This window comes from Peromyscus californicus, unplaced genomic scaffold (genome assembly GCF_007827085.1).
Source record: "Peromyscus californicus insignis strain IS unplaced genomic scaffold, ASM782708v3 Scaffold_5__1_contigs__length_169319896, whole genome shotgun sequence".
NCBI classification, from domain to species: Eukaryota; Metazoa; Chordata; class Mammalia; order Rodentia; family Cricetidae; genus Peromyscus; species Peromyscus californicus.
Window position 1 is genome coordinate 48501568 of NW_026294573.1, and position 288358 is coordinate 48789925.

The 288358-nt window shown below is 41.4% G+C and overlaps 6 protein-coding genes across 71 annotated transcripts in view; 3 read left to right on the top strand and 3 right to left on the bottom strand.

Annotated features, from left to right (window-relative positions):
- Positions 1-11045: 11045 nt before the first annotated feature.
- Slc35d1 (solute carrier family 35 member D1) lies at positions 11046-58223 on the top strand. Of its 3 annotated transcripts, XM_052715777.1 has the most exons (12): positions 11050-11307; positions 11939-11972; positions 12078-12164; positions 12851-12918; positions 14749-14820; positions 15598-15666; positions 18026-18128; positions 21426-21518; positions 36738-36805; positions 37790-37868; positions 41171-41253; positions 55285-58223. In XM_052715777.1, the coding sequence occupies exons 1-12, from the start codon at positions 11105-11107 to the stop codon at positions 55391-55393; spliced, it is 1068 nt and encodes a 355-aa protein (XP_052571737.1). In that variant the 5' UTR covers positions 11050-11104; the 3' UTR covers positions 55394-58223. The 3 variants fall into 3 exon arrangements, with proteins under 3 accessions (XP_052571740.1, XP_052571739.1, XP_052571737.1); XM_052715780.1 differs by lacking the exon at positions 21426-21518 and having other exon boundaries at positions 11046-11307; XM_052715779.1 differs by lacking the exon at positions 12078-12164 and having other exon boundaries at positions 11048-11307.
- Positions 58224-68002: 9779 nt separating this feature from the next.
- Mier1 (MIER1 transcriptional regulator) lies at positions 68003-127379 on the bottom strand. Of its 28 annotated transcripts, none has more exons than XM_052718516.1 (17): positions 126682-126814; positions 125825-125925; positions 125382-125542; positions 123131-123204; positions 113576-113600; positions 113409-113445; positions 109189-109334; positions 98716-98877; positions 97516-97648; positions 95925-95989; positions 93536-93608; positions 86912-87063; positions 85497-85578; positions 84049-84143; positions 78525-78652; positions 74028-74167; positions 68003-71433 (listed from the first exon to the last, which is right to left on the bottom strand). In XM_052718516.1, exons 3-17 carry the CDS (start codon positions 125472-125474, stop codon positions 71105-71107), a joined length of 1734 nt encoding a protein of 577 aa, XP_052574476.1. In that variant the 5' UTR covers positions 125475-125542; positions 125825-125925; positions 126682-126814; the 3' UTR covers positions 68003-71104. The 28 variants fall into 28 exon arrangements, with proteins under 28 accessions (XP_052574476.1, XP_052574478.1, XP_052574479.1 ...); XM_052718518.1 differs by lacking the exon at positions 126682-126814 and adding an exon at positions 126515-126657; XM_052718519.1 differs by lacking the exon at positions 126682-126814 and adding an exon at positions 126399-126491.
- On the top strand, positions 127249-196025 carry Dnai4 (dynein axonemal intermediate chain 4). Its single transcript, XM_052718540.1, has 17 exons — positions 127249-127410; positions 140417-140591; positions 148096-148280; positions 149790-149902; positions 154225-154381; positions 156709-156848; positions 159023-159152; positions 165440-165630; positions 173418-173644; positions 180857-180943; positions 182539-182690; positions 184505-184662; positions 185103-185224; positions 188450-188548; positions 189016-189242; positions 190386-190542; positions 194483-196025. Exons 1-17 carry the CDS (start codon positions 127358-127360, stop codon positions 194522-194524), a joined length of 2415 nt encoding a protein of 804 aa, XP_052574500.1. The 5' UTR covers positions 127249-127357; the 3' UTR covers positions 194525-196025.
- Positions 196026-208384: 12359 nt separating this feature from the next.
- Insl5 (insulin like 5) lies at positions 208385-211552 on the top strand. The gene is made up of 2 exons (XM_052716084.1): positions 208385-208559; positions 211320-211552. The coding sequence occupies exons 1-2, from the start codon at positions 208385-208387 to the stop codon at positions 211550-211552; spliced, it is 408 nt and encodes a 135-aa protein (XP_052572044.1).
- A 9763-nt stretch (positions 211553-221315) lies between these two features.
- On the bottom strand, positions 221316-253081 carry Dynlt5 (dynein light chain Tctex-type family member 5). Of its 5 annotated transcripts, none has more exons than XM_052717525.1 (5): positions 252525-253081; positions 250646-250785; positions 237707-237798; positions 230165-230289; positions 221316-228596 (listed from the first exon to the last, which is right to left on the bottom strand). In XM_052717525.1, the coding sequence occupies exons 1-5, from the start codon at positions 252726-252728 to the stop codon at positions 228393-228395; spliced, it is 765 nt and encodes a 254-aa protein (XP_052573485.1). In that variant the 5' UTR covers positions 252729-253081; the 3' UTR covers positions 221316-228392. The 5 variants fall into 5 exon arrangements, with proteins under 5 accessions (XP_052573485.1, XP_052573486.1, XP_052573487.1 ...); XM_052717526.1 differs by having other exon boundaries at positions 250646-250769; positions 252525-252638; XM_052717527.1 differs by lacking the exon at positions 252525-253081 and adding an exon at positions 242338-242455 and having other exon boundaries at positions 250646-250755.
- A 6294-nt stretch (positions 253082-259375) lies between these two features.
- Sgip1 (SH3GL interacting endocytic adaptor 1) overlaps positions 259376-288358 on the bottom strand; it is a 192843-nt gene continuing 163860 nt past the window's right edge. For all 33 annotated transcript variants that reach the window (XM_052716889.1, XM_052716890.1, XM_052716891.1 and 30 more), the window contains 7 exons: positions 273347-273458; positions 268092-268247; positions 265688-265820; positions 264060-264262; positions 263478-263542; positions 262805-262969; positions 259376-261342 (listed from right to left, as the gene is read on the bottom strand). In XM_052716889.1, coding sequence (XP_052572849.1) covers positions 261320-261342; positions 262805-262969; positions 263478-263542; positions 264060-264262; positions 265688-265820; positions 268092-268247; positions 273347-273458 — 857 coding nt within the window. In that variant the 3' untranslated portion in view covers positions 259376-261319. The remainder of the gene's footprint in view (positions 261343-262804; positions 262970-263477; positions 263543-264059; positions 264263-265687; positions 265821-268091; positions 268248-273346; positions 273459-288358) is intronic.

The window sequence follows — 288358 nt, forward strand, 5'->3', positions numbered from 1 at the left end:
AGGAACCAAAAGCAGGAGCTTTAGACAAGACAACGCCCTAAGGACCCATCCCCAGGACCTCATTTCTCCAAGTAGGCTTCATCTCATACAGTTTCTACAACCTCCTTTCCCAGATAGTGCCACCAGTTAGGGATCAAATCTTTAAAACATTAACCTGTTGGGGACATTTTATATTCAAACTGTAAGAGACCATAAACAATGATTGTACAAAACAGTAATGAAAACTTCCTCATTTCTTATTTTCCTGGGAAGACACTTTATTGTAGTAGCACCCATGGTCTCCTGCCTGACCCAGACTTTTCTCCATTAGAGAGTCTAAAAGCTTGGAGATTGTAGTAATTAACTCCTTCCTTCCTCCCTTCCTCCTTCCTTTTCTTTCCCCCCCCATCTTTTACTTTTGCCATAGTCTCATGTAGCTCAGGCTAGCCTGGAACTTACTGTGCAGCTGAGGATGACCTTGAACTCTTTGTCCTCCTGCATTCCACTTCTCAAGTGCTGGGATCACAGGCATGTACCACCATTGCTTTAGCCTACATTTCTTGATTGGGTGAAACTAATCTCAGAAAATGACAAGCAGAATCAGTTTATGGTGGCACACATACCTGTAATCCCGGCAGTGAGAGGTGGGGGCAAGGCGGATCAGCAGACTGAGGCAACCTAGGCTATAAAACAAGTTCAAATCCAGCTTGAGATAAAAGAGACCTGTCTCAAAAACAAACAAGCAAATCAAATCAAACAAATACAGAAATTTAGAAGACTCTAAGCATTAGAAAGCATATCCTTTTCTTTGTCCCAATTCAAAGGAAACAGAAGTCCTTGGTAACCTGTGCATCCTATAGATTCAAGTGTTCTGCAGATGAACAATGCAACATTTGGAAACAGGTGGTAGAAGAGACCCCATTTCCCTCCCAAACCTACCTACGCCATGCTGCCCAAATAGCTCAAACTATTTTGACTGTCACCAATCTACTTCATCTTATTTTCTAGCCCTTCAAGCCTCAAACGAGGGTCCTTGGGGGAACAGAACCAGTAGAATGCTTGTAGTTAGAAGGAGATTTATTAGCCAATTTACAAGATCAGAGACTGACGATTCCCACAGTGATTACTCCCGGCCTAGAGAGGTAGGAAATTTGGTGGCTGTCATTCCAAGAAGCTGGATGCCTCAAAAGAGGGACCAGCAATGCAGTGCCAACTTGAGGTCAGAGACCTTGTACCAGAGGCCCAGTGGTACAATTCTGTGTGAAAAGGCTGAAGAACCTGTCATGTGACGTTCACATGAATTAGCAGCAACAGCATAAAATATTCCTGCTCAAATAGGGCCTCCAATGTGTGCACAAGTGAACTTCTCTCTTCCACATATTCATTCTGAGTCCCCGGAATTTTGGATGCTGCTGCCCACGTTCAGGGTGGGTTTTCCCACTCAACCCGTTGATCCATATGCCTACCATCTTTGCAAACAACCTAACAGACACATCAGGAGTACGTTTCATCAACTTTCCAGTCATTGCGACATTCTGTCAACAACCAATATTAATAATCATCACAAACTGTAACATAAATTCTAACACATTTTCCTCAAAGGCTTCTTGTCAAAGGTTCTGATTCTACCCCATGACATTTAAGATTTAAATGGTCATTCAGATACTGGGGGCTCTGGGTCTGAGGCTCCGACCTCCCTCAATTACCCTGTTGGTAATGTTCTATGGCATAACACTAATGTGCTTGGGGGTCTTGGACAAGAATTAAGTGAAACCCCCTATGACTGTAAAGCTGCAGGAAATGTTCATTGTGTAACGAAGTCCCATGAGAGCAGACACAAGCCATCAGTCCCCTCCCACCTTTTGAGCCCCACCCCCATGCAACTCAGATCCCCTTATCCAGTGCCAGCCTTACCTATTTATACATCTACCCAGGCTCCTAAAACACCGGAGCTGAGCCTGGGTCCTCCTTGTTCCAGCATGGGTACTGGAAATTTAGCATGGGTATCTAGCTATAAAGAATGCCTTTTTTGAGAATATCACATAGTTCCATCTGAGGTGATATTTCACCATCTTTATCATGCTGTGACCAAGAGACCTGGAAAAATTTCTTCCAGCTGCATAGAGACCCTTAGCATATGCAAATTAAGTCTCCAGTTGGGCCTAATTTGTTCTTTTTCTTGGAGCCCATGATCATGCAGGCACATTTAATTTTTTAATATTTTATGTACATGTTTTGTTTGCATACATGTATATATCACATACAGAGATCAGAAGAGAGCATTAAATTGCCTAGAGCTGGAGTTAGGGATGGCTGTGAACCACCATGTGGGTGCTGGGAACTGAACCTGGGTCCTCTACAAGAGCAACAGAGCTCTTCATCACTGAACCATCTCTCTAGCCCAAATAGGCATATTTTTTTTTTTAAAAAAAGCAGTTTTATTGATTCTGACACATTTCATCCTAGCACGCTATTTTAACATGGAAAGTCTTTCCAGTTAGCATTAACAACCTCCCTTCACTAAAAATAAGGCAATGTGTTTCTCTCTCCTGACCTACTCTTCCTTTTTCTTACTTCTGTCACTTCCACATATACATGCGTCCACGCACTTGCGGACAGTGTAGCTTTTTTGTGGAACTACTCAGCCTCTGTATTTAGAAATAGTGGTCAATCCGGCTTTTCATGGAGTGGAGAACAATTTAGCTCGGACCCTCCCTTTATATACTGGGACTTCTAGGGCACAGGACGGAGAAAAGAGAATGGAAGAACTAGATGGGTAAGAACTTGAGAGGAACAAACTGAGATGGGGAAGAACTAGACTGAAGGGCTAGAAGAGAGGACTAGAGGAACGAGATGGAAGATGAGGAAGAGCCAGATGGGGAAGAACAAGATGAGGAAGACCCAGATGAGAGAGAAGGAGATGGGGGAGGAGTTGATAGGGGAAAGAACTAGATAGATGAGAACCTAGAAGGGACAGAACTAGATGAAGGAATTAAGATAGAACCTAGAGGGGACAGTAGATAAATATATAGAGAAATCAGGCAAGAAAGGAGCTAGGCATGAGAGCAGAATAGAAGCTGTGTAGAGACAGAACTATCACAAAATAATAAAGTGTATGAACTAAGGAGTTTTGTGTACATAGATTCATTTCTTTTCATCAAAGATTAATTATCAGCTGGTTGTAGATTCTTCCCGGACCCTGGGAGGGGACTATCGAGGGGCTGGACCCCCATAGTCCCCGATAAAGTACAAAAACTGGAATCAAGAATACAACCCAATTAAAATATGGGGTACAGATCTCAACAAAGACCTCAAACGAGGAAACTCAAATGGCTAAGAAACACTCAAAGAAATGTTCAACATCCTTAGTCATCAGGGAAATGCAAATCAAAACTACTTTGAGATTTCATTTACAGCAGTCTGAACAGCCAAGATCAGTGAAACAAAGGACAGCTCATTCTGGCAAGGGGAACACTCATCCATTTCTGTGGGGGTAGTGCAAACTTATACAGTCACTGTGGAAATCAGTGTGGCAGCTCCTCAGGAAGACAGGAATGAATCTATCTTAAGATCCAGTTACACCACTCTTGAGCCCATACCCAAAGAAAGTTCATCTGACAATAGAGACACTTGCTCAACCATGTTTACTGCTGCTCTATTCACAGTAGCCAAAAAGTGGAAATAACCTCTATGTCTGTCAACAGATGAATGGATAAAGAAAATGTAGTACATTTACACAATGGAATATTAGACAGCTGTTAAAGAATGGAATCACGAAATTTGCAGGTAAATGGATAGAAAAAAACCATCCTGAGTGAGGTAACCCAAACCCAAAAAGAAAAATATGATATGTATTCACTTATATGTGGATATTAGGTGTTAAGTCATTGATAAGCAAGTTACAATTCTTACAACCATAGAGGTTAGATATAGAGTAAGGAACTAGAGGAGAGGGATGGAGTGCCCTAAGAAGGGGAAATAGAATAGATAGTTACTGATGGATGGGGGTGGGACACTTGTAACTGGAAGTTTTTCTGTGTCCCGGCCGGCCGGTGGTAGGGACAAATCTCTCCTAATCACATCCCCCAAGTAAACACACAGAGGCTTACATTAATTAAAACTGCTCAGCCATTAGCTCCGGCCTACCACTGACTAGCTCTTACATTTAAATTCAGCCCATTTCTGTTAATCTATGTTGCCACTTTTTCCGAGGCTTTACCTGCGTGCCATTACATGCTGCTTTCTGGATGGTGGGATGGCATCTCCTCAATCAACCTTCCTCTTCCCAGAATTCTCCTTGTCTGCTTATCCCACCTATACTTCCTGCCTGGCTACTGGCCAATCAGCATTTTATTAAACCAGAGTTCAAAAGCATTATCCCACAGCAGACACTGGAATGGAGGATCAAATGGGGGGGGGGGCGATAGGGGGTTGAAGGAGGAAATATGGGGAGGGATAGCTAAAACTAAGAGTCATTTGAGGGAGTGTATGGAAACCTAATACAGTAGAAGCTTCCTAAAATACATCACATATGTAGGTGATCCAAATGAAATCATCAAATAATGGGGGAGACAGAGCCCCAACTGGACATCTCTCATCACTAAATGAAGCTTCTTCCAGTACCAGGAATGGGTACATCTAATCAAATTGTTGGCGAGAAGGGTCCCATGGCAACCCCCAAACAACCCAGGCTAATGCCAGGGCTATTGGGTGCTCTCCACAAACTTACAGTAAGGCCATATCACTGAAGGCAATACCTATGCAACTCAATGAACACGAAGAAGTCAAGCTGGTGCCTAACAAGCCTTCACCCCTACTGAATAGTTTTCAGGGTGCTGGAAGGTACTCTGTTGGCTACAAAAGGAAAAATGTAAACACTAACCCAGCTACCAACCCTTCGATCTACGATGGTGACCTGCTTTCCAGATACATGGGCACAATAGTGGCATAAAGCTTATGGGAGTAACCAACCAACAGCTGCTTTGACTTAAGGCCCACTCCATGAGATGGAGCCCATACCCAAAGCTGCTTGAGTGGGCAAGAACCTGACACTAGATAGCCCAGAGACCTAGGAGAAAACTAAATACTACCGTTCTGCTGAAGGAATGCAGCAATAAAATGACTCCTAAGGACATTTTGCTATACCCACAGATCAGTGCCTTGCTCAGTCATCATCAGAGAAGCAAATGGGAACAAATACAGAGACCCACAGCTGGAAAATAAGCAGAGAGTGGGAGGCCTTGGAATACTCGGCCCTAAATGGAATGTCTCCATCAAATCTGTCCCCTTAGGGCTCAGGGGATTCTGCAGAAGAGGAGGCTAAAAGAGTGTAAGAGCCAGAAAGGATGGAGGACACCAAGGAAACAAGGCCTTCTAAACACTGCACTATTGATGTACATATAAACTCACAGAGACTGTGGTAGCATGCACAGGGCCTACAAGGATCTGCACCAGATGGGGCTCTAGAGTTGAAAGAAGAGGACATACATCCCCAATCCATAAGCTATCTCCAGTTGATTCCCACTTGCAAATGAAAAATTACTTTTCTCCCATGGAGTTTCACTGGGGAAAGAAGCCACTCTTAAGGGCAGGCTGCATGTCCAGAAGTAGAAGGCCAACAGATAACAAACTCAACGGCATCTTTGGAGGTTCTTGTCTCATAATGTTGAATCAGGGATTTTTTTTTTAAACCTTATAGGTCCTTTCCATATATATTATAGCTTCTGGTTTGGGGTTTTTATGGGATTCGTGTGTGTGTGTGTGTGTGTGTGTGTGTGTGTTTGTGTGTGTACACATGTGTGCATCTATATGTTTCTTGTGCTTTTTCTTTAGCTCTTTTTCTTCTGTTTGTTTTGTAATATTCTGATTTGTTTGTCTTGTTTTTATCTTACTTTATTATTATTCCTTAGGTGCCTGTTTGTTTTCTAAGGTGAGACAGAAAAGGTGTGGATCTAGGTGGAAGAACTGGGAGGAGTAGGGGGAGGGGGAACTCTAATCAGAATACATTGTATGAAAAAAATGTATTCTCAATAAAAGAAAAAAAAACCAAAAAAATTAATTCTCTTAGTTATTTAAAAAAAATCCTGTTTTATTTAACCTGCCATTGAATAAAGAGTAAGATGCCAGAATTAGTTTTTTTCCTTCTTTTTTTTAATTAAGAAATTTTCGATTCATTTTACATACCAACCACAGATCCCCCTCTCCTCTCTCCTCCTGCCCCACAGCCTTCCCCCCAATTCACCCCCCCCCCCCATTCCCACCTCCTTCAAGGCAAGGCTTCCCATACAGAGTCAGCAGAGCCTGGTAGTTCAGTTGAGGCTGTGTAAGGTGTCTCACCATAGGCACTGGGCTCCAAAAAGCCCGATCATGAACCAGGGATGGATCCTGATCCCACTGCCAGGGGGCCCCTTAAACAGTTCAAGCTAAACAACTGTCTAGCCTACGTAGAGGGCTTAGTCCAGTCCCATGGGGGCTCCACAGCTATTGGTCCACAGTTCATGAGTTCCCACTAGTTTGGTTTGGTTGTCTCTGTACGTTTCCCCAGCATGATCTTGATGTCCTTTGCTCACAGAATCTCTGCCAGAATTAGTTTGAAAGAAAATGTGAAGACTAGCTTATACTATATAAGCAGTCCCAAGAACACTGAACTGAATATGCTAATGAATGTAGAACTGGGGAACACCCTGTAAGGCCATCGGGTCAGACTCTGAAGTTAGGTTTTCTACAGAGGAAAATCAGTATCTCTATAATTGAATTTCTTTTGTATTATTATTAGTTTTCTACAAGCTAAACTCCTCAAAATCCCCCAAGGCGCACAACCCTACTGGCTTAATGTGTCCAGCCTTCATCTGGTAGTCAGTTGACTCGATGGAAAGGACATACGTTAATCACCTCTCGTGCGTGAGCCTTGGGGACGTTTTGTCTTGCTCTGTTCTGTTTTTAACGCCTCTCTTCTGCCTGCAGGCCTTTCAGACAAAGAGCAGAGACAGCTCATTTTTCTCTTGGAGTCAGGTGCCGAGACTGGCTGCCGGTGTGCTAGGAACAGAGGGTATTTTATTTCAGTAACAAAAGGGAGAATTAAACTCGGGTATCCTTAAAGCCTGGGGGCAATATTTACTGTGAGTCCTATTGACTCCCTACATTACTCTGAAGAAACCCTTTATTGTAGATTTTCTCTGCTCAGAAGAAAAGGTGGGGCTATATATAAGCAGCCATAGCAATGAGCTAGCAAAATAAAAAAGGAGGGTGGCAGCACTCAGACAAGTAGTATGCAAGGGTAGGTTCTGATGCAGCACTGTGTCCACATTACTTGAGACAGCAAGTTCATTTGGTCCAAATATTACACTTTTGCATGATCATTAAGTTAGAATGATTAGAATCAGTTAGATCATTAGAATCAGAATACAGAGAGAGAGAGATTTCAGGCACAAGCCATATGCATTTAGTAGCTCTAGCTGGTATGTGGTGACTCTGATGTCAGTTCTGCTTTATTACCAGTACTGTCCGGCATAGGAGCTCAAAGTATGTGCTGGACAGACTTGGGCCAAACATCGGCACAGTCGCATCAGGCTAGGGAACCCAGGGGCTGACGTGCCCTCCCAGGCTTTCCTGTTGATAGGGGAGGTTTTACCCTGCCTAGTTCCAGGTCCCCCATTGGGAGCCATTAAGCTCATTCCTTCCAGCCTAATAGGCAAGTGCAGAGCACTGCACAGAAGTGTCATACTTTCCTTACACTCTGTGGTGCTCTGAATTTTAAAAGTATTGTTCAAATAGCAAATCTGTATGAAGTTTGTTTCCCAATTCTAAGGTAGGCTGTCCAGCAGGTCACTGATGTGGGCTTGCAGCAAAACAAGAAACTGACTGGAAAAAGACCTAAAATGGGACTGGAGAGATGCCTCAGGCTTAGGAGTACTTGGTGCTCTTTTAGAGGATTTGAGTTTGATTTTCAGAACCCACATAGTGGCTCACAACGGTCTGTAACTCCAGTCTCAGGGGACCCAGTACCTCCCAGGGCACCAGGCATGCACTCATACACATACACACACACACAAAGTAAAAAAAGGATAATTTTTTTTTTTTAACACAAAAGAGGCCTAAAGATAAGAAGAGCCAAGGAAAGGAGGAAGTGTGGGGAAAACAAGTGAACTACACTTAAAAAATATGGAATTGGTTTTCTTTGATGGAAAAACAGCATGGCTGACAGCAATGTTTTCATTTTAAAAAGTGATTTAACTACAGAGATCTGGGGCTGGGGAGATAGCCCATCTGTTAAGAATACTTGTTGCGTTTGCAGAGGACTGTATTTTGGCTTCTAGGATGCACATCAGGGGGTTCACAACGGCTTATAACTCCAGCTCCGTGGGCACCTGCATACATGTGCTCATACACACAAACATGTGCATACACATGAACAGAAATAAATTTTAAACAGCAATAATTATGAAGATTTTTCTGGTAGTAATTCAACCCAGAGAAGTCTAAAATTATCAACTGACAAATTTATCTTTCAAAATAGAGAAGATTGGTGTCTCAATCAAAGTACTCCAGGTAACCTTTACAATCCTATCTAACTCCTTTACATATTTCAACACAAAGAGATTACTGTACAAAATAATATACAAATCCCTATATGTAGTTCTGTAATTAATATTACCAAGGTTAAGAATCAGGTCTGAGTACTTAAAATACCAAAAGTTACCCAAATTCTAATTACACATGCTACAGGAGAGAAGCTTCCCTGATTATGGCCACATTTTACTTCCCCAAGCACCAAGTGAGACTGACTCCTTGGATACCACGGCATTTTACAGAAGGCCCATTGTAGCCTCGTCATGACCAGTAGTGAAAAAACCCAGATCAGACCTTGGCCTGTGATAGACCTTAATAAATATTTGCTAATCTTTGTAAATATGATTGGGCAGAGAAAAACATTGTTGCCTAGCTCCATACTTTCAGATTTATTTTCCTTTTGGGTCACTGAGATATGTGGAAACAACTGCCAATGTGACCGAATCAGGAAGTCAGGCCTTTAGGAAATGATTAGGTCATGAAGGTTCTGTCCTTGGGAATGTGATAATGCTGTAGACAATAGCCTTTACTTAGCATTCACTCACCTTTGTCCTCTGTCTCCACGGACAGTTTTTCACCTACTGGGTACAGTGATGGTGAAGGCACCATCTTAGAATCAGAGAGGTTAGCTGAACAGAGACACCTGATGGATCAGTGCTTTGATTTTGGACTTCTTATCCTCCAAAACCATCAGGAATGTTTGGCCCAGTCACGGGTAATATTTTATTGTGGCATGGACAGAGAAAGATGTTCGCAGAGGGAAAGGAAAGACATGAGGGGACCTTTGGAGACAGGCTAACCTGAAAACAGGTAACATTTTGCCCAAATACAGAAGGAAAAGTAATACTTCAAGAGACAAGGGAGGGGTGTTAAAAAATGGAAGTGAAGAGAGGCATGAACCACATTGTAGATTTGGTAACAGCTCAGGAAAGGGAAAGAGCTCGGCCTCTGGAGGTGTGGGCAGAAACTGTTGCTAATAGTTAAGAGCACCACCCTGGCTGCCAGCATTTCCAGTTCTGGCACACGTTACAGTGTGGACGCACCTTGAACATATTATGTAACTGGCGTAAGCCAGTCATGAAAGGGAAAATACTGTGTCATTGCTCATGTATGAGGTACACAAACAGACAAATTCATAGACTGAGAGCAGAACTCAGGTTATTTGGTTTTGATGCAGAGGGTGGAGAATGGGAAAGGATTACTTGGTTGATTACTGAGATGGTGAATGTTCTGGGGAGGGTGCCTGGTGATGGCTGCATACCCAAGGATTGCACACCCAAGGATTAAAATGATAAAATGTAGTTTTTACCACAGTTAAAAAAAAGAAAGAAACTTAAAACGATAGAGAATTTGAGGAGATAATTTAAAAACTTTCCTTCCTACTCACTAAAAGTAGGAATGTAATTTCCTTGCTTAAACTCGTATTCTTTGGTGTTGTGATAGTACCCTGTGAAAAAAACAGTACCGGATTTACAGAAGGAGGTGCAGAGAGAGCATCTAATCGGTCTAAGAGCACAGAAAATGTTTCAAAGAGTCCTTGAACCGGAACAAACTTTTTAGGCTCCAAACACCTTGCTTTTCTTTTTTCTCTTTCTTTCTTTTTTCTTTTCTTTCTTTCATTCTTTTTTTTTTTTTCTTAACCAATCCACCAGTGACTTATTTCGATACTTCCCCTTCCACCTACCCATGCCTGTTCTGGATAGATCAACTCAAACAAACAAACAAACAAACAACAACAACAACAACAACAAAGAAATCCCTCCGTTATCTGCAAAGAAGGGTTCTGTGTTCAGAAGTGCGAGAAGTCTCAGGTTCTGCAGAATGAAATCTTTGTTTACTGTTGAACCACATTTGATATTTTTTGTGAACTTCGACCCCCTGCAGGAGAGACCAAAAAGCTCATTCCAGAGAACTGAGGATGCAACAGGGCATCACTTGACGCGTTAGGAGAGCAGAGGGACCTCCGGGCCCGCAGCCGCGGCTCCCGCATAGCCGCTTGCTCCCCGCAGAGACGGGGGGGGGGGGGGCAGCGCACACTCGTGCGCAGGCGCGCAGCCTTGTTCTCCGCCGCCCGGGCTCAGTGGTCCCGGGGTGGTGTCCCCGCTGCTCCCGGAGTCCCTGCCGGCTCCTGCCGGCTCCCCAGCTCCTCTCCAGCACCAGCCCCGCCGCCGGAGCCAAGCGCGGCCTTTCCCTGACCCCGGGTGGCACCATGCCAGGGCAAAGTCCCCGAGGGTGTGCACCCCCGTGTCCCAACCCCTGGGCGGGGACGGGCGGCGGCAGTGCGGGGAGCTGTGGCCAGCACAACCCGCGCAGTCCTGCCGCGAGCCGCCGGGTCTCCCGGGAGCCTCCGCCGCCACGCTAGGCCCGCACCGAGGAGCCCCGGCGCTCAGGGTCCGCGCCCCCGGCACCGCCAGGCCCGCGCCCCGCAGCCCGCGCCCCTCCGAGGCCCGCGCCCCCGCACCGCCAGGCCCGCGCTCCTCCTCCGCGCCCCCGCACCGCCAGGCCCAGACCCCCGCCGCCCGGCCGCCCGGCGAGCTCACAGGCCCGCGCCGCCGCCATGGCGGAAGTCCACAGACGTCAGCATGCTCCGGTTAAAGGAGAAGCCCCCGCGAAATCCTCCACACACAGAGATGAGGAGGAGCTGGGGATGGCGCCGGCCGAAACGCTGACGGTCTTCCTGAAGCTGCTGGCCGCCGGCTTCTACGGCGTGAGCTCCTTCCTCATCGTGGTGGTCAACAAGAGCGTGCTCACCAACTACAGGTGGCCGGGCTGGCGGGCGGCGGCGGCGGAGGAGGAGGAGGCGCGGCGGGTTGGGGACGGGGGTTCGAGCCCACCCGGGGATGCCCCTCGGCCGGCCGCGCTCCCCGCGGCGGCGGCGGCGGCGGCGGCAGCGGCGGGCTGGGGGCTGGGGACCGGGGTAGGCGGGGGGGGGGGGGGGGGGGGGGTGGGACACAGCGAGGCCCGTGTCCAGGGACTGGCGACCCGCGCGGCTGACAACCTGGGGACCAGCGTGGCTGCACGCCCACGCGCCCGCCGTCGCCACTGTCACTGGGACTCCGGGGCAGAAGTTTGTGGGGTGTGTGTGTGTGTTTTAAAATCTTCATTTAAAAGATTTAAAACCGTTGACGAGGGATCTCCGCCTTAACTTTCTGGAAAAATCAGCTGCAGGACGCCGAGGCAAGCTGTAAAACGGGACAAGATGAGACAAGTGGCCGCCCTAGGCTACAGAAATCGAGGACTTTATTTTTTGGATGAGGGGCAGGCAGGCATTGGTGTGGGTTGAATCAAAATGCATTTTAAGGTTGTCAGTGTGGAAGTTGAATTCACTATATACCTTGAGGGCTTTCTGGCCGTTTTCAACCCCTTTCCTTTTCTACTTTTTTTTTTGTAGATTTCCGTCCTCGCTATGTGTTGGACTTGGCCAGGTTAGTTGGAAGGAATCTTGGGCATTCCGTGGTCTGTGTTGTCAGAACTTCTGTGTGTGTCTTTATATGCAGAACAGTGCATCTGTGTGTGTTCTCTGTTTGCAGATGGTGGCCACGGTAGCAGTTCTCTGGGTGGGAAAGGCGCTCAGGGTAGTGAAGTTTCCTGACTTTGACAGAAATGTACCTCGAAAGGTAAAAGTGAGAAAGAAGGAACACTTTATTTTTATAAAAAGGAGCCATTCTGTGGCTTAAGGGAAAAAATCAGCGCCTTGCATATTTAAAACTGCAGTCTAGCTCCATCCCCACTCCACGAGGGCAGACAGCAGAGCTAACAGGTAACAGTGCATGCCAGAGAAGTGCCAGCATCTCTTGAGAATGAAGATAGAAAATCCTTCTGCTTTGATTAAGGAGTTTCTGGTAACAGATCTATCCACTTTAGTCACGATGCTCCTCTGTTATTATTGCTTTTTTTTTTTCCAGAGGAGGGATGTTTTCATATTCTCCCCAATGCTTCTGTGAGACTCCGTGTGAGAACTAAATGCTTCCTCTCGTTCTGTGGACATGGGAGTCTCAGGCTCACACAGTATCATATTTTCAAACAAGTGATGTTTCTGCCTCACGTGGTTGATCATGTTTATATTTCTGTGTCCTTTCTTCCTGCCACCCCCTTCTCCCCCTTTTTCCGTCAGCAGTGTTGTGTATCAGAGGATAGTTAATGTTGTTTGGGTGTTTCATGGGGGTCAACACTGTTCATGAGAGCTGATCTTACGTTTCAAGTGGAAAGAATTTGACTACATAAACAGAGCTGTTTCTATTTGAAAGGACTTTGTTGTCGCGGCCTTTCTCACTGAGATTTGTTACCCTTTTCACTTTTCCAGACCTTTCCACTACCTCTACTATATTTTGGGAACCAAATCACCGGACTGTTCAGCACAAAGAAACTGAAGTATGGATAACTTTATTTTTCTAGTGGGGTTAAAATAATGTAATCTTAAACACCAATGTCATATGACTGTGTCATGATTGATGTATGGGGGGGGGCGGGGGTTGACAACAAAAACACCAGGAAACTCCCACTGTCAAATAATGAAGATTGGACCCAAGTTTTGGTTTCAGAGTTGTTTATTTGAAGCTAAGGGATGAATTTTGTTTTGTTTGCCTTCTCACTATCATGTTAGAAGTGATCAAACATTGTCAGGGGTGAGGTAGGTTTTCAGATTTATGCCAGGCTTATAGGATTTTACATATATATATATATATATACATTTATCTGTACACACACACACACACACACACACACACACACACACATATATATTTTCCAGGTAGGGTCCTACTTTGTAGCCATGGATGACCTGGAACACACCATGTAACCCAGACTGGCCTTGAACTTGTGGTACTCCTCTTGCCTCAGCCTCCAAAATACTGCCCTCATGTATGGTTTAGGATTTTACTTCTGTAATACAGTTCATAAACACTGTGTGTTTTAGGTGTGTGTTCCACGCAGCAAGTCAGATGATGGACATAAGAATTTCCACAGGTTTCCTTTTAACACAAAGCAGCTAAAGTCTGATGGAATCTTGACATAAGCGTGATTACTACGTCAACCCTGACTGTGTAACTGGAGAGCCATTCACTTTTAGAAAGGAGCAGTAGTTGTAGTCCATGGCAGTGCTACATAGTGCCCGCTTACCTCCTAGGTCTTGGCTTCTGACTTTGCGGTGGTGTGTGTATGTGGTAAATACACAGTGGGAAATAGTTTAGCAGAAACCTACATGAGCCAAATGAAGCCCTGACATAGTAAATGATTGTAAACAGTATGGAGGGAGGCTGGAGAGATGGCTCTGTGGTTCAGAACACTGGCTGCTCTTCCAGAGGACCAGGCTTCAGTTCCCAGCATTCACACCAGGCAGCCCACTTGAGATCCGACACTCTCTTCTGCGCATACCCACACACATGTATGTAAAATTAGAAATAAAATCTTAACACAAAAACAGTATGGAGATCTATAAGGATCAGAGGCAAAGAAGTTTTTGTATTCTCCTTTCTGATTCTTTTTAAACCAAGCACCCTGAGAGAATGACCAGAATAACTCTGGGGAGAGTTCTAGGAAGTCAGATTTGTCACGGGAAGGGAATCCTTTTCCATCTCATTACCCACTTGGAAAGAGATACAGGCCTACAGCAAAGTGCTGCTTATATAAAATTTGCTTTTTTTAAACAGTCCATTGTCATCTATGCATTCACACTCTTCCTTTGATTGGCAGACAAGTAGAAAGCATTTTAGAGTGAAATATATTCAGAAATTCTTACATTGTAAGAGGCTGGATGTTTGATTAATACAAGCAAACTGCTCTAAGAATTTAGAGGAATGTCCATAAAAACAAGTGTTTCATGGGTAAGATTTTCATAGACATTTTCTTAGTGGTCTAGAGAGTAAGAAGGGAAGTTAGGCCAGTGAGGAAGGAAGAAATAAGAAGAAAGAAAGAAATATTAAAGACTAATGTGGCTGGAGTCAGGCTATTTGCATAAATTTCAGAGTGAAACTTAAAAGCATATATTATTAGCCTGTGATAATAGATGCATGGTTTTACCATTTTGTAGTTAATGTTTTAAAGGCTTTTAAATAAAAAATATTTCTCCAGGCAAATGAGGTTAATCAGCATGGAACTTGCATACAGTCGGAAAGAGATTAGCGTTGTTTAAAACTACCGATTTGTAGTTTTACAATTACACACTTTGAAGCTTTATTTCATTTGCTTGCTTTTCTTTTCCAGCTTGCCCATGTTTACAGTTCTGAGACGGTTCTCCATTCTGTTTACAATGTTTGCTGAAGGAGCTCTACTCAAGTGAGCTTTATTTGTAATATATTGTCCTTGTTTATAAGACTGACATTGTTATTTATGTGCATGTGTTTGTGTGGATGTTTGCCGGTGTGTGGTTGTTTGAGACCAGGTGAAAGCGTTGCGTTCCCCATAGCTGAAGTTATAGGCAGTTGTGAGCAGCCTAATGTGGGTGCTAAGAATTTTAACTCAAGAGCCATCTCTCCAGCCCCATATGTTTATTCTTTAAATACTTTTAAACACCTTGAAAAGATATCCAGCATATGTGAAATATTAAATTATCTGTCTCGCTTCTACTTTAAGTTTTGACAGCTTAAACAGGCTGATTACCTTGCTACCAGAATTAATGTAGTGGGGAAGGTTACAGACCACAGTTAGAAAGCTGCCCGAACATGGGATATGCCGTCTAGAATTCTTTTGTCTGTTGCTACCATTGGGCAAAGCCAGGTCAGAATCTTAGGTATAGATTGTAAATAGTGTTCATGTCTTGGCTACTCTTACTGCAAAAGTATGTGACCTTTTTCTACTTAAAAGAAACTTTGACATGAAAATTCCAACTCAGTGATAATAAACAAATGGTATGAATAAGAGAGAACTGGGTATAGTTATTTCGGTAACAAAAGGAGTTTTTACCCCATCTTTTAAATACCTAGTTTCTTGGAAATATTCGGAATGTGATTGTATTTGGGTTTTTTGAGGAAAACATTCCCTTCGTTTTGTCATTGATGTAAAATGAGTCTACATGGATGAAGTCACGTGTGTATATTTTCAATTATTTTGTAGGAAGACTTTCTCCTGGGGTATTAAGATGACTGTATTTGCAATGATTATTGGAGCATTTGTAGCTGCCAGGTAAGATGTGGGCCTGTAGAGCTTGTTATTAATTATCAATAGTTATTAATTTAAATCTTGAGCATCTGAAAATTACTCAGAAGACTTCCAGTGTTAAGTCTTCTGGGCTATATTAGATCAAAGCTAGAGAAATGGAGATTTGGAGGATTCCTAAAGTCAATTTACGTAATTTAGGATTTGATACTGTCTTCTGCTTGCTGAGCACATACCACATCCCATGCCGCACGGTATATTCGGCATGGACACATTTATGTATTCTTTTCAATTCTGAGGGATATGGTGTTCCGGTTTTATAGTAGAAGGATCTCTTCTGTAACTCTCAAGGGCTAAACCAAGTCTGTCTGAAGTCAGGTCTGTGATTTTATACCATGTGAATCCTTTCACTTTGCATGCTGTTAAAGAAAGTAATATCTGCCCTTCTCTGAGACGAGGCAAAGAGCAATGAATCTTTTTCCCCTGTGGAAAAGGAATAGAAGCATTGCCTCATTTGGCCTTTCTGAGGACGTGTCACAAATGTCTATTACATTGCTGAAGCTTTTCCAATTTTTTTAAAGGTTTAGTTTTAAAATATATAGAGGAAGGCACAAGGTAATGATACACTTTTAAGATGAGAAAAACATGAATTACCCTACTTTGATGATGACGTATTGTATACATATGCAGGCAGGCAGGAGGGAAGGTAGGTAGGCATGGGGAAAATACATACATACCCCTAGACTGAAAATTGAAAGGGTGTCTGGGAGCCTTCTAGACATGGTCCCCAGCTTGGGGGTGTGTGGGTAGATCTGCTGTTGCTACGAACCTGTTTCCCTTTGGGAGCCCATTGTGCGTCTTCAGCTCATTAGATATGCTTTCATCATATGCCTGTGGTGTAAGTGTATGCGGTGGGGTGTCGACATCTAATTCGATCTTACATTAAATCTCCCAAGCGAAATCTCACTCTTTTTAAAAACATATTTTTTTTATTACATTTATTTATTTTGGGTGTGTGTACATGTGCCACAGGGTGCACGTGTGGAGGTCAGAGGACAACTTGTGGCACTCTGTTCTTTCCTTTCACTGTGTGGGTCCCGGGAATAGGACTCAGATTATCAGAGTTGGTGGCAAGTGCCTGTACCAGGTGAGCCATCTTGCTGGCCCCTGAAATTCCATTCTTGGGGAAAAACAAAGAGGGCAGTGTCACTGGTTACTGGAGTTTGGAGCTGAGTTCCTTTCCCTTTGACTGTCTTGCCTCGTTTTAGCAATAACGAGTTCAGTAATTCCACATACCTTTCTTAGAGGTGCAACACTGAACTCTATGTATTCTAAAGTATTTCCTTGGTGTCAGTGAGCCAAAATCGTGCTGAACAGCAAGGCCTCCTTGCATCTCGCTTTGGCCTGATGCTGCAGTGAGCTCGAGGATTTCCTTTCCTAGTTCAGCCACGAGAATGTAGTGTCTTTACAGAGCCAGAGAACTTGAGGGTGTCAGATCACACTGCAGGTAGGTAGACTCGGTCAGATTTTCATTTATGGCTTACATTTACTGAGTTCTCGTGAGAATCACTCCTAAAGTGTAGGAACTTGGTTCTCTTGATCTCACTAGTTACACCTTGTCACTTCATTGAGCAGTTATTTAAGCACTTAAGTTCTCAGGACTTGCTTACATACTTTTGTGGTTTGATATCAGAATTATTATCCATATCTCAGAAATTCTACCCAGTGACAAGTTAGTCCTATCTTGAATGTGAATCTTTGGGGAAAAAAAAAAAAGGCTTGTTCACAGCTCCATCTTTTGACTTCCTGTCTTTGAAACCAGTGCCATCTGCTTTTATAGACTGGGTGATGTTTGCTTGCTTGTTGTCTGACTTTGACTTTAGAGAAGTATACAGTGAACCAAAATGATTATTACGTGTGTGGTGTGTGTGTGTGTGTGTGTGTGTGTGTGTGTGTGAGAGAGAGAGAGAGAGAGAGAGAGAGAGAGAGAGAGAGAGAGAGAGAGAGAGAGAGAGAGAGAGATTTGTTTGTTCTGAGGTAGGGTCTTAACTGTGTAGTCCAGGTTGTCCTGGAGCTCGAACTATAGCCCACACTGACCTTAGCTCGTGACCCTTCTGCTACAGCCTCCTAAGTGCTGGTGTGGCAGATGTATGCCACGATGGCTGGCTGGCTGTATGATTGACTCTTTGTGGTGACATGTGTAAGCACGGATGTTTCTCATAAAATTGCCAAATGTGGCCAGGCCTTAGGAAATGCTGGTAGCTGGTAAAATGCGTAAGGTTTGCCTGGACATGGACATGTTGCTGCAAATACTTTAGGCCAGACCTGTTTAAAATTAACTGCATATTTTTAAAGGCGATCTTAAAGTGTTGCTTATGTTCTGCAGCTCTGACTTGGCATTTGATCTGGAAGGATATGTTTTTATTTTGATCAATGATGTCCTGACAGCAGCAAATGGTGCATATGTGAAGCAGAAGTTAGATTCGAAAGTAAGTAGAACTCTACAGCTTCTCCATCAGATGCTCACCGATGGTGGGAACGTGTGGGATAAAGAAGCATACTCTGGAGGGTTGGGGAAGGACATAGGAGGTCTCTGAAGGTAATGTGTATATGTGTTCATGCTAATATAATAAATTTATGTTTGCCAGGCACTGTGGCTCAGGCCTGTAATCTCTGAGGGAGGTGGATAGCCCCGTGTTCAAAGCCTGCCTAGACTGCATACTGAGGCCAGCTACAAAGTGAAACACTGGCTCAAAAAAAGAAAAAAAAAGGAAAAAGATGTTGAAATCTCTTTAAATTAAATTGGGTTGTAATGCTGGCTTTTCTAGAAGAAAATTGTGTGTAAATATTGACTTAGAGTGAGGTGGGTGAAATAAGAAATGTCCACAGAGAAAAGTGTCTTCATGATTGTGGCTCTGTTCTAGAAGATTTGGTGAGGGACCTAAAGGAAATACGGGGAAGTTGGGGCAGTTGTGAGGGAAGTGAGTCCTGGAAAGGGCTATGGCACATGGATGCCTTTGAAGGCCAGGGAGCCCTGGGCTTGCTCTTAGAGAACACTGCCTCCCTGGGTCAGACCTCAGGCGTGTACTCAGCTTTTTGTCTTCTACTGGCCGTGCACACATGGGGGCTTTCCACACTGCTGTGTGCTTGGTCCCTGTCTACTTTACACATAGACACATTCGGTATTTGAGTCCTGTTTTGTTTGCTGCATTGTGAGGTTAAGTTACTGGAAGAAAGCAGCTGTCTGGGGTTCAGCTTTCTCTGTCGTCGAGCTCTTAGTGAAGTGGGGGTTGTCCTTAATGTCGTAATGTGAGGACTCATATCGATATTCATCTCAGATGTCACCCTCATTTTTCCTGAGCAGCTGATAACGTGTTTATCTCATAACTGAAGCTTGTAACCGATGTGTGTTCCTGCTCAGATTTTATCTTAGTAAGATGGCTTCATCCACTTGCTTCCTTGTCTGTATAGTATTTCTGAAAATTACTTCCAGTTCTTTCTGGAGCTCAGATGACAAGCAAAAGCAAATGTCCCACTCGGTAATGGTGATCCTGGTGGATTCCTGGTTGTTCTAGTTTTGAGGTGGTTTCCCATTGGCCAGGATTTTACCTTTCCCCCAGAAAAGTAGAGTATAGATTATGTGGCTGTCCCTGCAGGTTTCCTCAGAGCTGTTTTTTCCTTTCCTCCATTGAAGACACTACAGATTTATGGCTGACACTTTCTTTAAAATGCCTGCTTTTCCTCTTCTACTTACCTGCTTTGATGTCTGTGTGTCTGTGTGATTACATTTTAGTTGGAGTTACTAGTAACCATTTTTCATCCTTTTTAAAAAAGAGGAAGGAGAATAGCAATTTGCCCTCACCCTGATTTTACCATTAGCTCCTTTGCTGTTTTACAAAGTAGATACTAAGGCAGGACTGCCATGAGCCGGTGGCTTCAGCTCTCTGAAGCCGTGCTGCCCAGCAGTTCTCTGTGATGATGGAAATCATCTCTGCTCTCATTAGAGACATGACTTCTGGGAATGGGAAAAGTGACTGGTAGAGGTGAGAAACTAAATTAATGGTTTTGTGTAATTGTAAATGAATTAGCTTCATATGGCTAATGACTACTATTTTGGACAACACAGTCTAGAATACATTCCAGAACATAGGACAAAATAAAGGTTTCAGAGTATTTTTGTCTTAGAAGAGAGCTCTTCAGTTCCACACTTAGAAATGACTTTAGACTTACTTATATTAAAACTCTAAAGCTGCTGGGCAGTGGTGGCGTGCACCTTTTGTCCCAGCTCTCAGGAGGCAGAGGCAGGTGGATCTCTATGAGTTCAAGGCCAGCCTGGTCTACAAAGTGAGTTCCAGGCCAGCCAGGGCTACACAGAGAAACCCTGTCTTGAAAAACCAAAAACAAACAAATAAACCTCTATGGTTCTGGGGTATAGCTAAGTTGATTTCTTTGGAGATGGGTTTTTTAATTACTTAATTTTGAGACATGGTCTCACTATGCAACCCTGGTTGGTCTAGAACTTGCTATATAGTCTGGCTTTGAACTCACAGAGGTCTGTGTGTCTTGGCCTCTTGCATGCTGGAATTAAAGGCATGTGCTATCATTCCTAATGTAGCTTAGTATTGCTTGCCTAATATGCATGAAACCCTTTGTTTAATCCCTCTACCATATGAGCCCGAGTCTCAGAACTCTAGAATTGGAGGCAAAAGGGTCAAGTGTTCAGCCTTGTCCTTAGCTATATAGTGAGTTTGAAGCCTGAAGTGTTTATCTAATTATTCTTTATCAATAAAAACTCGGGAGTCAGATATCGGAGAAAGAACCTGAATGATAAGAGAAGTGATGAGAAGTGACCAGTGACCTCCTCTCTCTTTCCTTCCTCCATCCAAAAGGGTCAAGAATCTTTCTAAGCCCTACCCTATTACTTCCTGCGTCTCTCTATATGTCCTCAGTCCTCCAAAACCTCTATGGCTAATTTTAGTCAGTTAGAAGCTAGCTCTACCCTCTGATTCAAACTAAACTTTATTGGTAGTCTTGAGAGTGTCAGAATGCAATCAAAATATCCCGCAACAGAAACCAGCCTGAGATATATGAGACTCTGTCTCAAAAAAACAAAACAAAACAAAACCTTTGGAATCTGGGTGTGTTAGCAGCATTGTAACCTGAGCACTCAGGAGGCTGAACCAAGACACTTGTGAGTTCAAGGCCAGCCTGTACTGTGTAGTGACATCTGATACACTTGCAGTCTCCTAAGGGAGAATGACATTTAAAATCATTAGAATGCGAAGGGGGTGATGAAGAGTGTGGGCATTTGTGTTTTGTCACTTGTCAGCTCCGTGGTTGGTGTGTCTGTGTGTGTGCATCCTGCGCACCCTCTGCCCCGGGCTAGTTCACGTTCTGGTCCTGGGCACCTGTTGTCTAAGGTTGTGTGGTCTCACTGTTGATCCTTTCCAGGTAGTACACAAAGAGGCACAGCTTTCCGGTGACACTTACAGGTATAACTTATCCACTAGGTCTAACCTGGGGCCAGTGTGATCACACTGGTTTTAGTAAATCAGAATTGTAACTTCAGGCCTGCTTATAACCATGGGCCAGTCAGCTTGAGTCCTCGGACAGAAAGACCGGGGCCTATATTTCGGACTTGAATGTGATTATTTAAATTAAGACACTTTTTAACTTTAAAAACCATCCAGCATAATATACATATGTAATTGTACTAGTAATCTATGTATATTTAAATATACTTATCTGCTAGAACCAGCTGAAATAACTAATTGTTTACTACCTAGGAGCTGGGAAAGTACGGTCTGCTCTATTACAATGCACTGTTCATGATTCTTCCCACCCTGGCCATTGCATATTTCACAGGAGATGCACAAAAGGTAGGACTTTGTAATTATGGGTTATTTATTTACTGTTTATGGTCAAAAGTTAGACTTTTGGGTTGTTAGAAAGAGATGTGCTTATTAAGTGACCACAAACTGAGAATTTACTCTTTAGATCCTTAGTCTGCTGATGTCATGCTAACCTGCCTTCTTGGCATAAACATTTTAAATATTAAAATGGCTCAGAATAGGTCTCTGTGCCAGGACAGAGAAAGAAAAGTTTACATTAAAAACACTGTTGATTGATTGATTTTGTACATGTATAATGTGTTTTGATCATATACACCTTCCCCTTATCCTCAATTATCCCCTCCCACTGCTGCCTAACCCTTTGTTTCAAACAAGATCCCCTCCTGCTTTGTGTGTGTGTGTGTGTGTGTGTTCATGTTCCATTGAGAATAATTAGGTGTGCTTGCAGGAGCATGGGTTAGGGGTTGTTTATTGGGTAATTACCTATGGCTACACTTCTACACTGCTGCCCTCCTTCCTGTAGCTGTTAACTGCCAGTGGGTACTCAGGAAGAGGTGAGACCTTTTAAACTCCTCCCTCAACCAGGATGGATTGTTGAAGGGCTGGTATATATGTGCAGATGTGTGTAGGTGACCACAGCTGCTGTGTGCTGAGCATCACAATGGCCGTATGTCCAGAAGTGCTTCAGAGCATTCCTCCCTACCCTCTGGCTCTTAGATTGTATCCAGCTCTCTTTCATGTATTCCCTGGGGCTTGGACGGAGGAATTTTCACATTTTTATTAATCTGTAAAAGAGGAATGGAAGCAAACTATCCCTGAAAAATAAAAAAATTCTGAAGTATTAAAGCTCTTGGAGACTCTAGAGTTCTGTTTCTTTGACAGGCATTTTCTTTGCTTAAATCCCACCGTGGCTCCCCATCACCATTAGGAGGGGCTTAGCATTACATGGTGCCTTGACCAGATCAATAGCAATTTATATAGTAGTCTACCAATTTGATGTAAAAATTTACTTAAATAAATCCAGAATAAAATAGCAAAATCAATCCTAGAGAATTTTTCTGTAGAATATGCCCATATTTATAGAACAACAGGTATTATATTGTTAGAAATCACACAGTTTTGCAAACCAAACAGAAATGCAAAATTCTGCCAGTGATATCTGCCCCAAGGTTCTGCCTCTCAAACTTGAGCTTCAGAATAAATATGTTGGTTCGGCTTTCTTAGGGTGGCAGACCATGTATCAGTGAGAATTTGAACAGAAGCTTTTGAAATTAAACTACTCATAAATTCTTGAAGCTGAGACAGAATTTTGGCAACGTATGAAGCTTTTTGTTTTGCTCTTTTTTTTCAAGACTAACTCCCCCCCTTTTTTTTTTTAAGATTTTACTTATTATCTATACTATGTTCTGCCTGCATGCATGCCTGCACACCAGAAGAGGGCACCAGATCTTATTACAGATGGTTGTGAGCCACCATGTGAGTGCTGGGAATTGAACTCAGGACCTCTGGAAGAGCAGCCAGTGCTCTTAACCTCTGAGCCATCTCTCCAGCCCCAAGACTAATCTTTTAAAGAGCTATCTCAAGTCATTCTGAATATAGGAATAGATGTTTTAATGAACTATGGCCTGACTACTAGCAAGCCTAAACATGGCCTCAAAGTAGAAATTACTATTGCTTTGACTAATGATGTTAAATCATTATTCTGTGACTTTGAAGAAAATGGGATGAGAAACTTAGCATTTCCTGAATCTTTATTGTGTACTGGTCACTTACATGAAATATAATCTTGCTTTCTTAATAGCTGTGGGAAGTTTAAGTTATCCCTATTTTGTTAATGTGGGAAGAGGTTCAGGACATTAAAAAATTTGCCTAAGGTCACACTCTTGGGAGATAAGACTCCTGAAGGCCGTGGTCTGTAGAGATCTGGTCCTTCTAGCAGACTCTGGCTGAAGCAGCTTTTACTCTTGAGATTTAGAACAAAGGTGTAATAGATAATAACCTGTCCCTCAGGATAGGACAGATGGCTCCAAGTCTCAAGGCCAATGTGTACTTGAGACAGCTGTAAGGATTAACATGTTTGTGTACACTAAGGACTTAGCGAAGATGCAGTTTCCATCAGGTGTTGACAAGTATCTTGTAGCTACTTGGAACTATTAGCCAAAGGAGGTATGTCTTCATTCCAAAATGATGACAATTTGTATAGAAGTTATAACATAATTTGTGCATATTTCAAAGTTCAGTAGCACTTTAATCCCAGGATTCAGGAGGCAGAGGCAGGCAAATCTCTGAGTTCGAGGCCAGCCTGGTCTGTAGAGCCAGTTCCAGGGCAGCCAGGAATCTTGTCTCAAAAACAAGGGGGAAAAATAACCAGAAAGAAAGAAACCCAAATAGATCAAAATTCAGTAGTTCACATGTAGTTTAAATGTTCCAATATGACTAAGCATGTTTATTCATAGTGTGAAAAGTTAATTTACCACATACAATAGGACTAGATTTATTTTCCTTTTCTCTTGTGTCTTTAGTCAGGACAGTACATTTGTATTTTCTTTTTACTGTTTTATTTTTCTAATGACACTGTCAGATACAGGTCAAGAGAATATATTTTAGAACACTGATTTTGATGAGTATCAGTTCACCTAAAGATTTTCAAATTGGGATGATAAAGATGAGTATAAAAGTGGAACTCACTGCTTTGTAGTCATATCCCGTTGTGTTTTGCATTTCACGTTTGTTTAGTTTCACTTTTGCTATTAATTAATACAGCTCTTATTAAACATTTATTGGGGTACAAATAGACACTGGCCATGCTGTTTCTGTAACACCCTCTGCTTCGTGCTCTTGTTGTCAATATTGTCATATAGGAAAGTATTACCTGTCTCACTGGGTTGGACTCGGGTAACCAGAGAAAAGAGGATGAACTCACTGATATTCTTCCCTTTGAGGAGCATGTAGTCTTTCTGGGGAGCAGACCCACTAACATCAGAACTATACACTGGTGTAGGTTCTCAGGGAGAATTATTTGGGGGAATCTTGTGTATTTTTGTTGGGGTTAAGATAGATTTTTTCCATGTATATTTAGTTTATTTCATGTAAATGAAGTAAGAACATGTATGATGTAAGTAATGGTGTTGTGGTATGAATTAAATTTGAAGCTTAGGATGTGATCCTAACTTTGTGTTCTTAAATTCCCATGTATCTTTGAGAGTAGTCACTATTTCATTTTATTTCGGAGCATCTTTCCTGTGTTAAGAGAGTTCTGTGAGCCGGGCGGTGGTGGCGCACGCCTTTAATCCCAGCACTCGGGAGGCAGAGGCAGGCGGATCTCTGTGAGTTCGAGGCCAGCCTGGGCTACCAAGTGAGTTCCAGGACAGGCGCAAAGCTACACAGAGAAACCCTGTCTCGAAAAAACCAAAAAAAAAAAAAAGAGAGTTCTGTGTTAACATCTCTTAAAGATGTGTAAGAAATCTAGCTTAATGTTTAACACACAGGTGAGGTATCTGGTGTGAATCTGAGGTTGTGTAGGGTCTAGTACTCAAGTGCATGCCTGTCAGAAAATCTCATCTGTGTTCAGGTTAGGAGGAACTGGTGTGAGCTGAAACAGCAGTGTTCGTTATTCCGGTAAAGCTAGTTCCTAGTTCTTAGCCTTCCTCCCTCAACAGCCACCTCCCCTTCTCACCTTCATCTGTAGGCCTGGATGGCCTAGACCCTGGTGGGAACATCAGGCTGCCCTTGAACTGAGAGCAGTTCTCTTGCCTCTATCTCCTAGTACTGGGGTTGTGGTTGTGTGACACCATACCTGGCTGGTTCTTGGTTTTCTTGCCTACCATATACAACAAGAAATGCTAACCTGTTTGGAGGCTTGTTTTAGAGACATGACTCAGAGCAGTGACTTAGAACAGTGATTGTTAGGTGGAGCCAAGGTGACCTAAGGCATCCTTAGGACCCAAAGCATATTACAGGACATTGACTGTCACACTGTCAATCACATTTGTCCTAAGGCTTGTTTCAAGCGGTCCATGATAAAGTCTGGGATATGTGGCAGATTTCAGGTGTTTAGTAAGTTGGGCTCATTGTCAGTTTGTGTTTTTTATAGGCATACTTTCCATGTGTGTGTGTGTGGGGGGGGGAGGTGGTGGTGAATAAATGTGTATATATGTGTCTACTTTCTATAGAATTGATGCTTCATGTGTATGACACTTTATCTTTAAGGCTGTTGGCGAATAAACAGTTTGAGCCTTCTGGCTGGAAGTCATACTTCACCTGTAGGGTATGATGCGTTGTACCTGACAAGATGCTTCATAAATAATTTTCCTTGATCCTTGTTAAATACTCTGAGGAGGGTTGTTACCTGGTTTACAGAAGTTAGGGGGATTCTCAAGGATGTACAGTGGTAGAATTTAGATTAGAACCTCTGTGATGCCTGCAGAGCCCTGGCTTATATGCCTGGCTGCATGTGTCTCCCACAGCCATCTGCTGCACCTGCTGTATTTCTTGGGACTTCCACGTAGGACCTTCTTCCAGGACAGTGCAGGAAGCACCTCAGTGCCGCTGAAAGAGTGAGACCAGAGCAGAGTCTGCACCATGTCTAGGCCCTTATTTGCTCACAGCCATAGCATTTTTGTTCTATGATGATTAAGTGCTTATGTGCCGGTTGCTGTTGTGAAAAGAAAGACCACGTACCTGCTGAAATGGAGCGTTGATTCCAGTAGGTGAGACAGATTGTACAGGAATCATGTAGTAAGAGCTGTGAAGAGAAATCAGTCGAAGAGGGAATGATGAGAAAGTGCTATTTTGAAAAAGATGGTTAGGGAAAAAAAAATCTCACCTGAGCAGACTCTGAAATAAATGGACTGAGAAATAGTTTTTATGTCTCTGGAGAGTAACCTGGGCACAAGCAAAAGCAGATTCTGAGCCTTGAGGAGCTTAGCACTGTCTGAATTAGTAAAAATCAGGAAAGGTGAGGTAGGCCCTTACTGAGGTGGAGGAGGGGCCTGAAGGTTCGGTCCAAGTAGAACTCACAGTTGAGCCCAGGATGGCTGCAGGAGCAGATCCAAGGCTAGAAGATGGACGGCTGAGAAGCCAGAGACCTGGGGAAGCTCTGCTTTTCCTGACCACGGAAACCAGTGCTGAAGAGGACCCGGGTCTCTGTTCTAAGGCCAGTGCTCTTGCTCACCCCACTGTCCTCCTTCCTTCTCTAACTTAGGCTTCCATCTAGACACAGGCATTTGGAGTTTCTTCTGCTGGCAGGAAGATGTCGAGAAGAGTTTGACTGTAATTTGAAAAATGCAGAAGACTGACAGCCTCCGGTCCCACTGTTGATCATTGTCTGCCTGTGTATAAATCCTCTCTGTGCTCTCACTCTGCTTTGTCACATGTAAATGAGTCACTAGGTAGGACCCTGCTGGAGCAAAAGGTATGCTGGTCTGGACACTAGGCTCTGTTCGCACAGCTGGTGTGAGCCCAGTGCCTGAGATAGTCAGGGCTGATAAACTGCTCTCACCACTAGACCCCAGAGCCACATACTACAGGGATGTTCACATTTTCTGGGGCTATTTAAATAAAGAAACTCTGGAAAAATAGAAACCAATAAAGTAACCCAAACCTCTTTTTTAATGCATGTGTGTAGGAACAGGGTAAGTATATTTTTTTCTATTGTGGAACCATGCAAAAGTACTTAAAAACTATACTTTATAAACTGAACCATAAGAAAAAGAAAGTATTCTGCAATGCATCTTAAATTTAAAAATAGCTAGGGCAGGTGGGACAAACCAAATTGTTCTCATTACTCAATAATAAGGCCAGGAAGCAAACTGACGCAAGGTCCGATCAGGCAGGGAGACTTACTTTTTTCACTAGCAGTCTAGGGAGAGGGCTCTGAAAGGTCAGTTCCCAGAGAAGCAGGAGTGGACACAGCTGGTGATGCTGTGGGCATAGAATATAAATAAGATTTGGAGGCTCAGACACCCTAAAGTTCTGTATAAATTACAAGACAAGATCCAACCGAAAACTCATCCCAGGGAGTACATAGTACAAGGGCTGAAATCGGACTCCTTTGTGTGTGGCTCTGTTCCTCCCCTCCCTTCCCCTTCTCTCCCTCCCCTCCCTTTCCCTCCCCTCCCTCCCCTCCCTTTCCCTTCCCTCCCTCCCCTCCCTTCCCCTTCTCTCCCTCCCCTCCTTTCCCCTTCTCTCCCTCCCCTCCCTTCCCCTTCTCTCCCTCCCCTCCCTCCCCCTTTCTCCTTATTTGCAAAATCTTGGGATTGCTAGAAAGGAAAGGACCAATATACTTAGCACTTAGTTTTGGAAAAGATGCATCTTACAAAATACTCTTAAAAAACAAAACAACAACTAAAACCAAAACATATCGAGACTTGGTTTGTACCTGTAACCTCAGAATTTGGGAAGCTGAGGCAGGAGGATGGGCCTGAATTTGAGGCCTGCAGTGTGAGACTGTCTCAAAATCAGCCAGCCAGCCAACCAACCTATGGCTAGCCATTGTGGAAGCAGGAGGATCACAAGTTCAAGACCATCCTTGGCCACATACTGAATTTGAGACTAGCCTGAACTATATGAGACCCTGTGTGTTATACAGAAATCGTCTTACTGTTATTAAAAATAGAAAATCTAATAACACAGGTAAAAATAGAATGGGTATCATTTGACTAGTGATTTTCTAGAGCGTTTATGCCCTGAGCTGCCGCCGCCAAAAGGAACGCAGCAGCACAAAGCCAGCATTGAAAGTGGCCAGGGTTGGGCTTGGCTTCCTGACAGCACTCTCGACTGGGTGTTCTCAGGTACCTGTGGAAAAACAGACCCTGCTGTGGACCTCACAAGGCCACTGCTGTAGCCCTGGCATCGTATGGTGTCTTCATTATGTTGCCGCTTGAGTGGCCTGGCTCAGAGGAGTTCAAGGAAGAGTTGCTGTCCAGGTCTAAGTAATTACTAACCATTACTTCATTACTAAGTAATGAAGCCTTTCAGGCTCCCCACTTAGCCTGTTTAGGATCTCTCTGTGGACCACACAGGTTGATTTCTTTTTGAGACCCTGTAGTATTTCCTCCTCAGAGAGACAGATCTCTTATTTCTAGGCTTTGGTGTTCTCCTTGTAAAACAAGTGCGTTAGATCAGAAATTCTTTACATACGTAGGGATGGTTCTTTCTCAGCTTGCATATTCCTTAGCTGTTCTTGTCTTTGAGGTGGTGCCTTCTAAACTAGGAGCAGTGACTCAGTAGGTCAGGTGGGACATGTTTTGCTACCACACGTATGTGTATAGGTATTAGAGCCCCGAGGGCAGAGAGGAAGTAGTGAACCAGTCTGGGCTCTAATTTTCCATGTAAGCCAGGAGGAGCAGGAGCAGAGGGAGAGAGGTTGTGGCAGATGTTAGAGGATGCTGTGGAGTAGGTGGGTAGCCCGGGGCACTGCCCTCATCCTAGCTTTCCTGAGGTCAGGAGAGAACTGTGGAGATCATTTGTACTGCCATCATCCTTCTGTCTTGGTGAGGAGTTCCCTGGCAGTTTACTTCTGGGTTAGGACTCGAGCTCTCTGCTCAGTAGTTTTCCAAGTGCAATGGATCATTCTCACAGTTCTTGCTTAACTTTATAATGCTTATTTATATGGTTTATTCATTGTGTGACAGTTTCATAATGTGTACAATGTATGGTGATCATTTTCATCCCCTACTCCCCCTCTCACTCTCCATGGGCACTCCTTAGCACGTCCCCTTTCCACTGCCATGTCCCCCCTCTTCTCCTCCCTCTCTCTTTTAAATTCGGGCTGCCTGCCAGAATAGTGACTGCTCCTGTTGCCTTGACCTTGTGCAGGAAATCATATTGCAGCGAGTCCATGAGTGCAGCCTTCATAGACGCTCCCCTCCCCTTTTTAAACTGGTTTAATTAACCTAAGCAACTAAAGAACAAAGATTTTCAAATATTTTTATTTAACCAGAAATCTTATTCTAACCAAGTATACCTGATTTCCAGAAGCAGCTAGTTTGTTTGCCCTTTGCCTTTTGATTAGTGTGTGATATTCCTGGTCTCTGTGTTCTGAACCCGAGGTCATGCGCTGTACCACCAGCACCCGCAGAACTAGGAACTTCCTCCAGAACAGAAGGAAACTCAAGGAAGCAGCTTGTGTCATCTGTGATCACAGCCACCACTAAGCAGATTGGAGACCGCAGGCCTTTGACCCAGTTCCCAGTCTGTTCTGTGCCACACACACAGCTTGACCAGGCTGGCCACCCTCTCCAGAATGCTCTTTACAGGAGTTTTCTCTAGAGGCAGAAGTTTTGTTTTGTTTAAAACCCCCCAGAATCGACCAAGCCCATAGTCACTGTGCCTTCTGTCTTTCCTCTTCTAAGAATTACAGAGGTTTGCATACCAGCTGACCACTGAGAGAACAGCGGTAGACGCACAAGAGAGTAATATCTCTGACTACATTCTGTCAATATTTCCTTCTCTCAGTAGGTCCTCTCAAAAGGCAGCTAGAGTGGACTTTTTTCTCCCTCTGTAATACAGTTGAGGCCCACAGAAGTCACATGACTTTTTCATGGCCTCATAGAAAGATAATTGCAGAGTAAAAAGTAGAGTTCCTGCTCTTTTGATGGGTGGTGGTACTGGGGATTGGACACGTGGTCTCACAGTTGCTAGGCATGTGCTCTGCATTGACGTACACTCCAGCCTGAACTAGTTTTAACTTGTAAGAGTTGCCATATAGATGTAGAAAGGAGAAAAAAGGGGTATGTTGTTTTCCTGGTAGTATATGTTAATACAGTGGGGGAGAGTCACTCCAACAAGTGGTCTGAGAAGTTTCACCCTAGGGCACCTCCATTTAGGTCAAGACTGTAAACAAAAAAGGAAAAGAATTTCAGAATGCGGATGGAGCAGAGTTAGTGTCTGTTCCATCCTGTCTGGAGAAAATCTGTTGCAGTAGTGCTTTTTTTAGTTCTGAATGAGTGAAGTTACAAAGTTTAGCAGCAGAAGTAGAAGGCCAAATAGTGAGTAGCAGATAGAAGAAGCAACCGAAAGCAAACCACTGAGTCAGATGCTCACAATGTCCAGCAGAAATGGTTGGCGTAGCCTCATGGAGCCCCACAGAAACTGACTGGGGAAGTTGAGGCAGGCAGCTGGAGTCCTGATTGAGCTTTTCTCCTGGGATGTGTTACTGACTAGGGTCTTGAATGGATTCATTTTCTCTGCCAGTTAAAGAATTAAAAGGCAGGAAAACCTCAAGTGCAGCAAGTAGCAGCAGCGGGAGAGATCTCAGACTCTGCAGTCAGCATCAGTGGGTGAAGAAAGGTTTTCGTTAGGGGTGAGGAGAAACACAGCAAAGCTCACACAGAGAGAAGGCCCTCTACGCAACAGAGGGAGGACTCAGGACTCGGAAATCTTTCTTGAGACTGGAGTTTTTAAGGATCTCTGAGCTATCTTTTTTCCTTAGTTTAGGGTTGGTCAGTTTGAACAAAGACGGTGGCTGATAGGCCCACAACTTTGGCAGAAACATAGCCTGATCCAGACTTGAACGGTTCAGCAATCCATCACCAGAGGGCCAGACTGGCAGGAAAAAAACCACATGGGGCTTTGTTTTATGCTGCCAGTCAGCCATCTTGGAGAGGAAGAAGCCAGCCATCTTGGAAGTTCACCATCGTTATTATCTGGTTATGGCCCTTCTCCCCATGGTCTTCATGTCAGGGACTCTAACAGATGAGCTTCCAATCAGAGCACTTTCTCCATGGATGAGCTTCCTATTCCCATTGCAGACATCTTGATAGCATAAATAGTAGTGACCTCTGTGGGAAATGGTTCACCTTTTAGCTGTTTGCAAGGACACAGTGTTTTTGCTCTCTAGCTGTTTGGTTCTTCCCTCTCCAAGTTCAGCCTGTCTCTGGACAAGAAGCCCTAGATTCACTTGAAGCAAACATGCTAGAGAGTGGCTCTCCTCCTTCCTGATGCAGGGACCTTTAATACAGTTCTGCATGTTGTGGTGACCCCCACCATAAAATTATTGTCATTGCTACTTCATGACTGTAATTTTGATACTGTTATGAATCGTAATGTGAATATCTGTTTTCGGATGGTCTTAGGCGACCCCTGTGGAAGGCTCATTCGACCCCCAAAGGGGTCACAGCCCACAGGTTGAGAACTGCCATGCTGGAACCTGGACTAGGAGAGCCCTGCAGGCTTCCAGAGTCTGCAGTTAACAAGCGGACCCAGCACGTGACAGTTTAGCAGTATAATGTTCATTACAGTTGTGAGTTTCTGAAGGGAACTCAGAGAGATAACATCTGTTAACAGCAGGCATCTGTATGATTTTGTGGCTTTTGACATTTCTCAAAGGAAGTAGTTTACCAGGTTAGATGATTGTTGGTGCAAAAACAAGCTCTCACCTTAAAGCGAATAAAAGGTCCTTTATTCTAGAACCAAATGTCAGTGACTGTGGCCCAGGAACACGTATTCATGTTACCCCAAGTACAGTGTTCCTTGTGGAAGCAGTGTCATGAAGTTTTATGGTTTTACAGAACAAAGGAAGCCAAATCAAGGCAAGTTTAAGATATATTGGTGGGTACATCAGGGAGGCAGTTACATTAAGATGGGGAAGCTTGTCTATAGGCCTCACATTCTATCTGATGATACTCTTAGCTTTTGGGTTGGTGGATGCTAGTGATCCGCTACATTAATAGATTCCAAAGTGTTTTTGTTTAGTCGTCACATGATGTTAGTTCCTACACAGAGGTGGGTAAGAAATGGCTGTTCAGGGACCTGAAGGTAGCCTGAGATAAGGTAGTTAGCCTCTGGACATGCAGCATTCCAGCCTCGCTATTTCACTGCAGCTCTAATCGGTGTATCAGTCTTTGCAGACACAGCTTTTTTTTTTTCCGGGAATTCCCCTTGACTAAATTAAGCAGTGTTTACAAATTATGTTTTAAAATTAAGTAAAAAATTAGCTGAGAGTGGTGGCACATTCCCTTTATCCCAACACTTGGGAAGCAGAGAAAGGCAGATCTCTGGGAGTTCAAGACTAGCCTGGTCTACATAGAGTTCCAGGCCAGCCAAAGAGGCATAGTATGACCCTGTCTGAAAAAAAAAAAAAGTAAAAATATATGAGCTGGCTTGCTTCTCTTAAAGAATTATCTTTTGTGAGCAAAAGTATAAAGTGGTTTGGAGCGGCCTTGTTCAATTTTACTTGAGAGAGGTGAGCTGATGTGGGCCAAGCCAATGATTACATGCATGCTGGCCCAAAGCAAGCATGATTCGTTTGTTGTTTTTAAAGCCTGCATTTGAGGTAAGAGGATTTTAGCATCTTAGTGGTTGTGTTGGAAGCTTTGACTCTCAGACCAGCAGGACATGCAGAGTAGACCTTACGGCTTCTTCCCTCTCCAGTCTCTTACAGACCCTGGTTTGCTTTCTTGCTCAGTGTAGATGGGATGACTAGGCTATAGGGCAGGACACACACCTCCTTGAAGGATAATTGTGTTCTTGACATTTCTGAGTTTGGAGGCCTATGTGTGTTGTAGGGACTGGTTGGGTCATATTTATCCTGCCGCTGTGTCTTCAAGTGGCTGCTGCTTGAGTAGTTACAGCCAAAGATCTATTCCTGTGCTAAAGCCAGAATGCAGCAGGCTGACTAACTTTCTCCAGAAGCAAGCCAAGTACTTGGGGAAGGGGGCAGGGATCCCATGAGAATTGTTTGTCTCCTTTTGAATATTCATTACTGGAGTAAATTCTAGTGTTCCATATAAAGAGAGCCTTAAGGCTTAGAGTATACAAGCCCAGGCCTATATATTAGCTCTCTGACCTGCTGTTAGTATTGTCTTCTGGGAATAATAAGACTGTGACTCTCCATCTTACACAATTGTTGTGGGAGCCAAATAGTGTGATTTGTGTAGAAGCCCCGCCCCCCCCAATATCAGGCAATACTTTGACTGTTTTGGTTTACTCTCATCAATGGCAAACATGAATAAACCATCCTTAGCATAGTTTCCCAAGGTGTCAGAATTGCACACCCACATTTAGAGTTAAAAAGAGAAGGAACTCGGACATGATGCCGATTTTTTCACTCACAGGTGCCTCATAGGCTCATGTGTGTGACTTACGTATAATTAAGGATATTTACCAAGAATGTACCTAAAAACGTATAGAACTCAGTCTTTGGAAGACAAGATTTTAGAGGGGCCAGAGAGATGGTTTAGAGGGTAAAGGTACTTACCATCAAGCTCGATGACCTGAGTTCAGTCTTTGGAACCTACATAGTGGAAGCAGGGAACCAACTTTCCTAAATTTTCCTCTGACCTCCAACACATGGCATGTGCATTCTCCTCCCCCAAAATAAGTAAATGTAATTTTTGGAAGAGCTGGAGAGATGGCTCAGTGGGTAAGAGTTCTTGTTCTGCAAGCATGAGAACCTGAGTTTGGATCCCCACCATCCAAATTAAAAAAAAATAAATAAATAAAACAAAAAAACCAGGCAAGGTTATGAATACTATAACCCCAGCATTAGAGGGTAGAGACAGGCAGACCTCACTCGCTAGGCATCCTAGCCAAAATGGAGCTCCCGTGGTTCAGTGAGAGATGCTGTTTCAAAGCAACAAGGTGGAGAGTGGGAGTGTAGCCTCTGAGGTCTTGCTCTGGCCTCTGCATGGCCGCATGTACACATACGGGCTTGTGCAGCTATACACTCGGGTATGTATATGTCTCACACACATAGAGCAAAATATTTGGGCAGATGTTTCATAAAAGAAGAAATATTAATATTAAGTAAGCACATTTAAAAAATACCCACTTGTTAGTCAATAGAGAAATACAAATTAAGATTACAAGAGACCACTTCCTGCCCGTTAGATTGGCCCCGTTCTAAGTGGATCAGAATGCAGAGCAATGAGAGTCCCAAACAGTGCTAGTGAGAACCTAAACTTGTGTAACTAATTTGGAAAACAATTTGGCAGTTTCTTACAAAGTAAAGATAAACTCACTAAAAGAACCATCAATTGTACGGTCCAGGTTTTATATAAGATAAATGAAAGTGTGGCCACAGATGTTGCTCAGAGGTTCATTATTGAAGGTTTATTTTTAAGAATAAATTATGTGGGAGCAGTGCAAATGGAAGTCCATTGAGTAGTGGTTCAGCAAACTGTGTTATATTTTCTGGGTTTCCACGCTGTTATTGCTGATTGTACAAGTGAGTGCATGACCTGGATGAATCAGTGTTCTGCCAGAGCAAGGAGGAAGACTCAGAAGAGTTTGTACTATGTACTTGCTCTACCTGAAGTTGTTGGACAGCAAAACTGTCCTTATGGTACTGAACTGCAGCCAGAAGATAGCATTGGATCCCTGGGGACTAGAGTTACAGATGCTTGTGAGCTGCCTTGTGGGTGCTGGGAATCAGCCCCAGCATGAGATTCTTGGGGAAATTCCCATTTCTTTGGGACCCATTGTTTCATAGTCCTTGACAGTCAGGTTGAGAGACACATGTGTGTCTTTAGAGTGTCTTTATTTCTGCCAGGCCTGTTATACTAGCAGAAGTACTTTAGAGGTCTCCAGGACTTAAATAAGGGAGATATTTGATTGTGATGAGCAGGGGACATTATTTGGGTTGAGTATAGTATTGTCCTTATCTTGCCTGTAATAATGATTATGTACTTTATACTTGTTGATTATTGTTTTTATTATTATTACTTCAAATTGGTATTTTTTACTTTTATATGCTATACCTCAAAAAGAAAAAATCATGAGCAAGTGAATAACTGCTGTGCTAGGAGTATGATTAGGTAAAAAGTGGGACTTCCCGTGGTAGGTCACAGTCTGTAGACATGTTGGAGAAAGACAGTTGAGAGATAAGAGCCAGAGAGGGAAGTACTGAGGCCCCACTGTAGTGCTTCATCGCTGGCTGCCCCATGAAGGAGCCTTGAGTTTAGCTTGATGAGTGAACAGAAGTCAGTTTGGACAGGGAGGGCATTCCAGGCCCAGGCTCGCGGAGGTGAAACTTCATCTTGTGTTTTGTGAACAAGGAGAGCCTGGTATTGTGGGCTTTAGTTGGATGCAGGTTGGCACAGAGATAGAAGGTGAAATGTTCCTTACATTTGCTTATCCCTCCTCTGATGGAAGATGATCCTGCCTTCCTTTTTGGGTTCTTTACGTTTTGTCTAAAAACGAACAAGCACTAAAAACAACAGAATAACAGCTTCCAAGGAGGAGAAACTAAGTTTCTCCAGAGCGGCTTCTGCTACACAGGTAACTTAAGGACACACTTGAGCTTCTGTGCACTACAGGACAATCAGGAAAGTCTTTGACGGACAGCCACTTGCAAAAATGACGCACTTAGGCAGGTGTGACTTAGATCTTTAAGGAAAGATTGGTTCCTTAGTACCAAGATGGAGAAGTTCAAAGTCTCCTCTACATTTCAGTTTGGAAAGGCACAGACCTGCAGACTGGTTCAAGTATACATATCTGCAATTCTTTTTTTTATAATATAGTATTTTACTTAATTCTTTGAGCATTTCATATATACATATGATTTATTTTGATTATATTCACCCCATGCTTCCCCTATTTTCTTATTTTAAATTTATTTAGTTTTATTTATTTAGTTCTATTTATTTGTGTGTGTGTGTGTGTGTGTGTGTGTGTGTGTGTGTGTGTGTGTGTGTGTGTGTTTGCATGTGTATGCTACATGTGTGAGGTGCACATGGTGGCTGGAAGAGTGTCAGGTTCCCTGGAAGAGGTTTGGGAATTGAACTCAGGTTCACTTGAAGACCAGCAAATATTCTTAACCATTGAACCACCTCTCCAGTCTATCTCCCAGCTTCATATTCCTTGCCCTTTTTAAAAATAACTGACAAAGTCCAGTTTGTCTTTCCCCTGTACTCATGGATGTGGGACCATCTACCCAGTGCCACACTGTTTAAAAATAAACGGCCTTGCCGGGCAGTGGTGGCGAATGCCTTTAATCCCAGCACTTGGGAGGCAGAGCCAGGCGGATCTCTGTGAGTTCGAGGCCAGCCTGGTCTACAGAGCGAGATCCAGGACAGGCACCAAAACTACACAGGGAAACCTTGTCTTGAAAAAAACCAATTAAACAAACAAACAAACAAATAAATAAACAGCCTCTCCTTCCCCCAGTATTGAAACTCCTGAGTATCACTCTTAATCCTTGGAGTGATGTAGCAGAGAGATGACAAATGAACAGAAGGATTCCAGTTAATGACAGAGCTGTTGGGAGGCCTGCTCTACAACCCACTGTTTCCTTGTGTATTGCAGGCTATGGAGTTTGAGGGCTGGACGGACACCCTGTTCCTTCTACAGTTCACCCTCTCCTGTGTGATGGGGTAAGCCTTTAGACCTTCCTAGCAGATTGTTTCCTAGAGAAGCAGGTTTCAAAAAGTTGTTGGAGAGTTCTTCTCCCTTGTTTCTGAGTGTCTTGTTCAGTTTCCTGAGTGTGTCACGTTCTAGATCCTGGTGGCTTCATATCTATCCCCTGGGAATATGCTGAACCAGTGATCCCAAGCCACACATAGATGGATGGAGAAATGAAATGTACATGTATCCACCATCCCACTGTCTGATAACAACCATTCTATTTCCATTTGTATCGTTTCGTTTTCTTCACCATTGACATCTAACGTATGTCACTGTCCCTGACCTGTAAGAAGGAAGGCTCAGAGCTTGAGTAATTATCTAAGTTAGCATGGCTAGTGGTTGGCAGTGGTGGCATTTCAGTCTGGGGCTACTTGACTTCTGTGTAGAAGGGGAGAGGGTCTGTTCATTTCCCAGGCGTGTTTCCCTTAGCTGGTCAGTTTGGTTGTAGCTCAGGACTGGACAGGCACACAGTGAGGCCGTGCTTCAGAAGCCGCAGTGATCTGGGCATTGCAGATGCTGTTGGGTAGTTGTCGAGCAGACCTGCCACACCCCCTTAAATTCTCATGTGGTTTCCTTCCATTATTGAGAATCCATCTTGCCTTCATCCTGGCTCTAGGGTCACTTTATCCTAGTGGCAAGTGCCCGGATGCTAGAGGCCTGTGAGCCTGAGCATCCTGTCTGACTTGTGTGAGTTAGCAGGAAGGATGCTCTCTACAGAATCCTCATCATTGTCAATGAGATGTTCATGGTTTTGGTAGCAGGAAAAACACCTGGTCAGAAAATAGACACGTGTTTCTCTTGAGTTCAGTTTCTAAGATCTGAAGCTCTGGAGAGGCACAGGGAGCTCTCAGTTGCTCAGAGCCTGCCTGACTGGCAATGGTTGTTTCTCTTGGTGAAGGATTGTGGGAAAGTAGGCTCTAGCCTGTAACAGACCCTTTTCTTCTCTGCCCTAGGTTTATCTTGATGTATGCTACAGTACTCTGCACTCAGTATAATTCTGCTCTTACCACAACAATAGTTGGCTGCATTAAGGTGAGATGAGATAACAATACTGTTTCTTTTTGGAATCCGCTTTATTTAAAAATGTTCCTCTAGGGGGCTGGAGAGATGGCTCAGAGGTTAAGAGCACTGACTGTTCTTCCAGAGGTCCTGAGTTCAATTCCCAGCAACCACATGGTGGCTCACAGCCATTTACAATGAGATCTGGTGCCCTCTTCTGGCCTGCAGGCTGAACACTCACTGTATACATGATAAATAAATAAATCTTTAAAAAAAAAAAAAAATGTTCCTCTAACTTAAATATCTGGGGACCAGTGAGATGGCCTAGTTGGTAAGGATGCTTGATGCCAAACCTGACAACCTGAGTACAGTTTCTAGAACCCACATGGTGGAAGGAAAGGATTGGCCTAGCAAGTTGTCCTCTGACCTCTATTTACATACTGTGGGATAAGTCCTTCCCAAAATAAATAAGTAAAAACTGTTTAAATTTTTTAAAAATTAAAATTTGGCTATGGGGCCAACAAGATGGCTCAGCAGGTAATATCATTTGCTGTCTAAGCCTGATGACCTGAGTTTGATTCTTAGAATTCATGTCAAAGTGGAAAGAGAGAACTGACTCCACACAATTGTTGTCCAACTGCACGTATGTCCCTCTCCTATCATATACACAGTAATTATAATCAAATAAAATTTAAAGACTCTGTCAGTAACCTTGAGTCTCACAGCCTTCTTCCTGTGCGCCAGCTTACTGGCTGGCACCCTGTCGTGGTCATTTCTGAACTAGTTTATAGGAACTTAGGAAGGGCATGGCCTCTGCTTGAAGGAGTGTGGGAAAAGTCAAAGCCGTTAGTTACTGTGGAAGAAGAGAGAAGTCGACTGCTTCCTGACAGAGTGATAGCCCCGTCCCTTCAGCCCCCAGTGAGAGTGGTTGCGCTCCAAGCGCTGCCTTTCTTTGTGAGGTGAAACCTGCCAGAAGCTGATCAAGGGGAGTTTCCTGTCTGAGCCAACCCTCACTTGGCCTGACATTTCTTATGATGCCTTTCCTCCTGTTCCATTTTACTTGAGGAAGAATTATTTGTCTTCAGGCAGAAAAGCCAAGTGTACTTGAGCATTGAGTGAATGCTCATCGAAACCTGGGGCCTCTTTTATCAGACTTAGTGATTCTAGTTCTTCAGGTTTAGGAATGCCCCCATGCTCAGATTCCTCAGCAATCAGCAGAGTGGGTTTGCTTTCTGAAAGCGGCTAGACCAAGAGAGGTGATCTGTGATCATTTTGGAAAAGGAAGGCAGTTGCCACGCTTGTTAGTCAGCATTGAGGGAAGGGAATGCAGAAGGAAAGTCTTGGCTATCTTTAGAGTTTTCTCTGTACCCCAGTGGAATGGGCATTGACCTTATGAGAAACAGCAGGGGTTAAAACTCCTGAACATCAGGAGCTCCCCATCATGGAGTCAGAGTTTGACATGATGAGTTCTAAATGCTTCCCAAAGGGCATTTCATTATAAAGACAATTTTCAAAAGATTGGTTTAATTCATTTTGTACCCGCCCCCATGCTGGGGATCAAACCCAGGGGTCTGCACATGCCAGGGAAGTGCTGTCCCGCTGAGCTGCACTCCCTAATCCTTGAACACACAGCCTCGGTTTTGTCTCACAGGCTTACCTAGGACAGTCTGTATACTAAGAATGTGGCATTCCCGGCTCATGACAGTTTACTAGCCAGGAAGGGGAGGAGCTCAGGAAACAGGGATTGACTTACTGTGTGAAAGGAAGGAGAGAAACTGGGGAGGCATCAAAAGGTTGAAGCTTTAGGAAGCTGTATTCTGCTTCTGAGTGTGAGGGTAATTAAGGACTCAGAATGTATTTGTACTTGGGAGTCAGAGAAGGGAATTAAAAAAAAATCTTTGCCTTTTATTTTTAACTGTTTTGAAATTAAAGTATAATTGTATCATTCCCCTCTTCCTTTTCTTCTCTAGACCCCTTCCTTCCACCTTATATCCTCTCAAACTAAAAGACTAATGGCCTTTTTCCCTTTGTTATTGTTTTACACACATATCACACACACACACACACACACACACACACACACACACACACACGTACACTGTCTCACACATAAATAAATACATAAATACAACTTTATCAGTCCTCCTAATGTTACTTATATGTGTAGGATCCCAGGGCTGACCACTTGGTATTAGATAACAAATTGGGGGATTCATCCCTGAGGAATACCATTGCCTTTAGTTCTTTGTCTGGGGCTGGGGATGAGATTTCCCTCCTATTGAGTGGGCCTTAAGTCCAATTAGATAGCTGTTGGTTACTGCGAAGATTTGAGGGCCACTCTTGCAACCTCTGAGATCTTGCCGTTGTGGTCATTGTGGTTCATATGTGTCACAACTGGGCAGGATTATTGTTTGCTTCCCTCCTTTAAAAGCTTGCCTATCACCTGCTGGGACTGTGGGAAGACTTTCAAATTGGATCCAGCTCAGATCCTCCAAGTCCCATGTCCAAAGTGCATGGTGTCTTTATCAATCGGTACTGTCAAGTAGAACTGATTTTTAAAATGTTATTTGTGTGTGCGCGTGCACGCATATACCATAGGGCACCTCTGGGGATCAGAGGACAGCTTTTGGGAGGTCAGTTCTGTCCTCCTACCATTTGGGTTCTAAGGACTGGACTTAGGTCATCAGTAAGCTACTGAGCCGTTTCACTGGTCCACTAGAAGTGATTTTAAGTATAATACTTTGAAATGACTTCTTATATTTTTTGTTTTATTTCGCTTTTTGAGACAGGGTCTCTCTGTGTAGTCCTATCTCTCCTGGAGCTCCCTATGTAGACCAGGATGGCTTCAAGCTCACAGAGATCCTTCTGCCTCTGCCTCTTGAGTGCTGGGATTAAAGGTGTGTGCCACCATGCCTGGCTCTACTTCTTGTTTTTTTAATGTAAGATATCCAGGAAAAGTCCTCAAAAGACATTCTGTGTTGGTCAAGTCTCCATCTTCCCTTTAAAAGAAGGAAAATGCTTGTAGTTAAGCGACCTTCTTTACTCTCCCCTCACAAGTCAACAGTTGGCCTAATGGGAGAAAAAATCATGTTGGCCACACCAAGAGCCAGAGCAAGTTTGAGGGTGTGTAGTATTCTTCATGTAGGTGAGTGTGTATCTTTGGGAGATACAGACTGGGGACAGGCTCATGTTAGAGATCCCTTATTCCTGCTCTTTACACACAATGGTAGGCCTGTGTTGGCACTGTGTGCTTATACATTTTGTACTTGACTCACATGGACATTTCAAAACCTCGGTTAGACTTACGTAACAATATATCACTATTTTCTTTTTAGAATATATTAATAACTTATATTGGAATGGTCTTTGGTGGAGATTATATTTTCACATGGACAAATTTTATTGGCCTAAATATCAGGTAAGTAAAAATATTGAATTAAATATAAGTACAGCGACAGATGGGGTTTAGATACTCAAATAGTGTCACAGCAAAGTATTGAGTGGTTCATTCAATTGTAAATATGTTCATTTATGAAACAAACTTATGGGGTGCCTGCAATGTGGTAAATATATTTTGATGTCTCTAGCTAACATTTTAAAGAAACAGGAAATGGCTCCATATTCAGTGCGTAAGATTTAGAATTGAACTTCCTCTTCCTTGCATCCAAGAACAGCAATTTGTTTATTGAACTTGATCAGGTAATGCTCTCAAGAAATTCAGGGATAAAAGCCACCGGTTCTATTACAGTTGTGAGTATCCGACCATAGGTATGCCACTACTTTAAAAAAATTATTAATTTTGTGGGGCTGGGGAGATGGCTTAGCAGTTGAGAGCACTGGCTACTCTTCTATAAGACCCAGGTTCAATTTCCAGCAGCACCCGAATGACAGCTCATACTGTCTATAACTCCACTTCCTGGAGATCTGATGTCCTCTTCTGTACTCCACAGGCACCAGAAAGGCACATGGTATATAGATAAACATTCATGCACATAAATAATAAACATTGTTTTAAAATTGATTTTGTTATTTGGCAATTTCAAACACGTATGTAATATATTCTGATTTCTTTGTACTCATTCCCTCTGTCAACTCTTTTTCCTATCACCTCCCCCTTGTCACTGCCATTCCTTTTCCCTGACTTGGTTTTTGTTTTGTAACCCATTTAATTTAACCAGTGCCATTTCTGTGACCATTGGGTTGGATCGATCCATAGGACCTGGTAGGTTGTCACCAGGTACGCATGTGAAGGCGGTGGTTCTCTGCTCCCTGAGTCTATCAGTAGCAAATAGCTCGACAGTGAAGGCTGGGGCCCCCTGCACTTCATCCCTGTTTGACTGTGGATGGGCCATTCTCGTCCAGAGCCAGTGTAGGCATCCATCGCTGTGTGTGAGTTCATGGTTGCTGTGACCATGTCTTGCCCAGGAGAGATGACACTGCACAGCCTCTGTACCTTCCAGCTCTTCCCTTCTCTCCTCCCTTTCTTCTGAAGTGTTCCCTGAGCCTTTGAGAGAGTAATATAATAATAACCTTGCTAAGAGCTCAGCATCATCAGCCAGTTACTCTCATCATGAGTCTCTACCTCACTATTGTTCACTGGAAAGAGAGGCTTCTCTGATTAAGGCATAATGTTTATCTATGAGTATCAAGTATTTAGAAGGCTTGATGCTATGTTCATTTGTTAAACAGTAGTATTCAGTGTCCCCATTCCCCATGATTTCCCTTGCCATGAGTTTTTGACCAGGTTTACAATACAACATGGATTTCCTCCTGTGGAGTGGGTCTCAAATCCAACCAGAGGGCAGCTAGTTACCCCGTTACAGCAGTGGTGCCACTCTGCACACGTGGGCACATCCCTCTTGGCAGGTTGATCTAGTAGATTGCAAGAGTCCTGGCTGGATAAGAAAGCTGATGTCTTTTCTCCCCCATTAGCCTTGTACATAGTCCCTTCTAGGACTGTGGAAGCTACCTAGCAGAGAGGACTCTTCCAGCTCAGTGCCTGCTCTATTTGTGTGTGTCTTGTACCTAGGGTACCTGGTGTCTTCAGCAGTAGGATCTTATTGTTCAGTTCTGGTGGGCAACTAAAAGGGATGGCAAGGGCGTCTATGTTTCTTGGGCCTCTGGAGTCTCCCTGTCCAACTGTTTTAAGGAGGCATCCCAATACCTGGCACTAGGGTTTCTGTAATAACTCTTGGCTTCTGGGACAGCTTTCTCCAGCCGTGCAGAAAATCTCCCTTTAAACTCTCTCTCTTTTAGTAAGTACATTTTTAAATTTGTCTACAAGATAGTAAGTTTCCATATAGCTTTTTCATACACCCTTCATTTTGGTTCTTCCCACCCCCTCCCTGTTTAAGCTTTTCCATAACCAGTATTCCCACTCTCTGCTTTCACATTACCTGTTTTCTAACCCCCTCACTTAAGGCTCCTCCCTCCCAATCGCCCCTTTCTACAGATACTCCAAGTTGAACACAAAAAATTAGAGATTCGAAGCTAGAATCCACATGTGAAAAAGAATATGTAGAATTTGGTTTTCTGTGCCTAGTTGCGTCATTTAATATATTTTTTTCATTTTCATCCATTTAACTGCACATTCATAACATTTGTCTTTACAGCTGAATAAAACTCCATTGTGTATATGTATCACATTTCCATTATTCATTCACCAGCTGATAGACACCTGAGCAGGTCCTAGCTATTGTGGATAGAGCAGCAGTGAACATGGATGAGCAACTATCTCTGTAGCAGAGTCCTTCCAGTATCTGCCCAGGAAAAGCTGAGTCATATGGTGGCTCTAGCTGTAGCTTTTGGAGGAATGTGCACACTGCTTTCCATAGTGGCTGCATCATTTAGCTCCCCACCAGCATCAATGCCTTTCTTTGAACTTGGTGTGCCACCCTCAGTAAAGGGTTGGTGGACACTGTATCAAAGCTGCCTTTCAGTTCTAGGCGTTGAATTTTGTGGTCTTAAGTATTATTTATGTGCCTATAAATTATCTAGCTTATTTTGGGGCCAGACCTCTGTCCTGATGTTAGTCTTGTCTCCTTGTAGCCTACTTGCCACCTCTAGCTGACTTATTCCAAACCCAGCTCCTTTCATTTCCTCCTGGTCAACTCTACCCACAGTCCTGGCCTTCTTCATTTCTGGAAACTCTTCCCTTCCAGGTGAAAAACCAGTCTCCATTGTGTGTAGGAAATATTTTAGAAGTTATTTTTACTTATATTTATGTGTATGTGTGTGCATCTGTGAGTGAGTGTGTGTGTGGATGTGCATCCTGGTGCCCAGTCCTCTCTTATCCATGGGTCTGGGGCTAGGTAGCTCTTTCACGGGCTGAGCCATCTCACCAGCCCCTCATCTTTTTAATTATCAGCAAGTGATGTAAATTTCCTAACCTTGCACCTCTTCAAGTGTAAAAAAAAAAAAAACTACATATTTGCCTTATTAATAAATAATAGGGAGATTAATAATAGTACCAGCTTAATAATCTCCTTTGACTTTCCCCTAAAGTTTATTTGCTATCTACTTGGAATGAGTTGGCAGGGGAATTGGTGAAGGATGTGTATCTTAGTCACTGTTCTGTTGCTGTGAAGAGACACCACTTAACTGGGGGCTTGTTTACAGTTTCACAGGTTTAATCCATTAATCATGCCAGGGAGCTTGCATGCAGGCAGGCCTGCAGGGAGAAGTAGCTTAGAGCTTTACATTCTGATCCACAGGCAGAGAGAGAGAGAGGGAGGGAGGAAGAGGAGAGACAGACAGACAGAGACACTGGACCTGGCTGGCATGGGCTTTGAAACCTCAAAACCCACCCCCAGCAATACACCTCCTCCAACAAGGACATGCCTACTCCAAGGAGAGCACACCTCCTAATCCTTCCCAGCAGTCCACCAGCTAGGAACCAAGCATTCAAACATCTGAACCTGGGGGGCCATTTTCTCAGAGCACCACTAACTATGTGGTTTCTGGAGGTTGCCCCTTAAAGGGGTGTGGAGTTAAGAGTAGATGATGACTTTTGTTTGTCTGCTTCTGAGTTCCAGTGTTCTTATGTGTTACGGATGAAACTAACTTACTCTTGAGTTAGAAAGAACCCAATAAGATTCAAATTCAGGCATCCCGACTCCTGTTCAGATATTACTTTCATTACAGCTTTTGGCAAGGAAAGTATAGTGTTTAGTTTTTTCACTTTTTTTTTTGTTTGTTTTGTTTTTTGTTTTTGTTTTTCGAGACAGGGTTTCTCTGTGTAGCTTTGCGCCTTCCTGGAACTCGCTTTGGAGACCAGGCTGGCCTCGAACTCACAGAGATCCGCCTGGCTCTGCCTCCCGAGTGCTGGGATTAAAGGCGTGCGCCACCACCGCCCGGCTCACTTTTTCTTTTAATTGAAATTGTCTTTATTATTTTTTTCGGCTGTATTTTGGTTGCTGTTTTCTTTGACTAGTTAGTATGCAAAGACAGAAGTTGTGGATATTAGCTTTTTAATGCAAAAGCCAAACGACAGAGACTGTTGAGTCCATTTCACTTGTTTAGAAATGATTCAGTTCCTCCTTAACAGACAGCACTTTAAAGGAAACCACTAACTGAACCATATTCTTGACGAATATATAATTCAGCCTGAACAGGTCTGGCTCCCCTGCCTTGTGTCTTGGTTGTATTAGGAAAGGCTTGAGAGTCAGGCATGATAGCTCACCTCTGTAATCTCAGCACTGGGGGAATGGAGGCAGGAGGAACAGGAATTCATCCTCTGCTACATAGCAAGTGGTCACCAGCCTTAGCCACATGAGACCCTATCTGAAATACCAACCCAAAGGAAAAGTTGAATGTCCCCCATCTGGCCTGGTTCAAGTGCAGGAGGCATGGGGCATGCTTAGCAGCCTTGCAGGTGCCACTCAGCTTTGATTCTGTGCTTCAAGGAGGTGTTCATGGTTCATTAGAGTACAGTTGAGTCTGTCTGCATCTTCTCTAATGCTTTTCTCCCGTGTCCAGTTCCTCAGTGTTTAGCCAAGAGCCCCCTCCCCCAAAAAAAGCAATGGGGAGGGTAGGAAATAAAAAGTGAAGACAGAACTTGCTCCCGTGCATCCATCAGAGTCCGGACTCTGGCCCACGTCTCAGGCCTGAAGAATGTGGCCTTCCTGAATAATGACACCATAATCTTAGAGCCAGGCAGGCCAGAATTCCTCGGCTCTTTGGAATGCATCTTGTTCCATCATTAAACAATTAACACGTGATTAAATAATTAAATATAATGATTTATTCTCTCCAGTGTAGAGTGCTATCAGTTTTAACAAATGCATTTAATCTCTGTTACCCTTTTGTATGCAATGGCTTCTGTTCCCTCAGATCCTGACAGAGCTCTTTCTATCCATAGAGCTTCCAGAATGTGACATGAATGATGTGTATGGTATTTCACTTTCAAGTCTGGCTCTTTCACATGTTTTCCAGCTGTTTTTGCATGTGTCAGTACCTCATACATTTTTATTGCTGAGCACACTATTGGATGTTGGATGGTTGTATTACATCTTTCAGCATTTGAAAGCAGTTGGGCCATTTCCAATTTAAAGCTATTATGCTATTATGTATTATCTTCCATAAATACTTGCTTAGAAGTTTGTGTATGAACATTGATTTTCATTGCAGTGGGATACATACTTAGAAATAGATTTCCTGGGTTGTATAGTTGTATAGTAACACATTTAACTTAGTAAGAAATTATAGGCTAGGGTGTGACTTGGTGCTAGAGTGCATGCCTAACATATGTGAGATTGGATTTCCTGGAGAGAGAAAGGGAGGGAGAGAGGGAGAGAGGGAGGGAGGGAGGGAGGGGGAGAGAGAGAGAGAAAGAGAGAGAGAGAAAGAAACACACAGAGAGAGAGAGAGAGAGAGAGAGAGAGAGAGAGAGAGAGAGAAACACACAGAGAGAAACACACAGAAACACACAGAGAGAGAGAGAAAGAAATTACCATCCTTTTTTTTTTCCCTTCCAACACGACGTCGGGGCTGCTTTGCATAACCACCAGTAATGTGTGGAGTTTTGGTGCTCCGTACCCTGGCTTTGGGAGCCCCTCTTCCAGCTCTGTCATGCAGTCTCACTGTGACCTTGTTTCTCCCAGGGTTAATGATGTATTGGGAAAGGCTTGAGAGTCAGGCATGATGGCTTTTTTCAATGCTGCCATGCCATCAGCCTGTTTTCTTTAGTGAAGTGGCCGGTCAGACATTTGACCGTCTGAAACACTAGGGTCATGTCTTCTCATGCTTTTAGAGTTATGAAAATATAGCATATTCTAATTTGGGGCTTGTCTTTTTATTTTTTTTTAATTTTTATTTTTATTTTGCAATACAATTCAGTTCTACATATCAGCCACGGATTCCCTTGTTCTCCCCCCTCCAGCCCCCCCACCTTCCCCCCATCCCACCCCCCCATTCCCACCTCCTCCAGGGCAAAGCCTCCCCCTTGGACTGAGATCAACCTGGTAGACTCAGTCCAGGTAGGTCCAGTCCCCTCCTCCCAGGCCAAGCCAAACAATCCTGCATAGGCCCCAGGTTTCAAACAGCCAACTCATGCAACGAGCACAGGACCCGGTCCCACTGCCTGGATGCTTGTCTTTTTATTAATAGTATAGTTTTTTGAGGGACATGGCGTGGTGAGACAGGGTTTCTCTGTGTAACAGCTCTGGCTGTCCTGTAACTCACTTTGTAGACCAGGCTGGCCTGGAACTCAAAGAGATCTGCCTGCCACTGCCTCCCGAGTGCTGGGATTAAAGGATGCACCACCACCGCCCAGCTGATAGTATGTTTTGAAGAAGGAATTTTTAGATTTGATGCAAAACAAGTTGGCGATGTTTTGTTCTGTATGGTACTTCCATTGCTGTGTCTGAGAAGTCTTTGCCTGACTCAAGTCCAGAAAGGTTTTCCTATTGTGTCCCAGATGATTTTGTTTCAGGCTTCATAATTGTTCACAAAGCCTGTTTCCAATTAATTTTCACTTATTAAAAAGTGTGGATTAAGATGCTTTTTAATGTATTGTGTAAACAGACATTCAATTCCTTCCATGTTTTTGATTAAAAATAAAGTCCTAATGGCTACCCACTACAGCCTTCATTCTCATAACACTATTTTATAGATGGTTTTCTGTTTGTTTGTTTGTTTGTTTGGTTGGTTGGTTGGTTAGTTAGTTGGTTGCTTTTTCTTCTTTATATCAGCTCCGTAAGGGAAGCTGAGAGCTAGAGAAAGGAACCTGAATGCACTGTGAAGTTAGGTAGTGAACCTGTTTCTCTATGCCAGGAGTGTGCTGTACCACAGTAGGTCCCTCATAGAAGAGGGGTTGTGCAAGTAAGTCACGGCTCAAGGACTACAGTCCAGAGGGCTAGATTCCAGAGTCTAAGTTACACGTTCAGTAGAGGAGTGAGTAAGTTCCTGTAGCCTCATGAGTCACGTGTGTATGGTACCACTTAAATTGCCAGCTTTTGAGGGCAGAAAATCGCCTCTCTTGATTATGTCATATATATGGTTCATTCCTAGCCCACAAGAGGCGTCCAGCCCTAGCGATAACAGCGAAACACTGCCAGTGTTTTCATGCGTGTTTGTGCAGTTGTGCAAGGCCCTGCCCTTTGTATGGCTCCCGTGAATGTCCCATTTCACAGAGAGACCAAGGGGCTTGCTTGCCCTCAGTTGTCTAGCTGCCGAGTGGGTGGTTTGCAGCTCATCTTCCATGTCCGTATTCTTCACCTCAGTACTGTTTGTCTAGTAATAGTCAAGAGACAAATATATTCTGTTTCCAGAGCTTTGCATAATATGTATCCTGAAACCTTTTTTGGGGGTGGGTAAGAAAAGCCACTTTCCTATGGCGCGCATGGCCAGACCAGAGTCTACAGACTCTATGATGTGGTGTGGTCCAGCTGCAGAACTGCTTCCTAGGACATTGTTCCAGTAGCTTTGCCCAGCACCTGAATCTGTCGTGCTCTCATGTGGGTCCCTTCCTTCTTTCCTTAGAATTGTGTGTGGTGTTTTTAGTGTTTCTCTTGAGTGCTTCCCTTCTTACAGACCCTTCTGGTCCAGTCTTCTGAAGTACGAGTCTGAGCTTCCCTTTATTTGGTAGCTCTCATTTGGAGAAAGAGAAGGACATATTTGTATTCCTTTAGTGACTGCTGAGGTCACCCCTGCCAGGCTGTTTTGGGTTATATAATAGTTTCTCATTAGAGTATCTTGGAGTTTTGAACAAGTTGTAGGGAAGCCAGCTAGCTCTTTGGTAGTATCTCAGTGGGAACTGAAATGTAGCAAACTCCTATGTGCTGCTGCTGCTGCTACTGCTAGCTACCTCCTGTTCCCTCTTCATGACCTGAGCTCCTCTTTTGTAAAACGTGGGGTTTCACTTCAAGTTGTCTGTCCTGCTTGCTTCTGCTCCTCGGTGGCTTGAGTCAGCCTACAGTAGGTCACTTTGTAGGAAACTTGGAAATTTGAAGAGATGCCCCACAGGCTCGAAAACTCATCAAGTGTGTTCTCCCAGTTCTAGTGGGAATCTACTCAGGTTTAAATTTTCTTGAAGAGAGAAAAAAGGACGGGGGAGGGACGGATACAGGAGAGAAGGTGATGGGCATGCTTTAGTCCTAAGCCTCAAAGATACGTAAGCACACATCCGAACCAAACACTCTTCTTCCTCGATGCCTTAGAAACCTCTTCCTGACGATAGCCAGCAGTGGTAGGAGGAGATGCCAAGCAAGCGTTCAGGCTGGCCTCCTTTTCCCTTAACTGTTCTCTTTAAAACCCATAGATGTGCATGGAACCTCAGCAGAATTCTGATGTGGAAGAGGCATTTGTCTGGCATGTTAATAATGCATTCGATATCCTCGTCAAGGTTGTGGGTGCCATAAACATCTCAACAGGGTTTGGGAATCTTATAGTTTTTTTTTTTTCCTTCTAAATTTATTCCTGGGCAGTTTCCCAAAACTCCTCGGCAGATGGAATGGTTCATACCCTAGCCAGACTTCTGTGACTAATACACTTCTATTTTTGAAGTATGTGCAAAGACCAACACTTATTTTGGTATAGGTAGGACATAAAAGATACCTGGGAGGCAGCAGCTAGGGTTCCATTCTGGTCTCCTTGCTCGTCTTCTCGCTCACTACTGTTTTGTCTTTGTTCTTCGAGCTCACTTGGCAGGTGGAGTAGAATCGGCTGTTGAGTATGTTTGATCCTCTAGACTAAAGCAAGTGCCCTCAGACAAGGACAAACCAGAGAGGAATGTCCTCTTCAGGGTGTCTCATCTGGCCAGGAAGAGTGGTTTATTTATAAACAAACGTGTGCTCAGAGCCTGGCTGAGGCAGCCGAGGTGGAGCTTCTGGAATGAACCAGAAGCCGTCTTTCTGGAGTTGTCCTTATTGTAGACATGCTTGCTCTGCTGGCTGGAGAGAAAGTCATAGAGAAAACGAGGTGGGAAAAGTCAGCTTGGAAGGGTTGTGGGCTGCATTTCCTGCTCAGACCAGAACGGGGAGTGAGCCCCTGAGTTCAGAGAGAGGAGCAAGCCAATGGCCGTGAAGTGCAAGTGAGTCTGGAATTTCCCAGAGCACGGAGGCCTGCATGGCAGGGATGAGCAGTGAAGGAGATGCCATTCAGCTAGGTAGAGGAGTGGATTAGGGAGGACTTTCTGGTCATTACAGAATTATTTTGGGGAGAAGGAAGGATGTTGGCGGAGTTGACTGTAGTGACATGTGACTTAGTTTTAACGTTTGGCCAGTGTATTGAGATTAGCCCGAAGGAAGAGAGGAAATGTGGAGTGATTGTGTTATGGCAAGCATTCATGTGGAGATCCTTCTGCAGTTCAGGGTGTGGGGAGCACTTCAGTGGTACTCACAGCAGTGACCAGGCACCTTTGGACCTTCCTGGGAAGAGCTTGCAGGGCTTTTGTTAGGAAGGAACTACCCAGACTGTCAGCAATTCAGGTGCTGCTCCCAGGAAGTAAACTCTGCCAGGGTTTGCGTGGGAGGCTTCACGGAAGGATATTTGATAGGCTTCGGCGTTCTTGCTTTTACTCCTACTGGTTGGCTACTGTATGATCTTAACCTTCTGGAATGGTTTATTATCCTATTATATAGCTTAAGTGTGTAGTTTAATGTATAGTCCTAAGGAACTAATTCCTTTACATGATTCTTTAGCTTAATTCTTGCTTTAGTTCTGAGGGGGCATGGACCCTAGTCTCTCCTGCGCAGGTGAGGGAACTAAAGTAGCGTGCTCTATGTCACAGAGCTCAGAGCTTTGTAGATGCCTGAGTCCACAGTGGCCCTGTGGAGACAGTGGCAATCAGCTGTTTGCTTGGCCGATAAGAAGGAAGGTGGGAAGGTCCTCTGCAGCGGCTTGCTCCAGAGGAGTAGAGTGATCTTGCCTCTGGTGGAAGACTGCACCGGGAATCAGTTATTTGGCAGGGATTGTACTTGTTTGGAAATAGCAGAATCAAACTCTTGATGCATAGGTTTTAAGTAGATTGGCATATTTTGCTTATGGAATGCAGAGCTGTGGGCCTAGACTCACACACAACATGTCAGTGGTAAATAACACATGGAGGCAGCAGAGACTGTAGAATTCTTGTTCCTTGCCATGGGGTTGCTACACTGATGGATTTTATAGACTGAGTGTCTAACTGTTGGAAGGTAGTGAACATGGCCATGACTGTGGGTCTTGGAGGTAACTTTTCTTTTTAAAAAATATGTATTTATTGTATGTGTGTGTGTGTGTGTGTGAGTGTATGTGTGTGCAACATGTGTGTGCAGGGGCCTGTAAAAGTCAGAAGAGGGCACTGGAACTGGAGTTATAGACAATTAAGAGCCACCATGTGGGTACTGGGAACAGAACTCAGCTCTTCAGCAAGAGGAATCAGTGCTGTAACCACTGAGCCATCTCTCCAGCCCCTTTTGTTGTTTTGTGACAGTCTAATGTATCCCAGATGGGCCTCCAGCTGACCAAGGTAGACTTGAAATCTGGCCCTCCAGTTTCCAGCTTTGCAGTGACTTTCTAGGATCCCAGGCCTCTGTGCTTTCACTCCCCTGCTCAGACAGTATGCTCCTACCAACCTGTTTTATACAGTGCTGGGGATCAAGCCCAAGGCCTCTGATAAGCTAGGCTGGCTGTCTCCCCACTGAGCTCCACTCCCAGCATGCTGTCAATCTAGAAACCATGGGCTGTGTGATCAAGCTGTATCAGCCCAGATGCTCTAGTGTCAGCAGATTTCTGTAGATTCAGACTTGGAAGAGGTGAGTGGTGCAGTTTCAGGCTAGACTGCAGTGATCTAACTAGACCCCTCTGTCTGTGGGAAGTGTGAATGCTGCTTCTCCTGCTGCTCCTCCTCTCCTTCCTCCTCTTCTTCCTCCTCCTCCTGCTCCTCCCTCATCCCCCAACTGTGTCTACCACAGCAGGTCTCTGAATTATAGTGTTTGGGTCTTATAGAGCTTTGTGCTCAAGTTTTTAGAAAGGCTTGTATAATGATCGGCTCTTGGTTTTGATATGCATATCCATGCTGTTGATGAATATTCAGTTCTCACCCGGTGATTCATGAATTGGCATTTCTGTAACACAGCCAGTGGAAGAGCTGCAGGCTCCTCTGAATAGGTTGCAGCCATTTCCCTTCATCCCTTGCCGTGGACCGAATGTTGCCTTCCTCCAGTGTTCATGTTCTAGTTCTGACTCCCAGGGTCAGTGTTTTAGGAATAAAGCTTTGGGGGGTGGGGTGGGGGGTAGAATTTGGAGATGAAGATTTCTTGTGATAGGTGTCCCTAGCAAAGAGAGGACCCCTGCTGCCTCCTTCATTCAAGGGCCCAGTGAGAAGGCTCCCTGTCACATGCACATTCCACCTTTATTCCTCCAGCTCCATACTAGGAGAAGCAGATGTTTGTTGTTCCTGCATCATGAGTAGGCTAAGGTACTTATGACTCAACCACCATGTGCTGATGCTTCCCCTCTCCTGTGTATCAGGGTCAATAGAGAAAATAGAACAGAAGTATCTTACATTTTTTTATAGTGAGATCAAACAAAGCCTTGCCTATGCCAGGCAAACACTCTGCCACTGAGCTACAACCCCGGCCCACAATTATATTCTCAGTGCTTGTAATCTCATTTAATCTTCCAGATAAGCCTAAATGTATAGTGGCTGCCTCCTCCTCCTTTTCTTTCTTTCTTTTTTTGGTGTGTGTGTGTGTTTGGTTTTTCAAGACAGGGTTTCTCTGTGTAACAGCCTGGGATTAAAGGCGTGTGCCACCTGGTGCATTGGGGTGGTAGTGGTGATGGTTAATCCCAGTACTCAGGAGGCAGAGACAGGCAGATCTTCATGAGTTTGAGGCCAGCCTGGTCTACCCAGCAAGCTCAGGACAGCCAAGGCTACACAGAGAAGCCTGTCTCGAAAAACCGAACCAAAATAAATAAATAAATAAATAAAGAGGCATGTACCACCATGCCCTGCTCACAGTGGCATTCTTACTAAGTACAGAGATGATGCTTCAGAAAGATTAGTTACTTTTCCTGGGGTCTTAGAGCTAGTAGTATACTCAGGATTTGGACCAAGACCCAACTCTGGCCCAGGATTGTTTTAGTACACCAGGGTAGAATAGGGTCTGGGGATATGCATAAGCCCTGCCATGCTCTAAGCCTGTACTTCCTGATGTTCCTGTCCAGGTGAAAGGGCTCAGTGACAGGAAAAGTGAGAGCATTGTTTTAGGTTGTCTGGGGGTGTGACAGCATAGGAGAAAGTCGGATGAAAGAAGGAAGGGGCAGTCCTTCTCCATTGTTTTGGGTTGGGGTGGGTTTGGAGGAAAGGGAATTGACTGTCATGGGAGATGTACATGTGGTCCTCAGGGAGTTTTTAGCTTTAGCATGAAGGCTTAGTCTGAGGCAAGCTCTCAGGGAACTCATCTGCCAGAAGTAACCCACTGGGAACAGACTGGTTCCAGAAGGGGCGGATCAGATCCTACCTCAGCGTGATGGAAGAGCTGCCAGGTGAAGGGAAGGGGGCAGCAGGAGCCCCTGGCGGGACTCCGGGATAAAGGGAAGGAAAACAGCAGTTTCCATCCTTACCACAGAGCGCAAGCTCACAGACTAAGACTTAGGGGGCTGGAGAGGTAGCTCAGAGGTTAAGATTACTGGCTGCTCTTCCAGAGGACCAGGGTTCAATTCCCAGCCCCCACATGGTGGTTCACAACTGTGTGTAACTCTAAACTGGGGGATCCAATATCCTCTTCTGGTCTCCTTTGGACACCAGGAATGCACATGGTGCACAGACACTCATTCGGGCAACCCCCCCCCCCACACACACACATAAACTTAAATGAATTAAGAATAAGGCTTGGGGGGTTCACAAGCTGATGATGACAGTGAAGGACTGGGAGCTGTGGTGTCAGGTGCAGTGGAGATAGACTGGCCTGGCACCCTGGCGCTGAGCAAGTTTCTTACAGCTTGAGGACTCCCTTTTCTCTTCTGTCAAATGGGCACCTTGCAGGGATGTAGCAACTTGGAGGGATAGCCAAGTGGCAGGAGATGCATGAGCATGCAAACACACTGTGCATGTCATCACGTCTGCGGGAATCCTGCTAGGAAGGAGGTTAGACTAAAGGAAGCTTTGTGTCATGTGGCGGGAGGGCTCAGAGTGACTGGTGGTACAGTAGCTCTTACTTCCCCTTCCTTCCTCATGGGAGCCTGAGGTTGGCTGTTTTCACTCCTCTGAAGCCGCCCTAGGGCTGGGACATCAAGGCCCAGAGGAAAACAGAATGAGTTTTAAATGAGCAACATGTTGATCAGCCTTGTGGCCAGGCCGAAGCGGGGCCGGATCCAGGGCAGGAAATTTTTAAGGGGAGAGCCCAGCCCAGGCTCTCAGCTGGGTGGTGACCCAGTGGAATGAGTACTGGCAGTCTCAAGTGAAGAGTCCCACAGCAGTGCTGTTTCTGTGAACTCTTCCGGCTTATAGCTTAGTTTTAGAGGCAGGAAGTTTTGAAGTCCCCTCAGAGAATGAACAGGGATCATTGTCTCCACGAATGCAGTCTGGGGTGCGGTATACGAACAGGTAAGGCATGTTAGTAACTAACTGCCATAGGCCAAGAGCTCAGGGAAATGTTCCCACTGAGCTTGCTTCTTACTAGAGAGGAACCACCTGGCATCTTAGAACCAGCTGTAGCCACAGTGGATGGTTTGGGTGTGTCTTCCAGATCTCTCTTCTAATACAAACCGAAGCACATACTCATGTTCATGTAGTTCATACAGAGGTGACCAGCATTTAATGTTTTGTGCTTTTTTTTCTCATTTAACATGCCATTACCTGTTTCACTTCATAGCATTTTAATGGATGTATAGTATTCCACTGTGTGAATTTCTGTAGTCATTTCCCACTGCGGGGCACTTCACTTTTACCAGACTTTTCCCCATGACCAGTGTCACGACTCACTCCTTCCCTCTGTTCCCTTCCTCATGATGGCTTTCTGTCTTGCAGTATTGCTGGAAGCCTGGTGTATTCTTACATCACTTTCACCGAAGAGCAGCTGAGCAAACAGTCAGAGGGCAACAACAAGCTGGACACTAAGGGGAAAGGAGCTGTATGACTGATGGCCCCTGCTCGTGGACCCTGAAGACACTGAGGCGTCCTGACCTGGGACTAATATTCCTTTGCAATTGTATGACTCTAGGACTGATTGTTGCCTTTGAAAATTTCTTGACCGTATATTAACTATGTTTAAATTAATTTATGTCAGACTGGAAAATGTACTGGGTGGGTTTTAATTTATTTTTTGTCTCAGACAGTGAAGCATCAGTGTTTTGGAATCTTCTACCCTGTAGTTTGCTATCCAGGTGACCCTGGCAGTATATACAATGTGTTCTAGCTAGAGCTGCCTTCCAGTGGGCTGTCTCCAGAGGCAGTTTAGCTGGAAATGCAGCTGAGATCTGAACTTTCTTCTTTTTTAATTGCATTATCTCCATAGTATCATTACATTTGCCAAAGGTAACAGCTTTGGCACTAAAAACCCCACGAGGCTCTGAAGGATTTTGCTTTCCTGGATTGTGTGGGGTGAGCAGAGCGTGCCTTGGAATGTCTGATTCCTCTTTGTTCAGTAGAGACAAGCGGGTGGAGAAAGCTGGCCATTCCTCAGTTCTTCACTCAACAGTAATGCAGTGAACATAGACAGCTGTTGGGCCTTGTGCTGAGTGCAGGGATGCAGAGATGAGTTGGTGGTGGTTCAGAAGCTCTCTCCTGCCGTGGACTGAATGTAAGATGGAGAACTTGATTCTCTGTTCAGCTAGGAAACTCTGTGACTGTGTGCCAGGTACTTCAGCCCTCTGGAACCGCAGGCCTGTGAGGTTAGAAGCACCTGCCCTGCCTATTCGCCTGAGATCAGAGCCCACAGTGAGACACTGAAGAACTACAATGTGTATGCAGCAATGGCTCGGCTCCCACTTCTCTGAGAGGGACAGATAGTCAAGGTGGCTGCCGTCTCTCCCCATGCCTTTATCATGTGGGTATAGTTGGTACTCTTTGGATTCCTGTGTGCAAGTCCTCATCACAGGCCCAAGGCCCATGCTTCTGAACTGGCTGGTCTGAGGGAAGAGCTAGCCAGACATCTTTGTATTGTTGGGACTTGATCTCTTTTGGGCAAAGTCTCTCCCTCCTTAAATGACAAGAGGCCAGCTCTCCCCTGCAGGAACACCACCTGTACCCTCAGCCCTGGGATGCACTGGATGAGCATTTTGGTGGATTCCTCATTCTGAGAGAGCAGCTGTGAGTAGACATTGCCTGCACTGCCCCAGGGAGGGATGTTTGCCAGAGCTGGGTGGTATGGCTCAGAGACCTCCCCTGCTGTGGAGGAGGCTGTGTTTGCTTGGGTCAGCAGAGTAGATTGCCTCTGCTTCCTTCATGGGCAGCTGACTGGATGCTGCAGGCTTAAACAGCTTGGATTTTTGTGTCTCATTGGGGGAATATGAGAGTTTTGATTTTTTTTCCCCTCTATTTGAAAATTTCATCTGTAGGCTCCACCTTGAATATAAATTTTATAAGAAAGCACATTTGCAAGTTTTCTGCAATATTGTATCAGGAATCTGTGGAAGGTTTTGGTCAGTAAAGCTGAGGCAGGGTCTCCACAGAGTGTTAGTGTTTCTCTCTATTGGTCAGTTCACAGGCACGCTGAGGGCCTTAGGCCTGGGCCCCTTTGCTTTCCTTATTGAGGGCTCTTTTAGTGAGAGAAGACTTAATGACCAGCAAATGGACAAATAAATAGGACACAGTCTGGCACTCTCCAGTGTTTAGTTGTTCAGCCAGGGGTCTGCCCTTAGTTGAAAGGATACAAATGAAAGAACTCAGTGATTTGTAAATAAGGCCTGCCTGCACAGTTTTGGGTGACACTGATTTTAGGCCCACCCCAAAAGAAGTGTTTCCATTTCAGAGGACTTGGTCCTCAGATCATCATGTAGCTCCGATGAGCCACGCAGCTCTTAGAACTGCCTACCCTGAGCCCTCCCATGACCTGGATGCTCTTTCTTCCCACATCTGTGCAGTGCTGGTTTCTCCCATGAACAGGCTGTAATGGAGTTTTTTCTTCCTGGGGAGACACACTGAGAGTGAGTGCAGTTCCCATTACATATGGCACACAGCAGACGTAGGGCCGGCATCCTCTCATGGAGGACTGCGTTCATTCAGTGCCAGTGACTTAGGGTAACGTGTTTCCCGAGAAGCACAAGCCTGTGCCTCCTTGCATCCAGATGCTTAGGTGACAGTCTTTGCTATCTTTTTGAAAACACAAAACAAAACATTTCTCTCATAGCCACTGTGATTCTGTTTTTAAAAAGAAAAATATTTTCATATTACGATGGCAAGTTTGAAAAAGCGAAAACTGTTTTCTCTCTCCGTGGGAGACAGTTGCATTTCAGAGTGGTGATTCAGTGAAGACTCAGCTGTCACCCTAAGGTAGCTTCCAGACCTTCCTCCCTCACCTCAGCCCTAAACACACTTGGACTGGCTTCCTCAGCCGCCGGGCGGCTCTCAGTAGTCCGTGGTGCCATCACCTTTCTGAGCCTGCCGTCTACTCCTACTGTTCACAGTTCACCTTGGGGAATGAGGAGAGACTCCAGTGTTTTGTTTTTTAAACTTTATTTTGAAAATATTTTTTAAAAAGAAATCTACTGGTTAGATTTTATTGTCACAGAAGTGTTTTTAGAGATGATTTTGTTCACAGATGTCCCCCTTCTCGGGCTGATGACTGACTTGCCCACATGTGTCCATCTCTGACAATGTTTCTTCAATATAGATTTTATTTACCAATATACTTAGTGTTTTTAAAAGGTACTGAGCATTGAGGTATGTAAATCAGGTGACATAAACATGACAAATCATGTGCCTAAATATTTTTTTAATGATGTCAAATAAATACTTTTTCTGGAAAATGTGTATTAGAATTCCTTCCTGCGTCGAGAGCAGTTGAGAGCTGGGGTCTGCTGACACTGAAGAAGGTGACATGCAGGTACTTGCGATCCAGAGGTGGTGACACTCTTCAGCATTAATGCTTTGTGAAAACAGTGCCCGTGACTACATAGTCATTGTCTGTGACGCGCCTGTGATGAACTGGAAGGAGAGAAATGCTAACCTGTTTACAAGATGTTTGCCTTGCTTGATCAGTGTTTTTTGTGTTGAGTACCTCTACTGGGTAACAGTCCATGAGTAAAATGCACTCAGCAGGACAGCCACTTTGCTACAGTGGACTCAACAGAGATACAAGTACATTAAATTATGGAGAGGGAGGAGCACATGAAGGTATTTTTTAAGAAGTTACCATCGTGACTTACTGCAGGTGTGCAGGCCACAGAGCATGTCCATCTTGCTGTGCAGTTGTCCCCAGGTCCCTTCACTAAACTAACGCTATGGGCATTGGACAGACACCTCCATTTCCCCTTCTTCCAGGCCCTGATGGCCCCAGTTCCTTCTGTTTCTCCAAGTTTGACTGGCCTACTACAAGTGGGATAGTGCAGTATTTGTCTTTTAGGGACGAGTGCATGTCACGTAGTATGTCCTCTAGGTCCCTCTCCGCACCACACATCAGGCTTTCCTTGAAGGCTGGTGCTGCTCTGGTGTGTCCTCAAGCACAGCTCACTGATCATCATGTGGGCGGGACTTTGGTCGGCCACGCTGCTGTGTGGTTCTGCATGCGTCTTGTCAAGAGTCTGCTGTCAGTCCTTGCGAATATTGCCCTAGTCAGCTTACTACAGCCGAGAGTCACCTGAGAGGAAAGCCTTGAGGGATTATCAGCACTTTCTCAGGGGTTTCCATAGGTGGAACTCCATCCATCCATCCATCGTCCATCCATGAAGCCATATCATCTTTTATAAAGTGTAGAAAGCTCCATTTGCCTAGTGTGGGACACATTCAAACTCTGGCACGTCTGAGTCAAAGCACCTAAGATCAGCAGGAATCATGCTGGGTGCTGTATGACCTAGAACTCCTTGGGTGACCTGTGTGGTTGTAAGTGCCAGTGCTTACTTAATGAACCACACTCTGCTGATAGGGCTGGTGGGAATTAAAACCAGGCCCAGTTGGATGGGTCTCAGCAAGACTGAGGCTGAGACAAGTTTATTGCCAGCAATCAGACCTTTTATATACCCTTATCCGAAACAGAATACAACGGCAATTGCCAGGATCAATACAGTGGTAGTTGCTAAGGATACAAAGACGGTCGCAAGTGATACAGGGTTCACACGATTAATGTCTGAGACCAGTTTACCTGTCAAACTCCTGTATGCTTGGCTGACTTCTAGGAAACACAGAGATACACAGGCAGCCTGAATGCTCTACTGCCTGAGGGAGGGCCTCAGTTTCCCAGGAACTGAAAGGCACACTGTGCCCAGGAGCCATGAACTCTCTCACCTGGGAAACCTATGCTGCATGCCTCTGAAGGCAACTAGACCAGGCTAATGATTCCGGGTAGGTGGTGTCATGCTCATCACCGCTGTATCTTGTCAAATGCTATTTTTTTTTTTTTTTTTATTCAGTGTTCATGGGTTTAAAGCTGGAGAATAAGCTAGTGGTGGTTTGAATCAGAGGTGGCCAGCAGCCCTAGCTTCTGGCCACTTGGCCCCTGGTGGCAGTTGGGGTGACAGTTTGCTGAGATGAGAAAGCAGGGTGGGCCGAGGGCTGACTGTGTTCTGCTGACTGAGCGCTAAAACATGCCTTTGGGTTGGTATTTAGTCATGACTTATTTTCCTGATGGACAAATGATTTAAGCAAGGCTAAGGGACTTGTCCTGCTTCCGTCAGCAGGGATGTTTAAATCAGGACTCTGATTCCGGCGAAAACCCTTGTCTTTCCAGGCAATGCATTCCAGGTAACACTGGACGTTAGGAGGATACGACACGAAGGTAGAGTCGCCTCGTGTCTGCTGCTCCTCAGGTGTGTTTCAGTGGTGAGTACTGAGGACAGTGTTGACAAATGGTCCCACACAATCGTGAAAGTGTGTTGGGAAATTCTAAATATATTTGGGTAAAGGGGTTTCTCCTGGAGAAGGGCTCCCGCCCTAGCTTGCTTTCCATTGCTGTGCTACCACCACAACCAAAATCAGCTTGGGGAGAAAGTGTTTATTTTATCTTATTGCTTACAGTCTACCATGGAGGGAAGTCAGTCTGGAACCTGGAGGCAAGACTGAAGCAGAGGCTATGGAGGAACACTGCTCACTGGCTTGTTCCCCATGGCTTGCTAAGTCTGCCTTCTTACAGGACCCAGGACCATCTGCCAAAAGGTGGCACCACCCACTGTGGGCTGGGCCCTCCCACATCAATCATTAATCAAGAAAAACGTTCCACAGATGACCGCCCAACAGGCCAATGTGTTAGAGGTAATTTCTCACTTGAGGTTCCCTCTTTCCAGAAGACTTTAGCTTATCTCAAGTTGGAAACAAACAAACAAACAAAAAAAAAAATGCACAGCACACTATCTTTAGAGAAATAGTATTTGAAACTAATTCTTGAAGTTGCATTTGTTTGTGTTTGTGTATGCACATGTGTGCATGCATGTGCATGTGCATGTGTGCCATGGCATATGTGTGGAGGTGAGAGGACAGCTTGCAGCAGTTGGCTCTTTTCTTTTGCCACCTGGTGACTGCACTCAAGTTGTCAGGGTTGAGTGTAAGTGCTTTTACACACTCAGCCATCTCCCCAGCTTTGAGCTGATTATTTACAACTAGGATTTGGGAAGACACCATAGGAGAAAACTCTCTAGAATTCCAGGGTCCCTGTGGTGGTTTGAAAGAAAATGGTCCCCAAAGGGAGTGGCGTTATGGGGGGGAGGTCTTGTTGGAGGAAGTGTGTCACTTTGGAGGCAGGCTTTGAGGTCTCACACATGCTCAAGATACTGCCCAGACTCTCAGACAACTTCCTGTTGCCTGCAAGATGTAGGACTCTCAGCTCCTTCTCCAACACCTTGTCTGCCTGCAAGCTGCCATGTCCCACCATGATGATAATGTCCTAGACCTCTGAACTGTAAACAAGCTACCTTATTTAAATGTTTTCCTTTATAAGAGTTGCTGTGGTCATGGTATCTCCTCACAGTAGTAGAAAGCCTAACTAAGCCTCTGTCCTTAACTTCTTGTCTGGAAAATGCCCACCCCTTGATAGTATAGTGCATGACTTCATCCCTCTGTTTCCCTTACCAGCGTGTGTGTCGGGGGGGGGGGGGGGGGGGGGGGGGGGGGGGGGGGGGGGGGGGGGGGGGGGGGGGAATGTGGTTCAGATGAAAAGAGAGTACTGAGGACATGTGAGGCTCTTGATGCTCGGTTTCATATCACACACAAAGGCCATATTGCTGTCTTCAATCATATTTAAGTTTTATGAAGGCAGAGATTTTGGTCTATTTAGTTCCCAACCCATGCTGGGCACACTATAAGGTACACAATAAATATTTGTTGAAAGAAAAGAATTCTTGATAGTGATCACTTTCAATTTTAATTTTTAAACAACTTCGAATGTTTAGTGTGTGCTTTGGAAAGGCAGCATCAGCTGCAGTATTTGCATCAGCTACAGGTCTCAGATGAAAAAGCCAGCAACGGGAGGAACTGTTACTAGCCCCATCCAATCAACATGTGCCACATATAACTGCTCTTTGACTGCCCAATTAGAACAGAGATTGGCTCACCATACTTAGAATTCTCCAAGTTCACTTAAAAGGGGTTTGCATGCCTTTATCCCCGGTTGTCATCCCCATTTTGTGTGGATGATTGACCCCCGCATGCTGGCTATTTCTGCAGAATAAACACTCTTTGTGTTTGCATATTATTTGAGTCTGGGGTCTTTCTTCAGCGATTCTCAGGCCCCAGCAGATGCAGTCAATACAATTGAAAACTGGTGGTGGGACTGTGTTTACCTGCTAAAAGGCATAAAAAAATGGAATAGCCATCTGCCAGTCAGACATGGCCCGATGTCTACCAGTGTGACTAAGCTGGCCAAGCCACCTGAGGGAGCTAGCACTGCAGATTACTAGGAGGGTAGAGCTGTGGAGGGACAGATGGACTAAAGAGGACAAAATGAGAAAGCCAGTGGGAAGACACCCAAGGGAGAAAAGGTGGATTTTGGTGACTTTTACAAGGCAGAATTAAGTGGTGATGACCAAGTCTGCTTTAAGAAATTGTGAAGCTATGGTAAAGTGGCCTGGAACAAGTTATAACGTGACATTTAAATAGGTAAATAAGATCCAGGGAATTTCCCCCTAGGAAATCACATCCTCTTTCTACTGTTCAGCTCTTTGACTAACTCTAGAGTGTCCTAGAAGACACAGCATCCGATTCCAAATTCCGCCTGCCTAATAGTTTTACTCCTGACGTCCAGTCACTGCATGATGTACAGACTTCTTTCACCCCACATAGCCATTCCTGTTTTACTACATCAAGGTTCACATTCAGAACCCACTGGCCCATTCTGGTTTTCCATTTTGAAGGAATTTCCCTTTTCCAAAACTCACACTTAGAGATGGAAGGTAGATAAGTCTGTAGACATCTATCCTATGATGTGTATCTTCCTTGAGCACAAAGATGCACCTTACCAAACAAGTGACCAGAAAGAGATCTAACTTCTCAAGGTGTCAGTTTCCCCATTTGGAAACTGGAGGGGACGTGAAACCTGGTTTACAGTGTGTACAGCACAATGCCCCTGGAAGCCATAGCTCAGAGTGGTCAGGGTTATCTGCAGGCTTGTCTACTGGCGATCCTTGTCATGATCAGCACTGTTTCTTTGGGGAATTGGCTTTTCTTAATCTTGTAAGCCAAAGGACTCAGAAGGAAGTCACCACCCTATGAAGATTAACCTGCATACCCAGAACTGCAACTGGCCAAAGGATAACTAACAGAAACCCGAGACTCTGGCCTTGGAGGTTGACCAGTCCTGTCATGAACCCATATAAACTATTAAGTGTTGTGAAGGAAAAGGACAGAGGGGTCCAGCCCTAAGCTGCATGGTATAAGGCTGCAGAGCCCTAGACAAGGTCCTTTCTATAAAAGAACAGGGCTCCCCCGCGGACTGAGATCAACCTGGTAGACTCAGTCCAGGTAGGTCCAGTCCCCTCCTCCCAGGCTGAGCCAAGTGATCCTGCATAGGCCCCAGGTTTCAAACAGGAGGCTTTGCCCTGGAGGAGGTGGGAATAGGGGGTGGGCTGGGGGGAAGGTGAGGGGGGCCGGAGGGGGGAGAACAAGGGAATCTGTGGCTGATATGTAGAACTGAATTGTATTGCAAAATAAAAATAAAAAATTAAAAAAAAACAAAAAAGGAAAAAAAAACCACAAACAAACAAACAAAAAGGACAGGGCTGCATATAAGGCTGTAGGATACTGGTACTCAATGTATGGGTTGTGACTCCTTTGGAGTAGTATATCAGATATCCTGCATATCAGATATTTACATTACTATTCATAACAGTAGCAAAATTAGTTATGAAGGAGCAACAAAGTAATTTTATGGTTGGGGGTCATGTGAAAACTTTACTCAAGGGTCACAGCATTATGAAGGTTGAGAACCACTGATCTAGGGGGTCTCCTCTGGACCATGGCAGGCTCTCCTTGCCCAGTGCTTACATTTTGGCTTTCTTCGAAGTATAGAAGGGCCAGAGAGTGCATGTCAATGCTATCAGCTAGATGTTTTCATTTGCCTTTCTTACTTTCCAGGTGAAAGCTAGCAAAAATTTGGAGTTAACTACAAATCCCTAATTCTGAAACCCACAGGGCTCTGAATCTAGCCTGAAATGTATTAACTATGGTGCAATTTAATGTGGACCTACGTGTTTTGACTGTAGGTTCTATTTTTACAAATGTGCTCCCAATACTCTGAAAAATACCTTCTTCCTCTCTGGAATGCTGGCTGGAGGTGTTTTAGGTAAGATTGGTCTATATCCAGTTGTGGGAAGACTCATCCCTAACAGGCTTGAGGGCCAGCTGGCCCAAACCAGTAAAAAGATACTTTCTGAGAGCCAACCTGGGTCTGCCTAAGGGCCTTAGCAACAGCAGTGAGCTTGCAGCCCTGTGACACCAGTCCCATACAAACCATCCTTATTTTACCTGGAGCCAGCTTAGGGCTCTCCTTATCACAAGATTACCAGTGTCCAGATCAAGAGATACCTTGAAACATGGCTGAATTTGGCTGAAAAAAAGAACAGTGTTATAAAAACAGCTGTCTTTGGGCTAGGATTCTAAATAAAATGTGACTATTCCCTCGTATGAACAGAAATAAAGTATGCAGTATGGTTAAAGATAAAGGAATACAAGGCCAAGCTTGGAGTGGTTTTTCTCTGAGGACTGTTTGAAATAACGTTGGTTTTGCTTTCTCTGTCCGCTCCATGGATACCAGCCGACCCTGGTGGCTCAGAAGCACGGCCCCAGGTTCTAGCGACAGGTGAGTCACTTCTCAACAAAAAACTGTATCTCAGAAAGAAAAGGACATTGCCACTGGAATACTATTTCTCTGTGTTGAAGCCACAAATGGATTCAGACCCTCTGTTGAGCCTATGACTGGGGCTATGGTGACATTCACTTCATCTCCTATTAAATGTTTCTCCTCACCACACCTCCTGCAGGTCTAGGCAGAATATTTAGTCATGGGAGCACACAAATACCAGGGTGCCATGATCCTAACTGGGAGCCATTTGAGGAAAGGCTTTCAAAACACTTCTGTAAAACCCGTGTCTCCAGCTCTTTTCACTCACAGGCAATTCCGACAGAATCGAGCTGTTTCACTGTGCTCGGCATCTGCGCACCCGTTAGAAACTTTGCAGACATAGCCCAAGCACATTTACAGTCTGTTTTCTAAACTGCTCGCAGCCATCTTTTAACACCGCAAGTCAATGTAGGCAATGGAGTGGATACCACACCGCAAACATCAAACTCCCAGTTCAAGAGGTTGGAAATCAGGGAGCATTAGCCACCCCAGTAAATCCCCACCACCTACAATCTATGTGTTCAGAGGGGATTAGTGAGCTATTAAAACAAATTTAAAAGGGCACACTCGGAATGACTAGCACTCATGTTTATCTTCCCCTTTGACCCAAGGGGAAGACAAAGATACTGTCAAGTTTCTGGAATAAGTCCAGTCCCTGTTTCTTAGAATCTGAAGCTGTTCAAGTCAGGGCCCAGAATCCCCTCCTTCCAAAGCTAACCATACAGTCCTCAAGGTACTTCAAAGTCCACCTGCTTTCAAAAGGAGGCACAAAAATCCCTTCTCTTGGAATTACCCGAACTCCACTGCAAACTACCTTTCAGTGTCCAGAACATATTGAGTCGATTTAGCCAACCAATGTAAACAAGGATGAGAAAACCGTTATGTTTAACCACCAGACCAGACCTCCATTAGGCCACACTGAGTGGTCCTCTGCACACACTGTTCACCAGACAGCACTGAACTATACACAGCTGTTCAATACAACCCGCTCTGTAGTAGGTACTAAAAGTGAATGGTTCTGGGTGGTGATGGCCCGCGCCTCTAATCTCAGCACTCGGGAGGCAGAGGCAGGTGGATCTCTTTTAAGTTCCAGGCCAGCCTGGTCTAGAGAACAAGGTCTAGGACAGCTGGGCTCACAGAGAAACTGTCTCAAAACCCAAAACAAACAAAAGGAGTAGAGCAACCAAACACTTATTTCACATTGGTCAGTTTCTAACACATCTTAAATTGAAGAAAACACATTTTAGCTAGAGTGTTGTAGGAGAATCTTTTTGTACACTGAAGATGTGTCTCTGCTGAGGCGCTTTCTGATTGGTTTAATAAAGAGCTGAATGGTCAATAGCTATACAGGAGAGGATGGGTGGGACTTCCTGGCAGATAGGAATTCTGGGAAGGAATTAGAGAGGCAGGATTTCACAAGAACCAGAGGAAGTCAGACATACAGTATGTGGCAGAATGTAGACTAATACAAATGGGTTAAGTTTTAAGAGCTAGTTGGGAACAAGACTAAGCTAACACCAATCTTTCATAATTAATAAAAAAAATCTGTCATTATTCAGAACATGGTTCAAATAAAGTCCAATCACATTAGAGTTCTTCGGCAAAGTTGTGGGTAAACTCAATTTCTCAACTTCACCCCTGCTGTTCCTAGAGTGCTTATTTTGACCCTATCACTTGTCTGTAAGACATGAGAGTTTCTGAAGCCAGAAGCTTAGTGCCTGGCACCAGACCCAAACATTTGCTGGATTTGGAGGATATATGGGAATATAACAAAAATTAGCCAGTTCTTAAAATTTTGTGTATGGGTGTTTCACCTGCATGCATATCTATGTATCATTTACCTACAGTGCTCAAAGAATTGAGAAGAGACTGCCAGATCCCTTGGTCCTAGAGTTATATTTTGAGTCACCATGTGGGTGCTGAGAACCAAACCTAGGGTCCTCTGAAAAAACAGCCTCATCAGTTTAGATGGAGGAAAATTGGAATATGGTTCAAATTTGCACAGCTCCAATGTTCTGCACCAGACTGTGTGTACATACATATGTATATATATAGAATTTAACAGTGTCTCATTTAGCCCAAGCTGACCTCATAATTGCTGTGTAGGCAGGCAAAGACCTTGAACTTTGATCCAATCCCTTGGCTTCTACCTCCCAGGAGCTAGAACTAACAGGTTCTAACAGGTAGCCTTTGAATCTGTTCAAATTATTTATTAAAAAAAAATACATCCTATTATACATCCTACACTGGGGGTGAGGTAGGAAGAAGTCAATTCAGATAATAAAATACATGAAATCAGGTTAACTTGGGTAGACCATCCTGTATAAGATTTTGAAGAACCCTGGATTTTTATGGTAGATTTTTCCAAGGAACCAGAATTATGAGACATAAAGAGAGAAAGAAATCATTCAGTTAAAAATAAAAATCAAGATTAAAATCTGAAGTCACTCTTCCCATGTGCTGTAGATTCTGACAATGCCATTTCAATGACTATAAATGACATTGGGAAAGCATATCTGGCTGATACTGATGACTGTCAGTTACACACATGGGTATGCTAGCCAGTACACTTAGACTGTTGGCTATGAAAGTGAACCAACACTCAGGTATTCCAAGTGCCACCCTAGATTACTTGCCCATAGAAAAGTAAGTATTGTGACAAAACAAATCTTGCAAAAAGTGTGATATGAACTTCATTGAAAAAGAGAGGAACTAAGTATTTTTAATTATATAGTTCAGAGAAAAAAGAGGGTAATGGAGGTCTTCGGAGTAAAGCCTGTCTGGGGAGAATAAAAGACAAAAGTATACCCCCTTTCTAGGTACAGTGGTACTCATTTTAAATTCCATCACTTCAGACAGAAGACCAAAGTCAGTTTGGGATACATGTCTAAGTAGGCTGGGCGCACAGCCTTGATCCCAATGCTTGGGAGGCAGAGGCAGGGAGATCTCCAGGTTTGAAGCCAGGCTTATCTACATAGATTTTTCCAGGACAGTCAGGGCTACATAATAGATAGACCCTGTCCACAAAAAAAACAAACCAGACACTGTCTATAAAAAAAGAAGCCTAAAGAGAGGCAGAAAATAATCATCCAGCGTCAGGTACCTAAAACCAAGAGCCACTAAAAACTGTTCGGTGCACTGTGCTGGGCGTGGAGGCAACAGGGATGTTACACACCTGCACTGTGTGTACCCTAAACCATAGAGATTAATAACTGATATAAAAAGAGTGAAACTGAACAAAAAATCTATATCACATCACACAAGTATGTTTACAAAAATATTTTAATGAGCATATCAGAATGGCAGAAGGAAATGGGAGAAGGGACATATTTTACAGTGCAAAATTATTATGCAGAAATTTAAAAACATCTAATTCATAATTTTGAATGCCTACTTAAATATTACTTCAAATACATTTTAAAGCTCAACAGATTTTGTTGAACTGAGTTACAGATTTTGAACCTTATTGAGAATACATCATAAAACATTATATATTCCAAATGAAAATGACAGTGCTTTGCTAGGACCTACATAACTACCAACAAAAACTTTTCTTTTTGAGACAGTGTCTCAGGTATCCCAGGCTGACCTCAAACTCACTGTGTACTTGAGGATGGCCTTGAACTTCTGACTCTCCCGCCTCCACCTCCCAAGTGCTGAGATTATCGGTGTGCACCACCACACCTAGTTTATGTGGTACTGGGGATGGAACCCAGGGCTTCACGCATGCTGGTGCAAGCATTCAACCAACTGAGCTACATCCCCTGCCCATAATGAAAGGCTTCTTTTCTCATCTCAACTAATTAAGAGCTCAAGAGTTATGAAAAGTACTAAATCTTAAGCAAATTAGATTCATGATATTGTCAAGATGTTTAAATAGTGCAATGACTTCTCAAGTTACAGTGGTTGCATTGAAGAACCAAGGGTAAAATCCCTGTAGAAACACAGAACACAATAAAGTATTTGGGAAAAGCTGAGCATCACGTATTAGTGGAATGTCTTTCATTATGCATACTTTAAAAAGAAAACTAAGGTTTATTAACATTTATACATCTGGCACACTTGCCATCATGCCTGAGAATTTCCTTAAAATGTTCCTGTAACAAGTTTCAAGAACTCCACAAACTTGCACACCAGATGGATCTTTAAAAAGGTGGACATGACACCTCCAATATTGCAATGATTGAGAAGCACGACATCACTGTTCTTTTAAAACATTTTTTTAGACCATCTGTGACAAAGAGCTAGGATGGCCTGGATTCATTTAATAAAATATGCTTTAGAAAATAAGACTATAGCTGAGTGTGGTGGGAAATACCTCCAACCTCAGTATCAGGGGGCTGAGATAGAAGAATTGTAAGTTCCAGGCCAGCCTGGGCTACACAGTGAGACTCTGTCTTAAAAAAGAAAGGAAAAGAAGGGGGGGGGGGGAGAGGAGAGAGAGGGGAGAGAGAAGCGAGGGGGGGGGGGGAGATATGGGTGGGGTGGGTAGGGAGACAGGGGCCATGGCTATTTGCTAAAGCTACCTGACCTACTGCCATTCTGGATAAATTAATTTTTTCTCAGTAAAACAAAGAAACAAAGAAACAAACAAACAAAACCCCCTCATGCTTCTCAGTACTTCCATCTGAAACTGATTTACTGGGTATTTATGCAAAAACAGTATATGTATATTATAGGATGTGTTGTCAAAGTGGCTTCCAATACTGATTGGGGAAAAGAAAAAGCTATTCCCATTGGTTAAGGGAAGCAGTCTGGACCAACGTAAGAACACTCTGAGGGATGAGGCCTGGACGGTCATTCTCAGTGCAAACCTTTACCCAAGCTGCATCAGACAACTGACCCAGTAAAGGGACTACATATCTGTCTTTAAAGCATTGGCTCTTAAACTGAGGGCTGGGAACAAACTGAAAGCAGCATTTGGGGATATGTCTGTGGGAGAAAAAGATAGCTAATAATCCTTTAATAAAAAAAGTTTGGAGATAGATTGGTCTATCAGCTGTATAAAACTACATTTTATAAGAAGACTTTTAGACTGAAAATAAAATGGCACCACCCATCCTTACAAGGCTAGTGCACACAGATAATCCTTTTAAAAAACCACACAGAACAAGGATAATTTTGTATCTGTTTCATTTTGGAAAAACAGTATCAAATCTGACAAACTGGATTGTAACTGGAAAGGTCTGAAAATTCTTAAAACCATTATTTTCTCATAAAAATCAATATTGCTACCTGTCAATAGTTATTATAGATGTGACAATATTTCAAAATCACCTGGCCTTTCCTTTCTGTTGACTTAATGAAAACAATGGAAAATCTTATAGTGCACGAGAGTAACAGAACAGGATTCTATTCAGCACAATACATTTACGCATTTAAGCTAACAGTAAGTCTTTGTTTTGCTTCAAAAATAATTTGGAAAATTATAGCAAATGCACACAAGCTTGCAGTCTGAGTATCATGCTGAACTCCAGAGGCCCCAAATTATTTGTCCATAGGTAGAAGTTTGAAAAAAAATATGTTTATAATTCTTTATGAATGCTTTTTACCACCTGGATAAGAAACATGACTTGGTTAACTACACACACTTAAAAATTCATTAGAAAAATCTTAGCAAAATAAAATGAAAGCTGACAGACTCAGAATATCAGTTCCTCTCATAAAAGTTTACCAACTGTACAAGTTAAGAAAATTATACAAGCTTTTGTATTAAGAAAGGACAGCTCAGTCAAGACATATGTACTGTAAAAATCTTTCAAAGGCTACAAAGAATCTGGAAAAATACAGAATGTATTTCTTAAGCCCAGATAAGAATATGGAAAGACATCATTGATGTCAACAATTTTACAAATACAAACCTGACTTGGTTTATTTTAACTTCTACATATAAAAATCATGCTAGCATAACCTTCAGGATTCATGAGGGTTTCCTTAGTTCAGTTTGTAAGGAGAGAAAAATGACTGTTGTAAAGACATTTCTAGATAATCAAAAAATTGGTACTGAGCAGAAACCCAAACTTGTTCCCCCCCCTCCCCGACTATTCTTCCTCTTAAAAATAAGGAAAAATTACCTTTTAGTCAAATTTATGATTAGTATCTCAAATGAGAAGGTACAGGTAAGTCTTTGGGTCATTCAAATTTACCAATGTTTTTGTATCCTTAAAGAGGTCTTCAACAATTTGAAGTAAAAGAACTTGCAAAAGGTGGAACTATGAATCCCATTTCTTAACGTGAGGACTCAATTCAAACACCAAGATTGAACCAACTACTTCAAGGAATCAGCTTTCTAAAGGTCACCCACCAACCCTGAAAATTGTAGTCACACCAGAATTTACTGCAAAGAAAGTAACACAGGTCTAGGACTTAGTCGTTTGTGTTTTCATGTTCCTCAAACTTTCCATGCGAGACTGCCTCCTGGAAGAACTCAGACGAACCCGGACTCTCTTTCCCACTGCTGTTCACCCGTCGCCTTTTGGCAGGCCTCTCATTTTTTTCATCACAATCATTTTCATTTCTTGCAGTCATATGGGCAAGTTTTGGGTCAGTGGTCAGGTTATCTGCTTCATAACCATTAGTGTCTATATCGGTATGAAGTGGTTTCTTATTTCCACCTGTTGGTCCATTAACATGTAAGCCTTCAACTTTTACTTCTTCTTTGTTTAGTATTTCTCCTGGTCCATTAGATGACACACCTACATTTGGAGAAAGATAAATGACACTTAATGAAAAAAGCTAAACTCATCAACTATTCTAAAATAGCTGCTACAACAGGAGTTCTCACTGAGGAACAAGGAAAGCACCAAATCTGAACATACTCATGGTGTGAAGTGTGGCTCTACTGCTTAGCAGGTGATACCTAGCCAAGTCTTCGCAGGCTACCCATCAGTTTCCTTACACACCACGAGACCCAAAGCAAGTGCATGTTACACAGTCATTGTGAAGATAAACTTAAGCAATGGATTTTAAGGCAAAGAACAGAATCAGACATATAGTAACAGCATCCTAGGGGGCTGCAGAGATGGCTTGGTGGTTGAGAATGCTTGGTGCACTAAGAGGAGGAGCCGGGTTCAGGTCCCAGAATCCACATGGAGGCTCACAACCTGTAACTCTACTTTCCGGGATCTAACACCCTCTCCCAGTTTCCTCAGTTCTCATACACATGGTACATAGATATATATGCATACAAAGCACACACATACATTAAATGAAAAAAAATATTCAAAGAAGAATCCCAAGTATTACTATGTAGGAACATACTGACTGACATTGTTCCCACAAGAGATAGGATCTGAAACATGGAGAGTCTGAGATCTTTCTGGATTGCATGTAGCAAGTCCCTATTCTTCCACAACAGGCAGGAAAAGTAAAATTATTCTAATTAAAGCAAGTAGCAGAAAGATCAAGAGCTGACTACAAAATGGAACACAAATTTTAGTAATACAAAGCCCACTCGGCACACATCACTGGAGATAATGAAATCTTAATTATGTGAAAAATATTCAACATAAAGGATGGGTCTCAAAGATTATATTTTGGTCAAAGAAAATAATTTTTCTCAGTTCAATATGTATCCAAATCTTGAACGCATACAAGAACTATGTATCATATAACATTAAAGAATTCTGTACTAGCCTGTCCAAAAAGCTAAGTTAAACTGATCAAGTAAAAAATAACTAACATTATTTCAGTGCATTAGTTTAAAGTCCTTTATATAAAAGAAACTGTAGAGACCCAGAGAGGTTTCCTAGTGAGAATTTACTCAGGGTCAGAGAATCTGAGCTTGCTTTACCCAGCAGGGCTGAATAAGGGGATGATTTGACCACAGGTGTGGTTACTAGGTGTTTGGAAGGGTCTACACTTGGCTGTGCAGTGTGCTTTGAGCTAGCAAGGGGGAGGTCTTTTGCTCTGCCCCTTGGCATTGTTTTAAAAGCCCTTTTGAAGAGGCGGAAGTGTGCTGGGTGTTGACCCACGTCCTCCTGAAGCTATTCTGTGTTTGTCTTTCTGCTCTTCGCTATCTTTCTATTTGATATTTCTTATCCTCTCTCCTCCTCATAGGAACCCTTTTAAAAGGTGGCAGCTGGCGTCCCACAAGAAATAAAGATAAAAAATTAAAAAATATATATATAAAAATTAAGATTAAAAAGTTCTAGCCTTTCTTTGGAAAACCTGAAAATCTCTATTGTATTTCTTCTGAGCTAAACAGCATTTTCTAGGTCATTTGTAAAAATTATCTTACCCTAATAGTGCTTTCTCATAGAAGAAAGGGTTGCTTCGTAAGATGTTAAAAACAGACAAAAGGACTGACATTCTCAACTCCCTGAGCACCTCCCTCAGGTCCATGTTCCAGTCAAACTGCACCTCAAATCTCTATAAAGGAAAGGGCAGCTGACTGCAGAACAGCAGTCTAACAAACAGTCTCAGACCCATGCATGGCTGCTGAGACCCACATCCTGTCTGGCCAGCTTATTCTTCAAGGGAGAAGTATAGAAAAGGACCATGAAATGAACTAAGTAATAAGTATGCAACTGTAGTGAGAGTTTGAGGTCAAAGCTTTGGCATTTTCTCTAGTACGTTCTCCATGGCTCTCCCCAGTTTGAAAGCTTTTAACTCCAGTTTCTTCCCCACAAGGATGCTGTAGAAAAATGCTTGCTATTTTCTGCTAAATAATATTCTTCTTACTAGGGACAATTAAAGTAGAAATCAAAATAATTCTTGGAACAGCTCTTACAGATGGTCCTTCATATACTCTGAATGAAGAATGCTTTCGTGTGTGTGTGTGTGTGTGTGTGTGTGTGTGTGTGTGTGTAAATGGTTCTGCAGAACACCCAAGCCCAGGCTGAGAGCTGCTTTACATGTGCTCACTTTTCAAGGGCATTATGCAAAGTCAAATATTTAAAATTCATTTATTAATCTACTTTTTGTCTTTATGATTATAGTTCATGTTACAAGTTCTCAAACTATTTGAAAAATAAATGTGTTTCTGATGCCTGGATTTGTCTAAAAGTTAAAGCAGTACTCATATCTAGGCATTATCCCACTCAGGTAAGGAGATGCTACCAAACACAAATTTACTGAAAGTAACGATCCCTGTGTAGCTTGCTTCATAGATTTCAGTTTATGATGTCACTAAGAACTCTGTCCAATTACTCTACGGAGTGTGTTTGGATGTATGTGTGCTGATCTTTCATGTTTATATTTTCAGACTCTAGAGTTTAAAGTAAATTCCCTTGAGCCATTCTATGTGTCCGTCACTATGAAGAACTAGGTGTATTTCCTGGTTGCTTACCATTTTGATTACTATTGCTGATAGTGCCATCTTCTTTCTCCGACTGGCTGTTACTACTATTTGATGCAGTAGGGGGAGGGGATGGTGCTCGGCTTGAAGCAGCACTTTCACTCTCATCCAAAAGACGATCCATGTAATCCCTTAAGATTAAGTTAAATAATACAATTATTTCCTTAAATAAAATGGTGAATATTAAAATTAGTTGAGTTAAATATATATTCCACTGTCAACACATAACGTCCTGATTGTACCAGGATCCAAACACCGACTTCGGAAGCTTCTTTTGGCTATGTATTTGAAGGGAGATGTATGAAGGTGCTACACAAAGGAAAATGTAAAGACTTTAAACTGTGCACAGAAAGGCTCAAAAGTGCTCAACTGAAGCTGGAGTGTGTGTATGTAAAGAGGTGAGGATGATGTCATTGGGGGTACAGGGTGATTTCTGAACAGATGCAGACTAGTTTTCAGATTCCTGAAGGCAACACCTGAAGGTGCAACTGAGACCTAACACAAAGGATGATCCCTGACAGCCACCATACAGATCAGTTTTCTGCCAGATCTGTACCATAATGGGTTAAGTCCTGGGCATATTTGCTGGTCACCTATCAGTACCTTGTTGCAGACAGGCTTATTTATAACTTCATTACTACTTCCTGAACTATAGTTGAGGATCACTGACACTGGGCTGAGGTTAGAAAAAAAGGGCTAAATACTTGTCTGAGGGTTATTTTAAAAAATGAAATACAGATAAGTCCCATGTGTCATATTTACACACATAGTTATTGTATTACACATGAAAGTGGCAGACTGTGGCCTGTGGGTTGGCTGCTGTTTTTGTAAAGTCCAACTGGAACATGGTCATACACCTGTAACTCCAGGACTGGATAGTAGAGATGTTGGATACCTGCAGCTCACTAGCCAAGCCAGACAGTCAGGGCAAGCCTTGGGTGCTGTGGATATCGTTCTGTATAAATAAAACACTGATTGGCCAGTGGCCAGGCAGGAAGAATAGGCGGGACAAGGAGAGAGGAGAATTCTGGGAAGTGAAAGGCTGAGTGGGAGAGACACTGCCAGCCACCGCCATGACAAACTGCATGTGAAGATGCCGGTAAGCCACGAGCCAAGTGGCAAGGTATAGATTTGTAGAAATGGATTAATTTAAGATATAAGAACAGTTACCAAGAAGCCTGCCACAGCTATACAGTTTGTAAGCAATATAAGTCTCTGTGTGTTTATTTTGTAAGTGGGCTCTGGGACTGGCGGGGTTTGGCGGGAGCTGCAGAGAAATTCTCCAGCTACACTTTGGTTCCAAGGAAAGACCCAGACCCTGTCTAAAAAAACTTGATGGGTACTTCCTGAAAAACAACACCCAAGAGGTTGTTGTTTGGTGCACACACAAAACAAACATGTATCACAGAAACATATTGTAAGCAGAAACTGATCAACGCAACATTCTTAACATTATATATGTAATGGCTTTTACAATGTTCCAGCTCTGTGCTCTACACTGTCATTAAAAAATCAACCAAAGAACCAATCTGAAACACACATTAATAGGAACAGTTAAGATGACTATCAACCCTTTGAGAAGCTAAGGCAAAAAGAATAGGCACTAACTACATGAGAAGGAATTACTAGAAATAAACAAAACTTAGAGGGAATGAATATTGGAGGATGTTAAAAAGCCATTCAAAAGAAAGCTAGATGAAAAGACATCAAAATTATGTACAATTTTTGAACATGGCAACGATACTGTGAAAAAAACAATAACCACCATCTTTGTATTAATGTAATCCTAAATGCTTAGAAAGGAAGTCAGGTAGAACAAGTCAGAAAGCTAAGAGTGCTCAAGTTCAGGTAACTGGACTTTTAAGAATTATTTGGAATAGCAAAAGCTCCAATTTGAATGTGGCTCTTAATCCCTCCAGGTGGTAACTAGGGGTCAACTGTAGTGGAGCTCTCAGAGGCTGTGGCAGGAAGGGCAAATGCACTTCAATCTGGTAATAAGGGAAGTAACAAAACTGAAAAACTTAACAAGGACTCTTAAGATAAGGCACTTAGTCTAACATGAACTTAAAAACAAGGGGAAAGAAATTCACAAGTGTTTCTTAAAGCAGTGGTTCTCAACCTGTAGGCTGTGACCCCTGGGGAGGGTGGGTGTTAAACAATCCTTTCACAAGGGTTGTCTAAGACCATTAAAAAAGACAGATATTTACATTATGATTCCTAACAGTAGCAAAATGACAGTTATGAAGTAGCAATGAAAATAATTTTATGTTTGCAGTCACTACAACATGAGGAACTGTATTAGAAGGTGGAAGCACTAGGAAGGCTGGGAACCACTGCTCTAAGGCATTACATATGTCTTATACAACCACTTTAAGATAGAACCATTAGCAGAAAATGCAAGCAGGTCAGAAATAGTTCTTACAGAAAATCACAATTTCTCACCACATGAATAATAACGTAGTCTGGTCATTACTTCTTTTCAATTTTTACAATTTATTTTGTAAGATAGTGTCTTGCTATGTAGCCTCACCTGACCTGATACTGACAGCCCAGACTAGATTCGAACTCATGGAAATCCTCCCATCTCAGCTTTCTGAATGCTGAGATTACAGGTGTGAGATTCCACACCTAGCTGGTCACTGCTTTTTATAGAAAGTATACTACACCTGCAAAGAAAATGCTGTAGTTCTTTTAGGAAAAAAAGGCAGACAGGCAGACAGACAAAGTTCAGAGAAGCACAAAGGAGTAAAAGTACATTCCACAAAAGCACGGTGATTGTGCCCCAGGGGAAAACCACACACATCTGTGACTTCATTCCATTCTGACACAAGACAGGTATTAACGCATACCTTAGAAAAAACAAAGTGTGGGTTACTTTAATTGTGGTCTGTCCACCTACAGAAAACTTAATCTTAGGAGAAATTAAGATGTTAAATACCTTCAAAAAGTTTTCAGAAACTGTAAGAGACTATCAGAGAACCTAAAATGATTGGTGGTCCACCCCTGTCTACTCTACTGCACTGGACATCACAGAGCCAACTAAGCCAAGCCCTTAGCACATTCCTCTGCTAAGGCAATCTGAAAAAGAAATGGATGAGCCAGGAGTCTGACCTAGCACAGCACATGGTATGTCTGTTTATGCTAATGATGACACCTTCATCACATCTAAACGTTGTTTCTGAAATAGGGAAAGGAGGGAGGGATACATCTAGTCCTACATCTTAGAGCTTGAATCCAGAAAAAATAAATTTAGTAAGTACTTAAAAGTTATGAATTAAGCTATCAAATTAAATTCATTAAATTATTTTTAACTGCTTATCAAGCAGTGATAAAGTTTATAATGCTCCTTTATATGAAATTCCATTCTAATGATCACCAATTCTGAGTAAGTGGAGAACAGGAGAGGTAAGGAGCTCACTGTCTTTTGACAAAGGTGGATCACACTCATTTATTCCCTTGCTTGGGAGTGGTGTTGGAGATGAACCCAGGGCCTTCAAAAGACTAGGTAAGCACTCTAACACTAAGTTTTAACCCCAGCCCTCATTTATACTTTTTTAGTTTATTTTGCTTTGGGCTCTAGAATGCCTGGTCTGAGGAAGTACTCAATACAGACATCTAGGTATAAATAAACATAACAAAGAAACACTATGGCCTAGGAGTTTGGAAAAATATAATTCAATATACGTAACAAGCACATCATTGTAAAGTAGCTTGAGGACATCTGTACTAGTGCACACTGACCTCAACTACTCACAGCTTGAATGAAGCTAAAAGAACTTCACATGTCAGGATTGTATTTAGGCAGGTAAGACACATGCACAGTGTGATTACAGCTACCATGACTGTCAATCAGAATGTTAGAGGTACATTACTATTATTATGCATTACTTCTGTAATATGTCCTAGAAGATTCGGGACAGCAAGGAAAAGTTATGTCTAACAAACAAGAATATAATTTAACCTGACAATTATCTACATTCAAATCTTGTTTTAGTTCCAAAGATCAAAAGAGACTGCACAGGGAAAATTTAACTTCCCTACCTTTTTTATGGCCCTCTACAGGTTATATAGCCCAACAGATTTTAGAAGTTTGTCTTGGTCCTATTTTTACTATTTTCGAAGGTTAAAACTAAAGCCAGATGTGGTGGTGGTGATGCACATATACAATCCTGGCACTTGGAAGGTTGACAAAATTGGTAAGAATGAGGCCAGCAAGATTTTGCTTCAAAAATAAATAAATTAAATTAAATTAAATATTAACACTGTCCTTTTCAATTTTAAGATATCTAATGAAAATCTGCACTCTAAATCTTGGTTTAATGCTTGTTGTCTTAACATGTATAATGGCTTTTTAAAGACAATAAAGTCTGCATGCCTTACATGTCAAGAGACAATAAGTTTTGAAACTAACAGAAACTGTATTTTGAAGGACTACGAAATTCAAAATTCTTTAAAGAAAAATCCAAGAAAGCTTAGAAAACAACTCACGTTACACCAGGATGAAGATTATATTTCTTTTTTCCAAATCTTGTTTGCTGAGCAAAGAAATCATAACGCTCAGACTTTTTCCACATGTAATAGAATGCTACACATTCACCAACTGATCTTGTTCGGACCTGTAAGAAACAAAGGCTTGTTTTTAAGAATAGTATCCTAACAGTGCCACTTCAAAAAACCTCTCAAGTCTGTGTTGGATAGTTTTACGTCAACTTGAAACAAGTCACTGGGAAGAGGGACTCAACTAAGAAAATGCCTCCATAAGACTGGTCTACCGGCAAGTCTGTGGACCATTTTCTTGATTGAGATGGGTGGTGCCAACCCTGGGCAGGGGGTTCCGAGTTGTATAAGAAAGCAAATGGGGCAAGCACTGAGGAACAATACAGTAAGCAGTGTTCCTTTATGGTTTCTGCTGCAGTTCCTGCCTCTAATTTCTACCTCAAACTTCCTTCAATGACAATAAGGTACTGTAATGTGAAAGTATAAGCCAAATAAACCACAGTGTTTTACCACAGCAATAGAAACACTAAGACAGACTGGAAAAAAAAAAAGCTACTCTTTAGTTAATATACATGACAATCAAACATATTATGTATGAAATACAAACAACAGCAACTGTGCTGAAAACCTTTCTAAATCCATTGAGAAAAATAATACTTCAATAACTATATAAGATAGTTAGCATTCTATTTTAAATTCAAAGAGAGCTCCACTCCAATATTTTACAATAAAACAAGTATTCCTCTAACGCAAATAAGAGTGACAATTAGGTTAAAATGAATACAAAGAACAAATGCTTTTACTCACAGATTATCAAGGGAATCTACATTTAAATATCTCTCTCGCTCTCTCTCTTTTTTTTTTTTTTGAGACAGGGTTTCTCTGTGTAGCTTTGCACCTTTCCTGGAACTCACTTTGTAGACCAGGCTGGCCTCGAACTCACAGAGATCCGCCTGGCTCTGCCTCCCGAGTGCTGGGATTAAAGGTGTGCGCTGCCACCGCCGCCGCCCAGCCTTAAATTCTCTTATAAATGATTTCCCACAATGAAGCATGAAATCAAATCTGAACCTCGAACCTTGTAGAAAAATCAATTCAAAATGAATCAAAGACCTTAATATAAAATCTGAACCTCTGAAATGCCAGAGGTAAAAAACCACAGGTAACTTTTGACATTATAGGTGCAGGTGAAGCCCTTCTAAAAAGGACTCTACCAACACAAGAAACAAGCTGAAGAATTGACAAAGAGGATTGCTTGAAATTAAAAGCTGCCGCGCTCAAATGAAACTATCAGCAGAGTAAAGAAACCACCTACAAAATGCAGAAAACTTTTGCCATCTATTTATCTGAAGTGGATTAATTATTTAGAATATATAATGAATTCTAAAATGGCCAATAAATACCAAGTATTCAGGAGCCTTAGCTTTCAAGGAAATACACACTAAAACTGCTTTTAATCTCTATCTTACTCAAGTCAGAAAGGCTCTTCACAAAAAATAAGCAACAAGAACAAGTGACAACAAATGCTGGCTGGATATAGGGAAACAAATGCCCCAGGATGTAAAAAAGAGGACACTTACACACTTCTTGATGGGGATGTAAACTGATAAAACTAGTATGGAAATCAGTATGGAGACTCCAGATAAAACCAAAAAACTGAGCTATAATAGGACCCACCTGTTATCCCGAGGTATATACCCAAGGATTCTAAGTCAGCACATCACAGAGATAACTTGCTTACCCATGTTTATTGCTATAGTATTCACAACAGCCAATTAATGAAACCAGTCTAGATGCCCACCAACATATGAATGGATATAAAAATATGCAGATACACAATACAATTTTATTTAGCTGTAGAAAAGAATAAGTGAAATTATGACATTGTAAAAAAAATAGATGGACTGAGATCTTATGTTAAACAAAATAAGCCAGACTAAGAAGGGGAAATTCAATTTCTCTTATATAAAAATCTAGACGTAAATTTTTATGTGTATATACACGTATGTATAGGATATAAAAGCAAAGGAGACAGAGGTTAAGGGACCAAGAAGGTAACAGCATATACATGCCATGATCAACAAAAAATGCTGGAAATCTCCTTCATTGCTACTGCCTTGGAGAGCTGGAGAAGTTGATGGAAAAGAATAAAACACTGCGCGCTTCAAAGAGAAAAAGGCACATGGAGTAGTGCTCTGGAAGGAAACAAAATGTTAAAAAAAAAATTTTCGGCATTGATTTCATCTACTATTGAGGATACCCTTAACTTACCTAACATAGATTTTTTTCCCCCCTTTCTTCCCCTCTGCTTAAACTTGATTAAAGTTGTAAAGCAGTAAGGGCTTTTAAAAAGTCCTTTCAAGAAAATAGAGAAATGGCATTTAGTGGTTTAGAGTATCCCAAGGTCCCAGGTTCCATTTCCAGCATCCATCCACATAGTGGCTCTCTCTCAATCATCAGAGAACCTGATGCCCTCTTCTGGCCTCCTGAGGCAACAGGCACACATATGGCACACACAAGCAGGTAAAATGCCAATCAATATACATTAAAAAAAAATTCTTTCAAGCTCTTTTTTGTTTTGCTTCCTAAAGAATGATTTCAAGTCAGCTGTAATTTACTGACGCAAAAACCTAGACATCTTGGGGCATGCTATTACCACAATACAGAATCTTCATGAAATGAGCCTATGACAGAACTTCAATATTTTCACATTCAACCCTCAAAGAATCACTGTCCTCCCTTTGTTCACTAGAGCAACTAAGTAGAACATAGGCCAGATGACTCTTAACAGCATTAAAAGATCCCACTCAACATTTATAAAGAAATCAGTTATATTACGATGATGATGATGTTTTCGAGACAGGGTTTCTCTGTGTAATAGTTCTGGCTGTCCTGGATCTTGCTCTGTAGACCAGGCTGGCCTCGAACTCACAGAGATCCGCCTGCATCACAAGTGCTGGGATTAAAGGAGTGCCCCACTGCCGCCCAGCCAGTTATTTTCTTAGTAAGGCACATGCTGAAACTTTGGTTCATGGTTTCAAGTCAGCTAATGAGTTTTTAAAAGATTTTTGAAGTCACACTGGTGGGGCTTTGCTTCTGCACTTTCAGTTACACTCCAGAGATGCCCCCAGAGGTAACCCAACAGTTTGGTTAGCAGTATACAAGGAATACCAGAAAAAATAAAATGTACTTTTCAACCTGCAAAATGGGTTTTAAAACAAATTCAGGAACATGCAGTCAGTCACCAGTTAACACAACTTTTCCCCAGAGTGCTGACTGTATCAAATTTGGACATATTGGGCTCCTCACTTTGGACACCAATTGCATTGTCTAAGTTTTTCTAAACACTCAAACTCCAAGTTTCTCTTCGACTATCAATGTTTTTCTTTTGTAAAAGATATAATTATTTTTAACTATGTGGTGTGTGTGTGTGTGTGTGTGTGTGTGTGTGTGTGTGTGTGTGTGTGTGTGTGTGTGTGTGAATGAGAGTGCAGGTACCTATAGAGGCCAGAAGTGTAAGTTCTTCTGGACCTAAAGTTACAGGTGGTTTTGAGCCACCCACCCAACATTGGCGCTGGGTACCAAATCTGGGTCCTTGGCAAAAGCAGCATTCCTTTTTAACTGGTGGGCAATTCATAAGTAATGCTTGATGTGAATTATAAAAATGCAACTATATTAAGAAGAAAGTAGTAAATGCAAAGTAAAATTAGCAGTGAATTCACAAGATCTGTAACTCTCATTTAATAGTGAGTGTGTCAAAACAAAGCAACTATATTCTAGCAATAGAAAAAAACAAAAATAAAAAACAATGAATTGGAGCGTCAAATATATGTCCAATACTTAAACATACAATCTGTACAAGGTATCAGATTTGAAAAAAAAATTCTCTCCAAGGAAATATATAAGGCCTAGCTCAACACATTCATGAAAAGTAATGCTCATGAGTTTCTGTATTTGTGCTGAAACTTTATCATAATCTCCCCACAAAACCACCTAATTTTCTTTCCTGTTATATAAAATGGTGGAGTTACTATTATAAATCCTTTCAGAATTCTGTTGTAAAAAAAAACCCCACCGGGTGTGGTGGCACACACCTTAATACTAGTACTTGGGAAGCAGAGGCAGGCAGATCTGGGAGTTCCAAGTCAGCCTGGTCTACATACTAAGTTCCAAGACAGTCTTGGACTAAGTCTGTTCCAAGACAGAGTTAGATAATGAGACTCTATGTCCAAACAAACAAAACAAAAGCCCAAAGATTGGCAAGATGTCTCTGCAGGTAAAGGTGCGTGCTATTGACATTACCCACTACACAAAACTGTCTTCTGACTACAGTATGTGCACTGTGACTCTCATATGCCCCTCCCACTCTCATGAATAAATAATATAATAAAAATTCCTTGGAAAGAATTAAATGTTCAAACCTGCAAGTTATTATTTAGTTCTTTAGGATATATACTGTATGACTGTTATTTATGGGATATCAAATCATCATGTTAAGTCTATGGTGATAGACACCTCTGGAAAATATCATCTTAAGAATAAAATTTAAGATCATTTAGGACTTAGGTAACCATAAAAAATATATTTTTTTTTTTTTTTGGTTTTTTTCGAGACAGGGTCTCTCTGTGTAGCTTTGCGCCTTTCCTGGAACTCACTCGGTAGTCCAGGCTGGCCTCGAACTCACAGAGATCCGCCTGGCTCTGCCTCCCGAGTGCTGGGATTAAAGGCGTGCGCCACCACCGCCCGGCAAAACATATTTTTATCATGGGCAATAAGATGGTTCAGCAGGTAAAGGTGCTTGCCACCAAGTCTGACAATCTGAGTTCAATCCCAAAGTCCTGTGGGTAGACCGACTTCAGAAGGGGAAGGAGAGACTGACTCCAGAGTTGTCCTGTGACACACGCATTACACAAATAATTATTCTCAATGAGAATTTGATGTTAAGAATATTTTAAAATTTCAAAATTACTTTAAAGAGGTATTTGCAATTGATAGCCACTGGAAGAGAAAAATTTGTTTTCTTCAATGGAGTGACCAATTCTATTAACCAAACTCAGAGGTAGGCCCCATAATAAGGAGCAGTAAGCTAAGACAAACGACTCCATGGGTGTTGTGTTTGTGTATATGTAGATGTGTCTGTGCGCGCGCACCCACGTGCACTTTAGAAGGAAAGAACATAAAATTGATTGGGTAGGATCTGGAAAAAGTTAGAGGACAGGATAGAATATGATAATAATATAGTGAACGAAATTCTCAAAGAATGAGTAAAAACACATTATTTTAAAAATGTATAAACCTCTTGTCACAGAAAATAGAAACAGCCTTCAGTAATTACATTTAGGCATACACAATCAGAGAAGTTGACTAACAGACTTATAAATGAATTCAATTCTTAAATACAGTATAATGAAAAAAGTCACCTGACAAATATGTCAGGCAGTCTAAGTATGCTTATTCTAATTAGGTGTAAATCAAAAGATTGTAATATTACAAAAACTTTAAATAAATCATTACTTACTTTATTAGCCTGGATCAGATGAAAATCTTTTCCATAGGCCTTCAGCCCTTGTTCAAAATTTCTACACTCTTCCTCTGTCCACACAGATAATTCCTCTAACAAAATGAGGGGATAAAAGCAAACTGTTAATATACAATAACGAAACTGAAAGCAAAAATGTAACTTCCTGATAAAAAAAATTAAGGGAGTATATCTTACTCCTAAGTGTTAATATTGGCCATTGCAAAAGACACAGTGATAAAAATTGCCAATTTAATAAAAATTGGAATGATTTGGTCCATAACTTTCCAATCTCAAATTTGGGCCACTTGTTCCTTCTTGTGGAGACAAGGTCTTGCTATATTTCAGCCAGGCCTCCAACTTGTAGTGCTTCTATGTGGGCCACCTCTCACAGCTCTCCCCAGTTCTTCTCAGCTTAACTGTCATGAGCCACCTTTCCATGCCTTCAACTCGGTAAGCTCTTTCTTTCTTTGGACTCTACATGGAAGTATGTTCTGCCCCCTACCTCATCTTCTCTCAACAATCTAATTGTTTACTCACTAGTAAAAATACTTTGTTCTCAAAAGTTTCTCTTCCAATTCTCACCTTAAGTAGATTATGTCCAGTTACAACAGGCTTTATTTAACAATATCTTCTAACTCTCCTCTGAAGATCAGCAACTATTTTTCAGCCTGCTGCCAGGCCATGAGGACTGAGACTCATATGGTGAGGTGCTCAGAGCTAAAGAGCCTTCAGACTGACGTCATATAAACAGATAATCTACACAGAAACACACGCCTATAGATATACATGTACTTTCAGTGTAGTAGAGGAGCCAAATTTAGAGTAAAAAAGGGAAAACTCAGGTTTCAACGATAGCTTTATTGCTCATAAATTACACCTGCCTCAGCCACATTACTTTGGTTCAGAGACATAAATCTCCCAATTCTATTTAATAATTCTTTATAATGATTTGTGTCTGTTTCCATGTGTTATGTGCACCACAGTGTGTGAAGGGAGGCCAGGTAACTATTTTAGGTAACTGGTTCTTTCCTTCCACCTCTACATGGTCTCCAGCTATCAAATTTAGGTTGTTTGGCTTGAGTGACAACCCCTTTCCCCACTGACCCACCTAACCAGCCCAGTCTTACAATTTTAAAGTTAGGAAGTAGGTGTTACGTGATATAGCTCATAGGACTATAATAAAGATCAAAAAGAAAATCTTTAAATACGTTTTCAACCTATATGGCATTATATATTTTAGGCTTTCACTTAAATGCCCTTCTTTTGCATAACAGAACAATCTTAATCCCATTCCCTGTAGCAATTTGAATGACATTTGTGCTCTGCACATACCTCCTGAATTGAGAAAGACTAGTTATTAAGCTGAAGACATATTTAGATAAACTGAGCAGCTTAAAGTTAAAAATTCTGCCAAGTTATGAAATGAAAGTCTAGCATGTATTTACCTCGAGCTGCTTTGACATTAAATCTCAATCTTCTCAAGGCTTCTTCTGTATCAAAACTGCATTTAACCAATTCATATAAAGCCTAGAAAAATAAAAGGTTTCTACATAAGACTGACAGACTACCAACAGTTCAGCCTGATGCTCGTTTTTAAGAGCACATTTTTCTGAATCCTCTGTTTATTTCTATGCTTTCTGGTCCAATTTTAGTGAAAGCAACACACAGAGCACCAAGGAAAAAAAAGATGAGTTTGGGGCTGGGTGGTGGTGGCGCACGCCTTTAATGCCAGCACTCGGGAGGCAGAACCAGGCGGATCTCTTGTGAGTTTGAGGCTAGCCTTGTCTACAGAGCAAGAACCAGGACAGGCACTGAAATGACAGAGAAACCCCATCCCGAAAAAACAAAAGAGCTCAATCCTAACCTTCTATGCCTCTCACTATGTACAAGGAAAGGTATACAACCTGGTGACCAGAGTATCTCAGCAACTGAGATATTAATCTCATATAAAATATCATTTTGTTTAATGTGGGAGACCATCCCCTACACTTATTTACCCCAGGGACTCTTGAGGAACGAGGGAGAAGAGACTTAGTTAGAAATAAAGAGGGGAGAGAAAACACAGGATAGACTCGAGAGGGCCTGGATCCTTATCCACTGTCCCAGAACTTTATTCCAAAGGTCTATTTATAACAATGCCAAGGGGTGGAGAAAAAGACCTCCCCCTTGCTAGTTATAGTCAAGTGCAGACCGTTACAAACACCTGATCCTCAGGCCGTGGTCCAGTCAACCTCTTATGCAGTCCTACTGGGTACAGCCACTAAGAAACCTAGTGGGTTACAACAGTTTTAAGTTGTAATTCTCTGCAGCCTTCTGAAATTCCTAGTATTTTAAACAAATTGAGAAAGAAAAACAACAAACAAGGTTGTAAAAATGCTGTTGTATTAGGTTCATAGTAGGTATTAGTCTGAGCACATGCACAATGGTATTATCTGAGATGAGGGTGCCAACTTGATCACAGATGTGGAGCCTCATGGAGATAGAATAGAAAACAAACAAAACAAAAGGCCAGGCAGTGGTGGTCTCTGCCTCAGGAGGCAGAGGCAGGTGAGTCTCTATGAACTGAGGCCAGCCTGGTCTGCAAAGTGAGTTCTAGGACAGCCAGGGCTACACAGATAAGCCCTGGGGGGGGGGGGGGGGGGGAGAACCAGAAGAAAACACTTTTAAAAACACTATGAAAAGTATACCTAAGTAAAGTAAAGATTTCTGTTTACTGGAGCTGAAACTGCATCAATGATGTAAGCATATCAACAGGAGGTCTTGTGCTAATTCCAACCTTTACAACAGAGGAGTTCAGGTGGGCAGAGCACCCATCCTGAGAAATGAAGAAAACCCAAACAGTTGCTCCTTACTAATGTACCTGTTCGTTGTCTTTTATGTGAGATCCTTCAGGAATTGCTTCTACACCTTTCTCATCACCTGTTCTTCTAGATGCATCCTTAAGAAATACAATCACTTTATCTTCTGGTAAATACTCTGGGTCCCACAGAAGCTGATCATCATTTTCATATACTAAATTCATAAACAAAATGTTAATAAAAACTGCCAAAAATTGACATATTTTGTGCAGACATATCATTAAACAAATAACTCAGTCTTTTAAAAAATGATTTATTTTCTCGGTATATGCTGTGCATGTACCACATCACACATGTGAAGGTCAGAGGACCACTAGTAGGAGTCAGCTCTTCTTTACTTCATTAATTAATTAGCTCATTATTTATTGAGGCAGGGTTTCTCTGTATAGCCCTAGCTGTCCCGGAATTTGCTCTGCAGACCACTGGCTTCAAACTCAAGAGATCCACCTGCCTCCAGAGTGCTGGGATTGAAGGCGTGCGCCACCATCACCTGTTGAGAGTCAGTTTTTAATATGTGAATCCCAAGTATCAAACTCAGGTTGTCAGGCTTGGATCTCTATTCTCTTGTCTTCTTATTTGTTTTTTTTTTTCTTTCTTTCTTTTTTTTTTAAAGATTTATTTCTTTATTATGTATACAATATTCTGCCTGCATGTATGTCTGCAGGCCAGAAGAGGGCACCAGATCTCATTATAGATGGTTGTGAGCCACCATGTGGTTGCTGGGAATTGAACTCAGGACCTCTGAAAGAGCAGTCAGTGCTCTTAACCTCTGAGCCATCTTGCCAGCCTGTGTTTTTTTCTTATGTGCCTTCACGTGTTATAATCATTTTCATATAAAAGTCACACCTTTAAAAAAACAAATTTCATCATAATTTCCAATGTAGTAAGAATAAAGTCTGAATCTCACCAAAATTTGAAAATAAAAAGGAACATGACCTAAGACAGTGCCTTATGAGAGTTCAAATGACATCAAACCCAGGAACAACAGCCTAAAATGGAGTTAGTGCCAGAAATGTGAAACCCCAGGAGCCATGACAAGTGCTTTCAAGAGTGATTTCCAAAGCTGGCTAAATCCCAGAGTGACCAGGGGTTGAAAAGAGGCCTGCTGGGTTTACTAAAGGGGATATGAGGATGTGAGGACTAAGCTAAGGGCCTGGGAAGTGAAACAAAGCAAAATCTTTTGAGAAGTTTGGCTAGGAAGGTAGAGAGGAGGCAGTGATTCCAGTTGAACAAAGTTTGTAAGGCCTCAAGTATGTAAACTTCAATGGAAAGGAAATCACTTGATAAAATACATTATGAGACATGAGATGACTTTCAAAATTCCTTGTATTATGAAAAGGAGTAGCGACTTAAGCATTTCCTGTATACTAGGCAAAGTATCAATTGTCCTCGCATAAATTACTTTCTTCCTTCATTCACATACACGTACTTTTTTTTTTTTTTTTGGTTTTTCGAGACAGGGTTTCTCTGTGTAGCTTTGCGCCTTTTCTGGAACTCACTTGGTAGCCCAGGCTGGCCTCGAACTCACAGAGATCCACCTGGCTCTGCCTCCCGAGTGCTGGGATTAAAGGCGTGCGCCACCACCGCCCGGCTCACATACACGTACTTTAAAAACCTCCTACTCTTTCCTGATTCTCTCAATATATACTCTTCTCTGAAACAGAACTCAAGGGACAATATGTAGAAAAATGTCCTTCTGCCATTCTTTATTCTGTTGGCATAATAAACACCCAAATTGAAATGTTGACTCCCTCTGCTAAGTGAACTTGGATATAGTACTAATTTCTGTTCTCTAGTCAGCCTGTTCTGCGAAAGGAATTGATTCCTCACTACGTATGTTTTAAAGGTTGTCTCAGGAAGAGGAAGTGAAGGGGTGTGTGCCTAAATCCCAATGTTCTCCACACCTCATCTAAATCTACGGAACAGCAGAAATTACCTACAAGCCATTTATGGAATCATTGACAATAGTCTACAAATCCTCAAACTGAGTAGACTACCATCACCAGGTGGCGCCAAACGACAAAGTCAGCCTCCTTTAAGGCTGCACAGATAGTTTTGATTGCGTCAGGAACCTCAGAATACATACTTCATTTTAGACAATTACAATATAGTCAGTAATGAGCATGGGGGGGGGCAAACAGAAGTCTCTCTAATCCACGTTGTAGACAATATGCACAGATATAAATTAGCAAGAGTTCAGAGAGCAGTTCACTAGTATAAGAAGAAAGGGGAGAGGAGAGCTTATGGCATCTTATTAAAGACTGACTCAGCAGCCATTAAATGAGACCCCAGAATTGCTAATTCACAGATGAATCTGATGAGGCTGATCAGTGGGCCATACTTAACTAGGTATTACCTACAATAAACAGAAAATTTTAAAGTAATCAAATTGAGTGTGTTATATAAGCAAGATAAACCACCAGAATCATCTCACAAACTCCACTATATATAGTTGGCAAGGACTACATACAAGAATTAGGAGGGTTATGTATTCTGATTTGAGGAAAAAACAAATATTTGACATGAGAAGCTGAGAGCTACCATTACAATGCCACAAACCTCTGTAATTTGGAAAAACAATTCCTAATGAGTGAATGTGTACTTATACATTGTCAATATTATTCCATTTTTAATGCCCGAGAAAGAATGTGATCTAATCAGTGTATCTTAGTATGAAAAGCTACCATCAGCAATGTCATACAACACTGAAGTTCACCACAGACATTGACATATTTTCAAAATGTCATATTCACATAGCCTTCTGACACACAGTTAAGTGAACTGTTGCAGAATGACTATTCCTAATCAGAAAATCTAAAGGCCAAAACGATCTGAAATCCAAAACACTGCCTCAAGTACTCTGGATAAAGGCTATTCAGCCTGTCCTAAGGGTAGACTACACTGTTCACTTCCTCATTTCAGTCACATCAGAACTAAAAATACAGCCAGGTGTTGTGATAGTACTTTTAATCTCAGGCATTAGGAAACAAACAGCAGGACTGCCTGACCCCAGGAGTTTGAGAATGTCTGGAAACACAGTAAGCCTGTCTCCAAAAAAAAAAAAAAAAAAAAAAAGACAACAACAGCAAAACCCAAAGCAGCTCCTTGTACTAGTGAACACCAACTCAGGAGGCCAGGAAGCTCAAGTTGGGTAAGACCCAGCCTCAAAGCAAACACTCTAAATAAAACCAAAGTAAATGTTCTGTGACCTTCTAACAAAGGATGCTTTTTATCTGGCCAACAGCTGTTCAGAAACAGTCTTTGGCTGGACCCTGGGTTCAGCTGGTAGAGTACTTTCCTAGTATGCATGTAGTCCTGGATCCCCAACAGTGCATAAAACAGGAAGTGGAGGCAAAGGCCTATAATCACTTCTACAGAGTATGGTATGTGAATTACATCTCATTAAAGCTGTTAATTGATAACCACTTACTGAAAACCAAAACTCTCTTATGGTCTGAAGGGGACAGACACTAATCCCATGAACAAATAAATTATGAGCCAAGGCAAAGACAAGTTTTCACTTATTTCTCTGAAAAGTAGTGTTTTTCTGGCCAGGCTGTGACTCAAGCTGTGAGTCAATAGGAGCTTACTCCAAAACTTGCTGGAGCTCCAAATGATAATGAGGTCCTCATTTCTGCTTGTTCTCTAGTTATAGGATTGGGTAAAGTTTAAGACAAGAGCTTCCAGTAGCCATCTTAGGGAGGAACAATCATCTTTTGTTATTTTTCCTTCAGAAACAGTCTAAGGATTCATGCAGCATTTATATTGTACAATAACCAAGAAATGACTTAAAGCATGAGAGGATGTCCTTCGGCTATATTCAAATTCTACACCAAGTCACATAAAAAACTTGAACATCTGTGCATTTTGCTGTCTATGGGGCAAGGAAGGGGTAGTTTTAATGTTAACTCCCACAGATAGCAAGAGATATGTACTTTGTCAAGCATCAATTATAATTAACATAAAAATGTAAGCAAATGTTAATGAAGGTATAACCAGGGAGATTTTAAAACCAAAATAAATTCAGGTTTCAAAGGAAAATGCCAGTAAGTTCTAAAATTTAAGTGTTTACATCAGGAGTGATAACCAGTGAGGGAACACAACGGGCCTGAGTCTAGTAAAGCCAAATCAGAGGGCATACACACATATGTCATCCATCTGGAATCTTTAATCACTGAAAAGAACTCTGGTCCATCTCTAAATGACTCCTACAATAAGGACATCAGAGCCAGCCATGGCAGCACACACCTGCAATCCCAGCTTCAAGTAGGAAGACAGCAATTTTCAGGTCAGCCCAGATAACAGATGGAGATGTGTTTCAAAATAAAAGCTCAGAATGTGGTTCAGAGGGTTTAACTGAACCCCAGCACCTACCCCGCAACCAAGACACTAGAATTGTTTCAACACTGTAAGACATGTTCTCTCTGACCCAGCTGGTGAAAAACACCCTAGGGTTCGGCAACACAAATGCACTAATCAGCAATATCTTTTTATAAACTTTATTTTTAACAGTATGCTGTATAATACTGGTATTTGCTTTGTGTTCACAGGGGACAAGACAGAGAAATGAATTTTGTGTTTTATTTAAAGTCAGAATTCCTTTTTCCATTATTAATTAAACTTTTTCTTCACACAATACAGTCTGCTCACATTCTTGACTTCTTCAGAGAAATGTCACTTTCTACATCCTGTCTGGTCTTCCTACACCATCTCGCACTTAAGTCCTCAAATAAAAGCCAGGCATGGTGGTACACACCTTTAGTCCCAGCACTTAGGGGGCATAGGCAGAGGGATCTCTTTGAATTCAAGGCCAGCCTGGTTTACAAAGTGAGACCCTGTCTCAAAAAGAAAAATGCACCAATGAAAATCTTCATCATCAAATTGCACCTTATTGTAAAGAAATTATACATAACCCTCTTCTAAAATCATGAAAATATTAAGCCAGAATAGGCAATATTTTTAAAGTAAAAATTTTAATTCACTTACTATGGTATTTGACTACAGATATGAAAATAAAAGGTAAAGTACAAGAAGAGATGAACCTTCAATCACGACAGCAATGTACTACAAAACTGTGCTGTTTTCCTTCCATCGACTCATAATCCTGTCTTGGGTGCTGGGGAGTGAGCCCACGGCTTTGAGCATGGTACATAAGTGCTGGTTTACCTTTAAGCCTCACCCTCAGCCCTTAATATGAAACTTTCAAAACATAGGCATTACCTCCTTATAGCCAAAAATTTTAAGACATCTAGTAAAATGGAACAAGTGTTTACCTCTCAGTTCCCTACTGACAAAAGAACTCATGGCCTGCTACTTCATAGACACAGTACTTACATTTCAATTATAAACACAAAAGCCAACAGATATTTTTTCTGAACACAACAATAAGGTACACATAAGAGAGACACAGAATTCCAGTACAGAACAAGGTCGACTTTGGTGTTATAGGAGCTAAGCTGGGCAAGCTTGCTAGAGGCAAGGACAAGTGATCTGAAAACATTTGGCTACCACCACCACCAACAAAAGACTTCCCAATTCTAAGCTGTAATGTGAAGAAAATGAAAAAGAAAAGAACTTTTAGCTTCAAGCGATGTCATACTATATGTGAACAACTCATTAAAGACACATATGCATCCTTTTAAAACCCACCTAACATAGGTAATGTGAAACAGACTGACTCAAAAAAACAAATCCTTATTTATTTTACATTATTAGATGTATAACTGGCTTTAGGACTTTGATGTAAAATGATTAAAATAAAACTTGTAAAATTTAAATATACAAGTACTACTCCCAAATTATTTTAAGACACAAATGACAAAATATTCCTTTTTAGTAGTATTGAGTTTGAGAAGCAAATAAACAACCAGTAGTTTATCAGTTAGTTTTTAAAGCCATTATTGAAAAGTTATCTATTATAAAGGTTACAAAGTATCAAGCTCAGAGCATTTAAAATGTAGGAAAAAAATGTTCTTCTTTTTTCCCCCCCACCCCAGACAGGGTTTCTCTGTGTAGCTTTGCGCCTTTTCCTGGAACTCACTTGGTAGCCCAGGCTGGCCTTGAACTCACAGAGATCCTCTTGGCTCTGCCTCCCGAGTGCTGGGATTAAAGGCGTACGCCACCACCACCCGGCTAAAAAATGTTCTTCTTAAAAGAGACACATGGCTGGGATATTTTAAGAGGCATACCTTCAGACTCCCTTCTTTTACAGTGAGTGACCAGCTCTGATGATGTGCTTCTTTCATTAGGGTTGTTTAGTAGGCTGCTGTGTCCTTACCATATCTTATATGTAAACTAACAGGCCAGGGCTGGGAGATGGCTCAGGGGGTGAAGTGCCTGCTGCCTAAGACCAAGAACACAGGCTTGGACCCCCAGAACCCTGTGTGAATTCCAGAGCAGCAGTGGGCATCTGGAATCCAGGCACAAGGGGTAGAAGACACACTCACTGGCCAGCCGGTCTAGCCAAACAGATCCTGTGTGTCAAGGTGAAGGGCCAAAAGAGGAAGGAACCCAACATGGACTCTGGCTTCCATAAACAGTAAGTGTACCTAGACACAAACACATACCACCCCCAAAATAAGTCCATCATAGCAAAAGTTCAGGTATAAAACCTTACTATAACTCACCTTTTTCATTTTCTTTGTATCTACAAACGCCAACTGGAATCTCAGCTTGAAACATGGAGCCCACCATGATTTCCTATTTTAAACACAACCAAAAATATCTAGTGATACAAATCTTATTGCTCATGTCTAGCTTCACTATCTTCTTGGGTAAACTCACTCTGGCCTCTTTGTCATAAAACCAATTACCTACCTCATGGTAGTATTGTGAGGATGAATGAGTTAATAATAGCTAGGAGCTTACATATGACTGGATGGGAAATATTAATAATAATGGGTAAAATGTAATATAAACAATACATTGTTTGGCATTCTTTGAATGGTGTCTGTAGCATGTATCTTAAAAGTTCTTATTAATAAAATCAAACCTGAGGCCAGTTATTGCGGTGAACACTGGAAGATCAGAGAGACAGAACAAGCCACAGCTAACCTCACCTGGCCAACTTCTCAGCTGGTCTTGTTTCCTCAGACTGGAAGCTTCTGTGTCCTCATATCCAAATGGCTCTCAGCTGAACTGTGCTGCTAGAAGCCTGAAAGCTTAACCAGCCAAATGCTTCTAGTTTCTGGTCCTCACGCCTTATATACCTTTCTGCTTTCTACCATCACTCCCTGGGATTAAAGGCTCACTTTCTGGGATTAAAGGCATGTGTCACCATGCCTGGCCGTTTCCAATGTGGCCTTGAACTCACAGAGATCCAGAGGGATTTCTACCTCTGGAGTGCTAGGATTAAGGGTGTGAGTGCCACCATTTTCTAGCCTTTGTATCTAGTGGCTGTTCTGTCTCTGACCCCAGATAAGTTTATTAGGGTGCACAATATTTTGGGGAACACAATACCACCACATTTCCTCTTTTTGTCTAAAATTTAAAAAAGCTTATAATAATACAAGAAAAATTATGTACAATAAGTATATACAATATACACAGTCAAGATTACATTAACGATGTCTAGTCCATTAACATTTGACAGATTCAGACAAAAAACTCCATTAGTATATAACAATGTCCAGTCCAGTAACATTTGACAAATTCAGACAAAAAATTTTCATTACTTCTCTTATTTAAAACAAGTAATTCCTTTTTAAAAGTATTTTTTCTTTTCATAATAGATTCAGTAATCTACTTTTTGTCATTTTTATGTCTTCCTCTTTTCCTTTTTAGTGTAGAATCAGTGATCTACCCATTTATCCTATTATTCTTTATCTTTTTTCTCAGAATAGATTCAGTGATCTATCTCATATCTATATTCTTTTCTCTTTTTTCTTTCTTTCTTAAACAAAATCTCTGAATCTAATCTCCATGTTCAGCTTTTTTCCTGACCATTAACAATTGACAACTTGTAACCAACCATCATAAACAATGACAATATCCATAACTCATTAAATGACCAAACACCTCGCATCCCAGGTGTCCACTACAGAGTCTCTCTGCTGTCAATCCCTATGACTCTTTACATGCACCTGTACCCACCAAAGAATCGCAAACAGTCATTCTTTAAGTTTCACCCCAGAATAGACAATTACTCCCTATAGATTCATACATGGAATTCCCCCTTCAGTTAATCATCCACACTACATACTCTGGCACCTCCCCAGATGGGAAAGAATTACATACAATAGGGAAGAAGGTGCAGAAGGTAATGGTTCAATCTCTGATGACTCATTCCAGGTCCTCCTACTATAAGGACACATCAACAGTCTCCTGATGGTAATCAAAGCTGCTCTGGGTTGGCTGCTATGTTCCAACAGGAACAAATATACATGCAGGCAAAACACAAATACACTTGAAATAATGAAATAACACAAAACCCAGGAAGAGAAGAAGTAAAAAAAAAAAACCTCAAAGGGTGTTATTTTTTTAAAGAGGAAAGATCAGGCAATCATCTCTCACTGAGGAAAACATCGTCCTACAGAAATGATTTGCTTTAACCAATTACACACAGTGTGTACTATGATTTCCTAAGAGGTTCAACTCCTATGCAATACCATAAAATCAAACGCTAACCTATGTGGTTAATTAAATAATGCTATGTAACATTTTAACGAAAAAGAACCTAATATCTCAAGTTTATTTTAGAAACTAGTTGTACGTTTGTAGAGCAGCTCAACCTGTAACACCAACATTTATCACTTCAGGATTAGATGATTAGAAATTTGGATTTCTAATATTGGTTTGAGTATGAATACACCAGCAAAATCTGATTCTACCCACATTATCATTTTATGAAAAGATAAATGTATTTCTTAGTTGGATATATTAATGGGGAGCTTGAACAAATATTTACAAAATGCTTAAATGTCACAAAAAGGTAAATGCACTGACTTCATCAATAAGTATGATTCATTAAAAATATTTTTGGCTTTTAGAATATTACCATAAGTTTTGGAAAAATACCTTTTTCCAGTCTTCTGATGGAATATAATCTTCATCTTCTTCAGATTCTTCTTCTATTTCACTATCTAGAATATGTAAGAGAATGATACTATAAAATGGACATTTATCCTGTCCATATCTTTGTATTTTTTTATACCTACCACCAAGTATTTAGATATGCCAAAAGGTCTGCTAAATCAGACCAAGATATTTAAAATCAAATAATGAACACTGTATCTAAAACAAGACAATAACAAAAAATTTCCCCAAATAAAAGAAAAACTATGAATCTCCTAGGGCAACTCTAGTCTCAGTTGATTTTGTAAGGACATAAAAACTTTAGGATTAGTGTCAACATAATCTTTTACTAATGCAGGTTACAAAGTAAGTCACATGATATCAAGTTCTTCACACAGAAAACAAAGACTTAGAGCAATGTTGGCCAAACCGTTTTCCTAATAAAACTTGGAAGTTTGGAGCAAAATTGTAGGGGAAGAAAATAAGAAGTCTGGGTACATATTGAAAACCTTTATTCTCCCCAATTTTTATTTTATCCACGCCAGGCAAGCTGTTGCTTGGTTATATTCAAATGAGGATGATTTATAGGGCTGGCAGACTGCTTGCCTAACACACACTAAGCACTGGGTTCAACCCCCAGCACTGCATGAGATAAGGAAGAGTGGCACAAGCCTGTAATCCCAGCATTTGGGGGGTGGAGAAATTAAGATTAGAAATTCAAGGTCATCTTCAGCTACGTAAAGAATCTACTAGAGTTTGATTCTCAGGAACTACATTGAGGTAGAAAGAGGAAAGTTGACTCCTGTTGTTCTCTGACCTCCACATGCCATCCCGTCACAGTGGAAACTGGGGAACCATATTAGCATGTATTCATACCCCAAGAACTGACCACCTTTTTGCACCTAGGACTCACAAGATTATAAAAGACAACATTACATGCCGGGCGGCGGTGGCGCACGCCTTTAATCCCAGCACTCGGGAGGCAGAGCCAGGCGGATCTTTGTGAGTTCGAGGCCAGCCTGGTCTACAGAGTGAGATCCAGGAAAAGGCGCAAAGCTACACAGAGAAACCCTGTCTCAAAACACCAAAAAAAAAAAAAAAAAGACAACATTACAAATATATAGTTATGTACTGCATGATGTCATCTTTGGTCAACAGACTCAATTTATTTACGATGGTGGTGACCCTGCCAAGATTGTATGATCTTGAGGTGCTGTGTCCACATTAGTCACACAACCAATAAACTTGACAACATGTTTCTCAGAATATATCCCTGCTGCTGAGTGACACATGAATATAATGAAAGATGGTTCAAAGTCAAACAAAGAAAAGTAGAAAGCAAAAACTTCAAGACTACACAAAATAAAAGGAACACATCCATATTTAGGCAGTATATGAAGCAGTACATGTTGTGATACATGCATTGAGAACAGGACCTTCATTTTAATATTCTAGTAACCCCTAACAAAATCCATTTACCTCTGAAAGCAATTTCAGAGTAAGTGAATTCAAGTATCAATAAAACCACATTAGAACTTCAGGTATTATAAAAGAGTGAAAATTACATTCTAACTATAACAATGATAATACATACTTGTATCAAAATATTTACATCGACGTGGGCGAATTATTTCCTGAGCATCTTGGGAAGTAACAGACTGTGATGGATCATCATTGGAAGACTGAGTTTCATCCTCCTGACCCGATGAATCCTTTATATTCTCTTCCTATAGAATAAGAAAATGTACTTACAATATGAGGAATACTGTTGTAGGCCATTAGTCAAATTGTGTTTTAGAGGTAGCTATAAGATCATAATAAACCCACCAAATGAAATGTGATTTCCTGGGTTAGTTCTTGGAACTGGGATAAAACCTTGGAGCTGAAGTCCCAGCCATTTAGAGTTTAGCTAAGGGCACTTAGTAGGGCTAGTTTTGGTAAAGACATTTGTTGCTGTTATTGTTTTTGCTCTTTTGGGGGGCCTGCCACCCAGCTCCCAAATAAATCACACATGAAGGTTTATTCTTAATTATAAATGCCTGGCCTTAGTTTGGTTTGTTTCTTGACACCTTTTCTTATCTTAAATTATCCCATCTATCTTTGGCCTCGGGGCTTTTCCCATTCTCTTACTTCTGTAAATCTTACCCTTACTCAGTGGCTGGCTGTGCAGCTGGGTGGTTGGCCCCTGGAGTCCTCCTCCTTCCTTCTCCTCAGATTTCTCCTTCTATATATCCTCTCTGCCTGCCAACCCCACTTATCCTTTCTCCTTCCTTGCTATTGACCGTTCAGTTCTTTATGAGACAATCAGGCGTTTTAGACAGGCACAGTAACATAGCTTCACAGAGTTAAACAAATGCAACATAAACAAAAGTAACACACCTTAAAATAACATTCTACAACAGATATTGAGTTACACTGGGTATTAATATTAGGAAAGCAGTATAACACTCTTGTATCTAAAATAATTTTTAAAAAATGAATACAAAACTGCCAGGCAGCCTATTTAATTTAAAACAGCATTTTTTTTTTTTTTTTTTTTAAAGTTGGTACTATTCAGAAAAAGCAAAAAGAAATCTGGAATGAAACAGATCAAATTTATCTCACTGGAGTGAATTACAAGGAATTTTCAATTTTTATATCACACATTTCCTACTTTTTATTTTTGAAATTTAATCTTACTATACAAAATTATATTTAGAGCTTAGTATTATCTGTGGTTTCACAAATACAACAGGAATTTTGGAACATAAATGTTCCACGAAGAAGATAAAACACCGAACGAGCACTAACTTACTTTATTTTCCCCACTACAGCCACTATTGTCATCATTATCAGCATCTTCATCATCTTCACCTTCCTCCTCCTCGTCCTCATCCTCCTCATCTTCTTCAGGTAACCGAACAGTGCTGTCATAACCATAGAGGCTGAGAAGCTCGTGGATTGGCATGTCGCCTTCCTAAGTACACCAAAATAAGCCAATTTCTGAAATCAATGATTTCATATTTGCATGTTATAATTTACAAATCTGTAAAGTACTAAATTGACACTTGTTTTTTTTCTTTAGAGCATATATGTGGTTTTGTGTCTAATACATTCAGTATTTTCAAATTATGAAAAGGAGAAATAAAAACCCAATCTTTTATTCCTATAAACTGACCAATTTTAACTGGTCCGTATATTTGTCAATAGTCTGAAATCAATAACAATTTTTGCAATAATTCAGTTTACATACCAGAGTCAGTTAGCCCTTACATATGGATTATTATGAACAGTACCCTAAATAATTTGGGGCAAAGAGAGTAATTAGAAAACAGGATGTCATCTAATTCAATAAATCCAGAAAGGGAGATTAAATTCCCTACTCAGGCAAAAGCACACTGCAGGAACAACAGCAATTACATACAAAATGATACTAGGTTACAAAGCCGTATATATTGTTCTAAAGTAATCTTCAATTTACACATAAAATCATGTCAGCATTGATTATCTATGGAACTATTACATTAATCCCATCACATATGAGGAAACATGGGCACATACATTAAAGAATTTTTTTTTTAAAAATTACACAAGTCACATTATAATACATTCAGATTTTCATCATATGACTCTAAAGGTTAATAATTTTATTAGCAATTTTAGGGCTTCAGTCAGGACCTTCTTCAATCCCTCCAAAAGACATATCCACTGTGAATAAAATGAAAAAATAGCCTTATTTGGGAAAATAAAATCCATTTTCTGCAGAAGGCAATCACTAATCAAGAGATGTCAAGCATCAAAACCAATAAAATCCTGATTATAAAAAAATCAAAAGTTTAACCCCATTTATCTGAACATATACACACAAACACAAATACACATACATATTCTAAAGAAAAATGTTAAGTGTCAAATTGGAACCTAGTGAAATGGTGCTCTTTAAATAAGACAATATATTTTATAGCTTTCCATCATCATGTGCCATAATATCAACAGAAGTCTAATTCATATACCAAACATATTTCTGCAGAGAGGATATATACATTAGAATGTGTAACAAATTGGTAACACAAAGTTCATCTCCCCTCACTCAGAATCTATGTAGATGGTAGGAGGGATGGGCTGTTTAAGGGCACTTACTGCTCATGGAGAGGACCTAGGATCAGTTCTCAGCACCTAAACTGGGTAGCTCACAACTGCCTATAACTCCAGTTCCAGGCAATGTGATACTTCTGACCTTCTTGGGCACCTGCACCCACACACACACATCCCAACAGACATACACTTGCATGCACACACACAGACATACTTTTTTTTTTTAAAGAAAAAAATTTAGTAATTAATAATCTGTAAATTCTTCACAGGGAGAAAATGGCATTTGATACTTGTACTGCACACTGTAAATCAACTTGTGATCCTACTTTGAAAGAGAGTTTAGTTCTGAAGGGTTCAATAATCTATAGACTCTATAGTTTGACAAGCAATTGCTATATCTAGCAAGGCATCACCATGCCAGATGAGATATTTAATTGACAGCCATGCTGTGTTACTTTTAAAGTATAACTAAAACCATACTTGAGGTATCGAAAGAACTGGCCCATGGAATCTGAACAGTACCAAGGACACTGAAATTGAAGACTAGAGTCAGTACTTAAAAAGAACAGAACTTGAACACCAAGACCCAGAAACTTACTAGTAAGGATAGAGAAAGGGACATTTCCACACATAGAAACAGTCTCCCCAGCATCTTAGTGGTCAAGCATCTGAACCAGATGCTCTGATTTCACTTTCTCTAAGAACGAAAGCAGCCAGAAGCACACAATCTCCTCAGATCTTTAAGAGTATCAGACGGTAATGTCTGCTACTTTCATTTTTGTATTAAGGTGTGGTGATATTTTATTTGTTAGAACACAAAATATCACCATGTTCTAACAAATAAAATATCACCACATTAAGGAAGCAAAGCAGAGACACAGCACATGCTGTTTGACCCCTGGACCTCCTAATTCCAGCTCATATAATTTTCCTTAAACCCAATGGGCATCCCAAAGAAGAAGTAGGTTCGGCAACTGAAGTTAATTAGTAAGAGTCAAACTGAAAAGAAACATTAACATGGCAGTTTACAACTATCATTCTTATCAGCTGTATAAGAATTCACAAACAGCTTGTTTCGTTTTTAGTTCCTTTTTAAGGACAATGAATGTTACTACTAGAGTGAGTGTTAAGTGACAATTTAACCGAGTTCATTGAAATGGCCATGCTCTATTTTGAAATCATTTTCTGACTAGACCACAGTGCTTGGTCCACTCTACAACGTATCAATCAAACAACCCCCTTTGGGGTCTTATTTAAAGAGCAGCTTCAAGAACAGAATGCTGGTCTTATGCTAGTCTCTGGCCTAATGTCTTATATGAGGGTTCTCTAACCTATATTTGCTTTGTTTTGTTTTTGTTTTTTGAGGCAGGGTTTCTCTGTGTAGCCCTAGATGTTCTGAACTTACTCTGTAGACTAGGCTTGGCCTCAAACTCAGATCCCCCTGCCTCTGCCTCCTGAGGGCTCAGATTAAAGGCATGCACCACCACTGCCAGACTTTTAATCTGCATTTTAAAAAATTTCTAAGTAAGGCTTCTTCTTACATGAGTATGAAATATCTCAAAGGACACTAATTTCACAGGTGGAGGATAAGATACCAGCCAATCAGCCTTTCCAGTGGGAGAATATAAAGCCTGGACATTATTTTTAAAATCTTTCACTCACATAACAAGAAGTTAGATGACATATTAACTGCACAGAAAGGAATTTCACTCTGAAAAGCAGAGTAGTTAAATCATGGACTGTTTTTCCTCATGTAACACAGATAAGAAGTGCAAGTCCCTACATAAATTTTACTTCTCAAAAGTCCAGAAACACCTCCAATACTAAGAAAGGACTGAGACAGTGCAAAGTAGCCTCCTCAATATCTCACAGACTCCACTAGAAGAACCAGTGATAAAACTAGCACACAGAGAAAGTCACTGAAGTCAAATGATAAATGGTTAAAGCATAAAAGTTAAAAAAAAAAATCAGACCCTCTTGATAAAAGCAGACATGCTTTCCATACATACTAAGTGAAAACTATACCCTCACCACCACCAATATTATTTCAAAAGGATATAGGTTATGGGAAGATCAGTAACAGATTAATCACAGGCATAGTGGGTTTTCTGTTTATTTTTGTTTTTAAACTTAATTTCTATGACCTAAGTTTCTTAAATGACAATTTTTTGTTCAGGTCTGATCCTCCTGGTTACTTTTTGTGGTCACTTTTGCTCCGTGTCAGAATTACTCTTAGTTGTTCATTCATTAGTATGCAAGCTAAGTTAATGCTGTTTCCAAACAAGCTGCATTTTCAGAATGACTGAAAAAGAAAAGAACGAAAGTCTGAAACACATGAAAAAATAATTGGGTCCAGAATCCAGCACTACCTAGAAGAGAAAAAAAAAAAAGAAAAGGTCGATGTCTGAAAGAATGGAAATGTTCACAGCCCTGGTTTACCAAACACAAGTACCAAGTTGCCATACTGTAGTTGGTAAAAATGTACAAGGAACATGACTATAAAAAGTTCAGATAAACAACCAGGTATAATGGTATATGTCTCTAATCCCAGGACCAGGGAGATAGAGGCAGGAAGATTTCAAACTCTAGGTCAGATTGGACTATACAGGGAGTACAAGGCCAGGCTGGGGTACAGAGCTGAGGCCATGTCTCAAAATGATAAACAGTAAAGTATAACTGCAAGAATAGACAAACTCATACTAATATTACATTTTGTTTGTTTGTTTGTTTGTTTTTTGTTTTTCGAGACAGGGTTTCTCTGTGTAGCTTTGCACCCTTCCTGGAACTTGCTCTGTAGTCCAAGTCGGCCTTGAACTCACAGAGATGCACCTGCCTCTGCCTCCAGAGTGCTGGGATTAAAGGTGTGCGCCACCACCGCCCGGCTACATTTTTTGTTTTTTGGGACAAGGTTTTACTGCGTCTACATTGGCCTGGAACTTACACTGTAGCCTAAGCTAGTTTCCAACTCATGGTTTTTCTGCCTTAGTCCATGGGTGCCAGAGTTAAAAGTGCCTGCCACCCGGAAACCAATTTTATTTGTGACTAGAGTCAGTCTTAGCAACAGACCCTCTCTAAGAGGCTCAGCTACATCTTCCGGCATCTATCTTGGATGGGCTTTATTGGATTCCTCTAGTCTCTCAGCTAAAATCTGAACACATGATACAGCTTCCTCCAAGTACTTCCAAGTATCTGCCAGCATTTGTCTCATAGCACACATGGAAAAATAAACACCGAAGACACTAAACCTTGGGTCAAAGGATACTGACTTTGACATCTTTGTGTGTGTGGCATTTCTAACAATGGATTGGCAGTCATCACCTGTGTATGGGAGACAGGGTGAGAGTGGGGTGTGGTGCATGCAGCACCCAGAAGCCAGAGGACTTTGGGTGGTCCTACTGTATCAGATCATTATTGTACTAAGGCCCATCAGCCACCCATTTTCACAGAACATTACATGATCAAAGTCTACATTCTACCAGGTATTAAGTGACCTCCTTCAACTTAGTCCTCTGACATGCCAGCTAAGCAGTGGCTGGGAAACCTCAATGATCATCCTTTCTTAGCACTCCCACTCCCAATGCTGGGGTTACCTGGTGTTTTACATGGGTGCTGGGGATACGAACTAAGGTCCTCATGCTTACACAGCAAGTGTACCTAACACTGTGCCATCCATCCCCTGAGCCCATGACTTCTTTAGAGAGACTGGTAAGTTTACAGATTTTGCTAGGTCTTTGGGTCCAAGTTAACAAGGAACAGGAGTTCCTGCCCGTAGGTAATGCTCTGATCCCCTTATCTCACAAGAACTAAAAGTTGAGAATGCTCAAAGTGCTGTGTATATAATCTCCTTGGTCTGTAACAAGAATAACTCTTAATTAGTACCAGGCAGACATGGATAAAAACATTCAGTTTCTCAGTTTGTTTCTAGTATTTTATCAGAATCAGCTAAACAAAAATGAAGGAAGGGTTCTCACACAATGTAGGAACAGCGCGATGAAAACTTGATTTGAAAAAGGAAGCCCAATCATTTTAAAAAGCAGAAATTAAGGTATCACTTGAGCCCCAAATCCTGGATATTTTCCTGCCCTTAATCACATGCTATACACAATACAAATGAATTCTTCACTGACTACATTTGTTCCAGATGCAGTTCTGTCTTTGTACTCTCAGGATTTTTGATGCTGTCAACAATAGTTACTTGCAAAGTGAATATCCTATATTTCCCTTAGAGAAAAAGACTAAAGGATGATTAAAACTTGGCCAGTAGAACATAAGTGAATGAGGGTCTACCAGTCACCTAGTCTAGAGAACATCTTACTAGTTTCATTATCAAAGTCTATGTTCTTTCTACCAGGCACTAAGGAATTTCATTCAACTTGCACTGAAACATCATAATGAAGCAGGTATGTTTTATCCTCCGTCTAGGAGGAAGGATATAAAAAAGGACAGAGAGCACAAGCTGTGGGGCATATAGCACATGCTCACAGCTGTGAACCAACTTTCTCTGAGAACCACAGGAACGACACAATGAAGATTTATTTAGTAGTTTTATTACGTGCCAGACACTGTGCCAGGAGCTCTATACCATCTTTGTAAGGACGGAAGTTTAACAATGATAATCAAGTTATATGCTTATGGAATAGCGAAGTTAAATTAAGAACCCAGGTTATCTAACTCACTGGGTCGCTTACTTAATTACATATGCACATATACTTTCTTCCTTGAAATCTGAACTCAAGTTAAATACCATCTTGATGCAATATGACATAAGGGCTGAGTAGATAAGACTATGAGGGATAATGACAGACACAAGGTGAACAAAAACAGATGTACATTATAATGTGCTTTAGGAAGTAAGTTGTCTAAACACTAAAAAAAGTGGGGCAGTCATATCTGTGTAAGCTAACTGGACCCTGGCTGAAGTTGAAAAGAATGGGCTATTTAAAAGACAAACACCACGAGCTGCAGAGATGGCTCAGCGATTACGAATACTTGTTCTTGGAGAGGACCAGGATTTGGTTCCCAACACCCACATAGAGGCTCCTAACTGTCTCTAACTGCACTTCCACAGGATCTGACACTCTTTTCTGGCCTCCCTCTAAAGACACCAGGCACACACATGAAGTCAAGACAGGAAGATAAAGCCATCAAATACTGACACACAATAGTACTATAAGATCAGAGTAGCATCAACTTTCTGGTTGCAGAAGAAGTAAGTCTTCTCTCATGAATGTGTCACAGATGCAAACTTTCACAGCAGGGCCATTTGGTGGACAGGTACATTATTCTTCAGATATCTACTGTACCAAAATGGACTTAGCAATACAGGCTTATGAAGAGGAGATAAGTCCTAAGGGATCACATCTAGATTAGACTAAGACAGTTCTGAAGGTAACCAATCACTTAGGGCTGGTCAATAAACTTCTTTTACAATTTTCATGTCAGGGTTTCTTTTGTATTTATAATTCAGCCTATGCATACTGTCAGGCCGTAAAGACTCAGGACAAATGGCTAACTGTGGTGCCTATTAGATACACAGTACATGCTGGCCTCAGGTTCTCTCAGCATCACAAGTACCTGGCACAGAGTCCTCGCTCCTCTCAGCACTTCTCACCCCCTACCCTACCTTAAACCTCTTCAAGCCCCTGAGCTTCACTTTCCTTTCCCCCAGCTTCCATCCCCAGATAACCCAGCCATTTCAGCCAAGCACTCTCTTGGTCCTCTTCTCTTGGATCCTGGTCCCCTCTTGCCCTTCTCTCTTCATTCTCTCCTCTCATGGACAGGTCTATTCTGCTGGCCATGTTCCTTTCAGTCTGGACTCTTCTGGCTGTTCTCTCTCTCATATCTACAGTAAAAACCTTCTTAACCATACCTAGGAGTGGTCATGTTCTCATTTTTATTCATATACACTGCAAGAAAATCTCAAACTCTCATTTTTTTTTTCTATAGAGAGCATCCAGAGAAGTGACAAAAATAAGAAATTGGGAGACAGTTTTATGACAAGGTAAAAGTATGTGCTTAAGAGGTTAGTGTGGGCATTCTCATGAGCTGCCTCAATCTCTGGCCCTAGGCTTTGGTGCTTTACTGGGAATGTGTCCAGTGCTTTAAAGTGTGTATTAAGAATAGATGTTGTTAATAAAAGTCCTTTTCTTCTACAATGCATTTAAATATACAGATGTGGTTGACACTTATCTTTCTTCTGAATGTAGTGTTATAATTGTGCCCATGCTTGGTCTCTTGATTTTTAATAAGCATTGGAAAAGGGTTAAATTTCGGTACTGATAATTCAGAGCAAACACAAAACTTCATGAATTGTGTGCATAATTTTAACATTCCTATTAGTACCACAGCAAGTTCTAATCAATTCATCTAATTGTATTAAATTATCTAAATGTAAGACTTATATGGGGGCTGAGATATGGCTCAGTGGTTAAGAGCACTGACTGTTCTTCCAGAGGACCCAGGTTCAAGGTTCAATTCCTAGTCCCCACATGGCAGCTCACAGCTATAAATCCAGTCCAGGGGATCTGACATCCCCACACCAATGCAAAAAAAAAAAAAAAACAAAAAAAACAAACAAACAAAAAAAACAGAGGTGAGAGTGAAATGCATTTGTTATATTTACTGTTAGTTTATGAAAGAACTGTCCAGTTTGTCCACAATTACATAAAAAACAAACAAGACAGATTTCATACAATGAAAGCTCCAAATGAAAAGCACCACCCCCTGAACTTCACCACTGTCTTGCTCCTGTAAAAGCAGATGAGTAATCAATAAGACAAATTGGTTTATTTCTTAAAGAAAAATTGGTTTGGTCCATATTTATGAAGCTTGTAACTACAGGAAATCTAATCACACCATTTAGTTTCAGGTTACAAAAGTTCTAGATATGGAGATACTTAAACGTAAGACTTTGCTCTATGTGGAAAGTCAGAGGAGATTCTGGGAAGGTGTAAGACTGCTTGAGATGAAAACATACGCAGGGTAGTGGTGGCGCAAGCCTTTAATCCCAGCACTCGGGAGGCAGAGGCAGGCGGATCTCTGTGAGTTCGAGGACAGCCTGGGCTACAGAGTGAGTTCCAGGAAAGGCACAAAGCTACACAGGGAAACCCTGTCTTGAAAAACAAAACAAAAAAACAAAAACAAAAACAAAAAAGAAATGAAAACATATAGGATTACTTCCTTTCTCTAACCTCTATAAATTTCAATTATCATTTCCTAAAGAAAAGAATAAGCAATGACTGACTAGCTTCTTACTTTTAAAAGACTGTTTCTGACCCCAAGTACACCATAATTTTTGAAAGGCTCTGTGAAAACCAAAATACAATATTGCCATCAAAATAAATTCAGTTCTCTGGTCAAAGTTAAAAAAAATTTGCTTAGGCATGGTGAATAATGCTATTTTAGTAACTAAACGATCCCAAACAAGACCCGGGCAAGATTTAACTAAATACTATCAGGACTCCTTTCAAATCCCCAACTAAATTCTAAAACACAGATAATTACTATAAAAGAATAATAACATCCATCTTCTCTATCTATAAACACCAGCACGGTGTCTGTTTTACATTTCTTTTATCATGGAACAAATTACATCATACATATAAGTTATATTAGAAAATACCAGATCCCTTTATGAAATTAAAGAAGGCTATAGGTATTATTACCTACACATACATACAAATATGTATGAACTGAGGTAGGGAAACAAAACTATACCATACTGAATAGGATACAGCATTTTTGTTATTTTTTTAAACTAATTAGCATATATGAATGGTAACACCAAATCCAGAAGGCAACAACAAATCAAAGATTGCCAAATACACCTCAAAGCAGGAACAAACTACCTAATCCAAGACCAAAAGCAGTTAGTAAGGTACAGTATAACAGCTTTTTTTAAATAGTAAATGGAAAAGGTCCTATCAAGCAGTTGGCCTTGCAGCAAGATTAAGGAATCTAGATTTTCTTTAGGAGTTATACGAGGTTGAAATAAAAGGTTTTGTACTTAAAAAGGTCACTATAGATGCTGCATGGAAAATATATTAGAAGAAATATAGTAAAACATGAAATGGGGAAACTAATTAGGAAGCAGTCATAGTAGTCTAGGATAGAAAAAATACCTCCTGAGGTAGATATGGAACAAGAACTGGTTAGAGGTATTTCAGTGGGGAGCAATAACAGGTTTATTTAGAAATGCAATGTTGGCAACAAAAGAAACATTTTCGCTGGTTTCAGACTTAGCCAACAATGTAAATAAATGTAAGTAGTTTTTAAGGTGACATTTTTTATAGACAGAGAAGGAACAGGTAAGGAGGGAACAGTAAGTATTGTTTTAAGTGTTCACAATTTTAGAGATAGCTGCTGAAATGTTTAAGGAAAAAGTCAAGTTGGAGAATGAGATGGAAGAGTTAAGCCAGAAATACAAACCAAGAAGAACTGAGCAGAGACCATGAAATAGATTAGATCACACAGGCTGGTAGTTTTCAGATTTGGTATGCAGGTGGCTCAAACTTGCTTAATGAAGATGTAGACTGGGAGCCCACCTTGGAAGATCTGCTGTATTTATTAAGTCTATAGCACATTCTGATGCAGCTGACCTTTATAGTATGTTCTGAGCATTTACCTAAGAGAGACAAGAACAGAAGAATAGGTCTGGCACCAATAACCAAGAAGTACAAACACTTAAACTTTAGGTAAAGAGGAATGTGCAGAGGACACTGAAGAGAAAATGGAGTACAGGGAAAAGCAGAGTAGAGACAGAATGGTCAGCTGTGCTGAATACCAATGAGAAAAGCTCTAAGAACGAGAAGAACAATGGATGTAGAAAGGTCAAAGATAACACTGATAGCAAGAGGGAGACACAATCTGGAACTTTAATCAAAGAGAGGAAACTGATGACGTTTAAGACATTTAGGCTTTGAAGAGAGTAAATAAAAGATGCAGTAACTGGTGGGAGGAGGCCACAAGAGAAAATTTAGGATCCTTTCATGGCCCATTTCTGACAGATCTATGATGTTTCACCAAAAATTACTACTGAATTTTACACAATAATTTTTTTCAGCCCCAATTTCAAATGTTAACTACCCCACCGACGGTTGGGTATTTAAAATTTCCAGCATAAACAGAGCACCAAAGTCTCCAGTGGCCCCGCTCCACATGCCGCACCATATCACTGCTAGTATAGGTCATTTACCCTTGCAAGATCCTCTATTTCAGAACTGAAGTTTGTCTCTCCTTCCATCATTTCTTCTTCTTCTAATGTTCGCTCATCATCAAAATCATGAACCAGCATGTCAGCTGATGGATCAAACTCATGGTCCTCTGATGTTGCTGAGCCTCCTATAAAGAACATTTCCAGATGTACGGTAAACCAAATTAAGTGCATCTTACCAATGTTATTTTAGTATATATGCATTGTTTATTTGAGGCTGGATGTAAGTAAAAAAGGACCAGGAAAAAGATAGACACAGTAAATGTTTTTGCTTTAAAAAACTACCTTTACTCATCCCCACTCCCAAAAAGCTCTTACTAGGAACTACTGTTTGCCATGCTATTCCTATATGTTACACTGTGAAATTGGGGTAGAATATTTTTAACTTAAAATTTTTGCTGTAATCTTCTAAACAGGAAACTAAGTTATAAAGAAAAAAGAGCTCCATCAAGTAAGAATCGACTTTTTTTGTGGAGGGGGAAAACAAAACCATTTTAAACCACCTGTTTAAGGTTTGAAAATCTCTTTGGTCCTTGAAAATCTGAACAGTCACATACTGTAGGGTGATTTTCTAGGTCGATGTCAGGCTGCGCATATGACAGTGGCTACATCATATAGTACAGGTATGCGGTAGGCGTGTAGAGGAATGCTCGATGATAATTGCTCAACCACCCGAGTTTATCAGAATGTGTGCTTGCTGTTAAGCAACACTTGCCCATCTAGTGAAAATATACTATCAGACTACCTTGAAAACATATTCTAATATTTGAGTAATTATCTTGAACTTATGCAGTTCATTTGAAATAACTCAGGGGTAATAGAAGTAAAATGTATTAAAAGCATATATAAAATTTTTATTAAAGGCAATATAAGTAACTCAAATTAACTGATATATCCTAATCAATATTTAGCCTGGTTTGGGGTGAATGTTACTAGATTTAAATAGACTGCAAAAGCTAGGAATGTGGGTGTTCTGTAGACATTTCCCACATTTTTATTACTGCCAAACTAAGACTTCAGTTTGCAAAAGCACTGCTTACTTATAGACAAGTATGTCATTTGACCTAGGGAAAAAAAAAGATCTTTTTATCAGTTCAAATTATTAAGAGTTGCATTAACAGCCATGCCAATCCCCTTATTTCACTCTATATAAGAGAATCGGTAAAACGAAGAAACCAGGGTATACCAATGGCTAAGAGTTCTTTAGTCAACTCCTACAATATTCAGAAGAGTCCTCCCCCTTTAACTATGTGCCAAATAATAAGCTCAATCATTTGACAAACATTATCTCAATCCTCAAGCAGTGGTATGAAGTAGGTATTATCACCCCATTTAAAAGGGGGAGGGAGGAGAAAGATACAAGGCTTAAGAACATATATAGCACTTCAAAATACAGCAAAGATGGAACGGAGTCCCAGCGGTAACTTCAACTCAAGTGCTCCAAACTTCCTGTAAGTCCTCTACATGTCTTGTCTCAAAGAACACTTAAGGAGAGCCTAAGTTTACTAACATATGTGACCTGTAATTGCCAACAGGTGGCAAAACTCCTGAAAGACACAATTCTTTTTGAGAGTATTTGAAAAATATTAAATACAAAATAAGTATAAATGCCAAATCCAATTATTATATACTAGAATTTAATGAAAATGAGTTATTAATCATTATGCAAGGTTCAGAATGATTTATATAAAAAATAGAAAAGCATCCTGTCTTAATTCCTCACAACAGACTGTCTTAATTTTATTGGTATTATAGCAGTAGTTGAACTACTGGGCAGGAGGGTTCTCATGAGAGCACAAATAAGAACCATTAACTTGGAGTTCTGGTTTTTATCATCCTTTCAGTTTCCTGAAGCTTTTCTTCTGAGACACTTAGCAGTCAACAGTGAAGCAGTCTCACAGACTGTGCTACTCTTTTATTCACTCTTGTAGACAGACTCTTTTAAAAAGGCTCTAGTGCTGGAGCTGGAGAGAGAGGACTCAGCAGTTAGCAGTACTTGTGACTTTTGCAGAGGATCTGGGTTCAGTTTCTAACACCCACCTGGTAGCTCACATCCTTAACGCAAGTTCTAGGGGATTCTTTTTCTGAACTCCATGAGCTCCAGGCATGTGCACAGTACATATAAATACATACAAGCAAAACACCCACACACACACAAAAATTACATCACCACCCCTCTGGACATTATTAAGCTTCACATAGTTCTTATTGAGTATAGATATTGCCAAAAATAATTATGCTAAATTTTAACTACTCATTGTTATACTCTTACCCACTTGCTTCCAAACTCTCTAGAACACAGCACCAAGTCATGAACGTCATACTACTTACCTGAAATCTCTTATCTTTTGTCATCATTTGCAGACAGTTCTACTTGAAGACCTGTCACCTCACTCCCCCACTACATTAAATGCCAAAGTGTAAATGAGCTGCTCTTCTAATTCCAACTCCTTTCCCACATGCATATCACATATAAACTTGCAATTTCAACTGTTTTCTTGCTTTAAACTGGTGTTTGTTTTATATGAGTTCTTACTACCTTATTTGCAAGTAGCAACTAACCATCCTATTATTGTCTGCCATATGCTTAGACCCATTATTACGAAAGTTTCCTGGAAGGGAACCTCAATAATGAGGACATCTTTTGCTTTGTACAAGTTAAGTATTTTGCTAGGGAGTTAAGATAATCACTGCTTTGTCATCCACTTTTGGATCACCCTTTTAAAGGCACTAAGATAACTTTAGGTTACAATGTATCATGTATACCTATTTATTCTCTTAAAAAAACAAACCCTCCCCTGTAACTCTCATGTATTACGTTTTATACTGTGCTTGCACGTGATGCTGACTATGACCGCTGGCACTGACTCCCAAGCACAGACGCTATGAAGAGCATCTATGACCATTAAACAATATGTTTACGTGACAGAGGCCTCTATCCTTAATTCTATCAACTTTTGTAACTCTCTATAATTGTGCTAGCAATAAATGCTCCTTCTGCCAAATGTCCTAATATTTATGTACTTATTAAAGAAACGCTAAAGCTTAAGGAATCTGCAACCCTACACGAATAAACACAGGGAATCCATTTTCTTTTTTCAGCAAAACTTATTTCTGAAGTTTTGAAAGAAAAAAAATACTGGAAATATTTCTATATCCCACAACCTATATAGTGGGGTATATACACTTTTCTGATCTCATGTTTACTTCTAACTCCTACCATCCTGAACTCATTTATAAATCACAAAGTTAAAAAAAAAAGTTACAAAAAACCAATATACTTTCCTCTTGAGCATACAGAAAAAAAGAAGACAAACTACTTTTAGCTGAAATAAAGACAAAAGCAAGTGTAAAGTCACCACTCAAGTTATTTAATAGTACACTCCAACCTCCAGAACACAACAATTTATGTCCATGAAAAGCATCCTGGACTATTAAAAGACTGTTCATGTTAAGCACACACACACACACACACACACGCACACAAAGCTTTCTAAAAATTGCAATGCAAGCTGGGCAGTGGTGGACTCGGATTTAATCCCAGCACTCAGGAGGCAGAGGCAAGTGGAACTCTAAGTTCAAGGCCAGCCTGATCTACAGAGCAAGTTCCAATACAGCCAGGGCTGCACAGAGAAACCCTGTTTGGGGGTGGGGGGCAACCACCCCCCAAAATGAATGAAAAAAAATCCAAAATAAAATTACAATACAATGTAGATATCTTCAATATGCAAAATTCAGCAACATGATTCTAAACTTTGCTAAATATTCAATGTGTGAGTTATTTTCAAACAAAACACACCTCAAAGGACTCCCAAAGAGTAAAAATAAATGTGAGCAATATTGAAGAAAGAATATAAAAATCCTAGATGAACAGTTAAAAGTATATACAACTACTCAAATCTATGAATAAATTCCTTATGTTTCCAATGCAACTCCCCTGCTGAATGGCTGACTTATTTTACTATGCCCTTCAATGGTAAACACATTAATAATTTATCAAATAAAATGTTGAATATCTTTAAGCTAACTGACTCCTTTTCAAAAGCATTATTTCATACACTTTCAGTTTAAATAACAATTTTAAACTATAAGAAATGCGTAAAGCAACTGAGAAGAGTGGAAGACAGGGAAGAGGAGGAGGGGCAAAGAGAGGAGGAGAGGGAAAGAAAGCCCAGACAGTTAGGAGGATGAACTTGCCTCACCTGTACTTTCATGGGCAGTCAAACATTTCATCCATTTCTTTTTCCCCAGAAAAAAGAAGCATTCAGAAGAAAAGCAAGTCAGATGACAGTCTAGCTCCTCTAGCCTTTATCTTAACTAACAGGACAAGTAGTCAAACAGGATTATAAAAACACATAAAAATACTTACCTGGACTTGAAGACTCAACAGATGGCTGAGGGGAAAAGAAAACAAATTAGCATTTTTGTGTAGTGTACCTTTATAAACATTCTAAGAATCACTCAATGATTAATGACACCAAAAACTTACAGTAAGCTTTAATGTCTAACACAAACCGAAACTGTTCACATAATCTTTCCCTTCCATTATGCTTAACCTCCCCCCAAAAAAAATCTAAAACACTCTTTGATTTAGAAGCAAAAATAGTAATATGAAATTAATTCTGATTTTAACAGCAAACACAGTTCTTAAAAATATAGGTGAGTTAAGAGGTATGGTTTTAGATATTAAAATCTTCAGTAATAGGTTTTATCCTACTTATATTGAAATAACCATACATACACAAAATTTGCTATCAGTGGTTTCTAAAGCTCAAAACAAAACCAAATGGTGAAACAGGAGGTAGAAACAATTATACTCCCTCCTGACCACGACATTAGGGACTGAACCCAGAGCTTCACACACGCACACGCTAGGCAAGTGTTCTACCAATAGCTATATCCCCACCTCACCCTCTAGAAGGACAAGATCTTTCTAAAATCCAGCATGGCTTTGATCATGATCTCCTGCCTCAGCATCCCAAGTGCAGAACTTACAGGTATCACTGTACCACTCACACATTACCAACCTTAAATGGAAAAATATATAGATAAAATTGGTAGCAACTACTTTACTAATGTTGCCATCTGACAGCGTAATTATTTTATCTCTGTCTTCAAACATAAATTCCTTCTAGACAAATTCAGTAACTTGGGAGAACTTAAAAAATGCCACTTCAGCCAGAGCTACCCACGGATGTTGTGAGAAGGAAGAAGCCACTGGCAAAAGAGCATGCTATTAAGAATATTTCTTCGGCTAAACACAACAGGACCGAGAGGTAAGGCAATAAAACAAATGGGGAAAAGTGTTCAGTTTTCAAGAGCCAGGGAATCTAAGACAGATCTCTGTGCGGTATTTAAGTTCCATTTTGAAACCTGCCTACGTTGTAAATCTAGTATTCTAGATTCCAGTTGTGCTGGCTTCTTTTGAGGTGCTTTTTCAAAGGTCCAATTTCTACCAATAAACTTTAGTAAGAGAAGTTCATCCTTTCAACACGGTTTTTCTAACAATAACAACAAAAACCAAACCCTAACAGTGTAGACAGTATTATATATTTCTTACACCACACCATCATTATTTCAAAGTCAGCAGGCCAAAACAGTTAATTGTTTAGTTTGGTTTCTCTAATGAGAAGCTGGAGAGCAGGAGGCCATGGAAATAATATTATAACCATAAAAAGGGCAGAACTACACAGTTCTTATGTGAAATGGGTGTAGGCACCACACCTATTAGCCAACAAATCAACATTTTAAAATCTTAATCCCAACTATAAACCTAACCTTTGGACAATTTGGTGCCAAGTTGATCAGTACTACAGAAAAGCTTCATCACACTCCTTTTCAAGTAAATGTCTGAAACAAATATACATGGCATAAACAACCACAACTTCTTACAGATTAGGTCTCAAAGAGATACAGCTCCTGAACATAATTATTTTTTTAACATTACAATGTTTTATAGTCTTCTGATTAAAAAAGAAAAAAGCTTTCTGAAATCAAGTATGTTGGCACAACTTTAATCCTAGTACTCAGGAGGCAGAGGCAGGCAAAGTTAAGTGAGTCCGAGGCTGGTCTGGTCTACATAGTGAGTTCCAGACCAGACAGAAATATACAGTGAGACCTCATCACCTAAAAAGGGGGGTGGGAGACGACATCTTTTGGCTAAAAATAACTACTACTGGACATGAAAAGGTTTAACAGCATTAGCTATTATCAATAACAGGATACTGAATATGGAAGCTGTGTACTTCAGTTTATAAGAGGCCTTTCACCAGCAGTAAATAACAATATCACACTAATGAGTATTATCCGCAAACAGTTTCCAGCTTGAAATTCTAAAAAGGCCCCGAATACTTTCTATTCCTCAAGAGGCCTGTGTTTAAAGGACTGGTGGCATTGTTAAGCACAAGGTACTCTCTTAATGTTCAAAGAGATTTAATACTGTCAGACTTTCTGGTCTTGATGATAGTATTCACAAGCTGGAGAAGGACAGGACAAGCTAAGTGTCTATACATTTTAGTTCTTTATTTCGCAAATAAAATTTTACCACTTTAGAAGGAAAGGGTGAGAACTGTTTATTGTAACTTTATTGCATCCAATTAAATCAAAGATTACCTGTTGAAAACAAGCATTTTAAAAGTTCTTACTATGAGCACTACTTTTATTCAAATGATAAAAATGATTCTTTCAAGATAAAGTTGTATTTACTATCACAACATAGGGGTTTCAATATAGAATGAGAGCATTTTTATAGACATGCAAGATAACAGAATACACACACACACACACACACACACACACACACACACACACACACACACACATATTCACAGTGCTACACATTCTCAAATGGAGCTCCTTTATTTTAATCATAATGTAGCACCAACACCTATTGTGCCCACTCATTTCACACCCAGTAAACTCGGGTTATGCACTGAAAAGATAAAGTTCCATGGTGGTGGTGAAGACAGAACTGAGGAAGCCTATCACTCAAGATCCCCTACACCTCATACCTCTGTGACAAAGTCAAACCTCGCTGTTCCTTTTTTCCTCATTACTCTCTATTTCTAAAACCTTTTTACCAGCTCAAAGCATGCTTAAAATATGAAAACAACCGATTATTTATCTTGCTCAACAGTTATGTTTCTTTAGGAACTAGTCTTGATTTAATAATCTACTCCAAAACAGCTTGGATCATTTACCTTTTAATATTACAGTAAGTTAGAAAGAAGAAAGAAGACAAAACAAAACTGTAAGTACTTATTTTTAACAATATTTTTATGAACTAAACAAAAAAATTAGAGGAATAAAATACTTAAAATAGACTCACATTATTGCTAAAAGGAAAAATATGAATGACTGCAACCATTTAGATCTTTTACCCACATCAACACAGCCTACTATTACGTATAGGTGAATGTTTGTGTGTTTTGTGTGTGTGTGTGTGTGTGTGTGTGTGTGTGTATTACGTATTACCATAGCTTGTTTAAAATGAAGAGTTGGGTGGAAATTCATTATTTATGTAGTTTAGAAATGATACATGGTTCTTCCAAGTAACAGAACACCACGAGTCTCTGGTATGATGATGAAACAGATTATGTGTTTGAGCTAAAAGAAGACTAGAAAAGATATTAAGAGTTTAATAAAATCAATAATAATAGCTATATCCAGTGAATGGGTCAGGAAGTAGAGTGCTTTTCCATTTTATGTTTTTCTGTATTGCTGGAATTTTCAATTGTTTTCACATATTACTCATTCTTTTAAAAAAAGAAAATGAGGATTATCTTGTGGAATTATAAGTCTCTTAATTTTTTTTTTTTTAAACAAAACAAAGCACTAGTGCTCTTTAATCCCAGCATTGGGGAGCCAGAGGCAGGTGTATCTGAGCTCGAGGCTAGCCTGGTCTACAGACTGAGTTCCAGGACAGCCAGTGCTACACAGAAACCCTGTCTCAAAAACAACAAAACAAAATAAAAACCTAAAAAACTAGTGCTTTTTACTATTTAATTATAATTTTTTAAAGTTACAGTTTTATTTTTGGTCTATACATGTTTATGTGGGATAGAAAACTAACTAGGCAGAAGGACATCAAAGGATAAAAACAGGCTGAAATAAAAGCAGGAGCTCTGCTACATTCTTCCTGTATACCACCCCCCTCCACAGTTAGTGATTCTGTTGATAAGGTCGCTGCTTTAATATCAGTGCCTCAACTGTGTTCAATTCTTCACTTCTCTAAAACATAAAACCCTAATTTGTGAGAGTCAAAGACCAACTCTAGAAAAAAAAAGAGACTAGATTACTATTATTTTTACAAAAATCAATGTGTTCAAAGGATTCACTAGATCTTCAGTGAAAAGAAAAATGACTTTCCCCCTCAAACCAATTCTATCACCATTTCTTTAAGTGTTGCATCACTTTCTTAGGAAGGTAGAAGATAAACCAGATTCATGAAGGAATTGAGGTAACAGGCTCAGATGGAGTTTGGGAAGCCTACCAGGATGCATACTGCAGGCATACTGTGTCAAAGGCTTATCATTCTACTCTCTTCCATACAAACGTGTATCAGTCAAATTTCTCTTTACTCTCGGAAATGCTGTTACTCTCCAGACTACTTGAAGTTGAAATTAGGAAATTTAGTAGAGCAGCAATATTTCCGAAGGTAGAATGGCATTATGGAAGACAAGCACCAGAAACACAGAAGTCTGGGTCTGAGACTTGACTGTGCTACACAGACTAATTGTGTTATGTAGGACAAAGTGCATTAACACCGATCAGTTTCATTTTCTCTATGGTGAAAAGCCTTACAATTCTTTAAGTTCCTTTGAAACTTAGGTTTAGTTTCATTATGAATTATTCAAAATGCAGCTAAAAGGTGGGTAAGTTGAATACTGTTTTCTGACTTTTTAAATCTATGACTACAGGAAAAGGCAATCTCAATTGGCATAAAGCTATTGTGTGGTGCTGCTTTAGAAACACACACACACACACAACACACCACACGCATGCACACACATACTTTTTAACAGTTACATAGCCATCGAAAAGCCCAAGCAACAGTTTAGTCACTGCTATGAATTCTGAAGCCATTTGTTAATCCTTTGAAAGCACACAAGATTTGATCTGAATATCAAGCAAGAAATTTTAATATAGCTGTTTATTTCCATAATAAGGGAAATTGATTAGTTTCACCAACATTACCTTAAATTAACTCACTTCTCTTATTTCTCCTACCTAGGTTATCAAGTGCATTGACTCTTAGTCCCACCAAATTATTAAATATTTCAGGACTGCCATGCAGTACTGGAGTTCCTGACTATTCTGGATAGCTTTCAGGAACAAATAATAAGCAGAGAAAATAAAACTCATCACCACTATAGAGAATTGCTTATAGTTTAAATTTACTGCTGTTAAGGGAAATTAACACTGAAGAGAAACACAATCTGATTTCCTTAAAAACAAACAACAACCCAAAATCCAAGCAAATTCAAATAATGCTAAACAAGGAAATATTTTTAAGAGGGATGGATATAATAGTAAATAAATGTACCATTATTGAAAATATTTAAACTAATACATTAAGCAAGTCCATTTAAATATTTTGTTACAGAAGGCAGGCTCAGGTGAATAAAAGAGATCTTAAATTGTACTGTGCCTTTTTTTTTTTTAAGACTCTCTGTATGTTTACATACTCTGAAATAAATGACAAAATTCTTTGTTCCCAAAGGTCCCTGCACCACATTCCTTATAAAGCCCTAAGGATCAACTATTCCTTCCCCTTATTTTTTTCTCCTCCCCGACTTTGTCAAACTGTGACTACTCTGTAATTTCCTTCCTTTTAGCGTAACTAGGAGAGCCTCCTTTAGTAAGCCTACGGTAAGGAATCTTAAGTTATAATAAGCACTGGGAAATATTACTAAAAAGAACGAAGAAGGGGAGCATATACTAATTCTTCTGTGCACACGAAATACATTTTAACACGCCTACAACTGAAGAACCACTAAATGTATACTTCTTGTTATAAACTCACAAAGATGACCAGATCAGTATAAAAAGACAACAAATAAAAAAAACATTACATATTACAACCGTATTTATGCCACTTAAATTTACAAATCAAGTATTTTTCTAGAAAAACAATGTCAAGATCAATCTCTGAAGTAGGAAAGAACAACATACGTCTACAAGTAGAATACTTAAATTTTTTGTCTGGAGTTATGCTTCTTCAAAAAGCTTCAATTTCCCCCATACTTACCAAATAAATGCATACTGCCCTCAGCTTTGCTTAATCAAAAGTATAGTAGTTCAGAATGCAAATTCTTTACTGCATACATCATAGAGAATAACCCTATTAAGTCTATACAGAGGAAGTAAAAACATTTTTAACCAATCATCTCTCCACCAATTTTTTTTCACAACTATTGTTCTTAAGAAAAATCCCAATTAGGAAAGAATTGAGACAAGGAAAACTATAATTTACTTGTCACTTCACCTATGTTAGGACATTTTCATTGACACATGAAGTTCCTACACTCCTCTATGTTCCACAAGACCCTTGGGTTCTATCCTACACAGCAAAGCAAAGAGCAACCTATCAACACTCAAAGAATATAAAATATACTCCAGACCATGAAACAGACGCAATGAAAACAAGTCAAGTTCTTGAAATTGAACCATCCAGGTGTTCCTGCAAATCATAAGAATTCCATCTCCACATGATGAAATACCTAAGAAGAGTGGCTTAAACTAGAAAAATAGTCAGTTTTAGCACACCTCTTCCCTTTAATTTCTAAAACAAAAATGCTAATGTAACAAAATAATGTTCTCAGTATGCTGGAAGTCAAGTTTTTAGGTGTGGTTTCTTTAAACTTGAGTTTCAGTATTTTTGTACCCAAAGCTACTTTCGATAACTTGCTATGGGATGTGACTACATAAGCCTTGGGCCACAGTACAGCACTGCGTCACTGCTCCATGTACCCAGTGGGTTTTCAGCAAAAGGGAATCCAGTGGAGGTTAGATGGTAAGATGCCTGGAAATCCAACTAGATATTCTACTTCCTCTTGTAGCACAGGAGTCAGACCTCACCAGGAATGGAGTCCAGAACACTCAGGTGAGTAGATCAAACCAGGCACACTGAAGTGAAATAAAAGCACCGTGTTCAGTAAACTCAGGTCTTGCAATTCTTTAACTATGAATAGGTAAAGAAAATGAAAACAGACATAACGCGTTTTGGCGGTAAGTCAGTAACATTAAGTATTTTCAATACTGGCAGCAAACAGTCCTACTACCATAAAAACCTCTTCTTTCTTCAATAGCAAAAAATCCAAGACATAAATATAAAGGCAATTCTGTAATACAAATTAACACCCCAAAAACTACTCCAGGAAGCCTGACTAGTACATGAAAGGCCCACCATCTTATGCTTCTGTATTCCAAGATTTAAGGATATTATGTATAAACAAAAGTAGTCACTATCCACTTCATTTGGCAAATGAAGGCGTTGAAAACTGAGAGCTAAGTGGTAAATAAAATCACTTCCTCAATCTAATTTCTGGTGCCTTTGACATAAAAATATGGAAATGTCGGGCAATTTTCTGCCTTACTAAATCAAGTATTTACACGATTTGCCTCAATAGAGATCCAAAAGGTCCAAATATAACAATGTGAACTCCAGGGGAATGAATAATAACGAAATTCACGGGTAAAAATTAAAGCAAACTACAGAACTGATGTTTAAAGGCTTAAAACCAGACAGAATGTTAAAATTTCCTAAAGCATATTCTAAGGCCTAACTAACCCTAAACCACCTTGTTTGCCTCCCAATCTGAGCGCTAACCAGGGGAACTTGTTTACTAGACATGAAGAAGGCTGGGAAGCGATGCGGCTCAGTGGTAGAGAGTTTGCTTGTCTGCCTTGCACAAGACCCTTGGGTTCTATCCTATAGCAAGAGAAACAAGAAAAGCTTCCTCCAAGAAAAGAAGAAAAAAAGGTCAATAATAGGCAAAAAGAAAATAGAGTAAATAACAGACAGCTTTGATACTTTCATTTGTAAAGTTTTTTTGGTTTTGGTTTTTTAAAGGAAAAAAAAAAAAAAACCCAGCCAGTTCAAGAGGTAGAGAGGGTGGAAAAGAAACTTGGAGGTTCTGTCTGGGGAAAGAATCCCCAGTTTGAAGCTGGATAGGGCCTACTGAGCTAATTTTTCCTGCTCATCTACACATATCAAGGAAATTACTAAATTAATCAAAGGCGGGTCAGCTTGTTCTCCCCCCGACCCAGACCGCAGGTCAGCAGCCGCGGGCGGGCGCAGCGACGTCTGGGCTCGGAGGGAAGAAAGTTCGCGGGAGCAGGCTGTGCGAAGTCCGCGGGCCGCGCGGGCGGGCGGGCGGGCGGACGAGCCGGCCGGCCGGTGAAGTTGCGCCACGGGCGGCTTCCGGACGGGCGCCCTCGCCCGCTCCTCACGCCGCAGCCGCCTCCCAAGTGCCTCAAGTCCGACGGAGCCTCTCCACCCAACTAAGTTCCGCGGAGCCCAGCCCGGCTGCCCGGCCGGACAACAGGTGGGCAGCGGCGCCACAGGCCCGACCCGGACAGGCCCGCGCCTCCCGCCCGCAGCCCTCCACCGAGGCCCCGCCGGGGAGGGGCGCTCGCTCTTACCTCCGCCATGTTGGCCGCGCCACCGGGTCACATCGCCGCGGCGGGTCGCGGCCAGAACCCGGATGTGCGCCTGGGCCGCGGGGCTCCCGCCGCCGTCTCCGCCGCCGCCTCGGCGGGAACGCGCAGGAGCCGCCCGAGCGCGCCACCACACCCCGCTCCGCCCCCTCGCGGCGCCCTGCTCGGCGGGACGGGAGGGGAAGAGGCCCGCGGGCACGCGCGGAGCAGGGCGCGCGCGGCCCCGTGGCCGCCGTCCCCGGGGAGCGCGCGAGGGGCGGGCCGGAGAGCCGCCACTCGGCACCGGGGCGGCGCGCGCGCGCGCGCGCGAGGTCCGGGAGAGGGCCCCGCGGGGCACTCACGCCGCAAGCGGAAAAATACCTCCTATTCTACACGTCGGTCACTTCTGGAGTGTTAGCTAGAAAACAGATGTTGCCCGGACACAACAGCAGCACGAAGCGCGCTCCGACAAATACTTCCCCTGGTGATTCCCGACACAAGAAAACCCTAGCTGCCCAAACTGGCAGAGCGCAAAGATGAAGAGCAGAGGATGTTAGGTTTTCCTCACTTTTTGCAACCACTAGCAACACAGCTAGTGTTTGAAACTACTAGCAACACAGCTCTGCATCGGAGGAATTTATGCACAACTACACGAAAGTTTCAAATGTAAAGTAATGAAAAGCTGCTCTTCGATGGATGTCTATTTGACTGCAGGGAGACAGAACCTACTTACTTGCAATGCCTAAAATACCTGCAAGTAGAAAGTTTGTTTTAATGTACTGGCCTGGGGTTGCTAAATGGCCTTGAGGTCCATACTGACAATGGCCAGGGCCAGTGATTTATTCCAATTTCCTAAAGTAGATGCTGGCTAAAATAGATTTAAGGCTGATATTATAATGAGCAGTAAGATATTTTGCTAAACCAGAAGTTTAAAAAGCTTTTTTTTTTCAAAAGACCAGCTTTTTTCCTAAATAAGGCTTTTTCTTAATGAAGTTTCAAAATGACTCCAAAATCAATCAGTTAAATGATACTCATTACCTCCAAGTAATATACAATGACTAACAATGCATTGTGCAAATGTGTACATACATAACTTTCTTAAACTTCATACTTATAATGTAATATGGGGGAATGCTGATTCCTTAAAATTCTAGATCTCATCAAGCCTTTTCCCATTTCTAAACACTGAACATGAACCTGAACGTCTTAAGCCCAATAACAATTTGTGCATGAATAAACTGCATTTACAGGTATATGAAGTAGCTGCTAAGTGAAAGGACATTACCTTGTAATTTGACAGGAAAAGAATCCAGAGACAGTCTGTAAACCAATTAAACATAAACATCTGATGCACATTTTCTACTGAAAGAAAAGCAAGGGAAAGAAGAGAAAGGAAAACTTTAAGGTTCCCAAATCTACAAACAATTCTTACCATTAACTGCACTGTACAGTATTTTCACTTTATTTTAAAGATTAAAAGCTTCCTCCCCCCACAAATTCCTGGAGGGAAATAAATATTTTAGCACAGGTATATGTATGTATATATAGTTTTATTAAATTAAGGCACTACTTTGAACTTTTTTAAAATGTTAGTCCCTGTCCAAATAGTTCTCACTAGATGAAAAAAAGCTAAAGGCAAAGAGCAATGAATGTGCGTGGGCCAGAGGTGGGCACAGGTAAAAATAATAGAGGTCTTAGAGGTAGCTATACCATGGTGCTGAAGGAGGACTTGGCACTAAATTATGAATGGTTAATATAGATGGATTTTAGCTGGCCACTAAAAGGAAAGTTGGAGTATTGTTGATATTTAATACAAAAGTATAACTTGCTTTAGTTCTTTGAGTCTTTGAGCCTTCAGTTAAAACATCAACAAACATCCCAGCGGTGGTAAAGAGCAGACTCAGATTCCTCGAGCTATGGGGTGAGCCCTCATGTCAGAACATCAAGTCTGTAACATTCTGAATAGGCACTTATCTTATTGCTAATCGCCTTTAAGTTAACTGATATTGCCAATCAATAGTATTCACGTTAAATGGCATTATCCTTTCGGGGGGGGCAATTCCCTCTAAATATTTCCTCTTGGAAAAATAAACTGGAGTGCAGTGTTTTCGAGACATTCTGGAGAAAAAGAGAAACGGCTCTAATACAGTAGGTCATACACAACTCATTACTGCTGAACTCAGTATACCTGCATTTTGTCCTATTGACAATCCCATTGTTCAGAGCCTCAGAAACCACCTTCAAGGAAAGCTATGTCTCTCTGAAATCCCTTCCTTACCCCTTGGGTGTCAGATGTGTAAGAACTCACTACTCATATCTTCCTGTGGCATACGGCCTTGAGGTCCTCTGTCAGAGGTAGGATCTACCAGGGAGTTCCCACTCCCAAGCTTCTCTGCCTGTGTTTACAGACTTCCAGAGACTTCGCTGTGCCTCTTGAAGAGGCTGCTCTTTTCAAAAACAGTTCAAATGCTTGGCTCAGTCTTCCCTGTCTTAAAAGCCAGAAGCTACTTCCTCACTTTCACTCATCACTCCTAGTTCTTCAGCACTCTATAAATTCAAGAAACATCTTCGTACTCAAGTGCAAACAGTCAAAATTTATACTTGGGCTAACAAAAAACATGTATCCGAAAACAGGTCATGGCAGAGTAAAACGCATAGGAAAATTCACCAATAACCTGATCAAACTCATTAGAATTTATTAATGTGACATGCAAGGTGTTAACTCTGTTAGAATTCTATATTAAACTGTTTAAGTTAATGTAAAAAATGTAGCTGATTCCAACTCGTATGCAAGGTTTTTGTTTTCTATCTCAAAACAAACAAAAAACACTATATAAGGCCTAAATAAACCTAAAAAGCCTCCTTATTTTGGGGAAACTTAACATTAATTTTTACCACATTAAGCTACTCAAAACTATTCTATCCAGCAATGTATTCTTTTATGCCAATTACTGAATTCTCCATGCAAAAGTTAAATGAGAGCTGGGGGTATAGCTCAGTGGTAAAATACTTGCCTAGCATGTGAGGCCCTGGGTTCAAGCTCCAATACTATAAGAAAAAAGTTATTTCTTTATAGTAGCTCTAAGGGGCATATGTATGAGTGCATGCATGTTGCACAAGCATGCATGCATTCACACACATGCACACACTCTCCAGAGACATTTAGTTGCTAACAAATATACTTAGGCTCACAGTTATACTTCAATCAGTACCTCAATCAACAAAAACTCCTTTAACAACTTATATTTACCTAATATGTATAATCTTTTATTCAGCACCAACACCTGACTCAAAAACTAGTAATATATCTGCTATATAGGCATATCTGTTTGGGAAACTCAAAAAAGTACCTCTCAAAGTACACCAAGAAAATATATGTAAGAATTCTGGCTGATACAGATGAACACAGCATAACTAAGATCTTAAAATTCTCCAAGTCCGAGAGTCCTCTTTGGAGACTATTTTCTGAACTATATCCTAAAACTTGTATTTAGGAACGACAGCCTGCACTGTAGATGTGGTGACAAAATACCTACATTCAAAATTTTTCTCGAATGACATCTGAGACAGATTGAATTTATCTTGACTTTTAGTAGGCAGAATGCAGGATGCAAAGCACAGCAGCACATTACATCTGGAGGCTTCACAACTACGCAACAGTAATTATCTCTTCGTTAGTTCTTGTATTAATGCCGTCCTAAAACACATAGAGAAATCTGGCTCTTCAAAGGACAGGGTGGTTTCCTTTCGTAATTTTTCCAAACAATTTCATTCAGCAGCCCCCTTTTTATCCTTATGTTGCAAACTTGTGTTTATAATTCTTAACCTTGCTGATGTTATTTTTATCTCCCCCGAAGTCTTGAAAGGGTTGGCCATTAGCCGTCCTACAACACTAGAACTGACAGTAATCAGGACGTTTCTATCACACGAGGGAGTTCACTTTTGCCCTCCCTTCGTCTCCAATTGTGCCCCTGCCTACCAGCATCACATCCGTCTTGTCTGCATTGAACCTCAACCAGTTGGTTCTTAACCACGTCCGAAACTCAGCCAGGCACTGGGAGAATCGAGCCACCACACCATCTGGATTAAAGGAAAAGAAAGCCTCAGTAGGGACGAGACAGAAACAGTGTTCCCACAAGCTCACCCAGTCTCACGTTTTCAAAAAGATGTCTGAGAACCAGGTCAACCGCCCCCCATGGCAGTTTCAGCAAAAAGAAGCAAACAAGTAAAAAAAATTGAGTCTTGCAATTTGTAAGCAATGCTAAAGATTAAAAAAGGAACCCGATAATTAGGTTTCCGTATTTCACCCAAGATTTAAGAAAGGTTTAGTCAATTTCGGGTCATCTCAGTCTTAAAACTGCCTAAGGTCTTCTGCAAAATTACAAAGATTGAGGAGATTTAATATAAGAAAACTGAAGCCCGTGGGGGAGTGACTTGCCCAAGGTCACACAGCATGCAAGGACCAGAGATGGGCACCAGGCCAGGAGCCTCTATATTACAAGCTAAAAGAATAAGGCCACACGCGGGGGGTGGGGGGCGACGGGGGAGAGTACCGGGGGGGGGGGGCACAGGCACCGGGAGCGGCTCGTTCCCTGCAATGCCGTCTTCAAGTCTCTCGCCCCTTAGCTCCCTCCGACAATGCCAGGTGGACCCAGGTTGAGCCCATCACCTCAGGGGATGCTCTGTCTCAGAGCCCTCCACTGGCTGGGACAGCTGGGGAAAATCAGGGGCACAGAGGCGGAGCCACGGGGGAGTGGCCAGGAAGCCACACCCCTGCCGCGGAGCGAGGGCCGACCGAAAGGGGCGGAAGCTGGCCTGCCCGCCCGGCGAACTCACTCCGCAGCGTAGTCCCGGCGTGCCGCGGAAGCAGCGAAGATTGGCGCGGCCGCCGCCGCCGCCGCCGCCGCCGAGGCCGAAAGACCGGGCAGGGGAGGGGCGGCGGCTGCGCGTGCGCACGGGGCGGCAGTGCCTCCGAGCCGCCAGCCCGCCCCCGCACACACCGGGACAGCCCCGCCCCGGAAGTCAAGGGTCTTCCGGGCGGCGCTCGGCCGTGGGGGAGGGGAAGCGGGGAAAGGGGACTGCGGGCGCCTCTGGAGCTCCGGTTTCCGATGGAAGGATAGGGAAGATGGTTTGTGGAGGCTGCACTTACAGCCACCGCCGCTGCCGCCGCCTCCGCTGCTGCCGCCGCCGCCTGGAGACGCCCCATCCATCCGCCTGCAGCCGGGAGACTCGCAGCCTGGGAGGGGCCTAGGGCCTGGGCCGCCCGCCTCCTCCGAGTCGTCGCCCGAGCTTCCTCCAGCTCCACCAACCCTCTGCCCTCCCCTCCGCCTCCGCCCTCCTCCTCCACCTCGAGCGGCCAGCCAACCGCGCGGCCGCTTCTTGAGCCGGGCTCCTCGGTCGCCATGACGCCCGTCAAACATTCCCAGAGCCGCTGACGCGGGCGGTTGGGGCTCCCGGTACTGCAGAAGCCGCTAGGGAGAGGGCGCTGGGCCCTGGTCTGCGGGTCGCCACTATGTATTCCTCTACCTCTCCAACGAGCACCCGCAAGCAGGCCATCTTTGCTGCGTAAGTTCCGCACTAGATCCGCGGTCCACATTGCTCTAGATCCCGGAGGCAGCCCCTCGGTTTGGAAAGGGGTTCCCAACGCAGTCGATCTTGCGGAGCCCCCAGGCAACTCCGCCTCCTTTGGCCTATAGTTCGGTTTTTTTAGAACCCCGTCTGCGGTGCTCGACCCCTGCTTCCTGTTACTTCCAAGTGCTTTTGCTTGTATTCTTTCCGTTGGTCTTTCAACTTCAAGCCTTCTTGCTTTGCTCGGACTCCTTGGTTCCTCGGAGCAACCAAAGCTAATTTTAATATGTTCGCTGGCAGAGGATTTTTTTTTAATCTCCTTTTGCCAGCTTGCCTTAAGACTCTTACCTGCATACAACATTCCGCTAAGCCAGAAGTAAAGCATAACGATATGTGGACTCCTGTGGCGTAAAACTTGAAAGTGGTTCATTGAATGTCCACTAAAATGTTCCCGAATTTTCACACATTTCAGTAATTTTGTTGTTTTCTCAAACCAGCCACATCTTTTCTTCAATCCTCTGCTCAGTTAATCGTTTGTCATTTAAACTTACTGAAAGTTATTGGGAGAGAACCGTATTCGCCCTTGGTTGTAGTACTCAGCCTTTAAGGCTGTCCTTCCGCTTCAACAAAAAAAGGTTTCTGATAGCCAACAACTGTCAGTTTACACTTTCGTTGCTAACTAACCCATCACCAGCTTTGACCTAAGTGACCACTTACTGAGTTTTGAAATACTTCATTTAACTACTGGGACGCCACTCCTTCCCCAGTCTTCGTTAGTTTCGTGACTAGTTTTCTGCTTTTATTTTTATGTATGTGTGTCTGTTTGTTGTATTTAGAGATAGGTTCTCACTGTGTAGCCCTGGCTGGCATGGAACTGTATTGAAAGTGCTGGGATTAAAGGCTTATCGTTTACCAATCTACCCATCTGTCCCTTACCTAAATATATGTTGTGGGGTCAGGTGATTTCGTTATCGCCCTGTGCCTTTCCAAGTCATGTATAGTCATGACACACAAGTTTTCATCTCTCTTCAGGATCTCTCTCAAGAAGACTGAAAATGAAATGGCTACACTTAGAAATCAATAGACTGCTTAAAATTCATCTTAAATGTTGTATTGTACCCCCCTTGTTTCCAGTATACAGTCATTCCTGTTCCCGTAAAGTGCAGTCCTTGTAGTTCCGCATTCTGCTGTGTAATGAGGGCCACTTTTACTTTTTGAAGTAGCTGTTCAATCCAAACCTGACACTTTGATCCAAGTCATTTCTGCATTGGAATAGCTGGCTGAGTAGTCCGATTGCCAACAGCCTCCATGTGATAGTCATTGTAGATCTGCTCAAAACTTCCCTAAGTTTTTCCCATTCCCTCTGAGTAAGTTCTCCCATTCTTCCAAGCGCCACAGGATGTGGCTTTGGATTCTGTCACTCCAGTATTATAGTACCACCCCCCATCCCCCCCCCCACAAGTATTCCCATTTCTGGCCCTGGGAATTTTCTGTCCTTTGGAATAGTACATGCCATATAACCTCAGGATTCACTCATTTCTGTCAAATGTCTCCATATATGAAATAATAGTTTATTTCCCAGGATCAACTTGCTGTATGTTTTATAAGAAGTCTATCCCCATGGGTATAAAGATTTTTATTTTTTTGTGTACTGCTGTAGACTCTTATTACCTAGAATGAAGAATGTCTTTAATACATATTTGGGGGTTTTGTGTGTGTGTGTGTGTGTGTGTGTGTGTGTGTGTGTGTGTGTGTGTGTGTGTGTGTGTATGTGTTTGTTTTTGTTTTTCCAGACGGGGTTTCTCTGTGTATCAGCCCAGGCTGTCCTGGCACTCACTTTGTAGACCAGTCTGGCCTGGAACTCACAGAGATCCTCCTGCCTCTGCCTCCCGAGTGCTGGGATTAAAGGTGTGTGCCACTACCACCTGGCTGTACACATTTGTTAACTGAACAAATGAGTAGACATACATATCAGTACCTGGTTACTGGTTTCTCTTGCCCAATTTATTTTTTTTTTGGCTTTATAGAGATGTTAAAGTAAAATTAAATTAAAGTATGTAACTTAAAACAAACATGATATAACACTTGTCAATTCAAAACAGACACATACACAACCATGACTTTCATTTCAAAGGGAATAAGAAATGGTTTATTCTGGAACTTAATATGAGTGACCATGGCCCAGGAACACAAATTCAGGTTTTCCCAAATACCATGCTCCAATATGGTAAAATCTCATGAAATTTTATAAGTCAATACACTTTTGCATACATTGGTGGAAACAACAGATGGTAGTTTCCAGCAGAGTGGGGAAGTAGCTGTTATAGCTCTCAGATGCTGTCGATAACATTCTTGAGGCCTTTTGGTTGGTGGAAATCAGTAGTCTGGATACATTCCAAAGGGTTTCACTTGGTAATCTAAAGGATGTTAGGTCAGACACAGAGGTAGGCAAGGAAAGGCAATTAGGGGGCTAACCATAGCAAGGTCAATTGTAGTCAGGCTTTAGACCTGCAATATTCCAACCTCTCCACAATCATCAAGGTTTAATCTGTTAATTAGCTTTTGTAGAGCATTCAGTGTAAGGTGTGGCTTCCTAGGAACACTAGTTTGCACTTAGAGTACCTGAAAATGTTAGAAAACTTCTTGGGAATTTAAGTAATGGCATTTATAACAGATGAATAGTTAAGGACAGGATTTGAGATGTGAGCTACTGTAACTTTTTGATGTGGCCATGTTACCTGATTAAAACCAACTTTCAAACTTAGTTATTGCTGTAACTCGTTATTTCTCATCTTTATTTTAGAATTTATTTCGGATCGTATAAAATATCTCTTGAAGAATTTACCAATTTTTCACTTTCTCACTTGATTCCCCCATTTTGCAGTCTTCCTATTAGCATCACAGATCTGGACAAATCACCCGTTGTGCTAAAAACAACCCTTCTCTCTACCCGGTTGTTTTATTCTAATTCTTTACATGTTCTCATTTTGTTATTTAATTTATTCTTTGAGTACTCATCTATTTACTGTTACAACTTACAAAGAGAAGCAGGTGAATGGCAAGGAGCTGACATGAGATTACCCTTCAGAATGAGCGGTATTAGAGCCTCACTACCATTGAGTTGGCTGGGGTATGTCGGGGGTCGGGGGCATGATTGGGTCTTGCAGGAAGAGAATGTTAGGAGACCTAGAGCATATTACAGGTAGGCAGCCTGATGGGACCTTGAAGGAGAGATGGAGAGAGTATTCCCTTCAGAATCCCAGGAAGGAACTTTAGAAGAGATGGTTGTCATGTATAATATGACATGAGTCCTGAAGAAAATAGCCTTCAAATCCCCAAGGCAAAGGGGTTTCTGCTTCCTACAGGTCTCCAGATAGGTAGACAGGCCCCATGAGGAGGGATCTAGCTTGGCCTGGCCTATAAGCTGCAGATGCAGCACTAGGTAGGACCATAGCTTACCCTATAGCAGCAAGGCCACAGTTCAGCAGGCTTTGTTATTCTACTGAGTGTCCCAGAGAGAACTGCAGGGAAAGGGAGCCTGTCAGATCTTTGTCCTAACCTACAGACTGCTGGGAGGAGCAACTAGAGAGTCTCTGGTCTAACTTGTTACTCATCTGTTCTTGCATGTTATCCACTTGTTCCATTAGAACCCTAAGCATATTCATTATTTTAAATTCATAGTTTTGACAATTCCACGATATCAGCCATATCTGAGTCTCATTCTGTTGTTTTATTTGCCTCTTCACATACAAATTAAGTCAGCTGTCCATAGCATCCCAGCTAGACAGTTGACTAGTTTGCTCTTTTGCAGACAGCTGTAGTTGTGAGTTCATGAGTGCAGCAGTCCTGTGATGTCCAGAAAACACTGCTTTGCTCCTGTCCTCGCCTGTCTCCGGCTGTTACTCTTTCCACCTCCACTTGATAAGTCTCTGAGTCTTGGGAAGCTGTGTGGTACAGATGTCCCATTTGTGGCGGAGCACTCCACAGTCACTCCATCTCTGCACTTTGACTAGTTGTGAACTTCTGAGTTAACTGTTATCCACTGCACAAAGAAACATCTCTGATGAGGTCTGAGAGCTTCACTGGTCCAGGTTCAGGACCGATCCAGGCTCAGGACCGGTCCGGACTCAGGACTGGTCCTCTCCACCATCACTTGCGTTGTTTTTTTAAACATGAATCTTGGTTCAAATATAATAGTAATCCTGAGGAAGCAGTCATAACAAAAACATGATTAACCAAAGAACATATCCTTACTCTAACACAAATTGCTAAATGGTCTTTAATAAAAAACCCAGAACCAGATATTTGGGTAAATACTGAAAGATCAGAGAGACAAAAGAACAAGCCACCTCTTACCTCTAGTACTCAGCCTGAAAAGCCTTCCTCAGTCGAAAGACTTTAGTTCCTATCTCCTCACGCCTTACATGCCTTTCTGTGCCCACCCATATCATTTCCTGTCTCAGTTTTCCTAGTGCTGGGATTAAAGGTGTGTGCCACCACTGCCTGGCTCTGTTTCTCTTGTAGACTGAGTCAATCTCATGTAGTCCAGGGTGGCTTTGCACTCAAAGAAATTCAAACAGATCTCTGCCTCCTGAGTGCTAGGATTAAAGGTGTGTGCCACCACTGCCTAGCTTCTATGTTTAATCTAGTGACTTGTTCTGTTCTCTGATCTTCAGGCAAATTTATTAGAGTACACAAGATATAACAACATTTCCCTTTTTTTGTCTAAAATAATAAAAGGTTATAACTAATATAAGAAAAACTATATACAATAAGTACAATAAATATACATAATACATACAGTCAAAAACTACATTAACAATGTCCAGTCCATAAACATTTGACAGATTCAGAGATAATACTTCATTATTGTAACTTCACTAAAACTGAAGTTAGCATTATTTTTATCATTTAAGACTATCAAGTTGATGGGGGTGATAGACGCCTTTAATTCAAGCACTCAGGAGGCAGAGGCAGGTAGATCTCTGAGTTTGAGGCCAGCCTCGTCTACAGAGCATGTTCTAGGATGGTCCACACAGAGAGATCCTGTCTCAAAAAACAAAACAAAAAGGGGGAGGGGGAGGGAAGACTATCAAGCAAAATATTGACTATCTTAAATGTATTCATAAAAAGATTTTAAAAATATAGAAAGTGAGCCTGGAGAGATGACTCAGAAGAGTGCTTATGGACCTGGATTCAGTTCCCAGTAGCCACAAGGTGGCTCACAACCATCCATAACTCCAGTTTCAGAGGATCTGATGCACTCTTGATCTCCTGGCACACATATATACATGTAGTCCAACACTCATAAAATAATTCTTTAAAGCAATAGAACTTTAAAATAAAGGGATGGGACTGTGAGAAAACTCAGAGGGTAAAGATGCTTGCTGCTAAGCCTGATGATCTGACTTTGTTCCCCGAGTGGGACCCTGCATAATGGAAGGAGAGAACCAACTCTGGTAAGTTGTCCTCTGATCTCTACAGGCATGCCATGGTGTTCATGCACACATACACACAATAAATAATTTTTTAATAAGGGAAATTGTCATGTATTTGAGATATACATTTGTTAATGCAACCAAAGGTGAGTATCACCCAGTATTTCTGAGGTCCATGTAGATGTGTGCCCAGAAGTTTGATATGAGAAGTACAAATTTACTTCCTGAAGCATGGAATACCTGATAGTCTTTTTCTCCAGGCAGAGTGAAATTTTTTATCTTCCCACTGATGAAATTATCTGGTTTTCTTTATCTTGGGAAAAATTTTATAGCCATTTTTGAATTTTTAGTTACCATATTTCCAAGTCACTTAATAGCATGTTATCCTTTTGTAGTATTGGTTCATACAGTTTAATTTTTCATGGAACATAAGTACTTATTTTATAATGAGTTATGGGAAAAAAATAGATGTTTTCCAAAATTGATAGATCTTGGATGAGAACCAAAGCTTTTGTTAATTTGAAGAATTAGTGTCATTTGTTTACTTAATAGGCCAAATTTTATAAATAGATTAAAATATTTGTCCATTGAATTGAATTCTGTGATCACTATGTAATTTAGAAGGAATACCTCATGAAGGAATAATTCTTTTAAAGAGAATTTTACCTACTGTTAAGGCAATACCTATCCAGCAAGTGAAAGCCTTACCCAATGGGAAAACAAAAATAAATCTAATCACAAATTTTAAATGTCTTTTTTAGTAAAAGGAAAGTTTTAAAAAATCCTTTTTGTTCTAATTTTTTTTCTTCTTGAGACCATGACTAAGAAACAGTGCTTAAGAAAATCATAATGTCGGGAGGGGGGAGAACAAGGGAATCCGTGGCTGATATGTAGAACTGAATTGTATTGCAAAATAAATTAATTAAAAAAAAAAAAAAGAAAATCATAATGTAACAGAACTGGTAGTGTTGTTATTTAATATCCTTTAACTATAATCAGCTGAGTTATAAGTACGTTTGTTTTCTATGACCCTTCCTGAAACCCACTAATGTTCTGGAGATTTCCTATTTGCATTTTGAAACATTCCTTCACTTTAGGACAAAATTACCAGTCAGTACTTTCTCATAAGAAAGCATTTTCCTCTTTATCAAAAATGTACTTATCTAATTCCTCTGTCTTATTTCCTTTAAAGTAAACATGGATTTAATGAGACATGGGGGCTTTGACACAGTCAGCTCAGTCCTGCAGACATTCTTCTTGTGCCACCAAATTAACCCATTTGTTAGAGGTTTAAATCCTTTTAGAACAGGTACTTGGAAACTTTTTGTTTAAAAGCGTTTACTTTTTATTTGGGCTCATAAGACAACCAGAACAAGTTAGATTTGGGACATTTTTCCTTCCTTTTGAGCTAACTGCATGCTTGTTACTTAGAGAGGGCTGAAAACAGAGGGAAAGAGAACCATCTTCCTGTCCTTTGAGTAGCAGGCCTTGAGTCCAGATGAGGCCATTGTCCCTTAGGAAAAGCTGGAAAACCAAAATTGATAGAAAAATCAGGAAAAGTCCCAACCAGGGCTGTGTGGTTTCACCCCCTAGCATGGCCGTCTTGGTTGAATCTCCTTCTTTGACGCTTGCCATTACTCTAACTCCACTCATGCCACGAACAGAAAGGCCTTTGAGTTTGTTTTAGCAGCTGTAATTCATTTTAAAAATTGGAAACTAATTTGCCATCAAATGATATGGACAGGAAGCACACATAGGTAACACAGACATCACCATACATAAAGATGGAGTTGAAAACCAGATCTTGCAGTTTTCATTTAGATGAATAGTTCTCAACCTGTGGGTCATGATCCCTTTGAGGGTTGAACAACCCTTTCACAGGGTCACATATCAGATATCCTGCATATCCTATATTTACATTATGGTTCATAACAGTAGCAAATTACAGTTATGAAGTAGCAATGAAAATAATTGTATGGTTGGGGGTGGCCACAAGGTGAGGAACTGTGTTAAAGCATCACAGCACTAGGAAGGGTGAGAACCACTGATCTGGATCAGCATTTGTCATTTTAGGCTCGATGCCTAACCTTGACTACTTCTCCCATAGCATCAAGCAATTACTGATTTCACATCTGTACTTTTAAGAAGTTCGAGTGATTCTTAGTGTAAAGAAGATAACTGGGTTTTTCAAAACAAGAGTGTGGCCTAATTATTGATAAGTCTTTAAAGCAAGCACCAACACCTTGTTTTTAAGATGACTTAAGGGGTTGGAACTTAGCTCAGTAGCAAGTGCAAGGTGCTAGGTTCTGTCCTCAGCTTGGTGGTGGGCAGAGGGGGCCACTTTTCCCTTTAGCTCAAATTAGACAAAAAAGAACCTTGAAAAAATATAGATTGTGGATGTTACTGTTTGTTACAATTATATCTCTAATTCACCATGAGAATTAGAGATTTAAAGATCTTTGATAAACACATCCATTATTTGATGTGTATGACAGTTTTTAAAAAGCTTTATCATTTGTATATTAAAACTTTCTGAAGAAGAAATTATAGCAATTAACCTAATAAAAAAAGACTTTAAGATAAATCATACCCAAGGTACATTTTAATTATCATAAAGCAATTTTGTGTCCTATGATTTTCACATTACACATGAGTATTACACAAATCATTTCTCCTTTAGAACCTGTTTTAGAAAGAAATCTATCAAAGTCTGTGTATCTTAACATTAAAATATGGCCAGGCGGTGGTGGCGTATGCCTTTAATCCCAGCACTCGGGAGGCAGAGCCAGGCGGATCTCTGTGAGTTTGAGGCCAGCCTGGTCTACAGAGTGAGTTCCAAGAAAGGTGCAAAGATACACAGAGAAACCCTGTCTCGAAAACAAAAAAAAAACAAACAAAAACATTAAAATATGTAGCTTAATGAAACTTAAGACTACAATGGATACTGTTTTATATAAACAAATAGAATTTTAAAGTTTTATAAAACACTTGATTGACCCAAAGATACCATCTTAATAGGTTTTAAGAAGTTCAGTGAACCCATGTGTATAAAGCAGTATGTTTTTATCAGACATTTTTTTTTTTTTTTTGGTTTTTTTTTGGTTTTTCGAGACAGGGTTTCTCTGTGTAGCTTTGTGCCTTTCCTGGAACTCTCTGTAGACCAGGCTGGCCTCGAACTCACAGAGATCCACCTGGCTCTGCCTCCCGAGTGCTGGGATTAAAGGCGTGCGCCACCACCGCCCGGCCTTATCAGACATTTTGATGTATCACCAAAACACATTTACAAGTATATGCATGTGGATTTTAATTGGACATGCTAAAAAAAATTCCAGTGTCCATAAAATGAATGAAAAATTTGAAGTGGCCACATGTGCATACAATTATAATCACAAATAACAGAGTTCCATGAAATCTGGGTGTACCTAGTAAAAAGAAGAGAAGTGTAAAGTTATATCCCCAGCTCCTTGAGATGTAAGGAAGCTTAGTAGCACAAAAACTGGAAGATGGAGTTTGTTGTGTAGCCTTAAGGCAATATCTTAATTTCCTAATGTTGGGTGCCAAATAGCACAAGGTAGAGGATACAGGGAACCACCTTCCTTGGTGCAACTTTGGGCTAGAGCTGTTTAGTCTTAATTTATAGTGAGGCTAAACTAATTCCAGTTCTTACTTGTGTGTCTAAAAGAAGAGAAGGAAAGAAAAATTCTTGGGTCAAATACTGTGCACCTTCCCAGTGACCATCTGGGACATTCTCTTCCTAGATTAGGCAAGTTGACATTGAAAGTCTGAAACTTGGAGCCATTTACCCAGAGGAAAGACATCTAACAACAACAGAAAGGTCAGGAGAGGAAAGAAGAGGTGAAATTGATTGTCGTAGTGATAACAGTTGACCCGTTATCTGGGACTCTGACCTAGAAGAGAAATCTAAAAGTTTAATAGGTAGAAAAAAAATGGACGGGTCTGTTGATCACGGTCTGTAGTTGAAGACTAGGAAATTGTGATGTCTCAGAAACCTGTTGGAGCAGTCAACTTAAAAGTTTTTGATTTTGATTTTTTGAGACAGGGTCACATGTAGCCCAGGCTAATCTTGAACTCACTAGCCAGCTAAAGATGGCCTTGAACTCCTGTTCCTCCTGCCTCCACTCCTCGGGTGTTGTACCACCTCATCCAGCTGACTAGTTTTATGAAGGGGAATGGTCAACCAGTGGATATTACAAGGATGTATTCTAAAAAGCCTCTTGGAGTCAGTAATTTGAGAGAATATATTATTGTAATTCAGGTTGTCCCTATGGAGGAGGAATGTTAAGCTGACTTATGGAGCATGTGAGAGGAATAAAGAAGTGGACAGGGTTGGGAAAGGAACTTAGTGGTAGGGTATTTGGTAGGGTGTCAGGCTCTCATTTCAATTCCTAGCACCACAAAAATTCTAACTCATCAATGTTTTAGGAAATTGAGCTATAACAGGAAAAAAGGCTGTAGTAGGCAGAGGACATTATAGTTAAAGAGAAAGATTTTAAGTATAGGAAAAACTAGGGCAGAGTTATGCTCATAGCAGAATAAGATAGAGGACTCCTAAGAATTACTGAAAAACAGTCCCTGAAAAACAGTGCTAGGTTCTAGAATATGGATAAAATTTAGTTTCAGATGGAATAGCAACAACTTTTCAAACATACTTATTTTGCACATGCTGTGTGTGTGTGTGTGTGTGTGTGTGTGTGTGTGTGTGTGTGTGTGTGTGTGTATGTGTGTGTGTGTGAAGTTATAGGTTGTTACGAACTGCCATGTGGGTGCTGGGGACTGAATTCTGGTCCGGCAAGAGCAGTAAGTGCTCTGAACCGATGAGCCATCTCTCCAGCCTCCATGAAATGGCCACTGTTGTAGAAAGGGAAAATGTGATAAGGATGAATTCAGAGGAGTCTATGGGAAGCGAGAGAAGAATTTAAAGATGGTAGAAATATTACAAAGAAGTTTTTTGTTTGTTTGTTTGGTTGGTTGGTTTCTCGAGACAGCATTTCTCCTTGTAGTTTTGGTTCCTGTCCTGGATCTCGCTCTGTAGACCAGGCTGGCCTTGAACTCATAGAGATCCACCTGGCTCTGCCTCCCAAGTGCTGGAATTTAAGGCGTGCACCACCACCACCTGGCCTTACAAAGGAGTTTTTATAGGACTAATATTTTTATTAGTGATTTTGGTGGTAAAGTCCTTCCTTTACACAAGAAAGGAAGGCGTCTAGGGTAGGGTACTCAAAAGAATGTAAGTTCAAATATTTACTCAATGAGTATAATAGGCCAGCATGCTAGGCACCGGGGATATAATGGAGGAGATAAATTCCCGTGTTTAATATGCTTACACTCTGCAGAAGAGTGTAAAACAAACTAAAAACCAAATAGTGTTAAGTGGTATGAAAAAAAGTAAAGTGGGAAAACTAGATCATTGTCCAATTTTGCTAAAAAAAAAAAAAAAAAAAGTCCAAATTGCTTCCTTTGGAAGTGTATTTGCTTTTTAGAATCTAATGAAACATCATAGAAGTTTCCAATACAAAGAAGAACCAGAGTGGTAAAACAGTAGAGGGTGGGCCTGTCTTGTGAATGGTGAACTAAATCCAATAGTACAATCACATAGTCCTTCCAGAATTTAAATGTTTTACTATAATTTCCTAATTTAAAATTGTGTAATTTGTTCAAAAGGAAATAGAGTACTTCCCCAGGTTTTATTATTACTCATGTTTAACTTTACCTGTTTTACTACACTGTACACTGATAGGTGTTTATCATGTAGCAGGTACTTCCTAAATTAAATTTGTGTAATCCTCATAATAAACTATGAGTATTATTATTCCTGTTTTATGAGCAAGAAAACTAAGACCCAAAGAAGTCAGTACGGCTTTTGGATCTCTCTGTTTGAATCAAATCTCATGCTTTCCTTTTAGCCTCTACATCTTTATATAATTTTTAAATTATATTTTCATTTTTTTTTACTGTGTATGAGTGTGTATTGGCATGCATCTGAGCATGGCCACACTCTGTGAGGACCAGAGCACAGCTTTGTGGATGTGGTTCTCTCTTGTCTTGCTTTTGAGGTGATTGGTCTCGCGTACTGTTCCTGTTGCACCACTTACTCTAGGCTGGCTGGTGAGCGATGCTGGGTGGTACTTCTGTCTCCACATCTGGCTTTTTACATGGGCTTGGGGGGATTGAACTCATGTCACCAGGCTTTCACCACAACCACCTTTACCCACAGAACCATCTCAACGACCCTGTGTCTTTTTATATCAAATGATGTTAGCTCTAACCTCTTCAAGTTGCTTCAAAGGTGATGGAACGTGTAAACGCTCTAGAAATGCGCTTGCACAAAATAAAGTCTCAAGTAACTATTGTTGCATGGTAGTTGTTTAGCTTATTTGCACTTCTAAGTGAAAGTCTACTTTATAATTTTCATTTTTTTCTTATTTATTTTATTATTATTAAAACATTTTCTATCCACTTTACATACCAACCACAGATCCTCCCCCTCTTCCCGTCCCCCAGATTTTCCCTCAACCCACCCCCCATTACCACCTCCCCCAAGTCAAGGTCTCCCATGGGGAGTCAGCAGAGCTTGGCACACTCAGCTGAGGCAGGCCCAAGCCCCTCCCCGCTGCATCAAGGCTGCGCAAGATGTCACACCCTAGGCACTGGGCTCCAAAAGCCTGCCCATGTACCAGGGATGGATCCCAATTCCCCTGCCTGGGGGCCTCCTAAACAGTTCCAGCTAAACAACTGTCTCACCTATCCAGAGGGCCTAGTCCAGTCCTATGCGGGTTCTACAGCTATTGGTCTACAGTTCATGGCTCTCCACCAGTATTGCTATTCCTCTCTACATGTTTTCTCATCATGATCTCGATGTCTCCTGCCCACAGAATCCCTCCTCTCTCTCATCGGTTGGATTCTTGGAGCTCGGCCTGGCACCCGGTGGTGGATCTCAGCATCCACTTCCATCAGTAACTCAAAGAAGGCTCTGTGATGATAGGGTATTCATTAATCTGGTCACCAGAGTAGACCAGTCCAGGCACCCTCTTGACCATTGCCATTAGTCCAAGGTGGGGTCATCCTTGTGGATTCCTGGGAACTTCCCAGCACCCTGCCTCTTCCTGTTCCCATGATGTCTTCATTTATCCTGGTATCTCTTTCCTTGCTCTGCCACTCTGTCCCTGTTCCAGCTCAACCTCCCATTTCCTTATGCTCTCATCACCCATTCTTTGCCCTCCATTACCCACCCCCTTACTCCCAGTTTGCTCATGTAGATCTCATCTATTTCTCCATCGCTGGGCAATCTGTGTGTCCCTCTTAGGGTCCTCCTTGTTAGCAAGCCTCTCTGGAGCTGTGGGTTGCAGTCATGTAATCCTTTGCCTGACATCTAGTATCCACTTATGAGTGAGTCCATACCATGTTTGTCCTGCTGAGTCTGGGTTACCTCACTCAGGATGATATTTTTTAGTGAAACAATGATATCATGAAATTTGCAGGCAAATGGATGGAACTAGAGTTTCTTTTCAATTCTGGGTCTTCTGTATTTTCTTTTCCTCGTATAGGAGTCCCAACTCACAACCAAGGAAGTCCATCACCTTTACCCAAACCAAAACAAGCATAGGGAAAGGATATCCTGGTGCAACTCAAAGCAGAATGGGCATGTCAAGAACTACTGTTTCCGTGCCGGGGATGAAGCCGGCAGAAAAACTGAGCATTCTGGGCATGAAGACAGTACAGGTAACATTCTTTTTTTTCCCCAGAACATTTTTGTTATGTTTACTTACCTAATTTGTGTGTACACATGTGTGGGCATATACACCCTGGCACTGGTGTGCAGGTCTGAAGACAACAAGCGAGAACTGTCTCTCTTCTTCCCCCTTGCGGGTTCTTGAGATCACACTCAGATCTTTAGGCTTGGCGGCAAGCACCCTCATCCCCTGAGCCACCCTGCTGGCCCCACAGGTAACTTTTTTTTTTTTTTAGAATTCTGAGTTGTGTGGGGTTTTTGTTTGTTTGTTTGTTTTTTAAGATTTATTTATTTAAAATTATGTGCAAGGAGGGATGTGCACATGAGTGTAGGTATCTCCTGAAGAGGGTATCACATTCCCAGGAACTAGAGTTATGGGCAGTTGTGAGCTGCCCGATGTGGGTTCTGGGGACTAAACTCTGGTCTAACTGCAGGAATAGTGGTACGGGCTCTTAACTCCACTGAGCCAGCTGTCCAGCCCCTGAGTTCATTTCTAAATAATTATGATCTCCCTCCTCTTGGCAGCTGTCAAGAGTTACAGATTGACGGGACTGTTGTTTTTTCTCTCAAACTCCAGTAAAATTGTCCTTGCGTTTCAGTGTGTACCAGGGTGAACGTGTGATGGTCTGAGGACAACTTGCAGGAGTCAGTCCACCCCAGAGCACCAGCATGACAAGGAGGACCTGTACCCACCATGCTGTTTCATTAGCCCAGCGGCACCATTTGAAAGCCAAAACAGCTGGGAGGTGGTAGCTCAAGCCTTTAATGTCAGCACTTGGGAGGCAAAGGCAGGCAGAACTCTTTGAGATAGAGGCTGGCCTGGTCTACAGAGTGGGTTCCAGGGTAGCTAGGGCTACACAGAGAAAATCTGTCTTGGAAAACCAAAAAAAGAAAAGAAAGAAAAGAAAAACAAACTGGAAAATACACAAATGCCCATGGATAGATAAATAAAACATGATACAGTCACACAGTGAAATACTGTATAACAGTGAAATGAATAATCTGTGGCTATAGTCAGTAATACAAATGAATCTTACTTGAGTAATAGTGAACAAAAGAAACCAGTATCAAAGACTCCATTTCATATGGCTTCATCTAAGTGAAGTTTACAAGCTAAACTAATGTGATGTCAAAGCAATTCCTACTTTGGATGGAAGATACTAGCTCTCCTGAAAGAAACTTCTGGGGTGCTGGTAAATTTCTGTTCCTAAATCTGATTGTTGAGTACTAATAGTGCTAGTTGGTTAGAGAATTCACTAGGTTGTAAGCTCCATGCATTCTTTTTTGTGTGTGTATTCTATGGAAATTAAAAAAAAATTAGTGATACTTAGAGTTATGAACAGGAAGAAGGAAAAGGATTGTGAATGTGAAGTAATTAGTAATTATCACTGTGAAGAGAGAGGTTTTGATCCATATGGACCAAGGCCAATAGTAGCTGGAGCAGGGGGTGGGGGTGGGGGTGTAGCAGTGTTTTACTATTTTTGTTTGATCACATTTTTTATAATTTTGTATAACTATAAAATCAAATTTTGTAATTGAAGGGAATAAAACTAAGACCAAAATATGTAATAAATAAATTAGGAAATATTAGTAGAAGGCTATTAGAATATTTATTTAAAGTATCTTGTATTTGACAATTTCAGTAAAGTGACAGGATGCATGCACACTTGAAATCATTAGCCTTCTGCTATACCAGTGACAAGCAAACAGAAAAAAATCAGAAACAATCCCACTTACAATAGCTTTCCAAAAGTGCCTAAACATCAGAGATCCCAGTTAGTTACAGCAATCCTGAGCAAAAATAACACTGCTGAAAGCATGACCATACCCAATCAGTTGATACTGCAGAGCCCTAACATCATGGACAGCATGGTACCAGCACAAAACGGACACATGGGCCACTGGAGTATAACAGAGGACCCAAGTCCAAGGTAGTACAACTGTAGCCACCTAGTTTTGACAATGGTGGCAAAAATATGCACCGGAGAAAAGATAGCCCCTTGAAAAAGTGCTGGGGAAACTGAACAGCTATGTGTAAAAGATTGAAACAAAATCATCTTGGACAAAACTCAGCTCCAAAGGGATTGATGAGTTCAACATAAGACCTGGAACTCTGAAAGTACAGGGGAAAAAGAGTAGGAAGTTTACCTCAAGATACAGGCATCAGTAAGGACATTCTGGATTACAATTACCCAAGAAATGAGGCCAATAATCCACAAATGGAATCTCATAATTTCCAACAAAGGAAACTGTCGAGTGAAGAGGCGCTCTAAAACGGAAGAAAATCTTTGCCAAATATACGTCTAACAGAGGGTTAATAGCCAGCATATGTAAAGAACTCACAGAACTAATTATCAAGAAAACAACCCAATCTAAAACTTAGAGTGGGTGTATGGAACTGAACAGAGACTTTTTTTTTTAGTTGGGAGATTTGAATTATTTCAATCTCACTAGTTTTCATTGATCTGTTTAACTTGTTGGTCTCTTCTTGTTTTAATTTGGCAAGCTATACGCATCTACAAACTCATCCATTTATTTCCGGTTTTCCAGTTCAGTGGAGGATATATTTTCAAGATAAAACTGAGGCTGTTTTGAATTTTATTGGTATCTATTGTAATTGTTCCCTTTGCATCTCTAATTTTGTTTGGGTTTTCTCTCTTTCTTTTGGTTAGTTTAGCTAAGAATTTGACAAATCTTGTTCATCGTTTCAAAGAACCAGTACTTTCTCTGTTTATTTTTTGGGAGAACACCTGTCAGTTGGTGAGAGCGGGGTATTGAAGTCACTCACTACTCTTGTGCCAGGATTAATTTGTTGCTTTGTATAGACTAGTATTTGTTTTATGAAATTGGGTGTTCCTGTGCTCAGGGAGTCTGTGTTTAGAATTATAATGGTCTCCTGATGGTTAGTGTACAGTGGCTGCTTTTATCAAGAGTTTGGGTCTGAAGTCTTTCAGAACAGCAACATCTGCTTCCTAGGTCCATTTTCTTTCAATTCTTTTTCCCATCCTTCCACACTAAGGTGGGTAGGTCTCTTTTGTGGTTAGGTGGGTTTCTTGGGGGCAGCAAATAGACAGTTCCTGCTCTTTGATCCAGTCTGTTAGTCTGTGTCATCTGATTGAGGAAGTTGAAGCCATTAATAGTCACAGTTACTATTGAAAGATGTTCACTCTTCTTGTCATTTTGTTGATTTTGTAATGTTTAGGTCCCCTCCCCAACTATTATTCTAGCGTGGTTTATTTTTTTTTCCCTGTGGTCTTGTGGATGGATTTGTTTTTTCTCTTCAGTCCAAAAGATTCCTTCATGTGTTATTATTGTTTTTTTTTTTCTTTTTTTCCTTTGAGATAAGGTGTCTCTGTGTAGCCTATCCTGGAACTCACTCTGTAGACCAAGCTGGCCTCAAATTCAGAGATCCACCTGCTTCTGCCTCCCGAGTGCTGGGATAAAAGGCATGCACCTCTACTGCCCAGGACTTTATGTATTTTTGTAGAACTGGCATGGTGATCATAAATTCCTTTAATCTTTTTTTTTAATGGAAAGTTTTCATTTTTCCTTCAATTATGGTAGTCTCTGTTGCAGTGGTTCTTAACCTTCCTAATGCTGTAACCCTTTAATACAGTTTCTCATGTTGTGGTGACTCCCAACCACAAAGTTATTCCATTGCTACTTCATAACTGTAAATTTGCTACTGTTATGAATTGCTGTGAGATAATGCTTTTGTACACTGGTTTAATAAAACGCTGATTGGCCAGTAGCCAGACAGGAAGTATAGGCAGGATAAGCAAACAAGGAAAATTTTGGGAAAATGAAGGCTGAGGGGCCACCAGCCCACCGTCCAGGGAGCAGCATGTAATGTCACACAGGTAAAGCCACAGAACATGTGGCGACATATAGATGAACAGAAATGGGTTGAGTTTAACTGTAAGAGCTAGTCAGTAGTAAGGCTGAGCAGTTTTAATTAATATAAGCCTCTGTGTGTGTGTTTACTCGGGGGACACGAGTGGAAGAGATTTGTCCCTACCACCAGCAGGCCGGGGCACAGGAAAACTTCCAACTACAATGAATCATAATGCAAATCTCTGATATGCAGGATATCTGATATGTGAGCCCTGTGAAAGGGTCATTCAGCCCCTTAAGGGGTCAAGACCCATAGGTTGAGAACGGTTGCTTTATTGGATTTGTTCTGTTTCAGATCTTGTAATAGGTCTGCCTAGGCCTTTCTGGCCTTTAACTTTTAGCTGAATGGCCTGCTGTCATTCTGATGAGCCTGCCCTGGTGTGGGACTGGGAGTTTCCCTCTTGCTGCTTCTAATATACTTTTGTATATTAAACTCCTCTTGCATCAACACCTTCCATTTACTTCTGTGTAGTTAGTGTTTTAACTATGATGTGATAGGGGAGACTCTGTTCTATTTTATTTGTTTGGTGACTTAGCTTCCAATATCTGTTGACATCTCCTTCTTGACTAAAGTTGTTTTGGTTGATCCTTTAAAAAGTGTTTCCTGAGAGTCAATAAAGAACATAGAATAAGTATCTAAATTTGATTTCACTTAGAATTTTTTCAAGGAGTTGCCATGACTTATTTATAGGCAAATGGACATAGTTTTTTTTTTTTTAATTTTTATTTTGCAATACAATTCAGTTCTACATATCAGCCACGGATTCCCTTGTTCTCCCCCCTCCTGCCCCCCTCACCTTCCCCACAGCCCACCCCCCATTCCCACCTCCTCCAGGGCAAAGCCTCCCCCGCGGACTGAGATCAACCTGGTAGACTCAGTTCAGGTAGGTTCAGTCCCCTCCTCCCAGGCCGAGCCAAGCGATCAGAATATAAGCAACAATTGGAATTATCATGTGAAAATATATACCAAATTGTAAATAGAGTCTTTAAGTTGACCTACTAAGGTCTGATAAAGAGGATGTAGTACCACACTTGAAAATGGGTACCTCTTCTTATCCATGACAAGTCATGTAAATTTTCTGTAATAGCCACACTTCCTTTTGTTTGTCAATAATTGACTAATAAATGATTCCTTTCTCAAAAAAAAAAAAAAAAGTGTTTCCTGACCTGGCTGTGGTGGCGCAAGCCTTTAATCCCAGCACTTGGGAGGCAGAGGCAGGCAGATCTTGGTGAGTTCGAGGTCAGCCTGGTCTACAGAGTGAGTTGTAGGATAGGCTCCGAAAGCTACACAGAAACTGTGTCTCAAAAAACCAAAAAACAACAAAAAAAGTGTTTTCTGTGGTTTTGGAACTTTATCCTTATTCTTCTGTGCCTGTCATCCATACATTTGCTGTCTCTGAGTGTCCCATGTGTCTCAGAATTCTCACTCTTGTATCTTGGCCCCTTTTTGACCCCTTTAGTTCGTCCCCTTGCCCTCAAGCTCGGCTGTTCTGTCAACTCCTTGTCTGTTCTATTAGTGAGCCTTCCCATGGGCTCTTTATTTGACGCAGGTTTTTTCATTTCCACAGTTTCAGATTGGTCTCGCCTCAGTCTTTCCAGCTCTTTGTTGAAGTCCTATTTCATCTCTTGCAGCACCTCCCTTACTTCATCCATTTGTTTATGCTTTCAATCAGGAGCTTATTTTCTTCCTTCAGCATATGTACCTTCTTTCAAGTTCCTTGGCTAGGATTCCACCTGTCTCACTCTTGCTAGATGCCATTACTATAGAATTCGTAATTTTGGGACGAGTTGTGTTGTGTTGGTTACTTCATTGGGGTGTATATATCTGGTGTTATTTAATCAACCACATTTTTTTTTCAGTTAAAGTATTTGCTGTGTTCATGTGGAATTTGGATATGATACAGTTGAGTGCGTAGTTCAGCATAAAGTTCCTTGGTCCAGGAGCTGAGTGCTTGGTGTAAAGCATTGTATTATTCCCTGCCCAGAATATTAACTGCAAGAGCAATCTCAGCTGCTTGATATTCCCACTCTGCAAATGTCATACTAGCCAGTAGTCACATTGGTGCCTTTGATTCCAATAATCATTGGAGGATAAATAATCAAGAATAATATGGCATAGACTCAGGATTAAGTATTAATCAGACTTGGAAAAGGAAAATAAAAACGAGGTGGGTAAAGGAAGTAGGAAAGGAAGTTGAGAGACTGTTATGGTCCACAGATTTTAGACATTGTTAAGTTGTGGACGGTTATAATTGAGAAGTAAATGGGGAGAGGATAGGATGAGAGAAGGAAGAGGATGGCTATATTCAATGTCCTGAAGAGTACAGTAAAGAATATCTTAGAGTAAGCTGGATGGAAACATAAACAATTGTCCTAAGACCTGAGCAATATACAAACAAAAGCAAAACTGTCAGGAGACATATACATGAGACTGGAAGTAAACTGATTAAAAAATAGGGAATAAAAAGATTAATGTTTTAGTTACTTTTCTCTTGCTTTGATAAAACACCATGATCAAGGCAACTTATGAAAAAACCCTCTATTTGGGCTTGTGATTTCAGAGGTTTGTAGTCCATGGTGGCAGAGTGAAGGAACAGCCTAGAATTGACATCTTGATCCACAACCACAAGGCAGAGCAAGTACTGGGAATCCCAGGAGTCTTTTGAAACCTCATCTCGTACACCCAGTGACACACCTGCTCCAACAAGGCCACACCTCGTAATCCTTCCCAACCGTTCCACCAAGTGGGAACCATATATTCAAACACGAGCCTAGGGGGGCCATTCTCATTCAGACCGCCACAGCACCTGTGGAGCGAATTGCTGGCACAGCTGTGCTGAGCTGAGGGTCTCAGGTCCCTCTGGCTTTAGCACGCTTCACTTGGTACTATGCTGAAAATAGTTTCTTCAAGCCTATGTTTATAATATTATATAGACCAAAGTATTAACAATATAAATAGAGTATGGTTCTATTTTTCTGACTGCTCTATGTTTTAACATTAGAGTGTAGTATTACTTTTTAAAGCTTTACTATAAAAAAGTTTTCTGTAGCTGGGCGTGGTGGCATACGCCTTTAATCCCAGCACTCAGGAGGCAAAGACAGTTGGATCCCCGAGTTCAAGGCCAGCCTAGTCTATAGAGCAAGTTTTAGGACAGCCAAGACTACATAAACTGTCTTGGAAAACCAAAAACAAACAAGCTAATTAAATAAGTAATTAATTAAAAGGTTTGTTGTCATGCCAGCAGCTTCTATATGCATCTTGTCACTTTTGATTACATCAAGAGGCCATGTCAAGTGATTGGCTATACCATCCAGGTTCCTCTAAGGGTATTTACTGTATGCTGCTAAGTAACAGAAATCAGCTAACATTTTCAAGTCATATCTCTGTATTTATTACTTGTATATAGGTACATGAGTAAGATTTTTTTGTTTTGCCTAGTAAAACTTCAAGCATAAAATTTTGTATCATTAGAGTTTTTATGTTTATCTTGTCCTAAGAACATTATACTTAATATTTTTCTGCTATACATATTTCTGTTCTCTAGGAGTTAGAAACCTCTTCTTGTCTGGTTATTCACTTTAAATGACCATTTTCTACAGGTGTTTGATGCAAGAGGAGTTGATGTTACTCCCCGACCTCTCTACCGTCCAGATCCACATACTGGAGCAGCAAAACCAAGTAAACTCTTGACGTCACAAGAAGGATCACTTGGATCAGAATTTATTTCTTCCTATAGCCTGTATCAGAATACAGTCAACCCTAGTATGCTAGGGCAGTTTACAAGGTGAAGTACACTGGCCCTAGTTCTTTTCATTTCAACTTATATTGTTCTTCCATTTATATTGCATACATCCAGAATATATACGCGTCCAGTTTTCTAACTTCAACCCATCAATCCTAGTGTTCTAGCTTTTATGTTTTAATTATATTCATGTTCAGAGCTAGACTGAAGATTTCCCACAGATTCCAAAACATTGTGAAAGTGTGTAGATTTTACTTAAGATTACCCAAGGAACCAAAAGAAAGGACTAACTTCACAGTTGGTTGCAAATTCCAGTTAGCTACTTTGCCCCTGTTTCTTTGGATTTTGTTGCTGTCAGTTAAAATACAGTGCAGTCACACTGCTCTAGAGCCTGCACTCAATACACACATGAAACGTGAAAGGCCAGATGAGAAACAATGGATCTTCCAGTAAAGTTAACCTCTTGGTAAACAATTGAAACCATAAAGGTAAGATGTTACAGAGTAAAGTTATGATCGTTTGTTTAAAATTTATTTTTGAATTCTTCTGTCCATTTCCTGCTGTAAGTATATATCCCATGTGAAAGCTTTTCCTGGGGAGATGTAGCACACATCTACTCACCCCAGAAAGGGAACCCATGACTGAACAAAACTAATGATCTCATCAAAGTCCAACGTGATGAGACGTGAGTTTTTTTATTGGTGTTACTAACAGGAGTGGGGTGAAGGGAGGCTTACAGGAATAGGGATGACTCAGAAAAGCGTCTGCATTACAGAAAAGCAGCTCCCACATGGTGACCACAAGCCACTCTCCTGAGCTCTCTGCACAACACGTAGGCAGCTCTAGTCCCAGAATCTCTTCCCTCCTTAGTTGAGATGCTCAGTCCCCTCTCCAGCAGTTGTTTACTCCTCTTAAGCTGGGGAGGGACCTTTGAGACTCTTCCAAGTGACTGTTTTTTCCAGGCATGACCTTTTATTTACCTCCTGAGTCTCATGAAGTTTTCCCCACCCCGCTGCGTAGGGAAGGTTTCCATTTGCACAGTAGCTATGTTTTAAGTCACCTTTCGAGAGGAGGAAACCAACCGCAGTACAGTGTAGCTGTGTCTTGTTACCTTTTGAGAGGACTTTTGTAAAATTGAACTTTTGAGATGAGTTGTGAAGGATGCCCAGAAAACACATGAGAAGCAAAGGGAAGAGTATTCTTGGCTGAGGCCCTAAACAAACTCCTAGGATGGAGGCACTTGGACACCCAACAGCAAAATGATGAGAAGTGATAATGAAAATGGAGTCTGCGAGGGAGCTGTATTTTAGATATTCATTCAAAATATACATTGGGAACACACTGATGGCCTCTGGATATAGATTTGATACGTTATTCAAAGTATATTTTCACTTTTTAAAGAACATGAAAGATTAACGGAAGATTTAAAAGTTATTTTGATTTACGTTGCATAATCTAGTATATTTGGTTTTTCTGTCTGTTAATGTAGTTTGATTTACACTTTTAGCTTCTCATAAGGCCATTGAACCAATGTGTTAATAACTTTCAAAGGTCAATCATGGGGAACAGCACACAGTCGAAGTCCAGTGTGTCCACAACTGAATCAATAACAGAGGACCTAGAAGAACCAGCTTACAAGAAGGAAAGGCTGGCTAGTTTTGCAGGTAGTAAAAACATTTTTTTTTTTTTTTTTTTTTTTTTTGGTTTTTCGAGACAGGGTTTCTCTGTGTAGCTTTGCGCCTTTCCTGGAACTCACTTGGTAGCCCAGGCTGGCCTCGAACTCACAGAGATCCGCCTGGCTCTGCCTCCCGAGTGCTGGGATTAAAGGCGTGTGCCACCACCGCCCGGCTTAAACATTTTTTTAAATCTTACAGTTTTAATATATTTTCAATGGTTTAACCCCCCACACTGAAATTGCCATTGTTTGTAACATTTGTAAAACCTAGATTATTTTGTCACAGTGTGTATACCATTTTAAGATTAATTTCTTAATTGTGCCTGAAAGCAGATAGAAAGGAACTAAGGACCTGTCTCAGTGGGAGAACATTTGCCTACATGGAAGGCCCTGAGTTTAGTCCTTACCAATGAGAGTCCCCTCTCGTGTGTGTGTGTGTGTGTGTGTGTGTATGTGTGTGTGTGTGTGTGTGTGTGTGTGTGTGTGAGAGAGAGAGAGAGAGAGAGAGAGAGAGAGAGAGAGAGAGAGAGAGAGAGAGAGAAACCTAAAGAGAAACTCCCATTTTTCCTGTACATGTAGATACACGTCAACACTTGGAAATCGTTATCATTCTTTTGAAGTGTTTATTTTATGTGTATGGGTGTTTTGCCTGTGTGCATGTCTGCAGTATGTGTGTGCGGTGCCTGCAGAAGCCAGGGGAGTACATTGGATCCTTTGGAACTAGAACTACAGACCATCATGTGTCTCCCTGCGCATGCTGGGACGTGACCCTCAGTTCATCTGCGAGTGGTAGTAGCCACTGAGCATCCTTCCAGCCCCTCATCCTTTTTTATCTTGAGTTGCCAGATGAATAATCATAGTCTTTACATAAATAAGGGTCTGTTTGTGAAGTAATTGAGTGCTTCGCTCTTAGCTTTGTCTACTGTTCTTCAAGAAAAGTAGCGTTAGGGCCCTTTAGAGAAATAGCTGATTTCTGGGTCTTGGGCAGATATAAGATGAGCAAGAAAGTAAAAAAAAAAGTGCTTGGGCAAAACCCTGCCTCTCCCCACCCCACCCCCACCCCCAAAAAGAATGAGAGGGACACAGCAGCCATTAGTGTTTCCGTTAGCCAAAGGCAGACAGGTTCAACAGCAGGAAGCATAGTGCTCATTAGCAGTGTCCGTGAGCCCATACTTAGATATATGATAAAGGGTAGAGTAGAGAAGCATTTTAATTCCTGTGTAGATATTTGTCCTTCAAGGTGGAGCTTTCCTATCCTCTTACATGTGGGCTTTGCACCATGACTTTCTCCAGACTACAGTGTATGAAAACAGAAACTAGTCTCAGCTAAGTGGTGATGACATCAACAAGAAGTCATGTCGATAGCCTTGATGAGCCATAAGATGAGACTTTACTCCTCTATTTCCTTCCAGAAACCTAAACGGAAGCATGTTCTACATGTATGACCAATACCCCTCAGTCTTCTAACTCAGGAAACTGCCAAAGTCTAGGAAAACCTAAGGGACAGGATGATCAAATGTGGTGTTTTGGCTGATATTTTGGAATGCATTATGAGTTTTTAGATGACATTAAAGATGAAGCAGACTGGAATAAAAGATGGGCTTCAGATGAGGAAGTATCACTGTTGGTCCATTAGCTGCACTAGGTACACCATATGAATGCTTCCAGTGGGGAACCACTGAGTGCAGGTTGTACTCAACCACTAATATTCTTACATTGTCTACACCTTGAATATTCTAAACAGAAAGAATTGCTCTAAACGATCTTAAAATCTTTCACACACCTTCTGGGTGTTCTGCCGCATGCACTTTTCAGAGCCAAAAGGAGGCTGATGCTTGGAAATGCTTGGAGTTTTATTTGTATGATGGAGCAGCATGTTAGGCACAGACTGTTGCTTGCTCAGCACAGAGATAAATGAGTAATAGATAATTTTACATGAACTCATAAAGTACCCGTGGTTAGCTCATATGTGTTTGTGAGGAGAGAGAAGCACTATTTTATAACTCCATCTGATTGTAATTGCATGGGACTCATTGTAGCTAAACAACAGCTTGAGGAAGGCTTCATGGATTCTTCCTTACTGAGGACTCTTCGTGTGACCAGGTAATATATCTTTTTCCTTACCCAGTTTTGAATTAATTGAAAAACACAGGGTAAGGGCAGATATGCTGGAAACAAAACGCTACATTATGAGTAGAAGTGCTTTTGAAGCTTCAAAGGTGATAGGTCTCATCCATTCACTAAATGCTGTAGACTACTACAGAGTCTTTCCTGTCCCTCTGGAGGGGCTTCCCGTGTGAAGATGTAAAAGGGAACCATGATTGCTCTACACAGCTAGAGATCTCTTGAAGAACATCATGGGTGGAGAAAGATGAGCTTCCTCTGTCACTGAAAGCAATAAGTGCATTGATAGGTATCTTGGTAAAGATGCCAACGTAGTTTCCATCGATTGTTAAGAACAGTCTGGAGCCTGTGATCATGATGCATGAACTAGATTCCATAGGTACATAGTGCTGCTTGAATTCGCTTTTTTAATGTTTCAAATTCAGGTAACGTTCAGGAGATAATAGATCTGCACAAAAGTCCAGTTGCTGTTCTGTAGTTTTGTCTGGGTAGTGCGCTCCTCTGCCATTAAAGAAGACTTCTTTTCCCCAAGTCTAATACATAACTGATGTTGTCACATTAGAGTCCATATGTGTGCTATATCTCGTGCGAGGTTGTTTTTAGAACTGTCTGGGCTGCAAGGCTACTTTATATATAGCCGAGTCATTAACCAACATCTGATGCTCTAAAAGAGTAGTCAAAGGATTAAGAGCCTGTTCTTTTCAGTCTCCAGATTCCCTGTGTTCCTGTGGAGCATTAGACATCTTACTCCTCTTCTTTTCTTCATTGATGCTGTAGGAAATCTGAACTAGATATACCTCAGACCTGTCCATGTGGACAATTCGTTTACTTCTTTTTGCTTATCCTATCTTAGCCAGATTACTTATTTAAATCTTGTCTTTATTTTAAAATCTATTACAGAGCAGATTATTTTTAAGAATCCTTAAGAAGGGCTTCCAATTGAAGACTTCTTTCCTGACCTTTATTTTATGTCATTGTAACTACAATGTAGACTGTGTTCTGGGCTAGTCTTCACTTAGATTTGTAGCGCAAACATTTCCATAGTATCTTAAAAATACATGTATTAGAATTTCATGCATGGATGAGAATGTGTTCCTATATATAACCATTCCAGATGTTGGTTGTTTTTTTAAAAGATACTTATACTTTTTTTTTTTTTAGATTTTTAGGAGGTTGTTTTTCTCAGGTCCTGAGCATTAAGAGGAGACTGAGTCTTCATCATACTCTTGCTTTATTGTCCTAAAGCAAGTCAAACTTGACCTGTTATAGTCTTGTGCATCCCCGCTTTCTCCTCTTTTGATAAGAAAAGCACACAGAAGCCTGGTATGGTCTGTGCCTGTAATGCCAGTACACTGGACATGGAGACAGAAGGGCTGCAGGCTAGAGACCAGCTTGGGCTATATAGTGAGGGCCTGTCTCAAAACCCTAAGCCTTTTGAACCATGACCCATATGCCACATCAAGGGTTTTTCTTGCCTGTAACCCATTCCAGGCTTTCTCATCTCTGAAATTCTATCCTTAGTAAAATTCTCCTATTTTAAAAATCTCTCACTATTCTCAAGATTTGGACCAATCTTATTTGTGTGAAAACTGAGATTGTATCATACCTATGGTCAACCAGACCTGTTGAAAAGTCCTATGTCTCTTGTTGAAGATGATTAAAGGTGGGCTATAAAAAAAAAAAAAAAACAACCAAACAAAATAATCAGTAAGGCTGCTGAGGCCCCAAAGGGTCAGGTGCCTTTCCCAATACACATGCCCCTAACTTCCTTCGCAGTAGCACCAACAACTACCTCAAAATCCCTAGTCAGAGAACAGGGTAACTGTAACAGGATTGCCTTTGGGGCTGTGCCCAGAGGTCTGAGACTAGGCTAGCATTGAAACCTGTAGCAGCAAAGCAGGCTGTTATGGGTTTTTCCAGTTGTTTCACAGAGGTTAAATAGAGCACTGTTTAAAGATACTTGCTATGTGTGTGTGTGTGTGTGTGTGTGTGTGTGTGTGTGTGTGTGTGTGTGTGTGTCATTGTTTCTTAGTGACTAGGCAGTTTGCACACTCACTGTGTGTGTGTGTGTGTGTGTGTGTGTGTGTGTGTATGTGTGTGTGTGTGTGTGTGGTCACTGGGTCTTAGTGATTCGGAAGTGTGCACACTAGCAGCTCCAGGATGATATTACTATGGCATGTATTTCAGATGTGCGAGTTCTGAGGACCACACCTGAAACAGCTCTAACAAAGGAGGAGCTGGAGAAGGACATACAGATCATCCTTACAGAGACAGAAATGCTGAGATTTTTTGATCTGCCAACAGTCACGTTCGCAGTAGACTCCGAAGAAGCTGAGAAAATAGTGTGTGTGTGGTTCAGTTGTCTATATTACTTCTGCATAGCTCAGGTGCCGAACTAGAGGTTCTTGTTCTTTTGAAGAACCCTTGGAGATTTCTAGGAATGTGCCCTTGAAATTATATCCATACTCTGTGATCTTACGTGGGTATGTTTATATCACATGTCATTTTTCTATGGGAAAGGTCTTTATCTTTAGCATAGCCTGCGTAATTATGGGAAATTCTGAAGAAGAAAGGGCAATGGTCAGCAGGTCCAAAGTTCTAGTGTCCTGTCACAGCTGTGCGACCACAGTTAATATATGTTACAAAATAGCCAGAAGAGACGATTTGGGGCTCCCCACAAAGGATAAATGCTTGAGGTGGAAGATATGTTCTTTCCTGTGATTTACTAAACTCAGTACATGCACATATCCAAAGCACGAGGGCCCAAGTTAGAGTCCCAAGAGCCCACATAAGAAAGCTGTGTGGTTGGTATGGGAGGCCTGGAGACAGGAGGACTGCAAGGATTTGCTGACTGCTGGCCCAACTCCAGGGATTAAAAGAGTGACAGGCCACCTGACATTCTCCTCTGGCCTCCACGTACCGTCACCCACATATATATGTGTATTTACCACACATACATTTAAATAACTGACACATACAACAATAATAAATAAATACATTAAAAATGATTCCCTCAGATTGAAGTTGATAAAAAATATACCAAATCAATAAAAAGACAAGATGTCATTAAAGGATAAACAACAGATCCTAAATTCAGACTCTGAGGATGTTAGAGCTATGGTATGATTGGATATAAAATGCAAAATAGTTGTGAAATGTTTCAGCAATTAAGATGGTTAAAACATTTACATTAAGAAGCTCTGAATGACACATTTGGATAAGAACTTTATGCAACTGTCAAAAAAGCAAACGTTGGTTTAAATATAATTGAGTAAAGATTAAATGGCTGAAAAAATAGGTCTGAATACACAAAATGAAATGTAAAAAGAAAATGGATCATAAAAATAATGGTCTAGAATGTCAGTGTTTCAAACACGCACAGTACAAATCAGAGAGGACTGTTCAGAGTGAGGGAGGCTGTCCTGAGCTGCTAACAGACTCATGTATAGAAGTAAAAATGAGGCCGGGCGGTGGTGGCGCACGCCTTTAATCCCAGCACTTGGGAGGCAGAGGCAGGTAGGTCTCTTTGAGTTAGAGGCCAACCTGGTCTACAGAGCGAGATCCAGGAAAGGCGCAAAGCCACACAGAGAAACCCTGTCTCGAAAAACCAAAAAAAAAAAAAAAAAAATGAAATCAACAGAAACATCCTCAGTGCATTGGGCTGACAGGCCTGAAAACCAAATATAAAGAGAAGAAGGCTTTTTCAAGGTTTATTTCTATTTGAGTGTGTGTGTGTGAGAGAGAGAGAGAAAGAAACTCCGCTATGTGTATGTAGGTGCTAGGAGAGGCCATAAGAGGGCGTGACATTTCCTAGAACTGGAGTTACATGTGGTTGGAGCTTCCCAGTGTGGATCCTGGGAGTCAAACTCGAGGCCCTCCGGAGGAATAGCAAAAGAAGATTTTTTAAGTAGAAGAAAATATAGCGAAAAAAAATACAGAACCTTTAGAAAAGCAGACAGACTATTTAGGGAAGATCACTTCATAACAAAAGGGGGGTATAACAATTTTAAATTAAAATTTCAAAGTGGAACTTTTCTTTGACTGCACTGAAATGAAAAATTAGTAAATTCCAACTAAGGCATTCACATACACACTGGGAGGCTAGAAAACATTTTCTAGATTAATGAAATTAAAATGTGAATTTAAAAATACTTATAACTAGGCAGTGGTGGCACACACCTTTAATCCCAGCACTGCAGAGGCAGAAGCAGGCGGCTCTCTGTGAATTCAAGGCAAGTCTGGTCTACAGAGTAAGTTCCAGGACAGCCAAGGCTGTCACACTGAGAAACCCGGTCTCAGAAAAAAAAAAATTCAAAAATACTTATAACTAACCAGTTATGAAAATAGCATGCACACAGTCCTGCAAAAGTAATAATTTGAAAGAATTTGTAGCTTTAGATGTCTCTATTAAAGTTCAAAAATTCTCTGAACAGACTGATAGCATATTATTGGTGAACACTGAAGGTAGTAAGGACATTTGGAAAGCACAGCATGAAACAGTCCTTTGGTAGCAATATAATGAAATATTTTCCTAAGGAAGTTTTAATGCTCACTTCACATTTTGTTACACTCTGTATTAATGAAAACACTTGACAACATGTAATGTAGAAAGATGATGATATATGTTCATAATCATTTTTATTAATTAGCTACTTTTTGTTTTTCTTACAGAGAGAAAAATGTGAATTATGAAGTCCTTTGTAGAAATAGATTGGGCAATGACTTATATGTGGAAAGGATGATGCAAACATTTAATGGAGCACCAAAGAATAAAGAGGTTCAGTGTGAAAAAATTGTAATGGAAGAAAAAGGTAATTTGTTTTATTACTGTTGGCAAACTGTTATATTTTAATATATGTTCCTGGAGTCTGTCAGTTAACACATGTTAATCTATATAAATAAAAAATGGAAATTGATTCACCCAGATATCAATACTAGTTACTGTAATTTTTAATGTTTAGCATTTGACAAGGTAACAGGAAATAATCATAAAGTTATTTGAGTAACATAATTGTTCAGACTGATTTTTATTCACCCTATATCGGAACTCTGCACTTTTCAATTTATAAAAATTATAGAAAATGATTTTATGATACGGTTTGCTACTGCCACGTACACTTTGTATACTCCACACAACCTTTCCATTCTTCCTGTAGTAACTGGCTTAATGATCAACATAAGGCGACAAAGTAGATCCGATTATTAGCCTCCATTTCATAGATGAGGAAATAGCCATAGAGGAGTAGCCTAAGCTGTTTTTGTCTTAGAACCTGTGCGCTTAGACACTACACTTACCTCCTCTCGATGTTTACAGACTAGCTTTTCTGAGAATCGTGCATAAGCAAAAGCCCTTGGTGTGTGGGCAGAGGAAAAACTAGGAGAAAGAGCATACATAATCTGATTGCAGTTATATTTCTTTTTTAAAGATTAAAAATAAAAACCTCTAGTAAAAAGAAGTATAGTTTTTTGTTGTTGTTGGTTTTGTTTTTGTTGTTTTTTTAAGTAAAAGAGTATTCATGTGTCTTGTAGGTGGGAATATTTATTGCTCACCCCGACACTTCCTTTTATGTGAAAGAGCAAGACTAAATGCTCCAATCTCCTTTTAGTTTTTCCCTCATTCCTGCCTCAGAGCAGAGGTGTGGCTTGCCTGAGTGGTGCATTTGGGAGTACAAATATGGGTGTACCTGGACATCCTGCTGTTTTTCCTTCCCTGGTAGCCTGGTAGCAGAAAGTACAAATTCTTACTAGCATGAAACCCTGGGTTTGATCTGCAGCACTGCATAAATGAAGTGTGGTGCTGCATTCCTGTAATGCCTCTGTTCTCTTGAGGGGAAAGCAGGAGGATCAAGAGTTCAAGGTCACCCTCAGTTGTGTAGCAAGTTCAAGGCCAACCCGAGATACATGAGGACTTACCTTGTAGAAAATAAAAAGTATAATAATGGAAATGAGAATGTGCACTACAGTTTTCAACAGAACATTTAGGAAAGAGGATGGGATATTAATTTTTTTATTTTATTTTTTGTTTTACAATACAATTCGGTTCTACATATCAGCCACGGATTCCCTTGTTCTCCCCCCTCCCGCCCCCCTCACCTTCCCCCAGCCCACTCCCCATTCCCACCTCCTCCAGGGCAAAGCCTTCCCTAAGGACTGAGATCAACCTGGTAGACTCAGTCCAGGCAGGTCCAGTCCCCTCCTCCCAGGCCGAGCCAAGCGACCCTGCATAGGCCCCAGGTTTCAAACAGCCAACTCATGCAATGAGCACAGGACCCGGTCCCACTGCCTGGATGCCTCCCAAACAGATCAAGCCCTCACCCATTCAGAGGGCCTGATCCAGTTGGTGACCCCTCAGCCATTGGTTCATAGTTCATGTGTTTCCATTCGTTTGGCTATTTGTCCCTGTGCTTTATCCAACCTTGGTCTCAACAATTCTCGCTCATATAAACCCTCCTCTTTCTTGCTAATTGGACTCCATAGATCATTACAAAAGTTCCAGTCTGAGGAACAGAAAGGAAAAAAAAAAAACACCTAAGTTTTACCAAAATAGTTGTGTAGGGAACTTTACTGAGTAAAAAGAACTGAGATGCTTCCCATAAGCAGATCTGTAAACTCTAAGCTGTTATATGTTAGCCCCTAGCAAAAACACTCTCTGGGTGTTATCTAAGTCCATATCCCATGACAGGCTGATGGGGTGAGTCTTCCCTGGCCAGGGTGGGAAGGATGGAGAAACAGAGGTCAGATGAGAGTGAGGGTAACCTGGGCTACCCCTAAAACATGAAGGCATTTCTAGATGCTAAGAGTGAGGTGGCTCAGGATCTCCCGAGGTATCCTTGTGAACTATTTCTTCATTATTTTCCTGCCAATACTGCTAAAATTAACATGTTTTTAATAGAAAATAAGTTTAGATTTTTCTATGACCAGTTACGTACAAAGCTGTAATACTAGAATTTGCTTTGAAATCCTTTTGCCTTTTCTGTCCGTTTAGGCATAATGGCCACTGCCTGGGATTTGTACGATTCTTTCAACGATCCCAGAATTCTATCAGCAAAACCATCTACAGTTGGAAGTAAAGGAAGTTTACTTGCTAAAGACCAGGACCAAAATCTAGACGGAAAGTATCATGGGCAAAAGTGAGGCTGCTTTCATTCCAGGGTTTGAAGGATGTCTTCACATAGCATTTTATATTCCTCTGCAGCAGTTATGAAGTTTTCCTGTCCACAGAACATGAAAAGTACAACTTTTTCAGGGATTCTCCTTGTACTTTCACAGCTTCCTGGATTCCAAGCATGAAATTAAGTTTTTTTGTTTTGTTTTGTTTTTTCTTAGACACCAGTTAGGCATTTGTTGTCGTTTGAGACCTGGCCGAGAACTTGCTATGTGCACCGGACTGGCCTCGAACTCACAGAGATCCTCTGAACTCTGACTCTGAGTGCTGGGATTAAAGGCATTTACCACCATGCCGTGCCTTGTTTTTGAGGTTTTTCCCTAGTGCATTTTTGCTTCCTCTCTTTCTAAACTTTTTCCCACACATATGTATACGTATGTGCATGTTTGTTTATGTGGGTGTGCAAATTTATGTGTGTGTGCACTATACCAATGTGAATGGAGGTCAGAGGGCAAACTTGAGTGTGGATCCTCACCTTCCACACTGTTTGAGACAGTTGTGTTATCATTTGCTACTGGGCACTCCGGGCTAGCTGCCTTTAAATTTGAATATGTAAAACATTACATCTTCAATATTTGTTTTCTAGTTTTGTTTCATTTTCATTTATTTTTTTTTTACTACCTTCTTGGTAGTTACTCCTTTTTTTGGTTCCTTTTAACTTGTGTGTGTGTGTGTGTGTGTGTGTGTGTGTGTGTGTGTGTGTGTGTGTGTCTATTCTTCAGTTTATCTTTGTATATCTGTTCAATTAGTTACTTGTCTCCATGTTGCATTACATACACATGACTTGCCAAAGTCCACTGGTATCAACATGTTACCAGTTCAACTTCTATGTTTGGTGGTTGGTTTTGGTTTTTGAGGGCAAGATTTTGTTATGTATCCTGTGAGATACTAGGCTGGCCTGGAACTTGCTGTTGTCTCTCGGCCTTTGCCTCCTGAGCCCTGGGATTATATAGGCATGAGCGACCATGCCTGGTGCCCCTCTTATGTTATAATGTTTGCCTTGTGTATTTATTCTAGATCAAGGAAGACATTTAGATATTTAGAACTGCATAAGACAATATAATTAATTCTTCAGTCATAAATATCTCAGAAGAAATGAAGTATACTTGCTTTACACACTTTAATTTTGTGTGTATATGTGTAGTGTGTATGCTCAATTGTGCACGTAAATCCTCCTGAATACATGGAGAGGTCACAGGACAATTGAAGTGGTCATTCTTCAGGTACAGTCTGCTTTATTTTTTGAGACAGAGTTTCCTACTGGCCTTGGACCCAACAATTTGGCTCAACTGTCTTGCCAGTAAGCTGCAGGACCCCATCTCTCCTGAGTTAGGTATGAGAACCGTTATAGCCAGTTGCTGCTGCTGCTGCTGCTGCTTCCTTAGGCAAGGTCTCACGGTGTAGCTGTAGCTGGACTGGAACTCATCATATAGACCAGGCTGGTCTCAGAGAGCCGCCTGCCCCGATCTCCTGAGTGCAGGGATTCAAGGGGTGCACCACCAGGCCCGACCTACCCTCAGCTTTTCCACACTGAGCTCAAGTCCTCATGCTTGCACGGCAGACACTTCGCTAACTGAGCCTAGATCTTCTCCTAATTTTTACTGCATGTTTTTATTACAGAATTCTGGGTGAATGGTTCTTTTTCATCCACCATCAGAGAACATATGCAAATTCTTCTGGAATCCCTTGTTTCTAATGAAAAAATGTGTTGATACTCAAATAATTTTCTTCCTATAAATACTTTCCCCCTTCACTGCTCTCAATATTTTTTTTATCTTCCTGGATATATATATATTTTTTTGGTCTTCTGTTTTCAGCAGTATAAATATGGTAAGTCTTTGGTGGATATCTTTAGGCTTCCTCTTCAAGGCTCATTCAGTTTCTTCACTCTGTTTTTTTTTCCTTTGCTCAGTTCTTTGTATCTTCAGAGCTGTTGTTTTCAGGCACTTTTTCCAGTGACAATTTCTCCCCTTCTGAGATGATTGTCACCTGAATATTATAATCTCACAGGGCCCCAAGACTCTATTCATTATGTGTTTTCAGAGTAGTTTTATTTTATGTTTTTTTTATTTATGTTTATTCTCCTTGGTTTAAAGATTGTTTTTATTTTAAACAATGTGTATGCATGGCAGTGGGGGCTGTGCACATGAACACAGTGCAGGAGGAGTCCAGAAGAGGACATCAGAGCCCCTCAAGTTGGAGTCACAGGCAGTTATAAGTTGCCAGATGTGGGTGCTGGGAATTGGATTTGGTCTTCCGTAAGAGCAGTATGCACTCTTAACTATGGAACCATCTCTCCACTTGTTTCTAAGATGCGTTTCTTGCTTTATTAAATGAGCTGGATGTGGTGGTACACACCTTTCATCCCAGCACTCAGGGGCAGAGGCAGTCAGATTTCTGTGAGTTCAAGCCCAGGCTGGTCTACCTAATAAGTTTGAGGACAGCCAGGATTACATAAAGAGACCCTGTCTCAACCCCCCGCCCCCCACAAAATAGCTTGTTCATTATTCTCGCTTCGTGTTCATTGATACATCTTTCTTTTTCCTTTCTAGTCTGTTATTTAACCCATTAATTGAAAATTTAAATTCTGAGAATGTTTTTCACTTCTGTAACTCCTTTTTGTTTTTTTTTTCATTTAAGTGTTCTATTCCTTTGATAATACTTTTTATTTGTTCCAAGAGTGTTTATAAAAAGTATTTTTATGATGACCTATGTAAATTCTTTGTTAGATAATCCTACTGTCCCTTTCATCTTGGTGCTTGTGTCTACTCATTATCATCTTCTCAATTCAAGTTGAGATGTTCTTTGCTCTTGGTACAGGTGGTGACTTTCAACTGAAGTCTAGATGTAAAGCTTCCATTTTACTAGGCTTTGCCAGTGCGTTAGCCAGGGAGTGGGAGCCTTTGTCTCATGGCTGCCAATTGGTGGTAGACGTCCAGAGTCTTTTAGATAGGGACTCACTGTGTAACCCAGGTGTCCTAGACTCACTTGTCTTCCTCAGTCTCCTGAGTGCTGGGATGATAGGCATGCACCAGACTCAGTAGAAGACTAGGGTTTTTTGTTTGTTTGTTTGTTTTTGTTTTTTGTTTTGTTTTTTACCTGACTTCCTGTGGCACCTGAGGGATGTGACTGCTGAACTGTGATGAGCACTCCAGCTTCCTTCATACTTCTGTGGCTAAAATAGATAGGACTGCCTCATTACCTACTCAAATACATACAGCGTCACTGACATCACAGAATAGAGACTGTTGTTGTTATTATTGCTAGACATTCATAAAAATTCTGATCCTTGACTCTGTCAACTTCAGTGGGGAGAAAGGAAACCCTGTTAGTGCCTGGTGTCTGAGAAATCCCAGGCTCCCCAGCTGTTCATGTCTGGCATTCATGAGTGGTGGAGGTGAATGTTCTGGTCCTCTAATGTAGCTTCTCTGATACCACACACTATGTCAAGGCCTCATGATGAAGATGGCAGCCAGGCTGTCATTTGGCCTTCATACTTCCCCCCAGTTCTGCAGGACAGCTGCTGCAGTTGACGGGCTGCCCTCTAACAGTGTTTTTTAAGCTGCTCCCTGACCCTCTGAAGAGGGAGAACAGGCTTCTTGTGGGCATTCCTCTTTGTGTTCCATGTGCTGCCAAGTTGCTGTCTTTGTTTGTGGTGTGTCTTGAATGTGTGAATCATCACTGTGCCTTTCCTTGGGTTTCATGGACCCTGAATAATCTTACTTCTCTTCTCCTTTCAAAGGCTCTTTGTATTTGTCTTCTGTCTACTTTTCTCTCCCTGTGTGTTTTTTAAATTGGGTTTAACATAAGGAATAAAGAAAAGTGTATCCCATCTTCACAGAAGTTTTCACACTAGCAGTTTGCTAGGTAATGTGGTAGGGAGCATAGTGGTGTCTATATTAGAGTCTATAAAAGAACAGAACTGACATATTAGTTACTTTTCTGTTGCTATGATAAAACACCATGACCAACGTCTACATACAAAAGAAAGCATTTAATTGGCTTACGGTTTCAGAGGGTTAGAGTCCATGATGGCAGAGCAAAGTGAGTGCGGTAGGAACAGCTGAGAGTTCACATCTCGATCCACAAGCAGGCGGCCAAGAGCGCACTTATAATGTCACCATTCTTTGAAACCCCCAAGCCCGCCCCCGCTGACAAACCTCCCCTAACAAGGCCACAACTCATAATCCTTCCTAAACAATCCCACCAACTGGAGACCAAGTACTCAAACATATAAACTCATGGGGACCGTTCTCACTCAAATCATCACAACGTGGATATAAAGATAGCGATAGGGTTTATTTAATTGGCTCACAGCGTGTGGTCCATCAATAGCTGTCTCATACTGGAAAGACTGAAACTTCATTAGCCATTCAATCTATGAGGCTGGATGTCCCAAAAGTCTTAATCTGGTGCTAGACATCTGGAGGATTCCTGCTGATCTTTAGTTTTCACTGGAGTCACAAAGAAGTTGGTTCTAACGTCATGCAGGACTGTCACAGCAACAGAGTAGATAAGCATGCTAGCGAGAATGAGGGCAAGCAGGCAAAAAAAGCAGTTTTATGTCCTTTGATCTGGGCTGCCACTAGAAGGTGCTGCTCACATCTAGGGTTAGTCTTCCTGCTTCAGATAATCTGACTGAGCAACTCACAGGAATGCCTAGCAGTTTATATTTTAGGTGACTCCAGATTCAGTCAATTTAACAACCAAGATTAGCCACTACAGTCCCCCAAGTTGATACACATTCCCCCAAATCTGTGAATATTGCAATGGAGGAAAGATATTTTTTCAGACATGATTACAGATTTATTTTCAAATTGGAAAGATTATCCATCATAATCTGGTTGCCCAATCAAACACATAGTACTGAAAGGGCCAGAACCTTAGTCAGCTGTCAGTTGAGAGCAGGTGTAATGACAGAAGAAGGTCTGAGAGACACAATGTTGCTGACCATGAAGACTGAGCAGATCTTTATGGTAACTCTTAAAAAGGTAGAGAAGCCAGGAAGACAAATTCTTCAGAGCCTCTAAAACACAACATGGTCTCATCAATTTGTTTCTTAGTTCAATGACACAACATCCTCTACCAAAAAGAACTTTAAGATAATCATATTGCATTATTTAAGCCATGTGTTTGGTTTTTTTATAGCGGTCACAAAACTAATAATTAGTACAGTAGTCACACACACACACACACACACACACACACACACACACACACACACACGAAAATCATGAAGTCAGACCTTTGTTTGAAGATTGATAACCATTTTATTTCAATGTGAACGGTAAGGTACAGAGAATTACAGCTACAATTTGAATGTGGCCCCCAAAATTCATCTGCTGAAAATATAATCCAGAAATTTGTATGTTCGTGTTATCTGCACATGAGCTTTGGGGAAGACATTGGAGTTAGATGGCACCGTGAGGATAGGGCCCCCACTTCAGATTACTGCTTTTATAAGAAAATGCATCTAAGCTCTCATGCTCTACATTTCTGGCCATGTGATGCTTTCCATCATGAAGTGGACAGCCAGAAGGCCCTCATCAACTGCAGCTTCTTGGCTTTGATCTTTCAAGCCTTTCAAAATGTAAGAAACACACTCCTTGTCTTTATAAATTACCTAATATGTAGTGATTTTCTTTTGGTGCATGTTCATAAATATTCACTGATATGAATGTGCATGTTCATGAGTACACATATACATGAGCATGCACGTGTGTAGAAGTTAGAGGGTAACCTCTGGTGTCATTCCTCCTTAGACACTGTCTACCTTGTTTCTTGTGACAGAGTCTCTCACTCGCCCTAGGGCTTAACCACCAGACTAGACTGTCTGGCCAGTGAGTTCCGGGAATTCCCTTGTCTCTGTCTCTCCAGTGCTGGGATTCCAACTATTGCACCCACTTTTTACATGGGACCTGGGGGGTGAACTCAGGTCTGCATGTTTGCACAACAAGAATTTTATCAACTGAGCCATCTCTTCGGTTCTTTAAGCTGTGGTTTTCTGATAAATTACCAGAAAATGGACCAACATGTATGCATTGTCCACAGTGAGTGATATGTTTGCATTGTACTTTCTTTGTGAGTGAAAGATTCAATAAATTACTATTGAAGGTGTTGGAAATGGAAAGGAGACACAAATTATATAATATAACTTTAAAAAATCTTTAAAATGCATGAACCACCGACTACTACTTGGGTCTTTTGTAAGTGAGTTGTATTTGTATTTACAGATAGTGAAACTAGTTCCCTAATGGATATAGAAACTGTAATTCTGGCTAAAGTTCACGAAGATGAAGAAGACCATTCAGAGGCAATACTAAAATCTGAGAAGTTTCAGCAAGACTTATTTTTTATGGAAAGGGTTTTGATGGAAAATGTATTTCAGTCGAAGCTTGCATCCTACCGTCAACTCCCTATTTTAAAAGGTACCTTTAAAAAGTAATTAATCATGCTTAGACAAACGTGAATAATTAAAAAAATTAATTGTGCCATTGCATATTTGTAAATGTAATTTCCACACTAGCTATCACTCATTAAAGAATGTGTTTGTGTAATTTGAATCACTTATTAACTACCTATCAAGCATATGAGTAGCACTGGAGTCCAGACTAGGGAATCCACAGAAGGGCTGTCCCTCAAATTTAAAACTTCAAAAGCATTTTGTCCTTATTTTCTCCTGTTCCCGCATCAAATGAGGCCCTTGTTTTTCATAGTGGTTTTTTGTGTGTATGTTTGGTCTCCCTGTGCACCGCCATTAACTCTCCCATTCCAACTGTTTCAGCACTGCTCCCTGTTCTCACCACTGCACGTCCCCTCGGATATGTTCACAGAATATTGTGCTTTAGCTATTTACAAATTTATTTTCAGTTTTATGACTTTCTGGGGCTAGAACCCAGGTCCTTGTATACTTCTAGGCCCCCGAGTGATTTTTTTTGTTTCTTTTGTTGCTGTTTTTAAAAGAGATTAATTCAGCCTTTAAGCACTGGACTGAAGTGAAATTTATGAAGGTTCTGTAGTGAGTCATGTGATTCCAAGTTAATTCTTGCCACTAGCTGACCCTTTCTTGTAAGTTTATCCTAAACCCCTCCTGGCCATTCAGTGCTCTAGATGTTCAGAGCCTTCCCATTGCTTAGGGTCAGCTTCATGTCTCAGAGTGTATCATTGCAGGTATCTGTAGTCCGGCCAGAGACTGTCATTGTGGTGTTTGGAGGTGTCTTGGAATTCAGAGAACGTTGACGTCTGTCTGGCCGCCCATTGCTTTCCCTTCACTCTCTTTTCCTGTTGTAGTCCCACTTTTCATGAACTCATCCGGATCCTCTAAACAAAGTTAATCTCCTATGTGGTTACATCAACAATTAGATTACAAAGTAACATGTGTGGCAAATGGTTATAGGCTTTTTGCCTGGAGAAAGCCAGGATACTGTTTTAGAACTATGATCCTCTTTCATGTAAGGTTGCTATTTTAAAATGTGTTTCATTGATACTGTTTCATTCTATATCTAAAGAGTTGTATACTTGCAATTTAAAGTTCTGTAAATATTGACATTTACAAAGCTGAACAGTTAGTATATTACTTGTTTACTAATAAAAATAATGGAACAAATACTTTAATGGGTAAGATTTATAGAAAGTGGCATGTTTATATTTAAACTGTGTTTTTAGCATATGTAGAAAAGTAAGAAAGTTACATAACTAATACCCTGGTCAACACGGAGACTATCCCCATAAACTATCAAGATGGTCTTGTGCTGGTTGCATGTAAACATTATCCACCCACCCCCCAGGCAGCAGTTGACTTTATCTGTAACCACAAGTTAACTTTCCCAGTTGTGGTATATCATGTAAGTGCATTCACATGATAAATACTGTTTTTTGAGCCAGTGAGATGACTCAGCAGGTAAAGGCACTTGCCATCCTAACCTGAGTTTGATTCCCCAGAACACACAAGGTAGAGAAAACTGACTCTTGCACACCATCTCTCTACCATACACATGTTCATGCACACACATACATACACACGCAAGTGTACGTGCACATACACACTCATTGATGTAATAATAAAAAGTTAAAATAAACTTGAGTTTGGTTCTTTCACTCACCATTCCTGATGTTAAGATTCAGCTAGATTGGTGTATATATAAATAGTTAATTTCTTTCTCAGTGAAGTGCTCCAGCATATGAAAATACCATAATTTGTTTACTCAACAGTTCATGGATCTGCATCGTGTTCCCTTTGAGTTTTCAGTTGAGTCTTTTGGCAAATGTAGTTCAGTTTCTTTTATGCCTTGCACTGGGTCATTGGGTAGATGTGTGTCTAGCTTCATTTTAGGAACCATGAAATAGTTTCTCAAAGAATTATACTGTCTTACATTTCCATAACCAGTATATAAGAGTTCCAGTTTCTCCAACTGTTAATTGCTGATGCTAGCAATACTTTTAAAAATGTTGTATTAGCATATATTATGAATAACAGGTTTCATTACATTTTATTGATCACTTTCCTCTTCCCAAATAGCAGTTGCCTGTTCCAAGGAGGGAGGAATCATGAGGTCTCACTCCTTCATGAGGATCTATAGACAATTCATAGTTGCTAGGGAGGTAGAGACATTCTCTTCATTGATATAGCCACTGGTAAACTGATCATACTCCTGTAAACAATATGGCCCCATGTAAGTAACTTTAATTAAACCCATTGGTACACACACACACACACACACACACACACACACACACACACACACACAGGTACACACAAACACACAAGTTGGGGAGAGGGAGATGACAATCTTTTTAATGTTGTCTTAATGATTAGTAATGCTGAATGCTTGTGGTTAATTTTGGTATTTGTGTACTTTTCATTTGATGTTCAACTAGGTCTTTTGCATATACTAAAATTTAGTTCTCTTATTTAAGGTATTTGTGTGTGTGTGTGTGTGTGTGTGTGTGTGTATGATGTGACTTGTGACATGGTGAGGGGGGTGCCAAGACACACACGAAGGTCAGAGGACAGCTTTGTGGGGTCAGTTCTCTTGTTGGTCTTGGGAATCAAACCTAGGTTTTCTGGCTTTGTGGCGGTTGCCTTCACCCTCTGTGCCATCTTGCTGCCCCAATGGTATGTGTTAAGTACTTGATAGGTACAAAAGAACAGTTTTAAGGAGGAATGTAATACTGGGATTGAGTAAAAGGAAGGTAGTATGCAGTTGTAACCACTGAATATCAACGGTGTCAAAAGAATAAAGGAAACACATGGGAAAGTAACTGGTAAGGAAAGAGGTCAAGGTCTTTAATAACCAGGAAACCCAGAACATTCAGGTTATCACTGAAGGAGCAGAACAAAGTTGAAGAATCGAGACTTTACAACTTAATATTAAGCTATAGTAGGTAAGATAGTGCATTGTTGGTGAGAAGGCAAACAGGTGAACTAACAACTGAGAGATCTCAGAAACGGAGCTATCTAAATAGTCAACTGATCTTTGGCAAAAGACAATACAACGGAAATAAAGGCAGTCTTTATAACAAATGAAGTTAACATCCCCATACAAAAAGCAAATCTAGCCACAGTCCTTAGAATCCATAATAAAATAGCTGAAATAGATTATAAACTCCAATATAAAACACAAAATTCCTAGAAAATAATATAGGCGAAACGATAACCTTGAGTGTTAAATATTGTTTAAAGTAAAACTCCCCAAACACAAGAGACACCACAGAGAGAATAAAAAGACCAGTCACTGGAGGAAATGTTCACGGAAGACAGAGCTGATAGACAACTGCTAGGTAAAGACTTACCATCACGAAAACATGCTGGGCATTGTGCACATGCCTATCATCCCAGCACTCACCAGATGTAGTCAACAGGATCAGGAGTTCAAGACTAGGCTGGGCTACATGAGAGCCAGTCTAAAACAACAGCAACCAATCACCAACACCCGGTACTTATGACTTAACATGAGAAGAAGCTTGATGTGATACACATCCGTCCCAGCACTCTACAGACTGAGACAGGAGCATGAAGAATTCAAAGTCTGGGTCTGGAGAGATACCTGCACAGGTAACAGCACTGGCTGCTTTTTCAAAGTACCCGGGTTTGATTCGATGCCCAGCACCCACACTGTAGCTCCCAATGGTCTGTAACTCCAATCCCACCAAACCTTGTGCCTTCTTCTGGCTTCCAACAGCACCGAGTACACGTGAGGTGCCCACACATACATGCAGGCAAAACACCCATAAACATTAACATAGAATAAATAAAAACAAACTTAAACAGCAATAAAAAAAAGCAAACAAAAAATGAGTTTAAAGTCTGCCTGATCTACATAGCAAAGTTCTGTCTCAAAATCAGTACAAGGTACGAAGAGAAATCTCACCAAGGACGATATCCAGATGGGAAACCATATCATTGGGGAATTAGAAATTAAAACAACTGAGAGGTAAGTAAAACAATATGCCTGTTAGAATGGCTGGATCCCAAACACATGGCAATACCAAATGCTGGTGAAGATGAGGGACAAGAGCTCTTTTGTGACTGGTGGGAATGCACACTGGTATGTCTGGTCTGGAAGACAACTTGACACTTATAAAACTAAGAGCAGTCTTACTGTACAGTCTATCAAGTGCATCTTGGTAGGTACTCAGATGAGCAGAAAATGTACACCCACACTTGTTGTTAGTTGCTATTGTTCTTTGGCTCTTTGGGGGCCCGCCACCCAGCTCACAAATAAATTACATGAGGTTTATTCTTTCTTATGAATGGTTGGCCTTAGCTTGTCTTGTTTCTATTCAGCTTTTCTTAAATTATCCCATCTACTTTTTGCCTCTGAGCTTTTACCTTTTTATATTTCTGTATATCTTTTCTTTACTTCTTACTCCTGTATCTGGCTGTGTGGCAGGGTGGCTGGCCCCTTCTATTCTCGCTTCTTTACCTCTCTTCCCAGATTTCTCCTCCTATTTATTTTCTCTGCCTGCCAGCTCTGCCTATCCTTTCTCCTGACTTGCTATTTACCGTTCAGTTTTTTTATTAGACCAATCAGGTGTTTTAGACAGCCAAAGTAACATGGCTTCACAGAGTTAAACAAATGCAGCATAAAAGAATGCAGCAATCTTTGCATCATTAAACAAATATTCCACAGCATAAATGAATGTAACACATCTTAAATTAAAATTCCTCAACTCACATTCATCAAAAGGCCCTCTACACAGTGTTTATGGGAACCTTTTTCATAATTCCTCAAGTTTGAAAGCAAGCACAATTTTCATTACTCAGTAAATGGATAGACTGAGGTACAGACATTGTTTCATGCTGAGTCATCGGGTTCTGGGTAGACATGGAGGGAAGATTACATGCATGTTACCTTGTGAACAAACTCAGCCTGAAAATGGCACAAACTGTGATTCCAACCATAAGACATCCTGAGAAAGGCAAAACTATGTAGAGAATGGGAAGAGCAGTGGTTGCCAGAGGTGAGGGTACATCGAGGGATAAAAATCCTGAACCTAAGTTTTCAGACAATGAGACTATTGTGAACAGTGCTGTAATGGGTAATACATGTCAATCACATTTCTCAAAACCCATAGACTGTACTACATGGGAATAAATTCTCATGTAAAATTTGGATGATAGTGACAGAAAACCAAAGGTAATAGTTCCTGAAAGGATATAGGTTAGCACTACTGCCAAGGACTTTACATAAGCAGGCAGATTGGTTCCCAGTACATTTCTCATTCAGCTCATATATTTGGCTTATGTAGAAAAAAGATGGTTCTTAGAGAAAAAACAGTGAATTATTATAAAAATATTATAATTATTATAAAGGTGGTAATTTAAATTTCAACACCATTCTTGTTATAGCTTCATAATGGGGTCAGTTATTTTTCTTGTTGCCATAACAAAATACCTGACCGAAGCAACCTAAGGAAGAAAGGATTTACTTTTCCTTGGCTCACTGTTTAAGAGGATACTGTCCATCATGCCAGGGAAGGCATGGCAGAGTCCATGGCAGCAGTAGCACACAGCTGGTACTCTCCATATGTAGGAAGCAGAGGCAAATAGTGCTCTTCTCATTTTGCTTCGTTCTTTCTGGACTCTAGCCCATGGGGTGTTGGCTCTCACATTCAGGATGAGCCTGAGTTAACCATCCCTGGAAATGCCCATGTAGATGGGCCAACAGCTGACTCCTAAGTGATTCTAATCTCCAGGAAAGGTGTTGATGAAGTTTAACCATGATGATGCTATTCTTGTTGGTCAACTTGACCACATCTGAAATTAACTAAAATCCAGACAGCTGGGTACACTGTCTGTGTGTACCCAGAGGGATTGTTTTCTTAATTAGATAATTTCTTAATTAAATAAATCTTAATTAAATCTTAATTAAAGTGGGAAGACCAGTTTTAATCCAGATCTTCTGAGGTTGGAAGATCCACGTTTAATCTGGGCTGCACCTTCTGCTGGCAGCCTATATAAGGGACATGGAAGAAGGAAGCTTTCTCTCTTTTTGCCTGCTTGCCCTCACTCTCACTGGCAAGTCTATTCATTCACTGGCATTAGAGCCTACTTCTTTGGGATTCTGGCAAATACTGAAAACCAGTTGAGACATATAGCCTTGTGGACTGAACAACTACTGAATTCTTAGGACTTTCTGTTGGTAGGAAGCCTTTGTTGGACTAGCTGGACCACAGCCTATAAGTCACTCTAATAAGCCCTCTAGAGAACCCTGACTAATGCAGCCATCCTCACAACATGAGCAATTAAACACATGTAGTTATCAATAAAGCAAATATTTTTGTGCCCCTTCCCATAACCATTGGGCTTAAGAAATAAGCAAACCATCCACATTTATTTTCAGTGGTTCTACAGCCCTACAATTACTATGTAGGGCCCTCCAACAAGAGATTGTGTTGGTCTATTTCATGGATGTTGATTGGACTGTGTAAGTAAAATACAAATAATTTGTAAGATACTTTGATATCAGAAGATAAGAATTAAATGTGGGAAAAAACCTAGAAGACTTGTAGATGTAACCGTCTTATTAAATAAGAAACACAGAGCCAATACAGAGATGAAAGCCAAGAGGTCAGAGCAATAGCTAAGAGCTAAAAACCTTACCCTTCACTGTCGCTGTTGTCCTACCTCTCTGAATGAGACCTACTTCCTGTGTGTCTGTCTTTTTTATAGAGTTTCTGTTCTGCCTTCTCATTGGTTGTAAACCCAACCGAATGACCTCCTAGTCACTGCCTGTCTGTACAGACCTCCAGGTCTTCTATGGTTGGTATTGAGATTAAAGGCATGTCTCCAATGCTGGCTATATCCTTGAACACACAGAGATCTACCTAGTTCTGCCTACCAAGTGCTGGGATTAAAGGCATGCACCACCACCGCCCAGCTTTTGCTATGGCTTGCTAATAGCTCTGACCCCTGGGCAACTTTATTTATTAACATACAAATCACATTTTAGTACAAATAAAACATCACCATGAAGACTCCTGCCTCAGTTAAAGATATTCTCATTCTCTCTCATATCTCTCTCTCTCTCTCTCTCTCTCTCTCTCTCTCTCTCTCTCTCTCTCTCTCTCTGTGTGTGTGTGTGTGTATTATGTGTAGGCAGTACATGCATGTGAGCGTGTGGTTACCTATGCCCATGTACATTATAAAGAGGCCAGAACAACCTAACATCTGATATTTCCCTCTGCTGTTTTCTGCCTTATTCCCTTGAGACTGAACCAGAAGTTCCTTTGTATTTGGCCAGGCTGGCCAGGTAGTGAGCTTTTGGGATCTTTATGTCTCTGCCCTACAATACTGGGGTTATGAGCATGTGTAGCCATAGTCGGCTTTTCTCTTGTGTTCTGGAGATTTAAACTTAGGTGCTTATGCTTGCAGAACAAGCACTCTTACCTACTAAGCCATCTCCTCAGCCTCAAGTTGTATACTTTTCTAAGGTAAAGTTGTTGGCTCCTTCCCAACAAAAACAGGCATGAAACTTGTTTTACATTTTCAAGTAGCAGCATTTGGATGTGCTACTCTGGCCCATTCTCTGAGTGACCAGAAAGTCTGCTGTCAGAAGTCTTCAGTAGGCCTGTGTTACCATTCAGGTACCTGTCAGTTTGACTGTGTGTTCCAGTAGATCTAGTGGTATTGTAAGTGTCAGTGACAGATAGAGATGCTATTCAAATTCTTTGGGGTAGAGAGCAATGACATCTCTGTTTGATTTAACTTTAGAACGTGAACCTGAAGAGCCTGAAGAAGTTTTGGAAGAAGAAGTACACGAAGAAGCAGAGGAAGAGATTAAGAGGGAGGACGCAGAAGAAATGGAAATGGAACTAGAACTAGAGATAACCACAGAGCAGTCAACAATACCGGCCAATTTGGAACGGCTCTGGTCTTTTACCTGTGACTTAACTAAAGGCCTTAATGTGAGCAGCCTTGCCTGGAATAAAGCAAATCCAGTAAGTCACCAAATGCTCTAACAATTGCATCCTAGCGTTTAAAGGACAATTCTTTTGTAAATTTTCATTTATTATTTTGTGTGTATGTGTATGGTGTGTGTGTGTGTGTGTGTGTGTGTGTGTGTGTGTGTGTGTGTATGTGTGTGTGTGTGTGTGTGTGTGTGTGTGTATAGGCTAGCTGGCCAGTGAATTTCCAGATGATTCTCCTGTCTCCACCCCTGGAATTACTAAGGTGAGCCATCACATCTGTCTTTTGGGGGTTCTGGACACTGAACTCAGGTCATCAGGCATGTGCAGCAAATGCTTCTACTCACTGAGCCGTCTTACTGGCCCTCACTGGCAAATTCTAAAATGAAGGGTTTTTGTTTGTTTCTTTGTTTTTATTCAGACATGGGCAAAGGATTTTTTAAATTTTTATTTTATTTAATTAACATTTTTTCCTTTTATTTTACCTATGGACCACAGTTTCCACTCCCTCCTCTCCTCTGGCTCCCTCCCTGGACTCCCATCTGCCCCTGTTGTTGTTGGTATTTTACTCTTTTGGGGGGGTCTGCCAACCAGCTCCCAAATTCTTACTTATAAACGTCCGTCCTTAGCTTGGTTTGTTTCTTGCCACTTTTCCTTAACTTAAGTGATCCCATCTACTTTTTGCCTCTGGGCTTTTCCCATTGTCTTACATCTGTAAATCTTACTCTTATTCCGTGGCTTGCTGTGTAGCTGGGTGGCTGGCCCCTAGAGTCCTCGTTCTCTGGCTACTTCCTTGATCATTTAACTCCCAGATTTCTCCTTCTATATATTCTCTGTCTGCCAGCCCCACCTATTCTTTCTCCTGCCTCACTATTGGCCATTCAGTTCTTTATTAGACCATCAGATGTTTTAGACAGGCATAGTAACACACTTTCGCAGAGTTAAACAAATGCAAAATAAAAGTAACATACCTTAAAATAATATTCTACAGCATTTCCCCCTGTTTTAAAGGTTTTAACTTTAACATAATAAGACTGTACACAGTAAGAGCAATTATCAAGTAAAGATTATATTCACAGTGTAGTGAATTCTAGTTCATTTATGTCTGACAAATTAAAATACTCCATTATCTATCCTATCTTAGTGAATCTAAAGTTTTCTACCTAATTTACTCTCTATCATAACTAAGGAAAACTATAACTCTAATTATTTAGTCTTTAACTCCATCAAAGACCCCAGAAGTAATTAATATTACCTAAGAACAGAGACAACTGCCTGGACAATCATCCAAAGTTCCTCTGCAATGTTGGGGCATCCATCTTCAGCCCACAGGCCTAAAATACCTGACAAACTTTTCAGTGAAGCAGGAAATTTAAAGGACTATCCTACCTGGTTTTGGCAAAGTTCAGTGGTCATTTTCCTGTGGGTCTGGCATGTCCATTCTGCACAGCACATTGTCAGCAGTCAAAGGCAAGAGCAGTTTCTTTGCCTAGTCACTAACCTTGCCACAATAAAAGCAAACTCCATAAGGAGTTTCTTCAACGCCCATCATCTTCTCTGAAGTAAATTTGTGCTGATAGGAGCAGATGTGTCTCATGGTCATGAAAAGCTTTATGTTAACAAAACATTTTAAATGCCATATTCAGTAGATCTTTGAAAGATTTGAAGACCATCTATCTATCTAAAATATATGTCTATATGATCTGGAAAGCATACCTAACATATCTACAAATTTGATTGTTATAAATGACTAACCACTAACCTATGTTTCCTGATTATCCTATATAGTTTATAATAAGAGCTTTCAAAAACTAGAATTTTACCTTACATTTTTAAATAAACTGCATAGGTACAATACCTTAAACAAGAGTAAAAACATATATACAATATGTTGTAACAAAAATAACCTTAAATTTTTATCAATATATAAAAATATCTTAAACAAGAGTAGAAACATACAGTATAACAAAAATAACTTTAAATTTGTATCAATATTCTATATTCCCCTAAATGATAACAAACATCCATAACCCACCAAATAACCAAAAACCTCCCACATCCCTTTTGGGAATGTAGACATTGTGTTCTCCAAAGAGCTTCCTGCTTTCTGTGGACAGAGTATCATTAGGGTTCCAGAGAGAAAATTTGAGATAATGGCTAAGTCCTAGGAAGACCAGCAGTAGCCTTTGCTAATAGATATAACCTGTCATGTTTCAGGAGGTCTCACCTGATAAAACTTGATCCATATTAACCCTGAAGGAATCCATAACCTCTCATCTCCTGTGGGTACAAAACTCCAAAGCATTTTTGTTTTCCATTTGAAAAATACATTTTTTTTTTTTTACTTTTTTAAAGTTAAGGCATTCTTAGGTATAAAGACTGGTTTATTTCATCAGTTCCTCTTTCAATCTCATGTTTCTTAGCAGCTGTTGTTTGCTTATTACCTTTCAAAAGATTCAAAATCAACACAATAACATACAGGGTACAGACTCCCTGTGTGTTTCCCATCTCTATGTGGCTTGTTCCTTTTTCTTTTATATTACTTTATTTCTCTCTTTAAAGACTTTATTTTTAAACTACTCATTTTCCCCCTATGATTATAATTTTTTCTTTTCTTAAGTCTCCACAGATTGTTAAACACACTGTAACCTCTTTAGAGATGTTTCCATCTAGACCTCTTTTATTGCATATCTTCAGCCTTTTTTGACCCTGTGAGCAAACTTTTAAACTGCTAACCCACACCTGGATCCTCTGCATGCAGCTCTCAACCGGCTCCTTGGCTTCTTGGGTCATGAAGGCCAAGCGTGAAACTAGCCACCCAGTGGGAGGTTTGTCTGACCAGGAACTGCACTCAACCTTCCTAGAGCTCCAGAATGCTGATGCTTGCACTGTGGCAGGCATTGTTACTTAGTTTTTTTGTTTATTCCTACTTAACATGCTAGCTGCTCAAGGGCTTGCCAGCAGACAAATTGTTAAAGGAGCCATATCCTCTTTTTTTTTTTAAACTTTCTCAGGCACTACGGAAATGCAAGTGCAACGTTGGTACACCAAAATGTTGTTGTTTATTTTTGCTCTTTTGGGGGTCCACCGACTAGCTCCCAAATAAATCACACACAGAGGCTTATTCTTTTTTTTTTTTTTTTTTTTTTTTTTTTTTTGGTTTTTCGAGACAGGGTTTCTCTGTGTAGCTTTGCGCCTTTCCTGGAACTCACTTGGGAGTCCAGGCTGGCCTCGAACTCACAGAGATCCGCCTGGTTCTGCCTCCCGAGTGCTGGGATTAAAGGCGTGCGCCACCACCGCCCGGCTGTGAGGCTTATTCTTAAATATAAATGCCTGACCTTAACTTTGCTTGTTTCTAGCCAGCTTCTCTTAACTTTAAATTATCCCATCTATCTTTGGCCTTGGGGCTTTTATCTTTCTCTATTCCTGTATACCTTTTCTTTCCTTCTTACACTGTGTCTGGCTGTGTGGCTATGTGCCTGGCCCCTGGAGTCCTCTTCCTTCTCAGACTACTTCCTTGATCTCTTTCCTTCCAGATTTTTCCTTCTATATATTGGTGAAATTATTAAGGCTACTCCACGTAGTTAAAAGGAGATTTATTTAATGGCATAACTTACAAGTTAAGGGATAGGTAGGTCGCAGGGTCTGGGGAAGGTGTATCGCAGTCCAGCGGTGTTCTCTGGAGCTCTGCTTGGCCCACCTTCACCGTCCAAGGTCCCAGAACCGAGTGAGTGCGTCACCCATCCAGATCTCAGGTCTCCAGGCGCCTCCCTTGGCCCCGCCTTGTAGGCGTGACAGTTGCCGAAGTCTCAATGGGGGTTGGAACTTCCAGATCAAAGCTGGAATGGCTACTCACTCCATTATATATTCTCTTTGCCTTGAGCCCTGCCTATCTTTTCTCCTACCTTGCTATTGGCCATTCAGATCTTTATTAGACCATCAGGTGTTTTAGACAGGCACAATAACACAGCTTCACAGAGTTAAATGCAAAATAAATAAAAGTAACACATCTTAAAATAATATTCTATAACATACTTCCCTCCCCATCCACTCCTCATCTCCATTCAGAAAGGGGCAGACCTTCCATGGGCTTGAACAAAGCATGGCACATCAAGTTGAGGCAGGGCTGAGCTCCTCCCCCTGCATGGGGGGGTAATCCAGCATGGTTAACAGGTTCCCAAAAACCAGCTAAGTGCCAGGGCTGGTCCTAATCTCACTGCTAGGAACCTTTCGAACAGACCAAACTACACTGTTGCTGTTTGTTTTCTGCTCTTTTGTGGGGCCCTCCACTCAGCTCACAAATAAATCACACATGGAGGCTTATTCTTACTTATAAACATCCAGCCTTGGCTTGGCTTGTTTCTTGCCATTTTTCCTTAACTTAAATTTTCCCATCTATATTTTGCCTCTGGGGTTTTTCTGTTCTCTTACTTCTGTATATTTTACTCTTACTCCTTGGCTTGCTGTGTAGGTGGATGACTGGCCTTCTCTGGCTACTCTTCTTTCTTTCTTTATTTTTTTTGCCTCCTAGATTTCTCCTATATATTCTCTCTGCCTGCCAGCCCTGTCTATTCTTTCTCCTGCATTGCTATTGGCCATTCAATTCTTTATGAGACCATCAGGTGTTTTAGACAGGCAAAGAATCACAGCTTCATAGAGTTAAACAAATGCAAAATAAACAAAGTAACACATCTTAAAATAATACTCCCCAGTACTACACAATTGTCACACACATGCAAAGGGCCTAGGTTATTCCCATGTAGGCTCCCTAACTGTTGGTCCAGAGTCCATGTGCTCCCCAGAGCTCAGATCAGCTGTCTCTGTGGGTTTCCCCATCATGACCTTGGCCCCCCTGACTCATATAGTCCCTCTTCCCTTTCTTCAGGAGGACTCCTGGAGCTGGGCTGTGGATCTCTGCATCTGCTTCCATCAGTTATTGGATAAAGGCTCTCTGATGACAGTTAGGGTAGTCACCAATCTGAATATAGGAGAAGGCCAGTTCAGGAACCCTCTCCACTATTGTTAGGAGTCTTAGCTGGGGTCATCCTTGTGGATTCTTGAGAGTTTCCCTGGCGCCAGGTTTCTCTCTAACCCTGAAATGCCCCCCTACAACAAGATGTCTCTTTCATTACTCTCCCCTTCTGTCCCACCCCAACCCACCTCCCATGTCCAGCCCACCCAACCCACTCCCTCAAGTTCCTATCTCCCCACCCCCACCCAAGTTTACCCAGGAGATTTCTTCTATTTCCCCTTCCCAGGGAAATCCATGCATCCCTCTTTGGGCCCTCCTCATTACCTATCCTCTCTGGTGCTGTGGATTGTAGGTTAGTTATACTTTACTTTAGTCCTAATATCCACTTATGAGTGAGTATATACCATGATTGTCTTTCTGGGTCTGGTTTATGCCACTCAGGATGATTTTGTTCTAGTTGCATCCGTTTGCCTATAGATTTCATGAAGTTATTATTTTTTTTTTTTACAGCTGAGGTAATACTCCATTGTGTAAATGTACCACATTTTCCTTATCCATTCTTCAGTTGAGGGGCATCTAGGTTGTTTTCAGGTTCTGGCTATTATGAATAGTGCTGTTATGAACATAGCTGAGCAAGTGTCTGTAACACGAATCTTGAAAGGTCTTATTAATAAAATCAAACCCAGAGCCAGATATTGGGGTGAATGCTGAAAGATCAGAGAAACAGAACCAGCCACAGCTAACCTCACCTCACCAATTCCTCAGCTGATCTCGTTTCCGCAAACTGGAAGCCTCTATGTTCTCATCCGAATGGATCTCAGCTGAACTGCTGCTCAAAAGCCTAAAAGCTTAACAGACTCTAGTTCCTGGTCCTCATACCTTATATACCTTTCTGCTTCCTGCTATCACTTCCTGGGATTAAAGGCATGTAAAACATTTGTGGAATTCCTCAGGAATACTATTATTAATATTATTAAATGTATAGACAGCACTTCATATGTACCATTTAAGTTTTTTAAAAAAAATTATTTTTATTCTTTTAAATTATATGTGTATATGTTTGTGTCCTAGGAAGCCAAAAGCAAACTGACCCCTGGAGCTGGAGTTGGAGGTGTATGTGAGCACAGTGTAGGGCCTGAGAACTGAACTCAAGTCCTCTGGAAGAGCACTACATGCTCAAAAATGCTGATCCATCTCTGTAGCCTCATGCTAACATACCTGTATGAGTTAGATCTTCCACTATGTTAATAGGAAACTAGAAGCACAAAGACAATAAATAATTGCTCTAACCTCACCCAAACAGGAAATGAAGCAGCCAGAATTCAAATGCAGACATCTGGCAGGAGAGTTCCCAAAGTCATTTGAGGCAGATAAGTTTGGTTCTAAATCTGTGGGTCGCCACCCCAAAGACCATTGGAAAACACATATTCACATTACAATTCCTAATGTTAGGAAAATTACAGTTAGGAAGTAGCAACGAAAATAATTTTATGGTTGGAGGGGTCTCTATAACTTGAGGAACTGTATTAAAGAGGAATAGCATTAGGAAGGTCGAGAACCACTGAGCTAGGGACTGGTTTATTTCTTTTATTTCTTTATTTATTTTGTTTGTTTGTTTGGTTTTGGTTTTTCAAGACAGGGTTTCTCTGTGTAGTTTTGGTGCCTGTTCTGAATCTCGCTCTGTAGATCAGGTGGCCTGGAACTCACAGAGATCTGCCTGGCTCTGCCTCCTGAGTGCTGGGATTAAAGGCATGTACCACTATTGCCTGGCTGGTCTATTTGTTTTTAAAGGGAGATGTTTATTGAGTAGCAAAGCTGATGTTCTCTTGGGTTTTATACAATGTTTCTAAAGATATTCCCCAACTAGCAATTACATACATCATTTCAGGAGTGACTGTATCTTTTTTTTTTTTTTTTTGGTTTTTCGAGACAGGGTTTCTCTGTGTAGCTTTGCGCCTTTCCTGGAACTCACTTGGTAGTCCAGGCTGGCCTCGAACTCACAGAGATCCGCCTGGCTCTGCCTCCCGAGTGCTGGGATTAAAGGCGTGCGCCACCACCGCCCGGCGACTGTATCTTTGGAATAGATACTTAGTGTAGTTTGAACTCAGAGCCTTGTACATACTAAGCAAGCACTCTACCACTGAGCTGCAGCTCCAGCCCCTGCCCCAGCCCTCGGTTTTACCAGTACTTTTTAATAGTTCCTTAGTAGGTGCCTTTATGCATTTGCTTACTATTTCCTGCCATCCTTTGAAGTGTCTTTTTCTGGTTTTCAGGACCTTTTGGCTGTTGGCTATGGGAACTTTGGATTCAAAGAGCAAAAAAGAGGAATGGCTTGCTGCTGGTCAATAAAGAACCCCATGGTAACCCACGCAGGAATAAGAATATTTTTATCTCATTAAATGTTGACAGGGTTTTTCACACTGTGTACTTGTGTGTGGTAATTCAGTAAAGTCCAGACTATTTCATCAGTCAAGACTTTCTACTTTCTTATGTGTGTTCATCACGTGTGCAAGTGTGCATGCACTTGTGCATGCATTTGTGTGTGTGTGTGTGTGTGTGTGTGTGTGTGTGTGTGTGTGTGTGTGTGTATGTGTGAGTGTGTGTGTGTAGGTCAGAGTACACAGTCCTAGAAATACCTCAGTGCCATATACCTTCTGTTTTTGAGTCACGGTTTCTCACTGATCTCATCAAGTAGATGAGACAGGCTGGCCAGCTATCCTGAGAGCCCCTTGTCTCTGCCTACCAACACTGGAATTAAAAACACATGCCACTGGAACCCAGCTTTTCTATGGCTTCCAGGACTCAAATTCAGGTCTTCAGACTTGAAAAGGCAAGGACTTTACCAATGGAGCCATCTCCCTGGTCCTCACTGTTTTCTTTAGTTTAAATTCATAATAATTACAATTTATTCTTATCTTTCATGGGGTGACAGGAAATCATTTATGACTTCACACAATACATTTCAAGCATCTTTTATTCACTGTGTTGTCACAGCTAAGTAAAAAGCAGTCTGTAACTGAAGACCCTTTGAAAACACAAGTAATCAAGGGAATCAGTAATGGGAATAGAGCACTCTATTCAGCTAGTAGAAAAAGAATTAGTAATCTGAGAAACAATCATAATTTTTCAGAAAAATATATTCTCATAATCAAGCCAGTGGGTAATCCCATCAATCAATCTAGATATCTAGCTACCCAGATTTCTAGCTTAATAGTGGTATGGATTTTATAAGGAGAAAGAATAAGAAAAGGCAATAGGCTTTTAACTAAATAGCCCTGCTCATCTATTGCTGTATGGCTTTACATTTAATTTAACTCAGGAGTAAATGTGAAGCTGAAAACATGGAGGGTAGAAGAGCATATGAGGTGGTTAAAGTTAGTGTGAGTAGCCACAGTCCATCAGGATGCTGGGTTAGCACACAGAGGAGTAAACTACTGTAAAGGTAGGGGAACGGGCAGAGTTCGCCATCAGTAGCTCGTCTCCCTTTCCACATAGGGATTAGGCTGGATTTAGTCCAGCCACAATAGAGTTGTGAAAAGGAGTAGCTTAGAGAGTTTGGGAGGATTTTTTCTATTTGCTTTGTAGAAATGATGAAACAATCCAGGTTTCTAAAGCAAATGGCAGAAGACGCATGATCTGCTTGCAGCTCACTATGTGTTTCTATCCAGAGGGAAGTATGTGCTGGTCACACTCATCCCTGCTAGAGGATTACCAAAATGTGACAACTTGTGCAGAAGTCCATTGAGGACTAAGGCTTTCTATTAAGTCAAGGAAGTGACTATTTGAAGATTTGTTTTCATATGTACTAGAAGCTATGAACAGGAATAACTGAAGGCAGACTAACTTCTCACGTTCCCACGAGCACAAGACAACCTCATCATACCCTGCCATCATATGCTGCCTTACTGTGATCTGTGAAAATTCTTAAAATGTAGTAGAATATTTCTCCCCACAGTGGCCAGAGCGTATTTATCACAGTCCATATGGAGTTACCGCTGTGGATTTTTCGATCGGCGCACCTAATCTGCTAGCAGTTGGCTACCACAATGGCACCATTGCCATTTATAATGTGCAGAGCAGCAATAACACTCCAGTTCTGGACAGTAGGTGAGAATCCACCAACTAGATGAGCAAACATGCAATGCATGCTTTTTTTTTTTTTTTCTCCAGGAACATTTATAAGACTGAATGTTTTTACTTTTAAATGAAAACTTAAACTTTTGATTCTGTTCTTACTGAGAATATAATACCATCGATTTCAAAATGTTTAATGCTTCTTCATGTTGTCTCTAGCTGGAGTATTTCATACTCATTACCTCCTTCATACTCTTCTCTGCCTATCTTACCAACAAACTTATCTTTACTTAGTGGTTTATGGAGAAGCTTAAACTATTGCTTTGATATCATCTTCTCTAAGAAACTTCATTCTCTTCTTATGTACTCCATGCACCTCAGTCTTAATGCTTCTCGAACTACACAGACTGTTGGTTGGTGAGTAGACAGACGGGCAGATCTTTCTGAGCTCCTGTGTGATCTCAGTGAGAGCAAAGGGGAGGCTTTTTCCTGTATTCTCATTATGTCATAAAATATTTAGCATGTAACAGCAGTACATGTTTGAGAAAGAATGTATGAGTGAATGAGTTATAAGGGGGATACAGGCAGGTAAAAAGAAAAGATAGTTAAATAAGTTAGATGACTGTTATTTGTTTGTTTTTCAGACCAGATTTCAGAGTGGCTAAGATGTGGTGGTGTATTTGTAGCAGTGTTAGAATAAGCTTAGGTGAGACTGGGTATAGTCATTAAAGCAGAAATTCTTAATACTGAGGTTGTTTGCATAGATTTACCAGCATGGGCCCTGGTGCTTGTTTCTAGGAAAAGGGCCCATATTTTTTAACCAAACATTCAAAGCTATCTTTTAACTATAAGTACAAAACTATTTATTGTGTTGGAAAGTTTATATAAAATAATCAAGAGAATCAGTAATAGGAATAGAACACTCAGTTCGTCAGAAAATGTCAGTAATCTGAGAGGTATTTTTAAGTTTTTTTAAAAAGCTTTAATACTTTTAATACTTAAAAATACCTCTCAGATCCTGGCCTACCAAGTGAGTCCCAGGAAAGACGCAAAGCTACACAGAGAAACCCTGTCTCAAAAAACCAAAAAAAAAAAAAAAATAATAATAATAAAAAAAATAAAAAAATTAAAAAGCTAAATCTCAGAAGCATGCTAGTGGGTCATCCTAAAAGTATGAGGAGAAGAATGAAATGCAGCAGGGATTGTTTATTTGAATAACAGTGCAAAGACTAACTGGTTTGAACAATGGAAAAGAAACTATAAAAATAAAGTTACTTATTCAACATATCTAAAGAGTGGATATGTAATGCAAGTTCCTTTTTGTATTCCTTTTTTAAAAAAGGCAATAGAATTATAGGTCAGTAAAAATTTCCTTTTTTTAAAAAAAGAAATACCATATTAAATATTAAAGTAAAATGGTTAGCTATTCAGGAGTACACAAACAAATAAGGAAATAACTAACTAAATAAATAAATGTTAAAAAAAAAAAAAAGGAGCCAGTGAGGTGGCTGAGCAGTTAAAGGCACTTTCCACAGGACATGATGACCTGTGATGGATTTCATCCCTGCATTTCCATCATGAAAGAGAGAATGACTCTAGAACTGTTGTCGGACCCCTCCCCCATCCCCACACAAGTGCCCTGGGATACATGCAACACCCCCCCGCCCCACCCCAGGCACATAGAATAAATACAAATGCAAAAAAAATCTAAGTATCAATTTGAACAATAAAAGTGTCATTATATGAGTAGAAAAATGATCCTTTGGGGAATTGTTCTTATCAGTTATACTCTAAGGTCTTCCAGATTTATTTAAATAATTTTCATTTGGCATTTTTGTCTGTTTTAGTGAGTCACCTCTAAAACATTTGGGACCTGTTTGGCAAGTGCAGTGGATAGAACAAGACAGAGGAAATACGGGGGACGACAAAAGAGAAATCTTGGTGTCTATATCAGCCGACGGAAGGATCGCCAAGTGGATTATTCGCAAAGGACTGGATTGTCATGGTAAAAACCAGGGGAAAACCCATTTTATCAGACATTGAACTAAAGATTCTGGGCGAGAAACATTTCTGTGTAAAAGCTGACCAATTTTGGCTTGGTCCATAGGTGAAAAATCTGGAGTTGGTCATTGCTTTCTGAGCATCCAGATTTATTTTGTCCCCAGTTTAATCTAATCATATGCATACAATTAATCTGCAAAAGAGACAAACGTGATGCTAAGTGTACTTTTTCATGCAGGTAAATAACAAGCCATGCATATATTCATAGACATTTACGTGTATACACACACATACAAACATACACACACATTATTTGCAAAAGAGACAGACATGATGCTAAGTGTACTTTTTCATGCAGGTAAGTAACAAGCCGTGCATATATTCATAGACATTTATGTATATACACACGCATACAAACGTACACATACATTTCTTCCCGTAAAGATTTGATGCGACTGAAGCGAACTACTGCTGCAAGCAACAAGAAGGGAGGGGAGAAGGAGAAGAAGGGCGAGGCCTTGATATCTCGACAGGCTCCCGGAATGTGCTTTGCTTTCCACCCCAAGGTAAGTGTATTCCCACCATTATCGACTAGTATCTGTTACAGTTTCCAAAAATTGAGGTGCCGTTTGTGAATTGTACACACACACACACACACACACACACACACACACACACACACACACACACAAATCAATGTAGATATGGCTGCCAATGTGAGGCAGAGTGATAGAGAAGAGCTGTGGCAGAACTGATTCTCTTTACAACTACATGCCTAATAGGCGTGAATCTCCTCGCCGGCTTGGTCACTCTGCTCCTCTATTGTACTTATGTATATCAACTCTAGAATATCTGTTTTACCAGACGTGAACACAAACTGCTTCTGGTTGTCTTTGGCTTCTACTTGCTTGAAATATCAGTTCGCATCCTTCTTATTCTCTGTGTGTTTTTGCTAGGGAGGCACATTTCTGAATCTTAAGACCATTTACATTTAGTGCTATTATTGAGAGGGATTACTGATTCCTGTATTTTCTTCACTTCTTTTCTTGTTAATTTAACTATTGTTTGCCCCTCCCCCATTCACATATGGGGCTTGATGTTTAACAGAGCTGTACAAAGCCGGGCGGTAGTGGCACACACCTTTAATCCTAGCACTCAGGAGGCAGAGGTGGGAGGATCTCTGGGTTCGAGGCCAAATTGGTCTACAAAGTGAGCTCCAGGATAGCCGGGGCTACACAGGGAAACCCTGTCTTGAAAAGAAAAGAAAGAAAAGAAAAGAAACAAAGCAAAGCAGAGGTGTACATGATTTCTTCTTTCCATTTGTGTGTTTATTTCTACGATGAACTTTTCTCCCCGTACTCTTGTGATTGAGATGGTTTTTCTTCTTCTCTTTGTCGAGGATTCTTCCATGTCTCTTCAGCATTGCAGGCTTAGGTCATGAGTTGCTTTAGCTCATGCTCACTTTAGAAAGCATTTATTTTTCCATCCACTTTAAATGTGGATAGCTTTGATGGTTTATTATTTAATTTTCCTCATCACCATGACCCAGTACCTCACATAAGCAGCTTAAGTGAAGACAGACTTAGTTCTGCTCATAGTTCCATGGTAGGGAAGACATGACATCATCCAGACTGGCGGAAGTTGCTCCTATCGTGGCTATGGGGCATGCAACAGCTTGCTCGCATCTCGGTGGGTCATGAAAACAGAGATCTTCGGCCTGACGTGGGCATGTGATTCCACCTCAGAGCCCAATCCCCATGACTTACTCCTTCCAGCAAGGCTCACCATCGTAAAGCTTCCACAACCCCCCAAACCAGTACCACCAGCTAGGGAACCAAATGTTCTACTCTGTGAACCTTTGGAGGTCACTTCTTATTTAGTCCACAACCGCTTCTTGTAATAGTTTCGTGGTTCCACTGTTACCTATTTCAGGCCTTGAAACACATCATGTTTTTCCTGGCCTTGACAGTTTCTACTGAGAAGTGTGATGTTACTATGATCTGTTGTCATTTACATGCATTTGGCATTTTCCTTCTGCAGCTTTTTTTTTTTTTTTTTTTTTTTTTTTTTTTTTTTTTTTTGGTTTTTCGAGACAGGGTTTCTCTGTGTAGCTTTGCGCCTTTCCTGGAACTCACTTGGTAGCCCAGGCTGGCCTCGAACTCACAGAGATCCGCCTGGCTCTGCCTCCCGAGTGCTGGGATTAAAGGCGTGCGCCACCGCCGCCCGGCTCCTTCTGCAGCTTTTAATGTCCTGTGAAAAGATTGCTTACTGGTCATGTCTATTTAGCGTTTTAAATAGCCCTTGTACTTGGATTCCCATTTCCATGTTGGGAAACTTACTGTCTTTGAAGAGAGGTTTTTTGTTTTGTTTTTTTATGCCTTTTGTGTTTTTTGTTTGCTCTGTTTTTGTTTTTGTTTTTGTTTTTATCACAGCACCTTCTGTACCATGAACTCCCAGGTTTGGTTTGGTTTCCTTGTTACTACTGGAGTTCACGGGAGTTGTGGTGATACTGTTTATTTTTTGTTTCATGCCCATGTCTGAGTGTGGAATTTTCTCCTCATTGTGTTTCATCCTCAACAGCCTGCAGCTGACTTTCTCATCCACGTTGCTGACCTCTTTAAGCGGATCCTGAATTGACTTTCTTAAGTTCTTCATCTGCTTATTTGTACCCATTTTGAAGTCATTATCGTTGCTTCGGGTAGATTTGAATTCTTGGTCCAGCGTTTTAACTTCTTTAGTATCTTTGTATTTGATAATTGAGGCTCTGATTATTTTCTGGCTGAATCTCATCTTACTTTTTCTTGTTTCTTATATGTCTGTGTCTCAATTTATTCTCCTGTTGGAATGGATGTTTCTCTGGTTTTCTTCAGGAGTCTTCTTGATAAACCGGGTTCCTTTCAGAGTCAGTCCACAGTACCACTCAGAGTGGATTAAATGAGTCACATAACACCACACTAACTCAAATACATTAATATGCTTATCATTTCTTTAAATACCCTTAAAATCTCTTTATGATTGCCTCTTCCAAAGTTATAGTGAATTACTGTATCATCAAATGCTGTAGGATAGAAAGTAATGAAAATATTGTTATTTTATGATTTTTAAAATTAGAGTAAAATTTAAAATGCTAAATTAACACAGAAAGTAATAGAACAGGAAATGGGGAAAGAAGGAAGGTTAATAAAGAGAGGAAAGGAGAGCAATGTGAAGAGAGTGTTGTGCGAAAATATCTCTGAGACCCCAAAGATGGGGGATTTTGTACAAGCACAAAATGTTATCAGGTGAGAACATGTGTTTGTAAATAGTCAATATGAGGTGTAAAGAAAAGCCGCATACCAGGACGAGATATTTGTAACATATACAACGAGTTCTAGAATGTCTAAAGAGTTTGTATGAGTGGATATGAAAAAGATCTTTAAATGAAATAAGAGAAACAATAGATGACCAATAAGCATAAAGATCCCAGTCTTACTAATATTCACATCCATGAAGCTTAAAACCACACAAATTTTACAGCTAATAGAACGTCAACATGTAAGATTTCTGTTGTCATCAAACTCCGTGGTCAAAGGGAGTTCTTATGCTGACGGTACAGAAAAGCTTCCTGGAATACAGGCATGCTTTCCCAAACTTGGCTTTAAAGTCTTTCAAGGAGGTAACATCACTGTGAAGCCATAAAATAAAGACAAAAATTACGTCTGAGATAGTATTTCTTTTGCTTATTGAATGGGTTTACTATATGTTAAATTGGCTGCTCTTGTATTTAATGCCTGGCATGCCTTGTGTTGTAGGACACGAATATCTATCTGGCTGGCACAGAAGAAGGCCTTATTCACAAATGTTCCTGTTCATACAATGAGCAATACCTGGAGACCTATAGAGGACACAAGGTCAGCTGAATTCTAGTAGATTTGGAAACTGTATCTCATGATACTTTTGAAAGGCATATATAATGTGTTTAACAGATGCAATAATTTACAACTGAGGTAGTAGCCCCTTGAATAAGTGTGTGTGCTGATCCCAAGGAAACATTGTCTCTTGCTTATATTGATTCTTTTTTTCTTTATGATCATCTCTTCCAAGTTTTTTTTTTTTTGTAACATTATCTGTTATCCTTTCAGGAGGCTGTAATATGTGTTAATAATTACTGGCCATTTTCTCAAGAGTATTTTTATATAGAATAATTAAAGGAAGATTCAAGTTACAGTCTTGCTTTTAGTCAAAGCAGTCCCTATGTAATGCTCAGTGGTGTGTGTGTAGCTTCTAGAAATTTTAGTAACTTTTAACTTATTAGCCAAGTTTAAAAAATAAAATGTTAGATATTCTTTACCTATGCATGGCATTTTTGCATTTCCAGGGTCCAGTGTATAAAGTTGTATGGAACCCATTTTGTCCCGATGTCTTCTTGAGCTGCTCTGCAGATTGGGGTGTCATGATCTGGCATCAGGAGAATGTCAAGCCGTTTCTGAGTTTTTACCCAACTACTTTTGTTGTTTATGATGTCGCCTGGTCTCCCAAATCCTCCTATATTTTTGCTGCTGCAAATGAGAGCAGAGTAGAGATTTGGAACCTTCAGATCAGCACGTAAGTGCTGAATGGTAGTGTTTGAGTGATGGCTCCGGAAGAAAGAGTTCAAATCCAAATAGCACTCTTACAGCTTTGTCATCAGCCAGAGAGCACTGTGGCTCAAACAGTGCCAGCCACAACTCAACTATGACATTATAGGATGATTTACTTTGGAATAAATGACATCTATAATAGAGTGGCTGTTTAAATAATCCATCCCTTGGCTTTAATTTTCCTGGTAAAACTACAGTTTCCAGGGCAGTGCTTCTCTGGAAACAGAAGAAAGAAGCTGCCTCTCTTGTTTTCAGAGCACAGGTGGTTGTTTTCATGACCAAGACTAAGAACTGTCCCAATTGACAGCGGCCTTACGCTCCAGCGGTTCATGTAGATCCAAATATTCTTCTCTGGAGAGACAATTATGGCGGCCTGTGGTGGGGCTTTGCCTGCCATGCACAAGGTATTTCATAGGCATAACTGAATTGCACTTCACAGCACTTTCTCATGAAGGCCTTCAACTAATTTGATGAAGCACACCTACACTGTGGAAGGAAAGGAGCTTTGTTTAAATTCTAATTGTAATGTTCGACACAGTGGAGAGCTGGGAGACACAGGGAGGGAGAGAAAGAGAGAGAGAGAGACAGACAGACAGACAGACAGAGAGACAGAGAGACAGAGAGACAGACAGAGAGAGACAGAGACAGAGACAGACAGAGACAGAGACAGAGACAGAGACAGAGAAACATACCGAGACAGAGACAGACAGACAGACAGACAGACACACACACACACACACACACACACACACACACACACACACAGAGAACAAAAACTTTCAGTGATGACAAATGGATGTTTGACCAAGAACTGTATATGGTCTATAGTATAACTGAGTTGATACACAAAATTAAACAGCACAAAAACTTAAGTTTATGTGTTCACATTTAAGTTAGGAATTAAATTTACCTGTTGAAATTGACTTGTTGAAGAAATGAACTTTTTTTTCATTAGGAGAAGAAGTTATTCTGAATTTGGAAATACTTTAGGAGATTTTTGGTTTGTTACATTAAATTTTTTAAAAATCAAACTTTTTTTCAGTTTGTATCTTTTAAAAGACCATTTTAATGTGACACCTGAATTTACAGATAAACTATTTCATTACAGTTTGGACCCTCTGATTGTGAATGTTGCTAACCCTGGAATCAAGTTCACAACCATTCTCTTTGCCAAAGAGACAGATTGTCTTCTAGTGGGAGACAGCGATGGGCAGGTTGCAGTCTATGAACTGAGAAATATGCCCACTGCTACAGATGGTGGCCGGGTAAGACTCGGATGCAAAATTTTTAGTTCCTTTCGTGTATCTGTTGGATTGTAACTCAGAAGTATGTCATGGATGTGCATTTGGTGAGTGGCAGCTATGAGAGGTGTGGTAATGCGGGAGTTCCAAGAGTCGCTGCTTCATATTACACATGGTGTCTACCAAGCTTGTCTTCAGTCAGCCTCAGTTCCTTAGTTATAGAAGATAAATAGTGAGAATATGAGGACACCACATAAGGATCTTAAACATTGTCTGGAGGAACTCAATATCATGTCTACTACGTAACCAGGGCTTAGACAGTAGATGTAGCAGAAATAAATGTCCTCAGATATTGTCCACTGTTCTTTTTTTTTTTTTTTTTTTTTTTTTTTTTTTTTTTTTTTTTTTTTTTTGGTTTTTCGAGACAGGGTTTCTCTGTGTAGCTTTGCGCCTTTCCTGGGACTCACTTGGTAGCCCAGGCTGGCCTCGAACTCACAGAGATCTGTCCACTGTTCTTGAAGTGAGAATCTGGTCCTTTACCCTATGTAGCTATTCAAATGGGAGCATTATGTTGCCAATCTTGACAAAAAGCTCAGTATCATCAATGCACTTATTTTTATGATAGATTTTCAGTTTTTCTTTATTTTTATTGTTATTGCAAATAATAATCTGGTATATATCCTAATATGAAAAATGTTAAAATAGTAAAACCATATAAATAATAATTTAAAAAACACTGAGTCTAATAAAGAGTGGGCATGGGTCAAGAACATGTAGATGATTTAATTTACTTTAAAAAGTTTCTAAACTAAAAAGTGATATGTTTTCACAATTGAATTGACAAGTTTTTTTAGAATATGTCCAGGCTGACTAAGTTACTAGACATCTGCTAAACTAAGTCCTTTAATATTGAGGTCAGGCTAGAAACTGGTGGATTGTCTCTGGAAACAATTTGACAATGTGAAACTAGCACTTAGAACTGTTCAGGGTTATGTGGATTGCCATGAACCAGTAATTCCATTCTTGCAACTTTTTACTTATCATCTTTCTGCCTAAACCCCTCGGGACTTGTTCCTTCACCTACTTCAGATCTTTGCTGAAATGTCACTTTTTCAGTCAAGACTTCTTTGATCATCTCATTTAAAACTGTAATCTCCATTCTCTCCATGCTCCCTATTCATCTCTCCCCATCACTTATTTTTCTTGATAGCATTCACCTTTTTAATATTCTATGCTCTTATTTATGTATTTTAAAAGGTATTTGTACATGCCCCCAAACTAGAATGTAAACTCCATGGAAACAATGATTTTTGCCTATTTTGTGCTAGGCTATATTTCTATTAATTAGTTCAGCAACAGAGGTATACAGTAAATGTCTGTTGAATAAATGTGCTTTGAAAAACTATAAGAAATCAGAATATATTGTAAATATTATTTCTTAAAGGGAAAGATCATGAATGAGTTTTAGTTTTTCAGTTTAGTTATTTGTTTTCTTTTCTAGTATATGTAAAGAACTTCAACAGTCAGGAAAAATAAGCCCAATATTTTTTAAATGAATAAATATATAAAATACTAATTCACCCAAGAGTAATCTACAATACCAAAATACCTTCCCCCTCACTAGCATTTATAAAATGCACAACTGAAATTATATAAAATAGTAGCTAACACTGATTGGATGATTATAATCTAACTAATATCAAATGTTAGCAAGGATCATAAGAATATATATATATTACATGTATGTATATATGTATACACATACATACATATATATATCATATGCATATATATATATATATATGCCTCTTTGGAGAACATTTCAATAAAACAGAAAAATAACATACCCTAGAAGTCCTGTTATCTAGGAGATAACTTCTCATTCGTGTTAAGTAGCCAACAAGGATAATAATGTGAAGTTATTTTTCTTTCATAGGTGTTCCTGAAGCAACCTTTATATGTAGAAATATGACTTAGTCTACCCTTAAATAATAGAGGTTCAAGTGCTGTATAACAGGGAAACCCCAGTAGACCGTCCACTTTCACTTGATTATAGATTCTGTTTTTCAGTATATGATTGTCAGCAAGGGCTCTTCTCCTCTGAGCCATCGCTCCAGTCCATACTTGTTGATTTGGAAAGATACGTATTGTAAATAACGAAAGCTGCCCTGCAGCCCTTGTGCCTGGTGTGCTAGAGAAGCATACAGTGGATTGGTACAAGCTTTTGGATCCATGTTCTTTCTCTCATTGCCAGTCACTGTCTGTGGCCCTCCAGTAGAAGGATTTTGATTCTTGGGTTCTGAGAGCCTTGAGTGGAATGATTTCTGACATTTCAGTGCTTCTTGGAGGAGTCCAGGGGCAATATAGGAAGTCGTGAGATAATACATGGCAGAAGGTTGGTTCCAGGCCTGGTCCATCAAAGGGACTCTGGTTAGGGTACTGTAAGCAAGTGCCATGACTCACATCTTGAGAATTGAAAAACTAAAGTAAGTCTAGCCAGGATGTAAAAGAATAGAGAAAGATTCATGAGCCACAGCAAACAAGGAGAACACAGAAATTATTGCCAAAGCAGTGCCTGTCTTGCTTAATGGCTAACAGTGACACCAGGTTGCTGTGTGCCGTGAACATGGGACCAGGTCCAGGGCTTGCAATTATAACTTTGTAGCATAGCTAACTATTGACAGGATGTCCCACCTCTTATCTTTCATGATGGTGGAAGCCCCAGCCCTTTCTTGATATGATGAAGGTCAATCAGTAGGCATCTAAGTTTCGTTTAAAGAGTTATAGTTTAGGAATTTAATGGAAGTCAACTCGATGGGCCTTTTAGGAAGCAACCCTTTCCATGACTGTCTGTAGCAATTGCTCTTGTATACTTCATTGACGACTATGGCTCAGTGTACAGATATTTGCCATATTCTTCTCTGTTTGGGATATATATATATATATCTTCTTATATATAAGGATATATATATATATATATATATATATATATATATATATATATATATATATTCTTAACTAAAGGGGAATATTTAGAAGCTGGGATGTTTAAAATGGGGTTTAAAAATATAGACATGTAATAGAGTACTGTTGAAAGATACTGAAGGCATTCTTGATTGATCAGATACTGAGTGTGCACTGTATGACAGGGTCTGTCACAGGAACTAAGGATATATATCACTGAGCAAACAGCAGGACCGATCCCTTTCATTAGCCCAAGTGAGAGACAGAAGCAGAAAGGGACAGCTTTGAGAAGCACATTAAGGTTAGAAATGGCCAGGCATTACATTGTTACACTGGACGTTCTAGGCTAAGGAAGCACCAGTGAGTGCAGTACAGGCCAGAGGGTGGGGACTGACTTCTGAGACACAGGGGATCCCTGGTCTGCAGAGGTTAGGTACCGTATAACCTCTCCTATAACCTTCAGATGCTGATTTCCTCAGGATCCTCTTTGCCTTGTGGTAACGAGAACTCAGCTCTTTGGTTTTCTCATGTTTCACTATAAATTCTTGCGTTCTTCCCCCTCCTCTTTGGGTTCCATCCTCTTGTATGCAATCATCTTCTGATTTTTAAGTGTAAACCCACATGAAAATCAAGAAGCCAGTCTCTAAGTCAACCACTGACAGGTCAGGAAAGTACTAGAAAGGCAGGTGAGCAAGCTCAGGTTTAGGCATGACGGGAAACAGGAGGCGCTGAAACTGCCCGTCCATCAAACCCTTGTGAAATGGTTTGTCAAGTCTCATTAAAAGAGGCTTTCCTAGGAAAGCCACTAGATGCCAGGAAGCAAGTGTCATTATTTAAACCTTCGCCTGTTTGTCCCCACTTTTACAGCCTCACTGGATGCCCATTAAATGTGTGTACCTAACATACAAGTTTCAAATGGCGTTTTAAAGACAGCTTTACCGTTCAGATTGAATTTTATTGTATTGTAATTGTGGGTTTTTTTTTTTCCTTTTCTTTTCAGGGAGATGTAATAAACGCTCTGCTTGGACCCAAGACAAACTAACCAGGATAATTCATCATTCTTGTTACAGTTTGTTTTTGTTTAAGTAAAAGGGAATAACATTATATACTGTAAGCCAAGATTTTAGTTTTAAGGGGGCAATATGTAGCCTAGACCCTCCATTTAAATTACCTTAGTTTTTATTTCAGAAACATGTGGTTAGTTTATAATCTAAAATAGGCTAAAGATTTCTGTTGGGATTTTCCTCTCTCTCTCTCTCTCTCTCTCTCTCTCTCTCTCTCTCTCTCTCTCTCTCTTGTTTTTCTAGACAGCCCTGGCTGTCCTGAAACTCACTGTGTAGACCAGGCTGGCCTTGAGCTCACCGAGATCCTCCTACCTCAGCCTTCCCAGTGCTGAGATTAAAGGCGTGTGCCACCATGCCCAGCTGTGGGTTTTTAATTTTCTAAAGCTATTTCTGTTCCACTTCTTGTCATATTTGAAGTATCTATTAGCAAATACATATACCTATAAAATGTTCAATAGCTTAGAAAATGATTTCTTTAAAATTTAGCTATTTTTAGAATTACTTAATCTGCAGTTGTTAGAAGATAAAATTCCAGCAACTATCAAATCTGCTTCCCAAGCTCTGCTTTTGAGATTTACAATCGCACAGCCACTTTGATGAGCCCAGTGAGTTCTCATACCCGACTTGGAACATCAGTGCTGTCTTCCTAAATCCGAGCCCTGAAACTAGAAAACTTTGTCAGACTACTACTTGGCAAGGTGTAGGATGGAACAGCAAATATCAGCATCACATTGTCCGGCTAGCTAGCATCCCATTCCACGGCGGGGTGGGACACACACGCGCACACACACACACACACACACACACACACACACACACACACACACACGACACCAATCTCAAATACATTGTTACCTTCCTCTGAAAGCCCAGAATCATCTGCAGTGAAGTTTCAGCCCAGACTTAAGTTGTCTCAGCAAGAAAATAGAAGGTCTTTGACTGCGTCAGGGAGTTTTCTAAAGAGTCCTAGAGAGAGATTGGGCAGGAAGGATGGAATACCCCAGACACACACACATACCCACTGACACAGACTGCTAAGAGGTGGTTCACGTGGGTCCTCAACAAGTGTTCATGTGTTAAATGAGGCCACAGGGCATGGAAGCCTGTTCTGTAAAGTGTTTTGAGTGGAGAAAAGAGGCTGGGTGTGTGAAGCTCACAGAGACTCTGGAGGTCTTTTATGTCTATGCTAATGACAAGAGTCCATAGCAGTGAGAACTGCTGATGACCAGCAGCCATTGCCTCACCATCTCCATGTTTGGGGATCGATCCATTAAACAAAAGCAAGGCAATTTTTAGGTGGCTCTTGGGTTTAGGTCAGGTCATAATGATTAGATGTTTTTCTGCTGGTCTAAGTCATTGTGGTTGTCTTTCTGAACGATTGAACTAACTGTGTTACTTTGAGTAAGAAAAAAATAAAAACTTAATTTAGTTGAAAAAAATGTATTCCTTTTCATTTTAATGCTTTTTAAAAATGTACATTTTTTTCTCTTGTTTTCATCAAGTCTGGCTGAACAATAAAGGCATCATTTTGGACATTGGACAACTGATCTAAGGAATTGAACCTACTCTACTTCATTTTCTCCTCTAGGTCATGCAGGCTTAAATGATGCTCTCACATGTGTAGATCAGGGGTGAATTTTTACTTTACTTTGTGTTAGGGATTTCTTTGCCTGTTTTCTAGGCTAACTTCAGTTCCTTATAGTAGACTCCATTGCATGAGGATTCTCCCCACCCACTAGTCATCTCATCTTTAGTGTGCATGTGTGTGCAGTTGGGAACATAGAAGGTGATGGCCATGCTAAGCTTAGCACTAAGTAGTTGTCACGTAAGGTTGGTCATTTTCCATGAGGCAGCTCTCATACAGAACTTACAGTTCCCCGAGTCTACTGTTAGGCCAGCTGTACTTCCCACTGACCTACAAAAGGACAATTGTATTCAGATGACAATTGTGCATCATATTTAATGTTCTAAGCAATTACTAAGAGTTACAAATGAGAAATAAGAACACTTAGTATTTGCCTTTTGTCTCAAGAGTTTATTCAAAAGAAGATCTTGAATTTTAGTGTAAATCAGTTTAGTTATCAATATACTAGTAATAGTGCATATTGAAGCTCTTTGTAGTTTACAAAACACATTCACATCATTTATCTCAGTTTATTTATCTTAGCAGTCTTGAAACAAGTAGAGAAATTGTTATACTTTTGAGGCTTGAGGACTGAGGCTTGAAGAAGACAATACACCAGACTGCTCACTGGCAACTTGAAGTGAAGGCACTCAAACACCTTTGCTTTGCTTTGGTCTAGTTTGTGGTTCTGGGCAGCCACTATGGTAAGCAAATAGATGGTGGGGTATCAGAGAGAGAGGCAGAAGGGTTCATGTTTTGTGGAGAGAGGCAGATCTGAAGAGGTGAAGGCAGTGAGGAGCAGGCTGGTGTAGGAGGCCTGCTTGCCACCCAGGGCCATGTTGACATCCGGTCCTGAGCTGCTGCCAACGGCCAAGTCTGGGTCCGTTGCCCGACCACAGCCAGTGTCTTAGTCAGTGTCCAATGTGCAGGTTCAAGTTACCACTTGAAAGAAGTGTAGATGCCCGGAGTCTGGCCCAATGCCTGAGACCATGTGGGTATCTGAGAATCATGCTGCCGCCAGGGTCATACAGATCTGGTGGTCGGCACTGCCGCCTGAGGCTGGGGGCCATGTCCGGATCCTTGGCTCCACTGCAGCCGGGGTCTGTGTTACAATCTGTGGCTCCTGGTACCATCGAAGGTCGTGCCACTGCACGGGGTCTGGGAGGCCACCTGGGGCCACGTTGGAGTTCCAGAACCATGCTGCAACTTGAATCATGCCGATCTGAAAGGCCTGCCCTGCTACCTGGGGCCATGGTGACACTCAGGCCAAGATGCAGCTGTTGGCCATGTCTGTGTCATTGTCAAGCTGCAGCTGCGGTCTGTGTTGATGTCTGTTGCCTGAGTTACCACAGGGTCCATGGAACCATGTGGTGAAGTAAAAGGGCAGTGCTGAGCTAACCATACCCTGGCCCTAGGATAACAGAAGGATGACCCCAGCATGGGAAAGCTGGCCCTACTCCTAATAGGAGAGTTGTGCCCTGCAACTTGGGAAAGCTGGCTCCACTCCTCACCATGAGCCTGGAAGAACTGGCTCTGCCCCTCACTTGAGGGGGATGATCCCAGGAGCCCAGTCAGACCAACTCAGCTACCACCCAGACAGACATCAGGGCTTTGAGTTAGCCCTCCCCAGCATCTACCCCATCTATGACCTGCTGGAGCATGTGAAGGAACAGGGCCTGTGGAACCATAGCCACAGGATCCCCATGACTCAGGGTAACAGCAAGATATCTGAGAGGAGATTCAGTGAGGACCAGTATTGATGGTGTACTAGAAGCCAGAGGCCTTGAACCTGACCAACAACGCATTACACAATGACCATTTGCAAGTAGAGCTGGACAAAGGGGAATACTGCATGATGCACAGTGGCTCTTAGTGCCACCAAGATGAATGAAGAGGTGATGGAGCAGTGGGAAAGACGGAGGAGTGAAGTGGGTTCTTTTTGTTGTTGTTGTTTGTTTTGTTAGTTTGTTTACTTTTGTTTTTAAATTAATATTTTTATTTGTATTTTTATCTTATTATTTTTTAGTTTTCCTTTTGGGGGGCACTACAGGGTGAAGGGTAGATATGGAGGGACTGGGACATGAGTGGGATTGGGGTACATGATGTGAAATTCCCAAAGATTCAATAAAAAATTACATTGAAAAAAAAAAAGAAAAGAAAAACCATTCCCCATTCAACTAGTGATATTCAGAAGTATCCAGAGCCACTGGAGCTGAGGAGCCCTGTACTGATGGTAGGAGGATCTTGACACAGAAAGACGTTGCAGTCATATCTAGGGAAGGGCAAGCAACTTGTGCTGACATTAACTTGTTTCACACATGTTGAGTGTGACCTGGAATCAGAAAATATTTAAGGTATTGTTGTAGAATATTATTTTAACTATGTAAAGATGTGTTAAATTTATTTATGCTGCATTTGTTTAACAATGTAAGGATGTGTGTTTAATTATGTAAAGATGTGTTGTGTCTGTTTCACCTTGCCTGCCTAAGGCACCTGATTGGTCTGATAAAAAGCTGGATGGCCAATAGCTAGGCAGGAGAGGGATAGACAGGGCTGCCAGGCAGAGAGACTACATAGGAGGAGGAATCTAGGCTCAGAAGAAAGGATGGAAGAAGAATGAGAGAAGGAGGAGGAGAGAACGGGGAAGACGCCCTGGGCAAGAAGCCAGGCAGTCACCAGCCAGGCATAGAGAAGCAGCGATGATAAGATACATAGAAAGAAAAGGTTTAAAAAAAGAAAAGGCAAAACATAGATAAAGAAAAAGAGGTTAATTTAAGTTAAAAGAGCTAACCAGAAAAGAGATAAGCTGGGGCCTAGCATTCAAAACTAGTAATAAGTCTCCATGTCATGATTGGGAACTGGCCAGTGGTCCAAAAGAAAAATCCTGCTACAAGGTATAGAAAATATATATCTTAGACAACTAAGTTTCTTTTCTAAGAAACTTTTTTACATTTTTGTTGCTGTTGTTCTGTAGTGTGGAGTGGATGGGATAGAGTCTATGTGAAGACCAGAGGACAGTTTACCAAAGTTAGTTCTATGTGTAGATAACTGTATTTCTAAACTGGGGCTCTACCTGCTATGGGTCAGTTGCTTAGTGTCTCCCTCCCTTCTAGACTGTAGGCTTCTTGAAGAGAGAGACTATGTCCTGGGCTCACCATACTACCCCACCAATTGGAAATGTAAGAAATACCTTTTGAATGCAAGGATAAAGGAACTATAGCTTCCTTCTTGGAGATCCTTATCACAATATGGCTCAATATCTTGAATTCCCTCGGAAACCTAAGAAAATATTTTAGCATCAGGGTGGATGAAACATTTGAACTGTAGAATTTATAGAGAACATAGAGTCAGCCTGGAAAGTTCATAAGCACAGCCACAGCTTTCTTCCATTTTGTTATAATAAAATTCATTTCCCCTTTCAATATAAAAAGTAATAAACCCCATGCTCACTTTTTTGCTTTTTTTTTTTTTTTTGGTGAAGTTTGCTATGACTTTGTGTGGTTGTGTTCCCACCAGCAATTTGGGAAACAAGGCTATCTAATGTAAAGCATCCAAGGAAAAGGGTACAGGGCTCCTTCTGATCACCTACAGCCCTGACCCCAGAGCCTGATCTCCTGAAAACATCTTTCTCCTTGTGCTCCACTGTGCTTGCTCCCTTGCTGCAGGAGATGCATGCCGTCCTGGTGACCTCATTGACTTCTCCGTGTGACATTTAGGCTTTGCGATTTGTTTGTTCAGGACTTTGTTTCAGATTTCCTCGAAACTTGTAGACCATTTACTAGCATTTTAGCTTTTATGTGGCAAACTCATTGGGCAGTAAAACTAAAAGATTGATGTTTACATGAGACCAGTTCCTAGATTGAACCAAAACTCATTATGTCCACAAAGTCTGACATATGAAACATTGTTATGAGTCTTAGAAAAGTGAGTGTTTCTTTTTTTAAATTGCCAAAAATGTATGCAACACCAAAAACAACTCATGAAAAGCCTGCATTTTCAACAAATATGTATTGTTTGTGGGTACATTTAACTACAAGAAGCTATGGTATTATTAACCCCAAGAAGAAGAATCTGAGTGAATCCTTGGGAGACCTACATCTGATCTCTGATGGTAGATGGAGGGATAGGAACAAAGATAAATAGATAGGTTTGGGGGCTTTGTTGTTTTCTTGTTATTGTTTATTTGCATGGTGGAGATGGAAGCCAATAAGGCCAGGTGAGCACACTATCAATGAGCTATTCCTTAACTCTTACATTTTTTTTTTATGTTGAAACAGAGTCTCACTAGGTACCCAGCTGGTCTTAAACTCACTCTGTAGCCCAGAGTGACCTGGATCATGATCCTCCAGCCTCAACTTTCTGAATAGTCCTACCCTGTACCATCAGGACAAGCTCAAATTTATTAAATTTTCCAAACTGTACACATGCTTTGATTGTTTATTGTCTTTATTTCTAAGCACTCAAAATGATATGTCTCCCTCCCTTTTTTGTATGCTGTGCATACAAAATAAAGCTTTAAGTGTCAATTACTGTTTTTGAGTATATCTTAAAACATACACGTGTGTGTGCTTACAAACATCAGATTATTCAATTGTTCGCAGATATGTAAATTGATTCCTTTTTTTCTTTTCTTTTTTTTAGACAGGGGCTTATATTAGCCCAGCCTAGTCACAAGCTCAGCCAATACTCAGTATGTAGCAAAGGAAGTCTCTGGTTTCCTGATCTCACTTGCCTCCACCTCCCAACTGCTGAGATCCAGTGTGTACCACCATGTCCAGCCTTGATTCTATTTTGTGAATAAACCACAGGGAAGGTGGAGTGCAGACACCTCACAACATACTGATTTCATGTCTTTTGGGTGTATACCCGGCAGTAGAATTTCTGAATCACATTTAATATTGGAAAGGAAGCTCTAAATTTTCCACCATAACAGTACCAAATTTGCACTTCCCCATGAGCAGTGATGCTGACCACATTTTCATATACTTTTTGACCATTGTGTATCTTCCTTGAAAAAAATGTGTATTTATTTTTTTTGCCTGTTCTAAAACATAAATGACAAAACTTTTGTAGTACACATGTAATGGGTGTGCATGCTACAGCATACATGTGAGGTCAGAAGACAACTTTTGAGAGTTCTCTTCTACCCGGTTGATTCCCATGATCAAACTCAGGTCAACAGGCTTAGCAGCAGGCACGTTGACTAGCCAAGTCATCTCCCTGGCCCTCTTTTGACCATTTTAAAATCGGATTATTTTGCTATTGTTTATTATTTTATACTGTTTTTGTGTTGTGCTTTTGAGTTACACATCATTTGCTCATTTTGATTCCTTCTAATAAAGCAGTGGTTCTCAACCTGTGGGTTGTGACCCCTTTGGTAAACCTCTACCTCCAGAGATACTTTCACCTTAACAAGTTATAAAGTGAAATTGCAAGTTTAATACCTCAAAGTGATATTCTAGCTAGAACCTATAATATCAATACCAAAAATGTATCTGTCTAACACTGAGGTCACTGGAGTGTGGTGGGATCATTACCATTATATCTGCCATCAATCTATGCAAAGTTCTCTTTGTGTTAGACTCTGGTCAGTTTTCTTTGCCTTTAGTCCTCACAACTACCCTCATGAAGTTGGTGGTGTCCACACTTTACAAATGAAAAAGTGTAGTTCTAAGACATTATATGTCTTAAGTTCTCATAGCTGCCTAGGGGCAGAACTGAGCTCTGGCCGATCAAATCTGATGCCACAGGCAGTACTGACATCTCATGTGAACCTGCCTCATCTGCCAGCTCCAGGGCATGCCGTAGCCACTTGTCCTGGACAAACAGTACAGAAATAAACACACATCTACCGAATCCACTGAGTGACTGCTAATTTGAGTTTTGGATTTTATCATGTTGAGGCATATATGCAGATGAAACACCCATACACATAAAAATAAATTTTAAAGCATTTTAAGTAAACTCTTTGGGTCATTTTAAACATTCTCTATATTTGCAAAGATGTTGTAATTACAAGATAATATTAATCAGGATAAACCAGGTTATGCTGTTATGACTAATAATCCATAACACTCAGTGATTTTATATAAGGACATCTTTCTTGTTCATATCTCATGTTCTGTGTAGGTGATAGGCTGCTCTCCTCCATGTTGGACTGACTTAGCAACTAAGTTTCAGCATTAGGAATATGCTGGTCATGGAGAAGAGAAGAGGGGAAGGGAGGAGAGGGAGGGAGATGGAGGAGGTAGGAAAGGAGTCGGGAGGAGGGGAGAAGAGGAGAGAGGAGTGGGGAGGAGGGGAGAGGAAAGGCAGAGCCGAAGAACCTCAGAGCTGCCCATGCTTTTGCACCATGGCCATCTTTCTCTTCATTCTTTCCCATCTTTCTTCTTTTCATCCAACCAATAAATTGTCAAAGGGTGAAGCACAAGATCACAGATTCTTTCAAGGGTCTCTAGGACACATGTCTTTAAAAAAAGGTCTTAGGATAATAGTCCCTTTCTGGGAGATTAATAATGCATATTGATGCAGGAAGTGCTTAGAGGAGAGGTCCAGTTAGGAAGTCACCTTAATTTAGTCTCCTATGTGTTTGCTCCAGGAAAGTCCTGAGAAGTTGACTTAGGTCTGAATTAGAAGTTGACTTAGCTGTGAATTTCTGCAGTGAACATGTCTCTTCTTCTTCTTGGACATGTGCTAGGATTGTTTTTCTCTGTATAAATATATTTATACAAAGAAAATCTTTCCATATAATCTTATCTCAACACAAAAGTCCAACCTTTTCTCATCATTTCCAGAGGGTATTTTTAATTTTGTTTTGGTTTGGTTTTTCGAGACAGGATTTCTCTGTGTAGTTTTGGTGCCTGTCCTGGATCTTGCTCTGTAGACCAGGCTGGCTGGCCTTGAACTCACAGAGATCCATCTGTCTCTGCCACCACCACCCAGCTTTAATGTATCTTTTGTTGAGTGTCACAGTTTATGTGAAACACCTTACTTAGGCTAACTCTTTGACTCATTTCAGCTTCCTATTAAAGAAACTTACACATGGCTGTGGCCTGAACATTTGTGCTTATATATATATATGTATATATATATATATACATATATATATATATGTGTGTGTATATATATATATGTGTGTGTGTGTGTGTATATATATGTGTGTGTGTGTGTGTGTGTGTGTGTGTGTGTGTGTGTGTGTGTATGCCACCTTGTGAAATTATAACCTCAAGGTGATAAGATTAGGAGAAGCCTTTGGAGGATGATGAGACCACAAGAACAGAGACCTCCTGGCTGAGTCTAAATGTTCTTAGAAGAGACCCCAGAAAGCTGGCTTGCCCTTTCTGCTGTGTGGGGCACAGTGGGAAATCATTAGTCTACAACCCAGAAGAGGGACTTTCCCATTCTGCTGCCTGGTCCTTGTCATTCTCAGCTTTCAGGATGACAAGAAATACATTTCTGTGTTTATAAACTTGCCAATTTATGGTGGTATTTTATTTGTACTGAAATGTGATTTTAATTGTATGTTAATAAATAAAGTTGCCTGCTGTGGGATGGTCTGTATGTCAAATGTGTTGCTGATTGGTCAATGAATAAATCACTGATTGGCCCGTGGCCAGGCAGGAAGTGTAGGCGGGACAAGGAGGAGAATAGAGCTGGGAAGTGGTAGGCTGAGGGGGGAGACACTGCCAGCCGCCATCAGGACAAGGAAGATGTAAAGTACCGGTAAGCCACAAGCCACGTGGCAAGGTATAGATTAATAGAAATGGATTAATTTAAGCTGTAAGAACAGTTAACAAGAAGCCTGCCACGGCCATACAGTTTGAAACCAATATAAGTGTCTGTGTTTACTTGATCGGGTTTGAGCGGCTTGGGACTGGCGGGTGAGAGAGATTTGTCCTGACTGTGGGCCAGGCAGGAAAACTCTAGCAACAGTTGCCCGGGGGTCAGAGCTATTAGAGCCATAGCAAGAGTGTGGCGGTAGTGGTGCACGCCTTTAATCCCAGCACTTGGTAGACAGAGCTAGGTAGATCTCTGTGTGTAAAAGGATACAGCCAGCATTGGAGACACACGCCTTTAATCTCAATCCCAACCATAGAAGACCTGGAAGTCTCTACAGACAGACAGTGACAAGGAGGTCATGTGTTTGGGTTTACAACCAATGAGAAGGCAGAACAGCTAGACTATATAAAGACATACACACAGGAAGTAGGTCCTTTTTGGAGAGCTCTCTTGGCTGAAGAGGATCGATGAAGCAGGAAGGGTGAGGCTCTTAGCTCTGACCTCTTGGCTTTCTTCTCTGAATCAGCTCTGTGTTTCTTATTTAATAAGACGGTTGGTTACATCTACACCAACTGCTGGAAGTTTGTTACTGCAGCCTGAATGTACCAGGACACATTCAAAGACAAATGCAGGCAGAAGTGGTGGCACCTGCCTTTGATCCTGGCTCTTGGGAGGCAGAGGCAGACAGATCTCTGAGTTTGAGGCTAGCCTGGTCTACAAAGAGAGTTCCAGGGTAGCCACAGCTGTTACAAAGATAAAAGAGAAACCATGTCTTGAAAAACAAAACAACAAGAAAAGACAAATGCAGAGTACATTGAAGCACCAACTAGAGGGGTCAACCGCCAAGCAGAAAGGGTTAAATGTCCCAGGAACAGGGCAAATGGTAAACTGTGATTGGTCACAAAATGGGAAGATTTTGGTTGTCTTCTCTAATCAAACCTCAAACTATGTGGAAGGAGTGATATTTAGACTTAAGAATCTTAAAGGCCAAGCTGTTTAGATTATGTTATGTAGATAATAAATCACCAAAATATTGACTGTTTTTTTCCATAAAGCAATCATTTTATTCATTTGTTTTAATATATTTATAAACTATTCTTTGATAATTTCAAACATATATACAATGTAGTTAAATCATATTTCTCCCCTACTTGCCCCTTCAACTCCATCCCACTCCCAACTTCCTGTCTCTTTTTTAAATAACTTACTGAGTTCAATTAGTGCTGCCCATACATACCTGGGTATGGGACCATCCACTGGAGCATGGTCATCCTACCAGGGACCACACCTTAAAGAAGACTGACTCCTCCTCCCCAGTTGTCATCGACTGTCAGTTGATACTATGTCCATTCAGCAAAGTAATAATCTGTTCCCCTCTAGGGCCTATGAGCTCCACAGGCAAGGGTTCTTGTTCAGATTTACAGCACCAGCTGTGAATCCCTTCCTGTAGAGCAGACCTTAAATCCGGTCAGAAAAATGCTTGCCAACCCCCATAACATGCATGCCACCATTGCCCCTATGGGCACATCTTAGCAGGTTGGTCATTTTAGCTCCTAAGAGTCACAGCTCAGTAAGACTGTGGATGACTTTTCTCCCCTAGCAGCCTGCATAGCAACTTCCAGCTCTATGGAAGCTAGGCAGCAGGGACGACGAAGCTTCTAGATCAGAATCAGCTTGATTTGTCCAAGTCCTGTGACCCAAGTGTCTGGTATCTTCAATAATGTCCTATTGACAAGTTCTGACAGGCAACCAAAACCAAGGGCAATAACCTGGAACTTCCCTTGACCAAAAACTCTAGTGGAGTAGCCCATCTCCCTCCCTGGGCTCTTTCTTTGGCAACCTGTGGTTTCTGAGAGAAGCATTATCCCCCATGTAGGGTAACTCCAATTAAACTTTTTTTTCTTATATTTAGGAAACTTAAAAAATAGTAGCTTTCCATGGCTTTTTGTCAACCATCCTTAGTGTTAGCTCCTCTCCCTACCCTCTAACCCCTCCCCACTTAAACACCCCCTCCTACTCCATTACCCCACTCCATATCTCTTGTATTCCACAATCTCTCCTCAGTGGTGAAGGGTTTTGAGGTAGGAATCACATAATCAGATAATCACAGCAAGACTTAGAATTTCAAGTTCAGAAGAGTCCTTAAGCAATCCAACCCACACTCCTCAATTTACAAATGAGAAAATAAAGCAGCCAGGAGTGAGGCTGTGCACTGGGGGCTCTCACTGCTGCCATGGCTCTGTCCGTCCGTCCGTGGCCAGGATCACTAGCTTGTATCCATTTAGCCACAGACAGGGTTCAGATCTTGGTGTCCTCTCATCCACACCCCAAATTAGGGTGTCCCCTGGAGAGACCCTAAGAACTGCAGAAAAAAAATGGAGACAAGAGAGAAAAATCTTTAGAATCTAGTGGAGCAGCTGGAGATAACTGTCATTTTTTATTAGTTTCCAGAGTGTATTTATATTTGGGTAGGTAGCTGTTCTGGCCTGTTTTCCTATTGCTGTGATATAATGTTCTAACGAAAGCAACTTGGGGAGAAGAGGGGGTTATTTCAGCTCACATTTAGACATCACAGTCCAGCACTGAAGGAAGTTAGGGCAGAAACTCAAAGCAGGAAGCCAGAGAGGAAGCCATGGAGGGATGGACACTGGCTTGTTTTCCGGCTCACTCCTAGGCTCAGGCTTACCTAGCTTTCTTCTAGAGCCCAGGACCACCTGTGTAGAGATGGTAACACCCACAGTGGGTTGAACCCTTCCACCTCCATCAACAACCAAGTTATTAATTCAAGCAATGTCCAAAGGAGATGGGGACAGTGAGATGGTTCACTGGGTAAGGTACTTGCAGCCTGACAATGAAAGCCTGGACCAGAGTTGGATCCCCAGAATCCACATAAAGATGGAAGGAGAGAAGTGACTCCACAAAGTTGCCCTCTGACTGCCAATATGTACTGTGGCATATGATATGTACTGTGGCATATGATATGTACTGTGGCATATGATATGTACTGTGGCATATGATATGTACTGTGGCATATGATATGTACTGTGCCGTATGATATGTACTGTGCCATATGATATGTACTGTGCCATATGATATGTACTGTGCCATATGATATGTACTGTGCCATATGATATGTACTGTGCCATATGATATGTACTATGGCATATGTGCCTGTACACAACCGTCATACAGACAGACACACAGACACACACTCACACAACAATACTAAAAAATAAAATCCAAAAAGAGAAATTTATAAAACATTCACTCTACTGCTCTGTATAGTCCAGAGCTACTCCAAAGCATTTTTCTACTATATCTTGATGTGCTGTTTCAAAACTCAGTGACAACTCTTTTTCTTTTAAAGTTTAAAAACACTTATATTTCTGATAAGATCTGTATGAACCTCGGTATTAAAGTGGTAAGAACAAGTTTATCACATCTCAAGACATCAAGCCACAAAAATATGAATATTGTTAGCCCTTTACAAAAGTGTTTTGTTTTGCAAAGTCTTCGTAGACATGGCTGCAGGCCAGTCTGATGGATGAAGGCTGGAATGGAGACACTCTCACTCTCAGAAGGCTCTGGGCAAACACTTAGCTTAGATCAGGGCTTCAGCTGGCTTACCAAAAGAGGTATTTCATTATTTAGCTGCTTGGAATACAAATTTGACTTTATGGTAACAGGAATGTATGCTGAGAGAGGCATAACCAACACACAGGTTAAGGATGTCAAGGAACATCCTAGTCACAGAAATTTTGAGTTCTGAGGAGAAGTCATCTTTCCTAGTCTATTCTGATGTTGAGGTAAGATGGCAGTCAAGAAATTAACAGCTGTTAATATGTAAAGTGGAACACATGTTATCTCTTCACCTCTGTGATGTAGTACCATTGCCAGCATTTTTTTTAAAGGGGTGCTTAAATAATTTGTTTTAAATTCTAGATCTGGTGAGAGGAAAGCCAGGAATCAAACCCAGGGCATGAAAACTGCATCACTGTGTGATTTCCCACAGCATTGACATAGAAGCCACATTCACTCCCTGGAAGCCTTCATCAGATGGGATCCCCCATGCTAGAGAGATACCAGTGTTGACTTTCAGAGTTTAAAGCTTGCTCTATGCCAGTCAGTAAGTGAAAAGTGGGCATTGAAACTCAAATCTTCCTGCTTAGCAAAGCCGTGCATTTCCGAGCAACTCCGGAGAAGACGCAGCAACACCGAGGGAGGTGTTTGGATGACTGGGTAAACAGCAATAATCATAAAAGCACATTGCTAGCCCTCCACACTGGCACCTTCGTGCTTAGTAAATACTGCTAAAGTAAGGTCTGACCAATAAAGCGTCAGGGGGATGAATATAAATGGCCCAAGAGGGCGAGGTAACTTCAGAAATTCACTGGGTACCGCTGACTGCCTCGATTCTCATTCGCTCTCGGGCAGCATGAAGGGCCCCACTCTCGCTCTGTTTCTCTTCTTTGTCCTGTTGGCCGTTGTGCAAGTGAGAAGCAGGGAGACCGTGAAGCTCTGCGGCCTCGACTACGTGAGAACAGTCGTCTACATCTGCGCCAGCTCTCGATGGAGGAGACACCTGGGAGGGGCCCACCAAGCTCAGCAAGGTAATCGAACACATGCACCTCACCTTTTTCCCCAGACCTATCTTTTAATCCCCCCCACTCCAGTTATTTTAGTAGCTATTTCTCTAAGAAATATTGATCTATTTGTGTATCAATGTAGGGGCTTAATCATCAAAATACACTACTGAATTTGACCCAAGAAAATGACGAATATGCGACAGTTTAAAAAGTAATGCACTGCTCTTCATTTTTTTTTTAATTTTATTAAATTTTCTATTCGTTTTACGTACCAACCACAGGGATCTGCACTGCTATTCTTTAGCCTTCTGCTTGCAATCATTTCATTGCCTGGGACTTCAGCAAGCTTAGCATCCGTGGGCGGAGCAGTGAAGGCTATAGAGAGGCCAAACAGATATCTGCACACGGATGATTACGGAGTGTATTAAGTTAGAATTCAGGTAGGTGGCAAACAAGGGTAAAAGGAAGGACCCGACTCAACAGACCACTTACAAAGTACCAGGCAATTTCAAAGGCAACATGTCATTCAGCTTTCCGATGAAGATCGTGTGAAGTAAGTAAAGTTTATCATTTATCAATAAGAAAACTGTTCACACAGCCCCTCAGCAGGAGGCCAAGAAGCAAGTCAGATCTATATGCTTCAAGAGCCGAAGTCATTGCCATTACATGCTGCACCCCAAGTGAAGAGACGGCTTCAATAGATCCTTACATCGTGGAGAAGGTGGAATTTGACAGAGGTCCTGAAAGGCCTGTCAAATTTGAAAAGTTGAGTGCAGGGCAGGGGGAGTTGGGAGCATTGGAGGAATTGTGAGCAATAGGAAATGTGTAGTCAGAATTCCCAGAGTGCCCATCAATCTGCTATCAAAGTAGTGATGTGTGGACTTCACTGAACTACCGTTTTCAATTCAAGTAACTTAGAAAATGGGCTGGAATTCTTTCTGCTAATCTTGTAGAATTATGAGGTAAAGGACTGGAGACTGGAGACATGACTCAGCGGCCCATGCCAGGCACCTCACAACTGTCTATAACTCCAGCTCCAGGGGCTTTGACTCCTTGGCCCCATTGAGCACCTACATTCATGTGTGTGAACATGCGTGCGTGCACAAGACACACACACACACACACACACACACACACACACACACACACACACACCTACACACATAATTAAAAATAATAAAAAGAAAAAATTAAAACTATGAGGTAAAATTTACTTGAAGTTCTTTTCTATTTTTTTAAATTGACAAAAATGGAGTTATCATATATATACCATATTGATGTTTCACAAAGGCTAAATCAGGCTAATTCACATACACATTACCTACATACTTATTTTCTTGTGGTGAGAACAGTGAGAATGTATGCTCTTAGAAACTTCAGGAACGCATATGCTGCTGTTGATCACGGCCGCCACATTGTACAGTCCATCTCTTGACCTTGTTCCCCCTGGCTACTTGAAGCTCTTCACTCTTTGGCTCCCCTCTCCCCATCCCTGGACACCTAAGTGACCCTCAGAGAGCCACTGTTCTCCTTTTGCTCCTGTGGCCTTGGCTGTCCAGATCTCCCTTAGAACTGAGACCACGAAACATTGCTCTTTCTGTGCCCACCTCATGACTCTGCTCAAATAATGGATTTCATTGCCTTTGTTTTCTAAGAAAGATGTAGGGAATGGATGACATATAAAAGCTAAAGGTTTCAGCTTGGCTTAAGATGACTTGGCTAAACAAAAGACTTTAGTAAAGGACTAACAATATTCATATTTTAGGGGGATGATGCCTTGAGATGTGACAAACTTGTTCTTACCACTTTAATATCTAGGTTCATACAGACCTTATCAGAAATATAAGTGTTTTTAAACGTTAAAAGAGAAAGAGTTGTCACTGACTTTTGAAACAGCCCATCAAGATATAGCAGAAAAATGCTTTGGAGTAGCTCTGGACTATACAGTAGAATGTTTTGTAAGTTTCTTTTTTTTAGATTTTATTTTTTAATATTGTTGTTGTGTGAGTGTGTGTCTGTGTGTCTGTCTGTATGACGGTTGTGTACAGGCACATGTGCCACAGTACATATGTGGCAGCCAGAGGACAATGTTAAGGATCTAGTTCTCTCCTTCCATCTTGATGTGGATTCTGGGGATCCAGCTTGGGTCCAGGCTTTCATTGTTGGGCTGCAAGTACCTTACCCAGTGAGCCGTCTCACTGGCCCCATCTCCTTTGGACATCACTGAAATGGTAACACTCAAACCTTCCACAGGTCTCCATGGTGCTTTCCTTCACGTTTTTTATCTGATTAATCACTAGTTGGCCAACTGGCATTCATTCAGGTGGCTTTTGTTTAGTGCTTGACAGTGTTGATACATGAGTCTCAACTAAATTAAAAAGCCGGAAGGGCTTGAGTACAGACATTGGGAACAACATTTAGATTAAACAACATAGCCCATGCTTTACTGTCAGATATGGAATGGAAATCCCATCGATCAGCTCTGCAAGGCTTACCCAGGGTTTTTGTTACTGTTGTTCTTCAGCTTCTAGCTAACTAATTACATCTCTTATGGCTAATTATATAGCTTACTGCTCATTATAACTAATATCTTTGGAAACTGCTGGTCATGGAGCAGAGGTGGCTGGCATCAGTTTCTGCTAGCCAACGGACACTGATGTCATTCAACCTCTGTAAAATGAAGAGTGTGCACAAGCCAGCTCTTTCTGAAGTGCAGGTCTTTGGTGCTTTTTTTTTTTTGGTCAGGCTTCTTTAAGGTAGTATGGTGCCTCTCCTCTCTTACAGCTGAACCAAGAAACTACTTCCAACTCCCAGACAGACAGGAGACATCCAAGGAAACTCTTGAGCACAACCTTCCCAAGATGGATATCTCAGGACAGGAACTTGTTCAAGACCCACAGGCGCCCATGGAAAGGCTTTGGCAGTTCAAGAAGTACTCGCAAGTGTCCAAACGAGATCTGCAAACTATGTGCTGTGTGGAAGGCTGCTCCATGACTGAGCTCAGTACACTCTGTTAGGAAGCGCCCACACCCTTGGGCAAGCTTCAGCATGCATTTAATTGGTGTTCTAGCTCTGAGTCTATCAGTGCTACCATGGCTTTTGGGTAGACAATCCTTTTCTAAAAGGTCTGTCTATTATGGCTTAAAGCCAAGAGAAGTCTCTCTTCTCCCTTTGCCAAGGTCAATCCACTTTTCTTTCTGAATTCTAACTATTGCTTTGAAATGTCAAGTGCTGTGCAATACTGCAATAAAATGTCTGAATCCAAGTTCACTGTGATTCTTTTCCCTTAAGAAATTGTTATACTGACCTGTGGGAGACTGGCTCTCACTTTTTCCCAAGGGTACTCTTGAGGAGTGAGGGATAGGAGATATTAGATAGAAATATAGAAGGGAGAGAGACAGATAGAAACACAGGATAGCCTCGGGAGGGCCTGGATCATTATCCACCAGCCCCTTCTGTCTCCTCTAAAGGGCTTTTTATAGGAATGCCAAGGGGTGGAGCAAAAGACCTACCCCTAGCACAGCCAAGTGCAGACCCTTTCCGATCACCTGGTAATGACACTCATGGTCAAGCAATCCTCTAACACAGCCCTGTTGGGTAAAGCAAGCTCAGATCTCACTAGGAAACCTTTGTGGGCCTCCATACTGCGCCCCCCCATCAACTCCTGAGGCAGGTGGGAGAGCTGGCCCTGAGGTCATAAGGAAGGGATATGTGTCCCTGCCCACCACCAACAGCACACAGGAAAGCAGGTCCTGCACCTCACCTGGGCAGCACAATAGAGCCAACCTCATTGGTAGAGGTATAGGTGATCCAGTCCCGAAGTGTGAGCATAGGAGAGCTGTCCCCATTACCCATCTGTCATGTGGTGGCATGGGTGGGGGAGAGATGCCCTCCCCACCCTGCCCATCAAAGCCTGAGGCAGGTGGGAGAGCTGGTCCTGAGGTTGTAAGAGTGGGAGAGCTGACCCTGCCCATTATCAGCTGCATCACTCCGGAGAGTGACCCCTGTTCCTCCCCTGGGCAACACAGTAGAGCTGGCCCTGAAGGTGTAGGTGTGGGAGAACTGACCCTGAGGACATGAAAGCAGGAGAACTGGCCCTGCCCCTTGCTCATCACTGCAAGGGATGAACTTGCTAGGGCAATGCAAGAGAGCTCACCCTGGTGGTGAGGACAAGGGAGAGCTGGCAGGCTGACCAATGATGCTACCCAGGCCCAGAACCAGGGTTATGTGTTGGCCCACCTCAACATCCACCCCATCTGTGATCTTCTGGAGTGCATGAAGGGACCAGTCCTGCAGACTCAAAGCTGCAGGATCTCCACAACACAGGGCAACAGCAGGATAACCAAGAGGAGTCCCAGTGAGGGCTCAGCATTGATAGTGTGGCAGAAAGCAGAGGCCTTGAATCAGACCAATGACTCTTTGCAGTGAACACTTGCAAGTAAAGATATATGGACAGAAGGGTTTTCTGTGTGACTCACTGTGTCACACTAGAGCTTCATGATGAGACTGATTTTTTTCCTTCTCTTTTTTTTCTCTTAAATTTTATTTTATTTTATTTTGGGGGGAAGTTGCAAGGGCAGAGGGTAGATATAAAAGGACAGGGAAATGAATGAGATGGAGATGCATGATATGAAAGATACAAAGAATAAATAAAAAGGAAACATTTTTAATTTAAAAAAAAAAAGAAAAATTGTTATAGGGACCAGAGAGATTTCTCAGTGGTTAAGAGCACTTGCTCTTGTAGAGGTTATGGGTTCAATTCCCAGCAACCACACAATTATCACACTGTAACTTCAGTTCTAGGAGATCCAATATGCTCTTCTGGTCTCCACTGGCACTCAGTCTGAATGTGGTGCACAAACATATAGGAAGGCAAAACACCCATCATGCAAAATAATATGTATGTGTGAATTTAAAAAACATGTTAGAGTCAATGATTGAGGATGCTCCAGAAAAAAAAAAAACCAACCAAACAAACAAAAAAACCCAAAAAACAAACAAACAAACAAACAAACAAACAAACATGTACCAGGGACTGGAGAGATGGATCAGTTATGAGCACTGGCTGTTTTTCCAGAGGACCCTAGTTCAATTCCCAGCACTCACATGACAGTTTACAAATACCTGTAACTGCAGCTCCAGGAAATTTAATGCCCCTTTCTGGCCTCCTCAGTCACCAGGCAAGCATGTATTGCACAGACATACATGCAGGAAGAACATCTATACACACAAACGAATCTTTAAAACAAAATAAAAATAAAAGTCATGTACCACTAAAAATAATAGGAATGCCTGTAGCATGAATCTTAAAGAGTCTTATTAATAAAATCAAACCTGAGGCCAGTTATTGCGGTAAACACTGGAAGATCAGAGAGACAGAACAAGCCACAGCTAACCTCACCTGGCCAACTTCTCAGCTGGTCTTGTTTCCTCAGACTGGAAGCTTCTGTGTCCTCATATCCGAATGGCTCTCAGCTGAACTGCTGCTAGAAGCCTGAAAGCTTAACAAATGCTTCTAGTTTCTGGTCCTCACGCCTTATATACCTTTCTGTTTTCTACCACCACTCCCTGGGATTAATAGCGTGTGTCACCATGCCTGGCCGTTTCCAATGTGGCCTTGAACTCACAGAGATCCAGAGGGATTTCTACCTCTGGAGTGCTAGGATTAAAGGTGTGAGTGCCACCATTTTCTAGCCTTTGTATCTAATGGCTGTTCTCTGACCCCAGATAAGTTTATTAGGGTGCACAATATTTTGGGGAACACAATACCACCACAAATGCCCCCTTGCAATTGTTTAGCATGTGAGCAATGAAGGGCCTGATAATGGAGTTACAAATGGTTGTGAGCCACCATGTGAGTTCTGGGAAACAGACTGCTGCGCCATCTGTCCCACGCCAATCTCGCCAGCTCTTACTAAGGGGGATCCAAAGCCTCCCCTTCCGGTGATGGGTAAGATGGGAGAAACTGCTCTGCTGTCTCCTAGACTATGCCTCTCATAAGCGTGGATGAAGTCTTGGAAGACTGATCATCATCATGCAGCTCTTCCCAGAGATTTCTGGGACCACAGCTCTTAGTGCCATCTGTGGCAGGAAAGCAGGACAGAGAGAGGGGCATGAAGATTGTCACATGAAAAAGATGAATGACTGAGAAAAAAGTATGTTTGAGTAATGTTCTCCTTCTTGTAGTCTAAGCTACCTTTATTTTGCCTCTGTCTTGCAGGGATAAAAGGACTTTCCATTCTTTTTTTCCTCCCGTTTTTCTTTATTAAGAAATTTTCTACTCACTCTACATACCACCCACAGGTCTCACCGCCTCCCTCTTCCCATCTCCCAGCCCTCCCTCCCAAGCCACTCCACATCCCCACATCCCCCAAATCAAGGTCTCCCATGGGGAGTCAGCAGAGCCCGACACGCTGAGCCTAGGGAGGTCCAAGCCCCCCTTCCCACTGCACCAAGGCTGCGCAAGGCGCCACACCACAGGTACCGGATTCCCAAAAGCCTGCCCAAGCACCAGGGATGGATCCCGATCCCCCTGCCTGGGTGTTCCCCACACAGTTTGAGCCAAACAACCGTCTTCTGTATCCAACCGTCTTCCGTATTCAGAGGGCCTAGTCCAGTCCGGTGGGGGCTTCACAGCCACTAGTCTACATACAGTTCATGGGCCTCCAATAGTGTGGCTGGTCATCTCTGCACTTCTTCCCACACTTCTTCCCGTCATGATCTCCACGTTCCCTGCCTGCAGAATCCCTCCTCTCTCTTATCAATTGGATTCCCAGAGCTCAGCCTGGTGCCAGGCTGTGGATCTCTGCATCTGCCTCCATCAGTCACCGGACAAAGGCTCTATGATGATAGGGTATTCGCTAGACTGATCAATAGAGTAGACCAGTCCAGGCACCCTCTGGACAACTGCCAGCAGTCCAAGGTGGTGTCATCCTTATGGGTTCTTGAGAGCTTCCCCAGCACCCTGCCTCTTCCTTTGAGAAACCAAACCCTAGCTGGTGAAGGCATTGTTATGCGATTGGCTGTCTTCCTAGATAAAAGGAGACAGTAGGGCTATCACGAAACATTTTCATCTCTTACACTGGCTGCTGACTCTAGTGGGTGCTGCGCTTAGTGATATACTGTCTGTGAAAGGCATCAGTTACATGTTGGGTGTTCATTGTGTGTGGTCTGTAAACATCACTGCAGGTAGCCTGTAAGGCATGGATGGCACTTCATCATCATCTTTCACATGAGAAATGTGTCTCAGTCTGCACAGCTGAGTGGATGGTGTTTCTGGAGACGCAGTAAAACTGTTTAGTGTTGATCAAGGCAGTCTCGCCAAACTTGCTAGTATTCAAAATTCTTATTACCGTTAGGCAGTCCCAAATTTTTTAAAAGTTAGTTTTACTAGGCAGCAAGTTAGATATCATCAGGGAAGGAGGTCTTTGGAGATGGAGCCTCTCCTCCTAACCAGCAGCTTGTAAAACCCAAATGAAATTTCAAAACTCTGTTTATTGATCAGAGGAATGGGTTCTGAATCATAGTCCCCAGCCTTGATGGAGATGTCATTCTGAATTCTCTGGAAGGCCATTCATTGAGACCTTCCTAAGCCTTATAAGCACATGATCTAAGGGCCAGAGAGATGGAGCAGTGGTTAAGAGAACTGGCTGCTCTCCCAGAGGTCTTGGTTCAATTCCCAGTACCCACATGGCAGCTCACAATCATCTGCATCTCCAGTTCTATGGGATCCACTGCTCTCTTCTGGCCTCTGTGGGCATCAGGCATGCACATGGGGCACAGACACGCATGCAGGCAGACACGTATGCACATAAAATAAAAACAAATCTCAATAATATGATCTATAAGAGGTTTTCTTAAAGAATATGAATACAGTTGTTCTTTCAAAAGTCAATCCAAATGACCCTGTCAATCACCTGGAATAGGGTAAGTCTCTCAGGAAAAGCTGTCTTGGCTAGAGGTTTTATAAGCAGGCTAAACTTCCTGAAATATAAGTCAGATTGAGTTACTGTACCAGGCATACATTTCCTCCTGTGAAGTGGACCTTAAATCCAATCAGAAAGCTGTTAGTTACCTCCATTACACAGCTTGCCAGTCAGTCATTATTATAGCCCACAAAAGTCTTAGCTAGCTAAGACTATTGATTAATCTCCCCTCACCCCCCCCCCCCACACCCACACACCCAGCATCCTGCATAGCACCTTCTGGTACTATGAAAGCTGTGACCAAAGTGTGTGCTGTCTTGAGCAATAGAGCCGTACTATTCAGTTTGGGTGGGCAACTGTATCAGTTACTTTTCTACTGTTGTGATAAAAACACCATGACCAAAACAACATAAAGAAGAGAGCATTTACTTGGACTTATGTTTCCAGAGAGATGAGTCCTGTGGCACAAATCGAGACAGTAGATGGCAGTCATGGGGGGCAGGAACAGTTCTGAACTCACATCTCGAACCACAAACTGAGACCTGAGAGTGAACTGGGAATGACATCAGGCTTCTGAAAACCTCAAAGCCCTTTCTTAGTAACACACTTCCTCTAGCAAGGCCATACCTTCCAAACGGCAGCAGCAACTGGGGACCCGGTGTTCAAATACCCAAGACTATGGGAGACATCTCATTCAAACCCCCACAGCAACTGAAATCAATGTCAATCACCTGTATTGTTTTTGGGGGGTCTCTGGGAACCCCCAACCAACAACTCAAAGGGAGTTGCCCACATCTGACACTGGGCTTTTTATTTGGAACCTATGGCTTCTGAGAGGAGCATTATCCCCTGTATAGGGTAAATCCAATTTAATATGTATTTAAAATCTATACATACACACACATACAAGTGTTCAGGAAGCTTATAAAATAGTAGGTTTTCACATATCTTTTTCAAATGTGCTCAGTTATTTCTCTGTCTCTCCCATTCTTCTATCTGGCCAAGAACTGGTGGCAAGGGAGTTCACAGGCTGTTGGGGTGAATCGACTACTATTCCTTTGCTAAACAGACATAGTGTCAACAACCTTCTAAGTATGTGTCTATGTACCTATAGAGCAGGGCAGCTCTTAGTACTCACCAGAGCAGCATCTTTGTGCACTGGGTGGTGGTTGCTTCAGACGCTTACAGCTGGTCAAAATGCAGAGTAACTCCGCAGAGTGCTCAGCTGTCTACATCATTATCCTCCACTCTCTTCAAGGCCCAGAAATACTGTGGAAGATTATAAATGCTAAAGGTTGTATGTAGCTAATGTTTTCCTGCCTGGCCCACGGTTAGGGCAAATCTCTCTCACCTGCCAGTCCCACAGCCGCTCAGACCCAACCAAGTAAACACAGAGACTTATATTGCTTACAAACTGTATGGCCGTGGCAGGCTTCTTGCTAACTGTTTTACAGCTTAAATTAATCCATTTCTATAAATCTATACCTTGCCACATGGCTCGTGGCTTACCGGCATCTTCACATGCTGTTTGTCATCGTGGCAGCTGGCAGTGTCTCTCTCACCCAGCTTCCTGTTCTCTCAATTCTCCTCTCTGTTAGTCCCGCCTATACTTCCTGCCTGGCCACTGGCCAATCAGTGATTTATTTATTGACCAATCAGCAACACATTTGACATACAGACTATCCCACAGCATTTCCCCTTTTCTTTTCTTAAAAAGGAAGGTTTTAACCTTTACACATCTCCAAAGTCAGCTTGGTATATTTGGGAATTTGGGCATAGCTTCTCTTACTACTTCCTGCTGGAGGGGGGGCGCTGTATCTTATGGGGACACAAAGAAAATTTTAGGATTATGGAATAGTCCATGAGGATGTATTGTCTGAGCCAGTTGCCTTCAAACCATTCTGGATGTTGGATCATCTGGGCCATGGTGTCATCGGAGACCTTTCAGGGGGTCTTGGCTGGTCAAACCTGTTGTATCTTAATCTGGAACGAATCCATAGCCTCTGACTTTCTGTGGGAACAAAAGAGACTCTTTTCCAAAGCAACATATCCTTATATCCAAATTTTGAAGTCAAGGTATCTTTAAAATATACATTTTGGCATAACTCAACAGCTTTTACAATCAAATGTTTTTCTGCAGTTAAAAATCCCAAAGACGCCGGGCAGTGGTGGCGCACGCCTTTAATCCCAGCACTCGGGAGGCAGAGCCAGGCGGATCTCTGTGAGTTCGAGGCCAGCCTGGTCTCCAAAGCAAGTTCCAGGAAAGGCGCAAAGCTACACAGAGAAACCCTGTCTCGAAAAACCAAAAAAAAAAAAAAAAAAAAAAAAATGCCAAAGACAACACAATCCAGATTCTCTGTGTAATATTCATCTTCACGTGGCTTATTTTTTATATTACCTTTACTGTCTCTTTAAAGACTTTATTTTTAAAAACTATGTATTTCTTTATATAACTGTATATATTCCTTTTCCTCTCTCTTCCAAGCCTACGTATATTTTACACACATTGTAAACTATTACATCTGAATCTGTCTTATTATGAATCTATTGCTTTAAACTGCAGCAGCTGTGGCTGCTGGCTCCGCCCACCTCAGCTTCCTAACATGGCAGTGGTAGTTTCCCGCCAGCTCTGGGAGCTATTGTGGGTCTATGCTTTTATCCAAGCAGCGTGTAGCCCAGAAACCTGTTTTTTTGTTTTGTTCTAGGAACAACAAATCCACCACACAGCTTAATGTGCCACTTGTAGAGGCCTCATTCCCGCCATACTGCAGGTCGAGCATGCACGCTAGGAACCCACAAGTAGCTCAAACCGGCAGCTGCCACTCATTTGAGAGAGACAATTAGGAAGCTGTTTTTAGCTCCATTTTAGAATCTTTTTTTCTCAGTTTTAAGGTGGAAACTCTTGCCACCATGTTGGACGCCATTTGTAGCTAATGTTTTCCTGCCTGGCCCACGGTCAGGGCAAATCTCTCTCACCTGCCAGTCCCACAGCCGCTCAGACCCAACCAAGTAAACACAGAGACTTATATTGCTTACAAACTGTATGGCCGTGGCAGGCTTCTTGCTAACTGTTCTTACAGCTTAAATTAATCCATTTCCATTAATCTATACCTTTCCACATGGCTCGTGGCTTACCGGCATCTTCACATGCTGCTTGTCATCGTGGCGGCTGGCAATGTCTCTCTGACTCAGCTTCCTGTTCTCTCAATTCTCCTCTCTGTTAGTCCCACCTATACTTCCTGCCTGGCCACTGGCCAATCAGTGATTTATTTATTGACCAATCAGCAACACATTTGACATACAGACCATCCCACAGCAGTTGTACTTTGTGAGCATAACAATGTTTTCTGGGCATGACAGAAGCATTGCATTCACAGAACCTTGTACAAAACTGAGCCAGTCAGCATCCCAGCATGGATGAGAAAAGGGACTTGTGAGGCTCCATCCCTAGCTGAGGAGCTATTGACAATTGTGGAATGCTAGGGCAGGGACAATCAGTTTTCTATATGAATGTGGCCTCTGAAAGGTTGACATGGGAGGCCTCACACCCATGTGCTACGGACAGCATATTAGATTCAATGGGTTACTTAAAAAGAGATAGAAACAAGGATGTGAAATTAGAAAGGAGCACATGATGGGAGGGGCAGAGTCTAGGAAGAGTTCAAGCAGAAAGTGGGAGAGGGTGAATGTGATCAAAGTACATTGCAAATATGTATATAATTTAATAATAAAATATATAATATAATATTCAATATATATATATATATATATATATATATATATATCCATCAAGTACAGTTTTGCTGCCCATATACCCCATATATTCTTGGATGTGTGGCCTTCTACTGGTGTGGGGTCACACCTTTGAAACTATTCATTGCCAAAAATTCCTTAGTTAAGGGTAGGAATTCCTGCCTACATAGCATGTCCATGCTGGCATGTTGTTTGGTTCGAGCTTTCGCAGGCCTTGTACATGTCAACTGTCATGAGTTCATACATGCGACTGCCCTCTGTGTCCTGAGAGCACTGTTTCCTTACAGTCATCTACCTCCTCTGCCTCAGACACTCTTTCCACCCCTTCTTCTAAGGTGACCCCTGAGGCCTGGACAGAGGAGATATGATATAGATGTCCCATTAATGACTGAGCACTCCAAAGTCTCTCATTCTCTGCACCTTGACCAGCTGTGGGTCTCTGTTATAATTGCCATCTATGGCCAAAAAAAAAAAAAGCTTCTCTGGTGGGTATTGAGAGATGCACTGATCCATCTATGGGTAAAATGATAAGTCATTAGGAGTCAGCACACACACACACACACACACACACACACACACACACACACACACACACACACACAAATAAAATTAGCCTTTAAAAAGAAAAACAAAACAAAAACACCAAAGTTATCTTAAAAGGTTATTGAAATAATCTTCCTTTTCCCACTTGATGAAAAGCTGACGTTTGTACGTCAACCAGTGAAGCACACAGCAGCAGCACACCAGGATGAGCTGAGCTGGATTTTACTGAGGCAGACATGGTGGGATGGCAGCCGTGGAGCTGGTTGCGCAGGATTGAAACATCCCCTTGTGGGAGGGAGAGGGTACAAGGGACAGGAGTTCATAAGGTTCCTGAGGCCCTTCCTGAAGGTACAGCAGTAAGTAAATGCTGGGGAGAAAAGTGGAGCTGCAGAGGGTGGGAAGGAGCGTAGGGAATGCCAGCAACTCAGCTACAGTGGGTTGTCATGGTGATACAGCTGTTTGTAAGTAACCCCTCACATGTCCTAGCCAACAACAATACACTCTTGGGTTCACCAGCTGGATTTTGATGAAGGGTTTTTTGTTTTTGTTTGTTTGTGTGTGTGTGTGTGTGTGTGTGTTTGTGTGTGTGTGTTAGTTCTCTGTTTGGACTTGAATAAATACTTGTTCAGTCTTCTCAGGAAGAGTCATACAACACCTGTAAAAATACAATGCAACACCACTCTGCCTACAAATTTTTTTATTACGTAAAAATAGTTTTTGTAAAATACATTATTTGTGATAACATGTAGTGCTTTTATTATTCTTAAATGTTACTATTTTAAAATTTCTGTTTTAAATATGAATATTCTCCATATAAACAAAAGCTCTTTGAAATTCTGTAGTTTCTGAATGTGCAAAAAAACACGAGTTGCCAAAATTTAGCTAGTTCAGACTGTTTGCAATATTTGTAATTAGAAGGACACAATAGACAACCTTATATATCCCTATGAACGGACTCATTTCTATAGGTTACCTTACCTTGCTCTAGAGGAGAGCATATCAATGCTTTAAAAAAAATTTTAAATTTCATTTATTTACTTATTGTGTATATGTGTGTGTGTGTGCATATGTATATGGATGTGTGTCCGCTACAGCACAGACATAGGGATCAGAGGACAACTTGCAGGAGTCGGTTCTCTCCCTTCACTCTGCACGTCCCAGGAATTAAACTCAGGTTGTCAGGGTGGGCCTTTGCACACTCAGCCATCTTGATGGCCCATATGTATAATTTTCCAATATATATTTATTAGTTACCACTTATCATATAATAAATATTTATCACCGACAATTATAACTTAGTTATTATAAATATATATTATTTAAGGATATAGAAACAAAAGGAAGTCTCTTTACTTAAATCCTGTGGGATGCTGTTTTTAGGGGAAAAGATCACCTATGTACAAGGGTAGGAAATGCAAATAGTTCAAAGAAGTATAAAAACAGCACACTTGACTTCCCTCCATTTGCTTCTGAAGTAATAAGATGGCCATGACTAAGAGTTGTATGTGAGCTGGGGTTTAGCTTGGCTGGTCTGGGGCAGGACCTTGGAAATCTGCCAGCTGATAGTCCCCTCCCATCTTCTACTCTTCCCTCTGTGCCTTTGGTCTTGAAGGAGGATGAAACAGGCCAAATAAAGGTCATTCGCTTTGGGGTGCTCCTTGAATGATTAACATGCCTAGGTGAAGAACGGGCATGAATCTGACCCCCAAATTTTAAACAAAAGAGATAGCTTTCTCTTGCTTTATCACCCACTGGTCATCAGTAGGTCTAACTAAAGAGTCAGTGCCTTTTGCAAATGAAATTTCTAGTATCTGTTCCCAATCATTTTTATAAAAAAACCCAAAACACTTGTCATTATTTCCTAATAATGTCCTCAGATGAATCTGATCTCAGACTGAGTTAGGCCCATCATAAGGATTAGGAAATGCTTTATCTTAAATCGTAACCCCTACTTCATTAAATGAGTGGGTCCTTACATGTCTTTCACTTGTGCTTGTAGACGGAGATGCAAGTAAGCACTTTAGCTATGTTTTGAAATAATTTTAAATCTATACTATCAAAGTAAAGTGAACTAAATAGAAAGAATCTACTTGTATTATTAATTAACAAATATACATTATTTTTTCTTTAGTTTCAAAATGATTTATCTTGTATAAATTTACAAAGTGATTTCCCAGTATCTACTAAGCAAAATCAGACAGATTATGTGGTGTGTTTGGTAGTTGGATGATCCACCATCATCATTTGTTGGAAACATCATCTGTTGGTTATTAACTCAAGTGCAAAGGGAAGCCTGGGTCTCCCCATACTGGTTATACTGGTTTCTTGTCTTGGTAGGTAGGGAAATGGTTGCTAGTAGATGGAGAACCACAGGTTTCAATTTAGAGCCTGTATTTAAAAGAAAAAAATATGTGTAGCACAGTTGAGCTGTCAGGAAAGAAACTGAAAGCTACTGCAGACTGGAGAGAAATTTTCAGCATATTAGGTTTCAGCTCACTCTCTGGAGGTATGTGCTCATTTATGAATGAACTCACAAATCCAAATGGGATTGAAGGCAGCAAGGAATGGACAGGGCTAAGCAACATCACTGTTGAGAAACAGGAAAAGTTCTGTGCAGCCTCCAGCCCTCTGCATGGCACAAAGAGAAATCAGCATTGGAGGTAGAAGTTGGGAACAGATAATGCCATGGAAAATGTGGATTTTGAAAGAAAACTGTCATTCAATAATGGTGTTTGAAAATTTGGAAAAAATAATCACAGGTATATTATAGTGATGAGAGGTAATTGTAAAAATATCAGCTTAATCCAATCTTTCTTTCTTCTTTCTTTCTTTCTTTCTTTCTTTCTTTCTTTCTTTCTTTCTTTCTTTTTACAGTGCTAAGTATTAAACTCAGGGCCTTGGGTCTACTAAGCAAGAGCTCTACAGTGACTGAGCTATATCCCCAGCCCTTGGTGCTTTGAGACAGGGTCTAATTGTGTAGCTAAAACTGGAACTCCAGCTTCTCCAGCCTCAGCCTCTAGAGTACTGGGATTAGAGACTTGCTCCAGGACACCCAGATCTGCTTTAGCAAACACTTACTGTAAAAATTAGAGGTTAAGAGGAAGTTTATTTAATAGGTAGATTTTTTTTATTTGCTTACTTTTATTATTATTATTATTATTATTATTATTATTATTATTATTATTATTATTATTGACAGGATCTCACATAGCCCAGGCTGGCTTCCAATTCTGGTATAGCTGAGGCTGGTCTCAAACTCCCAATCCTCCTGCCTCTAGCTCCCAAATGCTGGGATTACAGATGTGCCTTATCACACCCTGCTTTGGCTCAACTATCATTTTTTTTTCAAAAATTAAAAAAAAATGTTTCTATGTGTATTGGTGTTTTGCCTGCATGTGTATCTGTGCACCATGGGTGCCTGTTGCCCAGGGACGTCAGAAGAGGGCGCTGGATCCCTGAGAACTGTGGTTATAGACACCTGTTATCTGCCATGCGGGTGTTGGGAATCAAACTCAGGTCATCAGAAGTGTAGAGTAGGCAGTGCTCTTAACCTCTGAGCTACCTCTTCAGCTCTGGGTTGGCTATTTTATCCGCACTGTCTGTCCAAGTCTTCATGAGAACACAATCATGGTCTATTTTACTTTTCAGGAAACAGGCTGAAGGTGTTAGGTCCTTGCCAAACTTACATAACTGTTAAGGGTTAGAAATTACTGAAGTGGTGTGTCTTCAAACCTATGCTTGAAAAGGAGGGGGGGGAGGGGAGAGGAAAGGGAGAGGAAGAGGGAGGGGAGGGGAAGGGAGAGGAAGAGGGAGGGGGAGGGAGAGGGGAGTGAAAGAGAGAAAAGAAAGAAAAAAAGAGCACCATCCCTTCCCTTAAACTACATCCATGGCCTCTCAGAAGAAAGACTTTAAAAGAGCTGAGATGCCACGAGGGCGGAGTGGTTGGCACCTCTGGCTTGGGAGAGCACTTTCAAAGTTCATGAAAGCCCCAGACTGCAGCCTATAAGAGCATCAGAGAGACGAGGGAAGAAAACCAAATAACTGTTTGATGTTGAATTTTCTTGTCTGTGTTTTATATCTCCCAGAAAGACAGGTCAAATGATGCTCTCAAGAAGGCAAGTGCTCATTCTTCAAGATTGTTACGTTATAAATGTCTGATTTGTTGACATTTAAAAAAAAATTTACTTCCAAACACTAACTCTCAGACTTAAAAAATTAATTCATTGATTTCATTTTTAGTGAAAATATTTTTTTTTTCATTTATTGCTTCATTTCTGACCCCACGATCTGTTGCACTCTGACCTCCTACTACGTGCTTTATGAAGTCACCCAATTATCAATGACTGCAGCTGACAACAAGCTCCGGGATGCTAGCTTATTTTTCAAGACACTTCACATTTCCTCTGGTGTCTGATAACAGAAAGGGATAATATAGGAAATAATTTTAATGAAGAAAAAGAGAAAGAAAAAAGGCAGCGTGTTGTAACTGATAGAGCCCTAGGTTTGGGGAGGTGGTTTCTGGCTGGGTTCCTAGAGCCGGTTATTGGCTGTTTAGCACTGATTATACTTGCTGGCTGATGCATATTTTATAAGGCAGGAGGGAGAAGTAAGATCTTATTTTGGATGCCTGCCAAGTCTAAATCTCTTCCCTTGATGTTCTGGCCCAGCTTGCAGCTGCCTGTGGCCGATCAACTTAACCTAGGGTGCAGACTCCAACTCAGTGTTTTATTTCTCAAACTCTTTCAGCTGGTGTCTGATTCCTGTGAACAGGACCGTGCATTTTGCTCCAGGCACTCAGACTTTTCGGCTGTGACCACAAGCGCTTCTCTTAGACATTAAGCTGTGAGCCGGTCAGCAAGCATGCAGTTAATCCTACAAAACCCTGTGCTGTGGCACCAGCATTATCATTACATCAAGGAAATGCTGCTGCTTTGTAAAACTGGTAATGTATTTAATGTGCCTGGGATGGGGGGGCGGTCAGAACTTAGTCTTCCAGTCACCCAGGACTTGAAACTTCACTCTGTGCATTGTGTTAGCCTCCTTTTGCCTAACCGTGTAGACCTTGTTCCTGCACTGTCCCATATGACATAGCTTCTTAGACTCACTTAATGCTATTCACTTGGAGGAAAGCTGCAAATGACTCCTCCTGGTCTGCGTGCGCTTCCTTACCAGATAGCTACCATACACCCTTCCATCTTTGTGTGCCCTCTTATTCCCTGTAAATCCCTCTAACCTTTCATCTTTTGAAATTCTCCGGGTCTCCATCAGTCTGGAGGAAGTCTTAATTGCCTTTCACAAAGCCTACCACATGTTCCTTCACTGGATAAAGACATTCTGGAATTTTCTTGTGATAACATGTTCCAATCTGTGTAATCACGTGGTAATCTTCCTGTCTCCCCTTATTGGAGTTCTGGGGTTACAGATGCACCCTGCTGTCATTTCAATAGGATGCTAGTCCTTAAGGGTTGAGATGTGGATTGCTATTTCGGGACAGTTGGGAGTTAGGTAGCACAGGGCACAAGAGTCTTGCTTATAAGTAAAGAATTAGACTTCATTGTTAGGTGGTCTGTTACACTCAGTATCTTCAAGCAGGCAAGGCGAGGGAGGGAGGGGGGAAAGCTGGAGAATAGTCAAGAGATTAACAGAGAGAGATCCCAGGAGGGGAGTGGGAGGGAGGAGATGGATGGAGGAGGGCCTGAGGGGAGGGTGAGACCTGAGTTTGCCGAAAAGAAGGCAGGGTGTTCTACAGTGGAATGAGTAGGAAGACCGGCATTCAGGGAGAGGAAGCTCAGCTGTTTCAAAATAAAACTTCTTCAAACTTACGGTGGTGTTTCTTTGAAAATTTCCCATCTCAAGGCTTTGTGTGGTGACTAACGCTCTCCTGAAAATTAGTTACTCTGGATGAGTTCTTACCCTATATTCCCATGCTGCTGTGATTGCTAGCGGTCACCCCTGGACTTATCTCAATTACAGCACACGGCAATAGACCTGCAAACTACCTTTCCCATTTTTTAACGGCCTTCGTATGTCAAGGTTTTAGTTGCCAACACAACCTGGAATGGACGGTGAGAAATGATTCTACTGACTGGAACTTAGAACCCGGAACGGACGTCACCCCAGCAGCAGGTTTTCTCCATGGCAAAGCTATGTCTTCATCTGACTCGTTCGCACCAAGCTGCTGTGTGATTTCATGGCCTTCGTCTCAGAAAGAAACCGTTGAAAAAGCATACGGTGACACTCGCTGCTCTCTCTGATAATCAAATCCAGTTTCCAAACTGGTGTTTGCAGACAGGCCAGTCCTGGTGGTCATTATTCTACATAAGCCCCCTAAAGCATTATCAGAAAAAGCCTAGAAATGCGTTTTAAAACTACATTTGGTCTTAGGGAAAAGTAAGACATCAAAACATTTTTAAATTGTGAAGCATTGACTGGGTTTTCCATTTGTTAAAATCTTTCTGATACGAGTTACATGTAATTCCCCCCTTAAGAGTGTAATACTGCTAATTCTCTCCATATGTGAGCAATTTGTGTTTGACCTTTAACGAATGTCCTCTAGGCAGATGACGTGCCATCCTAGAGCAATGCCACAGCGTCATTTCACATGCACACAAAGACTTGAAAGCTCCATAAAAATAAACGACCCATGCTACAAGAGGCATTAGCCAGCAGAAGAGCTATTTCAGCCCTGTAAACTTCAATGCCCATACATTCAGAAACCTCACTGGGTCACTTGAGTGCTAAATTCATAGGAACAAAATGGCAAATACACATGTTTTATTTGTTAAGTTGCCAGCTTTGAATTCTGGGTAAAGGTTAGGCCAGAAAAAGCTACTCAAAGTCACGTGGACAGTGTATATTCAAAGGTAGTGTCTCTTTCCAATGCATGATCTTAGGTGCTACAGACACATTTACTATTAAGCATCATGTATATTTAATAGCATAATGTCTACTTTAGTGTCCTTAAAAGCCTGTAGTCACTTTATAGTTTCCATTATTGAAGAGCCAATGTTCAGTTCTCCTGTAATTTTGTAAAGTGCAGGCAACCCACAAGAGCGTCTAGATTTAGTTTGTAGCCCCATGGGACTATGGTAATTATTATGAAATCATTAATTCTACCTCAGCACTTTTAGCTGTCAGGTACATGTAACAGTAATTGCAGTTAATGAATGCTGCTCAATTTATTAAATGTAAAATGAAAACCAGTATTATTTCATATGCAGTACTGAAGTATATTAACATTTATCATTTTTGTGTACCATGTTGAATTATCCTGTCCTATATATGATATATACCCAGAATATATTACCATATATTTCTAGAACCTTATCAAAAAGTGGTCCACGGACTTCAATCTCTCCAACTAAAAGAGAAATCAAAACAATTAGTGCCGAAAGTAATATTTAGTCAGCATCTATGTTTATGTGGACCACATTCAACTTCTGTTTTGGAGAAACAAGGTTCTTTCTTGGGCTCCCCTCCCTCCACAAGTTCTCACAAGAGTGACGGAAACTTCCAGTTGTTTGCCATGTTCGTCTTGCTTCTTTCTCACGGGTTTTGCCCATAGAACTTTTGTGGATAGAGAGACAGAGCCTGTTTGACGATTTTAAGATACTGGGACCATCCTTCTCATTTTCAGTTACTCAAAGTAAACCGCATAGACATTTGCAAGTGCAAAGAGGGTCGAATTTCTGAAAGTGTAGGATGAAAAGGTATCACTTTTAGGATTCCAGAGGCACCTGCTGCCAATAAGTATGCTCCGACCATCTTGTTGTCCAATGTAAACAGTCACAATTAGTTTATACCGGGGAATCATTAACTCTTTGACCCGGGCTTTAATAACCTAGAAATTGTTTAAAAAAAAAAAAGGTGGTTAGTCACGTTAAATCTTACAATTGTTAAACACGAAAGAATAATTTGAGAAGGATGGAGGGGACCAAGAGGAGGAAGGCAGGGAGAATGGCACAATAGGAGAGGGGATTGTGATGACATGTGCGTGAAAAAGCTGTAATGAAGTACCTTGCTTCGTAGGCCAATTTTTAAAAAAGTATTAAAGAAATTTTTTTAAAAAGAAAATAGCACGTGCATTGTTGGTACTTCCAGGATCTCCCAGAACCATAAGTAAACTCTCTTTCAGGTACTATCCTCATGGGACAGGAATCCAGGGACAAAACAACAACATTAGCAATAAGCTGACATTTTCTAAGATACACAGAAAGCTTGTCATCTGCAGAACAGAATTCAAGGGACAATTATACCCTATGAAAATCTATATTAAAGATGGGTTCCCTTTAAAGAATGCTGTAACCAGGGTTATTTTTGTGTTTTTATAGCTAATGGGGAAAACATTCTGAAATCTCCCACAACATAACAGAATTGAATATTTATCCCAGAGTTTGTTATGAAAACCAAAGCAGAAGAAATCATCATAAATGCACTGTAGTTAATAAAAGTAGAAATGTATTTAAAGACCAGGATATGTATAATTGATAGCACTCAAAGAAGTTGCTGTGGCAAGGAGAAAACGGTCCTTAAAACGTTGCGTATTTTCCAAAAATAATAGTGAAACCGTTTTTGGTTGAGATGATGGCTTGTGGTAAAGCACTTGTACAAGTGTAAGAGCCTGAGTTCAAGTCCCCAAGACGCAAGTAAAATTCAGGTATGGTAGCAGGCACTTACGATTACAGCATACCGACAGGGAGATGGGGGCAGAGACAGGACCATCCCAGCTAACTTGGCTTATGCTATGGTGAATGACAAAGAGACACTTTCTCCAAGAAGGTGGAAAGGGAAGACTAACACCCAAGATTGTCCTCTGACCTCTACGTGTGCAGTGGCATGGCCATGCCCAAAGTCACACACACACACACACACAAACATGCACACATACCATACATACCCATTATACAAATATACAGGATGATTTTTTTTAAGTGTCATGGAACTGGAAAGATGGCTCAGCAGTTAAAAGCACATTCTGCTCTTACAGTTTGGTTGCCAGGACTCACACCAGGCAGTTCAGAACTGTTTTAACTTCAACTCTAGGGGATCTGAAGCCCTCTTCTGACCTCTTCCAGCCTTTGCACACATGGAACACACACATATATATACACACACAAATAAATCAATAAAAATATGAATCGTATTTTAAAAAAGATGCGCAACAGCTTTGTTAAAGCAATATATTAGTTACAAATTACATACACATAATGATGGTTTTAGACAAAAGTTTATCACATACAACATGTACCTATGCACATATGTAGTATATGATCTAATACCTATTTTCATAAAATGTAAGTATGCCATTTAACTGATCTCAAAAATTAATTCCTCCTCACAAGGAAGAAAGTGGGCTCTCTTTCAGCAAATGCTGTGGTTATAGCTAACATTGGGAAAACTGCACTGTACCTCAGAAATTGTTTTAGTCATCTGTCTGCAGGACTCGGGGTCATATTTTGCTTCTTGTAGATGGGCAGTTAGTACATCTTTCAAAATACGATTGACAGTGGCCACGGGAAAACGTTTCGTGGGACCTGGAGATAAACATGGAATACCTTTAGAAGTCATTTCTAATCACATCCACCTACCTTATAAGGTTCATAAAAACAACACCGAAACCTGAAGCCCTTTAGTAATCTGGGTAAACTCCAGCTAAGGAAGGTACAAACCCGAATGCATGTCTGGCTTTTCTGAGCGAAGGAGGGTAATAAGTTCTGAATTTACCGGGCTGCCTACCGAGTGCAGTGAGTTCTGCTGATCTCAGCACCACAAGCTCTTCCTCGTCAATTGCCAGTGCTGGTGGCTGCTTACTTCAAAGCCTCAACACTTTTCTAATTGGCTCCTCAGTGTTTACACCCCACCCACACCGTTCTGGTCCATCACACTGCAGTCAGAAAGCTTGCTTGGAAAAACCTAGATCTTAAAATGGCATTTTCCTTATGGGGTCTATAGTTGTGCGCCTACTGGTCCCGTGACCTGGTTTCAGCCACCATAACTCCCCACATGCCTGCTGCTCCAGTCTCATGGGCTCCATCTGTCATTTAAAGATGCTTATGTGTCTTTACCCTTGCCCACTCTTTCAAATGGAGCGCCGTTCCCCATCTGTTCAGTTAAGAAATGTCTACTCAAGTTTCACTTCTGGCTCAAATGTCTTTTCCAGGTACTCTTTCCTCTCGTATCTCACCGGAGGCACAAAACACCTCTCACATCTCGTGGGTAAACTAGGGTGGAGGGAGGGTGGGGAGGTGAAAATTTGAGGGTGCAAGAGGCGGGTTGGGGGCTGGACGGAGGTGGGGAGTAACAAAAGAAACGTTCCGATGGGGGCGCATTTCAGGGTTAGGGAGAAACCTGGTGCTAGGGAAACTCCCAGGAATCCACAGGGATGGCCCGAGCTAAGACTCCTAGCAATAGTGGAGAAGGTACCTGAACTGGCCATCTACTGTAATCATATTGGTGACTATCCTAATTGTCATCAGAGAGCCTTTATCCAGTAACTGATGGAAGCAGATGCAGTTAATTAATAATCAACCAAAACCAAACAAAAACACAAAGAAAACACCTCTCACTTATTCCAGACACATGGGTCCCCTGGATCTGAACCCATTTGAAAACAGCTAAGGCATACCTGCAATTCTCGCCAGTGAAATCGAAGCAAGATCGGGGCCAGTGAGCTGGCTCAGGAGGTAATGGTGCTTGCTGGCAAGACTGATAATCTGAGTTTAACCCCTGAGATCCACAAGGTGGAAAGAAAGAACCAGCTTCTGAATGTCCTCTGGCCTCCCTGTGAGAGGTGTGACGCACCCTCAGGCTTGTATGTGCAAATGTATACACAGGAATCAATGTAATAAACATAATGAACTGCTAAAAAACTGAAAAGAAATGTAAGCAAGACAGGGTTTTATCCCCGTGAGAGTCTAATTTGATGCTTAGAGATAATTTCTGGTTTTAGTGGACTTAAACATTTTATAGATAATAATCACTGCACAAATAATAGTTACTGTTTACTGATCATGTGCTATGTGTCGGGGACTGTAACAAGCATGTATTTACCTTATGATATCTTTCTGTAGATCTTTGAGGGGACTCTCACAGTTATATCTGCCCCACAGATGGGAAAATAGAGGTGGAAGCCCAGAACCACATAGTAACAGAACTAGGAACGGATGCCCAGATTTATCTGGCTTTAAAATTTATATTCTCAACCACATCTCATCCATATTTGGATCAAAGCGTCAGATAAGTGAGCTTCAGCGTGGTATCCCTGGAATTAGCTGCATTTTCCTTCTGTGATCTGCCCAGGCAACTACATGAGCATACACAAGGTGCCACGGCTTGGTGTGTAGAGACTAGATTATTGTTGAATTGATAAAGAGGAAGAGTTTGAATCAAGAATGCTATCCAATTCTCTTTTAGTAATTAACATTATTCATATGCCTATGTCATGTAGGGGCTAAGGGAAAAAGGTGCATTAGAGTTAGGACAATTCCAAGAGGATTAAATGAGAGTCCCCTCTGGGATGTCTAAGAGAGAAAGAGAAGTCACACACGATAGGGTTGTTCCCTTCCACCAGCAGAAGCATGCCACCCCAGGCCTGAGCAATCCAGAAGGGAGCTCAGATTAGATCCCAGGAGGGCTGCATGGACATGGCTCCCTCAAGAGCACAATGTCCCTTGGCTGAGAGATGTAACCAGTCTGAGATGAAGCCGTGGCAGGGAGCCAGGGAGGTAAACCCTCAGGCCTCACACCCTTTTCATTCCTGCTGAAGTTTCGTTGGCTTTCCTCGAGAGAAGTTTATGGCCTATGACTGTAGTCCAGTGAGGTTAGCCTCCTAAGGCTCATTAGAGATAATTTTTATTTTGATGATATAAGAATGGTTGAGTTCAATTTAAATTGGGGTAGGAAAGTCAGACATGGTGGCACATGCCTATAATCTAAGCACTAGGGAGGCGAAGACAGGAGGATCAGGATTTCAAGGCCAGCCTTGGATACATAATGAGTGTGAGACCAGCCTGGACTGTGCGAGACTCTGTTAAAAATAAAGAGGGGGGAGGAATGAGGTGGGGAAGGAGTAAGGAAAAGAAAAGGTGATACAATGACTCTAGCAGCTAAAACATCTGTTCAGCAGAAATCTCAAGCAGTTACCAACATGTGGATGACTGGTCCTCATACCAGGGGCCAGAGACTATCAGAGACAGATTCCCCTATAGCAAGCTCCCAGGTGCCCACAGGTCTCTCTGTCACCTTCCTATGGATTTGTATAAGGTGTTCATTGTGCTCCACCCTTTAACTGAGGAGCTAGGGTAGTTGATGTCTTCTCGGGGGAGGGACAGTCTCTTTTCTTTAAGGATAGTTTACCATGCTCCACAGGTGGTCCCCCACACAGGAGTACATGGACAGCACATATTGAAGTCAATGGGTTATTGGGGTTTGGGGTAGAGGTGGACCTGGGAGGAGGTTAGGGGAAGGAAGGATTTGGCAATTAAGCTGATCAAAATACAATGACTGATGATATTCTCCAAGACTTAATAAAATATCTTTAAAAAGATTTCTACTCTTGAGTGAAGTCAAATTTGAAGGTGACTTTCCCCTTCGTGTTGAAAATATTAAAAAATTGTGCCACTTGGTCTGGATGACATTAAATGGATTCTGTCATTCAGAGAGATACCCCATCCTTTTCCATTCCCACTCCTCCCGCCAAGTACTCATATCACGGGACCTTACTTGACTGGTATTATTCCCAGGGTACCTGTTCTGCCTCGTGTTAACCCACCTGTCCTCATTGCTTTCAGAAAATGGGTAATTCTTCTAGTGCAGATATATTGGTCAGCACAGTGCTCTCCTGCCTCCTCCCACCCATGAGAGCAGCATCTACCCTTCTAAACTGATCTTCCTCTTGTCATCATGGAACAGGGAACTCTGTCACTGCCACCCATGAGCCCAAGGGTGGAGCATAGGCTCAAGGGTGACACAGCTCTAGGCTGGGTCCAAACAGCCCTTCCTTAAAAGTTTTATTTCAAAGTAGAAGTAGGTGTAAAAACAAACCAGCCTCTTGCTTGTAGGAAAAGCTGTGATTTTTAACCCTTAGGAACTGCCAGAGGCCACGTTTCCTCCAGGTTGGAAGGAAAGCAGAAGTAGGGGAAGGGAGCCTGGTTCCCAGTAGCTCCCAGGGTCTGCTGCTGTACCAAGTCCTTTCTGAACACTGCACATCCTTTTAGCTCACAAACATGATTCTGTCTGTAAAACTATTTTCCTATATAGTAATGAAAACTCATTCTTTATATCCTAGTGGTCTCTCCCCTACCCATCCGGAACCATCTGTCACCGGACTCAGATTGAGCCGCTGACATTCAAAGAGACAGAAACAAGGCAAGACAAGCTCCCGAAGCTTCTTAGAGTGACGGCGACGAATGCAATCAACAAACTCTGTCCTCTTCGTTTTGTGACATTAAGGAGGAAAATGTTTTAGATTTCAGAAGATCTGAAAAATGAGAATAAAACTTCAAAAGAAAAAAACTAGATTAAAGGGAGAATTGCAAAATCAACAAAGTGTGCCACCACTTCCTCCAACGGGGCTAACAGGAATTCCGGTGTCACAAGCCTGTCATCCCATACTTGGGAGGTGCGGGCTGGAGGGCCAGGACTTCAAAGTGTCCTTGGCAATGGAGTGAGTCTGAGGCCAGCAGCAGCCATCGGAGACTAAAACGAAACCAAGAAGGAGTTACTTCACATTATTTTATGCTAGGGTTCAAGGAGATAAACTATATTTTAAATGGTTAGAACAGCGCATACCAAGCCACAAAACACTCCTTAGACAGTGGTTGAGGTTGCTGTCTCTTGAATGAAGGGGTAGAAGAGGATTTGCCAGGGCTCAAAGGCTGCAGATGGTAGAGGATGTGAGTAGGACGCTTGATGGTCCCACACAGGAAGGACCCTGAGGGATCAACAGGTTCCAGCAAAGAAAATTTGACACCAGAGATGGGGCTTGAGAAACTCATAGAAACTGGGCCCCACAGTCCTTCTTTCCTACTTTCTCTCCCTCCTTCTCTTCCTTCCTTCTTTCCTCCCTCTGCCCCTCATTCTCACCCTCCTCCTCCCACCAATCAATAGTTTCCATCATGTTGGCCTGTCTGTCTGTGGGTGGCAAAGTTGGCTACTGTGGTGAGTGTTCTTCACTGCCAGCTTTCCTGGGCTTGGGCTCACCTGGTAAGCACATCTCTAGGCATGTCTTTGAAGGTGTTTTTCCAGAGAAGATAAATGGAGGAAAGAAGATTCAATCTGAATGAATGGCACCATCCCATTGGCTACTGTCCCAGGCTCAACGAAAAGGAAAAAAGTAAAAATCCACCTGAACACCCGTATTTCTCTCTTTTTCTAACTGATCTGCCCATATGTGAGCAAGCAGCCCCTACAGCTGTGCCTTCCTCATCATGAACCTTAAACCATAAGCCACACAAACTCTCTCTTCCTTACTTTGTTTTTGTCTATGATTTTGACACAGTATAAGAAAATAAACTAAAAGCTCTTCACTGATGTGATACTTATAGTCACCATCTCTAAAAAAGTTGCTACCTAATTTTAACCTGAGCTCCAGAAAAAAAAAAGCCAGGTGCAGAACCTAGTCCGTAAGTTATGGGAATCACATTGAATAAAACAAGAGGCCTTCATGCTTAGTGATCCCTGGGAAAGTCCTGCCCCTTTTAGCAGCAGTTATAGTGAATGGGAAGCAACAGACGGACATACAGCACCGACTCACACAGCATCCCTACGATCTGCAGCCCATCATGTTATTTACACACAAAGCAGCCAAGATTCCAGGGTGCTTTGCTTAAATGCCACCTTCCCCGGGTACTGTTGAAACCAGTGTTCAAGCTCAGACTGGATTCCAGAGCCTCTTATTTTCTCCCATCCTCTCCTCTCTGTGGTTAGTGAGCAAAGGTAAGTGGGGCTTTGTCTAAGAAACACAGCTTCCTTTCCTATTCTTTTTTTCCCTCGTGGACTATATTCATGTTTCACTTCACTTATGGTAGCTATAATCATTTGGATAAAAAGACAAACACACCATAACTTAAGATGTGTTTAGATGACGCAGATATGATAGCAGTGGTGGTGAGTTCTTAGCCGCTGAACCATCCCTCCAGCCTCAATGATAACAGCCCTTCCTGCTAGATTAAGTCCGCTTTTCAAAGCAACCAGTCAGCTCTACTAATAACCAAACTGTATTTCCAATACTACTTGCTCTTGGGTTTATTTTGCCTGTGAAAGGCACTCATAGGCCTTTAGTAAAGATTTTCTTATATCAACTTGATGTAGTTCTGGCTGGAGGTGGGAGGTGGGGGGTGCCGGTGATTGTCACCTTGATCGGAAGGTCAGTACTTCTGAAACTTTTTTGCTTGAAGAAATTGTAAAAAAAAAAAAAAAAAAAAAAAAGAAAAGAAAAGAAAGAAAGAAACAAACAAAAAATTATAAAAAAACCACAGGCATTTGCATTTAAACTGCTTTGTCTTGTTGCAATGGGATTTCAGAAATTTCTTCAGCACAATTTACTCAAAGTCACAGGCTGCCAGTGAGTAAGAACCTTTGGTTGATAAGCCAGGCAGTCGTGGCTCACACCTTTAATCCCAACACTCAGGAGGCAAAGATGTAGATCCCTGAGATTGAGGCCAGCCTGGTCTATAAAACAAGTTCCAGGACAGTCAGGGCTACACAGAGAAAACCTGTCTCAAAAACAAAAACAACAACAACAACAACAAAACACCCCAAAAGCAAAACAAAAAAAGATAGAAACTTTGGTTGAAAGTTGGAGAAAACTTGACCCAAACTCAGGTCACTGACTGGCAGGGCTGAGGGCCAGCACCTGGACTTGGGCACACCACTAAAGCATAATGGATGGTCAGAACATTTTCCTGTCCACCACGAGCAATGCGAAATGCCAGCAGACTAATTCTGGGGCCTGTAGTATTGGAGTGGGGGTGTCAGTCAGCCACCACAGTATTCACATCATGTAAGTGCATCCAAAGCTACAGTGTGTTTGTTCTTCTTTCATCTAAGTAATTACAGCTTCTCAAAATGAATGGAGAGTGTGGCCCATGAGAAGGAAGGAAGGAAGGAAGGAAGGAAGGAAGGAAGGAAGGAAGGAAGGAAGGAAGGAAGGAGAAGCAGTATTTCTTACTCCAGTAGTGTTGGGATCATTGAAGAAAACTGGTGATAAGGCCTTGCAGGGTAGGCTGATGGGTTATAATTTTCCTGGGGCTAACAGGCCACAGGAGGAATTACCCTGGCCCACAGAGTCCTTCTTTGCTCTTTGGTAAGTCTCTATGGAATTTATGTAGGCTGGCAATTATATATGAATTCAGATAATCATAGGTAGGCATACACTTAAAGAAAACAAGTAGGTCTGTGAAGAAACGAGAGTGGGAAAAGGTATTTGTTGTGGACTCCACCTGGGAACACAAGGGCAGGTGTGAAATTCTTTGTTTTCAAAGACCCAGAACCTCAATGGCAGTAGATAAACATCTCTGTCAACAGGGAACCACAGTCATCTGCCTCTGCACCAAGGAGGTATTTTTTTTTTTTCTCCATCATCCACAACATGGATTGGTTTTGAAGGATAAACATCCATGTACATCTCTTTCACACACATGTACATGGTCGATCCATAAATACCCAGTGAACCTGAATTCAACCCTATATTATTATATTGTAGACATTTGTGGCATCCAGAGATTCATTTGAAATTTAGGAAACCCTGTTTTCTGTTTTTGATTCTTTTTTTTTTTTTTTTTTTTTTTAAGAAATAAGTTTTGCTTCGATTTTGCAAAGCGAGACCGGAACTCTCACTTACCACAGACCCTCTCAAATTAAGGGGGCTTATCTAGGACTGAAGCCAAAACCAGGCTCCAGTTAAATTAGCACAGGCCACTGAATTAGAAGTTTAGCATATGGGCAGCACACCTAACTGGTAGGTGTTTTCCATGTGAACTGTAAGGCAGGAGGCTTCATCAGGCCGGCTGGGCTCATCCGCGTGGGACACAGTACTGTGGGAACTAAAAGCAAAGGAGGAAACAATAGTAATCAAGATCGTCACAATGTTATCAACACATAATATTTCTTTAAGGGAGTATGTGTACATACACAGAATCCACTGAACGTTTCCAATAAACCCTATATAAATAGCCCAATGACATATTTAAAGTCTGAAACAATTCAGAGATGGGAATACTGAAATGTAGAGAAGTTACGGGGATGGAGTCTCAGGGTCATGGTGAAAGTCCAGAGCAGGTGCTCCTGGGCTGATCTATGTAGTGGAGTGCGTGTTCCAAAAGCCATGGCCAAGGGAGTCCCTAACAAAGACACAAAAGCATATCCCACAGTAAACAAAGCTCACAAATGGCACTTGGGGGTGTAAAAAGAAGCTTAAAGTGTTGGGAAACAAATCCGTACAGACAAAGGGTATTATACAAAGCTCACTGTGATAAGTTCCACCAAATCCCTTCAGAATAAAAAAGAGATGGGAAACTCAGTCATCTATATGGTGAGAGAAACCACAAGTCACCCATACTGTAAGAGTCAATCAATGCCAGCCGCCTTTTCAGTGTGAAGGACTGGTCTCCAAGGCAATCTGAGCTGATCCAGGTGCTGAACGAGAAAGCCAAGCAAGGAGGAGCCCCCAGTGGGCCTCCGGCACCCTGTAATTCAACCTAGCTCAGAAAAAACCAAGTGGGACTAATGAACCTACGGCGGCGTTCTACCCCAACTTCCCTCCACCTGTGAAGATGGAGGTTAAGACAGATGCCATTTCAAAGGCAATGATATAACCCCCTCCGGCCGCTCTGCCCCCACCCGGGTACTCTGTGTGTCTCTGTGTGTGTGTATTTGTATCGGTGGATGTGAATGTGTGTTCAGAGTGACCGTTTCTCTGAGTAAAGACTACCTTTTTGCTCTAATTGAGTAACAAAGTGTTATCCAGATTTTGTTTGTTTTTTGAGATAGGGTCTCACTAAGTAGCCCTGACTGGCCTCGAACTATGTAGACTAGGCTGGTCTTGAACTTAGAGATCTACCTGCCTCTGGCTTCTGAGTGCTAGGATTAAAAGCATGCATGCAAACACCATGCCCAGCTTATTTGTTTTTAATTATTGGGTTTTTTTTTCTTTTTCTGTCTGTGAGAAGTATAAAATACTCAGTTTGCAGATGCTTGGAATTAGTGGGATCTGTAAATTGACAATTCAAAAAAGTCACATTTTGTCTAGTTTGAAAAGTCCTTTAGTACAGTACAGTTTATGGAACAAATTAAAGCTCACTCACAAGCGCCAAGAACATGATGACATTCTGGCTGCCTTTGTCACAATGCATCTTTGTGGTGGCAATTCCACCTTCCTCCTTCTAACACCTGCTTTTCTCAGTTTTCTGCTGCCGTTTGAAGTAGCAACCAACCTGTTAGGCCATTGTGGGTACAGGTGTTGTGGGCAGGACCAAAGATGATAGACAGCCCCTGCCTATGAAATGCAACCCAGCTGCGTGGAGATGGAGATTTGCTGATAAGTCTGCGTGCCCAGTATTATGCATGCTGCTTTCAATCTGGCAGCACAACCCCTAGCAGCTCTTTCATTTTATCTTTTTGGTGTCCCTCAATAATGTAAAGAAGCCATCATTCGGTCCATTTTAGAGAGAAAACAAATAAGGCCAAGGCCTTCCTGTCACACACGAGGAAAGGCAGGCTTTGGTTTCACACATTCCGTTTATCTCCCAGGAGAAAAGTCTAGTATGATTATACCAGACAGAATGAAAAAGGGGCAAGGACTACTGGAGCTACCAATGGCTGCAGTTCAGACATATGTGTGCACACAGCATGCGGGAGGCTTCTCTGTCTTCTACAGGTGTCACACTCAAGAGTCCCAGAAAACAGAGCTGATGGACAACTCAAGTTAGCTGGGTTTAAAATGCAGAAGGAACCGTTGTCCTCGTTATTGTTTTGCTCAGTGTTACTAAAGGTTAATAGTCGGTGCACATTATGATATTATTACTATGACGATGGTGTCTACTGGGCGGCTTCCAAAACCCAAGGGTTGAAGTCTGATGTACAGACTGGAAGTTTTACAGGCTGCTCTGTTTTTGAATTATTGAGGATGGTTTCTCGGGGCCTTTTTTGTTTGTTTTGCACATGTGTGTGTGTGAGGGGTGTGTGTGTATGTGCAAGTGCACACAGATATGTGTAGAAGTCTGAGGTTGGTGCATGGCATCTTCCTTGATCCTCTCCTATTACGGGACATCCAAGTAAGTCTGTTTAAGGGGGTAACAAGGATTTATTAAAGTAGTAAAGGGGAAGATACCCTTACGAACACAGAACCAGGTGAACAGCTGCTGTCTGTTCTGTCTGAGAGTGAAAGGATCCAGTAGTCTGAAACCACACCAAGAAGGAAAAGGATGAGGAGGAGAAAGAAGAGGAGGAGGAGGAGGAGGAGGAGGAGGAGGAGGAGGAGGAGGAGGAGGAGAGGGCAGGAGGGGGAGGAGAGGGGAGGAGGGGGAGGAGAGGGGAGGAGGAGGAGAAGAGGGGAGGAGGAGGAGGAGGAGGAGGAGGAGGAGGAGGAGAAGAAGAAGAAGAAGAAGAAGAAGAAGAAGAAGAAGAAGAAGAAGAAGAAGAAGAAGAAGAAAAAGAAGAAGAGCGTGACACCCCCCTTCCTTTTAAGTGATCACATAGGGGATCAGAAACCACACCCTAAGGCTTCTATCTCAAAGCTAATTGGTGGAATGAATTCCCACTACACTATCCACCTTACTTATTGAGGCAGGGTCTCTAGCTGTACACTGAGCTCCCTGATTCCTCTAGTTTGGCTAGGTAGCTCGCTGTGGGGGTCTCCCTTCTTTGCCCTCTCTGCCAGCCCCCTAGTATTACAAGGTAGTCCTCATATCCACTTGGCTTTTATGCATTCTGGGAATTCCATCTCCAGTCCTCATGCTTGTGTGGTGAGGGCTCCACCTGCTGAGCTTCTCCCAAGCCCCCAATGTCTTTTCTTTTGCACAGTAATCGTGTAAATAGTGTATGCTCATTGTAAAACATGCAAAACCCAGGAAAAGTGGAGATTAACTTTCCACGTTACTAACTCCAGGGCTTGGATAAACACTGTTAATGTTAAAAAGAGTGTTTTTGGATATGTGATGCTACATATGCAATTTTTTTCCTCGAAACTGTATCCTAGAAAATTTCCATGTCAGTAGCAAATATGCAGCCATATTTTAAATATCAGCTTAATATACAAACATTTTGCATTTTACTTAACCCTTTACTTCCCTGGGCCATTTAAGTTGCTCTCAATATCCCACTATTACAAGGGAACTTTTAATTACCATGTGGCAGGGATGGCCATTTTCATTTCAGTATTGTTCCTCTCTTTTCTTGGTAACAGAGCCCTAAACTGTGGGAAGACTTCTGTCTAAATGCAAAGCAAATCCTCGGTCCCTTTTTGTGCTGATGGGGTTCTGTGGCTTGTGAGCCACTGTGATGCCACCACAACTGTTTGGGTAGAAACTTGAGAAAGATTTCTCAAAACAAAACAACACAACAACAAAACTCCACATCAATAACTTTGGAGTTAGTCGATAGGAGCTTGTCCTCAATTTCCTTTGTCACTAGATTGTGTGGGATGGTAAGGGTCCCAGCAGCTTCCTGACCTTTTAGATGGTGGATCAGAACAACGGGAGCCTCGACCTCTAAACTGCCCCCACTGGGCTTCTTTTCTGTATTTCTATTTTGTCAGGGCACTATTTTGTATTTTTTTTTTAAAAATGGATTACCAGAAACATTAGATGTAACTGATACAGACCCTTGTTGACACAACGTCCACTGGAAACACACCACAGTAAGCTGTGTGAAAGGGAATTTGCAGTCAGTGTTGCTGGGGCCATGAGTCCTGGAGAAGATCATAGGTGTTTTACTAGAAGCCTGGACACCTTGACCACACAGAGGAAATGTTTGGGGAGCCTACTGCTTTCTACATCTTCAGGCTGACTGTGTCTCCAGGGGACTATAACTTTGTGCAACATTTTGAGAAACTTTAGTATGTTTTTTAAAGTGTGGGTCTGTATATGTGTTTGTGTCTCTCTGTGTGTGTGTGTCAGTGTATGTGTGTGTTTGTGTCTATGTATGTGTGTGTCTCTGTGTGTATGTGTGTGTGTGTGTGTGTGTCTGCGTATGTGTGTGTGTGTGGAGGGGGAGTGCCTTCACGTGTGCCTGTGCTCAGATACTCATGGAGGCCAGAGGCATCGGATCCCACTGAAGCTGCAGTTGAAGGTGTTTGTGAGCTGTTATAGGTGCTGGGAACTGAGCTTGGCTCTTTTGGCAAACCAGCCCATGATTTTAACCACTGAACTGTTTTTCCAGCCTGAAGTCTTACTTTTGAACACTGTATTTATGTTGGTATGTTTCACAGCATGAAGACTGCAGTGGTCTGAAAGAGAATGTCCCGTATGGTCGGGCATTTGAACATTTGGTGGCACTGTTTGGGGGAGGTTTAGGAGGCACAGCCTTGGTGGAGAAAGCGGGTCACTGGTGATGGACTTTTCAAGATGAAGGCCACACATACTCACACTTTGTTCTCTCTTCTTTGTCCTTGTAGCTCCCAGTGTGAGCTCTTGGCACTTGGCTCTAGCCGCTGTCCCTGCTGCTTGCTGCCATGCCTCGCTGCCATGACGGACACTTACTCCTCTGGAACCATAAGCTCCAATAAATCCTTCCTTCTGTAAGATGCCTTGATCATGGTGTTTTATCACAACAACAGAAAAGGAACTAACACAAGGGTAGGTGTAGGGCCTCCCTGGCGCTAAGCTAGCACTTTAGCCATCATGAAGAGCCAAGGTCTGATAGTTGGTACATTAGTGTGTGTGTGATGGATTGGAAATGGAGAAAGAAAGGAGAATGAGGAAAATACTAAAATAATATAGTTAGCACCTGAGTGAAGACTTAAGGAGGAGATTAAGATATTAGCAATGCCTGCAGTATGAGCAAGAAACATTAAACTAGGGTGTGGAGAGATGACTCAGTGGTTAAAAGCACTGACTGCTCTGTCAGAGGACCGGGATTCAATTCCCAGCACCCACGTGGCAGCTCACAACTGTCTGTAACTCTAAGATCTGACACCCTCACACAGACATACATGCAGGCAAAATACCAATGCAATTAAAATAACAATAAATTATTTTTTAAAAGGAACATTCAACTAGAATGTGGGTTAGGTATATTTTTATTTTCTTTGTTATTTTTATGTTTTTGTGGACAGATGTTTTGTCTGGATGTATGTCTGTGAGCCGTGTGCATTCTTATTGCCCACGGAGGCCAGAAGAGAGTGTTGGGTCACTTGGGACTGGAGTTACAGACTGCTGTGAGCCACCATATGGGTGCTGGGAATCAAACCTGGTCCTTTGGAAAGAGCAGCCAGTGGTTCTTAACCACAGACTCATCCTTCCAGCCCTGTGGTAAATTTTTAGAAATCAAAGAGCTCCTTTATTTTCAAAGCAGGGGGCTAGCAGTGCCGGTCTGGAACACAGGCTTACACAAAAGTAGGAATAGTCTGTTGATCAGCAGCACCACTGAAACTACTTGAATTGCTGAAGAGGAGCATGTGAGTTGCTCATTAAGTGCATTTAAACTTTCAACTGAAGGTGTAAATACAATGAACATTATCAACTACATGTCCCGACAATACAAGTGGATGAGGTCCAGTTCTGTGATCCAACTTCCCAATGATAATCCTTCCTAACATACAGTCTCATTGCCAAGAGAATGCTACAATCAATTTTATCTTAATTAATAATCAATTAATTGAGAGAAGGTCTTGCTGTGTAGCCCTGATTGGCTTGGGAGTTGCTAGGTAGACTAGACTGGCCTCCAAATCTCCACATCGTTGTTCCTCAAGTACCAGTATCGGGCATGTGCTGAAAATCTGATCTAAAAATTGGTACAAGCATGCAACAAACTAATTTCTGGCAGGAAAAGAGAAAAGAATGTCTACCTTTTACACAAAGGTATTTTTTTAATCAAAATGTGTAAATTTCATGTAAAAACCCATATTTGGAAGTGCATGCACTACTTTTGAGGACAGAATTGTAATCAGGTTTTTTGAAGTAAGAGTTACTGTTCCAAGTGTGCCTTCAGAAAGGGTGGGAGCATGTCATTAAAGTCATGTGCTGCCCCCCAGTGGAGAGACTTCACAGTGCACAGAGAAAAGAAGGCTATAGGTTCTGTATGGATCTGTGGTTGGTATGTAAAAGGAATAAAAAGAAATTTAAAAAAGAAAGAAAACAAGTACTTATTGCTACAATGTGTCAGTCAGAGTCGAGAGAGATGATAATACAAAAGAAAATTAGACTCCTATGCTCTAGAAACATGATGTAGGGAGTAAGATAAAATAAACACAGAAACTGCTTAATTGGGGACTAAGCCTATCTATGGATTTATTTTCTGATTATGTTTAAGACCCAAAGCATTCCAGTTCTTTTCCTAGTGGTAGATGGTGTTTCTTGTTCAGAAACATTAATTTTGTGGAAATTATGCAGCTTTGTGACATTTTATCCCATTTGGTCCATTTTTCTAGAAAGAGAAAGGTTATTGTGGAAACAGGAGTTGAAACTTTTCACAACTTAAAGCAATGAGAGAACAGCAGAAGGCATCGTCTCATGGGATGTATTTTTCAAGAACAGGAGTGGCTTTCGAAGGACAAAGAATATACCTACCTCTTGTGAAAAGTCTAGCCCTGGCCTGATTGAAGGAAATCTGGAGTGGTGATTAACAGAACAGAGTAGTCATGAGTGTGGGCGGAAGGTTAGGACGGGTTCTTGAAGCTGTGGGCTAGTGCTCATCTGAGAGGAAGGGAGGTGAAGGTCAAGGCCAGGTGATAGAATCCCCTGCAGGCCCTGGAGGAGGCATAGTTTCAAAGCCACACTGCAATCATGAGAAGTGATTCTGGGGGCATCTGAGCCCTGGCTACCACACCTCACTGTGAAGTCATCAATGAGGGGTGTGGCCAGTCATAACATTTCCAATGCGAAGGAAACAATTACTCTCCTCTTCTTCTCATTCTTCTTTCTTCTCCCTTTCTTTTTGTCTTTGGAATAGATACAAACGGACTTTCAACAAGGAGGCGAAAAGGAAGCTTGCTTTGTACTAAGCACTCAGAGAAATGCTTTCTATAAGCTGTAAATTCATCTTAAAAGTCACCCTGGACTTAATATATACACGGACTTGTGAGTCCAATTTATTTGAAAGCAAAAGGACACACTTGTTCAAGAATTTACATAATGCAATAATAATGCTCATTCACTGATCAAAATGTTTCCTGAAGGACAGTTTTGTGTCCAGGGACTATACTGTCTTTGAGGTGTCCTATCAGGAGACACAAAAGGCAATTAAGTGCCTTGCCTCTATGGAACTTACTTTTTATTATTTTAAAATGTATTTATCATTATTGTCCACACGATATGTGTGCTGAATAGCCAGATCCACTTCTATCCCCACTTGTCGCTGTAGTGTTTGATATCCTCTCTCTCAGCACTTTGCTCACGACAGGTGCAGAAGGGCACCTTGTTCTAAGTTACACATCTCTGGTTTCCAGTCTGCTTGGGCATCGCCTCCTACTCTGCTTGTGCCCTTTGGGTTTTCCTCTGGACACTGTCATATACTTTGACTCTGTTTAAAACTGGCTTCCTTTTTTATTGTTAACACACAACTCCATATATACATATATAATCTAGCAGTCTACTAACTGTATTATTATTATTATTATTATTATATACTTCGTTAAAATACTACATTTTGTTGAAGTTCTATTTATCAAAGACATTTTAGTTTTCCTCTGGTTTAGGTTTTATGTTGGGATCTCGTTTAAGATAACTTTCCACTAAGTATGGCGGTGGATAACTATAATCTAAACACTCTGGAGGCTCTGGTGGAGGATTATGGATTCAAGGAAGCACAGGGTGGTAGTGGTGGTGGTGGTGGTGGTGGTAGTGGTTGTGGTGTTGTTGTTGTGGTGGTGGTGTGTGTGTGTAACGGGGGGTGGAGGGTAAGTGGCCTTACTTCTAGAACAGACAGATTCTCCTGTGCTTTCTTCTATGTGCTTTATAGCTTTCAATTCTCTGCCTTCCATCTGGAGTAAATCGGTGTTAAGTGGAACAAGGATCAGCTTCCTCTCCTTCTTTACAGTGAGAGAGTTTTCTCCTAAAACAATGTCAGACACAAGAACCCAAACCCTCCAATGTCCAAAGCCATGGTGATGCATGCCTCTTCTCTCAGGGCTAAGAAAGCAGCAGTGTGAGGATCATTGCAAATTTGAGGCCAGCCTGGTCCCCATAGTGAGTTACAGGCTAGCCTGCCTTAAAAAATAATTTATCATTTCCTCATTTATAGAAATAAATTGGTGTAAAATAGAATCTCCTCTATTTAATCCATAGTTTCCCAAAGAAGTTGCAGGGAGGCCATTGTGTTTCACTTAGAAACATGACATTTCAGCTTCTCTAAGCCTCTCTCTCTGGGGCAAAACTGTATTGAAGCTTGATGCAGATGGCACTTTAACACATGCTCCAGCTTGGGTCTTCTATCTTCTAGCATTTCCCTCAGGCGTCAAAAGAAAGGATAGCCTGACCTCACTTCTGATGTGAGGGCTCTTGGATTGGAATCCTAGAATAAATTCATTCCATATAAAATTACTTGTCCACTGTCTGCCCAAGCAAGGTCCTACAAAGTCCATGGGGCAGTGCTTTCCAATTGGGTCATTCACTGAGATACCTAGCTGGCTATGCAGTGTTCCCAAGTGGCTCTCAGTGTACTGGAACAACAAAGGTCTTTATGCTTGATCCCTTTGGTGCCTTTCTATGGCTAATGTGTGGCACACTAGCAGACATGTACTACAGGCTCACTGTATCTCGGGTAACTAACTGAAGGAAGCCAATATAGTGTAATTGACCTGCTTTGCTAGATAACTTCAACACTTTCTGGTGGAGAATGATGGGTGCACACAGTTTTTGTTCCATGAATCATGGGAACACAGGTTTGAGGCAAAAGACTCTGTGGTCTCCAGCATTCACCCAAACCCACAGTAGAACTACTGGCTTCTGAACTAATATGCCTGGATAACATGTCACATTAGCCATAGAAAGTAATTTGATCTCATGGTTTCTGTTTCCATTTTAAGGACAGGAGACGAGAACTTCTATTCAAATGCTGTCCAATGTCAGCCAGAGGGTGAGTTTCCGGTAAGTAAAACGCCATTGTGAATATCTGTCTGGCTGCATGAGTAGGCAACCCAAGGTTCTGGTGAACAAAGGGGACAGGGGCGTTCGTGCACATTACACACAGAATGCCACTTTCTGTGCAATGACAGTATTTGGCTAGTCAAAGTCTTTTTTCTATTTGCTAACTCTGTGGTTTCAGTTCTCAACCTCCTTGAACTGCCATTTCTTTATCTGAAAATGGGGTGATGCCCACACCTGTTTAGTAGAGGAGACACTGACCAACATTTCTGGAAGAAGTCAAACAGTGGGGGGAACTTTGAGGTTTGGGGGCCAGAAGCTTCCTGTTGCTGTAGTCTGCCTCTGCTGCTGTGGTCCCAAAATCAGTGGGGACACTGCACTGAGCAGGCAAGCCATGGTCTAAAAACTGTATTTATGAATGGTGGAATTTGGATTCCTACCAATATTTGCATGCCACAAAACGGTGCTCCTTTAAATTTTGATTCCAGCTATGGAATAAGCACTCTTAGCTGGGAAACCATAGCCAGCCATGTTTCAGACTGTACTTGGTCCTTGGCCATTGCTTGCCAGGCTAGTAAAGCTTCCTGGAAGCAGGACTGAGTCTGATGATAAGGGCTAGGTAAGTGTTTGCTGCTACCACTTCTCTTCTTATAAACTGTCTACATGAAAAGCCAAGTTCAGATTTCCAATGGGGTGGACAACAACTGTTCAAAGAAAGTCACGTGCTAACCTGTGTTTTAGGTGGGCAGGATAAGGGGGCCCAGCTTCAGAGGCTTCATATTGCTGCTAAATGCAGTGGGGTTCTTCTTGATCCAAGCTACTCAGATAATTAATGGCTTTATGACCAGTCTGGGCAGCAAAGACACCCCCTTATAAAATAATGCTTCTTTTTTCTTTAATGACACATAAGAGAATGTTATAAAGCATAACTTGAATAAAAAGGATCTAGTTCTAAAAGCAGATGGCAATGCTTACATTGAATACACATGCACTCTTTCTTTCACAACACAGGAGGCACTTCAAATGTTTATTACGCCCAGGATGACAGTTAAGCATCAGTCGCAATGTAGAGGACTGAAGACCTAAAATTCCAGATGAAAGGGCAAATCCATGCTGATCTTATATCACATCCCAAAGAGATCCACCTTCACTCTACTTCTTTGCCTTCCTTCTTAATGTGTCTACTGCTACAAAGACAAGTGAATTCACAGTGTCTTGAAGGAGCTAGATTAAAAAAGCAATGACCACATAGATCTAAGAAGAAAGAGGAGAACAGCATGAGAGAGAGAGAAAGAGCCTCCAGCTTAGTCTGAAGGTGGGGCTTGTCCAGTTTGGGTATTTAGTGAGCTTCCTGAAGAGGAGGAAGGAAAAAGGAAAGAAAGCAGAAAAGAGAAGAGCATTTCAGACAGGGAGTGGAGTTCTAGCCAGCAGCAGCCGGGGCCAGGAGAGTACCTAGGAAGAGCAGAGTATGGCCACAGAGGGCAGCATGCCAGCAGGAGTGGGGGCGACGGTGCTGTGGGAACTGGAAGGCATCTGTGGCCTGCCTCTTGAGTCATACTCTAAATTTGGGACTGTGTCTTGGCCATTGTAACAAGTTATTTGACCCGAAGGACTCAGCTATTTCACAGTAAAATATCAAGAATGAAGGTGGCCAAGCAAGAGCAATGTAGGAGATTAAATGAGATTATGTTCAGGTCCTGAATGCCCTCCAGGAGATGATTGATAATACTGACATTTAGATTTTGAAAAAAATTATTTTGAAATAATTTTCAAGAAAAAGATGCATCATTTTTGGACACATTGATTTCATAACCTTTCTACTGGTTGAAAACTCATAAGAAGGAGAATCACCAATATCATAAGAATCGTGGTTTGCAAAGAGCGAACCAGGGCTATGAGACGGCAGTGGATAAAGGCCCTTAGTGACCAGTTTGATGACCTGAGTGCTCGTAATGGAAAGAGTGGAGCATCCTGACTCTTGTTGTCCCTTGACTGCCACATACATGCCATGGTACGCCAGCTCCCTGCCCCTAAGTAAATAAATATAAACAAGTCTTTTTAGATGACTTTCTACTTTGTTTTGGAAAAGATCAACGAAAGTGGAAAGCTACACTGGTCTTTGAATTTGGGTATTGTTTTAAAGCCACGGGGACATTCTATCAAATTCTTACTTAAGTGGTCTCGATGAACAAGCAAGCTGCATTTAGGTGGACAATTATTTTTTAAAGATATTTGAAAAAGAACACGCGGCTGCCTCGGCGACTTGGGTCTGTAGCACCAGCAACTTGGGTGACGGAGGAGAGAATGGAAAGCTGAAAGCCTGCTGTTGGAACAGAGAGAATCCAATGCCATTCTGGGCAACTTAGCAACCCTGTCTCAAACCAAAACACAAGAGGAGGGCCGGAGTGTAGATCAGTGACAGAGTGCTTGCGTAGTGTGCAAGGGGTTCTGGGTTTAATCACCAGTGCCCTAACCTCAAAAGACAGAGGGGTGCACGAGAGAACACTTGTAATAGTGTAGAACTGGCAGCCAGCACAGCCGAGGACTAGAAGCAGGAATTAATCATTGTAGCATCCTTCTGACTCAGGGTGGGGTTGTTGCTCTGTTATACTCAGCTCCCCATATGTCAAAGAGGGAGACTGTGTTTGCAGTCTACACACTTGTAGGCCGGAGAGTGAGATTGTAAACAAGTGTGAGTGTAAATTGAGTCACTCTGGTAATAAAAAGACTCAGTTTCCACAACCCTAATTAATTATGGTCTGTTCTGCAAAGCACGATAGCTCCTGCTTCCCAACCACGGTGTTAACGTGGGGTGTCCTCAATCCTGTCTATTGTGTACATTGCTTGACCATTATGTCAGGTAATTTGTTTCATCTCCTTGGGAATAGTCATCCAAATGGAATGCCATGGGAATATTAAAGATGGATTCATTTCACTTTGGCTCACTAACTGTACTGCTGAGAACCAAGTAGAAATTTTTTTGTTTGTTTGTTTTGTTTTGTTTTTCAAGACAGGGTTTCTCTGTGTAGCTTTGCACCTTTCCTGGAACTCACTTGGTAGCCCAGGCTGGCCTTGAACTCACAGAGATCTGCCTGGCTCTGCCTCCCAAGTGCTGGGATTAAAGGCGTGCGCCACCACTGCCTGGCAGAAATTATTATACAGTGAAAAAAGAAAGAAAGAAAGAAAGAAAGAAAGAAAGAAAACAAATGGAAAATGTCCAATAGTTTGAGAATGATTAACTGATCCTGATTACAAATTCATAAAATATTATATAGCCAGTTAAGAGGATATGGACAAAGACTGAAAACATAGTACAGAATTTGTATTAAATAGTTGCTATGTGTATGTACATACTGATTACAAAATGTGCAAACTGAAGTTTTATAATGTCGAGGAGAATTTAAGGGACTTGTGAGGGCAGCTGGTCTGCAGTACAGGTGGTTTTTGTTTTTGTTTTATTTTGCAGAGCAAGAGGTAGTTTTCAACAGTAAACATGCTGCTGGGACCAATGTACGCCTTCTCTCCCATTTTAAATATGTCCGCAAAGACCAAGGGCATAGGCCCCCCCCACCCCTCTCCATCCCTAGGAAAATGTTTTGGCTTTTGGTAAACATTACTCATAGTTGGAGGCTCTAGACATTCCGGTACTCACTGTCTGACGCGCCAATGACCCTCCTTCTGTCGGAACTCGTGATTACTTGGGGAGCACACACTCCCTCTTTTCCTCAGTGCAGGAAACAGTTTATCTTTAGCCAAGGCTGACATCATAACACACTCTAGGAAAAAATAATGCTGTTTTTTTAAAAAAAGAAAGATATGAAAATCTTTTAGTTTCTGTGGCTAAACTTCATCCCAGGTGGAGGACCCAGCTGCTTGTGTTACCCTTTTGAATGGGGATTGAGGTTTCCTGAGAGCAGTGATATGTAGTGTAAGCAGTTATTTTGTTGTGCCAGTACAACTGGAAATAGGTCATTTTTTATGCAATATTGTACCTAACTTGCTGTGGAATTATCTTTCCGTACACTATGTAATTTAAGCTGTGATTGGTTTAATAAAGAAACTTTCTGGCCAATAGCTGGATGGGGTAAGGTTAGGTGGGAGAACCAGACTAAGGACACTGGGAAGAAGCAGGGTGGAATCAGAGGAGTCGCCAGCGAGATGCCGAGAGGAAATGGGGTGCAAGATGAAAGAGAGGTAACGCCATGTGACAGAATTATTAATAGAAACGGGTTAAGTTGTAAGAGCTAGTTAGTAAGAAGTCTGAGCTATTGGCCAAATATCTGTAATTAATATTAAGTCTTCATGTTGGTTATTTGGGAACTGGCAGACAGGAAAGAAAAGTACGCCTACACTAATTCATACAGACATTAATCTGTAGCCAAAATGTTTAACTGATGGGCAGGAAGAAAGTCACCACGGAAAGATGGGTGTCTGTAGAAAGATGCTGTCCTGCACCGCAAGTCAATATTTTTATTATTGTTCTGCATCTAATCTTGGTGTAAGTTTTCGAGTTAATTTTTGCTGTTGTGGCTGTGGAAGGCAATGTGGTGCCAGAGCCTGTGCTTGGATGAAGTAGGCAAACTGGAGAGTTCTCACAGGGAGAACACAGTCCTACAGAGTTGAGTCCTGTTTCCCATTGTGTAGACTACAAGTCTGCTGTAAAACCCGGCCGCCCCATCCTTCAATGTAAAACTTCATTAAAAAAAAAAAAAAAGTCTTAACAGAGCTATGAGGTCAATCATGGGCCTAAAGTAGTCTCAAAAAGGTGAGTTAGCCCTGCATTTCGATAGCTGAGTCTCCTGACTCAAAAAGCCAAAGCCCCAAGGTGTCTTCCTACACATGCGCACTAATGAAGGTGTATACACAAGACCCCCAGCCTTGTTGTTTGGTGATTTTGACGCTCTTTGGGAGGTTTTCTAGAAACCGTAGAAAGAAATTCGCTTAAAAAAAAAAAAATCAGGTTTACTTTAATTTTGGAGAGACAAAAAAACGGCCACCTTACGTCATGAATATGCCACCCATCTCATAAATATTCATAAACTTGGAATTCCACTATGAAGAGCCCACTGCGCGGCTCCTACCCCCTGAGCAGACTGTGTTAGTCTGTCTTTGGAGTATTTGCTTTGCTCTACTCAGTAGTCGTCTGTTTAAAGCATGACTCCACTGATTCTTCCCTTCCAGAAGAACTAAGAACTGCACTCCTAACTTGAGGGTGTATCCCCGCCCCCCCCCCCCCCCCCCCGTGCTTGCTAATTCCGGAGAATTAGCTGGTCCCAACTCTGCTAGCAGGCAAGCCCTCCCTAGAGAGACCCCAGATGAAATCGAGAAGTCCCAGAGGTGCAGCGAGTAGGGGAGATCGCTGACGACCAGCGCTTCCCAGATGAGTCGAGCATCATCCTTTGAAGGTCAAACTTGGGACCACTTTTTCTGGTTCTGTTGAACTGGGTGCAAAGATCTCCATTTCCCCACATGGGCCACTCCCTCCCCAGGCTCCTGTCCTGGACCCTCTATCCCCAAGCGCCTACACTGACCTGCTGTGCGCCGGACCACCTGGACCTGGGATCGTCCTCAGTGGAGCTGCAGAAAGACTGGCTGCTGCCTCCGGTCTCTCTTGGTCTTGTAGTTCCCGTGGGCACCCATGCCGTCTCCAGGGTGACCTCCCCAAACACTGCCCAGGCCGCCCCTCCCCGGCGCGGTGGGCCTTTGAGCAGCTCTAGACTTAGGCATCCCATCATTACTGTGTCCCTGGGCCTTCCCAGCCCTGCTGCCTTGTGGGGCTGCCACGATCTGACTGCAGATGCATCCTCAGATTCTCCTCATCGTACTTCTCTCCCTGCGGATGTCAGGGGCGCTAGTGGGAAACACGGAAGTTTTCCAGGACATCACACCCGAGACACGAAGACATAGGAGCTTACCTGTCCCCTCTTCCCCCGCTGCTGATAGATGCTGTGCAGCGATTCAGTTTTATTCCGTAGCCCCAACAACTGTGCCACGAAATGACTGCTCTCTCATTACAGAAGTAGTGAACTGAAAACTGATGTTGAACAATGTGCCTGGGGCGCACCCGAGCACAGGGTCTTTAAACCCTGCTGTGACAGAAGCAAGCTGCACTCCCTCACTTCCTTGGTGGGCTCTTCCCAGACTACTGAAGCTTAAGAAGTTTGCAAGGCAGGCTGTTTGGGGTCCAGGGCCCACCTTCTTTCCTGCCATAGTGAGCACCCACTGAATGAAGAGACCAGACGCCACCCATAGCACACAGCCTACAGTAGTGTCCTTGCCAGGATGGTAACTGAGCATCCGGACTCCAGCGCAATGTTCAAAGAGCCCTCAAACCCATCTCAATCCCTGTTTACACAAAGATAAGAGCAGGAAAGAATTGCTCTTGACTACTACCAGATAGAAGTTAGATCTATTCAGTGATCTATAGCCGCTACCCCCATTTAATCTGCTTAAAGAGCCGGTGATGTAGAGACGCCATTGTTCCATTTTATTTTATTTTTTTACAGATTTATTTATTTATTATGTACACAGTGTTCTGTCTGCATGTATGCCTGCACACCAGAAGAGGGCACCAGATCTCATTACAGATGGTTGTGAGCCACCATGTGGTTGCTGGGAATTGAACTCAGGACCTCTGGAAGAGCAGTCAGTGCTCTTAACCTCTGAGCCATCTCTCCAGCCCCTTTATTTTATTTTTATGGGGATATTGAGAACTGTGATGTATGTAACCTGCTCAGGCCTCTAGTCAAATCATGGAACCGAATTCCTCCTACCAGAAAGCCCTCGACTTTGCCAGACAGTGGGTCCACCATCCTCTCCCTTAATTATGTAATTATGTTTTCCAAAAACGTAGCTAAAATTTTAAGATGCAGGAAATAAAATGTTCACAGGTCAGTTTATTTTCATATTTTTCATTTATTTTCCAGAAAAAAAATCACATTTCAATAACAACTTACTCACATTAAATTGCATTTTGAAATGGGAATCCTATTTGCAGTAATGCATCATAATGAATAATTGCATATTCAAGATTTTGTGAGATGGGTGACTGGAAGAATTATGAAGGAAAGAACATTTATAAAAATCACCAGTTACAAAAAGTGATATCCACACTTTTAATTAACTCATAAGGCGAGAGACATGAAGATGGTCTCATGGTTATATTCAATCCGTGCAGCTACATTCCTGCCACCCTTGCCCAGTAGAGATCTCACAGAGGTTCTCTGAGGGAGCAAGCCTCTGTTCCTTTGCTGGGTTGAGCACACAGGAAGCATTAAAGCTGTACTGCAGATTAGGCAATAAGGGTCGGGGGAGACACTGTTGAAATGAGCAGGTAGGGAAAAAGACAGGACATTGACTTGTCGACTAATTTTAAAATATACCTTGAGTATTTGAATGCACAGTTTCTTCTGTAAATATTTTATGCCCAGGATGTTTTGTGTGGTGATATACTCAGTACAGGATTATAAAGAGAGTCAGTGTACTTTTGCTACATGGATCACAGATAATTTGAAATAAAGGCCACTATCAGGTCAAAGTACATACTGATAAACATCTTCTTCACTGACTGAATGGATTGCATCATAGTTAGAAACACAGCAAAAATTCTCTGCGATGCCTTTCCTGGTTTCTTATTGTTCAAGAAGAGTAAAACACCAATGGCTTACGCTGCTACTTAGTGGGGATGATGATTCAAACAGACCATTTCATTCAGACAGGCTTTGCCCTATACAAGTGAAAAACTGCTGAGAAATCTTTTCACTTGGAACACAATAGTGTTCAAGCAGCCTAAGATCAGCCCTAGCAATTCCTGCTTGGCATGCAGTGTAGCTCTGCTGGGAGGTAAGACCAAAGGGTCACCATCATAGCTCCTACTGGCTTCCAAAATAAGTTGCCTTTGACTGAGATAAGGGGCAGTGTGGGGTGGGGTGGGTGGGAGAGGGATGCAGCAGGATGAGAGGAGAGAGAGAGAGAGATACAGGGAAAGGCACCGATCTCTTTTGTGCATATTTACCTAAAAAAAGCAGTAATTAAACACCAACTCTTGGAATCAGTGCAGCTTTAAGAACTGTCATGCTAGGAACACCAGGTTTGGGATCTTCTGAGATAGTCATTTGGTACATTATTTTTAAATAGCTTAAGGTGATGATGAATAAATGACATTCAACATTCATTTTGCCAGAAATGATGTCAATAAGGTAATGGAAGCTCAGTGAGTCAGATGGCATTAATAGATGCATGATACGCTCAGTCTGTGAAGCAGGAAACTTATGGAGAGTTGTGTCTATCTGCTGATAATTCACAGAATCTAAATGGACTAACAGTTGAATTACATTTAGAAAATGTGTCATTTCTGTCTGCTACAAATCATTTTAAATAAAGGGAACATTTTATATTTGATTTGATTGATATTTTATATTTTATGTAAGAAAATGATTTTCAAAAAAGCAGAAGACAAAACAAAACCCAATACTCAGGGTTAGCCCTCTGCCCATGCCGAGAGAATAGTGTATTGCCTTGGCCTTAACCAAAATATTTTCATAGACTTCCAAAATTTATGTAAAAATACTATCAGCATTGCCCAAACAGGATTTGGTTTCTTGAAGCTGTTTAGTCAAATATAACTGAAGACTCTTCACTAGTACTAATTACTTCAAGAATTTGGAACCTCTTCAACAAAGAGGGCCCTGAAGTGTTGATCATAGGTGCAGGTCTTAAAAAATTAAAAACATTTCCATGTTGGGTCAAGAGTTCCTTAGACAATTAAGTTAAAATTCACTAAAAGATACTAGTGAGCACAGATTCACTTCCAATGATCAAAACTCCCTTAAAGCTACAATCTTAGACTAACGTTCCTTCTTATACTATTTGATTTACACATCCTTCCATGGAACTGTGAATTAGAATTAAAAGGAAAGTTTCCTAGAGTTTTTCAAGGGATTCTTATAAATTAAAATACCCCTTTCCCAGTTGAGTGATATTCTAAGTTTTATGAAGACTGTGACAGTCATTGCCCATCTCTGGAGAGGGACGATTGTGACATAGGACCCTGTGTTTCAGGACACAGTGAATGCTTGCCTGTGCTGGGGAAGTACACAGGATTTGGAAAACACCGGTGAACGCAGTTCAGCTATACTGTACTTCTCCTTCTGTAAAACAGCATTAAAGGTCACTTTAATCTGTACTGGCTTGGCACTGAAACCTCTTTTTTCTTATGAGGCTAAAGATGTCTTTAGCACAGACAACGTGCTCAAGGAATAAAGGCAGGAAATCAGAAGGTAAATCTGGAGAATAAATTATTATACCCATGACACAGGTCAACAAGCTGTCTGTTTCGTGCAGCACTGGCTGCTTAGGACAGAGAGCAGAAACTAAGCACGGGGCCAGCCAAAGATGCCAGCCTCACTCATCATCTCAACTGATCCCCAAACCTGACGACAGGCCTTCAAGAAGGAATTTTGTTTCAGTTGGGTCCTAAGAATGCAATTCTGCTTGCAGAAGATAACACAGCCCCAGAGCAGCGGCAGGTGAGACAGGCCAAGGCTTTTTTTTAAATTTTACTTTATTATTATTTTTTAAATATTTGGAGGTGTAATCAGTGCACTCCTGTCTCACTCCTCCTCATCGTTATGTGGATTAACAGGAAACATGAGGGAAGCCATATTTAATTCATAAGTGAGGGAATGGCTTTCTCCATCATTTGCCAGATGAATGAACGAAACCAACACAACACACGAAGGGAAAGGAGTAGGGAAAGTCCAGCAAAACTCAAGAGAGAAATGCGTATAGTGAGCGTGGTGGAGAGTGCATCGAAAGAGTCTCTTTAATCGGAGTCACTTGGCCTGATTTACTTATTTACACCAACAATTTGGCTCATTGGTTAGTGAGAACACCCTGGGGGCTTCACGAGAACATCACATTTCCTTATACTAAGTTTCTAAGCTACATTCTGGGCCCACTTTGATATTACCAAAAAATCTTGCTTTCAGGTGTTAGAAGCTGCTGAACAGAAAAAGTTACATGACAAAATGTATACATTTTGGCTGACTGTGATTTTGCAAAATTCATCCTCTTTGGGGGAAGAGAAAGCTATAATACAACACACACACACACACACACACACACACACATACACACACACACACACACACACACACACCCCTCTCTAGTGGATATTTGCATATTTTACTATCACTCAACATTCATTTACAACCTGTGATTGCTTTAAGAAAAGGCAAAACATAACAAAAATTGGTAAAACTTTTTTTTTTCTGGAGTGAGGCTAATCTATGCTTATAAAGCCAAGAGTCTGTGAAATAAAGTCAGTTTCCAAGACAGCGGTCTGAGTGTCCCTTGCGGCTATTAGACTGAATTGGAGGAAAACACTAGACAAAACTGCATTTACCTTTGAAATTAATACTTAAGTCTGCTATAATGTGAGCAGTAAAAAGGGCCCTAGAGATCTATCAGGGCCATGATGCTCAGATTTTGGACGCTTATCAATAAACATATCCTCAAGTTCCATCCCTAGAGATTTATAAAGACTTGCTGGTACCCACGTGCAGTCTGTCTAGGTTCTGAGACTACAAAGGCGCCCCAATTTAAATCGCTACTCTACTACTGTTTGGAAACAAGGGATCCCACAGGTCATCCTTTGAGAGACATCGGTTCTTTTAAAGTAACATCTTATGAGGCCCATCTATAATCCTGTCAATGCAAACTTTTCACAGTGCCTTTTATCTTGACACTCAGCTTGATTATTTTCCCAAAATTAACCAAATGCAACAGCAAGGTACCCTTTCTGTTGGGGATAATTGGGGTCCTTTGGGTCCTATGTGTCACTTTGGGGAAATTAATCAGCCTAAGCCTCGATACCATCATTGGGAAAACAAGGACTAAAAGTATTTTCACTTTTTAAAATAGAGGTTGAACAAAGTGATATCTGCAGTGGCTGACAGCTGGGGAGCACTCGCTGTACAGCTGTGTTTATTGTGTGGCAACTAACCACTGCGAATACACATGTTCTTAAAGTCTCAAAAGCTAGTTTATCTGGGACAAGTAGCACTGTCAGTCTCCAGAATCGGAAGGTACTTTGGAGTCCTTTACATATCGTGACGCTATGTTTCAGCATCCAGGGGAGCCCCTCAGTGCTTGGCCACATCCTGCTTTATAGGATTCCAGGCACAATTTTATTAGGGAAATAAAAGTCCCATTAGGAAAAGCTTGGAAGCTACGTATGGACTCACTTTCACCTTAAAAGTGAGAGGAGGGCAGGGACTCATCTGAGTTCACCCAGCAGGCAGCTGTGGAGGAACAAAGGTAGGTCTGCTTCCTCCAAAGGAAGAATTCAAAGCGGAAGTGTGCCTAGTGAGGTGGCTCTGACCCTTTGCAGACTGGGAGCGAGAAGAAGTTTATAAAACAGTAAAAAAGCACTCATATCTGCCCTTTTACTTTCCAGTCACTCAAAACCCTTTGCACATGGACATCTTCCTTTAGAGGTAAACTGTGTCCTAAATATCATACAGGGAATTATCATTGTAGTGGTAGGTGCATCACATAGTTTTAAATTAGTAATGGCAAGGTCCAATTATGATAAAATTCAGACTAATTTAAACAAGAATTTATTTTTTTAAATTTCATAAAAAATATGGAATTTATTTGAAGAGAAAAACATACTTTCCATGTTGCCAAAATAAAACATTTACACTTTCTATCAGCTTTAAAAAATCAGAGTGTTTAGGAAACAGCTCCCTGACTAACCAGAACTTTGTTTTAATTTAGCTCACTGTCCTGCAAACCATCTGGCTATGCGCTCACCCATTTTGTTTGGACAAAAGGGAACCTGACTGGACAAACACTGATAACTGAAACCTTGCCTTGATGAGGACCACATCTCAGGACATGAATTCTTGCCCCACAGTGCTGCAGATACAGCTCTAACAGGAGATGAAAGCCTACAGGATTACACTTGATCTTAGCCAAAAGGCCGAGAAGCGATAGCCTACAGGATTAAAACCAAACAGAACACCGGCATCTCCATCCCTGATATGGGCATATGCTATTTGACCCAGTTTCTGAACCAGAAGGAACCACCCATTCCCCAAGGAAGCTCTCATGATTCAGGTCTTAGTTTTGAGATTGCCAACTGCCATTTCATTTCACAAAAGTCAATTAAGGGATTACAGGATTTCTTCATAGTTTTGAATTTGATTCCTGGAAACATTTGAATAATGTTAGAGACTAATCAAATCTCTATCTTTAATTACATTTTTACAGTATTAATAATAAAATTATTCTTTGGAAAGAAACACCGTGTATTTAATGACCAATTCATTCTAAAGCTATATAAAATAAGATATAAAGAGAAAGACGTGAGAAACAGTAATATTTACATATTTTTAATATGCTTTTGTGTTAATATTCAATATTTTTCCATGAATTGACTACTTAAAAACATAATCACATTCTAGATAAGTTTCGTTTTTCTGCTTCTTACTCTTCATTGGCTTAAGTTTTCATTTCCCCATGTTCCATTAGACTTAAGTTTTACATTTTATTTCTCTATTTTGCTTTCAAAACCAAACTTACTGTGAACAAATTAGTTTGTTCAAAAGAACCTTCAAAGCCAGGCTGCTTTGGGGAACTAGGCAAGAGCCTGTTTTAAATAGTATGAATTATTCCCAGGGAAAATGGATCATCTTGGACATTCTTTTGGTAGCAAGCATTGATTGAAGAGAACGTAGATTAATCTACAAAGCTCGCCAGAAAGAGCTGCCAATTGAAATCTCATTGTTGAAGTAAGACTTAAAAAAATTTAATTTGATTCTGGAATTGAAAGGAGCTGAAGATCTTTGTCAAATATAAGTGAATACAAAATGAAATTCAGCAGCGGACGCTACACACCCCACTTCAATTGGAGTTATTTAATAGGAGAGCCTGGAACAGGAGCTGTTCTCTGTTGAAAATAACGTGTGGTTTCCTGGAAGACTTAATCTTTAGACCTCACATGACAATGTTCTGATTCCCGTCCTGTAGGGCACACCCCTGCCTCTGCCCTCACCCCAGAATTGCGGCATTTACTGAGCTTCAAGGCCACAGCTCTGACTCTGCTTTCCATTCCCCAAGAACAGTAAAGATTCATAGTTTTATACAATGAATCTTAAAACCATTCCAAAAATATACATAGAACAACAAGGTCGATAGAATTTCATTTATAAAGCTTTTTTTCCTTCCCCAAAGATGTAAATGATAAGTTTAAAATTCTCCTTTTGGATTGAAACAGGGAACTATTTTATTTTTCCTCTAAGGTCCTTACTCTCAGTGTTTTGATTCTTGTGAGTAAAGAAAAACAAAACAAAACTGGGTATTCCTGGCTGCTAGATGAGACAGGCCCCTCTGATCTGAGCAATTTGTGCAAAAGTGTTAACCGGTTCAACTACAGAAAATCTTGAAACTTTAAAAATCATGTTGGCTTTGATCTGATGATTTAGCAATCTCCACATTTGCTAAGCTGCAGAGACGGGCATGGGGCAGGTAAAATTTCAACATCCTCTGCACTCTTGGATATAATTTAATCTACTTAAACTTTAAATATGAATTGCTTTTCCCTTTTTACACAAGTTATAAAAATAAGAGGCCCTGTTTACACAGTTTGCATTTTTATGAAATTTGCAGTTTGAAAAAAAAGCTTTTTAAAAAGTGGTCATTAATGCTTCTCTTTGAATATGCAGTAACTTTAGAATTTTTTTTTCTGAAATAGTTTCTGAATTTAACCCACTAAACTGAAGCTAGACGTTTCCTTTAGCACTAGAGGAAAACATAGTCAGGAGTGAAGAAAAGTGAGTTTTTTTTCTTCTTCTGGTTCCATTTAAGGTTCTTGATGTGCGGCACCCCCTTTAAGATAACTATCAACATTATATTTAAACTTTATATATTGACAAAATGCACTCTATCTCTGTAAGCATTGTGCCATTCAACAGTACTACTATTAAATTTACATACCACAGTTTAAATTACATCCGTTTCAGGAATGAAAAATACTAAAACTCAAGTGTCTAAGTGCCTTACTGGAATGAAGGAACAGTTTACAAATACAATAATTACATTTGAAAACCATTAACAATATTACACCTAGAAGTAAATACTGTAGAACTGATCATCATAGTACTCTGTGTGTGGGGGAAATCCCTGCTGGAAGCCAGGACCTTCCAGTTGGTAGACCCCAAGTATAGATATTGGTTTGTTTTCATCAAACCAGATTAAAACCCGTCTCTCATACAACAGTTCTCCGGGACATGGATCTTCCAAATCCTTGCATGAGATTTTATTAATTATCTGCCAAGTATTTTCCTGTAAAACAAAACCACAGATCAAAACATTACCCATAAGCTCAATGGTATGATGACCTGTTTCTCCTGCCCTACCCCTCGGAACCAATCACTGCATGTTTGGGGTGCTATATTCCTATGAAGTGGTGAGGTTTTTAGGTTTCTTAGTTCCCCACATCCATGGTCACCATTTCTCCTTTTGTAGATAAACAGTTTGCAGAGCATTCTGGATCCTGCCTAGGTGGGTCAGGGATTTGTCCCTGAATATGGGAAGCTGTCCATATTTATTTCTGACTTAGTTCGTTTGAGAGTGAAAGGGATATAATTAATAATTACATCAGAACAGCAGGTGTAGAAACCAGGACTCAGGGGAAGAGGAAGGGGGAGGTGGTAACATGCTTACTTATGTGTAAGGCTCTGGGTTTACTCCAGTAAGCCACTGACAAGGGCAATCATCAGGAAGGTCCTGGCTCTCCAGAAAAGCTCTATTTCTGCCGCACTAAATTCTTGGGCAAACAGTTTATATCTGTACACTAGATATTTTCTCCTTCTCCTCCTCCTCCTCCTCCTCCTCCTCCTCCTCCTCCTTCTCTCTCTCTCAGGTCATCAGGCTTGGTGACAAGTACCTTTATCCACTGATTCCATCTCACCAGCTCACAACTACATATATTCTTGTTTTTTAAAAATATCATTGTCTGTGTATACATGATGTGTGTGTGTGTGTGTGTGTGTGTGTGTGTGTGTGTGTGTGTGTGTGTGAGAGAGAGAGAGAGAGAGAGAGAGAGAGAGAGAGAGAGAGAGAGAATGAAGTAGCATGTGGAGGTCAGAGGACAACTGTTCCAAGTTGGTTCTCTCCTTCCACCTCTAAGTGGACTTCTGGGACCTAATCCAGGGTGCCGGGCTTGTGTGGCAAGTGCAATTAAGCTGCTGAGCCATCTGGCCACAGATACATTAAAGGTTGCTTTTAATCAAAAAGCAGATCTTCCAAGATCTCAGCTTAGCCTGACAATTCTAAAATTCAGAAAGCCCAGTTGTTGACAAAAACCTTTCAAGGAAGCTAATGCTGCTATGCCTTAGGCATGTCACACATTTTTATGTTCTTTCTCCTGTTTTTGTTTTGTTTTGTTTTGTTTTGTTTGTTTGTTTTTTAATGTGTTTTCAGGTTGGAGAGAAAGTCCAACCCAAGTGTATCAATCTTGTTTGGCAACACAGCAGCAGGACGTATCCCACTGACTCCAATATATAGATGAGCCATGTGGGGATGACGGCTCAGCCTAGCATAAGAAACAGACCCAGCATACGCAGCCAGAGCCTTCCCACGTGGGTTGTCAGTTCACGTGTACTTCATTCAAACATCCGTTTGCTTTCTAATGGGATGTGGGGATAGGAACAAGGAAGCAGAAGATGAGAAACCACACTTGGTTCCTGCCTGAGGAGGGGTAGCAACCTTACCTCTGCCAATGAAACGGAAGCTACCCACTCACCTGCAGCAAACCTCTTCTTGATGAGTGAAAACCGGTACCCTGCTCCAACCAGCTCAATGTCACAGCCGGAGAGTGTGCTTCCTTCGCTGGTGAACTGTACAACCAACGGGGAAGGTTTGCTTGGGCCTTCGGATAACTGAAATCTTGCCAGTAGGGAGCCTACGCCTTTAAAAGAAGAGCATTATTGCAAGATGGCAGCTGACAGCATCACTTTGCACATAACCTTGAAATGGCATTTGAGATTAACTGTGCAAAACTGGACAGCCTAGAAAGCAGTATATTCTTCAGTTATAAAATGATGGTGAGTAAAAGCACCCTTGAGTACTGTGAGTGACTAGCTGAAACGTGTTGGTAGAATGGTACTTTAACATTTGCAGCATGCCTACATCCTTTTCAACCTATGATAAGCAGTAGTGGAAAAAGACATCTACATGGGCTCTGACACAGGATGGACACATGCCTCCTGAAGGGCTCTTCTCTGTCACAAGGACGGTCTATGTAAGGTGAGGTCTTGGTGGGAAACCAAAGAGAAAGGTTCATTAAAAGCCACTTGCTTTTATGGACGTAAATAACCAAACCAACATTCTGCCTCTTTCTAGGGCTACATGGATTTGGGTTCATAGTTGGCTGATACCTATAGGTTATCTCAGATTTAAACCTGTGATTACATTACCTCCATTTTCTGACTTCTGGGAGATATCAGGAATTTTCCATAATATTCTTTGTTGTTCAGCATTCCTAAAAATAAAGCAAAGGGCTTTTTCACATACTGAGGATTTGTTTAATAGATGCCACATTTCCAGATAGTGCTAATTAAAAACTAAATGGGTCTCAAAATGTTTAGCTCTGCCTGACTACATATGTACCCTACATACATAAATGCTTTTCCTTTTCCTTATTCTAACCAGCCACATCAGTGTGAGATAAACAGAGGATGATACAGTGTCTAGAACACATCTACCCAGAAAATAGATGTGAAGTATTTGTTAAAATCGTTTAGTTTAGGTAATGTCCACTGTAGCCATCTCACATCAATTTTTAAAGAAGTATTCTTTATTTTGCTGTTACTAGTGGAAAAACTGATCTCCTCCCCCACCCCAGCAGGCTTGCTGAGGTTTCTTCCCACAGTAAACCCTGGTGCTAAAACTCTTCAGTCCCTTTACTGAAGAAGCCATTTTAGAGAGGCGGGGGTGGAGGGGGGGGGTGGGGGGGGGTGGGGGGTGGGGAAGGGAAGCTTTTTTTTTTTTTTTTTTACCAGACTGCTGGAGGAAGCACAGCCTGGAGCTTGGTCACTCCTCCATCTATGGGGACCAGGAACTGCACGTTGTTAAGGGCCACTGGGGTGGTCATGGCATCCGTGTTGTACTTATAATCTATTCGCAGGTCAGTGCTCGCAGGCTCACATCGCCAGTTCACTGCCAAGTTCAGAGGCGTGGACTGAATGCCCTGGGCAGACACCTTGCCAAAGGACAGGAGAGAAAAGGTGTAAATCTCCACCGTTAAATCTAAAACCAAACCAGAGGCTGTGATTGGCTCCCATGGGACTGGGCTTACAAACCCAAATGTTGTGCTACTGTTTGTGCTGTTCACAAACAGGATTCCAGGGTACACTGGTGGAGGTCAGGTGCCAGGTGGGAGTGCTGTGTCCTTGAGGTGACTATTGAGGTTACAATTAAATACACAGGATCAGCGGTGGAAATCCCTACAGCACTTGAGAGGTCACAGTACATTTTCTGTACTTAGGGAGGTGAGGTAGCATATGGGTTAGAAGCTGAGGCCATGAGACTAGACACGCTTGGGTGTGAGTTCTGGTTCCACCACTTAACATTGATTTTGGACAAGTCTCTAAACCCACTTAGTCTCAGTTACTTTCTCGTCGGCCAAATGGGAATTATAACAATGTGGCTCATAGGTTGTCAGGAAGACTAGAGAAGAAACAGCATGATGTCTAGCATATAGCAAGGAAGTGACTCCTTCACACAGGTCAACTATGGATATTCATGTCATGCTAACTATGAATAGTTATGTCGTGTTTGCTCTTCACAACAAACCAACGAAGCAGACAACACTGACAATCCTTTGAGATTTGTCAACATAAGGACCTGAATCCAGACCCTCTGCTTGGAAGAACTACATTGTATGCAGTCTAGTTAGAGCCAATAATGAGGGACTTAGAACAAGAGAGAGCCAGGTTCAAAAGTTTCATTAGAGTAATCATTGAATTACTTCTTAGCAAAAGTTTTATTAGAACTATTTCATGAGGCTATCACACTAGAAAAAAGATCCAGGTTATTTATACCCAATCACTTAAAATTAAAAGGATTAGAACACTTGTGATCTTACCATGATTACATCGATCTAACTTATTAATAATCTATAATATTTAAAAAATGGATTTATTTATTGTTTGCACGTGTGTGAATTTATGCACACCACATCCTTGTAGGAGCCAGCAGAGGACAGAAGATGGCCTCAGGATCACTGGAACTGGAGTTATGGGCCACAATGTGGGTGGGGACTGGGAACTGAAGTCATGTTTTCTGCAAGAGCAATAAGGGCTTTCAACAGCTTTTAACCTCTGACATATTTTTACAGCCCCAACACTTAGAATCTTAATTAAGTGTGCATATGTGTTTTAAATTTCATTTTTGGGGCATGTTTCTATAATTTAAAAATAAAACACCTCACTTTGTATTTATGGGTACATGATTAATATTCTTCTCACTAGTCCCCACATGGTTCTTTAAGCCTTCAGTTTTTTTTTTTATAACTACAGCATTTCAATAATATTAAAAGAAAAGTTCCTTTTATGCAATAGTAGGCACTTTGGAGTGTAAATTTGTAATGTGAAGCATGATCACCCTGACCATGTGAGAGGATTACCTGGTATTTGAGCATGTCCACATTGTAATATGTAGCCTGGGGTTTTTGTTCAGAGACTTTCTTTAGATGAGTCATCAAGTTTGGCATGTTTACCCAGAATTCCTTGGTATTGGCATCATTTTGTGTATTATCACTGTTAAGATCAAAAGAAAATCAATGATTGAGCAGCATCTCATTGGCACCATCATCTGCACAAGAGGTGTCTTAGCAGATGGCCTCTGATTTCTTCATTGCCTTTGACGATCCAAACACGAGAGCATCCCCTGGGTGGTGTTAGCGCAGTGCAGTTTGGTGTGGTGTCCCATGAGCCGCCCAGTTCCCACAAGAAGGCTCTGCTCTGCTGCCAGACACTCCTGTGAGTTCCTGTCTATTAACCCAGCAGAATGACGACTGGGTCCTTTGAAGCAATAACTATTTCCTCATCCACACTCAATAGCTCTCCCTACATAATCTTAGTTCAACTTAAACTCATCAGTCAATGCAATTAAGGGGGAGCAAATTGATTTTCCATTGAACTGGCTTAACTTATAGCAATTTTCAGAAATTAACCAGTTAAAAGACTTGGAGGTACACACTTGTAATCCTAGCTTTGAGTAGGTTGAGGCAAGAGGATCACAAATTCGAGGGCAGCCTCAGGTACACTGTGAGAGCTTATCCCCAAAATGAAAACAAAACAGAACAAAAACAAAACAAAAATATAAAGATTTGGCTTCACTAACTGAGAAGGATGTAGCTAACACCACCGTTCTCCTTTGTCAGCACTCAGGATTTCGTCCAAGAACATCTAAATAAAAAACTCCATTCACAAACAAGACAGCCTTGGAGTTTAGGGTGATGGTCACAGTTACTTCCAGGAGGAAAGTAGAGTCTTGGCTCTCTACAAAGCTTAGTATCCCTGACAGCTGGTGTTCTGCAGCCTGTCCAATGGCCACTGGCTTGCTCTACACTGCAGCTGCTTCTTCATCCATGACGAAGGACCAGCTGGGTCCCATGCCCTCTGATGGTGCTATCTCATGGGGACAGGATGGTGAATGAACAGACAGGAAATTTTTAATGAAAAGGATGGGGACTTTCCAGGAGAATGGCGAGGGGACATAATTTACTTTGGGGATAGTTGGTGGGGCTGGAGAGGGAAGGGAATGGACAGGGAAGGCAGAGGAGCTGAGAGGAAGTGGGAGCCATAGGAAGAAGGGGAGGGTGGTATATTAGAAGATGGGGAAGTTAATGCGCCAAGCCCTGATGTGTGTGTGTGGGGGGCAGGACTTCACTCATTTTTGATAGGTAGACCAATGAGGAGAACAGACACACAGATCTGAGTAGATGCTCAAAGCCAATGGTACAGGTTGAGATTCTGGGACATGTGTCATGTGAAGCCACTGGTCGGCTGTGAGCAAAGAGCACTCTCATAAAGGCCATTGGCTGTAAAAATGTATTGGAGCAGGGCCAGATTGGAGTCAGGGAAGGAAGAAATTGTTACTGCCATAGTCCGGGCACATGATATTGGTACTAACTCAAGGAAAGATGCTGAAGAGGAAGAGTGTGGGCACTTCAGAGACTTCTAGGTAGCACATCACACTTTATGATGGAGAGGAAGCTGTCAAGAATGACCCCTTTTGTCACACCCACCACAAATCAGTACACACATGCACATGCCTAATAAAGCCATCATTTCAGGCTTGAAATAAGAAAGTGTGCATTTACAGGAACAAATCCACATGACTGTCCCTAGTGTGATATATGTCAATAATGACCATTATAGTAAAAATCATATGTTTCACAGGAAAGGTTTTCAAATTTACATGGAAGAATAGCCCATAGTTGCAATATTATTTCCTTTAAAAGAGTGTTCATACAATAAGAAGTTTCTCTATTATTAGGTCCATCACCTACTGTTCTTTTTTTTTTTTTTTTTTTTTGGTTTTTCGAGACAGGGTTTCTCTGTGTAGCTTTGCGCCTTTCCTGGAACTCGCTTTGGAGACCAGGCTGGCCTTGAACTCACAGAGATCCGCCTGCCTCTGCCTCCCGAGTGCTGGGATTAAAGGCGTGCGCCACCACCGCCCGGCCATCACCTACTGTTCTTATCAACTGTTTTTAGTAACAAGTGAAACAGGCACGTGTACATTGTCAGCAATATGGAGTTTCCTTAAATGCCTCTTTAACCTCTTTAGAAGTTGGCCACTAAAGCACATAAATGCATCATATGCAGCTACACCTTCACACAGCATCAAACACACAAAACTGGAAAGCTAACACACACTCCCGCTATCTGGGTGTTGAATCTATGCGTACATCTGCATTGTGGCGAATCAGCCATAGTGCTATTCTTGCAAGAGAGTACTCCTTATCTGGTCACAGGGTGCCAAGCCAATCATTTCTTTAAGATTGTATGCAGAATCATATTTACCAGCAGAGAAGTTGGGGGTTCGGCAGGACGTGCTCTAACCTGCTGGAATTTATCACCCGAAAAGTCAGAGCAGCTGGGGATGGGTTGTTGGCAAAGTGTCTGGTGATGCCAGCGGGGAAGGACAACACCATTTCTCCCGTAATCTTAACAATGCATCTGAAATACCAAACACATGAGAGGAAAGAGCAGAAACAGGGTCAGTTTGCCGGGGTGCAGAGCAGTGGTGGGACAGAAAAGGTTTGAGTGACAATGCAAAACACCCAGAGTTAAGACAAACAGTTACAATTATGCTCCCAACCACCAAGTCATTTCTAGCTCGCCTGAGAATTTGAGAACTGAGTTTTTCTTTTAAAAGAGGCTTAGTTGTAAGAAAATATAAAATATGTTTCTACAATGGGTGGCAATATCAAGAACTAGAACTTTTAAATTATCTTTTTGACTATCTGTTTTAGGGAGTAACATATACCCCTCTACTAAAAAAAAAATCATAAAGAAAAAATGGCCTTAAAATATATTTATTGCATGTGGGTTCATGCGCATACATCTGTGGCAGTCAAGGGATAGCTTGGGGGAATGGGTTCTCTCCTTCCACCATGTGGGTTCTAGGGACGGAGCTCGGGTCCTCAACCTTGTGGGCAAGAGCCTTTACCAGTTAAGTCATCATGCTGGCCCCAAACTGGTTGGCTATTTTGTTGAATGTGGTTTGGAGTGTAGAAGACCAGCACAAAAAATATGGGTTGGCCTCACCAATCAAATCATTTAATCTTGTGATTTTTTTTTTTTTTGCTTACTTGGAGATAATAAATTGTTATCCTTATACCTCACTGGGACTTACTTTAGTTCTTTGAGTAGTGGGATCAGTGTCTTTTATGTACTCCAATGTTAAGTTCTTACGTCCTACTTTATTAGTTCTTTAGTCCATTATTCTGCCTATTTTGTCACAATTAAATTAGCCATAGAAATTAAAACATGGTAAGATGATAGTTCAGAAGGAAGAAAAAACATTTTTAAAGGCTTCAGGGAGGTCTGAAGGTGACAGAGTATAGTTACTTATAACATAAAATTCCACACATTTGTATGATAGAAAATCAATACATAACCAAGACCCATGCACATTTCTATTGTCTCCAGACATGTCTTCCTGTCTTTCTGTAATCTCCCTGGCCCAGTTCTACAGTCCTCGGTCCTAGGTACCTGCTATTTGCTTTTATCACTCTACATTGTTTTGCACTTTCTATAATATAATCTAACAGATCTGTGCTGGGGGTGGGGTCAGACTTTATTCCCCAGAAGAATCATCTTTAGATTTGTCCATGTAGTTCTGTGCATCAGTAGGTCATTTGCTTTTCATTTGCTGAATGGATGTATCATATTTTAAAAAGAATAAATCAATTCACCCATTGAGGAATGTTATAATTCTTTCCAGGCTTCATCTACAAAGGTGTGATCAGTGTATGCAGAGGTCCTTGAGTGGGCGTGGTTCTAATTTTTCTTGCTATAGGAATGAGGGATCACTGGGCCGTGTGTTGGGGATACCTTTCACTTTTAATGAAATAGCCCAACTGGCTTTGTGTCTTTCTTTGCCATGCCCCCTCTCTGTGGTTTGTTTTTCTTCTTTCTTTCCCTCCTTCCTCCCCTCCCTTTCCTTTCTTCTTTTCTCCTCAAGTGTTTTCTAAAATGGAAAATACAGCTGTGTGTGAGCATCTCTGCATTTCCACATCCTCACCAGCATTGTGCAGAACCTGCCTTAACTTCGACTATCTGGTGAACAGTGCGATCTCATTTGAACTTGACTTTAAAGAATGTCTAAGAACATGAAGATCTTTTTTTTTTTTTTTTTTTTTTTTTTGGTTTTTCGAGACAGGGTTTCTCTGTGTAGCTTTGCGCCTTTCCTGGAACTCACTTGGTAGCCCAGGCTGGCCTCGAACTCACAGAGATCCGCCTGGCTCTGCCTCCCGAGTGCTGGGATTAAAGGCGTGCGCCACCACCGCCCGGCTGAATATGAAGATCTTTTATTATATTCTGAATACGAAGATTTAATGAATCAGTTATTAATTGTGTGTGTGTGTGTGTGTGTGTGTGTGTGTGTGTGTGTGTGTGTGTACCCTTGAGTGCTCATACTATGGAGCATCTATGGGGTCAGAGGAGAACTTGCTGGAGTTGGTTCTGTCTTTTTACCACACAGGTTTCCAGGCGATGGAGCTCACATGACCAGGTTTGGCAAAGTTTACCTTCACTGCTATGAGCCATCTCTCTGGTCCCCAACTTTGTTCTTTTTCAAAGTTGTTTCAGGAATGGGTCCAAACAGAATACAGAATCACAGCATCAATTTCAGCATAAGCTCAATTTACAAACTTTCAATTCCAACCCACTGTTTACGACCTGCTCTGGGAGACTTAGAATTAAAAAAAATTGTTTTTCTTTGCCTACAGGATCAGGCAAAGTTTTGTCAGTAGAGGGCGCTGAAGAGGCAGTGTAAGGCGTTTGCCTAATAGTCTCCATACTCTCTAAATGAAAATTTAAAATTATTGTAATTACAGATTACTAAGTTCCATGTTTCTTTGATGTGTTTTTTTTCTTTAGGAAAATATTTTTGACCTTAATGACTGTTCCTATCAGCATTTGATGTGAATGTCAATGTGTAATATTAATCTGGAATATAAAAACTTAATGTGAAATGGAATTAGAAATCAATCACAAATGAAGCGTTTACAAAGAATGAAGAAATTTTCAAGTCTGGTGGCACGTGACTCACAAATTGGGTCCTCCCTCTTGCCACAGGCAGCAATGAATTCTCTAGCTGGGCTACAGAATTTGCAGCCAGTTCTAGTCAGGAGCTGTGTGAATCTGAATTTGGGGAGGGCAGGAGAAGAGCATCTCTCCCATTCCACCGTGCTGTGATGTTGACGCCGAGCACACAGCCTTTCTCATGAGCGTGCTCTGTGTGCAGGAGCTTGAGCTGCTTAATTAATCAGCCTACTTGGGCTTCTACACTGTGAAAAACCTTTCCCCTATTATACCACTCCGTTCAAAGGACCCTTTCTGAAGCCTGCCTTACTATATCCTCATCATTCAGCCTCCTTCCTTTGCCCTTTTTCTAGGTTGGACATATGGACGGATTTTTTTTTAGAAAATTATGTGGTCAAAATATTAAGTCTTCCACCGCATCGTGTTTACATCTTTTCCATCCCACTCTGGATTACTTTCACATACAAATATTGTCTCCCTTCCTAGATGTCTCCACCTGTGTACCTCCGGCCTAGGACAGTGGTTGGTGCAGAGTAACCCTTCTGTAGCACTCAGATGAGGGAGTCGGCTTGAGTCATTTAGCAACTACCACTTGAGCACCTCGAGCCTTGTTTGGGTGCCGAAGACACGATGGAGAACAGAGTCAAAATCCAGCTGTTGGGGCTGCCATTCCAGTGGACAGGGGGAGACAGACAACGGACAACAGGAGAAAAGTGTGTGTGTGAGGGGTCAGAGAGGGCTGTGCAGGAGGAGGGAGTGAGGTAGGGAGGTTGGGGAGGGGGCATGGGGAGGAGTGCTGCTTTCTACAGGCTGGATGAGAAGTTGAAGAACCAAAGTGAGGGGACAACTGCTCAGATACATGGATGAAAACTGAGAGAGAGAGAGAGAGAGAGAGAGAGAGAGAGAGAGAGAGAGAGAGAGAGAGAGAGAGAGATGGAACGGAGCATAAAAGAGAAACAGCTCTAGGCTAGTGTGGCTTAAGTAGAGAGCATCGAAGAGGAGGGGCCCAGACAAGGGAGCAGGGAGCAAGCCAGACTAGATCACAGAAGGGCAACTGGGCAGGCGTGGCTGCACGATCTCCACCAGCAGAGCACAGAGCACCTAGGACCTCACGGATCCCTGGAAAGCGATTTTCCTGTGAAGAGATGAGACTCCGGAGCATGGGGGTGATGTGCTATGATGAGGATGGACTTCAGAGGTGCCAAAGTGGAAGCTGGGAAGACCAATTACATCCCTGCATACATTAGTGAGTGAAGGAATTTAAAGCCAGTCAGGAAGCAAGCAGAAGAGGGGACACTGGGTGGTTCTCCCGTGATCTCCCACCACAGTGTTTGTGTTCTCTCCACATTCCTATTCATTTTTTAAGTACATATGCTTCTGTTTTTCTCAGTTTTTTTTTTTTATCAGCCTCAGTGTTCAAGGCATTGATCAGCCAGTGGTGAGTGGTTCTTCTAATTCACATAATAGGCAGTTGTACACATTCTTGGTTCTGACAAGACGACAGGACTAACACGCATGTCATAAGTGTTTATCAGCTTAAGCTGACAGTGTTTATGTGCTCCCTATGAGCCTCTCTCCTCTCTCTGCCGTTCCCTCTCTTTCTCTCAGGTCCTATCATTCTGGATCAACCCCAGTCTCATAGTCTCTGTGTTATTATGGACCTAGAATAAAACCTGGTTGTTGTTGAAAGAGCCATGACAACGAGGAAGAACGAAAGACCCCGTGGCTGGGTAGCTTTGGGGCTGGAGATACTAATTCTGTTGGTTTTCCGGAATAGGAGCAGGAGAGTTAGACTTTTTGAGACAGTGTTTCTGAAGGGGAAAGAGGACTCATACTTGGTCATGTGATTTCCCACCTAAAATGGGTTGCTCCAATTATATCTGCTTCTTACCGCTTAATAAGATCTGAAAAGCATTCGGTAAGCACATCTGTTACTTCTCATTCCTCTCTCCCTAGATTGTAAGATTTTCTAAGCCCTGTTCTTGCGAGTGAAAAAAGAACCAAGAGCAGTCCATCCTTCACTTAGGTTTCCTTTTGTTTAATGATGGGCCTCAGGCCTATAATTAAACCAATGATATACTTGGTAGCAGTGTGGTGTGGGTGTTTGGTGTGCAGGGTGGAATAACACTTCTTGTCAGTGGTTTGGAGTCAGGATTCCCTTTGTTACTGAGTATTGAAAGCTGAATATATTCCCGTGGGGAAAAAATGCACACATAAGATGTAGTTCATGTCGTTAAAGCCAGCACATGGAAGGCAGAGGCAGGTAGATCTCTACAAGTTCAAAACCAGCCTGCTCTACATAGCCAGCTCCATACTAGCCAGGGCTACATAATGAGACTGTCTTAGAAAAGCAAATGCAATCTAATTTCAGAGAATTTGTAGACTTTATGCATCTGAGCCATAGAATTCTTTCTCAGAAGGTAGGATAGTTACATTTAGGGTGTCCTCCCCCTCCCCCACTAGACAGGACAGGTTCAAGAGGACAGGGGTCCTTATCCCAGGCTTACTTGCTTGGGTCTGCTCCTTTGAAGTAGGCATTGACGGTTTCTGTGAATGCAGCAGCAACTGGCAGGGTGTCCTGGGCCCCCATAGTTAGAGGACTGGGTCCCCTGGAAGAACCTGCAGGAGATGAAATGCTTCCATTTATTTGGGGCTTATGTGAAAGGCATGAGTACATGGAGCTACAGCTCACTGAAGGATTAGGGGGGAGGGCCTACTACCAAAAAACGGGATTACACAGTAGCTGTGCATTAAACGCAAGCACAAGTATTTAAAAGGAAATATTTGGCTGGTTAATAGACAAACACACTTGACATTGATTCAGTTACTTGACTACGGAAGAAAATCCAAGCCAAGAACAAAGTCACAGGGGTTTATAAATGTTCTGCATAAAGCATGAGGCAGTATTTGCATGACAGTTTGTACAGCAGGTGGGTAATGGAGAAAAGTGCTAGTTTCCTATTTCCCATTAGAGCATTCCACCCAATCAAGTGCTCCGACTCGAAATTCGCATTCCTTCATTTGGAAGAGGTAGTCCTGTGGTGTTACATAGCTCACGGCCCTTTTTTGCATTATTTCCATTTTCAAAAGCGCAGTTGCTCTCAGATTCAACAAGGTCAAGCTCCTTGCCTCAAACAAATGCTACCAAAACATACACGTGGACTTGGCACAGACAAAGGAACGCACTGCTCACACCGTTGACTCTTATCAGCCTCTTTGTGTTCACTGAACACTTGCTGTGTGCCAGGAGAGGCAATGCATGCCTCCCGTGAGGTGCTTCACCCCACCTGCCTCTTGGCCTGGGGGATAGGCAGGGAGAGTCACATTTTACAGAAGAGAAAGCTGAAGTTTAAGGGCCTTCTCTAAGATAATACAGTTATTCAAGCAGTGAAACAAAATATCCAAATCTAGATTTGCTTTCCTGTAAAGCTTGTATTTTTATCATCATGCTTTGTATAGTTTGTCTACAAGAAACATTTAACTACAAAGATTTGCTACAACATGTAACTTCACCCAAGCATAAAGTTTAGCTTGCTGCCTCTGTTATTAGTTTCTAGGCATGGTACTGAACACAGTATCTATGTTACATGCTCGTTGCTTCAGCTTTCTACCAAACAAAGATGTTTATCCCTCCTCTCTTCCGGCATATGCTACATACATTGTATAAACCCATCCTTTCTATGTCTACCTCCTCAACATAACCTTTCCTGCTCCTTCTAGTTCATGACACTCCCACCCCCAGTTTTTTCTACCTTCATTCAGCTTGTAATATCTAGTACTTGGTAGTAGGTCATCAACTTTTTTAAAAAAAATTATTTATATTACATGTATGAATGTTCTGCATATACACCGATATGCCAGAAGAGGGCATCAGATCCTATTATAGATGGTTGTAAGCTACCATGTGATTGCTGAGAATTGAACTCAGGACATCTGGAAGAGCAGCCTGTGCCCTAAACCACTGAGCCATCTCTCCAGCCCCTGTAGGTCACTAATTTAACGAATACTTGTTAGTATCACGTGTCATGTCCTAGTGTAGATGGTGAGGATGCTCAAGATGAGTTAAATATGGTCTTTGTTCCCTGGAGTTCAGTGTGCAGTTATCGCTATTCTTGTACTGAACAGCATCACCACCATCACCATTATCATTCACACCAGCACAGACCTGTCACCATTATCTACTTCCCATTTCCTATGTGCCTTATGTAAGTGATAAGCATGATATTCATTTGGCAAACCACCTATGTGCTACAGGCATCTCCGGCAGCTCAGGAGATGCTGGAACATCTAGGAGATGGGGGTCACATGGAAGGAATTGAGGTCCTTGGCGGTTTGCTCTTGAAGGAGATCTTGAGACTTTAACCTTTTCCTGTATAACTCTTTGTTCTCTGGTCACCATGAGGTAAACATGCCTCCTCTATTATGTACTCATTTCTGACATGATATACTACGCCGCCATAGGCCTAGAGCACAGGGCTAAAGAACTGTGACTCCAAATAAACCTTTCTTCCTTTTTTTTTTTTTTTTTCCCGTTTTTCGAGACAGGGTTTCTCTGTGTAGCTTTGCGCCTTTCCTGGGACTTGCTTGGTAGCCCAGGCTGGCCTCGAACTCACAGAGATCCGCCTGCCTCTGCCTCCCGAGTGCTGGGATTAAAGGCGTGCGCCACCACCGCCCGGCCCCTTTCTTCCTTTTAAGTTGAATAATTTAAAAAAAAATATTTATTTTTATTCACGTGCATTGGTGTTTTGCCTGCATATGTGTCTATGTGAAGGTGTCAGATCCCCTTGAACTGGAGTTATGGACATCTGTGAGCTGCCATGGGTGCTGGGAATTGAACCTGGGTCTTCTGGAAGAGCAACTGGTGCTCTTAACCACTGAGCCATCTCTATTGCTCCTAAGTTGAATATATTAAACATTTCGTCACAATAACAGTAAACCAATCAACACAGGACTAATATTCAAAGAGTTTTTACAACTTGCTCAGTCTTGCCTAGCTGATATGCAAAATTTTAAGACTGATACTTAAGTACTTGTGAGTTCAAAATTTAGGTTCTGAGGACAATATTATTTTGTTTCCATAGTGGGTAATTACAGGGCCATTTGGGGCAAGAAAACAATTGAGGTCAATTGGAGTGTGCATGTCTTGGACCATGGGGTTGCTGACTTTTAAAGAAAGAAATTAGGGATGAGCTACTTGTGTGAACCTACACTTCCTCAAACAGACCAAGATTATACCAACATGTGCCATTCTGAGAACATGTGCCATCACCCACTTTAGGTCCAAGAAAGGCAACGTTTAGACACATTTACAAATAATGAAATAAGAATAAACAGAAGAAATGATTTTATAATAGTGTTGTTCAATTCTTCTGTTTCCTCATTAGTACAGATGTTTATACAGTGACCGACAGATGCTGGAAGACAATGGCTTCCCTAGCTGATGGTAGCAAGAGGGGGCTGGGCTGTTACCATTACAGCAAAATCATGGCTTCCATGTGACTGGAACTTGGGAGTTTGGTTAGGTAGAAAAAAAACTACAACCAAATAGAGTAATTAAACAAATGCTTTAAAAAGTTGGCATGGGAGAAAAAAAATAAAACAAAACTGAATGGATGATTGGGAGTTAAGTGATGAAGTATTTTACACAAATACTTTAAGAAACTTTCTATGTGAAAACAGACACTAAAATAATTCTTTTGAGACTCTATATGAAAATCCCTGGATATATTTCAGAGCAAAATGCACATGTATACAATATTTATATAATCTGAAGTAGAAATATCGATTTCTTGAGGTTTTGGGGGTTCCTGGAACTGAGATTTAGAAGAGTTCCTTAGAAAATGAGAGACCCATGAGTTATCTGATACAGGGGGTTCCACATTTAGGTCATGTTAGATATAGTGCATAATTTTATGAGGAAGACAATAACGTGTAGGAGGAAACTTGTCTTAAACATGTGTGTGGTATATCTGTGTGTGTGTGTGTGTGTGTGTGTGTGTGTGTGTGTACTTGTCTTTTCTGTGCCTGTGGAGACCAGAGGTTGACATTGGCATTTTTTCTTCAGTCACTTTTCTGCCTCATTTTCTGAGACAGGGTTTCTTCACTGAACCTGGAGCTCACTGTTTCAACTAAATCATCTGGCACCAAGCCCCTGGGGTCCACCTGCCTCCACCATCTGTGCTGGAGTTACAGAGGTATACAGAGCCATGCCTGGCTTTTACCTGGGCACAGAGGACCAAACTCAGGTTCATAAGCATATGTAGCCAAGCACCTTGCCCACTGAGCTCTCTCTCCAGCCCAAGGACACGCCTTAAAAAGAAAATAAAATTGATGAGAAATGCAGATGTTAGCAGATAAAGAGAATATTATGGGCACTTTATTTTTGAAAACTGCAAAACATTTTAATAGACATGCTATTTTTGTGAATAAAGAGATGTGATTTAGGTAGCTAATGGTCTTTCAAAGTGAACTGACAATTATGTGAGACATACTATGCAGGAGCTTGAGTCAGTGGTTAATGCTTGCTGAGGAAGAACTCTCTACTGAGTGGTCCAGAGCTCTGTCTACAGACTAGGCTTTTATTATCAGAATTATTAGGGGCGGTAGTGATGATGATGAAGGTGGGGGCAGTGCAGAGATTAGAACATTCAGCGAGGACACTGGGTGGTGGCTGGGAGAACGGAGGTTGGCACTAGGTGAATGGGAGTTGGCATCCAGCCTGGGATTGCTTCTTCCTCTGATACTTGTCTAAACTACTTTTGGTAGCAATGATACAATCATAACCATTTTATAGGCCCATTCTGAGGATTAAAAAAAGTATAGCATTTAGAGCATTGCTTGGTTCGTAACAGCATCAAATTAGCTATTTTTATGATGATTATTGCTATTAAGACAATATGGAAGTAATCTGAATGAGACAGGCTCAAGAATTTTTTAGTTTTGGGATACTGAGCTGGAACTGCTGAGAAAAAAATGGCAAAAGTAAATATGAAATTATTTATATTAAGATCAAAACATTGCCAAACAATCTGGATGTATTGGTGCGTATCTATAATATTAGCATCTAGGAGGCTCAAACAAGAGGAGGGCAAGCTGTGGGCAGCCTGGATACGTACTGAATCTGTTTCAAAATTTGAAACAAAACAATACATTGAAATTAATTAGTCAAACAACTGTGATTTTGGAAAAAAACCTAGCTCAACAGATGAATATGTCTAAAAATAAAACCAACTGAGGGATTTAGTTGTTTAGCTTTCTGTGATTGGGTTCTGAGGATCTCAGGCAGTTTGGGCTATATCGATGCATATTGTTAGAAATGATGGCTTCACCATCTTTGTTTAGTGCGTGCTTTGTGGTATGGCTCATGAGGGAGCACCCAACACTTCAGGACTTGGAGCGAACTGGAGAATGCGGTGACGAAAGGCTCTAGTCTGGCTCTCTCCTTCTGTGGCCTGACTCCTCTCAGTGTCCCCTCCAGTTTTCTGCCCTTGCTGTGTCCACATCTTGGATGCTGCAATCATCCCTATGGATTTGATCAATAAAGCCTTGAAAGCAGAAACACATAAGATAAATATTTACAGAGAACCCTGTTACCTTAAAAGATCTACGATTTACAGTTCTATTCTTTCATAGGCTTGTATTTTGCTATTAATAGAGCATTTTGTATTTTACTTTATATTTTATATATTTTTTGTCATCGCAGTCTGGTCCATGTATCATTTCTAACAGCTATTTACTACCTTACAAACCTTTCCCAAACATTAGGTCATTTCTAGGTGGCAATCTAAATTTATCTGTATATTAATTGATCTTTTCCCTTTGCACTATTTCCTGAAGATAAAAAAAAAAATTATTCTTACAGAGTTGTATAACCAAACTAAATGAAGATCGATTTTAATCGTGAAGAGTGCCAAGATATGTCACATGGAGGTTGTGCTCAGTGTGGTGGGTCATAAGTGAATGCTTCTGTGTCCCCCATAAAACCCCAGGGTCTTTGTTTAGAAAGACTACTGACTAAAAGTGGGATAACGTCAAAGGTGGTAAGAGAGTCAAAGCATGGCCTGAGAGGGTGAAGAAGAGCTTTAAAACTTTAAAAATATCTGAAACGGTATTGTTCTATGATTCAAGGGATCAGATTTTTTAAGACCAAAAATCTGCAAGAAAAGAGTGTTGTGACCATAGGGAAGTCAGCTGACTGTACTTCTCTCTTGGGGGCAGGGCAGACAGTGCACCCTCAGCTTCCCAGCCTGTACTGTTAGGTAGTTTGTAGATAGTTGAGGTTGCTACCATGAGAATAACTTTCTAAGAGAGTACAGATGCTCTGAAAACAGTTTCCTTTTCCTGGAGGGTTGAGTGTCTCTGTCACACATACAGAGACTCTCTGTGCACAAGACAGAGGTGGGGACACAAATATGTAAATATAAGACACAGACAAATGAAACACTAAGTACCTAATGACTTCAGTAGGAGCGTGCAGACGTGATCCTTTTGCAAATACTCAGTTGACTGAAAGATGAACTGCTGAGTGATCACAAGATTAACAGAGGAAGCCTGGGCTCCACAGTCATAGCTCCTGGGTGTGAAGTCTTGGTTTCCACTAGGGACAAGGTATTTGATTTCTCTGTGACTCAGTTTCCTCATCTTCAAAACAGGATCAACAAAAACAGCATACTAACAACTTGCACTAACCATTAGAGGCAGTACTTTTGAAGTCCTTAGTGTGGCACACACTTGAAGAGCACTGTGCTTTTGCTGCCATGGTTTTGGCCATTGTGAACACTGGTTAAGATTATAGAGCTCTAGGTTCAATCTTTGAATTAGAATAGATTTTTAGGGAGAAAACAAAGGGAGGTCTGGAGGTTTCAGTACAAAAGGAATTTGCAGATTCCTTTCATCCCTCAATTGGTTTTATTTGACTTTTCTATGAATACATGTTTAACTTGGCATAGATCAGTAGATGCCTAGTGTCTTGGTTTAAGTTGCTCGATGTAGTATTTGTATCACAATAGGCTATAAAAGTTGTTTGAGTGCATGCTTGTTTTATTAAAATGAACAGATAATTTGAATAATCAAGACCTTTTATTCAAGTGTGAATGTCTGAAATTGTTAGGCGTTGTGCTAGTGACTGAGAGATACACAGGAACACATGAGGCATGGCCCTTCCTTTGTGGAATCTATAGTAGAAGGGAATGTAATAGTAACTAAAACTGCAATGGAGCAATGCATGGAATTACAGAAGCATTTAATACTGCCATCATTATATTGCTGTTTGCTCACAAGGTAGGTGCAATATTTGTTATGGTAGCTCTTATGTCTGCCCTTCAATAACTTCTAATTGCAAATGCCAACATAAATTTATGCTTTTTATATGTTTTCAAGGGGTAAACAGTCTTAGTATAGTGACTGACTCTTTGAGATGGGGTAAAGTTCAGCCCTAGGTGGGCTTCAAGGTGGCTGATGTGGAGGATGAATTTGGATTAACCATCCTTCAAGATTCCACCTCTGGAGTGTCTGGGATTCCAGGTCTGTATGCCATGGCCCCCACTCTACTATAGGTAGTACAGGGGATCAGAACCAGAGCCTCTGGTATGTTAGGATGGCCCTCTACTCTTGAACTATATTGCCAGCTAATGATCTACTCTTAATCCTGACAACATATTTGTAGGGTAAGTACCATTATTTTATAGGTGATAAAACAGATTCTACATCATGTGGTGACAGGATAGACATTCAGCAAGGAAAAAGGGCAGAGCTGGGAGGCAGACCTGCCTGGATGTCTTGACTTTCTTCAATCATACCATGAACACTTAAATCAGATTAGGAAGGCGTTGGATGTAGCCTCTGATGGCACTTCTGTGGTACCCCTAGAAGGGCCAGCTGTGGCCAGTTAGTAGCAGTTCCTGGGTACCAGGGGAAAGAACAATAATAACTAGTCATTCGAGCAGGTCTGCTTCAGGTTGGAGGCAAATGACCCTTATACCTAGCTGGGAGAAAGCAGGGAATGGCCCAGCCTAGGGAAGAAGCAGAAAGGCTCAGTGCCTAACCGGAGAAGACACGTACATGAGATTTAAAGCCACTGAGTGCATAATGCTGCATAAAGGCAGCAACCTAAACAGACATTAATAAAGGACAGTACATTATAAACCATGGAACCATTAAAGTGGTAATGTATATCGCTGGAGACACAGCAGGGGGATGACATCAGAGTTTGTTCAGTTAGATTATTCCATGGTTTCTCCAGAATGGAAGAAAGACACCAAGAGAATGACAAGGTGTGTGTGTGTGTGTGTGTGTGTGTGTGTGTGTGTGTGTGTGTGTGTGTGTGTGTGTGTGTATGACTTGGAAGACTAATGGGATTTTTGCTGTTTTGCCCCCCCCTTTTTAAAATTCATCTTTTTATTTTATATCCCGGCCACAGCCTCCCCCATCACTCCCCACCACTCCCATTTCCCCTCCAGTCCCCTCCTCCTCCATCTCCACCCATGAAAGGACAGGTCTCCCATGAGTCTCAACAAAGCATGGCATATCAGTTGCAGTAAGACTAAACACCTCCCCATGTATTAAGGCTGGGCAGGGTGACCCACTGTGAGGGGTAGGGTCCCAAAGGCTAGTAAAAGAGTTGGAGTCAGCACCTGTCCCCACTGTTAGGAGTCCCACAAGAGGACCACTTATGGGCTTTTTCATAGCATGCAATGAGCAGGACTGCTCTGGGCTAAGTCCTGAGGGGTGAGGGATAAATAGCAGATGCAAACTCGGAAGATGCTATGGAATAAGCCAAGCCTGGGAAAGGGACATGCTTCACAAACCAGACTGTAATGTTCCTTTTAAGTAAAAAGCTAACTTAGACTCTGTCATAAAATATGATAGCTTTTTTTTTAAAATCAAATATCAAAGGAAAGTTAAAAATCAAACATTTTATTAAGCTATTTAATGACATTTCTTGCCTCCATTCAGAAGTGGTTTAAGACCACCACAGTGGAAGCCATACCTAGGTCTTCATAGGAGGAGCCATATCTGTGTTCTGATGTGAGTTACATTTTCTCCTAAAATATGGTGGTAGATTCGGCCTAGTTACTTTGTGTTTACTCTTTTAAAATATGATAACACTTCATTACAATATATATATATATATTGTAATGAAGTGTTATCATTTGTGCGGGAAAAGGGTTAGATTTATATGTATGCATACATGGATGTAGTCACTAAATGTAGCCAGTTTAAAGGCTTCTGTGAGGTTTACAGAGCTATTGTGTATTCAACTTGGTTGAAATCTAAGTAATATTTCCCTCAGTATCAGTATCAAAAACATACCCCTGGAAACATTTTGACAAGACACATCATGTAACTGATACCAAAAGAAAAGCGGGACCTTCCCACAGAACACTTGCCCCCAGTTTTTGCTGTAACTGGGGATGTAAGCACACATGGAAGTCACCAGCTCCTCTCAGTCTCTTCAGCTGAGTTACTAAAATCAACTTCCCTTCATGTGTCTGACTGAATTTTACTATGTTGGAACTTTATTTCCCTTAAAAATGCTTGGAAAAGAAAAAAAAAAAAGCTCTGCTTTGATGTAGTAAGAGTGTGAAGAATTAATTTATGCAGAAGACTGGCTCATAGGTGTGGCTATGCACCTTCTTTGGGATTTAAATCCCGTAATTTTGAAAGCTAGGATAAATAGGCTGACTGATACACATTGTGGAATGATACTCAGGTATTAAAACACTAACTTTCAAAAACTTCTGGCTGGTTTTCAGGGAAGCTGTTTGCTTTGCAGAAACTTAGAAATAAACTTGGAAAAATAAGTGCAGACAAAATGCTGGAGTTTTTACATATGGTAAAATTGAGCTATCAATGCAAAAAAAAAACTATACAAAGTCAAGATTATAAATATGTTTAACAAAACCATATTACTGTTAATAACAAATTGTTGATGCCAGTCATGATTCAAACCTCTGAAGCTTAGATTTGATTTCTGATGGGTATGTAGAAGACAGTGCCTTGGCTATTGTCTGCCATCATCGGTTAGTAAACAAATCCTCGTCTATATTTAAGCTTATTTTGCATCTCAAAATCTGTTAAACCAGTGGAGCGTGTTCCATTAGATGGCTTTGTGGGATCAAGCAAATGCAGCACTTGTATATTTGTGTGTGTGTGTGTGTGTGTGTGTGTGTGTGTGTGTGTGTGTGTGTGTACAGAGAGGTGTTTCTTCAAGAGTTTTCAACAAAATTTTAAAAATGTTATCTGTATCAATCTCTGAAAAGTGTGATTTTGGGTAAAATTTTTAGTTTGTGCTTTTTGATATCTTTTAATTTTTACAAGTAAAGTGTTTGAGTCAAGAAAGCCAATTGTGAGCTATTTTCAAGTGCTTTATAATGGGCCAGAGGGTATGTTAAAAGAAGAGGGCACAGAGTTATGTAGTATTTGATAACATGAGCAAGCCATGGATGCACAGTGTAATAATCACATGGGAAGTACCAGAACTGAACTATAGCAAAATGATAATGGTGACTGTGGTTAATAGAGTACAGATTATTTTACTTTTCTCACGTGTTTGCTTCTCCCAGTTTTCTATAATGTCCATCAGAAATAGTATAAACACAATAGGAATAATTTGGGAATTTTACAGAGGTTTCTACATTTCTAATTTTTATTTCTTGCATGGTTCCTTACAGTTCAAAAATGGATGCTGGCACCTGGGGCCTATGCAGGATTGTTTGGCTCGGCCTGGGAGGAGGGGACTAGACCTACCTGGACTGAGTCTACCAGGTTGACCTCAGTCTGTGGGGAAGGCTTTGCCCTGGAGGAGATGGGAATGGGGGGAGGGTTGGGGGGAAGGTGAGGGGGACGGGAGGGGGGAGAACAAGGGAATCCGTGGCTGATATGTAGAACTGAATTGTATTGCAAAATAAATTAATAAAAATAAAAAAAAAATGGATGCTGGCAATTTTGAGCACTGTTGAAAGGTGTTTTCCCATTGGGACAGACACATGCGAAGGGAGATAGAGGAAGAGAGTTGCCCGGAACTGATGGACTTCCTGAAAGTCTACTGTCTGAATGGCCAGTTTCATTGGTGGTAAGTTCTGAGTTAGTTCAGAAAAAGCCAAGGTTATGGATGGGAGGAATCACTGCGAACAGCCATTCTTCCTGGCCTCTCAAGAACAACACAGCTTCACCAGAACATCCTTCAAAGATGACCCCTGCCCTGCTCCCTCCCAGACTTCCCCAGAGTAACCTTTGTGCGTTATCAGCGGCGTTTTTCAAGCTTCTCCCTCAGCACTTAGGGGAAACAGAAGCTTGTCATCATCATGCTGAACATCAGACGAAGAAACGTTAACTGTGAGGACATATGGTACCTGTGTCACTACTGCCTGCCAACAAGAATAGCAGCCCCTCTCCTTCTGTGTTTCCCGTGTCCTGGTGACTCCTAGGCAGAACAGCAGAAGAGTAAAACAATTCCACCCTGTTCCCCATCTGCTGACAGTCTATGCAGAAATGACTGCCACCTGCATGGTGGCAAAATCATTGATGAAATCCTAACAGCGGTGACTTAGAAGGCCTTATGCTGAGGATGCCAAAGAAATCCTGGACACAATGAAGCGATGAATGCACCATTGTTAATACATGCCTGGTGGTTTTATTGTCTTTCCCACATTTTAGAATGTCTGTGTTAATAATTATTATAAGGAATAATTACATTTGTGTTTTACTTTACTCTGTTTAAGGACCTTTCATATCCAACAATGGTTTGGAGGTAACGCTAACTAAATATGTTTAAAACCCAGATACATGAAAGGATTTGAAAGGGGAGCTTCTCCTGAGTATCTACATCTCTTTGTGTCACTGGTAAACCTTCTCCATTTTTTATTTATATCACTTCTCCTTCCTGGGGTAGCTAGAGGTCCATAAAGAAGGGTTTTCTCCCTTTTTCTTTTGTAGTGCTGTGCCTCCTACATGCTAGGCACGCAGTCAACTGCTGAAGCATACCCCCAGCCTTTAAAAGATGATTTTATTATGGAAATATGCAACCTAAAACTATGCTGGTCCTTCCTAAAAGACCCATGACAAAAATAAAAGCTATTATTGGCCAGCTATTGTCTGAAACAGGCTCAGGTCCATAGAACAGTGAAATGGTTTCCTCAGATTTCTTACCTTCCATTTTCTTTTGGGGAGGTTTATAATTACTTGTCAAATCTGATAAACACCATGATTTACAAATGAACAAGATTCAAGCAGTTTCCTTGCATGTCTCCCAGTAGCTTTAACATAGGAGTATACCACCAGCTAGATTATTAGTCTTAAGTCGGCTTTAGGGACTGGTTCTGGGGGAGGTAGATGCAGAGGGAGGTGACATTATGTACAAGAAAGAAAAAAAAATGCTGTTGTCCATCGGAAGGGAAGCCAGGTAGCAACTCATAGCAGATCATGTTGTGGGGTGATTTATGTAGAAGACTGAAATGCTAGAAACTTCTTGAGAGCAAGCAAGGTTGATACAGAGACAGCCCTGTCACAAGCCAGGGACATGTGAGATTGGACAATGTTAGTAAAAACCGATATTTAGTGAATGTTTTGCATTCACAGTGAACCCATGGCTGGACTTTCATCCTGACTACAGTGTCATAAGAAAGGTGCCATTATTATTCAGTTTCCAGAGAAGGAATTCGAGACTTAGGTTATAACACATCATGCTGAGGCCGTAGCTCTAACCCTGAAGGGTTATTACAGAGCCTAAACAGAACACACACACACACACACACACACACACACACACACACACACACACACACACCCCTCTTTCAGATATGAAACACATCTATTCCACTTCTTCCTTACATATGTAATTATATATATGCATATGTAAATATGTTTTACTGAGTACACTGATATAAATTAATGGAGTTTTCCTTTCTAATATCTAGGATAAAGCCACCTTCCAGTTACAGTAACATTCACATATGGCATACGACTATATATCAAAATGCTAACACAGCAACAATTAATAGTATTCAGTGATGATTACCTAGATTTCAATCACTCCTATCCCTCCACTGCCCTCTTAGGTTAGTGGAGGAGACAGGCTGGGACATGGGTGGAGGCCTCCGAAACACTCTATTTCTTTAATAACAATATTCTTCCCATGTCAGTGCCACTGTCCTCCATTTGATGTCCAACTTCACGAAGGCAGGGACATGCATTTCTTACTGACTGCTGTGTCCCACTAGCTTTTGCGTACCTGTGCACATAGCAGGTGCTCAGCAAATAATCATTGACTGAATGAGCACCGTGGTCATCATGCTGATAACAAATGCAAAGTACAAAAGCCAAGTGCTACCAATTTGATCATTGTTTTCCCTACCAGATCCCTCCCTATTACAGTTATAAAACATGACAAATCTTAGCGCATACACATCCATTATAATTAACTTTGAGAACCTACACAAAACATAGGGAGACTCCTGCCTCCTTCCACAGATACAATTGTGAGCAAGCTAGAGGCATTTACATCTGAATCTATCTTAAGGACCATGTTAGTCAAACCCTGTAACACTGACAAACTATTTTGAACAGTCAATTCCTTCAATGTGATTTATAGATTCCTAAGATTATTATGAGGTAGATAGTGAACTTAACTTTTTTTTGCTCGAGTTCCTGCTATATGGAAAAGAAAAATGAAGTATCATATAAAAATAACTCTTTACAATAAAGAAAGAAACGCACAATTTAATATGTAATTAATTTTAGAGTTTCTGTGAATCATTTCATTTTTACTTGATGTGGGCAAACAAATACAAACATTCCTTTGGTCACACGCAAATCTGGGAGTTTCCATGGGTGAGAGTCAGAAGGGAGAAAAAGCAGAAGTAGGTAGTATGATATAACAGAAAAGGATACACACTCAAGAGAGTGCTGAAGGCATGGACGGACAGCAGGTAGGAAGAGAAAGAAACAGCCCACAATGCCCGTGTTAACTTGTGTTTGCATTCATGGAGAAGCTGGTGTTTATCTCTGCAGTTTTCCTTTCCAGTGGTTCAGGTTGTTGCACTTAGAATGTCACAGGTGTGAACAAACAGCAGAGAAGACAGCAAGGCATCTAGGCCATTTGATAGTTTCTACAAAGACATAGTCATTGAATGGCCCATTTACAATTAATCACTGATTAAAAAAAAAAAATGCTATGCAGAGGGCCTAGTCCAGTCCCATGCAGGCTCAACAGCTGTTGATCTAAATTTCATGAGTTCCCACTAGTTTGGTTTGGTTGTCTTCACAGGTTTCTCCATCATGGGAGGCCTTAATTTCTTGTAGGAGGGAACAGAGGGGTGGATTAGGAGAGGGATGCTGGGAGGGGGGAGGAGGGAAGAGGAGGATCTTTGGTATGCAAAATGAATAAAAATTTTTTTTCTTAAAAAGAAAACAACCCACAATGGAGCAACTTTTCTTGTGGCTGCTGAGTGCAGGCATACCCCACAGTTAAACCTTCCCATCTCTGGATGCAGGGCCCTTCACTCTCAGCAGACTGCGCCAGAATTTTTCTTGGGGTGGGGGTCTCGAGACAGCGTTTCTCTTTGTAGCTTTGGAGTCTGTCCTGGAACTCACTCTGTAGACCAGGCTAGCCTCGAACTCACAGAGATCTGCCTGCTTCCTGAGTGCTGGGATTAAAAAAAGGTGTGTGCCATTACTGCCCAGCTTGCCTGCAGTTTTACAGTCTATTTCCTCTTTGACTTAATCTCAATGGATGTGGCACAGGAACCTCAGTCCTTCTTCCTGATCACATCACCATTGGAGATTTCTTCCTCCTGATTAACAACAGACTTCTCCCTGGGTCTCCCATCCAAGTACCAAACAGGTAGGACCCTGCTTGGCTTCTGAGAACAAATGAAATGAAACTGTGCAGGGCTGGGGGTGTGGCTGTCAATGGCTCCTGAGATGGCTTCTTATGTTTGTTGAAGGTGGAGTCAGCCTTCCCTCTTTTGTCCCATCCTATTAGGTACAGAATGTTGCTGCTTAAATGGTGTTTTTGAGACTTGACAGTAGTGTCAAGTTGGTCCATTCCTGTTTCCTGGACTGTCTACCTAACTTCTCCCTGATTCTGTCTAAATATCAAAGATGCTCAGACCACCCCTCCCTCAAAAAGTCCTTACAATTCACCATGCACAGGGATTGTGTTTCAAATTCCTCCTCCAAGCACGTGATGGACTATAGAATACGGTCTTGAGTTACTTGGCCAATCTCCTCAAACATTCCTCACTTGCCCTGGGTTTAGCATCGCTGAGTACAAGCAAGGTATTCCTCATCCTGCTTTTACTCAAGTTACTCTTTCAAACTAGAACCTTTAGCTTCCTGAATTCTGTTTCTTAATGTCAGCTGAGGCAAGTTCATTTTCCTCCTAGAAGACATCCCAGATTCTTCTCAGCTAACCCCTGTGCCCCTGTGATGTTTCAGAGTTTTGCAACTCTCCCATGCATACGCTACAGCATGCCTTATGAGAATTCCTGTTGTTTGTTCATTTCTAGAAGGCAGACACC

Excerpts from the sequence above, each read along its gene's own strand:
- Mier1 (XM_052718510.1), bottom strand. The coding sequence starts at position 127,265 with ATGTTTGACGGGCGTCATGGCGACCGAGGAGCCCGGCTCAAGAAGCGG. Across the intron at positions 123,205-125,824 it reads ACAAGACGGATGTGATGCTG|AAAATGTGCATCAGATGTTT; the intron begins GTAGGCAGGGGC and ends TTCTTTCAGTAG. Across the intron at positions 87,064-93,535 it reads ATACAAAGAAAATGAAAAAG|TATATGAAAATGATGATCAG; the intron begins GTGAGTTATAGT and ends TTATGAATTTAG.
- Slc35d1 (XM_052715777.1), top strand. The coding sequence starts at position 11,105 with ATGGCGGAAGTCCACAGACGTCAGCATGCTCCGGTTAAAGGAGAAGCC. Across the intron at positions 12,165-12,850 it reads ACAGAAATGTACCTCGAAAG|ACCTTTCCACTACCTCTACT; the intron begins GTAAAAGTGAGA and ends TCACTTTTCCAG. Across the intron at positions 41,254-55,284 it reads TTTATTGGCCTAAATATCAG|TATTGCTGGAAGCCTGGTGT; the intron begins GTAAGTAAAAAT and ends TCTGTCTTGCAG.
- Dynlt5 (XM_052717525.1), bottom strand. The coding sequence starts at position 252,728 with ATGATGGGATGCCTAAGTCTAGAGCTGCTCAAAGGCCCACCGCGCCGG. Across the intron at positions 237,799-250,645 it reads GGTCATTGGCGCGTCAGACA|TTCCCACAGTACTGTGTCCC; the intron begins GTGAGTACCGGA and ends CTTTGCTTTTAG. Across the intron at positions 228,597-230,164 it reads TGACTAAAACAATTTCTGAG|GTTATTAAAGCCCGGGTCAA; the intron begins GTACAGTGCAGT and ends AACAATTTCTAG.
- Dnai4 (XM_052718540.1), top strand. The coding sequence starts at position 127,358 with ATGTATTCCTCTACCTCTCCAACGAGCACCCGCAAGCAGGCCATCTTT. Across the intron at positions 148,281-149,789 it reads ATGCTAGGGCAGTTTACAAG|GTCAATCATGGGGAACAGCA; the intron begins GTGAAGTACACT and ends TAACTTTCAAAG. Across the intron at positions 182,691-184,504 it reads ACTCCAGTTCTGGACAGTAG|TGAGTCACCTCTAAAACATT; the intron begins GTGAGAATCCAC and ends TGTCTGTTTTAG.
- Insl5 (XM_052716084.1), top strand. The coding sequence starts at position 208,385 with ATGAAGGGCCCCACTCTCGCTCTGTTTCTCTTCTTTGTCCTGTTGGCC. Across the intron at positions 208,560-211,319 it reads GGCCCACCAAGCTCAGCAAG|CTGAACCAAGAAACTACTTC; the intron begins GTAATCGAACAC and ends CCTCTCTTACAG.